The 254,042-nt window shown below is 41.0% G+C and overlaps 1 protein-coding gene and 2 long non-coding RNA genes across 11 annotated transcripts; 2 read left to right on the top strand and 1 right to left on the bottom strand.

Moving 5' to 3' along the window:
- Positions 1-80,281: 80,281 nt before the first annotated feature.
- Positions 80,282-105,731, top strand: LOC128312501 (uncharacterized). Of its 3 annotated transcripts, none has more exons than XR_008291898.1 (4): positions 80,282-81,777; positions 89,632-89,871; positions 93,925-94,010; positions 100,002-105,731. It is a non-coding gene; the product is annotated as an uncharacterized LOC128312501 (long non-coding RNA). The 3 variants fall into 3 exon arrangements; XR_008291897.1 differs by having other exon boundaries at positions 89,614-89,871; positions 99,999-105,731; XR_008291896.1 differs by having other exon boundaries at positions 80,284-81,777; positions 89,614-89,871.
- On the bottom strand, positions 95,032-251,373 carry MAPRE2 (microtubule associated protein RP/EB family member 2). Of its 6 annotated transcripts, none has more exons than XM_027068773.2 (8): positions 251,285-251,373; positions 223,792-223,853; positions 161,759-161,886; positions 134,372-134,517; positions 130,498-130,711; positions 106,203-106,342; positions 101,981-102,139; positions 95,032-96,502 (listed from the first exon to the last, which is right to left on the bottom strand). In XM_027068773.2, the coding sequence occupies exons 3-8, from the start codon at positions 161,877-161,879 to the stop codon at positions 96,428-96,430; spliced, it is 855 nt and encodes a 284-aa protein (XP_026924574.1). In that variant the 5' UTR covers positions 161,880-161,886; positions 223,792-223,853; positions 251,285-251,373; the 3' UTR covers positions 95,032-96,427. The 6 variants fall into 6 exon arrangements, with proteins under 6 accessions (XP_026924574.1, XP_014937811.1, XP_053062595.1 ...); XM_015082325.3 differs by lacking the exon at positions 251,285-251,373 and adding an exon at positions 249,795-249,973; XM_053206620.1 differs by lacking the exon at positions 251,285-251,373 and adding an exon at positions 248,978-249,101.
- LOC113602239 (uncharacterized) lies at positions 121,129-130,913 on the top strand. 2 transcript variants are annotated; one of them, XR_008291895.1, is made up of 3 exons: positions 121,129-121,783; positions 125,698-125,845; positions 128,002-130,913. It is a non-coding gene; the product is annotated as an uncharacterized LOC113602239 (long non-coding RNA). The 2 variants fall into 2 exon arrangements; XR_003423620.2 differs by having other exon boundaries at positions 121,409-121,783; positions 125,734-125,845.
- Positions 251,374-254,042: the final 2,669 nt, after the last annotated feature.

Genomic DNA, 254,042 nt, shown 5'->3' with positions numbered 1-254,042 from the left:
ACCAGGCATTAAGACTTAGTGTTTACATTTTTCTTGGCCATTTAGTAGATGAAAAATGATGCTTCATGTTGTTTTAACTTCAGTTTCGTTTGGATTAGTGAATTTGGGATTAAGGTATTTCCCTCTCATGTTTATTGACCATTTATGGTTCTTCAAGGAAATGGCTTTGCCCATTTTTTAAATTGAGGTGTTACTATTTTTCTTTAAACTTGCAAGAATTTGTTTTACTTGCTAATGATATCAACTCTCAGTTTTTACAAATATTTTCTTTGTATTTATTTTTTGAATTTTGGCACAAGGTGATGCATAGTTCGAAATATCTTTTGCGAGCTAACACAATTAGGACACACATATCTGGGGAAAAATAATTAGCTTTTAGTTCTTAATCATTGTGAACCAACTGGTAATTTTATCAATTAAGAGAACAAATATTACTATATGTTTCAGTTATCTGTTCCTGCATAGATAAAACAGCAGGTGTTTTATTGCTCACAATTCTGTGGTCAGGAGTTCAGGGAGGGCTTAGCAGAGATGGCTAGCTCATGCTTTACGGGGTGGCAGCCTGCATGGCTTAATGGAGATCAGAGGGTCCAGGAAGACTTCACTCACATTGCTGTGACCTTGGTGCTGGAGTTACTTGATTCTCCATAAAACCTCTCTCCATGCAGTTTCTCATCATTCGGGAGCTTAGCCTAAGGAGTTTAGCACTTTATATGGTGCAGGGCTTCCAACAGAGTGAAGAAGAAAGGGAACAGGCTAGTTCTCTTAAGACTTAGGTTTGGAATTGGCATTACATTACTTCTGCTGTATTCTTTATTTTTTTTTTAATGTTTATTTATTTTTGTGAGAGAGAAACAGAGTGCCCGTGGGAGAGGGGCAGAGAGAGAGAGAGAGAGAGAGACAGAATCAGGAGCAGGTTCCAGGCTCTGAGCGGTCAGCACAGAGCCGGATGTGGGGCTTGAACTCAGGAGCCAAGAGATCGTGACCTGCGCTGAAGGTGGATGCGTAACCAACTGAGCCACTGAGGCGTCCCACTTCTGCGGTATTCTGTTGGCAGAAGGACTAGACTCATGGGAAGGGGAAATAGACTCCACCTTTTAACAGGAAGAGCAGCTTGAACATAGAAGGACATTACCCTTGAGTCCAGTCTACCACAATTACTTACATGCAGAAGTAGGAGTGGAACTTAGGAGTGAAACTGTTGAAAGAGAGAAGGAATACTTTTAACTGCAGTAATAGAAAACCTTACTAAATGTCCTTACTGGTTAAGCCTTTTTATTATCCCACATAGCTCCATGTGTGAAGGTAAGGCCATCCCTGGGATTGGCTGTGAACCAACCAAATGTGGTAAATAGGGCTTGACAATATTGTCGAGGACCCAGGTCCCTTCCCTCTTTTTGCTCTGCCATTGTTTTTAAAGTTTAAAAAGTTTTTTTTTTAATGTTAGAGAGCACAAGCAGAGGAGAGGGGCAGAGGGAGAGAGAGAATCTCAAACAGGCTCTGTGCTCAGCATGGTGCCAGACATGAGTCTCATATACCACCACCCTGGGATCATGACCCGAGCTCATGAATGCTCAACTGACTGAACCATCCAGGTGTCCCTGTTCTGCCATTTTTAAGTGTGTTGGACTGTTTTCCAGTCTGGCTTCCCTTATGGTCTTAAAATGACTACCTTAGTTTCAGATTACAGATAATATCCAGAGCAGAAAAAGAGAACACCCTTATGTTATGACTCTATTTATTTATAATGGGAGAGGGAGGGAGATGAGAGAGAGAATCCCACATAGTCTCTGCACTGTCAGCACAGAGTTTGACCTGGGGCTCAATCCCACGAACCATGAGATCGTGACCTGACCTGAAACCCAGAGTCAGATGCTTAATCAACTGAGCCACCCAGGAGTCCCTGTTCTGCCCCCCTTTAAGACTAATGACGACTTTTCCCCCCAGCAGATTTCTTCTCTTATCTTATTAGTTAAAAGTGCTTCAACTGTCTGTGCCTATCACCAAAAAGTGGTGAGGCATCCATGATGGGCTCAGGCCAATTGAAATTCATATTCCACGTATGAAGGGCCAGTCTCTCCTGAAAGACAATGTGGGGAAGGTAAACAAAATTAGGTTATGTTAAAAAGGCAGAAATGTTAAGGCAGTGTAGGTGTGCTGAGAACACTGATTCCGTCTTTGGCCCTCCATGCTGTTGATGCCCTCGCAGTGACCTCCCTTGGGGCTACATGTTTCAGGCCCCTTGGAGATTGATGCACCCCCTGACCTGAATGTGGGAAGGCTTCTTCTAATTGTCCCTAAAGGGAAGCACAGAAGTTTCCACTTTAGAAAATTAGTAGAGCTAGAACTGGTGCACAGGTGACACCACTTGAGATAACTACCCTATGACCTCACCCCTCATGCCCTTTGCTCTATAGAAGCTAGGGATTAAGAGCCAGACTTAGTGGGGGATAGCTGAATAGGGCTTCGGATCGTCTGTCTGCCTGATTCTCCCTGTAAATTACCGTAAGAGTCCGTAAAGGTCAGGGGGTGGCTTGTGTCATTTTTCTGGTCTCAAAGTGCCTTCTCAGTTTAGAGGATACTTTACTGACTCTCGTCTGCCTTCCAAGAGGCAGAAAAAGGGGATAAACAGATGAATGTTGAGTGTGTAATAGCCGCGTCTACTCCAGTAGTTAAGCTGATTCACCTATATAGATAAGAAAGTGAGACTAGAAAAAGAAATTGAAATTCTAGTTATTCCTTATAAGATGGTGCATATATTTAAAAGATAAACCAAATACTTAGCTGCAAGAGGTGTAGACGAGAGTTATAGCTAATGTGTAGGACTTGGTTAAAATCCCCAGTGGGATAGCAACTTACTATTCTTAAGAACTTTAGCCATGAGGTCTTAGTCTGTTTGGGCTGCTATAACAAAAATACCACATAGACTCAGTGGCTTATAAACAACAGAAATTTATTTCTCACTGTTCTGCAGGTTGGAAAGGCTGCAGGTTGGAAAGGTGTTGCAGATTCAGCATCTGGTGAAGCCCCGCTCCTGGTTCATACATCCGTAATTGGTGAGTAAGGCTATTCAGTAAATTTTAACTTCCTGAATTACTGTATCACATTCAACAGTGCTCTGTTTCAATTTCATCAAGCTAGATAAACTCCTTGAAAGTAGGGGTTCCTGGGTGGGTCAGTTGGTTAAGTGTCTAACTCTTGATATCGGCTCAGATCGTGATCTCAGTCATGAGACTGAGCCCTGAATCAGGCTCCAAGCTGAGTGTGGAGCCTGCTTGGGATTCTCTCTCTTTCTCTCTCTCTCTCTCTGCCCCTCCTCTGCTTGCTCATTTGTTCTCTCTCAAAATAAATAAACTTAAAGTCTCTTTGGGCACTTGGGTGGCTCATTGGGTTGTGTCTGACTCTTGATTTCAGCTCAGGTCATGATCTCATGGTTTGTGGGTTTGAGCCCCCAGTTAAGCTGAAAGTACAGATGAAGCCTGTTTGGGATTCTTTTTCTCTCCCTTTCTCTGCCCCTCCCTTGCTTGCCAGTGTGTGCTCTCTTTCTCTCTCTCAAAAGTAAATATTAAAAAAAATTTTTTTTAAGTCTCTGTAAACCACTATTCAATAATAAAGAATAAAATGGCCTCTGATGCTTAAGGCAAATGGATCATTCCCTTATTCTGCACATATTATTGAACGTTAGTATATGTGAAACTCTGGTAAGAAAAGTGAGGGATTCACATGAGATAAAAGATACGCTTCACACTTCACTTACCACTATAACTCCTAGAGTATAAACTCCCTAAGGGGTTGTTTCCATGTTGTCTCTACAGTATGGCCTGGCCTACAAACTTACAAGAGAGCTACAGTTATTGCTATTATGGTAATTAAACAAGGAGCCACTAAGGTGACTCTAACGCCTTAGCAGCCTGGGGAAGCAAACCAACACCTAAGTTAGAGTGGATGACTTTAAAAGCCTCGAAATCAAGAACTTGACACTTAACAACAGCTAATCACAAACAGCTAATAGGGTTCTCAAATAAGGCAACAAGATCAGCAATAGCCAATCAGAATTTCCTTGATTTGCTCCTGTGTCTGTGCTAGAAGCCCTTTCTCTTCGCTCCTGCTGGTGGATTGCCCCTAGCCATTGTCAGCTTGGCTCTGCCTGCTTCGCATTGACGTTTGCTCAAAAAAAACCCTCAAAATTTTTGTCTACCTCAGTTTATCTTTTAACAGTGCTAAAACTAGTAATATGTATCTGAAGGGTTCAAAGACGGCAGGTTTTCAGAAAGGAAAATTTTGGATAATATGCTTAGACCGTTTGAACCCAAGATTTATTTTAATCAACTATAGTAAGAGGACAGACACAGTGACAACTGCCTTTGAAAAAAAAAAGTTTTTTACAAGTGTCTAGGGGATGGGAGGCACTGCATGCCATATGGGGTCAGTGGGGTTACTCACAGGGAGAATCAGGGGTGGAGGGAGAACTAGAGCCAAGTTATTATTTTTTTTTTATAGTGCTGGGAAGTAGCTGGGGGGGGTGGATTTTCCCTACTGAGCAGAGAGCAAAACACCTGGTTGAGGCCTGTGGTTGGAGGGTTTGTAAGAGATTTCAGAGTGCCTGACGGTGGAGGTGTTTGTAAAAGTAAATAAATTAAAAAAAACCAAAAGAATCTTTGGACTGTTAGCATGACACTGTGACTCCAAGATGCCAAATCATCAGTCACAGCAATATCAAAAATGCTTATTACACTGTATATTCTATTACTGGTACCATGATGTCACCAGTTTAGCTTTGTATTTTTTACAGACAGATAATAGATGTATTAACAGAATAAGACAGTGTTTATTTGTAGTACCCACAATAGTAAAGAAAGGCCTTATTTACTAAGTTGTTTCTCTTTGCATCAATGTCAAAGCCCTTGGGATTGCTCATGAGGTACATCCATGCACTTGTTGTGCCTGGAACAGAGTTAAAGCTACAGGCGGACTCTTTGCTGTTTTACTCTTTTCCCTTCCTTTTCAGGTTAACCACAATGACAAATCTCATCCTGGCTCTTAATCCTATCAGCCACTTCAGAAAGTGGTTCTGTTAGGACTCTGTTCTGCCTTAGGGTGATCCAGTAGAGATAAATTCTAAGATGAGGCAAGGGGAAAGGTGATGCCTTTGAAAGTGCATGGAGTATGAGTAATAAAATGAACAACTTAGCTAAAGAAGCAGAGTGGAACATTTTCTAATGGTTTTGTGGACAGGATCATGAGAGTCTGGAGAGAAAGCTTTTTAAAAAAAGCTGTAGGATTTGGGTACTAAAAGACATTCACCTCATTTCATTTTAACTGTTATTTGTGGGAAAGTGAACATGTTAAGAATCTAATTTGGTTGTCTTGGTTGTAATATTTGCCTCAATTCTTTTGTTGTAGCAATCATTTATTTTTAATTTTTTAAAGATTTTATGAAGTCCTCTATCTGTACACTCAACGTGGGGCTCAAACCCACAACCCTGAGATAAAGAGTCTCATGCTCCATCGACTGAGCCAACCAGGTGCCCCTGTCATAGTGATCATTTAGGAGGAAACGTAGGTTTTCCTTGAATTTTTTACAGAACAGTGAATTCATAGAATACCCATTGGTTTCTCTCTGACAGTGCCTAATGAAAAATTAATTCTTAATCTTGTCAGGCAGCATGGTGGTAAATGACTGACCAGTTTATATACTGCCCAATGTTCAGGCCCCTTGAAGGCCAAATACACTGTTTTAAAATACTTTTCAGAAGGTGCAACCTAATTTGCTTACCTTTTCTGGATTTGTTTTGCTTTTTTTAAAATTTATTTTAACTTGTTTTATTTTTTATTTTTTTAAATTTACATCCAAATTAGTTAGCATATAGTGCAAAAATGATTGCAGGAGTAGATTCCTTAGTGCCCCTTATCCATTTAGCCTATCGCCCTCCCACACCCCTCCCATAACCCTCCGCTTGTTCTCTGTATTTATGAGTCTCTTGTTTTGTCCCCCTCCCTGTTTTTATATTATTTTTGTTTCCCTTCCCTTATGTTCATCTGTTTTGTCTCTTAAAGTCCTTATATGAGTGAAGTCATATGATTTTTGTCTTTCTCTGACTAATTTCACTTAGCATAATACCCTCCAGTTCCATCCCCGTAGTTGCAAATGGCAAGATTTCATTCTTTTTGATTGCTGATAATACTCCATTGTATACATATACCACATCTTCTTTATCCATTCATTCATTGATGGACATTTGGGCTCTTTCCGTACTTTGGCTATTGTTGATAGTGCTGCTATAAACATTGGGGTGCATGTGTCCCTTTGAAACAGCACACCTGTATCCCTTGGATAAATGCCTAGTAGTGTAATTGCTGGGTCGTAAGGTAGTTCTACTTTTAGTTTTTTGAGGAAACTCCATACTGTTTTCCAGAGTGGCTGCACCAGCTTGCATTTCCATGTATTTGTTTTGCTTTTAAAAATTCATTATATTATGCTTTTATGCTTAGGATTATACTGCTGCAGGTAATAACATGTCCCTTTTAAGTGGCAACTTCTTTGGGTGATATTAAAGAGATCCAATTGAATATCGTTTTGTAGATATTCCTTTATATGGTCTACCAGTTTGAAATTTATGATCACTTATATAGAGACTACAAGATGACTTTCATCACCAGGAGTAGAAATGGGTACCCAAAGGGACATTTGGGGCCAGTACTTTGGGGAGGATGGAACCAGTGGGAATGGGCAGAATAACATAATGGTTAGGAGTTTGGTTTCTGGAGCAACACTGGGTTTGAATCCCTGCTCTCTCTGTTGTTAGCTCTGTGACCTTGTGCAAGCTTCTTAAATGTTCTAAACTTTACTCTTCTGTTGTAAAAAAAAAAAAAAAAAAACAGGCAAAGTGATGGTACTTACCTACTTTATAAAGTTGTGAGCATCAAGTGAATAAATACACTCAGAAGTGTTTGATGAGTGTGTGTTGGCGGTATTTGGGGAGGAGGAATTGCATTGGTGAGGAGAATGTGGAGGCTAGAAGAAACAACAGTGCCGTAAGTCTGGATTTGTCCAATGGTAAGAATTATTTAGGGTCTTTGTTAAAAATACACATTTCTAGGCCTTCCGTTACAACCTTGAGGGAGGGTTTTAGGAATTTGTTTTTGACAAATACCTCAGATGATTCTTACTATCAAATTAATTTGGGAAACTGATGTGGTAGAATGTAGACTTCAGAGTCGGACATATGTAGATTCTGATCCATTCTTGAAACAATTATGTCCAAATTTCCACATGTACCAGAGCCTGCTTTAGGTGCTGGGCATACAGCAGAGATTAAAACCCACCCAAATCCCTTATTTTTGTCTTTATAGACTTTGTAGTCTACTGGGATTCCTGTTCTAAGATGTCAACTGGGGCCTATTGGTGTGACTTGAGCGAACTATTTAAACAATAAAAGCTTTTTTTCCCTTGTCACACAAGCATTATAAGTTCATTAAAGAAAAAAATAATAAATCAGAAACACCATAGCCCAGTGAGCGTGATCATGTTGGAGAGGGAAATCCTTAGCTGCCCAGAGGCCTGATGTTTACATTAAGTGAAAGCGTTTAAGGGGGAAGAAAAGTGGTGGGGTTGGTGGTTTGGTGGTGGTGAAGATGTCCAAGTGGTTCTACCTTGAAGTAGGAAATTGAGCCACTTGACCACGGAAGGGCCATTTATGACCAGATTTTATTTGCTTGGGTTTTTGTGTTTACTGTCTGATGGCCTGGGTTGCAAACCTAATAGGTTGTTTTGACAAATCCCTTCAAAATTGCCTTTTGCGAGGAAAATTAGGGCAGATGAATTTTAGTTTTCTCTTCCTCCAGGAATATATGATCAAACAGGAGAAAATATGTTTTCATTGATGGCTTCTTTATATATTTACTTGTGAAAATGGTTTTGTTCCTTTCTTCTAAGGGGATAGCATGGAGTACTTGACAAAGGTTTGAATTGGAGTTCAATTTAATATAACCGGTGTCCTATCTACTCTTAGAGTCAAAGCAGGAGCAGGAACTTTAGTTTGTTTAGTTTGTTTTTTATTTTTAATTAAAAAAAATTTTTTTAAGATTTTATTTTTAAGTAATCTCTACACCCAACATGGAGCTTGAACTTACAACCCCAAGATCAGGAGTTGCATGCTCTACCAACTGAGCCAGCCAGGTGCCCCTTTGTGTTTTTAGTAAATGAATTAAGGGACACTAGGATTAAGATTGATGAAAGAATGCTATTTAATTCTGTAAAAAACAGATTAAAGATAAAATATTGTTTTCTTTGGAGTGTCTGTTTTTATCCTTTGATTTGCAAGTTCGGGATTTATTTCACACTGGATGTGGTGATTTATTACCATCCCTACTCTTGGTTCTTATGCTCTAAGTACATTATAAAAGTCATTAAAAACAAAAAATATAGTTTGGACATTGCTGTTGGGGGAAATGGAAGTGTTCTTTTCAGTGACATTTGAGACTGATAATGCTTGCCTCTTTAAGAGCCAAAGCTGTCACATTTTTTGCATTTTGTTAATGTGCTGCACGATTAGTAAATTAGTGTAATTTACTTTTACACTAAAGTATGAGTTTTTGGAAATTATGGGGATATAGAGATAAGGCTACATACTTAAACATTACTCATCCTAACACAATCCAGTTTCCTGATACCATTCCTCTAATGTTGAACTTTTGAAGGTAGTGACCTTGTAACTGCCAGTACCTTGAAGTTGGCTCTTGCATCCTTATCCATTCTGAACAGTAGCATTTGTCACTGTCGACAGCCTATCTTTTTCTCCCACTCTACTGCTCCATCCACACTTTGCATGGCTAGCTCCTCTTTTGTACCTACTTCCTTTATACAGGCTTCTGCCCAGCTCACGTTCAACACTCCTCTCTTCATATATATTTCATCTACAAGAAATGATTTCACTCTATTTGTGCATAAATGATCCCCACGTTTGTTTTTCCATTCCTGACTTGTCTACTAAAGGAAAACTGTTTGTTTACTCATAAGACTTCTGATACCAAATGTGTGGGTTTCCCCACATCCAGAGGTTCTCCAGTTCCAAAACTGGAGTCTCACAATTCAGTCCATTCTAACGCTAGCTGCTCAGAGCTGGCACGGGCCCTGCAGGTGAAGGGCTCAGCCCCACAAGACTGTCACTTCACTTCAGATACCAATCACAAGTAGTGGGTTACCAGCTTATCCATGCTTTGGTCCAACCTGGCTACACAGTGGAGGTTCCCACAGCCCCCCAAAGGTTTGATAATTTGTTATGATAGCTCACAGAAATTGAGGGGAACACTTTACTTACTATTGTTGGTTTATTGTAAAGAATACAAATGAACAGTCAGATGAAGAGCTATTAGGGTGAAGTCGGGAAGAGTCCTGGGTGCCAGAGCTTCTGTCCCTACAGAGTTTGGGTTGTGCCACCAACCTGGAGGCTCTTAATGCCTTTGTTTAGCTTCCTTTGGAGGTCCCATTTCATAGCTATGATTGCTTAAATCACTGACCACTGATGATTAACTTGATCTCTAGTATCCTCTCCCTTTCCTGGAGGTTAGAAGTAGAATGCAAAACTGAAAATTCCAGTTTTCTAATCAGGTGGTTGGTTCCTCTGGCAACCAGCCCTCGTGTTCCATCTCATTAGCATATATACTCAAGTATACTTGAAAGGGGCTTGCTGTGAATAACAAAACTCTTCTCTCACTCCTACCACTCAGAAAGTCCCAAGGGTTTTAGGAGCTCTGTGCCAGGAACCAGGGATGAAGACCAGGTATTTATTGCTTGTTACATCACAATATTACATCTACAAAGCTCCAAATCTTAATTCCTGGTTTGTATGAACATCAATTCCAGTATTGGTGAATAGTCCAACAATGCTTCAACATTCACACAGCCCATTCCAATTCCACTACCTTCCTTTATTTTTAATCTTATTATTGATAATGAATTGTTATTGTGGAATTATAATAGAGTAATTGCCTTACTTTACTTTAACTTCCACCCCCCACTTTTTTTTTTTAACACCTCATAATGTCATGACTAACCAGAAATTTAGGGCCAGTATAGGGGAAAACTGGTAATTTTTAAACTGTGGTCCTATTGAATTACCATCTGAAATAGCTCAAATTTGTTGTCTTTACCTTTCCACGATTTCAATTCAGGCCTTTGTCTTTCTTGTAAATAGATTCTTAATCTCCTTGATTCCTATCTGCCCTCTTATTCCAATGCATCTTTCAGGTTGCTGCTGGAATCTTGACATGAATCCGATTATGTAATCATCCTATTTGTAAGTCTTTGCTGCCTTGCTGTATCCTCAGAATATAAGGTGCACACTTTTACCACTTCATTTAGCATCTTTCTCCTGACCGATATTACCTACCTGTGTACTTGGACACCAAAATCATGTTCCATTTCTCTCCTGCTATTGTTTAATTTCTTTGCCCTTGTCCTGACTTTAATAACATTGAGCTTTTGGTTGAAATCTTCAGCATCCTTCAAGGACAATGTATTGGTTATTTCCCTGTGAAGGCTCGCTTAGCCCTTAGGAAGGGCTTTGTTATCATTTGCTCCTCTTAACTTATTCATAATAGTATTCCTTAGACCTGCAAAACACTTGAACATATTATTAAATTGAAAGTACTTATTTTTTGAAATTATCCTTAAATGTTTTTATTACCATTTAGTTCTTTGGTAAATTTCCTTTGTTTGATTTCTTAGCAAACCAAACTACTACCATCACCATTGTTATCCTCACTTTGACACGCATTGAACAAATGTCTGGACTGTTTGCATACGATTGGGGTAGACTGGAGTACAGAAAGATCTAACCATTGGTCCTGCACTTAACTCAATGAACTATTCGGTAGACCTGGAATGATGGTAAGTGCGCTTCTCCCAGTGCTGTGCTATCATCACAATGAGTGGATGATCTGCTATACAAGTCTCTGTTTCCTTTGAAATTCAAGGTCATAAACCGATTCATACTCAACACATTTCTAAGCATAGTGGCTACTCCTTTACATAATTTTAAACAAGTCTCGAGTAAATTATGTGCAGCTAAGCAAGTTTAGTCTAAACTAAACTGTTGGGTGTTTAAATAGCAACTGAGGGGCGCCTGGGTGGCTCAGTCGGTTAAGCGGCAGACTTCGGCTCAGGTCATGATCTCACGGTCCGTGAGTTCGAGCCCCGCGTTGGGCTCTGTGCTGACAGCTCAGAGCCTGGAGCCTGCTTCAGATTCTGTGTCTCCCTCTCTCTCTGACCCTCTCCCATTCATGCTCTGTCTTTCTCTGTCCCAAAAATAAATAAACATTAAAAAAAATTAAAAAAAAATAGCAACTGATTTCTCAGTCTCCTAGGAAACTGCATGGAAACCAGGGACTCAAGTAGTAACCATTTAAATAGAGAACATGTCAGGATCTCTTAAAGCTTTAAAATCGAGGATAGTATTACCAGTTTGTGTAAGTAAGTATGACAACATGGTAGAAGGAAATGTTACAAAAGCACACAAGTGAATGCATTCTGCTAATGACTGAATCTAATCAAACCAACCAAAAATAAATTCAAACAAGTAAGTGTTAATTTTTAAAACATAACTTGCCCAACATTTTACTATAATTTTATTAGTCTGTAAAAGAATCACATGCTAGTAAAATCCTACAGGTATAATAAAATATATGAAGTTGTTGAATGTTCATCTAAATAGAAGTTCCTATGCCACAGGATAGATACCTCTATTTTTACTGAAGTGTTTACTTGCACAAAGAATGAGTAAACTAATCGACCTTAAAATCCTCACTAGTTTTTGTAGTTGATAGTATTATTATTGTTAGTATCTATGAGAATAATGTAGTTATATATGAAGGGTTAATAGTATAAACAGTAAAGTATATCACCTATTAATCATGTTTATTAGAAAGGTCATCATGTGCATATTAGAAGTATTTCAGAATATTCAAACAGTTGCCAATTTCTTATTTCCCACGCTCCCCTTGTTTGTTTATCTCTCTGGCTTTGCAGGAATCTTGTTAGTTTGTGTTGTGTTACACTTGTTGTGAGTTAACAAGTGATAATTGGCAATAGTGGTGATACCAGATCTAGTTGTAAAATGGATGCAACCTTAAATTACTTTTAGACGTGGAAATATACTTTGGCTGGACCCAGTAGAATAAATAGATTTTTGTTTATCCGCAGTTTAGTACTTTGGCAGTACTACTGCCAAATATTCCGGAAAAACAGTCACGGGATTCTTGAGACTTTTCCCTGGAGCATGCTGCCACCTGTTGGCCAGATAATGCAGGGCAGAGCTACAGTAGGATCCGAGGGAGACTGCAGTATCATTTCTCATTCCCACTAACATTTAATACTTCCAGAACATAGAAAATTTAGATTTTCAATATCTAAGGGATTCATCCTTTTCTTTATAAGGAAAAAATAATATAACAGCCTAAGGAACCAAATAATCTGGAACACTTGGCCCAGAGTTTCATGAATACAAAGCTACTGTAACAGAGTAAATTCTAAAACACCTACTTTTGAGTTGTATAAAACAAAAATAATTAGCCTTGGAAAGTTTCATAGCAAAACGCTTAAGGTGTGATTTATCTTATGCTTATTCAGTTTTGTAAATCTGTCGCCACTTTTTTAAAAGTGATGGCATATATGAAAATGAAGTAACTTTGGCCTAAATGGAAAAGTGGCATATTTCAAATGTCGTTAATAAATAAAATCTGTGCCTACAACACCTACATTTTTGATACTTAATAAACCAATGTTTATTTAGCACCGCTGAGCCAAGAAGTGTACTAGGTTCTGTGACTAGTGCAGTGAATCAAAGACCCAGGGTCTGCCCTCTGGAAACCCATCTAGAGGGTGATGCAGAGGTGGCAACAGAATTCTAGAAAAACAGAATAAGGTACAGTATATGCAGAGTGCTTTGGGACCTTAGAGGAGAGACTTCAAACCCCAGTTTGGATCATGGAAAATAGTAAGCATATTAGAGCAAACATTCTTCAGTAGTTTACAGCTGACATATATGGACTTCAATTTATGTCCCCATAATAAAAACTTAAACTCCAGTTTAATATTGTCAGATTTTTAAAAATGTTTTATTTATTTTTGTTTTTTTAATATATGAAATTTATTGTCAAATTGTTTTCCATACAACACCCCGTGCTCATCCCAAAAGATGCCCTCTTCAGTACCCATCACCTCCCCTCCCCTCCCTCCCACCCCCCATCAACCCTAAGTTTGTTTTCAGTTTTTAAGACTCTCATAGGCTTTGTCTCTCTCCCAGTCTAACCTGTTTTTTTTTCCCCTTCCCCTCCCCCATGGGTTTCTGTTAAGTTTCTCAGGATCCACATAAGAGTGAAAACATATGGTATCTGTCTTTCTCTGTATGGCTTATTTCACTTAGCATCACACTCTCCAGTTCCATCCACGTTGCTACAAAGGGCCATATTTCATTCTTTCTCATTGCCACATAGTACTCCATTGTGTATATAAACCACAATTTCTTTATCCATTCATCAGTGGATGGACATTTAGGCTCTTTCCACAATTTGGCTATTGTTGAGAGTGCTGCTATAAACATTGGGGTACACGTGCCCCTATGTATCAGTACTCCTGTATCCCTTGGGTAAATTCCTAGCAGTGCTACTGCTGGGTCATAGGGTAGGTCTATCTTTAATTTTTTGAGGAACCTCCACACTGTTTTCCAGAGTGGCTGCACCAGTTTGCATTCCCACCAACAGTGCAAGAGGGTTCCCGTTTCTCCACATCCTCTCCGGCATCTATAGTCTCGTGATTTGTTCATTTTGGCCACTCTGACTGGTGTGAGGTGATATCTGAGTGTGGTTTTGATTTGTATTTCCCTGATGAGGAGCGATGTTGAGCATCTTTTCATGTGCCTGTTGGCCATCTGGATGTCTTCTTTAGAGAAGTGTCTATTCATGTTTTCTGCCCATTTCTTCACTGGATTATTTGTTTTTCGGGTATGGAGTTTGGTGAGCTCTTTATAGATTTTGGATACTAGCCCTTTGTCCAATATGTCATTTGCAAATATCTTTTCCCCTTCCGTTGGTTGCCTTTTAGTTTTTTTGATTGTTTCCTTTGCTGTGCAGAAGCTTTTTATCTTCATGAGGTCCCAGTAGTTCATTTTTGCTTTTAATTCCCTTGTGTTTGGGGATGTGTCAAGTAAGAAATTGCTGCGGCTGAGGTCAGAGAGGTCTTTTCCTGCTTTCTCCTCCAGGAATTTGGTAGTTTCCTGTCTCACATTCAGGTCCTTTATCCATTTTGAGTTTATTTTTGTGAATGGTGTAAGAAAGTGGTCTAGTTTCATTCTTCTGCATGTTGCTGTCCAGTTCTCCCAGCACCATTTGTTAAAGAGATTGTCTTTTTTCCATTGGATATTCTTTCCTGCTTTGTCAAAGATTAGTTGGCCATACTTTTGTGGGTCTAGTTCTGAGGTTTCTATTCTATTCCATTGGTCTATGTGTCTGTTTTTGTGCCAATACCATGCTGTCTTGATGATTCCAGCTTTGTAGTAGAGGCTAACGTCTGGGATTGTAATGCCTCCTGATTTGGTCTTCTTCAAAATTACTTTGGCTATTCGGGGCCTTTTGTGGTTCCATACAAATTTTAGGATTGCTTGTTCTAGGTTCGAGGAGAATGCTGGTGCAATTTTGATTGGGATTGCATTGAATGTGTAGATAGCTTTGGGTAGTATTGACATTTTAACAGTATTTATTTTTCCAACCCATGAGCACGGAATGTTTTTCCATTTCTTTATATCTTCTTCAATTTCCCTCATGAGCTTTCTATAGTTTTCAGCATACAGATCTTTTACATCTTTGGTTAGATTTATTCCTAGGTATTTTATGCTTATTGGTGCAATTGTGAATGGGATCAGTTTCTTTATTTGTCTTTCTGTTGCTTCATTATTAGTGTATAAGAATGCAACTGATTTCTGTACATTGATTTTGTATCCTGCAACTTTGCTGAATTCATGTATCAGTTCTAGCAGACTTTTGGTGGAGTCTATCGGATTTTCCATGTATAATATCATGTTATCTGCAAAAAGTGAAAGCTTGACTTCATCTTTGCCAATTTTGATGCCTTTGATTTCCTTTTGTTGTCTGATTGCTGATGTTAGCACTTGCAACACTATGTTAAACAACAGCGGTGAGAGTGGACATCCCTGTTGTGTTCCTGATCTCAGGGGGAAAGCTCTCAGTTTTTCTTCATTGAGGATGATATTAGCTGTGGGCTTTTCATAAATGGCTTTTATGATGTTTAAGTATGTTCCTTCTATCCCGACTTCCTCAAGGGTTTTTATTAAGAAAGGATGCTGAATTTTGTCAAAAGCTTTTTCTGCATCGATTGACAGGATCATATGGTTCTTATCTTTTCTTTTATTGATGTGATGTATCACGTTGATTGATTTGTGAATGTTGAACCAGTCCTGCATCCCAGGAATGAATCCCACTTGATCATGGTGAATAATTCTTTTTATAAGCTGTTGAATTTGATTTGCTAGTATCTTATTCAGAATTTTTGCATCCATATTCATCAGGAATATTGGCCTGTAGTTCTTTTTTTACTGGGTCTCTGGTTTAGGAATCAAAGTAATACTGGCTTCATAGAATGAGTCTGGAAGTTTTCCTTCCCTTTCTATTTTTTGGAATAACTTGAGAAGGAGAGGTATTATCTCTGCTTTAAATGTCTGGTAGAATTCTCCTGGGAAGCCATCTGGTCCTGGACTCTTACTTGTTGGGAGATTTTTGATAACTGATCCAATTTCTTCATTGGTTATGGGTCTGTTCAAGCTTTCTATTTCCTCCTGATTGAGTTTTGGAAGCGTGTGGGTGTTTAGGAATTTGTCCATTTCTTCCAGGTTGTCCAATTTGTTGGCATATAGTTTTTCATAGTATTCCCTGATAATTGCTTGTATTTATGAGGGATTGTAATAATTCCATTTTCATTCATGATTTTATCTATTTGGGTCGTCTCCCTTTTCGTTTTGAGAAGCCTGGCTAGAGGTTTATCAATTTTGTTATTTTTTCAAAAAACCAACACTTGGTTTCATTGATCTGCTCTACAGTTTTTTAGATTCTACATTGTTTGTTTCTGCTCTGATCTTTATTATTTCTCTTCTTCTACTGGGTTTGGGGTGTCTTTGCTGTTCTGCTTCTATTTCCTTTAGGTTTGCTGTTAGATTTTGTATTTGGGATTTTTCTTGTTTCTTGAGATAGGCCTGGATTGCAATGTATTTTCCTCTCAGGACTGCTTTCACTGCATCCCAAAGCGTTTGGATTGTTGTATTTTCATTTTTGTTTGTTTCCATATATTTTTTAATTTCTTCTCTAATTGCCTGGTTGACCCATTCATTCTTTAGTAGGGTGTTCTTTAACCTCCATGCTTTTGGAGGTTTTCCAGACTTTTTCCTGTGGTTGATTTCAAGCTTCATAGCATTGTGGTCCAAAAGTATGCATGGTATGATCTCAATTCTTGTATACTTATGAAGGGCTGTTTTGTGACCCAGTATGTGATCTGTCTTGGAGAATGTTCCATGTGCACTTGAGAAGAAAGTATATTCTGTTGCTTTGGGATGCAGAGTTCTAAATATATCTGTCAAGTCCATCTGATCCAATGTATCATTCAGGGCCCTTGTTTCTTTATTGACCATGTGTCTAGATGATCTATCCATTGTTGTAAGTGGAGTGTTAAAGTCCCCTGCAATTACCACATTCTTATCGATAAGGTTGCTTATGTTTGTGAGTAATTGTTTTATATATTTGGGGGCTCCCGTATTTGGCACATAGACATTTATAATTGTTAGTTCTTCTTGATGGATAGATCCAGTAATTATTATATAATGCCCTTCTTCATCTCTTGTTACAACCTTTAATTTAAAGTCAAGTTTGTCTGATATAAGTATGGCTACTCCAGCTTTCTTTTGACTTCCAGTAGCATGATAAATAGTTCTCCATCCCCTCACTTTCAATCTGAAAGTGTCCTCAGGTCTAAAAGGAGTCTCTTGTAGACAGCAAATAGATGGATCTTGTTTTTTATCCATTCTGATACTGTATGTCTTTTGGTTGGCGCATTTAGTCCATTTACATTCAGTGTTATTATAGAAAGATATGGGTTTCGAGTCATTGTGATGTCTGTAGGTTCATGCTTATACCGATGTCTCTGGTACTTTGTCTCACAGGATCCCCCTTAGGATCTCTTGTAGGGCTGGTTTAGTGGTGACGAATTCCTTCAGTTTTTGTTTGTTTGGGAAGACCTTTATCTCTCCTTCTATTCTAAATGACAGACCTGCTGGATAAAGGATTCTCGGCTGCATATTTTTTCTGTTCATCACATTGAAGGTTTCCTGCCACTCCTTTCTGGTCTGCCAAGTTTCAGTAGAGAGATCGGTCACGAGTCTTATCGGTCTCCCTTTATATGTTAGACCACGTTTATCCCTAGCTGCTTTCAGAATTTTCTCTTTATCTTTGTATTTTGCCAGTTTCACTATGATATGTCGTGCAGAAGATCGATTCAAGTTATGTCTGAAGGGAGATCTCTGTGCCTCTTGGATTTCAATGCCTTTTTCCTTCCCCAGATTTGGGAAGTTCTCAGCTATTATTTCTTCAAGTACACCTTCAGCACCTTTCCCTCTCTCTTCCTCCTCTGGAATACCAATTATGCATACATTATTTCTCTTTAGTGTATCACTTAGTTCTCTAATTTTCCCCTCATACTCCTGGATTTTTTTATCTCTCTTTTTCTCAGCTTCTTCTTTTTCCATAATTTTATGTTCTAGTTCACCTATTCTCTCCTCTACCTCTTCAATCCGAGCTGTGGTCATCTCTGTTTTATTTTGCAGCTCATTAATAGCATTTTTTAGCTCCTCCTGGCTGTTCCTTAGTCCCTTGATCTCTGTAGCAATAGATTCTCTGCTGTCCTTTTTACTGTTTTCAAGCCCAGCGATTAATTTTATGACTATTATTCTGAATTCATTTTCTGTTATATTGTTTAAATCGTTTTTGACTAGTTCGTTGGCTGTCCTTATTTCCTGGAGGTTTTTTTGAGGGGAATTCTTCAGTTTCATCATTTTGGATAGTCCCTGGAGTGGTGCAGACCTGCAGGGCACTTCCCCTGTGCTGTGGTGTATAACTGGAGTTGGTGGGCGGAGTCGCAGTCAGACCTGACGTCTGCCCCCAGCCCACCGCTGGGGCCACAGTCAGACTGGTGTGTGCCTTCTCTTCCCCTCTCCTAGGGCCGGGATTCACTGTGGGGTGGCGTGGCCCGTCTGGGCTACTTGCACACTGCCAGGCTTGTGGGGCTGGGGATCTGGCATATTAGCTAGGGTGGATTGGCAAGGTGCACAAGGGCGGGAGGGGCAGACTCAGCTCGCTTATCCTTCGGTGGTCCACTTTGGAGGGGCCCTGCAGCACCGGGAGTCAGACCTGCCACCTGAGGGATGGATCCGCAGAAGCACAGTGTTGGGTGTTTTCACTGTGCAAGCAAGTTCCCTGGCAGGAACTGGTTCCCTTTGGGAGTTTGGCTGGGGGAGGGGCGAGGGAGATGGCGCTGGCGAGCACCTTTGTTAGCCGCCAAGCTGCGCTCTGTCGTCAGGGGCTCACCAACTCTCCTTCCTGTTGTCCTCCAGCCCTCCCGCTCTCCAAGCAGAGATGTTAACTTATAACCTTCCAGATGTTAAGTCCCGCTTGCTGCCGGAACACACTCCATCCGGCCCCTCCGCTTTTGCAAGCCAGACTCGGGGCTCTGCTTGGCCGGTGGGCTGCCCCTCCCCCCGGCTCCCTCCCGCCAGTCCTTGTAGTGCGCACCGCCTCTCCGGGCCTCTCGTCTAAGCTTGGCTCCAGAGAATCTGTTCTGGTAGTCTTCTCGTGGTTTTCTGGGTTATTTAGGCAGGTGTGGGTGGAATCTAAGTGATCTGCAGGACGTGGTGAGCCCAGCGTCCTCCTACGCTGCCATCTTCCGCTCCAGATTTCTTTTTTTAAAAGGTTTTTGTTTATTTATTTATGAGAGCGAGTGCATGTGTGAGACCAGGGTAGCGGCAGAGAGAAAGGGAGAAAGAGAATCCCAAGCAGGCTCCACCCTGCCATCACATTACCAGCACAGAGCCTGATGCAGGACTTGAACTCATGAACTGTGAGATGATGCCCTGAGCCGAAATCGAGAGTCCCGGATGCTTAACTGAACCACCCAGGTGCCCCACGCTGTCAGATTTTTATCCAAACTGTATTATTCATTGTAAATTTTCTTGCTTTTTTTTCTCTCAAGGAGAAATACATCAATTTAGAAAAATGGTGCACTATTTCCATAATTAAAATGTAAACAACTTAATAACTAAAGCTTAGGCAGAAATGCAAGCAGGCTATGCAAGCATGCATATTTATAATTTCCCCGGGTTTAATATTCAGTGACTGAGGAGTGATCACTTTTGCTTTTCACGATCCCTTACCAATACTGTGAATGTGTTATTTCCTGTCTTGTAATTTAGGTTAATGTGCTGTAAAGGACTGCTTCTCTAAATTTTCATTTCTTTAGATACGTAAGTTTCTAAAATAGAGTTCCCTTCTACTTTTAAATTTGTTGTGTTTAAAATGAAAGGGCAAGTTACCGGCCTGGAATAAATGAATGAATAAAATAAACAAATGAACACATGAGTAAATAAGCATGCACACAGTGCACACACAGTACACAAACACGCACAGACCATGAGCTGTTGGAATATTTCTCTCAAGCGTTAGGTTACTGCTGTGGTGAACTGTGGCTCTTTGTTGATTTGTTTATTTTTAAGTAGGCTTCCACCCACTGTGGAGCCCAACACAGGGCCTGAACTCAGGACCCTGAGATCAAGACCTGAGCTGAGATCAAGAGTCAGATGCCTAATCTGCTGAGCCACCCAGGCGCCCCTCTTTGGTATTTTTCTAGTAGTCCCCTTCCTACTGCAGAAGCCACTTTCGTTCCACTGCCAATGGACCACTTTCATTGTCGTCTTTTTCATATACCTTACATCCCTTTAAAATAGTGTGGCCTTTCTAGATCTCAGACTTTCATAAAAATTTGTTGTTAATGTCTTTAAAATTGGCTGAAATATTAGATCATTGTTCCTTTCTTGAAGTACATCTTAACTAATTTTTTTAGACTATTGAATGGGAAGTCATTTTTCAGCATTTTGACTCGGGGCACTTCATAGCATCTTAAAAGTTCTAGTCTCTGATGAGAAGAGAATATTCTAAGTCTAAAAAAATTGCATGGGATACCTTTTAATAGAGGTTAAAATGAATACAATAACCTTTTGAAAATCTACTTAAGGGGCACCTGGATGGCTTGGTTAAGCATCTGACTTTGGCCCATGATCTCCCGGTTCATGAGCTTGATGACAGTGTAGAGCCTGCGTGGGATTCTATTTCTCTCCCTTTCTCTCTCTGCCCCTGACTCACTTGAGCTCTCTCTCACACAGAAAACAAAACAAAACAAAACACAAAAACAAAAAGCAAAAAATCATTTCATTTTATTTTTTACATTTTTTTAAAATTTATTTTTGAGAAACAGAGTGAGACAAAGAGCAAGCGGGGGAGGGGCAGAGAGAGAAGGAGACACAGAATCCAAAGCAGGCTCCAGGCTCCAAGAGAGCAGTCAGCACAGGGCCTGATGGTGGGGCTCGAACCCACGAACTGTGAGATCGTGACCTGAGCTGAAGTCGGACGCTCAACCGATTGAGCCACCCAGGCGCCCCAGCAAAAAATCATTTTAGAGAAGATGAAAATCTACTTAGAAGTTGTTTTGAGGGCGCCTGGGTGGCTCAGGTCATGATCTCGCGGCTTGTGAGTTCAAGGCCTGCAACAGGCTCTGTGCTGGCAGCTCAGAGCCTGAAGCCTGCTTTGGATTCTGTGTCTCCCTCTCTCTGCCTCTTCCCCAGCTTACACTATTTCTCTCTCTCTCAAAAATAAATAAACATTAAAAAAAATTTAAAGAAGTTGTTTTTAATCCAAGTTTAACATATATTTTTGAAAGGTTCTAAACATTGTTATAAAATGAAAAATTTTTGTTATCCACTTGGTTCCCCTACATGTCTACCTTCTGGATAGCCACTATAAATGTTTTCTTATATACCATTCTAGAATTTCTTTGTGCATAATAAGCAAATAAAATAGGTTTTACCTCTCTTACCCAAAAGGTAGCATACCATATACTGTTTTCACTGTGCTTTTATTAAAAAAAAAAAACCAAAAACTAAGAACATACATAGAGATCTTTCTGTGTTATTTAAAGAGCTTTCTCGGGGCGCCTGGGTGGCTCAGTCGGTTAAGCGGCCGACTTCAGCTCAGGTCATGTTCTCAGGGTTCGTGAGTTCGAGCCCCGCGTCAGGCTCTGTGCTGACAGCTCAGAGCCTGGAGCCTGTTTCAGATTCTGTGTTTCCCTCTCTCTCTGACCCTCCCCCATTCATGCTCTGTCTCTCTCTGTCTCAAAAATAAGAATAAAAAAAGTTAAAAAAAATTAAAAAAAAATAAAGAGCTTTCTCAATTTTTATAACTGATAGTATTTTATCCTGTAAAACTTATTAAACCATTATATTCAGTCAGTCAGCCTCCTACTGATGGACACTTAGATTGTTTTCAGTCTTTTGTGATTATAAACAAAGCTACCAAAAATAACCATATACATTTAAACATAGGATATTGACTTTTTTTTTGTGAATGTTTTTCCTCGTGTGTGTGTGTGTGTGTGTGTGTGTGTGTGTGTGTGTTTTAGGCTGTTTTCCATGCAGAACTTTTTTGATTTTTATATAGTCAATTTTGTCAATGGTTTCTTCTGTGGCTTCCTTATTTTGTGTCATGGTTAGAAAAACTGCCCTTACTTCAACGTTGTAAATAAAATGTTTATTTTCTTTGAATACTTTTATTGCTTTGTTTTCATATCTAAGTTGCTGATCCATTTAGTATTTGTCCTGATGTAGAGTATGGGTATAACATCCTTTTTTCCATCTAGGTGGCTATTCAGTTGTTACAAAACAATTTATTAAAAAATCCCTCTTTTCCCAACTGACTTCAGATGATACCCTTTTCATATACTTAATCCCTATATATGTATCTGATTTATTTATTGGCTTCCTGTTCTGTTTTTCTGTTCTTTTTTTTTTAAGTTTATTTATTTTGAGAGAGAGAATGAGTAGGAGAGGGGCAGAGAGAAAGGGAGAGAGAGAATCCTAAGCAGGCGCCATGCTCAGCACAGAGCCAGATGCAGGGCTTGATCCCACAGCTGTGAGATCATGACCTGAGCCCAAACCAAGAGTCAGACACTCAATCAACTGAGCCACCTAGGCACCTGTCTTCTTCTGGGTTTATCTAGCAAAACATATGTCACTTTTCCTAATTAACTTTTGATTTGTTAAATATGAATATAATTTTTGTTTGTTTTTGTTCAGTGAATAATGTGGGGTTGTAAGCATTCAGTGCTTGGGGAGGCATATTTTGACTCTCAAGTTAAGGCATGGATAAAGTCCAAAGATAGAGCCACCCGTGCTATCCATGCCTGCACCTTCGTACGCTTAGTGTCCAGTCCTTGTGTGTTCATCCTCCAGGCCAATGTTTTCTTCATGTTAGAGAGATGCTGAAAACATTTTTTAGCTGTACAGTCTGTACATGAACTAGATGTTGTACATAATCAAAAATTTAAAAAGGGCTTGCTTTTGCCCAGCTCTACAACACAGAAAAATCAGAAAGTCACAGGTGTTTTTTTTTTTTTAGTACATTCTTTTTTAGTTCTTACCGTAACTTAGTAGATAATGTTTCTTTATTTTATGGATGACAGAACCAAGAGCAGATTGGTTAAATGAGCCCAAGTTCACCCAGGGAGTGGTGGAACCTGGATTTGAATTTAGGGAGGGCTTTGTCTATTTTGTTTTTGAGATTACTACAGATTCACAGGAAGCTGCACACATCGTACAGGGAGGTCCTGTGTACCCTTTACCCAGTTTTTCCCAGTGGTTACATAACATGTAATAAAATGACCGGGGAAACTAGGCAAAGGGTTGCATCTTATGTAACCATAGTACAGTATTAAAACTAGAGCATGGGCATCAGTACAATGTGTGTGTGTATCTATGTCATTCTATGACATGTGCACATTTGTATGACCTCTATAGAAATTAAGATACGGAACTATTCCTACACCACAAAGATGTCCCTCATGTTCTTCATTTATATTTACCACCCCTCCCCGCTTCATCCCTAACCCCCGGCAACCACTAATTTCTTCTCCGTGTTTATAATTTTGTCATTCGGGGAATGTTACATAGTGGAATAGTATAGTATGTGACCTTCTGAGATGGGTATTTTTTCAACCCAGACAATGCCTTTGAGGACCATCCAGATTTTTGTGTGCAGTTTGTTGAAGACAGCATATAGTCAGGTTGGGATTTTTATCTCCTCTGACAATCTGGTGAATTTAGACTGTTTTCATTTAATGTAATTATTGATGTCAGGGCTTAAATATTTTTCATTTTGTCCTGTTTCTCCATTTTGCCTTTTGTGGGTTACTAAAACATGTTTTTAGAATTTCATTTTGATTTATCTATGGTGTTTTGAGTGTATGTCTTCATATAGTTTTCTTAGTGATTGCTCTTGGCATTATATTACATATATATAACTTACCACAGTCTACTGGTATTGACAGCAGTTTGAATAAAGCATAGAAACCTCTGTCTCCCTCATTTATAATGTAATTATCTTAAACATTTGCTGTATATCCCTCTTCTATATTGAGAATCACATCAAATAATATAAAGTGGTTTGTGGTTTTTTTTTTTTGCCTCAACCCTAAAACACAATTAACAAAACTCAAGAGGTAAAGGAATGTCTATTGTAAATTGTTTTTTAATGTTTATTTATTTTGGAGAGACAGAGAGAGTCAGCATGAGCGAGGGAGGATCAGAGAGAAAGGGACACAGAATCTGAAGCAGGCTCCAGGCTCTGAGCTGTCAGCACAGAGCCCAATGTGGGGCTCAAACTCACAAACCACAAGATCATGACCTGAGCTGAAGTTGGACACTTGACTGACTGAGCCACCCAGGTGCCCCAAGGAATGTCTATTGTATGTACCTAAATTTTTACTCTTGTTCATTTTTCCTGATGTTCCAAGTTTCCTCCCGTCATTTTGTTTCTGACTCAAAGATTTCTTTTAGCCATTCTTTTGGGGTAGGTCTGCTGGCAACAAATTCTCTTATTTTTCTTTCATCCGAGAATGTCTGATTTCTTCTTCATTCTTGAAGGATATAGAGTTCTTTTCTTTTGGTACTTGAAAAATATTCAGTCTTCTTTTGTATGTTTTACATATAATATCCAGGGATTTTCTCTGTACTTCGGAGGAATAGGGAGAAGAACATTTATACCATCTTGTCCTGGAACCAAAAACACATGGAACAATTTTTTTTTTAAATATTATTTGTATTCCAATTTGGAAAATGGGTACTCTGTGAATTCTCCAACATATAGTTGATTTTTTTCAAGTATTCTAGAATTCTCACCAGTGATATTAAAATTATATGTACTAAAGTCACCGGAAAGTGATGTCAAGAGCAAAGCTTAAGGTATCGGATGCAGGAGCACCTGGCTGGCTCAGTCTGTAGAGCATGCAACTCTTTTTTTTTTTTTTTTTAATTTTTTAATGTTTATTTATTTTTGAGACAGAGAGAGACAGAGCATGAACGGGGGGAGGGTTAGAGAAAGGGAGACACAGAATCCAAAGCAGACTCCAGGCTCTGAGCTGTCAGCACAGAGCCCGACACGGGGCTCAAACTCACAGACTGTGAGATCATGACCTGAGCCGAAGTTGGACACTTAACCGACTGAGCCACCCAGGCGCCCAGAGCATGCAACTCTTGCTCTCTGGGTTGTAAATTTGAGCCCCACGTTGGGTGTAGAGATCACTTACAAATAAAATCTTAAAAAAAAAAAAAAAGACATTGGATGCAAAATCTGGTTGGATTTCTAGGGAGTGTAAAATGACTTGGTTTATCAAAAGAAAAAGATACTAGAAAACAAATTTAAAAATGCCAGCTGTTTGTCACCCATTCTCTTTTGGACTGATTACTTCTGGGAGCTTAATGAAATAATAACCCTCTGTGAAAGGAAAGAACCTTAGAATCATTGAGGACTCTTTTCCAAAATTACACGTGCAGGACTTCAGTGTGACACATTCATTCGTGTTGATTGGAGTTATGTAATTCCTATCACCCAGGGTATTACAGCTCCCTTTGCTAGTGTCTAATCTAGTGCCAGACTCCCCAAAGACCCTGAATCTGGCAAGGCCACAGTAAAATGAAATGCATAGTCGTTTCTTAAAAAAAAAAAAAAAAAAAAGGCAGTCCAAGCTGTTCTCTAAGTTTTAAGCTTAGATTTAATCAAGTCCAGCCAAAATTCTTCCACCCAGGAGCTATTATCACATTCCTCCTTTTGAAAACAGCTCAAACCACGGAATTGCTGGCAGCCACATCCAATCCTTTAGAAACAAAAAAATTCTTAGAGCCTCCCAGTCTCTAGCTCTTACTTCCTTTTCCTGTTTAACATGTTTGCACAGTTATTTGGGAAACAGCAAAAAAAGATTTGAGTTTTAATTTGTCAGTCCTCAATTTAATGCAGGATAACTTCATGCTAATAAAACAGATAGTGAATCTGGGAGAAAGAGTAATTGGAAAACTGATGTGTATGGGGATTAATACAGAGAAGTATATATCAATAAATATTGCTATAGCTCTGTATTAATCCCCTTGTCAGTCAGAGTTATATGTATGTCTGTATGTGTGTGTATATATATGTACGTATGGTAGAAAAAGAAAACCTGAAACAAAACCCAAGAGATAATGGCAGTAACCTCAGACTGACATTAAAAACGACCAATTTTTATTTATTTAGATATTTAGAGCTGCAACTCCTTGGAAAAATTCAAAGCTGGACTGAGCCATAACCCCTTCTGTCCACATTTGTTTCTTCACCTTGTTCTTATAGATGTTAATGTGAGAAAGAAAATACTTAAAGATATATGTATTCTGCTTGTACCTTGTCAGAAGTCTCTATGGCTTTGTTTGGGATCTCTTTGTTATAGATGATGGCCGATAGCCACTTGCAGTTGAATAGACAAGATACTTTTTTTTTTTTATTGTATTGGACAGTTCATGCTAGGGAAGGCCTTATAGAGCTGATCCTGAATGGTACAGGATGTCCTTATTCTGAGAAAAATTGAGAAATACTCAGAGGCATGCTTTTGACTCCTTAAATCAGTACTGGTTTTTCTTAAATGAGTTTACCCATTTCCACCCATGAGCTCTGTTCTGAGGCCTGATTGTACTTTGCCATGGCTGTCAAAAAATTTTTGCTAACATTGGCTTAAGGTGTACATAAAAAATAATTTAAGGAAGGTATCATTCTTCCCAATCTTTTTTTTTTTTCAACGAGATGTTTGGAAGATAAAAAAGTACTTCTCTTCTTCTGCTCTGCTGCCTGTGGCTGGAAGGAAAGAGTTTGTTAGCATACCATCTTGAAGATGCAAACACCCCTGGTCTGTGCTTGTTTGATATAAACACTTGGGTTTTTATGAATTATGGAGGCCACTTCTGGGAGGAGAAGGGCTCGAACCTGAACAAATCACTGGAGTCCAGCCATCCCAGCCTTTCAAGGGAAGAGCCGAAGCTAAAGACCTTCCCTAGTTGGGCCATCAATCTGAATCAGAAAAGTACCTGTTCATTAAATTGCAACTGGCCATCTGCTTGCTTAATCATGTGCTTCTTTTTTCTTTGCGCTGATTATTATTGTCTGATCTGGCCCCTTTTACTAATTAGCCTAAGCTTGAGCTTCAGGTGAACCTCTTCCATTTGGTTAAGCCATTTGAAGGGGGGAAAATGTTGTTATTCTTAAGTTTACAAGCCCTGGTTATTTGGAGTCTGAGTTGATATTTGGCTTTTGCTGAGTACATTTGAATACTCCCGTATGAATTGTTATATTTTATTCTTTTTCTCAGCTTGGCAGTGTAGATAGTAATGTTTACATTTATGGTTTCTTAGAGCTAGACAGTATTCTTTGTTTCTTTATTAAGATACATATTGTAAAAGATTCAGTTGTAAAGTTTAGATAACCAGCGCTAGCCATTTGGTCTGCATTCTTTTGCTATGTTTGTAAAATACATGTTTGTGTGGGATGGGCTAGATATCTAAATGTAGCAAATAAAGCTATCGGAGAATATTTCCAGAATGTGATGGCGTGGAATGTGGAAGTGAAGGAGGGAAGCTTCTTAAGCAAGATGGAAAACCCAGAAGCTTGGAGTCAGATTTGAATTGAACATTTAAACTTTCTGAAGATGATATCCAGTTTGGGAAATTGTTTATAATTCCCAAACAATTGATTGTTTATTTCACTAAGCATAATGTTTTCAAGGTCCATCCATGTTGTTGCATATGTCATGCCATTTAGGCAAGGAATCTCAGGGTTATGGGGACTTAGGGCATATTCTGGAAGGGGGATGCCTTTATGTGGGTAGAAGTGGAGTGAGAGAAAAAATAGAGTGGAGGCCCAGGGAAATATACAGTGCATGAGGATGGACATTGTATTATTTACTGAAGCAAGTACTTAGAAATACTGAACTGCCAAACAATAAAGGAAAGGTTGAGTATATCCCCTTCATAAGCCAGCCACGAAACTGTAAGCGACAAAACCCTTAATATTGGAGACTTTATAACAACATGGAAACTACTTACTGTAATATCCATTGTGAAATATCCAGGCTGAAAAATTGAATGGACACTATGACTTTAACTACATAAAACATCAACTAAAGGAGGTTCACTTCTAGGAATTTATCCCACCAATATACTTGCATATCTGCATTAAGATAAGAGTACCAGAATGCTGGTTGTGGCCTTGTTTGTAAAAATAAAAAATTGCAAGTGAGTGATTTGGTATGCTACTGGGTCAATAAATTATGCAACATTCATTGAAATAATATGCAGCCATTAAAAATAGTGAGACAGCTCTAAATATATACATACATATAAACATTTTTTAAAAAAAGAATAGATCCCCTAATCTTCTATTTCCCTCTCATACTGTCACACTGTTAAAAATTTGTTTTAAAATCCAGCATAATTAATGTATGGTGTTATATTAGTTTCAGGCATACAATACAGTGATTCAACAATTCTGTTCATTATTCAGTGTTCATCACAAGGGTACTCTTTAATCCTCATCGCCTATGCCACCCCTCCCCTCTCTCACCCCTCCTCTGGTAACCATCTGTTTGTCCTCTGTAGTTAAGAATCTGTGGGGCACCTGGGTGGCTCACTTGGTTAAGCATCTGACTTCTGCTCAGGTCATGATCTCTCTGCTCATGAGCTTGAGCCCTGCGTGGGGCTGTACGCTGACAGCTCAGAGCTCAGAGCTTGCTTCAGGTTCTGTATCTGTCTTTCTGCCCCTCCCCTCACCCCTCTCTCTCCCTTTATCTGTCTCAAATATAAATGTTAAAAAAAAGAATGTGTTTCTCTTTTTTCCCTTTGTTCATTTGTTTCTTAAATTCCACAGTTGAGTGAAATCATACAGTATTTGTCTTTCTCTGACTTATTTCACTTAGCATTACATTCTCTAGATCCATCCATGTTGTTGCAAATGGCAAGATATCATTCTTTTCTTATGCCTGACTAGTATTCCATTGTGTGTGTGTATGTCACTTCCTTATCTATCCATCTATCTATGAATCTGTTTTCATATTCTTTGGACAAATACCCAGTAGTGGAATTACTGGATCATATGGTAATTGTATTTTTTTTTTAAATGTTTGTTTATTTTTGAGAGAGAGCATGAGTTGGGGAGAAGGAGAGAGGGCAGAGAGAGAGAGGCAGAGAGAGAGTACCAGGCAGGCTCCATGCTGTCAGTGCAGAGCCCAATGCAGGACTCAAACTCTCAGACTGTGAGGTCATGACCTGAGCCAAAACCAAGAGTCAGATGCTTGACCAACTGAGCCACCCAGGCACCCCTGGTAATTGCATTTTTAATTTAAAAAATTTTTTTTTTAAATTTATTTAAGTAATCTCTGCACTCAATGTGGGGCTTGAACTCATGACCCTGAGATCAAGAGTTGTATGCTCTTCTGATTGAGCCAGCCAGGCACCCCTATTTTTAACTTCTGAGGAAACTTCATACTGTTTTCCATAGTGGCTATACCAGTTGGCATTCCTACCAACATTGCAGGAGGGTTCCTCTTCCTCCACATCCTCACTAAGCCTTGTTGTTTCTTCTGCTTTTCTGAGTTTAGCCATTCTCACAGGTGTGAGGTGATACTGTGGTTTTGGTTTGCATTTCCCTGATGATGAGTGATGTTGAGCATCTTATGTCTGTTGGCCATCTGTATGTCTTCTTTGTAGAAATGTCTGTTCATGTCTTCTGCCCGTTTAAACTGGATTGTTTTGGTGTTGAGTTGTGTAAGTTCTTTATTCTGAATATTAACCTTTTGTCAGATATGTCATTTGCAAATGTCTTCTACCATTCATTCAGTAGGTTATCTTTTAGTTTTGTTGGTTGTTTCCTTTGCTGTGCAGAAGCTTTTTAGTTTGATGTGGTCCCAGTAGTTTATTTTTGCTTTTGTTTCCCTTGCCTTAGGAGACCTAGCTTGAAAAATGTTGCTATAGGGCCATTGTTAGAGAAATTATTACCTATGTACTCCTCTAGGATTTTTATGGTTTTAGGTCTCACATTTTGAAGTTATTTTTGTGTATGGTATAAGAAAGTGGTCCACTTTCATTCTTTTGCATGTAGCTGCCCAGTTTTTTCAACATTGTTTATTGAAGAGACTGTCTTTTTTGCATATTCTTGCCTCCTTTGTTGAAGATTATTTGACTGTATAATCATGGGTTTTTTTCTGTGCTCTCTATTTTGTTCTGTTGACCTATATGCCTATTTTTGTGCCAGTACCATACTGTTTGGAATACTACAGCTTTGTAGTACATCTTGAAATCTGGGATTATGATACTTCCAGTTTTGTTCTTGTTTTTCAAGATTGCTTTGGCTATTCAGGGTTTTTTTGGTTGCATACAAGTTTTAGGATTGTTTGTTCTAGTTCTGTGAAAAATGCTATTGGTATTTTGATAGGAATTGCATTGACTCTGTAGATTGCTTTGGATAATGTGGACATTTTGACAACATTCTTTCAATCCATGAGCATGGAATATCTTTCCATTTCTTTGTGTCATCTTCCAATTTCTTTCATCATTGTTTTATAGTTTTCAGAGCATAGGTCTTTTCCCTTGTTAGTTAAGTTTATTTCTAGGTATTACTATTTTTGAGCAATTGTAAATGGGAAGGTTTTCTTTATATCTCTTTCTGCTGCTTCATTACTAGCATACAGAAATGCAATGGACTGTATATTGTTTTTGTATCTTCTGACATTACTGATTTTATTTATCTGTTCTTGTAGTTTCTTGTGGGGAGTCTTTAGGGTTTTCTGTATGTAGTATCGTGTCATCTGCAAATAGTGAAAGTTTTACTTCTTACTAATTTGGATGCCTTTTATTCCTTTATCTTGTCTGATTGTTGTGGGTAGGACTTTCAGCACTATGTTGAATAAAAGCAGTGAGAGAAGACATCCTTGTCTTGTTCCTGATCTTAGGGGTAAAGCTTTGAGTTTTTTTTCACTGTTGAGTATGATGTTAGCTGTGAGCTTTTCATGTATGGCCTTTATTATGTTGAGATATGTTCCTCTAAACCTACTTTGTTGAAGGTTTTTTATCATGAGCAGATGTACCTTGTCAAATGTTTTTTTCTGCATCTATTGAAATGATCACAAGGTTTTTATCCTTTCTCTTATTGATGTTATGTGTCACTTGATTGATTTACAAATATTGAACCACCCTTGCATTCTGGGAATAAATCCCACTTGTTCATGGTGAATGCTTTTTTTTAACGTGTTGTTGATTTTGCTTTGCTAATATTTTGTTGAGGATTTCTCATCTGTGTTCACCAGACATACTGGCCTATAGTTCTCTTTCATTTGTAGTGTCTTTATCTAGTTTTGGCATCAGGGTAACACTTGCTCTGTACAGTGAATTTGAAAACTTTACTTCCTCCACTTTTTTTGGAATAGTTTGAGAAGAATAGACATTAACTCTTTAAATATTTGGTAGAATTCAGCTATGAAGCTGTCTGGTCCTGGACTTTTGTTTGTTGGGAGTTTTTTGATTACTGATTCAATTTCATTGCTGGTAATTGGTTTGTTCTTATTTTCTGTTTCTTCCTGATTGTGATTCAGAGGTTATATGTTTTCAGGAATTTATCCATTTCTTCTAGCTTGTCCAATTTTTTGGCATATGATTTCTCATAATATTCTCTTATAATCCTTTGTACTTCAGACATGCTGAATTTTTTTTTTTTACTCTTTCTGATTTGTTTATATAAGTGTGTGTGTGTGTGTGTGTGTGTGTGTGTGTGTGTGTCTGGCTAACAGCTTATCAATTTTGTTGATCTTTCCAAAGAAACAGCTCCTGGTTTCATTAATCTGTTCTATTGTTTTTTTTTTTTTTTTTATTTTTCTTGTGTTTAATTCTGCTCTAATCCTTCTGATTTCCTTCCTTCCTTCCTTCTACTGTTTTTGGGTCTTGTTCTTTTTCTGGCTCCTTTAAGTATAAGGTTAGGCTGTTTATTTGAGATATTTCTTACTTCTTGATGTAGACCTGTATTGTTATAAATTTCCCTCTTAGAAGAGCTTTTGCTGCATTTTAAAGATTTTGGACCATTGTGTTTACATTTCCATTTGTCTCCATGTATTTTCTGATTTCCTCTTTGATTTCTTCATTGACCCATTCATTATTTAGTAGCATGTTAACTAACTTTTGTGCATTCGTTCCTTTCCAGATTATTTCTTGTGGTTGATTTCTGGTTTCATGGCATTGTGACCAGAAAAGATGCATGGTTTGACTTTGATCTTTTTGAATTTGTTGAGTCTTGTTTTGTGGCCTAATATGCAATCTGTTCTGGAGAATGTTCCATGTGCAGTTGAAAAGAATGTGTATTCTGCTGTATTAGGATGAAACGTGCATATTTATGTTAGATGTGTTTGGTCCAATGTGTCATTCAAAGCCACCATTACCTTGTTGCTTTTTCTGTTTGGATGATCTGTCCATTGATGTAAATGGGGTGTTAAAATCCCTTCCTATTATTGTATTACTATTAATTGCTTCCTTTATGTTTGTTATTAACTGCTTTATGTATTTGGGTGGTCTAACCCTGGGTTGGCTCTCTTTGCTTCCTAGATCTGGATTTTTGTTTCCTTCCCCAGATTCAGGAAGTTGTCAGCTATTATTTCTTCAAATAAATTGTCTGCTCCCTTCTCTCTCTTCTCCTTCCAGGATCCCTATAACGGGAACATTGTTGTACTTGATGGTGTCGCTAAATTCTCTTAATCTATTCTCATTCTTTATTAATTTTTCTTTCTTCTGGAAAGAAGCTTGATTTGCTTTCCATTACTCTGTCCTCTAGGTCACTGATGTTCTTTTTCTTCTGCTTCCTCTAGTCTACTATTCCATCTAATGCATTTTTAATTTCAGGTATTGAGTTCTTCATCTGATTGGTTCTTTAAAGTTTCTGTCTCTTTGTTGAGACTGATGTCCTCCACTCTTTTCTCAAGTCCAGTGAGTATCTTTATGACCATTACTTTAAAATCTCCATCAGGCATATTATTTATATCCATTTTGTTTAGCTCTTTCACTGTGGATTTGTCCTGTTCTTTAATTGGGGGCATATTTCTCTGTCTCCTCATTTTGTCTAACTCTCTGTGTCTGTTTCTATGTGTTAAGAAAGCCAGCTACATCTCCTGCTCTTGCAAGTAGTAGCCTTATGAAGAAGAGGTCCTATAGTGCCCTGTAGTCCAGTGTCCCCTGTTCGCCAGAACCTGGTGCTTCAGGAGCATCTCCCGTATGTGCTGTGTGCAACATACTGTTGTGTCTGAGCTGCATTGGCCTTCAGTCTGGTCATCTTCAATGGCTCTCTTTGCCTGTCGTGGACAGGGTTTGGGCCCTCTGGTGTTAATGGGCCAGTCGGTGTCACATTGGGCTTAAGTTGGATCAAACCAGGTGTTTGCCAGAACTGTGGTCACTCCAAACTGCAGGATGCCTTCCCTGTGTTGCTCTTTGGAGGTTTTCACTGGTAGGCAGAGCCTGCATTCAGGTCAGATGTCTGCCCCCAGCCCACTTATGGGGCTGCAGTTGAACTGGTGGTGTGTAATTATTTTCCCCTCTCCCAGGGGCAAGAGTCTGCTTGGAATGGTACTGGCTTCTGTTGGGGCTGCTTGCACAATGCCATACTTGTTCTGTTGCTTTGGATGTATTCCTGTCCTTTCTGGGTTAGAGGGGCATGTCTGCAGAAGAATGCAGGGACCCTTAGTGCTTTTAACAAGCTAGGTGGAGAGTGTTTGTGTTGCAGTAGTTTCCCAGGTGTCCTTTTATGGAGGCTGAGGGGGTGGGTGGTAGAGGGAGCTGGCATGTACTAGCTCCTTTGTTTTTGGAGTAATCTCCTAATGATACCTACTCCTCTGAGATTATTAAAGAAATTTCCCTCTTGGGGCACCTGGCTCCCTCAGCTGGAGGAGCACATGACTTTTGATTTTGGGGTCATGGGTTTGAGGCCAATGTGGGATGTAGAAATTACTAAAAAAAAAATTAACTTTAGAAAAAAAATTTCCTTCCAGTATACTCTGGGCATTTTTTAAATTGCTGCTTCTATGCTGTATCTTGACGGGGCTGTTTGTTGTGCTCTTTAAGCATGGAGACTCAGTTTCCTCTTGCCCTCCTGGCTGTCTCAGAGTTGAGTGCTGATTTTTAAAGTTGTAGGCATGAAGCCTGGAACTTTAAAAACTATGATTGTAAGAATTCGAGAAGTTAAGCTCCTCTGGTTTTCAAAGCCAAATGTGATGGGGATTTGTCTTCCTAGTGTGTGTCACCTGTGCCTGGGGTGCCTGGTTTGGGGTTTGTTCCTCTTCTTTCTCTATGTCTATGGTGTCCCTCCCTCCTGTGGACAGTGCTGCAGGTCAGCTTGGCTCCCTACCACGTCCCTGCCCTTCCTAACCCTCTTCAGTGTGGCTTCTTCTCTACATTTAGCTGTGGAGATTTGCTCTGATAGTCCTTGGTTTATTTATGTTGATGTGGGTGTTACCTAGTTGTATCTGTGAAAGGAGATGAATTTAGGATCCTCCTACCCTGTCATCTTCCTATCACGTTCTAAATACCAATATGAAAGCACCTCCAATAAATATTTTGGTATAAAGGACTTTGCGTACATGAAAAAGCAAGCCTGAACAGGAATATTACAAATGACAGTACTTTTAAGGTGGCAGGGATGTCGGTAATGGCTTTTCTTATTTTTTATACATTCTTTAGTGCTTTGTTACTTAAAAAGGAAGATCAAGGAAAAATAAATGCCTAAGCAGCCATGAGAGGAAAGATTCTTAAGCTCTAATTACCTCCCCCTATGCTGTTGAATTCTGGTGCTACTTAAATTTAAGCACACTTGTCCGTTTCACAAGTCTTCATCGCCCTTGTTAGGTTCAGAAGCAGAGTGCTGGGACTTGGTTTCTGTTAACAGTCATTTTAGCACCTAGCATGTCTATGCATTATAAAGTGGGAGTTTCATGATACAGCTACATGCAGGAGGAAAGACAAGTTGAGAATAATCTTGGGCTTTGGTTGAGATTTCCTAACTGGTTTATTTCTGTTAATGATATCTTATACAGTGCCATAAATAAAGTAAGCCATCTGGATGCCTTTCCTGGCTTTCATAACTGAGGCTTAACTGGCATTATTTTCCCTTTAGACGTTGTACTTCCATTTGTACCTACATTTGGGACTCTTGACAACAATTTAGTCCTAATAGAAAAATTAAGGCAGGTAACTTCTACAGCAAAGTGATCTGGTACTATTTTGAGAATAGTATTTGGGGGTATTGAGGTAATAAAATCAGTTAAATGCACTGAATTTTTTTCACTCTCTGTGTTCTGTGAGATTTAGCAAAATCATAAATCTTTATCTTTCATTGGCCTGTTTTACTATACTGATGAGATTTCAAGGGCTAAGCTGGTAACTATTTCTTATTAGCAGTACCTATGGAAGTTCCTGGATTATTAGTCCATTTTAGATTGCCAACTGATGCTGAATTTCTACTCTAGTCCTTTAATTACAATACTTTTAATTTTTTCCCAAAGTCTTGGTAATAATTACATTAAAAAGTTACTACTTTTTTTCTCACAGATCAAAAGGAAATGATGCTAGATCGATTAAATTTTATTCTAGACACAGGCAAACTGTTTATGATTGTAGCTTCCTTAATTGGCACTTTTAACTATGGCTTACCTCCTAAAAGATATGATTCATTAAAATTGGAGAAATTCTCTTGATTTATGTATGGTTTTCATGTGTCCTTTGCTGTGTTTCATTCAAATTAGTAAGTAATCAGATTGCCAAGTTATGCTCACAACTGGTGTTTTAATTAGTTTGGGCTGGCAGCTCATTCATATGAATGTAATAAGCCAGAAAAATGGTGTTATTTTTTTAGTTGTGGTCTCAGATCTAAGTTTTATTTATTTTTATCTTCTGTTTTTTGAATTTGAAATCTCTCTATATACTCAAGAGACATTACATTCTGTATATTTATTCCTTAAACTTTGCCTTCCCCCACCCCTCCAGGAGGTTATCAGATTGATAATGGAGAGAGTGAGACATTTTATAAGCAGAGATCCTGACTGGTTGAAAAAGTATATATATTTTATTGTAAAGTTTGACAGGTTGCAGCATATGGCGAAAACAACATGGGTTTTTAAGTTAGGCCAAGGTTGGAATGCTGATGTACTAATTACTGGTTACTTTTTAGAACTAGATGTGTACACTGGCAAATTGAGCTTTCTAACACACACTTGCTTTGAACATAAACCTTTGTCCTGCTCGGAACTTGTGAGACATAATAGGAGAGAATACATAGAAGTCTGGTTTTCACTTTGGCCTTCAATTCAATAAGCTTTTATTGAGTACTCACTACATCCTTAATATCTTTTAAAAATACATCTTCCATATGACTTCTTAATAAAAGGATACAGACTGAATATTGTACTATAGCAAAAGAGTAATTGATATTTTGTTATCTGGAAACCTCTCTTACTGTTTCTTTCTGCATGCCTATTATATAATAATGATGATTAATATTTATTATGGTAACCCTGAGCCCAGAGGATCCATCCAAATGATTAAAGATGTGGCAAGTCCTATGCTTTCATCTTTAAGCATTTTTATTGTGTTCTAATTCCTTAAAAGTCAGTAATCCAATTGATTGGGTTTCCTTTTGGGTACAGGCAGAAAATCCATAATTTAATCCCACATATTACTTGTAACAATGATAAATATGGAAACTGTCTATTGACCAGAATATCATTGTTTATAACCATTCCAGATAACCAGTCCACTGAGAATTGAGAATAACATAATAATAGCGCCCATTATCCAGTGCTTCCTATGTGCCAAGCTCTGTATGTTTCTCATCTACTTTTATTTAACATTAACTTGAACCAGGCAGGATCTGTGTTATTACCCCATTCACAGATTAAGGAACTCCAGGAGGTTAAGTAAAGTGCTCAAGGTCACATAATAGCTAAGTGGCAGAACCCATACTCGAACCTCCAACCATCTTATTCAGCCACCTTATTCTAAAGCTTGGGTTCTTAACCACCATGTAATTCTAGATGGCCTTTTGTATAGACCTTCTCTTAAATATTTTTCATACCCCTTGTGGTCAGACTCTTTATCTCTGAATGGGTCTATGCTGGGAAAATGTGCCTTATTATGTATGCTATAATATATAAATCTAGACTATTTCAACAGGAGGGAAAATGTACTGGTAGTAGTGAAGCAACACCACATCTCTGATGTTGATGGTGTAGAAAGGTCACAGCATCTTCAACATCACTGTTGAAGACGTGGGACTTTAGCAGTGTGAGGAGTCCATTATGAGTCATTTCCCTACATCATGGACAGAAAGCAGTAATAGAAACGCCACATTTCACTTCGGTAGAAGATAAAAACAAAGAATGGGAGGGCTTGCTGGTAATACCTGCAGAGAGATGACCTGACAACATTAGCCTGTGACTGAGAAGGATTCTAATCTGTCAGTGGAGACGTCTTTAAAGTTGGCAGCCATCTAGACTGTTGTATGTGTGGTGTGTGTTTTCTGTCTGCATGGAGTATATGTAACATTGTCAAATTCTCGATGCACCCGCAGCCAAAATAATGTTAAGAACCAGCTTAAGTCTAAATTGAGCCATACAAAAATGATTTTAAAGAGGTAAAGTTTAAAGATATAATTGAAGATAATTTCTGAGGATATAAGTGTGTGTGTGTGTGTGTGTGTGTGTGTGTGTGTGTGTGTGTGTGTATGTTTTAGTTTATTTCTGAGAGGGCATGCATGTGCTTGGGGGAGGAGGGGCAGGGAGAGGGGGAGAGAGAGAATCCCAAGCAGGCTCCACATTGTCCGTGCAGAGCCCAATGTGGGGCTCCATCTCACATACCTCACGTATGGTGAAATCCTAACCTGAGCCGAAATCAAGAGTCAGTAGCTCAACTGACTGAGCCACCCAGGTGCGCCATTTGTGTGTGGTTTTATGTTATCTACTCCCATGAAGAGAACTCTGGGAAGTACTGCCTAACGGTTAAGAGCTGTAGGTTTCAGAAGTCACTAATTGGCTTTGAATCATTATTACTGTCCTGCCTGTTTCTTTTATTTTTGTTTTTATTTGAGAGTGCATGTGTGCGTGGGGGTGCATGTGCGTGCAAGCGGGGGAGGGGCCAAGGGAGACAGAGGGAGAAAACCACACGGGGCTTGGTCTCATGACCATGAGATCATGACTTGAGCTAAAATCAAGAGTTGGACGCTTAACTGACTGAGCCACAGAAGTGCCTCTGTCCTGCCCATTTCTAATTTAACTTCTGAGGCTCAATGGTCTCTTCCATATAATGAGAAATGATCACAATTAATATATTCCTCACTGGATTGTTATGGAGACTATATGAGGAAATTTGAATTATCTATGCAAAGAAAATATAATTAAGCAGGAAACAGTATGATACTTGGGTTCGTACGTACTCAGTAAATGATTGCAGTCAGAGTCCCATAGCCTTTATTTTAAAACTTAAAACAGCCAAGGTAATGCAGCCAATATCTATGATACACAGAAAACATAACAAAATGACTACATTCGTTGAAGTCAAGGAAAGTGAGCTTTCAGCAAAACTGAGGTAGGAAGTCTGAGAGAAGGCAGCTAGTTCATCGTGTTTGAAGTAGCACTCCAGGTTTCCACGAGGAGGTTTGGTGTGGGAATGGGGATTTAGAACGGATCTGATGGAACAGTTACAGGAAGTGTGTGATGTTGCTTTGGAGTTACATAGGATGTGCGGGTGGGTCCCACTGTACCACTTTCAGGTACTCCAGTGTTTAATTACGTGACTTCTGGGGTGGTTTTAGCTGTTCACAGTCACGCCTTATTTATTGTAGTCATGAACACACGAGAGCCCTCATAGTGAGAAATACAGTTGTTTATAACGGGGAGTAGAAGGGAAGGGCTTGATAACTAAAAATGCTCCAGAGTTTCCTTGGCTCATTTGACAGTTATAAAATGGGCAAGTATAGTCCTTCACCTCCAGCAATAAGGAGACTTGTTCACAGGTTAAGTCTTCCAGGACTGTGTAAAAGAAAGCACTGCTTTTCATGGTAAAATTTAAAGTTTCCAAACAGCAGTCGAAACAAGAGAAAATTTTATTTTATTTTATTTTTTGTATTGAGATATAATTGACCTATAACATTAGTTTTAGATGTACAACATCTAAATTCAACATTTGTTTATTGTGAAATGATCACAGTTAAGTCTAGTTAACATCCATCACCAAACATAGTTACAGATAAGAGAAAATATTTTAAATGATCAGCAATCTTTAAAACTTGAAGACAGAAACTAACATTTAAAATGAGCTATTTCCTTAATGTAACTGTATTAAATTTCCTAGCATGGAGCCTGGCAGAGTAGACTTTACATATTTTTCCTTCCCCTGCCTTTTCATGTCTTCCTTTGCCAATGAAAATTGCAAGCTCATTAGGGACTCCCCTGCCCCAGTACTACAGTGGTGTTTTCTAATGAATAACAAAACACATTTACATGATAAAATATCTTTCTTTTTTTTTAACTTACAAGAATATCCTGCCTCTTCAGAGTCAAACATTCTCTGTTCTCCCAGGATATGAAAGCTGAACCCTTTTAACAAATAGAAACAGTGGATTTTCTTTGCTCTGCAATAAAGGCCATAGAAAAGCTTATGGATTCGTCCTTGGGTTTTATGAATGGGACATGAAAACACCCACTTCGCTTTTCCCAGAGGCTGTTTCAGAGAAAACCTCTATTCTCGTTCTACTTACATTCTAAATCCTTGCACAAAGCTACTAATTTATAATTGTTGATTTGGCTGAATGTATAATCTTAAAGCATTTCAAGTTCTTTTTGGCAACCACAGGAAATTTCCATGTTCTAAAAGAGAATGTTCAGTTTACTTTCTTTAATTAGATGAGATGGTGGTTTTAACCCTATCAAGTGAGGTAAATTTTGATTGAAAGAAAAAAAATCTAGATAGTATGATAGGATAGTGAGGGAAGAATAAATCATGAAGAATGCTAGGCAAGTAGTAACTCAAAATTGAACTTCTGTCCTTAGTTCTAGGAGACTACCAATAGTGAGGATTTGTTTACTCAGAGGTACAAGAGAAATTCCAAGCCTCATGTAGTATCCCATTACTTGCAGTGACAAACATCTCTTTTCAACCAGATGACTCTTAATTTTGTGTTATAAGAGAACTTTGGGCTAAATTTTTATTTCTATAGTAGAGTCATTAATTTTACATGCAGTATGGCAATTTTTTGGTGTCTACTCTTGTTTTTTTTTAAATAGCATATTTTGGTAGCACAGTATCATTCCAAATTATTCCTTAGGGGACACAGTGAATTCTAGGCTTATAGGAAATTGGGAAAAGATGGTGGGTGAACCTCTAGAAGCCTTAATAAAGCATTTGAAAACCTCTAAATGACAGGGTGGATTTGGGAGCTTCAGGATCTCCTTGTGTTTCTCTTGCTAGAAGTCTAATATGGAATTGGAATTAACCCTGGGAATCTACTTGGATGAATAGCAGAAATAATTTGTTCTGGGCATAAACCAGACTTACAGAATTTCAGGAGTGCCTGGAAGGGTAGATGGATTTTTGAGAACTCTCAGCACATTGGAATCACAATAATAGGTGGCAAGCTGTGGTCTCTCTGGTCAGATTGCCTGAGTTCATGTTCTAGCTCTCCCACTTCCTGGCTGTACAACTTTGGGAGAGTTACTCAACTTCTCTGTGCCTTAGTTTTCTTATTTATAAATGGGAAGATAATAACAGTAGAATTGTTTTGAGGATTAAATGAGTTAATTTTTAAAAGCCGAATATAGTAGCTGTATATGTTTAAAAAAGAAAATACCAGAGAAGAGAACGATCAATGTAGGCTAGAGTAGGGGTTGATAGCTTATGGCCCATAGGCCAGATTGGGCCGAACACCCACTTTTTATAAATAAAGTTTTATTGGAACACAGCTACACCTATTCATTTATGTGTTGTCTATGGCTGTTTTTATGATACAACAGCAGAGTTTAGTAGTTGTGACAGAGACCCAGTGGCCTACAAAACCTAAAATCTTTACCATTAGGCCCCTCACAGAAAGAGTTTACAAGCTCTGATCTATAGTCTTCATTCTTTTGCATTGGTATATTTCCTTGAGTAATGCTTTTGCCATAGAGCCAGCAAAAGTGCTTCCAGCTACTCTTTCCTTCTTTAAATGCGTGAGAGTCTGTAGGTCATGAAACTCCCACGAAGTAGCACATTGTTCCAAGCTGAGAGGCCGCCCCTGTCACAGAATGAATTGTGACTGGATCTTTTGTGGTGGCACTGTGGACCATTGAAACTAATATGAAAATTACCTTCTGAGTATTTATGCGAGATAATTTAATTTTAGAGCTCATAAACAAGATCAGAGTTATGTGGTTTAACAAAAGGTCTCCTTATGTGTACACACTCTTGCCAAAAACATGATGAAATCCTGAAATATGGCAAACTTAATGTGCACTGTTAGATTTACATATGGCAAACAGAATTTACTAGTGTATCTCCTTCATAAATATTCTTGGTGCTATTAGAAGGTACTTGGGAAACCGATATAGTTCTATTAAATACGAAAATGATTTCCTCCTTTGCTATGGGGGCCCCATACCAATGGGTACACTTATACCAAAGTCCTGCAGGCAGTTTTTCTTTTTAAAAGTTTCTGTTCCATAGAAAACATGGTCATCTTTTCCCAGCATCTTTCCTGTTCATCTAAACCTGTCCTCATTCAGAGCGCCTACTCATTTTGTTATGAACACCTATCTTGAGGTTGCCCTGGTGTCCTATCTTTCCGAGGCTCCCAAAGCACAGTAGTGTACAAGGAAAGTTAAGTCTGCATTAGTCCTAGGTTACAATTTAGATTTGATTTATTTATCAAGCTTTTCTAGGTAACTTTAAAACTGAAAACAACCTACTTTCTTTCAACCCAATTTGAAGAGACCAGGCTAAGTCATGCCTGCATGTCAACTAGAAAAGAAATGGTAAAGGAATATGTCTTCACAGATACCATATGTGTTCACTCTTATGTGGATCCTGAGAAACTTAACCGGAACCCATGGGGGAGGGGAAGGAAAAAAAAAAGAGGTTAGAGTGGGAGAGAGCCAAAGCATAAGAAACTCTTAAAAACTGAGAACAAACTGAGGGCGGGGGTGGGAGGGAGGGAAGGGTGGGTGATGGGTATTGAGGAGGGCACCTGTTGGGATGAGCACTGGGTGTTGTATGGAAACCAATTTGACAATAAATTTCATATATTAAAAAAAAAAAGAATATGTCTTCAAATTAACTCAGAATTATTGAGGGATCTATGACCACTCTGCAATGCACTGTCAGTTAGGGGCTGGTTTTATTATCATTGTTGGTGAATAGTAAATACCATCCATCAGTGATCAGTTTCATTCAGCAAGGTCTTCTGGACAGACTATGTTCTGTGTGGCCATGTGCAGCCAACTAAATTGCATTAGTTATATTAGAACCAGTATTTCAATTACCTGACTATAGATTCCAATAAAGATATTTTGGCAATTTTGATTCACTAAAATAATATAAGCATTTAATCACTATAAACATAATAGCATGTATGAAAAAAGAACAATAGTCATCTTATTATAAAAAAGCATACTGTATAAAACTTCACTGACAATTAAAAGAAACAGACCAAAATAAGATACCGTTTTTTACTTAAAGGCTGGAAAAGATGAAAAAGTTTCATAATATGCCAATTTGTTGGGTGTGAGGGGAAATAACTCCTCTCCTACATTATTGGTGGAAGTTTAAATTTGACAAAACTTTTTGGAGGTTTGCAATTTGGCAATATATATGAAAATTTATTCCTTTGATTCAGCAATTCTCCTTCTAGGAGTTTATTCTATGGATATACTCAAACATGCACAAAGATTTCTATACAATGATGTTCATTATACCATTGTTATAATAGTAAGAAGCTGGAGACAATAAAATCTGCAATGCTTCTGTTATAGACTGAATTGTGTTCCCCCCCAGGTTCATATGCTGAGGTCCCCAGCCACCCGCCCCCTTCCCCCTATCCTAGCCCCAGGTATCTTAGAATGTGACTATATTTGGAAACAGGACCTTTAAAGGGGAGAGTAACTTTGAAGTCCTAAGGATGGTGCCCTAATTCAGTATGACTGGTGTCCTTATAAGAAGAGGAAACACCAGAGAGCAGGCACACACAGAGGAAAGGCCATATGAGGACACAGCAAGTAGGCAGCTATCTGCCAGCCAAGGGGAAAGGCTTCAGGAAAAAACCAAATTTGCTGACATCTTAATCTTGGAGTTCTAGCCTCTGGAACTGTGAGAAAAGAAATTTCTGTCATTGAAGCCTCCCACTCTGTGGTATTTTGTTATGGCAGCCCTAACAAACTAGTACATCCATCTAATGAAGTACTGTGCAGTTTCAACATCAGGTATACTGTACCCCCATTTATTGGCTTAAAAAATTTTTTTTAAAGAGATATTGTGCCATGCTGCTTTTGGAGAGAGGCTTGGTAGTAGAGCTTGAGAGTAAGTGAGGAAAATTCTCATTTCTCATTACATACCATTTTGTCTTCTTTGAATGTTTTTAGAAGAATGTATAGGGAGGGGGGTGCCTTGGTGGCTCAGTCAGTTGGGCATCTGACTTTGGCTCAGGTCATGATCTCGCGGTCAGTGAGTTTGAGCCCCGCATCGGGCTCTGTGCTGATGGCTCAGAGCCTGGAGCCTGCTTCGGATCCTCTGTCTCCCTCTCTCTCTCTCTGCCCCTCCCCCACTCACAATCTGTCTCTCTCTGTGTCAAAAATAAATAAACACTAAATTAAAAAAAAGAATGTATAGGTGTTATAATAATAATGCATGTAGTTAAAATAAAAGAGCATTCTGCTTACAATATAGATATTCAACAGGTATGGGATGGAATACTGCTCCCACCAATGTATCTGCTTATAGAACAATGTTTGTTTTGTTGTTTTTTCCCATTCCAAGTTCAGTGTTGAGGAATTTACCCTAAGAAACGACCAGTGTTGGGATGATAGTTGCTCAAAGGTGCCTATCACGACTGTGTTTGAGAATGAAATATTGGGAATTTCAACAACCAGGTATGGTGTAAGACCTAAAAGTAAGGTTCAATAATTATGTGTTGCCTTGACACCTAAAATTGCATATGTGAGGTGGGGGCTTGAATGGCCTAAGTGCTAGTTCCCCTCCCTATTCTGTTCCCATAGGTAAGATAACCTGGCCAGAAAACCCTCTTCATCATGGGGACCAAACATGGTGCTCTTTATCCCTGAGTAATAGCATTCACTTCCCTACTAGTCTGCAAAATTATTCAAAGAAGTCAAATTCAAATACTATCCTCCTTCAGGAAGCAGGGATCACCTCACCCTCTTATTATTACAAAGCCTGCCTCCCACAAACTCTGCTTATTCACTCTGTTCCCAGGTGTGACCCTCATATGCCCCTGTGTGGCATGCACTGTCCTCCTCTGGACTGTGAGTGTATATGATTCATAAACTGTTCCTCATCTCATCTGTCTAGTGTCACATGTTTGCCTATCCCCATAAGCCGAGGCTGCAAATCCCTCTCTTACCAGTGGGGTGAAGAGGGGGTGAATAAAATACAGGGGATTGAGGAATTAAACTGCAGTACATCCCAAAGCCAACAGGCTATGCAGTCATTAAAAATCATGTAAAATATTTAATAATATGCAGAAGTGCTTATAATAGATTATGCTTAATGAGTAACTGCTTTCAGCCATTGTGTCATCTGTCAATCTCTGGGTAGTTTCAAGGATGCAATGGAATAGTAGGTAATGGACATTACCTGGGGGAGCAGAAGGAAGCCTCCCTCCCCACCTGACTCTGATCAAGGATATTGGACTCTCAGATTGGGAATCTTGAAAGATCACTTTTTGCCCTGATATTTTGACTCATCTGGAAAATGAAGGGGTTGGGCGTCTCTGTTCTATCTCTAAGGTGTCTTTTAGCTGTGATTCTGTAAGATTAATTTCAAGGGGAATTACATTCCAGGCTGCAATGTTGGAATCACATTATGGTCTCTTGAGTGTAGGGGCACTACTTCCTGCGGAGACATAGGGACTGCGTGTGTATGTAAATACACACATATGTATACATGTATGCATGTGACACACATGCACACACAGAGATATATGTACAGGTTCTTCCCTACTCTCCTTGTCCAGCAGTAGATAATGACCTGCACTGTAATATGTCTAGACAAAAATGGGCTGTTAGGTCTCATGAAATCCCAGGACCATCATTATGATGCATCAGAGCATTCCAAAGTATCGTTTGGGAAATGGTATAGTGGCTTCGGAAACAAAGGTGGTGTTTCCCCCCAGCATTTTTACCTTTCAACATTCTAAAGAACTTGAACAGAAATCTTTATAACAGTCTTTATTTTACTGCTTAGATTCTCAAAACAGAAAGACTAAGTCCTAGACAGTTGAGACCAAGGAAGAAAAAGCATGCAGTTTTTTAGATCAAAATTGCCTTGGAAATGATTTCATATGTATTAATACTTAAACTGATACTTACTTATAATATAACCTGTAATATGATATAGAAGGGAATAAAGTAGTAAAGGGAAGGTGTAAGAAATCATTTAATGGACACTTTGATTTTAATAGGCCTCACTGATTCCAGAAGTATTCTAAAGTAATACTGGAGTCCAATTACATTTATCCTAGAGGATGAAAACCTGAATTCCTGAAATAATTTAGGAAGTTGTTTAACATGGTGGTTGAGAGCATGATTTTTGGAGTTGCACTATAACAAGGTCCCAGTAGAAATAAAATGATATATTCTAATACATTCAAATTAAGTTTATTTGGAAGGGGATTTAATTCAGGGATGATTTATAATGACAGAACTCTCATCAGAGTGCATGCCTTAGAACTTATAACAATGGCTTGATGGGATGAGAGGGTGGTAGAAACTGGTTTCTGGAGCCGTGAGAGACAGTTGTATGGAGAGCAGCATCTTGAGAACAGTGGTGATCTTAAGGAACACAGAAGCTTGAAGGTGATGCTATGGGGAGGGACTCCAGAGAATAGGCACCCCAGGTTTAGTCTCCTTCCTCCCCTCTCACCTCCTGCCTTGGTTCCCATCAACTGAAACAACTATAATCCAGAAGGCAAGGAATTCCATTGATGTGATTCATAGAGGCCAACCACCTGGTTATAAAGTTGGCACAATTTATAAAATTGGTGCAGAGATTAGGATGGAAAGCAGACTTGGTAAATGAAGAGGTCCTGCACTCAGATCCATCTGAATTTGAGTCACTGCATATAACTTTGGGCATATTATTCAGTCATCATAAGCTCATTTCCCCATATGTGAAATGGGCTTGATGATACTGTCCCAGACAGTTGTTGCAAGAATGAAGTGAGTAGTTTATAGGAAGCCCTGGGTATAATGCTCTACCTGTAGAAAAGAACAATAAATGCTATTTCATTATTACCATATCCTTCCCTGCCTCTTTATCTGTTCCTCCTCCTTCTCCTCTAAAGAATATGTTTTTAATGCATGCCTGCTGTGGCCTTGATCTTGCAAGGATCTATTGACTAAGACAAGGGTCCAAGGGACTGTTTCAGCCCTCTGCAAAGGGGAAGCAGTGTCTTGTGCTGTCCCTTGGCCCAGCATTGTCCCAGTCAGCTAGATCTTGGAACCCCCAATCTGATTCCTATCAGGGGTCTGTCCATCATAATGATCCTATCACAATATGCTTATCTTTCGTCTTGGTTTTTAATTTAAAACTTTACATGAATACATTATGTTGTCAAAGTGTAGTAATGTTCATGTCTACTGTCTGGTAATAACCCTGGAAAGTTCATGAGACACAAAATGCCACCATCATTGGGAAAAGGGCAATTACTTTAATATGTTAACTGCCAGGATCCTTGGAATAGTTTCTGAAAACTCGTGTGTGAACTTTCTCTGGCGCCTAACTGTGGGCAATTCATTTTATTTTTGTTTAGAAGTGTGGTATTTTAAAAATGTCTTCAGAAAAAGCATATGTGCTTCTCATGATAAAACACAAAATGAGTGGAAAGTGAAATTTCATTGAATAGGAAAACATTACCCTCCTGACAGTATACACAGCTTAATTCATCATAAAAGGAAGAAGTGTGAGAGATTTTCTTAGAGTAACCTATTGTCATAATGATGATTTCTTGTATTGTATTTGTTTTTATAAAAAACATATTCCAAGCCTCAATGTGGAAACATGAGAGCTGAGCCAGTGAACACACTATGTGGGGTTTTAAAGTTAGGTCTCTGGGACTGTTGGCTCTGTCTCCATCTGAGCTGTTCTCCATTCAGAGGTTGGCAAGTAAAGTTCTTATTATATAACCCCGAGCTTCTATGGAAACAAAATCCCATGATCTCTCTGTATTCCCTTATACCATCAATAGGTTACTATAACAGGCTCCACTCAGGGACCCTAGGGTTAATATGTGTCTATGACTTCCTTGCTTTGGGAAGGGTGGTTGAAGTGGGTAGGTCTTTTCATTTCATTTCATTTTTTAATTTTGGAGAGTATTAGTTATCCCATTGCTTTTATTAGCACTGCTTAAGGGATACATTGTCCACTTCCCTTTTTCACTTCAAACACTGTCAGAATGGTGTAAGGAAGAAAATAAAAGTAAAAATCAAAGTATGTGTCAATATTGCAAATTCCTTTTTCTAAGAATTCAGCACACTTTTCATGAAGTGTAATAATTTCACATGATATCACATGTTAAGTGAAACCTGTCAATCCCCTTCCCTCATCCATCTCTCTCTCTTTCTCTCTGCCTCTCACTCACTCACTCACTCACTCACATGCATACTCACACATATCATGTGCCAGAGGGGAAATCAGTCATATTTCATAGAAATGGTGATGGTTTGGTTAACTGAAAACCCAAGTACACCCCAGATCTTATCCAGTGTTGAAGCACAAATGTGGAAAATCAACTCCAGAAGAGCATGGGAGATATTTCCTAACTTCACCAAAGATTTTTTTCTAAGTGAAATCTATGATAGTGATTCAAACTGTCTCCAAATTGTGAATTAATTTGGTTCCAAAAGTCTACTTGTCAGCCAGTTGTCATTGCTCAGAATTCATTTTTCCATCTAAGCAATGTTACAGTGTTCCGTTCCCAGGCTGGCTTCTAAAAGCTGATTGAACACATGTGCAATTGAACAGTGCTGCTCTAGATTTGCAGATTGTTAATACCTGAAGGATCTTCAGAGATTCTTCAAGTTCAGTAAAAACAAAGGATCAGAGAAGTTAAGTGACTCGTGATCTAGTACAGCCAGGACTGGATCCATATCTCCCAACTTTTAGGCCATGATCTTTCTTACGGTACTGTAATTTATAAAATGTACCACTGCTTACCAGCTTATATCTCTAAAAAGTTACTTCGGAATAACTATATATCACTGTGACACTTAGAAAATGCTTTCCCATACATCAGGCTTACAAAATCTTCACAGCAATCCTATGAAGATGGTAGACCCTGTCCCCCATTTTACGAGTAAAGACATGGAAGCTGCAGGAGGTTCAATAAATTATCCTTAGCCACACAATTAGGAGGTGGAAACCTGGGACTCAAACCCAATCTTCTGAGTCTGAAGCCAGTGTCGGCTCCTCCACTGACCTTGTAGCAGTAATGAAACCCTCAAAGCTCGCACACCAGGGTGTCCCATGGAGGGGCCAGCAGGCAGATGCTGTGCATGTGGGGGGCTAGGTCAGTCCTGGAGATGGGGGTACTGAAGAGCTGATGGGGAAGCAGAAATGAAGAAAGGGGATGGGAAGCAGAGATTAAGGGTGATGGTACAGCTTAGGGTAGTTCCCAGAGTCATGGTGGGTGGTTGGCAATTGGTGGTCCTCAGTGGTAGAAGGTTGAAATAATTGCAGAATGGGTGAGTTGTGCTTGCTGTTGATATGTTTAGGTCACTTTTTGCTAGGAACTGCCTCCATGTAAAGGTGACCTTTAATAGATCATCTGGCATATGGTTGATGTTTTAATTATAATGTGTGGATTGGGCCTTAGTGCCTTGATATAAATAGGCACTCATTAAGGATTTAACCTAAGTCCTTATTTCATTAACCTAACTGGAATTAACCTAAAGCTTCACTATAAACAGATGAAATGGCTACCAAATATTTTTAAAAAAACGAATCTCCGTTTGAAGAACAAGTGCTTACTTGGATGATAAAAGCTAATGCTTTTACTAAATCTCCCTGTGCAGCTCTACGGATTTTAACCCCTACCTTTTTAGAAAGAAATGTTTACCTACAAAAAAGGAACCTCCTGAATCTGGCTGGAAGGAAAATAGATTACAGCTGCAAGTTTAAAAAGACTCTGACATAATGGTTTGCACACAACACAGCGAATGTGATTTTTGAAATTCCCTGGAAAGGACAGAGAAGAAAGAAGCATTCAGGAGAATGCACCTTTTTTTTCTGGTATGTGTCCGTTCTGCTTAATGCCCAGCCCCTCGTCGTGCTGGTTAAAGGTGTGGGCAGGTGAGAGTGTGGGTTTAGAGGCACGTTTGTGAAGATTCCTCCTGCTTGTTCAGTAGTAAAGATGGAGTCGGATTCCAGTCTACAACTTGGTGGACTAAGGAGGGAAGAAATTAAATCCATAACAGCAGCCTGCGGTCTGCAGACTTTCTGCAGAATTGAAAATGGTTCCAGAACAACATCGTGTTTCAGTGCCACGCGCCACGTTTCTAAGTACTATGTCATATTGGAATTTAATTTGCATTCCTCGGCGCTTAATTTTCATTGTGAGGGGTCTTGTTTGTTCACTGATGCTTTCAATTTATTACCCTGCTATTTCAAAATGTATCACTCGAAGTTGCTGATCCTGTTAATGTCAGGAAAGGGAGGGAAAACCTTGCATGGAAGGACATGGAACTAATTTATGAAATGACTGGAAGGCTCCATCTGCCTTCTCCTGTATGCCATTCATTTGACCCCATGATTTCTTTGTCCCCCTCTTCTCTCTAATTTTTAATCTTGTTCTGTACTCCTTGCACTTTACCTAACTTTTGTCTTTCTCCATCTCCAGGTTTCATCTCCGTTCCTGCCTCTTCTTAAGCCTCCTTTCTTTATAGACTCCTTTCTCTCTCCTAAGAGCTTTTGTCTCCGGACTCTCTCCTCTTCCTCTTCCAGAGCTTGTTGTGTTGCTGCCCACCTACCTACTCTCTTTGGTCTCCTCCCTTTTCTTTCTTTATCTCTAGTATTCCCTGAGTTTAATGCTCCTTATTAAAAAAATTTTTTGTAATGTTAATTTTTGAGAGGCAGAGAGAGAGAGAGAGAGACACAGAATCTGAAGCAAACTCCAGGCTCTGTGAGCTGTCTGCACAGAGCCTAATGTGGGGCTTGAACCCATGAACCGTGAGATCATGACCTGAGCTGAAGTTGGATGCCTAACCAACTCAGCCACCCAGGTACCCCTGATGCTCCTTATTTTTAATTATGTCTTGGAGTGTAAGAACAAGAGAGTGGTTCTAAGCTTGTGGGCTATATCCTGAGATCGAATATTTGGGAATAAGGGATTATTTTTTTCAACCTCCTGGTCTAGGGTTACTGAATCAACTTAAAGACACTTGAGAAAAAGGGAGTATGTAAATCCAAAGTATATGTCACAATTGTATTATTGTTCCTGCTAATAATAAATAACTCTATTTAATGACCAGTTAGACCTACCTTGCAGGTCTTCTAGCTTGGGTTAAATACTAGTTCAAGCAAATAGTCTCCATTTTGGAGAGGCAGCACAATATTGTGGGGAAAAAAACATGAACTTTTGAGACAAACAGATGTGAATTTGAATCTGAGCTCTGCCTTTAATTAGCACAGTAATATGGGTAAATTGTTGCCATCATTTAATGATTTATTTTTTATTATGAAATATCTCAAGCTCACAAAGAAGAATATACAATAACATCTGTTTACCCAACATTTAACTTTGTCAAATCTTATTTTGCTGTATTAATTTCAGATCTCTTTATTTTTGTTAAGAAATAAAACATTATAGCAATTACTTAATTGCTCTGATCTGGAGTTTCTTCTACACTAAAATGGGTCTAATCATATCTATATCCTGGAGTCATGAGAATTAAACAGCATAATGTATCTAAAGGGTCTGCCATATGGTAAATGCTTAAAAACATTAGCATTGTTTGTAAACAGTAATGAATAAATCACTTTAGTGGATTGTTAACAAACCCCGTATGATTGAAAGAAAAGACAGTAACATAATTTTGCTGATTATAGGTAGCCCCTAACCTTGACTTTATTATTATAAAAATAAAGGTGATTTTCTCTATCACTGCTTAGAAAAATGACCCCAAATTTAATATTTTCTGAAACAAAGTTTTTAAAAAAAATTTTAAATTTCATAACCATTTGAATTTTTTAAATTTTTAAAAATGTTTTATTTATTTCTGAGAGTGAGAGAGAGCACAAGTCAGGGAGGGGCAGAGAGAGAGGCAGACACGGAATCTGAAGCAGGCTCCAGGCTCTGAGCTGTCAGCACAGAGCCTGATGTGGGGCTCCAACCCACAGTCTGTGAGATCATGACCTGAGCCGAAATCGGACGCTTAACTGACTGAGCCATCCAGGAACGCCTCATGCATCTGAATTTTTAAGCAACAACCAACTAGTTCCTCATTAAATGCATGTTAGAAATCATACTTCATAGTTATTCGGCTACTTTGTAAAAAGTATGAAAAGTTACTTTCCCTGGCACATGAGGGTTGAACCACTTTCTCAGTGGGTTTTCCAGATGGCGGAATGGGAAGGGTTCTGGTAGCTGGTTCTGCTTCAGCAGTAGCTGCCCCCCAAATAAGCTGTTGTCCAGGCAAATGCATAAAGTGTGTCCTAGGTGGGGAGAGGGTGGCATATCCAGGAGCCGTGGTTGCCAGGGAAACCCGGTGGGTCACTGCCTAGAAAATCCCATGGCCATCTGAAGCCAGCTGAGCAGTTGGATGTTTGTCATTACTTATTAAGTGCCTATCGAATGCCTGGCACTCTTTTAGCAACATGGGATATAGGAATAAACCAGTGGTCAGAAACCCCTTTTGTCATGAAGCTTATGTTTGGGAAGGATGTTCAGAATGGAGAGATAATAAGTTAAAAAGGTTAGTGAATTTATATAATGTTAGAGGCAAAAAGTGCTAAGAGGAAAAAAAAAGGGAAGGGGTTAGGAAGTGCTGGGTATAGGACACTATTTACAATGGCTGTGGGTTTACTTAATTTGTTCATTCAGCAAACATTTATTGAATAACCATGCCATTTGCACAGTGTAGTGACATAGTGCAGGATCTGAAATTACTTACCTGGTGGGGACAGCATGTGTCTGGCAGGGTCTGACCATGGGAAGATGGGAGAGGACTGTTTCGACTCTAGGATCAAGGAAGGGTTTCTTGAAAAAGAATGTTGAGTGATAATATAGAGTTGGAATGGACGGGACATGACTGCAAGTCGGAGACGACTAAGGGGAGGCATCTAGGACAAGGCCTGGTTCCTGCATGGCCACCTGGGTGGTGGTGCTTCTATTGTGCAGAGTCAGGGAAAACAGGAGAAACGCAGTGTTTTGGGGATGATGGTGAGCCCTGTCTGATGCCTTTGGGAACCTGGGGCAGTTCCCTTCTGTGAGCAGAATTGATTTAAAGGCAGAAAGAGGTGTCACAGACTGCCTGGTGCTCTCTTTTACATGGGGCAGCCATGGATCTTTCTGTCCCTGCCACTTGTTTCCTTCCTAAGGGCCTACCCCCTAGGCTTGAAGATTAATCTTTGGGGGAAATTAAGAAACTTTTGTTTAAGAGCTCAGGCTGGTCAGCCTTGTGGCCAGTCATACCCAGAACCTCAGACTCCATCATCTGCCTGGGAGCTAGACCACCACAAAATTTAATAACTGGGTCTTTATTTTCCTAGGTTCTAAATCCTGTCCTGATACCCTATTCTCAACTCTTAGGTCCTTAAGACTGGTTTCCTGCTCCATAGTTCAGTCCCATTTATTCATGAATACTTGGTCCTGGACGCAAAGGGTGCCATGCAAGGAGAATTGAGCTGGTCATGCAAGCATGTAATGATGGTTCTATATGATTTGATGCAATAATAGCAGAATGTTTACTGTCCAGAGGAAGAGTTCTGCCCAAGAGCAGCATCACCAAAACCCACCTCTGGCCTTAAAGCCACCTGCTGTCTGCTATAAGATTTCCCTATTGGTGGTTGCTGGCCTGCCCACCACTATTCTCTCTCTACTCTGCTTCCACGGGACTGACCCCTCAGTAGCTTTAAGCATTCTTTTTGGAGTCTAGCATGGGTGACTTCACTGCCATTCTGTGCTAAATGCTTCAACTATATAGGCTCTTTCCCCTTTCTGTCCTCTCCTATCTCACTTTGACCTCCTCTGTACACTAGTTCCTAGTCCCTGTTTTTAACATGGAAAGTTAGCATCTGTATAAGACTCTAATCTGTATAAGAATTTGAATCTAGTTTCCCTGAGTCCCAGTGTAGCATTCCTTCCACTAAAGCTCCTGGCCATGTATTTGAAAGGCACAGCAAGGGATCTGCATATTCAGTAAGCACAGTGTGGTGATTTAAAAACCCATCTGCAAATTCTTTGACATTCCTCCCGTTAAAAGGTGGAATCTAATCCGCCTCTTTCAATATGGACTACCCTTTACTATTTGATTTTAGAGGATAGAGTATGGTAGAATGACACTGTGTGACTTAAAAGGCTAAGGGCAAGAGGTGACAGTTTCTGGCTGGCTCTCTTTTGGGATGTTAGCATGTGGAGCCTAGCCACCATGTTGTGAGGAAGCCCAAGCCACAAGGGGAGAGCTTTGTGTTGTGACTCTGGCCCCAGCTAAGTTCCCAACCACCAGCCAGCTGCAACCAGCAGACTTGTGAGTCATCGAACCTTCAGATGCTTTTTACAGGTCTCAGCTTTGCGCCTTCCAAGATGGCTCTGAGTGATGGCTCTGAGACAAACTGGTCCTCCAAACTGCATTTAAGACACATACTTTTGGGGTGATTTTTGATGTTGTAATAGATCATCAAAACACATAATAAACAGAATTACTGGTTATACTAAAAGCTGTTTGTAAGATATTTGAAACTTTGATTTTGTATAAGGAAGGCAAAAAAAGATAGCAAAATGGCTCCTTCTTGGACTAGAATTGGTTGGTGGTCTCTGAATCAGACCCATTAATAACATTCTTTTGAGAAACTAAATCCTCAGCTTTTTGTACAGGACTGACTTGTTTATCTACAGTTAGTTATGTCTATCTGTAAAAGTGATATAATATCAGCATATCTGAGCAGGAGGTCAGTCTCCAGTTGCTTACACATTATTCTTTTAACAATAACTTTATTGAAGTATAATCGATGTACAATAGACAGCTTGTGTTTAGATTATGTGCAGATAGTGTGGATGCATTTTGAGATATGTTCATACTGATGAAACTATCACTGCAATTAAGATAATGAACATATATTCATCATCCCCCCAAAAGTTTCCTTATGCCCTTGTAATCTCTTCCTCCTGACCCTCCCGCCTCCCCCTGTCCCTCCTGAGGCAACCACATTGATCTGCTTTTTGATTAATTTGTATTTTCTAAAGTTTTTTTTTTTTTAATTTTTAATGTTTATTTTTGAGAGAGAGAGAGAGAGAGACAGAGCATGAGCAGGGGAGGGGCAGAGAGAGAGAGGGAGACACAGAATCTAAAGCAGGCTCCAGGCTCTAAGCTGTTAGCACACAGCCCAATGTGCAGCTCGAACCCACAAATGGTGAGATGATGACCTGAGCCGAAGTTGGATGCCTAACTGACAGAGCCCGCCAGGCGCCTCTGTATTTTCTAAAGTTTTATATAAATGGAATCATAGAGTATATATTCTTTTTTTGTTTTTCTTTTTCACTTAGCATAATTATTTAAGATCCTTGCTGTTATGGGTATCATTCTTTCATTCCTTTTTATCGCTTAGGAATATTTCATCATATGGATAGACCACAGTTGGCTCAACTACCCATTAATGGACATCGGAGTTATTTCCAGTTTTTGATTATTACAAATAAAACTACTGTGAACATTTGTGTACAGGTCTTTGTGTGGAATGGCTGGATCATGTGATAGGTGTATATTTTGCTTTTTAAGAAACTAACTGTTTTCACAAGTGGGCACACCATTTTCCATTCTTACCAACAGCCTATGAAAGTTACACTTGTTTCGTACCATCACCAACACTTGCTACAGTGTGAATCTTTGTAATCTTAACCATTCTAAGAGGTGAGTAGTTGTATTTCATTATTTTGCTTTGTATTTCCCAATTACTAATGATGTCAGCATTCTGTTGTTTCCTTATTTGCCGCTTATTTGCCTTCTTCGGTGGTATCTATCCACATATTTTGCCCATATATTTGTAGGATTTTTGTTTTCATTTTAGAATTTGAAAATTCTTTATATTTTCTGGATACAAATCTTCTGTAAGATATATGCTTCTCGGATATTTTCTCCCAGTCTGTACCTTGTCTTTTAATCTCTTAGGGGCTTTTAGTTTTCATGAAGTCCTGTTTGTCAATCAGTTATTTTATGGATCATATTCTTGGTGTTGTAACTAAGAAATCTTTGTCTAACTCAAGGTTATGAAATTTCTCATCTGTGTTTTGTTCTAGCAGTTTCATAGTTTGGGGTCTTAAATTTAGGTCTTTGATACATTTTAAATTAATCTTTTTATATAGCATGAGGCATTGCTCTAAGTTCACTTTTTGTTTGTATGCTAGCACTGTTTGTTGAAAAGATTATCCTTTCTCCACTGAAGTGTCTTTGCATTTTTTTTTTTTTTTGAAAATCAGTTGTTCGAATATGTGTGGGTCTATTTAGAAACTCTTCAGTCAATTTCATTGATGCATTTGTCTATCTTCATGGCAGTACCACAAACGTCTTCAGCATTGTAGCTTCGTAACGCCCTGAAATCAGGTAGTGTTAATCCTTTAATGTTCTTCTAAAACCTTTTTTTTTTCTTTTGTTATTCTAGGTCTTTTGCCATTCCATCTGAGTTTTAGAATCAGCTTGTCCTTTTCTACAAAAAGCCAGCTGAGATTTTGATAGGAATTATGCTGAATCTATAGATGAATTTTGGGAGAAATGCCATCTTAAGAGTTTTGAGTCTTTTGACCCATAAATAATGGGTAGATCTCCCTTTATTTAAGTGTTCTTTAATTTTTTTCAGCAATGTTTTATAGTTTCAGTGTACAAATCTTGTAATCGTTTTGTCAGATTTATCATATTTTTGAGACTTTTGTAAAGGATATTTTATTTGTTTCTAATTATTCATCACTAGTATGTAGGTATATAGAAATATCATTGATTTTGTATATTGTTTAGATCTTGCAACCTTGTTAAATTCACTTACTAGTTCTAGAAGCTTTTAAAAGTATTCCTTAGCATTTTCTACATAGATAATCATGTCATATGCAAGTGACAGTTTTACTTTCTGCTTTCTTTTCCTTTCATGCTATTAAAAAAATGTTTATTTATCTTTGAGAGAGAGAGAGAGTGAGTGAGGGAGTGGCAAAGAGAGAAGGAGATGGAGAATCTAAGCAGGCTCTGTATTATTAGCGCAAAGCCTGATGCAGGGCTTGAACTCATGAACTGTGAGATCATGACCTGAGCTGTGGTCGGATGCTCAACCATCTGAGCCACCTAGGCACCCCTACTTTCTGCTTTCTAATTTTTTCCTTTTTTCTTTTCAAATGAATGCAGTTTTACTTTTTTACTTTCTAAGCCTTTTATTCCTTTTCTTGTCTTATTGAACTGGCCAGAATCTCCTGTATGATATTGAATAGAAAAGGTGAGAGTGGAAATCCTTATCTTGCTGTCAATTTTAGGGGGAAGGCAGTCAGTGTTTTACCATTAAGTATAAGGTTAGCTGTAGATTTTTTGTCAATACCCTGTATTGGGATGAGAAAGTTTCCATATATTCTTAGTTTACTGAGAGTTCTTATTTTTTAATCAGGAAGGAATGTTAGATTTCATCAGATGCTGTTTCTGTGTCTAGTTTGAGATGGTAATGTGGTTTTTATTTTTTAGTTTACTAATATGGTGATTTACATTGATATTTAAAATATTAAACTAACCTAGGATTATGGGACATCCCACTTGGTCACGATGCATTATCCTTTTAATATATTGTTGCATTTGATTTGCTAATTTTTTAAAAGAATAGTTGCATCTCTGTTTATGAGGGAATTTTATTCTGTATTTTTCTTCTATTGCCTCCATCTGGTTTTTATATCAGGATAATGGTGGTATCCTATAACGAGCCAGAAATATTCTTTCCTCTTCAATTTTCTGAAAGCGTTCACATAGACTTCCACATTATTTCTCCCTTAAATATCTGATAGAAACCATTAGTGAAGCCATCTGGGCTTAGATGTTTTTTGTTGTTGTTGTTGTTGTCGTTTTTTTACTGCATTGGTTTTAAACTACAAATTCAATTTCTTTAGGAGTTACAGGGCTATTCAGGTTATGTATCTATTTCTGTATCTTTATCTCTATTTTGAGTGAATGTTGGTAGTTTGTATTTTTCAAGCAGTATGTCTATTTCATCTAAGTTGTTGAATTTATTGGCACAAATTTTTTCATAATATTCGCTTATTATCCTAGAAATATACATAGACTCTAGTGGTGTCCTCTCTCTCATTCCTGATGTTGATAATTTTATTCTTTTCCCTTTGTCCCCCCTGATCTGCCTGGCTAGAGATTTACCAATTTTGTTGCTCTACCCAAAGAACTGAGTTTTGGTTTCATTGATTTTTTTCTTTATTAGTGTTCCATGATCTATTTCACTAATTTCTGTTCTGATATTTATTATTTCCTTTATTCAGCTCACTTTTGGGTTAATTTGCTCTTTCTGTTTTGTTAAGGTGGAAGCTGAGGTGATTGATGTGAGAACTTATTCCTTTTCTTTTATAGGCAGTTAGAGCTATACATCCCTGTAAGTATTGATTTAGGGACATTCCATGACAGAGTTCTACTTCAGTTACCCTTCCCTGCACCATGACCTGGAATTGCTCTCAAGTCAGTAAACTAAGTAGATTGTAGGGCTTGCCTCATTTGTTTCCTGTTTCTCCTCCATTGTCTGATATCCATTACCTTGAAAACCATTCTTTCATATATTTTGCCTGTTTTTTGGTTTTGTTTTGGCCTTTTCAGGTAGAAGGGTGAATCCAATTTTTGTTAATCCATGATGCTTGCAAGTAGAAGTTCTTATGTATTCTTTTTTAATTTTTAATTTTTTAATTTAATTTTTTATTTTTTAAAATTTACATCCAAATTAATTAGCATATAGTGCAAAAATGATTCCAGGAGTAGATTCCTTAGTACCCCTTACCCATTTAGCCAATCCCTCCTCCCACAACCCCTTCAGTAACCCTGTTTGTTCTCCATATTTATGAGTCTCTTCTGTTTTGTCCCCCTCCCTGTTTTTATATTATTTTTGTTTCCCTTCCCTTATGTTCATCTGTTTTGTCTCTTAAAGTCCTCATATGAGTGAAGTCATATGATTTTTGTCTTTCTCTGACTAATTTCACTTAGCATAATACCCTCCAGTTCCATCCACATAGTTGCAAATGGCAAGATTTCCTTCTTTTTGATTGCCAAGTAATCCTCCATTGTATATATATATACACCACATCTTCTTTATCCATTCATGCATCGGCGGACATTTGGCTGCTTCCATACTTTGGCTATTGATAGTGCTGCCATAAACATTGGAGTGCATGTGTCCCCTTGAAACAGCACACCCGTATCCCTTGGATAAATGCCTAGTAGTGCAATCGCTGAGTCGTAGGGTACTTCTATTTTTAGTTTTTTGAGGAATCTCCATACTGTTTTCCAGAGTGGTTGCACCAGCTTGCATTCCCACGTTCTTATGTTTCTTGAAGATACATCTTAATTTACAGGCATCATTGTGATTGTGGAGTGCACTGTTGATTTATCCTAAAATTGCTCTTATTCTCTTCTTTCACCCTTCAGACACCAGACCTGGCTTTCCTTTCCCTGAGACACAGTACATTGTAGCAGTTAAGAGCTCAGGTTTTGTTTCTCCTCAACCTTCTGATAGGCTATATGGTAGTTATTTATTTTATTTATTTCCCTTCTGTCCCTCCTCCTCCTCCTCACAAGTGCAGTGAAGAAAAGCATTTTTGTTGGGTTGGTTTTTGCTGAGGTTCAGATCCTGGATCTGCCACTTTTACTAGCTAGACAGTATAACTCCCTGCCTCAGATTCATCATTTTTAAATGAGAGTAGTAAGGACCATCTCAGTGTGGGGCTGACAATCAAATGTTTATAACATCAAGCACTTAGAACAGTGCTTGGTACATAGTAAATCATTGTTATTTTTTTCTTTTTTTTTAAAGTTTATTTATTTTTGAGAAAGAGAGCAAGGGAAGGGGCAGAGAGAGAGAATCCCAAGCAGGCTCTGCACTGTCAGTGCAGAGCCTAACTATAGGGCTTGATGTCACAAAACATGAGATCATGACCTGAGCTGAAATCAAGAGCCAGATGCTTAACCGACTGAGCCACCCAGGCACCCCATTGTTCTTTATTTTTTAATTCATTTTTATTTTTATTTATTTATTGTTTTTAGAGAGAGTTTTATTTATTGTTTTTAGAGAGGGGGAGGAGCGGAGAAAGGGAGAGAAAGAATCTTTTTTTTTTTAAATAATTTTTTTTTATGGTTATTTATTTTTGAGAGAGAGAGAGACAGAGCACAAGAAGGGGAGGGGCAGAGAGAGAGGGAGACAGAGAATCTGAAGCAGGCTCCAGGCTCTTAGCTTCAGCACAGAGCCTGATGTGGGGCTCAAACCCACAAACCGTGGGATCATGACCAGAGCTGAAGTCGAACACTTAACCAACTGAGCCACCCAGGCGCCCCAGGGAGAGAAAGAATCTTAAGCTGACTTGCAGCCTCCACTATAGTGCACAGCCCAATGTGGGGTTCAATCTCATGACCTTGAGATCATAACCTGAGCCGAAATCAAGAGTTGGTTGCTTTACTGAGCCACCCAGGTGCCCCGTAAATCATTGTTCTTAAAGATGTTACTGAATTTTCCTCACTAGAGACTGGACAATGTGACAAGAGACAACAAATGCAAGCTTAGCTCTCTCAGATGAGCCACAAGCCAGTAGCACTTAACACAGTTTGGATAGGGCTATATGTTGAAATGATCCACTTAAATATGACTATTGATTATATGTGGATATAATGGCTATACTACTCCAAATTAAAAAAAAAAAAAATTTGAGCATGGACTATGAAAACACATCCTAGTGCTCCTGAGTCCAACATGTCAACCCATTTTGCAGTGAAATATATGATTGTTGGGGCGCCTGGGTGGCTCAGTCGGTTAAGCGTCCGGCTTCGGCTCAGGTCATGATCTCATGGTCCGTGAGTTCGAGCCCCACGTTGGCTCTGTGCTGACAGCTCGGAGCCTGGAGCCTGCTTCAGATTCTGTGTCTCCCTCTCTCTCTGACCCTCCCCCATTCATGCTCTGTCTCTCTCTGTCTCAAAAATAAATAAACATTAAAAAAATAAAAAAAAAAAACATATGATTGTTGATACTAAGTGGATAAATAAAGACTATAAAAAACCCAGCATTGGTTCAGATTGGGTTTTACCACCAAAAGACTTTGCTGCATACTTAAGAATAAACATCTGGATTTTCAGAACTTTTTGTATGTTGGAATTGTGGGCAACAATTGGGGACCTTTTATCATAAGTCTTTGGAGAGGATTGAATACGTAAAACGTTTTTATTTTTGTCTTTGTTACTCATTGCCTCAGCATTAGTAGTAGTATCATGTAGCAGATGTAGTGATCGTGACACGATAAAAGTTGAAGGCCTGTTAGAAATGTTCCTCAGTTTCCCTGATCATTCAGGCTTGGTTTAAGCTATGGGGGGTGTTTCAGAGACGGGCTAGCTAGGAAAAAGGGCCTGGGAGGCTCACCCTTTGAGTTCTTTCATGTGTTCACTGAGGGATGAAATGGAAAGGCTGGTGGTAAGTGTATCCAGTGGGGGTGAATGGCTCTCAAAATATTGGGAAATGCCTTTTGCCTCCTCCTCTCCCTTCCTTTCCTTTTTTCTTCTCCCCCTTCTCCTATTTTGGTACCGGGTCTTATGGATGTCATCCCATGAGAAAAAGGAAATCACTTCAACCTTGGGCTAGGGGTTGAGGTTCACGTGTGGGTGGGGGAAGCTAACAGAGTTGTTGACGTGCTGCGTGTTGCCACCTGCACTGTGGAAGGTGAGGCTCACACTGCTTCCTCATGTCAGCGTTAACGTGGCCTCTGCCATCCTTGTTCAGCAGCACCCCCTGTTGCGCTGGCGTTTCCTACGTTTAGGGAGTGAACAGCTGGTTGACTTGGGGTTGTTAAACGTTGGGGTAGTTTCCTAAGGAAGCCAGTAGACGTGGGATTGTTCTAGCAGTGCTCCTGTCTTAATTGGAGAGTGAGATGTGGTGCAGAGTCTTTCCCCTGATATAGCATAGACTTTGGAGGACTGTGAATCCTGGCTCTTCATATGTAGGTGTGGGCAAGTCATTTAGCCTCTCTGAGCCTCACTTCCATGAGATTTTCTGTCTTATGATTTTATTTTTCTAATCAAGATACCAATATCTTCCTTAGCCTTGTGAGAGTTAAATGTCAAAAATACGCAAACACCTAGTACCTTCTTCAGTGCATAGCATGTGCCCCATAAAAGGTAGCTACATTATCTGTGTGTCATATTAGTTTTTAGCTAATGAGAACTTGCTAATAGAATTATCACTTGATGATCTTTATAGTTAAAAAATGATGAGTTGTAACAAATGTATTACTCTTGGGGGGATGTTGCTGGTGGGGGATGCTATGCATGTTTGTGGATAGAGGGTACATGGAAATCTCTATACTTTCTGCCCAATTTCTCTGTGAGCCTAAAATTGCTCTAAAAAATAAAGTGTATCAAAATAAGAAATTATGGTATGATAACTGTAATAGCAGCCACAGAGCTATTCAGCATTGCACAGTAAAATAAATAGTTCTAAAGTATTTTAGAACATGATGGGGTTGTGCAAAGAGCCTGAGATTTAGTAACAAAATACTTGGCTATGTTTTTTACTGGTTGTATGATCTTGAACAAGTCACTTAATTGGATTTTAGTTTTATTTTCAGTAAAATGAGGATTATGATGTGGACTTTGCCTACCTCCTAGGTCTGATGTGGAGATCCAATGAGAGAATATATGTGGAAGCGTTTTGTAACAATGTAATATGTCGTAGATATCATATTGATATTGTTTTGTAAACTTAATCTTTTCTTTGCCATTTTGGCAAAGGGACCCCTGGTTCTGCTCCAGGGGAGAAGACTTAATCACAGCGTAGTAGTCTGATTTCAAAAAGAACCTTCTCATTTCCTGCCAAACCAACATTTCAGTTAGAGACAGGAGAATACCATCACTGAAAGCAGCGGGGAGAACATACATAGGGAGGAGCCTTGAAAAACGAGGTAAAATGAATAAAACATATAGAAATCCCCTGTTTTGGCCTTTCTCACTTGATACGTAGCTCATTCTTGGCAATGTATTTTTCTCTCCTGCTGCTGGGGTTTCCATTTATATGAACTTAGTTATTTCTATTTATGTAAATAAAATTAAGAGTGTTATTACTTGGAAAATCGAGAACGAGCGCTTGCTGCTCTGTGTATTGATGGTGAGAACGGGGCTGTTGGAACCTCAGATTCTGATTTTCTTCCTGTTGCTGGGTTGTCAAGGCATGTTACTTTAATCCTTTGTACTATCTCAAGTGCTCTCCTTTGCTCTCATGGGCCCTTGGAAATTAGCCTAGAGATTCAGTGTCACTGGCTTAATTGCTAGGAGGACCTGGGAAAGGCAGCCTGGCACAGTGGCAGGAGCATGGGCTCGGAGACCTCAGACCTGCCTTTGGGTCCCAGCTCTGCCACCTGATAGCTTGGTGATAGGAAAAGTCAAGTCCCTTCTCTGAACCTCACCTTCCTCATGTGGAGAATGAGGATAATAACTTTCTACCTTTTAGGATGGTTTAGAGTGACTGTACATAATATAGGACAGGGCTCAATACAGGGAATTTATTTTTAATTATTAGCAGGAAAGACTTTGGAATTTGAATCCTGTTTCACAGCCTTTAGCTATGGCCAGAGGACAAGTCACTTAACCTTCCTGAGCTCCAGTCTTCTCAGATGTGACAGGGAGATCAAAGCACCACTGATCTATGAGGATTATTCTGAAAATTAATGCTAATACAAGTAAAGTTCTGGAAAGTAGTGTGAAATGCCTCTTTGTAATGCTGCTTGTTCAGTGGCTGAGTTTGCAGCCACGTGGATCTGAGTTTAAGCCCTAACTTGACCACTTAGCCCTTTTGAACTCCATTTTCCCTTTAGTAAAATGGAGGGTAACTTCCTCCTTGCATGGTTTTGTGACAGTTTATCCTTGCCACTTAAGTAAAACTGCTCAGTAGATGCTAGGATTATTATTGTAATTTGTGGTATTAGTAAGTCATTTGTGAGTTTCATTTGCTTATTGTGATTCTTCATTTACCAGAAAATATCCAATAGCTGATAGGAGTGTTTAAACTTTGTTTTCTTCCTAGACCTGTAAACATTTGCAGCAATGGAACAATTTAGTTTTTGACTTTTAGCTCAAGCAAGAAGTGAGGCTGGGCAGTAGGCATCTGATCTGAAGGCACAGTCGGGGAAACATTTCAAAGACCTTCATGCTCAGAAGTGACAGTGGGCATGGTCCTCACCCTCCCATTTAGGAAAAGTCTAATAACTCTCTCAGCCTGCAAAGGAACTGAGTTTATACCTGAAATATGAACTTGAAGACAGTGGCTCTTATATTTTTCCTTTTATTTTGTTTAAAGTTTATTTTCATTTTGAGAGAGAAAGCATGTGCATGTGTGCGTGCAAGTGGGGGAGGAGCAGAGAGAGAGAGGGAAAGAGAGAGAATCCTAAGCAGGCTCCACATTGTCAGCATAGAGCCTAATGTGGGGCTTGATCCCACGAACTGCAAGATCATGACCTGAGCCAAAATCAGGAGTCGGACACTTAACTGACTGAGCCACCCAGGTGCCCCACTTGTTCCCTTTTAGAATACCGTTTAGAACCTGCTGGCCAGGGGCACCTGGTGGCTCAGCTGGTTAAGTGTCCAATGCTTGACTTCGGCTCAGGCCATGATCTCATGGTTTGTGAGTTTGGGCCCCACAGCAGTTTCCCTGGTGTCAGAGATTCTCCGCCTCCTATCTCTCCACCCCGCCCCGATTCGTGCAGTCTCTCTCATAATAAATAAACTAAAAAAAAAAAAAAAAAAAAAAAAAAGAACCCTCCGGCCAAAGCTCAGAGGTTGGTTATATATCAAGCCAGAAAACAAGGCGTAGACAGTGGTCTAGGTAACTAAAACCTGACATTTTCTTAAAATCTGAATTGTTGATTGGGGTGCCTGGGTGGCTCAGTCAGTTGGATACCTGACTTCGGCCCAGGTCATGATCTCAAGGATCTCATGGTTTGTGGGTTTGAGCCCCGCATCGGGCTCTGTGCTGACAGCTCAGAGCCAGGAGCCTGCTTTGAATTCTGTGTCTCCCTCTCTCTCTGCCTCTTCCCTACTCATGCTCTCTCAAAAATAAATGAACATTGAAAAAATCTTTTTTTAAATCTGAATTTTTGAGATTGAATTTAGTCCTACAATTTGAATAATTTTCCAAATTGTTTCTCCTCCATGTAGATCAATCAAACATATAATTGTCAATCAGTAGTGCAGAATGTTTTTTGACATTCAGCTTTGCAGGCCAGCTTGCCTTTAGAAATAATAAGGGCACTGAAGGATCCTCACCTGTACTCACAAGATCTTTTTAATACTAGAGCAGAAGAGAATTCCCTTACCCCTAGTTAAGTATTTTAGTCAGTGAAATGATTATAAAGTAACAATTACAAAGTTACTCTGGAATCAAGACACTCAGTTGCAAAAACTTCAGTTTTAGGGCACATGTTACAACCTGAATACTTTGAGCTGAGACCTGACTAGATAACATACTTTCAATTTGTTGATACAAATAATGGGTGTATTAGTTTATTAGGGCTTCCATAACAATGTACCACAAACTGGGTGTTTTAAAACAGCAGAAATTTATTGTTTCCCAATTCTGGAGGCCAGAAATCTGGTCTCTCAAAGTATAAGCAGGCCCATGTGTTTTCTGAAGGTGCTGGGGAAGGATCTGTTCCCTGTCCTAGTGGCCTCAGGCTCAAAGATCCATCACTCCAATCCTTTGTCTTTACATGATATTTTCTCTGCGTGTCTTCATATTACCTTTCCTCTGTGTTTGTGTGTTTCTATGTCAAAATGTCCCCCCACTTTTTTTTAAAATAAAGATAGCAGTCGCATTGTAATAGGGCTCACTCTAATGATTGATTTTAACTTGATTACCTCCTCAAAGACCCTGTTTCCAAAAAAGGTTACATTCTGAGGTACTGGACTAAGACTTTAATGTATCTTTTTTTGGAGAACACAATTCAACCCATAAAAATGGGTTTAGGTTTCTTACTAAAGAAGACTTACAAACTTTTCAGTACAGTTTGCCCTTGAACAATGCAGGGTTAGGGGCACCAACCCCACCCACATAGTCAAAGTCCCTATATAACTTTTGACTTCGCAAAACTTTACTAATAGCTTTGATTGGAAACCTTACCTATAACATAATCAATTAACACACATTTTGTATATATATTACATACTATATTCTTACAATAAAGTAAGCTAGAGAAAATGTTAAGAAAATCATAAGGACGAGAAACTACATTCACAATACTGTACTGTATTATTGAAAAAAATCCACATATAAGTCGATCCACATAATTCAAACCCATGTTGTTCAAGAGTCAACTGTATTTATTCTATGACAAAGGAACTCTCTGATAATCCCTCTCTCCATCACACTCTTGGAGATGCATGTCTTTTTTTCTTTTTTTTTCCTTTTTTTAAATATTCACAGCAAGCCTTAAAAATTTTTTTTATGCCAGTATAGTTAACATACAGTATTATGTTAGCTTTAAGTGTATAATGCAGTGATTCCACAGTTCTATACATTACTCAGTGCTCATCATGATAAGTGTACTCTTAATCCCCTTCACCTATTTCATCCATCCCCATCACCAACCTCCCTTTCTATAGGTAAGAGTCTGTTTTTTGGTTTGTCTCTTCTTTTCTTCTTTGTTCATTTTTTTGTTTCTTAAATTCCACATATGAGTGGAATTGGTATTTGTCATATGGTATTTGTCTTCCTCTGACTTATTTCACTTAGCATAATACCCTCTAGATGTATCCATGTTGTTGCAAATGGCAAGATTTTATTTTACTTTATTTTTATGGCTGAGTAATACTGCAGTGTGTGTGTGTATTTCCATTCATCTACAGATGGACACTTGGGCTGCTTCCATAATTGGGCTATTGTAAATAATGCCTCAATAAACATAGGCATGCATGTATCTTTTCAAATTAGTGTTTTTATGTTCTTTGGGTAAATACCCAGTAGTGGAATTACAGGATATGGTAATTAGATTTAAAAAATTTTTTAGGAACCTCCGTACTGTTTTCCACAGTGGTTGTACTAGTTTGCATTCCCACCAACATTGCAAGAGTGTTCCTTTTTCTCTACATCCTTGCCAACACTTGTTTTTGTTTGTTTGTTTGTTTGTGTGTTTTACTTTAGCCATTTTGACAGGTGTGAGTGATGATATCTCATTGTGGTTTTGATTTGCATTTACCTGATGATGAGTTGTTGAGCATCCTTTCATGTATCTGTTGCTTATACATATGTTTTCTTTGAAGAAATGTCTGTTCATGTCTTCTTCCTATTTAATTTTTTTTAAAGTTTATTTATTTTGAGACAGAGAGCGAGTGAGCAGGAGAGGGGCAGAGAGAGAGAGGGAGAGAGAATCCCAAGCAGGCTCTGTGCTGTCAGTGTAGAGCCTGACACGGGAGCTTGAACTCACAAACCATGGGATCATGACCTGAGCTGAAACCAAGAGTCGGACACTTAACTGACTGAGCCACTCAGGTGCCCCTTTTCTTCCTATTTTTAATTGGAGTATTTGTTTTTTTGGTGTTGAGTTCTGTAAGTTCTTTCTGTATTTTGATCCTAACCCTTTATTGGGTATGTCATTTGCAGTATCTTCTCCTATTCAGTAGATAGCCTTTAGTTTTGTTGGTTGTTTCCTTTTCTGTGCCAAAGGTTTTTATTTGGATGTGGTCCCAATAGTTTATTTTTGCTTTTGTTTCCCTTGCCTCAGGAGACATAGCTAGAAAAATGTTGCTATGGCCGATGTCAGAGACTGTATTCTCTTCTAAGATTTTATGGTTTCAGGTCTCATATTGAAGTCTTTGATCCATTTTATTTTTGTGTATGGCATAAAAAAGTCATCCAGTTTCATTCTTTTACATGTAGCTGTCTGGTTTTCCTAGCACTATTTGTTGAAGAGATTTTTTCCCACTGCATATTCTTGCTTCTTTGTCATAGACTAATTGACCACATAATCTTGCGTTTATTTCTGGGCTCTCTAATCTGTTCTATTGATCTCTTTGTCTATTTTTATGGTGGCACTATACAATTTGATTACTACAGCTTTGTCGTACATCTTGAAATCTGGGATTGTGATACCTCCAGTTTTGTTCTGCTCTCTCAAGATTGCTTTGGCTGTTTGGAGTCTTTTGTGGTTCCATACAAACTTTAGGATTATTTGTTCTAGTTATGTGAAAAATGCTGTTGGTATGTTGATAGAAATTGCATTAAATCTGTAGATCGCTTTGGGCATTTTAACAACATTTTTAATCCATGAGCATGGAATGTCTTTTCCTTTGTGTCATCTTTACTTTCTTTCATCATTGTTTTATAGTTTTCAGAGTACAGGTCTTTCACTTCTTTGGTTACCTTTATTCCTAGTTACTATTTTTGCTACAATTTTAAATGGGACTGTTTTTTTTTTTTTTTTAAATTTCTTTCTGATGCTTTACTATTAGTGTGTAAAACTGAAATGGATTTCTTTTTTTTATGTTTATTTATTTGGGGTGCCTGGGTGGCTCAGTTGGTTAAGCATCTGACTCTTGATTTTGGCTCAGGTCACGATCTTACGGTTTCATGGGTTTGAGGCCTGTGTCCAGCTCTGTCTGCACTGATAGTGAGGAGACTGCTTGGGGTTCTCTGTCTCACTTTCTCTCTGTCTGCCTATCTCTCTCTCTCTCTCTCTCTCTCAAAATAAACTTTTAAAAAAAGTTTAAAAGTGGGGGGGGGGCTCGATCTCAAAAACAGTAAGATCGCACTCAACAGACTGAGTCACCCAGGCACTCTGAAATGGATTTCTGTATATTGATTTTGTATCCTATGACCTTACTGAATTCATTTGTCAGATCTAATATTTTCTTGGTGGAGTCTTTAGGGTTTTTTATATAGAGTACTGTGTTGTCTGCAAATAGTTTAAGTTTCACTTCTTTCTTACCAATTTGGACGACTGCTATTTTTTGTTGTTGTTGTTGTCTAAATGGTATGGCCAGGAGTTGCAGGACCATGTTGGATAAAAGTGGTGACAGTGGATATCCTTGTCTTGTTCCTGATCTTAGGGGGAAAGCTTTCAGTTTTCTCACAATTGAGTATGATAATAGCTGTGGGTGTTTCTTTCTTTTTTTTTTTTTAATTTTTTAATTAAAAAAATTTTTTTTAACGTTTATTTATTTTTGAGACAGAGAGAGACAGAGCATGAACGGAAGAGGGTCAGAGAGAGGGAGACGCAGAATCTGAAACAGGCTCCAGGCTCTGAGCTGTCAGCACAGAGCCCGATGCGGGGCTCAAACTCACAGACCACGAGATCATGACCTGAGCCAAAGTCGGCCGCTTAACGACTGAGCCACCCAGGCGCCCCTGTGGGTGTTTCTTATATGGCCTTTATTATGTTGAGGTATGTTCCCTCTAAACCTACTTTGTTCAGGGTTTTTATCATGAATGGATGTTGTACTTTGTTAAATGGTATTTTTGCATCTATTGAAATGATCATACAGTTTTTATCCTTTCTTGTGTTGATGTGATGTATCCTATTGATTGATTTGGGAATAGAGAACCATCTTTGGAGATGCAGGTCTAAAAGGCATGAAACATTTGCAAATTCCAGTGGCTATAGTTCCTTCAGGTCTGAGAAGGTCCTTGATGTTTGTACTTATTTTGTTTTTTTTATAATCTGTAGAGAGAAGTAACAACATTTATCCTGTATCCGTTATTTAAATGATAATGTAATGTGTTTAAAGGTATCAAATCACTAGTTGAAAAACACAGGTTATTGTTTGACAAAGAACTGAGAGTTTAGTTGTAAGTATGCATGACTTAAGATTTTCAGAGTTGGCAAACAAAAATGCTAATGCAAATTTTTGTTGTTGTTGTTGACTAAGTGCATAAAAATCCATGGTCAGTAGAGCAGAGCTAATGTAGAAAAGATTTCAGAGGCTTTAAATTGGAGCTTGAAAGGGGGGAAAGAATTATTTCCCCTGCTAAAGAGTTTGAAGAAAGTTAAAGAGGGAAACATGACACAAATCAAACTTTAAAGTGGCAGTGTGGTGGGCTTTATTCAATAGATATTTATTGGGTACTGACTATGTGCTTATATTTCTAGGCATTTGGAATATCTCAGTGAACAAAACCTAAAAGTTACTGCCCTCATGGGGCTTACTTTCTTGGGGTGTGTGTGCTGGGACGGAACAGAAAATAAACTAATAGGTAAATATTAGAAGGTGGTAATTCTTTTAGAGAAAAAAAAAAGCACATGGTAGGGGAAAGAGGATTGGAGTACCAGAGAGAGGGTGGTTGCAGTTTTAAACTGGTGTTCTGGGCAGGTGTCACTAAGAAGGGAACACGTGAAGGTGAGGGAACTATGTGGCTATCTGAGGGAAGAGTATTCTACAAAGGAAGAAGCACCAGGGCAGAATCTAAGGGAGGAATGTGTCTGATATGTTTGGGGAAAAGCTAGGTGGCCATTATGAATGGAACAGGTTCAGCAAAGGGGAGAAGTAGAAAAGGAGTCCATTGTGAGGACTTTTGTTTTCATCTGACTGATATGGGTAGCCATTGCAGAGCTAAACCAGAGGAATGCAATGATATGACTAATGTTTAAAAAGAATCTTCTTGCCTCTCTAGGAGGCAAGGGTAGAAGGAGAGAACATTTAGGGGGCCGTTGGGGGTAATCCAGGTAAGAAACAATGGAGCCTGGATCAGGATAAGTAGCTTTGGAAGTGATGGACTGGACTCTGGATACACTGTTATCTTGATGACTTTTCATGTAGTCAAGAGGATTTTCTGATGGATTTAATGTGGAGAGTGAGAGTCAAGTGTGACAGTGAGACCTGTCTTGAGCAACTGGAAAAATGGAGTTGTTATCAGCTGAAAATAGGAAGTCTGTAGGGTCTGTATGTTTGAAAGGTGGGGTAGAGAGAAATTGGGTGTTAAATTTAGGATATGTAAGTTTGAGATGTCTGTTAGACAGCCAGATGGAAATATTAAACAGGCAGCTGTATCTATAAGTCTGGAGCTCAGCAGAGAGTTTGAGCTGAAAATACAAACTTGAGTCACTGGCATATAGAGACTGGATGAGCTCTCCAAGGGTGAAAGTATTGATAGAAAAGAGAGCCAAATACTAAGCCCCGGGAGCTTTCAACATTAAGAGGAGAAACCAGAAAAAGAGACTCAGAGGGAGGAATCAGTGAGGTAGAATGAATAGTAATAGGGTTTGTTGGGCTGTAGCAGAGGGGTAACCATCTGTTGAGACAGGACAAAAAGGATACATTGGGAAGAGGTCTTGAAGACCAAACAGAATCTAGATTTCTTGGATGCTGAAAGTGAGGTATGAATTGATAGAAGATTTGCCTAAAATGATTCATGGCAAATCTGTCCTTCTAATCCTACTTCCTCAATTCAATCGGAATCTTTGTGGTTGAAAAAAAAATTTTGATATGCAGTGTTTAGAGATAGGCACCTCATTCTATCATGGAATTTGGTATAAGAGTATATTTCATTTTGAGTTGTTCAGAGTAACAGATCCATCATCTACATTGTGTGTGTGTGTGTGTGCATGCACATACACACTTCTGATCAGTGGGATTTTAAAGAGGCTTCCCCAGAGTCACCAAAGCCAGTAGGTCAGCATTAATTTATTAAAACTTAGTTTTACTCACAAGCTTGATAAAGGAGGAGCTTCAGGCTTGAAAGCCAGCCTTGAGGATGGAGTTTATTGAATCCTGGTTTTGGCCTCATGCTCTTTAGTTTTTGCTGAGATCATTGGTCTTGCTTGTTGACCTTGACTTGGGAGCTTGAGTTTTCTTCAGTATAGGTTCTGAAATTAAAGCCCATTAGATTCCAAAGGAGACTGAAATAATATCTTTGGAAACTCAAGTGTAATGTAAAAATATACTAGAGAGAAAGATGTGGATATTCAACAACATCCCGCAAGAGAGATGAAGACTCCGAGGCCGTGGTTTGGCATCTCCTATGACCTACAGATCACAGGTGTGTCAGCCCTAATTCCAGAGAACACTGGAGCACGGTGCAGAATTTTCACTGATTTTTGTTTGTGGCTATTGGGTAATTGCTGACTAAATTGGTCCCTCAAAGAAATAACTAAGTGTTGGCATTTAATAGCTTTTGAAATTCACTTTTAGACTTTTTTGGGGGGGTTCCATTTTCCTTGTTGCCTTTTTCATCTAAACTCTCAAACTCTTTGAGAACTGCAGCAGGAAATTTAGATTTAACCTCAAGAGTCAATGTTTTGTCTTGTGTCTCCTCTAATATAACACAGATGTTAGGATGGCTATATTTTACTTGAACACTTATTGAATTTCTTCCTTACTCCTTTCTCTTTTTAATGGGAAACAGTCTGACTCTAGTTCTCATTAAACTCTAAGAATCCAAATTGTAATCTTGAGAATGTACATGGAGAGAAGATCTTTTCAGGCTATTTACTGAGATTACAAACCCTTACATTGTTTCACTATTGGAGGAAAAAACCTCCCATTCAAGAGAAAGACACTGAAAAACAAACAAAATGTTAAATATTAGGAAAGTATTAATTTCAGGACTGAAAAAGTAGATCTTCATGTGTTTTGTTTTGACCAGAGTATCAGTTCATTACCTGAACAGTCTGTAATAAGGGTGAGATGTCACTTTTTACCACTCTGCATCCTAGGTTTATAATGCCTAGGTTTTCTATCTAGAAGTCTAGTTCTCCTAAATTGCACTACTTAGAGGATTGTCAAACCATCTGAATATTTCAGCAATTATGAGGTTGCTATTTCAGCTCCATGCTGTGTGTACCCTCTCTAGGTCAGAGAAAGACCTGGTGTGTCCAGTGACTGTGATAGAAACAACAAAACCTGCCTCCTCTGGCTAAAGCGCTGTATTTATCTATCAGTACTCAACCAACAGTGTGATTTTTTTTTTTTTTTTTTTTTTTTTTTGGTGGTGGTGAATTTATTTAAGAGTTAAAACCACTGCATAATGTAGATGTGTAATACGAACTTACTCATATGGTTTAGGTACCATTTCTTCGTTGGCTCAGTGACCTGATCTGCTTCAACTAGTCTAAACATATGTGTCATAATTTTTGTAACCTCTTTTGATTTACTCGATTACAGACTTTCTTGTTGACTTGTGTTACAGAGGAAAATAAACATGTATCCATGTCCTCAGACCGGTCACTGATTTGTTTACTCTGACAGAATGCATCATCAAACAGAGCTGTCCAAAATGGAACAGTGACCTCTGCTCGGGTAGAGAGAGCTCTTTGGTCAGTGTAGCCAGATGACAGGGCATAACTCTGGCATGTAGCCAGATGTCTACATGGTGGGGATCTTATAAAGAGACAAATGCTCTGAATGAGCAGTAGGTCCAGTCCCTTCTCACTCCTAGATGTTTTGATCAATTCATTTGATTCAATGCTGTCAGGACTGAGTATCTGGAGGACTTGGTTGCAAATGAGCAATTTGGAGTCATGTTCACATCTGGCCCATTTTGTACCAGTGAACCTGCTAATAATTACATGTGTACGCTTGGCCATGTAGAATCAGGGTTCTGTGGGAGGAATATTTAAAATAATTTATTATTTTGGCATTGACATTTGCTTTGAAATTTAAATTTTCTATCATGTGCTCATTAGGAATGCTGGGCATCTGGTTTAAAAAACCCCAGACAACCTGTGTTAGCTCTTACTTCTAAAATAACATATACATAAGACTATAATAAGAAAACCAGTTATTATGTTAGTGATTCTATTGCAGCAGGCAGCAATTTTATGCATCTGGTCAAGAACTATCTTATTTTCTAATAAGATAGTAAAAGATTTCTATTGTTGTCACTATGATACACCTTATTGTTGTAGAATTATAACAGATATTCATTTATGAATGTCTGTTCCTGCCTCCCCATCCTGCCCTATGTTTCTTTCCTGAGACTTGGAATAACATTTAAATGTCAGTTTAAGCCTAAGAAGGTAAATTAGAAGGCACCGGAGAAAGGAGTAAGGAGCTTTTAGTATGGATTGGCCTTGGTTCAAAACTCAGCTGTGACTCACTAGCTGTGTCCCATAGTTTCCAACTTCTTCTTTCCTTAGATTCTTTAGAAAAAAAGCCCTGTGCCCCATGAAACCTGCTTGATACAGGTCCTGTGCCCAGAGAGAGACTTCTTTCACGAGAGGGACCGTTGTTCCCAGTTGGACCTGGGGCATTAATGGGAGCAAGGGGGAGTGAAGTAGATGAAAGCCAACATCAGATCTTCTCTCATCCTTTTCTATTTTATTGGCTTGTACCTTGTTCAGCAGTAGGTAGATCAAAAATGGAAGGAGGAAAGAGCAGCAAGGCACTGAAACCAGAGTGTGCTCAACAACGAAGATCTTGATATTCTCGAAAACTAGCATTTGGCTCAAATAATTCTGTATGGCAAAGATGAAAGCATACTCAATTTCTGAGAGTTATGGGATAGCTAAAAAGTCTCTCATAGGTATTTTTATGTCATAGGGCATAGCGGAAGAAAACCCTGAAAAAAGATACTTTTCAGGAAGTTTTGTTCCCCTTGGTATCTCCTGCCCTCGTTTTCCCTCCTTACTCTATGGGTGGTCTTACTCCATGTGACATGTTGATCAGGCAATCTAGCCTGTTTATATTTATGTCTGTTTATATTTATGTCTTGCCTTCTCCAGTGTGACTGTAGGATCTAAAATCCTCACTAGTGTCATGTACCTGGTACAGACCCTTCCAAAGTGGAGGTGTGAATCCATGAACCAAGTTTGCTTTGACAAATTCACTCAATATATACATTGCACACTTAATAACCATCCGTCTTTTATTGTTTTAAAAAATGTTTATAACGTTTATTTTTGAGAGAGAGAGACAGAGTGTGAGCAGGTGCAGGGCAGAGGGAGAGGGAGACACAGAATACAAAGGAGGCTCCAGGCTCTGAGCTGTCAGCATAGAGCCAGACGCGGGGCTTGAACTCATGAACTGTGAGATCATGATCTGAGCTGAAGTCGGATGTTTAACTGATTGAGTCACCCAGGCATCCCAGTTACCACCCATCTTTTGAAAGAGCTTCAGGTCTTCAGGTCTTTGAAAGACCTTCAGGTGCTGGGGATAGCTAACCTGATTTCAGGATGCCCTTCCCAGCTTTGATGATGCTATATAGAGACTTGGAGTTTATGTGGATTTGTATATAGAAGATTCTTAAAAACTAAAATTCTTGGATGCAAAGAACTTGGATTTAGATCATACAACTTGTGTGTTTTGAGATTTTTACCTGCTAACAATTACAGATTATTATATAAGTTTACTTCTGGAGGATCTAGCAAAATATACTCTGAATATGGTGACATTGATGTCCTAATTTATAATTAATTTATGATGGTATGACTGACAGATTTCAATTTGGTTAATACAGGGGATGATAAGCCTTATAGTTCAACAGCAGCATCATAAGGACTCTCATGCATGTGATTGATTTTGTCAGGCACAATGAATAGTGAATTGCTTTCCTTCTCCCTGGGAAGGTGTTGAAGTTGGGTGACATGAGAGGAAGCTCAGTGCTACCTGAGACCTTCTGTGATTAGAACTGATTCATGTCCAAACCACTCCACTTGGCAGGCTTGGAGTTGCAACAGATGAGGTTCCTGGATCTGGAGATGGGTTTAGAGGAAGGGCAGGCTGGCCTGGCCCTTGGGCTGTAGAGCAGAGCCATAGGAGACTGAATGACAAGCATCCAGGGCAAAGCTCAAGTGGGGTGCCAGACTAGCTGAAGAAGCCAGAGCAGAGAGAGGAAAACTGGGCATGAGGCTACAGCAAGGAAACTGAGGGCATTAGACCTAGGAAATGAAGATATAAGGGCAGGCAGGAGGCAGAACACTACAGGTGCCTGGACAAGGTCAGGCAGCCGAGTTCATTAAAGAGCCACCTGTAGCCAGCTTGCTTCCTTTACAGTGAGAATGTCTTAAGGCATATGCACTGTGCAAAAGATCAAATTGCTGGATTCTCTAACCGTGAATCCTCAGGATCCCTGGGATCCTCAGGATCAGTAAGAGCTGATTACTCTGGCTTCAGGAGAGTGAAAATGACTAGGTTATCCTAGGAGAAGCTGGGGATATCTGACCCTGCACTATTCTACCTTCTGTCACCAATCAGATAAATAGCAAACTACATAGCAGATCTCAGGAAGTGTCATGGTTAAAGGAAAATGCTGGAGAAGAGGTAGGAAACTGGTCCTTTACAACTGGTTTGAAACTTTACACTCTGGCAGCTAAAAATGTATTGATTCTACATTCTCTGGTATCTGCTTTTACTATTTGGCCTGTAATAGAATGCATTTAATGTATGTTTATTCTTTAATTTTGGTGTGGTCCTTTGAGTGTTAGAAGTTAACAATGAAGGGGACAGGGCATCTTAGTGGCGTAAATCATTAAAATGGTCTTAGTTTCCAGTTTCATTTCATTAAATGACGGTTTGTTCATTTTAATTTTAATACAAAGAAGCTATTGAAATGGAAGACTATTTTCATGTTCTCATATCAGAGCCAAATGAGCAAAACATTAAAGAATAGTAGTTGAAATGGTTTCCAAATCAGAAAAGCCACATTTCTCTATAATTTTCTCATTCTGGTTCCTATTTATATTTTCTGTGGAGGTTGAATTGTGGTTGTCATAGCAATTCCTTTTTATATATGAAACTCTGATAGTTGGATTTTTATTATTTGTGTCCCTACTCAAGACCTATTCAATTCTAAATATTTCTTTTTAAATAATATCTGATTAGACTAGGTCTTTTAACCCTCACCTTTTTTGACCTCTGAATTACAGGATTTCTTAAGACTGTATTTTGGTCGACCAGAAAATAGTCCTATGCGAGGGTGGTTTGATGATGAAATCCTGTGAGTCATGGTACCCATCATTCTTTTCTTTGCCTTGAGCACGTGCAGTGGCACTGAGGCCACTGGGTATTTCCATCCCGGCTGTACACAAGTGATCTTGGCTTAAATACCAAAAGTCTTTGCAGGATTTGTTTCCTTTTCTTTCTTTCATCCTCTTTATTTCCTTCCTTATGCATTTATATTCTTTCACACAATTTTCACGTATTGTTTTGACCCCTCTACTAAAAATTTTGGTTTGAAGCAATGACCCAATTCTTGTCAAATCCATTAGTGTCTCAGAGTTTATCATTTGTGTCTTTCCTTTTGATATGGTTGACCAATCAGTCCTCCTTGAAGCTGTCCCCTTTGATTCTTTTCTTTCTCTTTTTTGTCCTTGCTTCCATCTTGCCACCCATCCATTGGCTATGTCATGCCAAGATACTATTCAGAGCCCTGCATTGTTCTGGTCTCTGAGTCGGCCTTTCCCAGCATCTCCTGGGCTCTTCTTTAATTCGTTCTAAAATGAGCGCCTCACCTCCAGTTCTGCTTTGAACAGCTCCATGTTGCACATTCACTTCATTGATGGGCTTTTTCACCTCTGGATGCCACCCGTCACGAGGGAGGGCTAAAACTCAAATCCATATTGCTGGTTCTGACTGCCCACCTCCCTGCAGTTCTCTGTCTCCAAGTAGAGGTGGAGACAGGGCATCTCCATTTTTGGGATCTGCCATCTAACACTGGGTTCATAGCTTCTCCTGTAATTCCAGTCTGGTTATTTTCAACTACCAGAGGCAATACTCGTCTGTCAGTTGTCTAACCTGAGAACCTTTGAATCTCTGGCTCTCATTTCCTTTTCATTTCCTATATCCAGATTCTTAGGAATGATCACTACTAATTCACAATGTTTATTGACCCCAGCACTCTTTTTAGCTGTGACTTTCTAATTTTATAGGTGAGGCCAGGGAGCTTCTTTGCCCTCTTTATCAGTTACCACAGAGAAGAGCCAGGACCTGATTTGCTGACTTGAATGCCAATCCCTGGTTAAAAATCATGGGTCCGGAGCAGTGGTTCTTATACTTCATGGTCTTAGACCCAATTTACACTCATAAAAAATGTTGAAGACGCCAAAGAACTTTTGTTTATATGGATTATAATTATTAATATTTATCATATTAGAAACTAAAAGTGGGAAATTAAAAATATTCTTTGTAAAAAGCAGTGAGCTCATATATGAACACGGCACATTTTAATGAAAAATACCTGTTTTTCAAAACAAAAACTTACAAGAGTGATACTATTTTATATTTTTGGCAAACTTTCTTAAGGTCTGGCTTAATAGGAGACAGTTGGACTGTTAAATCTATTTCTGCATTTGTCTGCTGTGATATCATACATCCTGTAAACTCTGGAAAGATCCACTGTTCATGGTGCAAGAATGAGAGTGAAAAAGACGAGTAATGCCCTATTATCATTAGGAAAATGACTTTGATTTTGAGGACTCCCTGAAAGGTTGTTGGGGTCTCCAAAGGCCCTATGATCACATTCTGAGAATCATTGGTCTAGAGAGTTGCTAAGTCTTTATCTTTTTAAAAAAATTTTTTTTCTTAATGTTTATTTATTTTTGAGAGAGAGACAGAGCGTGAATGCAGAAGGAGCAGAGAGAGAGGGAGACACAGAATCTGAAGCAGGCTCCAGGCTCTGAGCTGTCAGCACAGAGCCCGACGTGGGGCTCGAACCCACCAACTGTGAGATCATGACCTGAGCCAAAGTCGGATGCTTAATTGACTGAGCCACCCAGGCACCCCATGCTAAGTCTTTTTCTAACTCAACATTTTATTCTTGTTCACGACCTTTGAATTTTGGTTTTGAAATTTACAAAAGAAAAGTTCAAAATTAAACGCAATCATGTAGTTAGAATCTATTTATCAACAACATTCAATTTCTAAAGCTTGAAAATATATTCTATGATGAAGTGGTAGCTTTTTAAAGATCATGATGTAATACTTCCATGCTTATTCCATGTTGAGCCCCACTGACATGTGTGGAGCCTGCTTGGGATTCTCCCTGTCTCTCCCTCCCTTCCCCACTCATGCTCTCTCTCAAAATAGACATCTTAAGAAAAGATTCTCTCCCTCTGCCCCTCTCCCCAGCTCCTGCTCACTTGTTCTCTTACGCTCTCTCTCAAATAAAAACTAAAAAAATAAAAAAACAAAAACAAGTAATAGTTACATGCATGCATGTAAACAGCTTAGCATTGTGCCTAGGACACACTTGGGACTCTTCACTCTTCTCTCCAGTTCTGTGTTTTGATCTATTCCTCTGACCACATAGACTGTAATTTTAATAGAGAATTAAGTTTCTGTTACTTGTGTTAATGGAGAGTAAGATGGATATATAGAAAATACCTCTAAACTCTATCACTGTACCTTTCGTCTTCTTTATTTAGTAAACATACTGAGTTTTTTCTATGTGCTTAAAATCCTGGATGCTGGGGATATTAAATTTGTAGACAAAATGGTCCATCCCTAATATCATACCCAGTATGAACACAGTTTAAACACCAGTGATCACAATATAATGTGTTAACAGAGAAGACATACTCCTTTAAGAGAAACCTATGTTGACACAATGCAAGGTGCATTGTCTCTGGGACCCTGCTAGGTGACCAATGATTTCCAGTTCCACTTCTGTCAAGAGAGACTATTTAGAACGTGTAGATCTAAAGATTTCCAGCACTTAGTATTAAGCAGAAAGCTTATCATCTTCCACCTAACTATGGAAACTTTGATTCTTCTTAGGTCTGAACATAAACTAGAAGAGTTGGGTGTATAGAAGTGGGTGGATTGTGGGGAGAGGAGGCAGGAATTTAGAGCTAGAAAGGAAAATGGTGGCAATGGGGGATCTGAAAAGGAGCAGTAGCATAGGTACTATCTCTGTATAACAGCCTGTGTCCCTGGAGAGCAGAGAGAGTATCTCCTTTTCATGCCACACTTTAGTTCAGCATGGATTGAGAGAAAAAGTACCGTCACTACTGCCACTATTACTCCTCCTGCTAACTGCAGAGGCAACAAATGTGCTGAGTACTAATTTTGTCCCAGGCACAATGCTAAGCTGTTTACATGCGTGCATGTAACTATTATTCATTTGTGTTTTTTTTTTTATTTTTAAAATTTTTATTTGAGAGAGCACGTGATAGAACAAGTGAGCAGGAGCTGGGGAGAGGGGCAGAGGGAGAGAATCTTTTTTTAAGATGTCTATTTTGAGAGAGAGCTTGAGTGGGGAAGGGAGGGAGAGAGCGAGAAATAGAGAGGGCGGGCGGGAGGGAGGGGGAGAGAGAGAGAGAGACAGGGAGAATCCCAAGCAGGCTCCACAGTGCGGGGCTCGATCCCATGAACCATGAGATCATGACCTGAGCCTAATTCAAGAGTTGGACACTCAACCGACTGAGCTACCCAGGCACCCCACGTGTAACTATTACTTACTGAGCCCTGTGGATGTGCTAGCCTATGGGCATACAGCAAGGCTACTGTTATCATCCCTGTTCCAGATAAGCATATTGAATAAGTTTCAGTAAATAGCCTAGTAACTTGCCAGATGGCAAAGATGGGTCCTTATGCATCACGCTGGTAGATGAGTCACTGAGTGTACGTGGACATGTCAGAGGATGGACCATCTGTGGGGTCACTGTCTTTGCTGTGATTTTCTTCATCAGAGGTAACCAAAGCAGAATGTGCAGTCTTGTATCATCAGGCCACTGGGAGCTAGTGTCATGGTGAATGTGGCAGTGGCTACGTTTCCTCCCTTATTTGGACGCTGGAAATACAGAGACAGGTGGATAGTGTGATTTCTATGTTGAAAGTGAAGGGCATGTCCAGTAAAATATGGTTTTAAAATTATTCCTGAGCTGTTTTTAAAATCAGAACCAATAAAGAAATCTATCTAGAGGAAGCATTTCCCATTAAGTTCCCCTTTGGAAATAGCCCAGGTTTTCTTGTCCTTAGGATAAGGAAGGCAGTTTCAGGAGAAGGAAGTTTGGGGAGAGAGCAGGGCAGGAAGAATAGGAACTTTTTAGATAACGGTCACTTGTAATGGGTTTCCTTTCACCGACGCTGCCTCCCTGGTTACCTCACAGCGTACCTGTTTGTTACTTCACAGTGAGGAAGGATGGTTGCCAGGTGAGTGACATCACATCAGAGCCCTTCCACTGGCTCTGTTTTCTTCTGGTGCCATGCTCCTCTCTGCAGCTATAGAGCTTCTGGAAAGCCTGGAGGAATTGACACTCCTGTTCACCGTGTCATGTTCAGGGCACAGGGTGTGGTAAATATAGGATCTTTTCTTCCTTCTTAGGAGCGGGAAAAAAAGTGCCAGGAATGGGATGGAGGTGAGTGAGGAGGACATGTCCTTACTGCCAAGAGAGGGGCTCATGTGAAAGCTGGGTGTGGTATGTAAGGGGTGACTGGCTGGTAGTTTCCACCTGCTCAGGGTGGAATGACCCCAAGAGGCAGCAGGTTGGGTAGACATGCTCTTTGGCTGGAGCTCTGGGAAGTTTGGTACAAGGCTCTAGAGGAGAGTGAAAGAACAAACCTGAGATCACTCTTTAGCTGCTTTGTGTTGACAGTTCACTTTGGATCTGTGTTTACTTTTATTCCATTGGCTTAGGAAGTGACCTCAGGTCAAGTGAGTGAGAAAAAACAATTTAAATTAAGTCGAAGTACCCATGAAGGTGGCATTTCAATTCAAACAAATTTTAAGTACCTACTGTGCCTCTAAAAGCAGTTTTATTTTGCATTTGACTTTTTTTTTTTTTTTTTTTTTAATAAGGTAGTTCAGACATTAAGCCTAGGGAACCATCCCTTTAGGGCCATGTTTTGACTGTGTCATTTGCTGGCAGTCAGAATTTTTAAGAACCAGAAGGGATCTCAAAGATCATGTCATCTGATTCTGTCATTTTCGTTTTCATTTTATGAAACTCAAAAAAGTGAGGTGCCAAATTATGTTAGCGCAGGCATAGCAAAAACGCAACTGAAATCACATTCCCTCTGCACGATGTTCGCACAAAGCAACAACATAAAACTTGTCTTTTGCTATTAACTACACTGCACTGGTTATCTGTTGCTGCATCACAAACCACCGTGCACTTAGTGACTTAAACCAGTTTATTATTTCTGTGGTTCTGTGGGCTATCTGGGCAATTCTTGCTTGGGGTCTCCCCTTGCTTGTGTGATGCTCAGAGGTCTGAGCCTCTGAAGCCTCAAAGGGGCTGGATGCCCAGGACACTTCACACACATAGCCACCGGATGAGGCCCGGCTGCTGGGCTTGGGATCGCCTTGTCTCGAAGGTCCCTTCTGCTCTGTAAACTTGGGCAAGTTAGTCCCTGTCAATTCTCAATTTTTGAGAATATCTTAGGTTGCAAGGAGGAAATTCATTTAAGTTACTTCTCTGACTTCAAGACTACACATACATGTCACATCGATAAAACTGATCAACTGGATTTCAAGAGCAAAACAACTGGTGAGTCGTTCAGGGTTCAAGCAGGCAGTAGATGTTTATGGATCTTAGCTAAAATGTTGTTCCTTGGTTCTTGCTTGTCTGTTTTCTTTTCCTTTTGCTTCTTCTATTTTCTGTTTCAGACCATCTTCTTTATGTATAACATCGCTTGCCATGATGCTTTCTCAGGGCTCCCTTCATTCTGCATCTAAGTCTCGTTTCCACTGCTCAGTCCTCAATCGTTAGTACAAATGAGACGGAGAGGAGGGCAGAGGACCCTGTGAGTGGCCCAGTTCGTAGAGTCAGGCTATGTGGTCACCGGCAACCCTGGATTAAGTGCCCCTGGGTTAGAATTTCACCATCAGCTATGGCTGGGTGGGGACAGGATCTTGGGGTTACAATCTATGACTGCTTAGGGCTATTCCTTCTGCAGGTGCGTGGTGGGGGGAGCAGTGGGCAGTGCTGAGATGTCTAGTACTAGGGTAGTGGTGGTCTTCTAATATCTGGATCACCTCCCTCATAGACTATCAACAGAAAAATCAGTAATAATAGCGACTATTTATTAAAACTCTATATGCAAGGTACTTTATCCATGCTATCTCCTTTGTTCTTCAGAATGACTTTGCAAGGTAGGTCTATTCTATGTATTCAGATGAGGAAACAGGTTAAGAAATGATCTGCAATTTGCCTAAAATCACACAACTAGAAATGATGTGCCTGGGATTTGACTCCAGGTCAGTGCATTTTCAAAGCCTGTTCTTGTTTTCCTCTGCATGGTGGATTATTTTACTTTTTTAAAAATTCCAGTATAGTTAACATACAGTGTTATTAGTTTCAGGTGTACAATAGAGTGATTCGGCAATTCTATGTTACTCAATGCTCATCACAAGGGTACTCGGTAATCCCATCACCTGTCTCCCCTCCCATCTCTCCTCTGGGAACCATCAGTTTGTTCTCTATAGTTAAGAGTCTGTTTTTTGGCTTATCTTTTTTGTTGTTGTTGTTAGTTTTTCTTAAATTCCACATATGGGTGAAATCATCTGGTATTTGTCTTTTTCTGACTTATTTCACTTACATTATATTTTCTAGCTCAACCCATGTCATTGCAAATGGCAACACTTCATTCTTTTTTTATAGCTGAGTAATACTCCAGTGTGTGTGTGTGTGTGTGTGTGTGTGTGTGTGTGTTTGTGAGACAAAATATTCATTCATCTATCCATAGACAATATGGACATTTAGGCTGCTTCCATAATTTGGCTATTATAAATAATGCTGCAATAAACACGGGGGGGTATATATCCTTTCAAATTAGTATTTTTGTATTTTTAGATAAATAGCCAGTAGTGAAATTACTGGATCATATGGTAGTTCTATTTTTAACTTTTTGAGGAACCTCCATACTGTTTTCTACATTGGCTGTACCAGTTTGCATTCCCATCAACAGTGCAAGAGGATTGCTTTTTTTCTACATCTTTGCCAACATTTGTTGCTTTAGCCATTCTGACATGTGTGAGGTGGTATCTCGTTATAGTTTCTTTCTAAAGCTTATTTATTTATTTTGAGAGAGCCAAGCAGGCTCTACGCCATTAGTGTAGAGCCCGATGTGGGGCTTGAACCTGTGAACTGTGAGATTATGACCTGAAGTCAGATGCTTAACCAAATGAGCCACTCAAGGCGTCCCTCATTGTAGTTTTGATTTGCATTTATCTGATGAGTGATGTTGAACATTTTCTTATGTCTCTGTTGGCTATCTATATGTCTTCCTTGGAGAAATGTCTGTTCATGTCTTCTGCCCATTTTTAATTGGGTTATTTGTGTGTGTGTGTTGAGGTATATAAGTTCTTTATTTTGAGTACTAGCCCTTTACTGGAAATGTCATTTGCAAATATTTTCTCCTATTCAGTAGGGTTGTCTTTTAGTTTTGCTAGTTGTTTCCTTTGCTGTGCAGAAGCTTTTCATTTTGATGTGGTCCAATAGTTTATTTTTGCCTTGTTTCCCTTCCCTCAGGAGATTGTACATCTAGAAAAATGTTGTTATGGTCAATGTCAAAGAAAGTACTGCCCATGCTCTCTTCTAGAATTTTTATGATTTCAGGTCTCACATTTAGGTCTTTAATCCATTTTGAGTTTTTGTGTATGGTGTAAGAAAGTAGTCTGGCTTCATTCTTTTGCATGTAGGTGTCTAGTTCTCCCCAACACCATTTGTTGAAGAGATGGTCTTTTTCCCATTGTATATTCTTGCCTCCTTTGTTGAAGATTAATTGACCATATAGTTGTGGATTTACCTCTGGGCTCTCTATTCTGTTCCATTTATCTCTGTGACTGTTTTTGTGCCAGTGCTATGCTGTTTTGATTGCTACAGCTTTGTAATATAACTTGAAGTCTGAGATTGTGATACCTCCAGCTTAGTTTTTTAAGATTTCTTTGGCTATCTGGGTGTTTTTGTCATTCCATACAAATCTTAGGATTGTTTATTCTAGTTCTGTAAAAAAATGCTGTTGTATTCTGATAGGGATTGTATTGATTGTGTAGATTGCTTTGGGCAATACGGACATTTTGATGTTTGTTCTTCCAATCCAGGAGCATGGAATATGTTTCCATTTTTTGGTGTCATCTTCAATTTCTTTCATCAATGTTTTATATTTTTCAGGTATTATGGGTCTTTCACCTCCTTGGTTAATTTTATTCCTAGGTATTTTGTTATTTTTGGTGCAGTCATAAATGGGAGTGTTTTCTTAATTTCTCTTTCAGCTGCTTCATTATTAGTGTATAGAAATGTGATGGATATCTATATATTGGTTTTGTACCCTACAACATTACTGAATTCATTTATTGGTTCTAGTAGTTTTTTTGGGGGCGTGGGGTCTTAAGGGTTTTCTATATTTGGTATCATGTCATTTGCAAATAGTGAAACTTTTACTTTCTCTTTACCAATTTGGATGCCTTTTATTTATGTGGTTTAATTGCTGCAGCCAAGACTTCCAGTACTATTATATAAAAGTGATGACAGCAGACATCCTTGTCTTGTTCCTGATATTAAGATCTTTCAAATTTTCACCATTGAGTATGATATTAGCTGTGGGTTTTTATATATAGCATTAAAAACATTTTTAAGTTTATTTATTTGAGAGAGCATGGGCTCGGGAAGGGCAGAGAAAGAGGGGGAGAGAGAGAATCCCAAGTAGGCTCCATGCTGTCAGCACAGAGCCCCATGTGGGGCTCAATCCTGTGAACCATGAGATCATGACCTGAACTGAAATCGAGAGCTGGTTGTTTCACTGACTGAGCCACCCAGGTGCCTCTCATATATGGCTTTTATTATATTGACATATGCCCCCTCTAAACCTACTTTGCTGAGGGTTTTTATCATGACTGGACATTATACTTTGTCAAATGCTTTTTTCTGCATCTGCTGAAATGATCATACAGTTTTAAACCTTTCTCTTATTGATGTGATGTATCTTGTTGATTTGTGAATTTTGAACCATCCTTGCATCTTGAGAATAAATCTCACTTGATCATGATGAATGAGGTTTGTTTTTAAAGAATTGTTGGATTCAGTTGCTAATATTTTGTTGAGTTTTCATCTACGTTCATCAATGATATTGGTAGTTCTCTCTTGTTTGTAAGATGTTTATCTGGTTTTCATATCAGGGTAATGCTGGCCTCATAGAATGAATTTGGAGGTTGTCCTTCCTTTTCTATTTTTTTTTTTTTTTTGAATAGTTTGAGAATAGGTACTAACTCTTATATAAAGGTTTGGTAGAATTCACCTGTGAAGCTGTCTGGTCTTGGGCTTTTGTTTGGAGACTTTTGATTACTGATTCCATTTCATTGCTGGTAATAGAGACCAATTACCAAATTTTCCATTTCTTCCTGATTTAGTTTTGGGGGAGGTTATAGGTTTCTAGGAATATGTCCATCTCTTCTAGCTTGTCTAATTTGTTGGCATGTAATTTCTCCTAATATTCTCTTACAACCTTTGTAATTCTGGGATGTTGGTTATTATTTCTCCTCTTTCATTTATTTGGGTCCTCTCTATCTTTCTTTTTTTCCCCAAGAGTCTGGCTAACAGTTTATCAATTTTGTTATCTTTTCAAAGAAATCAGCTCCTGGTTTCATTGATCTGTTCTTTTTTTTTTTTTTTTTTTTTTTTTTTTTTAGTCTCGATTTTATTTCTGCTCTTATCTTTATGATTTCCTTCCTCCTACTGGATTTGAGTTTTGTTTGTTCTTTTTCTAGCTCCTTTAGGTGTAAGGTTAGGTCGTTTGAGATTTGTCTTCCTGAGGTAGGCCTGTATTGCTATAAAGTAACCTCTTAGAAGAGTTTTTGCTGCATTCCAAAGATTTTGGGCCATTGTGTTTACATTTTCATTTGTCTCCCATGTATTTTTTAAAATTTCCTTTTTGATTTCTTGGTTGATCCATTTCTTGTTTAGTAGCATGTTGTTTAACCTCTGTGTATCTGTGTCCTTTCCAGATCTTTTCTTTTGGTTGACTTCTAGTTTCATAGTGTTGTGGTCAGAGAAGATGCATGTTATGACTTAGATGTTTTTGAATTTGAGACTTGTTTTGTGCCCTAATGTGTTATCTATACTGGAGAGTTTTTCATGTACACTTGAAAAGAATGTGTATTCTGTTATAGGCTGGAATGTTCTGAATATATCTCTTACATCCCTCTGGTCCAATGTGTCATTCAAAGCTATTGTTTTCTTGTAGATGTTGTTTGGATGATCTGTCCGTTGATATAAGTGGGGTGTTAAAGTCCTCTACTATCACTGTGTTAGTATTGATTACTTCCTTTATTTTGTTACTAACTGCTTTATGTATTTGGTGCTCCCATGTCCAGTGCATAAATATTTAAAGTTTTTACATCTTCATGTTGGATTGTTCCCTTTGATTATATAATGTCCTTCTTTGTCTCTTGTTACAGTCTTTGTTTTTTATTTATCCAATATAAGTATTGCTACCCTGGTTTTCTTTTCACTTCCGTTTGCATGTGAATGATTTTCCCTGCCTTCACTTTGAATCTACATGTATCTTTAGGTCTGAAATGAGTCTCTTGTGGACAGCATATAGACGTCTTATTTTTTTATTTATTTATCATCCCATGTCTTTTGATTGGAGCATTTGTTCATTTACATTCAAAGTAATTATTGATAGGTATGTATTTATTGCCATTTATTGCCATCATCTCTTGACTGATTTTTACAGATATACTTAATTTTACATCTTTTGTGCTTCCCACTTTTCTTACTCCTGCTTAGGGTCTTTCCTTTCCATTCAAAGAATCCTATTTAACGTTTCTTATAAGGCTGGTTTAGGGGTGATGAATTCCTTTAACTTTTGTTTGTCTGGGAAACCCTTTATCTCACCTTGTGAGCGACCGCCTTGCCGAACAGAGTATTCGAGTATTCGGTTGCAGCAGATCCGCCCCCTCCAGCCAGGCCTGCCTTAGTTCCGGCAGTGGCAAGCCCTCTCTCGCAGACGACCAGCACACAAACCTTGCTGCCACCGTATGGGCAGGACACACATTGCGTACAATGTGTCCACTACCTGCGCATTATGGATCTGTCCCCTCCGCTACACTCTTGGCTCGCGACCCTCCAAAGCGGTGCCACAAGCATGGCAGTGTGCAAGCAGCCCCAACAGGAGCCAGCACCACTCCACAGTGACTCCTGCCCTGGGGGGAGGGAAAGATAACCACACACACCAGTCAGACTGCAGCCCCAGCAGTGGGCTAGAGGCAGGCAGCTGGTCTGACTGCGGGCCCTGTCCACCAAGGACAGCTTCTCAGGGGACAACACAGGGAAAGCACCCTGCACTTGGATGCTAATGCATCCCTGGCAAATGCCTGGTCCCACTCAACTCAAGCCCAAGGCAGCCCCAGGCTGACCTACTAACACCAGAGGGACTAAACCCTGTGCCCAACAGGCAAAGAGAGCTCCTGCTGACGACTGGACTGAAGGAAAAAGCGGCTCAGTCACAGCAGCCAGATACGTGCAACACACGTAGGAGACACGCCTGAAGCATCAGGTTCTGGTGAATAGGGGACACTACAGTGCCTCCTGTTCATAAGGCCACTACTTCCAGGAGCAGACACAGCTGATTTCCTAATGCAGAAACAGACACAAGAGTCAGACAAAATGAAGAGAGAGAAATACGCCTCAAATCAAAGAACAGGATGAAATCACAGCAAGAAACCTCAGCGAAATGGAGTAAGTAGTATGCCTGACAGAGAATTTAGGGTAGTGAGCATGAAGATATTCACCGGACTTGAGAAAAGAGTGGAAGACATCTGTGACACCCTTAACAATGACCCCAAGACCGGCAGAACAACGTCCGTAGCTAAATGGAGAGACAAGGCCACATCAAAGAGGGCGAGGAAGGGTGGAGATGCGATAGGGAGCGAAATGGACCTGCAGGCCTGTCTTCTAGAGGAAGGGACCTATGGGCACCGAGAGGGGACATAAACAGACTGTCAACTGGGGATTCCACATGGGGAAGATGCATCCCTCACACTTGGCTTTGGGCCAAGTTTCATGAGTTCTTAAAACCAGTGGGATTAAAACCTGGAATTTTAAAACTCAGCAGGCTCTGCCCTGTGAGAGGAAAATGAATATCCACCCTTAAAGAGACAGCACAACGAACAGCCTGTGGAGATACAGCATCAAAGCAGCAGTTTGAAAAATGCCTGGGGCCTCCATCAGGGAGAGTTGTTTAACTCCCAGAGTGTAACTAGAGGGACAGAGATTGCTGGGAAACCCCTCCAGGAACCAAGGGGCTGACTTATAGCATTTCCCTCCCCCGCCCCGAGTATAAACTTACAGCCACCGGGGGAAGCAGTGGGGTGCCAACGCCCACTCCCTAACTTGCTAACACTGCCAACCCTACTGCCCCCAACTCCCCTCACCCACCCCCATTTTACCGTTTTATCCTGGGATGAAGCCTGGAACTCTGGGAGCAATTTTCTGGGCATAGACTGTTTTGGTCCCCGGTGGACTGGTTTTTACTGCACTGCGTCTTGACACCTTGTCGTCTGGGGTAGGCCTGGTGACTCATAGGAGCAGCCCCCCTAGAAGGTTCCTGTATTAGCTGTGAGATGCTGTGACGGTCAGGCTCCCTACTTCACTTAATTTCTTCTTAGGACTCATGGAGAAATTTCGCTTAGTCCTAAGTACATCTACTCGACATAACTGTTTCTAGCTTATGGACTCTTTAAATTGAGTCATGCTTGCTTACCTCTTGCTATTGGCAACTAGGAAGCTCAGTGGTAATTCTTCCCCTTCATCCTAGCAAATTCTAGAAGACCTTAGGGCATGTGTGAGGCTCCTGACCATACTTCTGGCTTCCTTCATCTCTTCCCTCCTCTTCATTTGCCTTTGCACTGATTTCCTCAGTTACAAATGTAATGTACTGCTTAAAAAAAAAAATAAACTGCTTTACTTTTTTTTGGACTGAGGAAGGTATGGATTCAAAATGCACCCTCCCCCCTTTTTTTTAAGAGTTCCATTAGAGTAATTGAAGGATACGGATATGATATTAGGAGTAAAAAAGTCACTACTGACTTGTGTTTTACCCATTGGTGCTAAGCTTTTGAAAACCATTAGAGGAGAAAACAAAAACACCCTCCTGTTCCCTCTGCCTTTCTTTAGCTTAAAAATCTCTTGGGTCTGAGGTGGTAGGAGCAGCCTTCCTGGATATGGTTTTAAAGAGTGTCTATATTTGCTGATATTTCCCTCTCTTCTTGGGAGGACAGTTAAGTCAACGCATATTCATAAACATCTTTTTAGTACAGAAATGTGACCAGGAATAAACACCCTCTCTGTGAATCAGCAGCCAGTTCTCTCCATGGTTTCTAGGGCATGGTTTCTCCACAGGAGCAATGTTCATGGAACCCCTGACCAAAGATCTTCCACGGACGAGATACTTGGAGCCGTGGGCTTCTCTTGTGCCAAAGCTGCAAGCTTGTGGAATCCTCTTGCCGGCCCTTTGCCTCCTGCCCGCCTCCGCTGGCCTTGGGCCGCCAGTCCTGCTGGTGCCCTCTGCCCCCCCACCCAGGGTCTGGGCTCTTACTTTGCCTGTCCTGTGAAGCTGTCCAGCACAGCTGCTGCCTCAAGGTAATGTGTTGTTGTGGAGCTGCATCCGGGTTGATGATGGGATCAAGTTCCCCTTCCCCACCCCCATGCGATTTTCAAAACAGGAACAAGTGACTTGAGGATACTGGATTCTTCTTAAAATATCTTAAAAGACAAGAGGGATCACCTCTTATATCATTGTCCCCTTTGCAGTCTTTCCTTCTCTCTCCTTCAGTAGGGAAATCGTGTAAGGGAACTGCCACTGAGCTGGAAGACTAGCGAGTGACGAGAGAGCTGAAAGCTCTTGTAGGCCCAGCTTTGACAGGTACAACCGTTCAAGAGTCCTCCTTCTAGATTTAAAAAGCCTCAGCAGGTTCAGCCCCACAGCACAGCACATCAGTTTGGGGGCCCTTCTACATAGAAACCCACCGCTTTTGTTTTTCTTTGTGGAACGCATGCAGTGTAGTCCCGTAAGAAAACGGGAGAGGCCATTCACAGCCTGGAAACCGGCGTGGGTAACAGAACACTACCGTGCAGCATGCCGGCGTAGGCCCACCGTTCCCATCAGCTCGGACACCGAGGACTTAGATGAGGCTCTTCCTCAATGTTATGTGCTGGCTGTATAGCTGGGTGGCCCAGCATACCATTTTCTTTTTTTAAAATATTTATTTATTTTTGACAGAGAGAGAGAGAGAGAGAGCATGAGTGGGAGAAGGGCAGAGAGAGAGAGAGGGGGAGACAAAGAATCGAAGCAGGCTCCAGGCTCTGAGCTGTCAGCCAGAGCCTGATGCGGGGCTCGAACTCACAGACTGCGAGATCATGACCTGAGCCGAAGTCGGACGCTTAACCGACTGAGCCACCCAGGCGCCCCCGGGCATACCATTTTTAAGTTGTGTGTAAACTGACTATTAGTGTTTTCAAATAAAAGTCTGGAGCCTCTTTTTCATTCTCAGAGGCTAACAAAATCGTGTGTTCTAACTACGGGTTACCTATGCTGTGAAGTCTTTGCTTAGTAAAAACAGCAGAGATACAACCACATGTCTGCAATTTCCAACATTATGTCCTCAGAAGAGAAAAATTATTACATTTGATCCTTTATAGATCTGTAGGTATGACAAATACAACCGTTCACTCTGTTTATTAAATCTTTAAAAGGAATATGTTTTTCATCCTTAAGTAAATGTTATCAAAATTTAGAAAGAAAGGAAAACTAGACGACGTTGGATGTTGTAGTGATAATGTCTTGGCTGTGACTGGTCAGCATTCTGTGACATTAATTTCAAATCACTCAAGAAAAATGGAAAATGTTCTGAGGTAAAATTCACATTTTCCTTCTCTGTCCCATCACATGAGCTAAAAGGGGTGAGGTGGGGTGGGCAATGTCTGTATCTGTAGGCCAGGAGGATCCCTGAACCTATCTTTGAGAGAGCTTAGCCTATGAAAGACTGACATTTAAGGTAATTTTCTGTAATGTCTCTCGGGAAGAACTTTGAAAAGCCGTTAAAAAACTGTTTCATTGGGAGAAGGTCACATTTCATCTGTATGATAAATGTATCAGATTCGAAGGGAGTGTCATAGTAGTAAACTGTGAATTTAGATCAGATTAAAACTATGAATACATTTATGGGAACTTTTTATTACTTCTCTAATTTCTAAAGGTTAGAAATTAAGGTGTGAGACTGGACCAAAAATTTTTAGTGAATAAGATAAACACAATTTAAAATAAAAAAGTTATACAGATAAACTTCAAAACCTAGAGAAATAGTTAAAAATATGAGGGACATTTGCTGCATAGCTTTTTTTCTGAAAAAGGAACACATTTAGGTACTGGGCTAGTTCCTTCTGAATATCATAAATTCAGAGGTATTTCGATATATTATTACCCTTTAAAAACACTTTGTTTACACTCAGTCTTAACAAAATACCACAGGAAACCTGAAGAAGCTAAAACGTGACAGGCTACAAAGATGCAACATTTGCAGTGGAGAAAGAAAGATGCATTCAACAAATTAGCTTCAGCTGGGCCTTCCATTGATCACAATCCTAATCTCAACACAGGAGGCAGCAAGGCCTTAACCAGTGCCCTTTCTGTGTGAACCCTACCTGTACGAGGTGGGGGGGGTCTAGTTAGGTCAGAGCAGGGAACGGGGGTCCTGCTCGTGGGCAGTCATGTGAGCTGAAGTCCTGGTGCCATCTGAGGGTCCTCCAGGGCTCAATGGATTTTGCCTATTGCCTTTGTTAGGCAATAAAGCCAGAATGTTTCCAGTGAATTCCCGGTTTCACAAACAGTAGTTGTTGCACATCAGGGAGGTGCCCTGCTGTCACACCGATGCTGTCGGGTGGCGTGTGTGAGTGCTGACAAGCTGGGTCGGTGGGTATTGACTAGTGACAGTAGCTGTAAGGATCATAGTAGCTGTGTTCCAGAGCGAAGAGGAAGACTCAGGAAGGCCAGAAATGAAGTCCTATGTTTCATTTTAGAGAACTGGCATGTTACAACTTAGTGGAATTACATGAACTCCTCTCTGCCCCCACCTCCCCCAGACTGCTGGGCCTACCCATAATGCCAGTAGGAACGCATTACATTTTTAGAGACCATCTCAGATTGAGTCAATGGAGCAAACATGTTATTTCACCACTCTTGTACCATCAGTGATGTGTTCACCAGAGTCCACCAGTGTGCCCTGTAAGTAAGAGAAATTACATGGATTCTTGACTATTTGTGGGCAGATGTCTAATACCTAGTGTTTAAAATCCCAGGGTTAGTGGATGAAATGGAAGCACGTGGGTTTTGAGCATGAGCTTTCCCAACCCGGGTTACGGCTCAGACTTCTGTCACAAACTTACCCGGTGTAGACAGGAGTGTAGATGACGAAGAGTGGCGGTATCTTTGTCTTCTGTCCTTTTCCCACTTCTCTGCTCTTAAAGGGGCCTAAAGGCAAGTGAATGGAAAACAGTCGCCAAAGGATAGTATAGAAACAAAACTGGCCTCTAGGTGGTGCTTGAAAGCAGTTCAGGGAAGGCTGGCCTCCTTCAGGGTGAAGAGTATAGGTCGGCTGAGCCTGAGTAACCTGCCAGCTCCTGGGCAGAGTCTCCAACAGACTGCCATCACCTGTTCTAGCCTCTCCAGGTGGCTCACTGGGCCACTTCTAATGCATTTCTTTTTTCTCCTCTTCCTGGGCCTATAAGTTTGGATTCTATTTTTGTGTATAAATCGCCACTGTTAGCCAAAGTTGTCAAACTAGAGGGGGAGAACGCACTGAACCCCAAAGCTTTTGCTGATCCGAGGTTGTTTTGCCATGAAGCTTTCCTCTGAAACATCTGCCTGCTTCTGTCATGGTTCCCTATTTGCCCAGCCCAGTCTTGCCCAGATGGGGCAGGCTGGGCCTGCAGGGGCCAGACTTCCGTTTGCCTGCAGGTGGAGTACTGCCTAAGGGAACGGCTTATCCTTATTTTGGATGAAGTTCTTAAAAAGGGATCACAGCTGCTACATCTGATATCAGGTACTAACCTTTAATTCCTGTTAAAACCTTTGCCAGCAATAAAAGCAAAGACACGCCCCTGCCCCACCCCCTGTAAATCATCCTAAGATGTGGGTAGTTGTGTGGATCCTTGAAAACAGCCTATTCATACACACATGCTCACTGAGAAGCAAACTCTAGCATAAAAAATTTAAGAATCTGTAAATCCAGTCCTTTTAACATATACTTTTTTTTATTAAATATGTAAAAAGATAAACGCAAGTCAAGTTATTCACATATTCAGAGACAAAAAAACTATTCTACCATGCGACAATAGGCGGGTAATGTAAAATGAATGAGATACATCTGAATAAGACTTTTTCATCTATTATGTCATTACTTATCTATATTTATAATTAACAATACATATGTTTACATTCCTTTCAGTTTACATTTAATATATAACAAAAGCTTTATGGTGTACTATTTAGTAAAAGTAATCTGAATGCATATTAAACCTTAACGGAATAATGGAAATACTCACCAGGGAAGGGAGGAGTTCTTGGTTCCCTTCTGGAGTTTACTTCTCTCTGGTCAACAAGGTGTTTGTCTTTTCTTTTTCTGCTTTTCTGCTTAGAAAGAAGAGGGGCTCGCTCTCTCTGCCCCCTGCTTCAATCACTTCCTATCTGACATGAGCAGCAGAAGTGCTATAACCAGCCACAGGTGTGTGACTAAGAACGAAGTCTGGCTTCTGAGAGGGAGGGGGAGCACACGAAGGGGTACTTCTCAGCCCAGCGTGAGGATGCGCGATAGGGGGCCGTGGAGTACGGCATGCCCTGGATGCTGGGATGGGAGAATGATGGGGTGCAGTCCTCAGGGAGGAAGGAGCAGCCCTGGTAAAGGAGACGCGGTCTGCACAGAAACAGGGGTGCAGCCGAAGAAGACAGAGCTAGCTGTTAAAGATTTCCCGAAGCATCCATGATGTCACGTGCGATACGGCACAATGGAAGAGGTTTCAGATGGAGACAGAAAGAGGAACTTGTAGCTCTTTTCTAAATCAATGAATAGTTGGCTCCAAGGCTCTCTCATGGAGAATGAAGTATGACCCCTGGGGAAGGGGAAGGTATCGGGCCAGTATGTTTTTCCAGCTGAGAAGGCTGGGGCTGTTGGGGACAGAGCAGTGGTCACTTGTGAGGCTGAGGCCAGTTGCACATGATCACACAATCACCCACATGACAGGAGTCTGGGTCTCACTCCCCGTGACACTGGGTATTACTGAGATGTCCAGGGCCGGCCAGGAACTGCCTAGGAAACACTAGAGTATCATCGGCATGGAATTACTTACTGTGCCTCTTTACAAAAGCTATTTTTTGACAAGGAAACTCAGGACAAAAGGCCAGGAGGAGACCACACCATTAAGCAGGATGCCGCGTATAGCACAACCACTACCTGTAACCAGGTGTGGGAGGGATGTCACTGCCGAGAGCCAGGCTTTCCAGCCTGAGAGAAATGAGCTGCCGCTGTTGTGCAGAGCAAGCAGGAGAGAGAAGAAAGGGAAACCAAATACCACAGAACCTCTGTCCAATTCTGCACAGTGTGTTGTGATAACCTCAAAAATACACTCTTTCACATGTAACTCAGATACCACGTTGCTGCAAAAGATTTTGAGAAGACTTCTTTTGGTGGAAAGCTTCAATGGTGGAATTGAGAATTAGTTCATCAATTAATAAAGAAATGTCAAAGCTTTAGGATACATAATTCAGAAATTTATTTTAAGCTTTTCAGTTAAGAGGCAAGTGGGGTGGGCACACTTGTTTGGCTTGCACCTGCTAAGTCAAATAACAAGTGAAGTAAATCTGAAGTTAGAAACCAAGTGAAATGAATGATCCAGGAAGGGATACCTTCTGTCAAAGGAATAAAAGAGGCAGATTTGGAAAGATACTAAGAAAATGTGCAAATATTTGTTAAAAAAATAAGGAATGCTTTTAATTAATGTTTCCTCTCTTTATGAATTGCCAAGGTTATCAAAGGTCAATGACAAGGAGGGCCACAGTATGAACGAGGGGAGATTCCTTATTCCAGAAGGTATTGGGAGTCCTAGAGTTTCCTGTGCTGTCATTCCAGTGTCAACACCAGACTTGGGAAGCTGGCGTCTCCCTTGGAATGATGCTCCTAGTAAGGTGGTCTTCACTTCCAGCGAGTGTGCAGCTCACTGCGGAACCGTGACGCTCACGCGCTTGGGCCGCACACCCTCAGGGCATTCTACAGGAGGAGTCCCCTAGCGTGGAGGACAGGCTTTGGGCGGAGACCCAGAGAGAGGCAGGAGGACGGGGACCTACGCAGACCCCCTCTGGACTGTAGCTGACTGACAGCTAACAGGGGGAGGGGCTGCCCACCAAAGAGGACCCTGAGAAAGAAAACAGCATGAGAACCTGGGGGGGGGGTGGGCAAGCAGTTGGAGAGCTAAGTTGAGATGGTGTTGTCCTTGAGTGAATGTCTTTCAAAACTAACTGTGAGTTTGTCTAACATGCTCAGGGAGAAACACTGGGCCCTGAAGTCCTAGTTTTGATTCTTTTTTTTCCCTTAAGTGTTGGGAGTAGAGGGAGAAACTGGTTTTCCCTATAAAACAAGTCACTGTCCTTATGGCTTTCATATCAAGTATCTCTTTCCCTTTGTTCCAATTTATTATTTGACCAAATTTATGTTCAGAGGTTAGACTTGCAAACATCAAAGCACCACAAATGTGTGACATCTAGTGACACTGGGTTGAGAAATGCCAATATAAATACCATATATCAAATTACCATTGTTTCACACCAGGATAAAAAGGGGGTGTGGGTGGTGGTGGGGTGGGGAGAGTTGTTCTGGAAAGAAATGAAAAGAGCAGAATCAATCTCAAGCAGCCAAGTGAAGTAGAAGATGTGTGACCCCACGATCTCTCAGGTAGGCTGCCACACGGCCGGCTGCTAATGGGTCTTGGCAAAGGAAACGGGAACCGAGCGCCGTGGCTGGCGTATGCAACAGTGCGTTGGTGTTAACGGCAGACTGGGAACAACTGGTTTCTGTTGAGCTTGAGGCCACACGTTTCTCCAGAAGAAAAGTTCCCACGCAAAGTCGAAGTTGAGAGCTGCCAGGACCCTTCAGTACTCTTCCTGCTGCTGGGGCTGCTGTTCGTGGACTTGTTCCTCTGCCTCCGGCTCTTCCGGGTGACCCTCCTACAGCACAGGGGGAGAGGTTTTGGCTGGAATGATGGACGTGTGGGCGGCCCTGCAGAGGCCACAGCCCCACGACCCCTGCCCAGGACGGCATCTTCAGGCTGGGGGGGGGGGGCATGGGTGTAGGCACACCGGCCCCCCCAGGCGCTTCCCCACTCCCAGGAGCCAATGCGCGCACCCAGACTGCTCAATGGACAGGTCATTCGAGAAAACACTTGTCGGGGTCTGCGCACCAAACAGTTCTCCTGTCTTGGAAAGACCTCTTCATAGAAGACGTTTCCTACTCTCCTGCCCTTGTGAAAGAGAACCGAATGCACTGCCTCACAAGCATCCTGACAACCATGAGGGAACCCACTGTGAGATGGCACTGGGCCCCGGACGTGGAGCTTCTGATTCCTTCCCTGTCCTGCCCCAGTAGTATGTCCACCTGAAGCAGACCCTGTGCTGTGATCTGTTACTACTCTGATGCACGGACCCGGCTGGTTGCGATGGTAAGGCAAGGAAGACACACGGGTTTGGGGGGCTTCTCCACCAGGGGGGCTCAGCAGCTGTAGCTCAAGGACTCTGCTCTGGGAAAGTGAGGCCTTGGTGCGTCCTTCACTGACCAGGACCTGGAGGGGTGAGGTGTCCTGCTTGGCTCCAAAAGACCTAGTCATTGATTTGCCTGACCCCATGAACGCCAACTCCAGGGAGCATCAACCCTAGTCAGCTCATTGATATTGTGACCTCACAGAGAATAAGCTGCTCTTATTACCCAAGCAGAGGGAGTGTGGCTAATGAGTACTGCCGATGGCTCCTTCACGAAGGCATGCAGGGACCTAGAGCCATGCATGTGGCCCCTCACAGCAGGCACATGCACTCCTTTCTTAGCCAGAGACCCCTGCCTTCAGGTCTATTCCCTGCGCTTAGGACAAGCCAATCCAACCGACCGTAGTCAGTCTTCTCCCCTGAGCCACAGTTCTTTCTTTCCCTGGTCTTGGAGTGCTTTGTTTCCAGCTTGGCTATAAAACTTGGGCTTGTCATCTTGTCTCCACACTGTGGCTTCTGCCACTGGGTCCTGAGGTTACTCAAGGCACCAAGAGGGCCTCATCCATCTGTGTCCTACCTTACTTATTTCACAACTCAGTGCAGGTTGTGTTGAAAGGAAGAAATCCCTGAGGACAAAACAACAGAGGATTTGAGACTCTCAGCCAAGGTGCCATGCTGCATATTTTCTGAGAGGCAGTAAAATGTCAAGGTTCTAAACACGGGCTCTGGAGTTCATATCCTGGCTCTGCTCTTTACCAGCTGGGTGACTCTGGGCATGTAACTTAACTGCCCAGTGCCTCAGTTTTCCCATCTGTAAAATGGGGGATTGTAACAGGAGTACCCGTTGAACAGTTTTCCATAAGTTTCACTGATCGAGGAGTCAGTGGAGTCCTTGAATTCAACAGAGAGGTCAAGGTAGGTATAGAACAGTGTTTGGTTCATAACACATACTTGTGTGAGCTGCAATTATTACTTCTTGGTGGGAGAACTCTGAAATACATTCTAGAAGTGAAAAAGTTTTAACAAGTCACCTTTTCTGGGACAGCAGTACAAAGGGCCATCACACTGAGGACCCTGGTTCAAATCTAGCTCTGTCCCTTTCTGGCTCGGTGTCCAGAGGCCTGTTACTTACAAACGGTCAGCTCTCTCCGTGCCCAGGACCACACCCTATCAGCAGCACCCACAGCTCGCCCGCCTCTGAAGCGTGAAGGTCCAACACCCTACTCTGCCTGCACAATGCCATCCTTTGGCCCTACCCCCCCACCCCCCACTTGCTCCCGGGCCCTCATGGCAGCTGCCCACTGCCCTGCTCCTCTCTGCTCCGAAAGTTCGTGCCTCAACGGCGAGTGCCATTCTTGTGGGAGTAGGGGAGTAGTTCTTGCGGGGACTGTCACTGGCTTTTCCCAGTAAGTGCTCTCGTTCTTGTCTGGGGGCAAAAAAGAAATCTAGTGGTCGTGGGACTTTACCCAGACTGGTGACCTGGGAACGCGCAAGTGTCTGTTCTGCCAGTGTTCCTGGCTGACCCCTCTTCTCCCTGCCTTCACCCCAGAACCAATCACTCCTCTAAGCTTTCCATCCTTCCATCCTTGTTCATTCTTCCATCAGGTTACAAGCTGCAGCCCCGAGTGTATGCGCGTGTGTGCGGGCTCACTGGCTGGCTGCACAGCTGCCTCTCTGGCTGAGTTCCCATCCCCTCTATGGGTCAGGGATGTTAATTCATCCATCATCCTAACCGTTCAATGCTAGTGTGGTGCCTTCATTTCACACTGCTAGGATTTCAGCAGGTCTCAAGAGTACTTTTCTTACCTGTTTTGCGCGTGTTAGGCTGCATGGAAGATCTCAAAAAAGAGGATCCGTATGACATTTTACAGAAAATCTTATTTGCTCACATCACAACTGGGAGTTAACCCAGGACGGAACGTCAAAGCTTGGATTCAAATACTGTGAACCTGTACCAAGCTGTAGGACCAGGAACCTCTAAGATCAGACCTCACCCCTGGCCTCCCGTTTATACTTGCCCAGCCAGGGGGCTTTGTGGTCTCCAGCTTGTCGAGGGCAGTTCCCTCAGTCACAGAGCCCCATTGTGATGCCCTCCATCTGCAGGAACTGCAGACCCCAGGCCCCTCTTACTGGGATAAAGAGCAAACCTCCCAGCTTACCAATGGATTGCTAATGCTAGGGGTACAAGCTAAGGTGGTCTGAAAGTCTGCAGACGAATCTTTAAGTCTGAGGCAGTTACACTGCATAGCACAGCTGAGTGCTCCCACCTCACACGATACCGTGTAGGCTGGCTCACAGAAAAAAAACTGTCTTCTTACACCCCATACAAGAAAACAAACACACATGTAAGCAGGAGGCCAGACAAAACTTACGCCAGATATATGACCATGCCCTGGAGTGCCACCTGCTTAATTCTAATATTTGCATATCAATCCATCACATCTTTCTGAATGTTTAGCTGTATCCTTAGAGTTCCTTATTCTTAAGGAAGGCCCCTCCTTCCTAGATGTACAGGCTCAGCTGCCCCCACGCACCCCAGCCTCATCCAGCCATTCTTTCCTCTGGCCTCTGTCCATGCGGTTTTCTCTGCCTGAAAAATCCTCTCCCTGCCTTAGCTCCAGGACTGCTGAGGGTCCTAGTCGTTCTTTGAAGCCCACACAAACGTCCTCTTCTCTGTCAAGTAAGTCTTTGCTGTTTCTCCAGGCTCCTTGTCCGTGATCACCGCCCAAGTTTATGTGTCTGTGATCACATGTATCCTACTCCAACATACTCTAGTCAGTGGTGCCCCGTCTGCCTGCCTCACTGAGGCAGTGGCTCTGTCCCCTTTACGCACACCCCATGCTTCCTCCAGTGACAGAAACACAAGCTCTTCCTAAGAGCTCTTGGTTGAGGGGGGAGGAATCGTTAGGTCACTTAACAGTGGCTTCTGTGACAGTGCCTCAGGAAATAAGTTGCCCATTTGTATCAGCAGGTACACCTCAGCTGACAGATGGACAAGGCGGCAGTTAACCAATGAATAAGCCGAGATACCTGTGGCCCGTGAGGGAAAAGATCCTGAAAATGATAAAGAGAGGCACTGGAGAGATGTCAGGTGATCTGCTCTGGAACCTTCCATTAAGTTTCTACAACTGTGAACTGAACTGCACCTGTTTACTGCTGCACACGCCCTGCTATCTGCATTTCTGTATCTTCCAAACATTCTATTCTAGGATCGTCTGACTCGGAGAATCAAAGGCCAGCCACCATCAAATAAAGACTTAAAGAGGCCTCTCCAGCAAACACCTGCACCTGAAATGTCCACGTAGGGCTCATCTGTGTTTTCCTGAAGACTAGGCAATCAGGCAGGAGCACACTAAGAAGGCAGGAATCTCCCCTGGGGCAGCCCTGCCTATCGGCTGCTGCCACCAGCATTCAGTGGCCTGTGTCAACTCTGAATTTGGAGTTTGAGAGCGCCCCTGTACAAGGACTCCGTCTGGGGAGACTGGGGACAAGATCTGGCTTGAGGTGACCATCGCAAGAGTTTTCCTCCTGCCGACAGCACAGGGCGGCATAGATCTGGCCCTGCACGCTGCCGTCCTCCCTCAGTGGGCCTGGTCCTTCAGCTACACAGTGCTGGGGAGACTGCATTGGATTTAGCCTCCCACAACCTTGTGAAGAGAATAACTGTAATTCACATAGTACCTGATAGACTACCAAGCACTCAGGGTGGTGCGGGCACACTAGACATCAACCGGAGGTTTCTGCCATCAGATCTGAAAATACGGAGAACCGTATTTTGTGGAGCCATCGCTGCCTCTGGGACCTGGCAAGGCAGCGTCCCAGGACTTCAAGATCTATAGTCTGAGCCAAAGATAACTGAGAAAAAAGCTTAAAAAAAAAAAGTGGTGGGGGCGGGGGGAGGGTGAGGAATGAAAAAAGTGGAGAGGCCTCAAACCTTGGATTTCATCCCTCGAATTCCAAATCTTACATGGAGTAAACATTTGTCTGGTACTGGGCTGGAATAAGTCATAAAGTACCCTTGCCGGTGACTTGTTCCATTCTGTCCAAGTGCTAACACACGCAACTTGACCACCGGGCTCCGGGTGCGGCCCCAGGCCTCCTGGGCCAACAGAGTCAGACTCTTCTACCAGCTTCAACACAGCCTCAGGAAGAGCTTGAGGCCCCCGCCTACTCTTCTGCATCTTCCACAGGGCGGCTCTGTAGAAGGTGACGCTCTTTCAGGCTCCCACGCTTGTCTTGGTGCCGGGGCCCCTCACTCCCTGCACTGGCAGACTACTTCTCCCGCCTTGCCTTGCCTTCCCTTCCCCTCCTTGATTCTTGAGAGTTTTGGTCCTCTGCTGCTCCTCACACCTGCTTTCCATCACCAGGATGGATCCACCTCCCGGGGCCCCGCCTTCCTCATGCTCCTGAGTAGCAAGTCCGACAGCCAGGTCTTCCCCGCAGTGAATTCTAAAAGCGTTTTTCAACTGAGGGCTGTTGTACAGCACCGGTCTGTGCTGGCAATGAGTAACCGAGACAACCGGCTCTGAAATAAAAACCGTCGGGCTTGCGGGGATGCGAAAAACACTTAGACTAATTCCTCCTCAAACCATACTCTGATCTGTCATGAAGAATCCTTACATCTACTTTTATTGCTCATCTGCTCAGAGCTGCAAACCACTTAAGATCTGGCTGAATAAACCTAGTTTTCTCAATCATTCCTCCTACTCTCCCCCTCCCACCCCCATCCACTCATCTCTTCCCAGATTAATTCACGAACACACATCCCACAAGCAGGGGTCAATGGATCATGATGATGATGACACTTATTCCTGAGGGAATAGCACACGCACAGGAGGAGTCATAATCCTCAGGGATCCCAGGGCAGCACCCGAAGACACACAGACTGCTGCACCTTGACCAAGAGCATCGCTTTAGAAGCCAAGAGTCAAGGGCTCTCCTCACACTTACGTGTTCTTCCGAAGCATAGAGGACTTCCATTAGTCGCTGCACGAGGTCGTCGTTTTCCTGCCCATGCTCTTGACAGAGTAGCTCAATCTCTCTCAACTTGCCAAAGTAGAAATCCCTTTCCTTTTCCACACCTTCAAGGGCAAGTTTTAATGAATGTACCTGCAAGGGAGGGAGGGTGGAAAGAAAATTCCCCCAAAATCCGGTATAAAAAATGTGACCAACTACACCTGCCTACAACATGTGAAACATGCAAAGACAGATGTGCCAAAATGACTACTAGGCAACGGAGCTTGAGCCCGGGCCACAACGTCCAACTTCAACAACACACTAGTCCTTCCCTCTGCCAACTGAGTGTTCATAACCACTGTCCGAGGGATTGTTTCTGCTCAAGGTGGTTGCATCCAGACCCTGAATGAGCCTTCCTCCTCTCTTAACACAGACTAGGGCACATCCTTCTACTCTGTCCAGCCTCTGCAACGGGGAAGCAGAGGAGAGGGCTAGCACTGTGGTTGCTTGAGATGTATTCTGAGGACCCTACTTTCTTCAGGTAACCATATTTTGTTGTGGAGCCCTTCGTAAATGTTCCTGAGCCACACTAGGCAAAGTCTTTCTACTGAGAAACTGCGTCTTAGCTACATGAGGGAAACTGGGCAAGACTGAAGGTGTGGTTCAGTGGATCTGTTTCAATTCCTCTGGTTTTAGCTTTGGGGACATCGCAGGAAATAGGGGGAAGACTACAAGAAGGAAGCCCCATTCCCTCAGAATAATAGCCCTTGTTCCCTTTTACCCTGGGATGCTGGTTCCAGGACCTCCCAGGGCTGGGTGGCCTCTCACAGTGATTATGGAGATGGCACCAGGGAAGGAGCCAGCAGTGAGGCAGTATCACCCGGGCTGAAGGAAAGCTGACAGTGCCCCACTCCTACGAGCACAGTAGCTACTCACAGGCCTAAACCATGACCCTGTTCCTGCTTCCCGAGAATCCCTTTTTTTAAGTCCCTTGTGCATTTATATTTACACAGACAATATTTGTCAGGAGGTAAATTGAATCTTTCATGGTCTCCATCAGGTGAAATCTCTCATTCAGTGTATTAAAAATCACCCTAACGGAATTTCCAAAAATGACATTTGGAATGGGAAATTGTCTTCTCTAGTAATCCTGGGCCTTTGGACATGCTATTTATCAAACGCTTACCAAACATCTGCAGTGTTGGTCCCCTTCCTGCACACCCGGCATAGGCCTCGGGGATATGGCCCCTCAGAGTTCACCTCACTGCCTCCCTCACCCGCTGCTCAAAAAGCAGCTTTCCCTAGCTTTCACTTTTATTTTTGATGATGCTATGGTTGGGATATTTCTAAGAAAGGAAGGCAACCAGCAGCCTCAAGTCCAGGAAAAAGAAAACTTCCCTTTTTCTAGAAATCCTTCCTTGCTTTACAACAAACCACCCTCCTCCCCAGGCTTGGCCACAGAATCCCTCTGAAGCCTGCATTGGTGCCAGTGGACAGATCTCTGGCAGTTGAGGAGTCTTGAGTCTGTCAGCGCTCCCTGAAGGAGGCAAGAAGGGTCTCTGGAGTACTTCAACCCATGGAAACTAGGTTTGTCTGCCTCTCGAGGGTGCTTTGGTCTGTACAATGTGCAAAGAGGTGAGGCTTTTGTAGAAATATCCAGTCCAGGTTGGCGTTGGGTGGTATTCCAGATCGCCAGGCAATAGATACACAGCTATAGACATCCCTGGTAAAAAGTGATAGAGGCCCAAGTATATGAGGATAGCCAACTGGCAAAGGAGAGTCCATGTTCACGGTCGCACTCATGCAGAGTGATGCCACCCGCACCCTCATGTATCAAACCAGAAGCCTAAGTGGTGGAGGGGATGCTGGGGATGGACCCTTGAGTAAGTCAAGAGGAAGAGACAAGAGGGGGGACGTTCTCTTCTCCCAGTTCTCCCCTCCCTCAGTGTCTGCACACTGCACGTCCTCCTAGGGAGGCCGCCCAAGCCCCAGCATCCGTCCAAGCCAACTGACGCCCACTCTCCAGCCCCCAGGGGTCCCTGAGCGCAGTGGTGACTCCACCCTACTTCCTGTTTGCTAACCCACTTGCCATAAATGGCCCCTAATTATTTCAGTTATGTCTTTTTCTCCCCTTTTGATTCATTTCTATCATTGGAATTGTCTAGCACAGTGGTACTTTTATAGCATGTCATGGGAGACTGCCTGAATAGAGGCAGGAGGCCAAGAAAAGGAGAATTCTTCAAGTTTATGGCACTCGTCACTTTCTCTATTACGACATGTAATTCACTCTCCAGCCTAGGCATGTCCTCGTCCTAGAGTCCTGAGTCCCAACACAGCAATGCCTCTGCGGCTACCCATCAGCTTTAGGGAGCCACCCTGCAGGTTACAAGGGCAGAAAATGGAGGGGGCAATAACAGATAACCATGCAAATGGGTCTGGGTAAGTGTTCAGTAAACAGATGAATGAATGCTCACAATCTGGGGTGTGTATAACCTTCGCTCTGAGGGACTGGGGAGGGGAAGAGATGGGCACACTCACTCCTCCTTGATGTAAATGCGTCAGGGGATAGGTGGGGGAGTGAAGCCCTTTGGAAGTAATAAAGGAATTACAGGACCATTGGGAAGTTCCCTCCCTCTCTAGAGTGACATTTTGGATGGTAGGATGAGGTCTGGGTTCCTTGGGGATGGGAGGCTCTTTGTGTAAACGGACAGCTAATGAGTGTAGAGCCAGCCCCAAGGAGAGGCAGTGGGTCTGGTGGACTAAGGCTGAATGGCAGAGGGGCAGGAAGGGTCTTGAGGTTTCTGTGTGGTTATACTTTGGGTTGGAAGTTTGGAGACCAGGGTGTGGTAGAGGGGAAACAACAGGGAGGAGAGAAATCATGACAAAACATGAGATAATCAAGATATCAAAAGAACTTGGGTTTCTATAAGAAAAGGGTTATAAATCTAAAGCATTATAGACCCACGCCTGAATCTCTTTAGGTCTACTCTGATTTGCTCTGAGCCTTAGGCATGTGGCCCAAGGCTCATTATGGCTGTCGTACCTGCCTTTTATGTGAGAAAAACTCATTACTGGGAATACCATACGGGCTCAAACTGAGAATGAGCAGGTAATTAGAACATTCCAGAGTTTCTAAATCAAAGTCCTGCCCATTGGATAACTTAAGGTTTCACTATTTTCATTAAAGTGACCAGAACTGTAAAGAAATACCCTAGCTAAGCAGCTGCCTGCTTTTAAACTAGATTCTTGATTGCAAATATACAATTATCTCAAAAATGGTTTCCAGACTCTTGCTGGCTCATCAGGAATCCGATTAATCATTGGGAATGGCCCAGCCACTTGGCTGGGAACAGCCTAAGAACCTTGAATAGAGGCTCCTCTCCGGGTAGTGGGAGTAGCCAGGATAAAAGACTCTGCAGCTCAGGGCGGGTGGCTTCTTCAGTGGGCCTCATGCTACCAATCGTTTTATTACCTTTAAGCTACATATAATCTCAGGCAAAATTAGCTATCGTTAGGTAGAAAGCATACCTAAACTTTTATATGGAAATTTTCAAAGGCAGCAGAGCTAGATCTACCATAACCATGAAGAATGTTAGACGAAAAGGGAAGTTCTTCGACTTCAACCACAACCATGGCCTTCTGATCCCCCAGTATTGGGGTCAGTGCTTCTGTGGCATCAAACATCTGCTGTCGTGGCAAGCATTAGGTTCTCGCTTTTGTTTGCACGATCACCTACCCCGTACAACTGCTGTAAGCTCCGGGGGGGGGAAGGGTTAGCTATCTCACTACCATTATATTAGCACCAAGCACCGAGTCTGTCACACAGAACAAGCTTAACAAATAGCTTGTGCAGGAAAGGAAGGAGGAAGAGAGACTAAAGTCATGAATGCTATCTCGACCGGCCAGAAGTGGGCAGACAGTCCAGAGTCTGGCCTGGAGCTCCGGACAGGCACTGATGTGTGGGGGAGGGGGATGCTGCCTACAAACCTGCATTTACCTGGGGCTGAGTCATCTGTCCTTCTGTCTTAATGCACAGCTTTGGGATTTTTGACTAACGTCTTATATTCCTGGCGGACGGCTGGTTTCATCTACCTGAACGATTCCTTTTATTCTTAATCATTTGGAACCAGATTCCCTCACCTGCCCTCCCTTATCTCAGGTTTACAGGTGTTTGGTCCCTCCCCTCTCAGAGACAGGGCCAGGGCTGAGGGGTTACCTGTTCATTAAGCTGTATGACCTGTGTTTCTAAATCTTTATCAGATTTGGATGCTGAGCTGCTGGATGAAGCCCTTTTGGCTGATGAGGGACGAGAAGGTGTAGATCCCGGCTTAGATGCCGGACTTGATTTAGCCGCACCTGAAAGTAACCAGAATAGATTATAAATACGGGCAACATTAGAAATGCTTTTTAGATACACTGCAAATGTATAAAGGAGTTACTAAGAAGTATAAAAGCTATCCCCAAGGACTCTTTCCAATCACAAAAGTAGCCTACATACACTTAGAAAAAGCACCGGTGTTAAAAGGACAGTGCCATCTTTGGCAACTTATTTAATCTGAGTACTTTCCTCCCCCTCAAGTTAATAGGAGATTAAGCTGTCCTTTGTGCCTCTGGTGAGAGAAGAAAAACTGATTTAACTAAGAGATTTTAAGATTTTTTTTTTTTTTAAGAGGAAAGGTTCTGAGATAACCTCAAAGCATCACCATAGTTGAGTTTCTAACAAACAACAAAAAAGAATTTATAACAGATGAATACTTTAGAAAAAAATTCAGAGCAAGTGTAGGTTTTTTTCTCTTTTGTTTCCTAGTTTAGCCACTGAAAGCGCCTGGGAGCAATGACATCTCCATAGCAGCGTGTGTTCCAGGTGCCTACGTCCTGGTGTCTAAGTTTTATTCTGCAGTAAGAGCTTCTTGAGAGATAGCAGACTCCGTGGGTGGGGCAGGAAAGGTATGGTGTGAGCCTGGGACACCTTCTTGTGTCGCAAAGCAAGGATGTGCTCAGGACTAAGGTCAACGGGAACAGGGGCCAGTTTGAAGGTGCTTCCAGATAGCCACAGCTGGGACAGTTTTACATGTCAAAAGTGTAATGGCTCTCATGTGCTAGAACACACTGAATAAATAAAACTCCAGTCTATAATGACGGAGAAAGGAGGGAGGGAGGGTATAAAGATCTTTACAGAACACAGCTAGTAAACGTAGAAGAAATGTTAGAACTTGAAAAATCACGACAATACGACAAGCATAACTGATCCAGGAAAGGCTCAATGACGGACTCTGAAACGTTAAGTGGGAAGTCTGGAGGGAAAAAGACATTCATGTGTGTCAAGATATTGGCCTAGGATTTATTTACTACAATGGAAGAAAGATATGCCTTTATAGCAGGGGCCGGAGCGGGGCGTTGTCTGGGGCTCAGCATCGTAAGTAATTAAACAGCATCACTAATGATGATAGAAGCTAGGGGAAAGAAGGTCCTTAACATCAGGTAAGAGCTCACCCACCAGAAGCTCAGCTCCTAATAGGTGATCATAATCTAGAACATGACACAGACATAGGCAATGGCTTCTGCAGCCAAAACAGAAGCAACAAGGTAGATGTGGTGATATTTACACACGTTGTGGATTAAGAAATTCAGGGTCATTACCCACGGCCCACCCAGGCCCTTTTACTCTGAACACAGTCTCGACCATGTGGTAGCTCAGGCTGGTGGAGAGGCTCCTCTTATGTATTTCCATTAGCCCTATTCCCCACCACATCCCGCACACTCTTCCTCCAGAAGGCTCCGGGAACACAGGGGCCAGTCTTCATCACCTTTGCAACCCCAGTACTTAGCACCATGCTGGGCTGAACCGGTATTTAGTGAAGGTACAAATGTTGAAATGAATACATGAACAAGTAAATACAACGTGGTTATGCGGTTTCCAGTCTCAAGGTTTATCAGCACCAACAGATCAGAAACAGGCAGGGGGTTATGAAGCCAAGTGTACTGACAGCAGTTACAAGTTTCGACTAATCTCCTAATTACAAAGTGGCAAACAGGAAGAGTTCCGGTGCCTGGAGTCATCAGTTATAAACATGAAGTCATACGCCCCCTCAGGAAGCACTGACAACATCATACCCTTTAAAATCCGTTACAAAGAAAAGAGAGAATTTTCTTCTAAAAATACAGGGAAAGGCCTAATATATTTTAAAATGAAAAATTAAATTGGGAAGGACTTAAAATATTTGAGTACCCGAAGGTAAATCTTCAGGGACCTGGAAACCTGGCCCATGCAGAAGACCTTCCCAAGGATTCTAGAGAGCTGATGCTCTGCTTCATTTGTGATTCACATCAAGTTGCAAGGACCCTTCATCCCTGCAGGAGCCCACAGAAAACACTCCTCGAACACCACTTCCGGCCCCACTGGCCAGGCTCTGTACAGGCCACGCCGGCAGGGTAGAGAAAACTGTGTGGATAACAAACAACAGAGGAGGCAGGGTGAGGACATGCTGACCTGGCAAAGTGCCTCCTCTGAGGGCAGCTACCAGCCAGCCTCGCTGAGGGAGAAGCTTCTGAAAAATCAAGTTACTTCAGGCCTTTTTATCAGCAATACATCGTATTTTAATATCCATCATATCTGACAGAGAGCAGCTTCCAGAGGGAGGTTCAACACCTCTTATTTACTAAATACAGGTTTACCCGGTACCTACCATGAACCACGTCCCACTGGAGATCCCTGCTCTCCAGGAGCTCAGGGTCTCATGGAGCGACAGCTGTGGACAAAGGCCCGGACACGGCCACACTCACGGTACCCAGGGACAAGGCAGTGTTCCCGACCACATGACCACAAAGCATGATTCATGCTGCGACCCCCTCGCCTCAAACACTCCTCTTCCCCTCTGAGGGACTAAGTGTAGCGCCCTGCAGATATCCGCTTGGACGATGCCGCTCCGGGAGGCCGCAGCACCTGTCCCCTGTAACCGCACAGCCGTTTGTGCCTATTCTCCCATTCCAGTCTACAGGTAGGGGTTGCATCTGTTTTACCATTTAATGTTCCCAAGGCCAAGCTCCGTGCCTGACCCAGAGGCCGGGCTCAATAGACGTTTTTATCAATAACGTTAAAACCACTCCAAGGAGAGGTATCTATCCGGGTCAACAAACCGGGGAGAGCTCAAGGGGCTGAGGCCAACGTCCAAGTCACTGACAGCAAGAGCTGGCAATACGTGAAGGAGACCAAACAAAACATCATCAAGTTCCCCCAGAGAGCTCCTACTTGGTTTTCAGATCCTCTTCTGTTATCACCTGGGCCCTTCTAGATGGAACCAGGACAAAGTTCACGTAGGGAAATCGGGTCAGTAAGCATTTAAGTCTGAGTAGGCAGGGGCAAGCTAGTTTGTACCGTGCCGTCCAAGTCAATGCCATGTTCATTACCTCTTCTGAAGCAAACAGCGCCCCGCAGAAGGGGCTTCCCTAGAGTGCGTGACCCACCCTGGGCACTTCTCCCTAAGCAGGGCGGCGGCTAGGATGTGGCTCGTTGCAACAGCTGACCTACGTTCATCAGACACTCATTCTCACACCCTGCCCTATCCAGCCCCACGTAAACTTTAAAAGAAAAACACGGAAGGAATAGAAACCTGACTGCTTGTAAAAGCCAGTACTAATTATATTTTTAGGACATCATCAAATGCAGCTTGAGAAAAAACCTGAAATGAAGCAAAATCGGAAGGGTGGTGGGCAAGCCAAAGCCCCCTGCGAGATCAAGTTATCAGGAAGAGAACTATGAATAAGCAGAGGAAGCTCGCTGGGGAGGAACAGGGGGCCACAGGGGACCCTACGTGGCTCCCGGGGGACAGGCCGGAGCTGCTGCAGTGACTGATGCTGCAGCGGCAGGTACGGCTTCTTCCCCCTGTCTCATGGATTCTGTCCAGGTTGGCTGGGGTGCACAGTCCCCATCTTTCACCTGGTACACATGCATGCAGCTTGTGGCTCTCTCAAGATGACAGAGATGAAAACAATGGAATCGCCTCCACCCTGCCCTGGACAGTCACTCACGGGCTGGAGAAAGGAATGGAAAATAAATTTGAAAGACTGAGTTAACAGAGGAAGTAATTAGTATTTGAAATTTAAAATCAGGGGTTTTGAAATTGTGATTAACTTGTTTGGAAAGAAACTGATAACAAAGGGAAATAAATGTCTAATGAATGAGGTGTGAGAGGGCAGTGCTAGTCAACTGTGCTTTTATTTTTAAATGTTTAGCTATTTCTCACATTGAGAAATACTAAATAGTAAAATTCATAAAAGTAAAAATGAAGGCTTTTGTTCATTCTACTTAATGATTTCATGGTTTACTTTTTAGAATAGTAAACGATATCCTAAGGTATATGACACCCATTAGACTGTTAAGAACTGTATTTTTGTTTATTTGCTCTGAAAGTCTTGCTGTCTCCTTTCAAGCAAACATACTCCAAAGTGTACCCAGCTTCTGGGGTGCCAGATATTATTCTGCCATTTACCTGGGCTGCTAGAATAAGGATGTTATTAGAAAATTGTAATTAGCAATATCAGCAAATTTAACATTGATCTATTACTTTTATGTAAGTTACCATGTAGATTCCAATTTTGTGAAATGACCCAATAATGTCCCGGATAGCATCTATCCCGGCTTCAGATATCGGGGTCCTCAGTAGCTGCCTTCCTGCTTCCTAAGAACGCACCCAGGGCCACGGTGACTTCACTTCTGTGCCTTCCCATGCTTCTGTGTTCAGTGATGCTTACATGAAAAACATTTACATAAGGGCTTTTAAAGAGAGTGCAGCTCCTTCAGCTATACGGCAGATATTTTTTTTTTCCTCGCAGCTATCAACCATTCCAAAAATTTTTTTGAAGCTGTATTTGATGTCCTGAAAACATAATTAGTGGTAGTCCTGTTTTACAAGAATTTTTTTTCCCTCAAGCTTTTCTCTCTCTCCCTAATTTTCCCTTTCAAAATAAAAAGGAGTTTCAGAAGCAGACAAAAAATAGACATAAATTCTGTACAAGTCCCTGTAATTCTCTGACTTTACTCACTGGATATGGACGTGATTTACAATGCTAGTCTTTGAGCAGTTGTGTCTTAATTAATGCCTTTAGGATTTGGTGTATAAATATGATTCTAAGACATTTTAACCATAGTTGTAAAAAAACAAAGAGTAGCCTTATTCACTGTCTTAGTGAAGCCACAGCATCACTGTGTCTAATGTCAATAATTAGTAGCTTAGTGTTTATGGAAAATGCTACATTTGGGCCATATGAGGCCCAATGAATTCATAACGATAAAGCAAAGAAAAGCATTGTACTCGGCTTTATCCTTCATGGCCGGAGCTCTGATGGAATTTAAACATTCTTCTCACTTAATCTGCTGTATTCCTTCTGCCAAAGTCATAAACAGAGGAGCTAAAAATATGACATTAAAACTGTTGACAAGAACCACAGAGACATTAAAAACATGTGCACGCGTGCATACACGCTCAGGAGGCAACTGATCTTCTGGTCATCCCCAGCTTCTTCCCTAATTTGAGAGCATATTCCCCTCCACCCCCGGGTCCTTTTCACTCAGTTAAAAACCCCACAGAGGTGGGGGCTGGGGTGTAGGTGAAATAGGTGAAGGTGGTCAAAAGGTAGAAACTTCCAGTTATACACAATGAGATACCAAATCACACCTGTCAGAATGGCTAAAATTAACTCAGGAAACAACAGATGTCGGCGAGGATGCAGAGAAAAGGAACCTTTCGCACTGTTGGTGGGAATGCAAACTGGTGCAGCAGCTCTGGAAAACAGTATGGAGGTTCCTTGGAAAGTTAAAAATGGAACTAACCTACAACCCGGCAACTGCACTACTGGGTACTTATCTCCAGGATACAAAAATGCTGATTTGAAGGGGCACAGGCACTCCAATGTTTATTTTTATTTCTATTTATTTGTTTTTTTAAGTTTGTTTATTTTGAAAGAGACAGAGATAGCGCAAGTGGGGCAGGGGCAGAGAGAAAGACAGACAGGGAGAGAGAGAGAGAGAGAGAGACAGAGAGAGAGGGAGGGAGGGAGGGAGAATTGCCAAGCAGGCTCCACACTGTCAGCATAGAGCCCCATGCAGGGCTCAAACTCACAAACTGTGAGATCATGACTTGAGCGGAAGCCAAGAGTTGCACGCTTACTGACTGAGCCACCCAGGCACCCCTCACCCCAATGTTTATAGCAACACTATCAACAATAGCCAAATTATGGAAAGAGTTCAAGTGTCCATTGACTGATGAATGGATAAAGATATGGTGTACATATACGATGGAATATTACTCAGCAGTCAAAAAGAATGAAATCTTGCCGTTTGCAACAATGTGGATGGAACTAGAGTGTATTTTGCTAAGCTAAATAAGTCAGTCAGAGAAAACAAATATCATATGATTTCACTCATATATGGAATTTAAGAAAACACCTGAACACAAGAAGGGAAGGAAAAATAAGATAAAAACAGGGAGGCAAACCACAAGAGACTCTTAAATACAGAGAACAAACTGAGGATTGCTGGAGGGGAGGTAGATGGGAAGATGGGCTCAATGGGCAATGGGCATTAAGGAGGGCACTTGTTGGGATGAGCACTGCGTGTTATATGTCAGTGATAAGTCACTATATTCTACTCCTGAAACCAATAGTACACTATATGTTAACTAATTTGAATCTAAGTAATACAAAAAAAACTTCCCGTTACAAAGTAAGTCTGAGGAACTCATGTACAGCAAGGTGGTTATATGTAACAACACTGTATGTTTGAGAGCTGCAAAGAGAGATCTTAAAAGTTCTTATCACAAGAAAAAAATTCTAATCATATGGTGACAGATGTTAATCTAGACTTATTGTCGTGATCATTTTGCAATATATACAAATATTCAATCATGTTTATGCCTGAAACGATTATGCTGTATGTCAATTATGCCGTATGTCAAAAGCAAAACCCCACAGACCTGAAACATGACAGAAGATGCACTGTACCTACATTGACTGGTTATTTGTGGATGACCTGCCATCACTTCCTTATCCTTTTTACCTTGGTCAACAGATTTTATTTTTTAACTGGGAATGGGAATGAACTTGGTTAAAATAAAAGTAAATAAAGCCACTGCTGGGGATAGAGTATAGGGCTGGAGTGACGAGAGGATGGAGCTCCCACAGCAAGAGGGTTTCCTGAGTGCCGAAACGGACACTGGAGTGGCCACACTGCAGTATGACCGACTGCGCCCCCACCCTTCTCACGGCTTTGGGGTCTGACCCTTTTCTTGGAAAATGGCTCCACGCCTCCCCTTTGTAGGCTCCCAATGTGTTCTCTGAGGGCAAAACAAAGGAAAGCGCCTCTGCGGCCAGAGTCCAGTCCACGTGGAACATCAACGGGGGCTCCAGGATGCTCTGATTCAGCAGGTTATTAAGAGGCTGGTTCGTATATTCTGAAATTACTAGTTCACGGCCCTTAGGGCTTCTGTCACCAGTGCAGCCCGCGGCCAAGTGTGGCTCTTCCTTCTCGCCACTTCAGGGTCAGCTTGTAAAAGTGGGCAGCCCCTTTTCTGAGCACCTTGGAGCCTAGCAGAAAGCACACCAGCCGTGTGGGCACGGGGATCGGGTATGGAAGTGGTAATCCTTCGGCTTGCCCTTAGGGAGGCAGTGGCTGAGCTTGGGGGCCCGGTCGCCAGGTGGCCTTCACGGCAGTCCGGGTGCTGCTACCTGGACCCCTGGATGCGAAAGACCACAAAAGTAGTGCCTGTTTCCCAGAGTCGGGAAGAGCACAGGACAGGTCCTTAAGAGCCTGGCGCATGGTAGGTGCTCGATAAATGTGAGCTCACATTAGTAGTGCTGTTACTCAGCGAATATGATCCGACCAATGATGAAGTACACAGGTTTCCCAGTTCCAGACACTAGCAAGATAAAAACTAAACCACTAAAGTAGTAAGAACATCAGACTCTCTTTCAAGAAATCTCTATAAAAATTTTAACCCATAAACCACCAGTGGGCACCAAGGCCTCAGTTCTCCAGTTCCATTCACCTCTATCTTGAAAATCAGCAAGCTGGAGTCTCTGTGCCCCTTCTTAAATTACCCTGACTCATTCATTCAAGCAGCCAACAGTTACTGACCTTCTACTGTGTACCTGGCAAGCTATAGGCAGTTGGGATAAATCAATGAATGAAACATAGAAAATGCCTTTGTGGAATTTACATTCTAACAGCAGAAATGAGATAATAAACAACATGATACATTAGTAAGTGCCATAATAAACCGGCAAACAAATGCTATGGAGAAGAGACCGGCAGAGCAGGGCGAGGGTGAGCAGCCTCTGCAGTAGCAGCTCCGGGTGTCTGAGTGCCCAGCACGTGTCTTTCTCCAGTCTCAGCTCTGCAGACCCAGGAGCCTCCCATGGGCCTCACTAGACCCAGGTTCCCTCAGGACAGGGGTCAAGATCACGGAGCCCTCTTGATGCGAGTCCTGCCGCAGGCTAGCAGAGACATGAGGCGAGACGTACGCCAGGCCCATGTGGCAGTCACCCTGACCCGCAAGTCCTGTTCCTCACAGAAGCCTATGTCTCTTGTGACAGCTCCAGAGGCATAACCTTCCAGAATCCCTGAAAGAGACTTGCCAGGTGCAGGAGGAACCCTTACTTCCAGGCCTAAGAAAGTCAGATTGGAACAGAGGCCTGAGAGGGGTGAAGCTGGTGCCCTGGACAGCCCAGGAGCAGAGCATTCCAGGCAACGGCAAGGCCTGATGCCCACACGAAGGCCCTACCTCATCTGGGGCAGGGGCCAGGTGGAGTGCTGCCGCAGAGCAAGCCTGGGCCAGTGCAGGAGGGGGCAGATCGTCGGGACTCAGAGGCCGCAGTCAGGAGGTGGGCTTTCGTTCTGAGGGGAAAGGGAAGCCGCGGCAGGGTCCCGAGCTGAGGAGTGACATGGTCTGACTGCTGTGTGGAGAATGGGCTGCAGGAGGGTGAGGGCAGAGGCAGAGTGGCCAGAGAGGAGGCCACTGCCGTGATTTTCCCGGTATGAGTAGTGAGTGCTCAAGACGAGTTTCCTTTAAGGTAAATCATTTACAATGCGCCAGTTCAGAAAGCCCCACCATGTACCCTATAAAATAGGCACCAAATGTCTGGCTGTTTTATACGGCTTCCATTTTGTAATGTTAACAGCAACCTAAAAAACATTTTGTGATCAATAGCATCTGCTATTGACTCTGAGAGGAAGGCTGAAGAAAAGTAGGCGGTGACAAGGGCTATGAGTCAGCGTGTGTCCCTCCCAATTCACTCCTCAGGGTCATTACACAGTGTGATAACTGGTTCTGCCCTGGGAGCAAGCCAGGGAACTACACTCAGAGTGAGAGGCCTGGGATGGCGTGGCTGCCTCTGCACCCAGAGCCTCAGAGCCTGAAGGCTCCCCTTCCCTGGCCAGGGGTCACAAAGCCTGCCCCCGCGGTGGCCAAGAGGACCTGAGCTTGGCTGGCCAGCATGAGCACTCAGAAAACTGAATTACTTCTGCCCTGGTTACTGTCCCTGCTGGAGATGATGTGCTTATTTTTAGCCATCATGTGATTCTCCAGTATTTTCCAGGCTCTGCCTGAGTCACTATGGTTTCTGAGAATTTTTCATAGTGGGAAAAAATGCACAGAACTTCTCCTCTTAGAATGGCTCAAGTATTAAAATAGCTAACTTTTGAATAGTTGTTTGAATGTGGCGTGTATTTCCTTATGATAAACCGACTCTTCTCACATCTTGGTAGGTAATTAAGGGTGCTCTGAAACACATTAGGTGCCGAGCAATCACTGTCTTAGTTCAAATTCTCGTTTTTAACTTGTCCTCAGGGCAACTTCTCTCTAGAAATGGCAAGGATCCCTCACTCCCATGAAAACAATACACACCAGAATCCCAACAAGTTAGGGAGGTGCCCCCTTGCCTGTTTACTGCAGGAGGAAGAAAAGCTAGTGGGTGAAACAGCCCAACAAACCTAGCCAGACCATCAAGAGTTAAAACACACAGGCATCACCATGACACCGCGGCATCACTGTACTCCTGGCATACAGTAGCCCTTCAAGCCAAAAGTCTTCAAATTAAGATGGCTATTGCGTAGGAACACGAGCACTCAATACTTCATGATGGACAGATACAGTCCTGACTCCACTGTCAAGACCAGTATTTTAGGTTATTTTTCTGGTGGTGGCAAGTTGACTGTGCTCCATCAACATGATCTTCCCCAGACTCTCTTGCAAACAGAGAGATGTGGTCTGAGGCCACAGAGCTGGAGCTCAGGGAGGCGAGAACCAGAGCTGAGCCTCATATGAATCTTTTACTACAACTGGCTCCTGGCTCCAGCTTTTCTGCTTTCACCGACCAACCACCAAGCCAGAAAAATGTGCATCGTATATCCTTGGCCAACCTCGCCTCCTACATGGTTTGTTGGAACAGCTTCTTAGCTAGTCTTCTGGACTGTAACTGTGCCACCCGCCATGTATTTTCTACACCAAACAGCAAACTTGTGCTTAAAACCTTTCAGTGACTCCCAACTGTTCCCTTTAAAGCATAAACCTCTGTGACCAACAGAACCTATGGTGACCTCCTCTCCCCAATAATCTTCACCTCCTGGTATTCTAATCTTTGTATAGTCCCTTCCTCTAGAGTATGGGTGCAGCCTGTGCCTTGCTTCTAAGCAACAGAATATGACAAAGGTGATGGGAGGTCGCTCTCATGATTACGGTACTCTACAGAACTCTGTTTGGCTAGCATACACACCAGAGAGAATCCTATGGGTCTAGAAGCAGCAAGATGCCACGTAAGCACCCATGCTGGAAAAGCCCATGTGGCAAGGAAGCGCAGGTGGCCTCTGGGAACTGAGAGCAGCTGCCACCAGGAGACTGAAACCTCAGTTCTGCAGCATCAAGGAAACTGTCACAACCTGAGAGCTCGCCCCAGTTAAGCCTCTGATTAGACCACAGCCCCAGAAGATACCTGGATTGCTGCCCGGTGGGACCCTAGAACACAGAACACAGCTAGGCTCGGCCTGGACTTCAGAAGGTGTAAGACAATAGATGTGTGTTGTTTTAAGCTGCTAAGTTTGTAGTAGTTGTTCTGCAGCAACACAGTCTGAGTATCACCTCTCCACTCATTATACAAGGGCCCCACTCACCTCTGCAGCTTTACTTCGCAATACCCATGCAGAATAACACACACTTTACCAAATACAGCATATTCTCTCTTGACATCGATATTCTACTCTTTCTGTTTGCAGTGCTCTTGTCCATACTCTTAACCTGGCTAACTTCTACTCATTCAGTGACTCGTCGTCAAAACCCCCATTTCCCCAAGAAGCCTTTCTAGAATCCACAAGACCAGCTCTGATGGTCTTCCTACACACCCTGATAGCACAGACCTCACTTTGTTGTTATTGTCTATTTATTACCAGGTTTTCATCACAAGACTGTAACTTCCCTGAATCATGATGTGTTTCCAGAACTTCTTACGGTGCCCTGACAAATATGTGTTGAGAGACTGAACGAAAATCCAAGCAAAGCTTTCATAAAAAGAGCAACGACTCCAGCAAACAGGAGCTGTTTAAGAAGGTTTTTTTTGTGAGCCATTGTGTAGTACACCATATACTATTTCCGCAGCTACAGTACAAGGGGCTCCTCAGGTGATAGAGAGGACTGGAGAGGATGCCGAAAATAGTCATACACGTGGGCTTCAGTGCTGCATCTTCCTGGATCCAAATGGACATGCTGTGATTCAATTTAAATCAATTCAACAAATTCTAAATGAAATTCTTCAAAGTAAACAATGTTTCTCTTCCTGCCCAACATACCAAGTGACAAAGAATGGCACCAATAAGAAAAACAGACCTCGTTCTGCCATCTTGGAACCTGTGGAGGCCTGCTGGGAGCAGGACTCCTAAAACGACAAGTATGTCTGGAAGGCTGTGGTCCAAGGCCATTTTTGCTGGAGAAAGCGGGGTCTCCAGAACCAGAGAGAGCACAGAGCTCTTCTTAAAATTGAAGATGTTTATGCTTGAGATGAAACAGAACTGGATCTAGGCAAGAGATGTGCTTATATGTAGAAAGCAAAGAAGAGCACAGTGACTCCTGGTGGCAAACTGAACAAAACCAGAGTAATCTGAGGAAAAGTAACTCGTGCTCATGGAAACAGTGCCGTGGTTCATGCCAAATTCCAAAGCAACCTTAGGCTAAAGCCATTGGCCACAGAATCCATGTGATACTGTGCCCTTCAAGGATTTAAACTTACTGTAAAGTAAATAAAAGTGTACCTTTGCTCTCTTACGGGGGGCAGGGAGGGAGGAAGAAAAAAAGAAAAATAGGTCCATGGGTGACCTGTGATACTCTGTTTACGGAAATGGAGAATAAATGCTAAATCATTGCCTCTGAGACCTCCTAAGTTTTGTCGTGAGGCGGAGAAGCCAGATGCCAAGTTATTATTCCAACAGAGAGAAAAGCGATGATGGGAGTAACACGTGGGATTTAGCACAAAACCAATGAGTATTTCAACATACCCAGGGAGCAGTGAAAATGACCCAATACCAGTTATGAAAGGAATCAATGCTGTTTAAAAGAGGCCTCGATGCTTTACTTCCCAGTGCAGGTGGGACAATAATGGAGGCCATTGGTCCTCTCCTGCAAGGCCGTGAGTGAAGGAACAGAGCCCAAGAGGCCAAAATACATGTCAGTTGTGTCTGAAGGGCTTACTCTTCCCTTTGAAATCACCTAGACCATCCATTCAGAGAATGAGGTCAATCCAAGGGTTAAGAAATCAGAGATGAGGAATCCCGCTAATCCAGGACCCAGTATCCCAGGCTTCACGTACATGTCTGCTTCCAGGCTGCAAAGAGGCCTGGAACAAGTGACTCAAGGTTTCCTGCTTTTACAAACCTATACAAAAGACAGCAACTCTCACCCAGAACCTGCTGCAAGGATGAATGAGAATGTTTTTAAACTTGAAAAAGCAGCTGCTAGTTTTAAAAATAAAAATGGAGTTCATTCAAATGCAACAGCATGTGCTCTGGTTCCAGCCTTTATGCCACTGCAGAGACTTTCATTTCCTCCACACACTATGCAATTTGAATCTGGTTTGTGAAAATGTACTGTGGTTCAGCATAGTGTAAGGAGAAGATCAGAACATAAAACAAGACCACATCCATAATATTTCAGAGGCAATATAATGGTTTAAAGAGTAGGCTTTGGAATCACAAGGTCAGGCTTCAAACTCTGGGCCCCCTATTTCTTTTTTTTTTTTTTAATTTTTATTTAAAAAAACTTTTTTTTTTAACATTTATTTATTTTTGAGAGGGGGGGGGGGGAGAGAGAGAGAGAGAGAGAGAGAGAGACAGAGCATGAGTGGGGGAGGGGCAGAGAGAGAGGGAGACACAGAGTCCGAAGCAGGCTCCAGTCTCTGAGCTGTCAGCACAAAGCCTGATGCGGGGCTCGAACTCACAGACTGTGAGATCATGACCTGAGCTGAAGTCGGATGCTTACCCGACTAAGCCACCCAGGCGCCCCTGGGCGCCCTATTTCTAGTGTATGACCCTGGAAAGTTACTGAACCTCTCTGTGCCTCAGTTTCCCTACCTCTACAACAGGGGTTATGGTTGTAGGTTTTGATCTCTAAGCTTTCAAATATTCTAGTTTTACAGAAAACTAGGTCAGGGTTTGATTCCAAAAAGCCAAAATAACTAAAAGTTGTAAACTGAATTAGTAAATCCTTTATCAAAGATGCAGTCTCAGTAAGCAAGTACATTGGATGGCCATGAAAAATGCATGGCTGTTCCTCAGATGAAGGCCCTCAGCCTTGTCCACAGATACTGCCAGAAGATTCCTATCCAAAGCTCCTGAATTCTTCATGTCTCTGTTCCTCACTGTGCTCTCAATATTCCAAACTCACAGATATTCAGTATCCTGGCAAGGCAGAGCACTGCTCATATTGTATTGCTGTGGTTTTATCATTAGGTTGAGAAATACAGTTTTAACTATTGTTTGAGGAGAAAAGTATCCTAATGCCCTGTGGTATATCTTATACATCTTACATAAGACAGATGTATAACTGGAGGAACAAAACTACCAACAGCCTTCTCCTTCCCATGAGCAGCCATTACCTGCTTTGCAGCTTAGCAGTGGGATGGTTTCTTAATATGAGGAGGTCAAGGGGATGCAATGCTGATAAGGGGCAGGGACTGAGTGAAAGATACATCGTTCATATAACAACCGCTAGCATTTGCTTGAAGACAATTCTTGCTAATTATGGGACTGGTAAGAAAAATGCACCTCTTCCTTGTTTTGAGTTGACATTACATGATCTCTTAAAATGAATATTTGATCCTTGAAGAAGTAAGCAGGTATATGGAGGTATAGTTTGTGGTTAGGTGACTGAGGCCTCTGAGAACAGTTAACAGCAGGAGCATACCGGGAAGGTGCAGAGAATAAATAGGCATGACTCATCCTGATGCGGAGACCACAAAGGGCCAAGGAGGATGCCTGTGCATACCCTACGGCTCTGAGAAGTCAAATGCTATCAAGGACTGGTCTGGTCTAAAGAACAGACAAGGGAAAATGCATTTCTTGGAATAAATAATGGCTTTGGGGTGAGAGCAACATTTGTGTTTAAAGGGCAGACTGTTCTCAAAAGGTAAATGAACACATATGTTTTGGCAGTAGTAAGGAAATGGAAGTCCTGCATGAAGGCACAGGCCTCACACCAAGGTCAGGACCCTCTGAGTGAAATTTAACTTCGTGGGTACTTTTTACATGGACTCTAATTGAGTCCCTGTTAAATTAAAAACATCAGAACACTTTGGAGCAATACACCAAAAGCTTCCATGTCCACAACAGAACATTACAATGTCTACGATATAATCCAAAATTATTCAACATACAAAGATCCAGGAAAATGTGACACGTTCTCAAAATCAACAGATGCCAATGGTGAGGCGATCAGATGGTGGCATCAGCAGACAGGAGCTTTAAAGCAGCTATCAGAACCATGCCCAGGGAAGTGAAGGATGTTCACAATAAATGAAAGGTAGGCAGTACCAATAGAGAAAGAAAAAAAGGGAATTAATAACTGAAAACATACAAGGGTTGAAATTTTAAAAATGCTCAATAGAAGGGAAATGACAGAGGACAAAGAGGGTTAACCTGAAGATGTATTAATAGAAACCATCTAATCTAAAGAAGAGAGAGCGTGCTGAGAAAAAGGTGAACAGAGCCTCAGAAACCCGTGGGAGAATTTCAAAAGCTCTAACATATGGATAAATGTGTCCCAGAAGGACAGAGAGAATGGAGCTGAAAAATGGCTGAAAATCTCCCAAATATGGTAAAAGACATAAACTCAACAGATTTAAAGTAGCTTAATGAACTCCAGAACAAGAGAAATTCAAAGAGAACCATGATTAGGCACATCCCAGTCCCACTAACTGAAAACCAAAGATAAAGAAACTCTTGACTGCACCCAGAGAGGAAAAACATGTTGCACATGGGGAAGAACGATTAGAAAAAGCAAGCCCTTCTCATCTCTGGAGGCCACGGACACTGAAACGACATTTTTAAAGCACATAAAGGTGGAATTCAGGTGGCATTCTTTATCTATGGAAATTTTTGATCGTGAAAAAAAGACATTTACAGAAGAAGGAAACTGGAAGAACTTGTTGCCAATGGACCTGCTCTGTAAGAAATGCTAAAGCAAGTTCTTCAGTATGAAGAGAAATGAAATCAGTAGGGAACTCAGAGCTTCAGGGATGAATGAAGGCGACTGGAAATGGTAAAAGGTAGGAATGGGGGGAAAACCCACTCTTTTTTCTCTCAATTTCTTTTAAACACACACAATCGCCTAAAGCAGCACTGCCTCCTAGAAATATGTTAATCAGTCAATTAAAAAATTTTTAAGATGTGAAATGTAAGGTATGCAAAAATACAAATAAATACAGATTATGATTTCTACATGTAATTAATAAAATTATTAGAGATTTTGCATTCATTTTTTTCCATACTAAGTCTTCTACATCCAGCATGCATTTCATACATACAGCACATTTCAGTGCAGAATAAGCACATTTCGAGTGCTCAAAAGCCACTTATGAAAACAGTGTTGGTCTAAAACAAAAGTTGTAACATTGTCCTGGGGGATTTATAATGTATGTGGACGTAGCATATGTGACAAGTGTAATAGTCATACAAACTATATGGGACAAACAAAAGTGGGAGGAAGGGTTGCCAGGGTTCCGCATTTTACATGAAGAGAAAATACAATTTTTAAGTACACCGTGAAAGTATATATATTGTAATTCTTAGAGCAACCACTGAAAAAATCAATGCAAAGAGATATAGTTAGAAAGGCAATCAAGTAAGTTGGAATATACAATATCTGAAAAATCCAGAATATGGATATGGCAGCTAAAGTGCAAGCAACCAAAAACACAAGTGGGACTACACTGAAGTAAAATGCTCCTACACAGCAAAAGAAACCATCAACAAAGTTAAAAGACAACCTAGAGAATGGGAGAAATATTTGCAAACCATATATCTGATGAGAGATTAATATCCAAAATACATAAAGAACTCCTACAGCACAAGAGCAAAAAAACCCAAATAACTCAACTCAATTAACAATTAAAAAAAATGGACAAAACATACAGAGAAGGACAGATACCATACGTTTTCACTCTTATGTGGATCCTGAGAAACGTAACAGAAGACCATGGGGGAGGGGAAGGGAAAAAAAAAGGTTAGAGAGGGAGGGAGCCAAAACATAAGAGACTTAAAAACTGAGAACAAACTGAGGGTTGATAGGGGGTGGGAGGGGGGGAGGGGGGGTGATGGGTACTGAGGAGGGCACCTGCTGGGATGAGCACTGGGTGTTGTACGGAAACCAATTTGACAATAAATTTCATATTTTAAAAAAAAAGTGAAAAAATGAACACATGAATTGACATTTTTTCAAAGATATATGGAAGGCTAATAGGTATATGGGAAGATGCTCAACATGAGCATTCATTAGGGAAATGTAAATTAAAACCACAATGAGAGTGGGGCACCTGGATGGCTCAGTCAATTAAGTGTCTGACTTCGGCTCAGGTCATGATCTCACAGTTTGTGAGTTTGAGCCCCAAGTCAGGCTCTGTGCTGACAGCTCAGAGCCTGGAACCTGTTTCAGATTTTGTGTCTCCCTCTCTCTCTGCCCCTCCCCTGCTCACACTGCCTCAAAAATAAATGAGCATTAAAAAAAAAAAACAACCACAATGAGATATCACTTCATGCCTATTAAAATGGCTATCACCAAAAAGATAAGAAATAACAAATACTGGTGTGGATGTGTGTAGTACACAAGGGCACCCCTGTGTACTATTGGTGGGAATGTAAATTGGTGCAGCCACTAAGACAACAGTAAGGAAGATCCCAAAAAATTAAAAATGGAATTACCATATGACCCACCAATTCAACTTCTGGGTATTTATCCAAAGGAAATGAAAACACTAACTCAAAAGGTATCTGCACCCCCATGTTCATAGCATTATTTACAATAGCCAAGACATGGAAATTACTTAAATGTCCAATGATGGATGTATGGATAAAGAAACCGTGGTACACGCACACAGTATTTTTAGGCCATAAAAAATGATGGAATTCTGCCATCTGCAACAACATGGAAGGAGGACCTTGAAGGGATTATGCTAAGTGAAATCAATGAGACAGAAAGACAAAGATTGTATGATCTCACTTACATGTGGTCTCTTTAAAACAAACACACAAACAAATAAACTCAGTAAAAGAGATCACACTTGTGGTTACCAGAGGCAGAGAGCAGGGAGAGGTGAACTGGAAGGTAGCCAAAAGGTACAAACTTCCGGTTATCAGATAAATAAGTACCAGGGATGTAACGTATAACATGATGGTGACCGCTAACACTGATGTAGGATCTGTAGGAAAGTTAAGAGAGTAGATCCTAAGAGTTCTTATCATAAGGAGAGATTGTTTTCTTCTTTTTTTATTGTATCTATATGAGAAGATGGATGTTAGCTGAACCTATTGTGGTAATCATTTCACAATACATCTAAATCAAACTATTATGTTGTACTCATGAAACTCATAAACGATGTAAGTTATTTCCAAATAAAACTTGAAAAAATAATCATAAAAAATCCAGAAGACAACAGGAAAACAGAAAAAAAAGAGGAGATAAGCAGAAAACAAATGATAATATGGTAGACCTAAATCCAGCTAAATCAACAGTTAACATTAAGTTGTAACAGACTGGAGAGTCCAACGTCCAGAGATTATGAGGATGAATAACAATGCAAGACCCAATCACATGCTTTTTATAAGCTGCACGCTTTAAATATGAGCTCAAAGACAGGTAGAAGTTTAACGTATCATGGGGAAAGATATACCATGCAAGCAGTAAGCATAAGAAAGCTAGCATGGCTGTTTAGTATCAGATAAAATAGACTTCAAGACTAAGAGTTTTAACGAAGATAAAGAGGGACATCTCATAAAATACAAAGGTCAATTCATTGGAATGATTTAGCGTAACAATGTATGTATCTCACAACAGAGCCCCAATACAGGACACAAAAACTGAGAGGAAGTAAAGGGAGAAAAGACAATTCCACAATCAATGTAACACCCTCTTCACAGCAATTATTCGAACTAGACACAAACAAAAATCAGTAAAAGCATAGAGGATCTGAAAAACACTATCCACTACCTTGATCTGATATTTCTAAAACGCTACGCAACCAACAACTGCAGAATACATATTCTTTTCAAATGAACAAGGTATACTGACCAAGCAAGACCATATTTTGGGCCATAAAATTAAGGTTGGAACAAGGACAAAATCACTATACACTGCCACATTTCACCGCCTCTCCTAAAAACACAGAACAGAAACTTTTTGGGAAATTAAAAGCAACTCTTTTCCCCAAAGGAGGTGACAGGCAGTGCTTACTTAGATTACAGGCGCTCAACAAATGTGTAAACACTTAAATACACCAATAAACATGAACACCCTGTTAAGATTATATGAATAGCCTTAGAGAACCCAAATTAAAGTTAATTGGGAGAGTATTTACATATTCAATAGTTTTGGAAATACACTGTTAGGATTTATTTCTATTTACATTTAGGGATTTAAGTGTGATTGTGCAAGTACTTTATTCTGTTATACTTCTTAGGTTGCTTCCTTTTTGAAACCATTTTTCTAATATTTCTATTGATCTGATTTTAAGGCTGGAACACTCAAGTCCCTGAGGAAAAGAGAAAGCACAGCTTCAATTTCCATAGCAACTCTAAATCCATCACATTATATTTGTATATGAGAATTTGATTTAAATATATTAATATATGTGAATTTGCAATGTGTCTAAGCTGTAGTTGCCATAGGAACTGCAACTTCAAATTTCCTTTTAAGTTTAGTAAATGCTCACACTTGACAATGGATTCCCGCCCCCCCCTCCCCCCAGCTATCTTGAGTTGCGGATATGGCTCACTGCAATAAGCTTATAAACATCATGACTCACAATGATAGATGCACTTAATAGGTATCTATCATTATGGAAACATTTTTTTTTTCAATATATGAAGTTTATTGTCAAATTGGTTTCCATACAACACCCAGTGCTCATCCCAAAAGGTGCCCTCCTCAATACCCATCACCCACCCTCCCTTCCCTCCCACCCCCCAGGAAACAGATATTTTAATACATGCGCTTCATTGGTAGATCAAAAGCAACTAGAGATGCAATGCTTCAGAACGCAGATGGCAGACTTGCCAGGCAGCCATTCACCCTTATGTGACAGCCTCTGCTTACGCTGAAGCTTGTTTTAGTCCAGGTAAGTCACCCAACCGCACTGACACCGATGGGCTCTATGGCTTCTCGGAATCTACACGACAACATTTTGGATCTGTACTGAAATGGCAGAAAAATCTGGTACATTCTCATGATAACTGAATGCACCAAGAATGTGGAGTGTATCTAGTTTATAAAAAAGCAAACAACCCATGGTGCAGGCCTACAGAAGTAGTCTGTGTGATGAAAAACATTATTATTATTATTATTGTTGTTGTTGTTGTTATTATTTTGCCAATGTAGACAGTACTTTCTTAAGTGGAGAATCCATTCCAGGATCACATTTCCACTCTAATACGGGCCCTTTGCCACTTATCGCTGCTCTTAATGTATTATAGTCAGGACACGCAAGTTAATTTGTTATTAGCCTACAGAAATATTTGGGGAGAGAGAAATGCACTGCAAAATCAATCAAGTATTCCATGGCCAAATGAAAAAATAAAGACCATCTCTTGCTTTCAGTTCTACCAGCCATTGCTCGTTTCTACTAATGCAGATGGTTGAGAAATGACAAGGCTTAGAGGTGGAGGGCGCCTGGATGGCTCAGTCAGTTAAGCCTCTGACTTTGGCTCAGGTCATGATTTCATTGTTCTTGAGTTCAAGCCCCACATCAGGCTCTCTGCTCTCAGCCGAGAGCCTGCTTTGAATCCTCTGTCCCCCTCTTTCTCTGCCCCTCTCTCACTCATGGTCTCTCTCTCTCAAAAAAAATAAACAAACATGGAAAAAAAAAATTAATTGGGCGCCTGGGTAGCTCACTCAGCTAAGCGTCCAACTTCGGCTCAGGTCATGATGTCACAGTTTGTGGGTTTGAGCCCTGTATTGGGCTCTGTGCTGACAGCTCAGAGCCTGGAGCCTGCTTCAGATTCTGTGTCTCTCTCTCTCTCTCTCTCTGCCCTTCACCCACTCATACTTGGTCTCTCAAAAATAAACATAGAAAAAAAATTAAAAATAAAAAAAAGAAATTACTGATAGGACATCACTGTTGGGTAACTGTGCTATCCATCTGAGAATTCCCAGAGAGCTGACCCTCACCTCATCATTAAGCACTTAAATTTTGGGTAGACAAAATCAGACTTGTGAAGAGAATGGCTTTGAATGGCTTCAGACCAGAGGCAGGTGACCAGTTTAAAGACTGTAAATAGTTCATGGGGGAGATGATTATAAACAGAATCTTAAGTATTAGAAGGGAACGCTGAGTGGATCAATTAGTGTAGGCTGGTGTCCTAGTGATCCTGAGGGATAAGGAGAGTCATGGAGCTATCTGATCGTCTAATAAAGCATTCAGGCTGATGGGCTGTTTAGTAAGGTTTTCTGAAGTTTTTTTGGCTCTTCTTGTACTGATGCTTGTACTTTCTATTGCGATCAGTCTACTCCTTGCCCTAATAAGTTATATGCTGAGAAACCATATCCCTATGTTTGTTAGAATTACACTTTTGTATCACAGATTTTAGAAGACATTTTGGCTTATATTTTCTTGGCTGTATTCCCAAGAGCTGGATACTGGACCTTGAGAAAAATGAGGTCTCACTGTATTTATAGGAGTCTTTCACCTATTATAGCTTTTAAAACAGTGTTCTACATGCGATGTACACCTTGCTATAATTTTTTCCACAGTATAGTTTTTCCACCCCACAATGTCCAAGAGACAGAACCTATTTTATTAAAAAGGGTATGACTCGTTTGACTTTTGAAAATATCCTTTCTCCCTGATTAAGACCAATGAGGTGAATGAACATGGTCAAGGTAACAGGAACATGAATCTTTTTTTAAAAATTGTTTATTTTTGAGAGACAGAGGACAAGCGGGGGAGGGGCAGAGAGAGAGGGAGACACAGAATCGGAAGCAGGCTCCAGGCTCTGCACTGTTAGTACAGAGCCCAACACAGGGCTCAAACTCATGAGCCATGAGATCATGACTTGAGCCGAAGTTGGATGCTTAACTGACTGAGCCACCCAGGCAACCCAGGAACATGAATCTTAAAAGAACTACTGCCTCCTGGAACATTAAGAACCTTATTTATTAAAAAAAAAAAAAAAAAAAAAAGTAAAAACCCTATTTATTACCTGTTGACTTTAATGTGTTTTCTGAGCTCTGTCACCCAAGAGGTTAAGCTCTGGAAGAAATCTGTTTCTCTTCCAGGTTCACAGACATTCTATCAAAATGGCACACGTTTCTCTGTGGCTTCTGTGAAAGACCAATGGAGGAAGTGCTAGAAAACGAGGCCAAAGCAGCACCGTGGGCAGTGGTGCAGATTCAAGGACACACTGTGATTGTGGAACAAAAATGTACTTCTGAGGCCTGTCCAATTTCACTACTAAACACTTGAAGAAAAAAAGTGGCAGCTGAGTTTTAAGATGAATCTGTACATCAATAACAGCTATAGGAAAAGACCCCAAGACCAGAAATGCCAGCTACCATGGGTCTCGCCTCTCCCCCCATGTCTTCCTAACTCTAGCTGCCTACCAAAACCCCTGATCCGGACAAAACACACCCCTCTACTACCCCATCTCTACACTGATCCAAGTTTCTGACCACACTTAAAGCCCAATTTGAACTGCTATAATTTTTTGTTCCCCAAACTCCTTGTGGCCTTTTACCCAACCTCTCCCCAGCACTTCTGATTGTTTAAATAATAAAATAAAATAAAATAAAATAAAATAAAATAAAATAAAATAAAATAAAATAAAACAAAACAAAACAAAACAAAACAAAACAAAACAAAACAAAACAAAACATTCCCCTGCCTCTCTAAATCTTTATCAACACTCTTGACCTTATTTTCTTCCTCCAGCATCAGGGTCCTGCTCCACAAGTTTCCCCTCCTTTTTCCTATCATCAACTAATTCTCCTCCAGGGACCTTTCTCCCACCTTACAAACTTGCTCACTGTGCCTTGTCCTAGAAGCAAACAAAAACAGATCAAGGACACTACCATTCGCCTTCCAATCTCACTTCTCAATGCTGTCTGCTTTCCCCCACAACTAAATGTTTTTCCTCAACTTTTTTCCTGACAAATTTGGTGAAGGTGGGATCCTCTCTCACTGCAGGACTTTCCCACTTGTCAGGTCATGCCCTCGCCTGGTCTCTGTGATCTAGGCGTATGCATTCAGCACTTTAACAGACCAGTTCTCTAAAGGATTGTTCATCACCTCCCAGGAGTCCATTATCTTTGGCCTATTTTCAGGCTTCATCCTCTTTGAACTCTCTACAATTAATATTCGGCACTGCTGGTGACCCCTCTTTCTAGAAATTTCCTACTGTTCATTCTCTGATGCTGAGCTTTCCTAGTTTTTTCCCTGATGTTTGTATCTTTTTCTTAGCTTCCTCTTTTTCCTCTTGCTCCTTATTCCTTAGCTTATTTTATATAATTTCATTCATTCTATGGCTTCAGAGCTAGACTTTTATGCTATCTTAATTTCCTTCCTCCAATTCCTCTCCCCATTCTGGGTGCCATCATTGCACTGAGTGACCCCTAAGGTGAGAAATTCAATGGGCTCGTCCAGGCCTCATTTTACTGGACTCCCTTCCACAGGTTCAGACATTGCTGGCCACTGTGTTCCTTTCCTTCTGCTTCTTTGACATGTTATTCCATCACTTCCTTTAATCTTTCTGGCACCTTCCCTGATTCTTGTGCGAACCCTTGCTTTTCTGCCCAAACATTAAATGTTACAGTTCTTCACGTCAGTCTCTCCTCTTCCAACTGAGAGCTTACTTCCGGCTTCAATTACATGAACATATGGAAGACTCACAAATGTATACTGATAGTCTACACAACATGCTACTGTTGTTTAGCATTAGTATTGTTATAACCATCTCCTATCCATTCTAATTGGAGGTTGGGCATAAATAGGGAATTTATGTCATTTACAAAATTAATGTTATTGATTTAACAAGTGTGAACACTGGTTTTCAGAATGGAACAAATTGTTTTCTGACGATCTCACTGTTTGACTGTCCAGTGCCACAACTGGTGTTTGTAATAATGACTGCAGTTTTAAAGAATAGCCTCCTGCTTGATAAAGTCTGTGTTTTATGGAAGGATGTTTGTAGTTTTAAAAGGTTTTTATCCACAAAGTTTAACAAATTTTAAAGTTCTAGGTATTCAACCTCAATGACTTCACTTTTGGACCAAGCTATACAAAGGAGGTCTTGCTGAATATTATCACGTAAATATTGGCACTGACCATACAGGAAATAGGATGCATATTTCAATGACTTTTCTTTGAAGGATGTAGAGGATTATTCATATTGAAAAGCAAAATTGGTTCATATTCTGGTTTGTATGGCCAGTAATTAGGCAGTAAAACTACTTCAGCTGAAATCTAAACAGACTTGACATATTTCAGAAAAAAGTACCAAGAAAATGAAACCTACCCCTGGAGTATTATTTTAACATATAGCTTCAATGATACAAAGTGAGTAACTCTGCCTTTTTAAGAGATTAAATCATGATCATTAGACTTATTACAGATAAGGCCCTGCTATGAAGATAAATGTGGTCAAATAGACAACAATAAAAATCATCCAGAGGCCTAAAGAGATTGACTGCTGGGAAGAATCAAACACAGGAAAGCACACAAGAGCCTGAGCCACTTTCCAAAATGCAAGCAACTATACGATTTCACTGTTCCCATACCTGCGGTGGGGGAATTTGCGTGATGAGACTTTTTTGGCAGGTTGAAGATCTGTTCGCCAGGGTCGGGGGGAGGGATCGCATCTTGCCCTTGCCGCGCTTCTACAGGATCATACTCCTTCCCATCGTAGTTAGCATCATAGAATTTCTTAAACCATTGAATGAAATCCAGGTTGTCCTGGAAACGCCCCTTCACCAGCTTCTCCACTGGGATCACCTGCAATATAAAATCGCCATGTGAGTCGTGAACCCGTTTATGAGTATTTGGCACAACTGAAGCATTTCCTATAAACTATTTTCTACGGGTCAGGGATTATTTACTGGTCTCCCCCTCAGCTTCTTGGCCAGCTGTATTCTAGAATTCACCTATTTTTTTTCATCATATGCAAGCAAAATTAAAATAAAATGCTGTAGGTGTTCTTCTGAATTATTTCACACCTCTGAACAAATGAGACGGAACAAAAAGTACCTTAGCTGTCAAGAGGGGCTGATTCTCTTCAGAATGTATTTGATTACACAAGCATCTCCATGCAAAAATGGGCCTGGGATGTTGTGCCAGTTCAAGATTGATGGTTTTCCATATTTCTTTTTTAAAAAATGTTTATTTGTTTATTCTTAGAGAGATCAGGCCAGCAGGGCAGGGGCAGAGAGGGAAAGGAAGAGAGAATTCCAAGCAGACTCTGCGCTGTCAGTGCAGAGCCCGATACAGAGCTCAAACCCATGAACCATGACATCATGACCTGAGCAGAAACCAAGAGTCAGACATTTAACTGACTGAGCCACCTCGGTGCCCCTTCAGTATTTCTTTCTAACACCTGCTCCTGCCATGCTGGAATAAACTCCTGTAAGGATTATAGCTACCAGAGGGTGTGAATGAATAAGACTCAAATCAATCCAAACATGCACATATCTAACGGTTTGTAGGAAGCAACACAAATTTTCCTGTTTTGTTTGTTTACAATGTAGAGAGACAAGCATTATAAACAATTGCCTGCAATACAGGGCCTAGGAGTTCACAGGCTGCACAGGAACACGGCTAATGTCCACGGGAGTGCACAGGGACAGAAATGGGGTCTGGCTAGGGGAGGCACTGAAGGCATTCTGGAGGAGGAGGTACTCTGTATTCACCTCCACTTCTGAGACAAATCTCAGCTTTTCATAGAGTAACCCTTTCTACTGGCATCCTAGACAACAAATGGGTACCCCCCCCCACCTTTAGAGGTCACATGAGAACTTTCAGAATTATGACAGGAAGAAATGTGGGGTGACTCATTAGCTTTACTTCAGTGGGCAGCTATTTTTGAAGGAAAATGGAAAAGGACTTAGTTATGCAAATTGTGCCATTACCAGATTCTGACTTCCTCATCTTTGAGTCGGAATCCTAGCTGAATGTAGGCCATGGGAGTTACAAAGCTAGGGAGTGAGTCAGATGATGTGCACACAATTCAGACACAAACCTAGGGTTGAAAGGGCACAGCTTCACTGACTAATATGAGCAGAAGCCATATAAATTAAACTCTCAGCAAGGCTTTGCCATCTCTGGAACCAGATACCCCTGATACCCTAAAATGGATCATCAGAACCCCTTAAAAAATAGAGAACAACCTCTATCAATGACCACTTGAAGAAAAAACACCAACTGAAGCATTTTAGGCAAGCCATTAAACTAAATCATTAGCAGTACATTTTTAAAATGTTTTTTAATATGTTTTTTATTTTAAAGTTTAGTGCACGTGCACAGGAGAAAGTCAGGGAGGGGCAAACAGAAAAAGAGAATCCTAAGCAGGTTCTGAGCTGTCAGCATGGATCCTGACAAGGGGCTTGATTCCTATGACCCTGGGATCATTACCTGAACCGAAATCAAGAGTCGGACATTCAACTGACTGAGCCACCCAGGCGTCCCAGCAGTAAGTACATTTTTAAAAAATGTTTTTGATAAAGCTAAAATTGAAATGAACTCAAGAATAGAGCAAAATAAACAGAAACAAACTTTGGGAGGAGACTACATTTTTCATGAAGACTCCTCCCAAATTTCACTGAAGTCCACCCTTTCATGAAGACTCTTCCAGGGAGGGAGACTTGGGTGTGGATCCCTCTCTCTTCCCAAATTTCACTGAAGTCCACCCACAGGGAAGAATTCCTTCCACACATGCACTTAATATTTGACTTTTTGTTTTATTAAATATTTTCATATCTTCATATGTATAACTTTTGTTTACGCTGATACTGATTTTTAAGTGCCTTTCTAGAGCATAAGGCCCTTTAATTAACATGCTACTTTCTTTTGTTTTCTGCCAAATGTGAAAATTTAGAAACAGTTTTAGATGATGGTGCTACATTAACCATTGACAGTAAGCACTTACTTCTGTTAATTTCACATTTCCCATCAAAATGGGACCTAAGCTCCCAAAATGGGGCCTAAGCTCAAAATCTCGGGTGGCAAGCAAATCTTTACACAGATGCTTTCCCCTGCTGTCCTGCTCTGACAAACACACACAGGGACCACTGTCTATCCAAGGATCCTTGGGGGAATCATAGCATATTACGTTAGAGAGGCCAACAAAGGTGATTGAGGCCAAGCTCCCTTCACTACAAGAATTTTATCCTAAACATTCTTCAACAATGGCTCATCTCCTCTCTATGTATACACTTCCACGGACATATGGATGCCCCTAATCTGTTACATAGCAAGTTATGAGTGGTTTTTTTCTTTTTGATCTAGAAGCATGTATAGAGAAAAGATACAGAAATGGATAGGGAAATAATGCTGTTAATAAGTAAGGAGAACCTATACAGCTCTGATTTTGAATATTACAGAAGGAGCTAACTGGAAATTAACCACAGCAAAGGACAAAGTTGAAAGGACTCCAAAAAGGCTGAACTGTTAAGGGGTTAATTTGAAATAAAAGTTCTGAGAAAACAAGAAGGCAAGATTTTAATATTTTGGTAAGATTGCTTTCATTTAGGAAGATAATAATTGCATTAAAATGTGTGCAGTTTAGCAAACTTTTCTCTTTTCCTTTAACCTGTCTCTTATAAAACACTATTTAAAATTTTCATTTCCATGTAGCCTACTTATTGCTACTATTGATGCAAAGTTATCTGTTCCTCCCCTGCTGCTTTTTCTCTTTCCCCTTATTCAAAATTCATTTCTTCCCAAACCTATTCCCTGTAAGATATACAGCCATGGTAAAGAATATGGATTAAATATGTATTTGAGTAATAGGAACCATGCAGAGACTGAGTGGACTTCAGTGACAGTCCTTTATGGGAGAAGAAAGGACTCTAGTCTACTTCATTTGTACCACACTGGGACAAAATTCTAACATTTAAGGGGCGGGGGGAAGGCAGTTTATGGAGACTGAGAATTTGAGTGTATACACTATGCTCAACATTTTGATACACATTCCCTCACTTTCACATCATTACTATGGGAAAGGGGTTATGGTCTCACTTTATAGGTGGGTAACTCAAAGAATTCAAGTAACCTGCTCAAATCTTGGACATGGGATACAAACCCATGCCATTTCCACTGTAACCTGCCCTTTTTTCCCCAAAGGAACAAAATACACAAAGAACCACGGTGGCATCTGGCAAACAAAAATTTCTCTCCTGCAATGCTAAAACAGAACAGCAACATTTGAACCTCTGTAATTACCTCTAGTGTTTAATCTAAAGGCTGTTAAGTTTAGAAATTTCCTTAAATAAAAGCCTCACACAAATATAGGAAGAGAGGGTTGATGCTTTATGCTAGGTACAGACCCCAAACTACTTTGACCATATTAAGGAATACGCCTTCGGATTTTTGCATTTTGGCACAAAAACCAATTTTTAGGAAAGATCACGCATTTTATGGAGGCAGAAGTTAGTTTCCTACCTTATCAACATTCATTCGCTTAAACGATGCTTGCAGAAGTTTAAAATTGTGAATATACTCATGCTCCAACTTTGCTTGGAATTTTACTTTCTTCAAACTAATGCAGCCTGGAAAGAGCATGTCCATGAACTGGCAATAGGCAGCCCCTGGAAAGAAAGGAGAAAAAGGCTGATGTAAGTCTGACTGTTCCCAGGCGTGACTGAGGATTGTTAGGCAGGAAGGAGCCCCCCCAGCTGTGTGTTCCTCTCCCCCATGTGCTTACACATCCTTATTCGATTGGGCTGGGAGCCAGAGAGGGAAGGGACCATGCCTCCCTCCCACCACTTTTCCCATTCCTAACCACTGTGACAGTGATGCTGTGTTCACCAGAGCATCCCCACATTCCACAATGAACAGAAATACTTTTTAAAAAAATGTTTATTTATTTCGAGAGAGAGAGTGGTGAGTGTGAGTGGGGCGGCGGGGTGGAGGGAGCAACCTAAGCAGGCTTCATGCTGCCAGTACAGAGCCTGATGCAGGACTCGAACTCACCAACTATGAGATCATGCCCTGAGCTGAAACCAAGAGTCTAATGCTTAAGCAACTGAGCCACCTAGGCACCCCAATACTTTTTGAGAGAGAGAGAGAGAGAGAGAGAGAGAGAGAGAGAGAGAGAGCGCGCGCAACTGAGCGCGCATGTGCGCACCGGTCAGGTATGGGGAAAGGGAGAGAGAGAATCTTAAGCAGTCTCCGCACCCAGCAGAGAAAGAGGCGGGACTTGATCTCAAAACCCTGGGATCATGTCCTAAGCCAAAATCAAGAGCTGGAAGCTTAATCCACTGGGCCACCCAGGCGTCCCCAGAGATATTTTAATGCCAAGGAACTCAGGATAAGAATAACTCTTCTTAGCTTCTATCAGAAAAAAAGGAACATTTTCTTCCCTCTAGATGCTACCTGCTCCAAGTCATCAAAATACACAGATGTAAGAGAAAAACAGAAAGTTTAAACACAAGAAACTACAAAATTTCTCATGAAATGCATAGCTCAAAAAATAAACATGCAAATACAAATATGCCCAAGCTGTTTTTTTTTTTAATTTTTTTTTTTTTTTAACGTTTATTCATCTTTGAGAGACAGAGAAAGAGCTTGAGCAGGGAAGGGGCAGAGAGGGAGACACAGAATCCGAAGCAGACTCCAGGATCCGGGCTGTTAGCACAGAGCCTGACGCGGGGCTCAAAGCTATGAACTGCGAGATCTGACCTGAGCCGAAGCCAGACGCTCAACCGACTGAGCCACCCGGGCGCCCCTGCCCAAGCTGTTTTATATCCATCTTGCAAAATGACTTAGGTGAAACTGGATAACTAAACCACCTAATACCCAAAACAGTTGTATACCAATTTAATTCCAGTCTAGAGCAATGGGGTCCTATATTAACATGAAGGATGAAGACAAGGAGACTCTGAAACTTACAGAAGTTCAGAGTCATGCTGTTTATGACTGAGAAATAAAAATAACAGAAATGTTCAATGAGTCCCCTGAGGAAATGGTCAGAGAAAAAAAGATTAAGTCTTTCATATGTATTTTTTTAATGAAGAACTCTTACATCATGACAATTTCCACTAGAAAATCCCAGCAAGATCATGTTTATGGATTCATATCTTCTTAATAGTTAAGGCCGCAGGCATTTAGAAAAGGAAATTCAAAGCCCGAAGGAGAAACAGTAATTGAGTGGCAAGAATGGGAACAAGATGCCATTTCTGTGTTTTGTTGTGTTTTTTTTTTCCTTCTTCAGATCTCTTGGTCTGTTTCTATAATGTGCCCGTGTTGGCCTTTCTGGAACACGAAGGAATTCCCCTCATCTTCTGGTATCAAGGTTTCTGTGAGAAGCTCTTTATTGTATTCGGGTGATTTACCTTTACATGGGAAGAAGCTAAATGATCTCTTATGTCACACAGATGTTGAGCATCCTTTACTGAGATAGGAGAGAGAGAGAGAGAGAGAGAGAGAGAGAGAGAGAGAGAGAGAGAACAAAGTATCCAGGATCTAAGGGCTGCCTCAACAGGAAGTGGTGAGGTAATTCCTTATTCAGAGGTAATACTATAAAATCATGAAATACAGGCTGCGGTAAAAAAACCACCTCCAGAATCTTTGCATCTATGAAGTTTCTCCTTAGATGACCACACCCTGAGCGCAAACTAGTAACATTCCCACTCAAGCAGATGGGTTCTCTTAAAAATGAAGTAAAACAAACCCCAACAAAAACCACTGAGGAGGTAAGAGAAACATCATGATCTTGGGGGGCATTCTTATAGCCGTAATTATTCAGGTCTCCCTTTTCAAGTACCACCAGATGGAACAAATTCCAATAGACATCCGAACACTATTTTTACCAGAGATGGAGATGTCTATAAATACAACTGTCTCATCACCTGCTTTTTGTAGAGTTGTTTTTCTCTAGCATTTAGCATAAAATGTACTTATGAAGATCCAGATACTTCTGCATTCTTACAAGCCAACCAACCAACTCCCTCACTTCCAAAATTTCCAAAGTACTAACAGCTTTTGGATAAAAAACAAACCTGAATTCAGAGAGGGGAAAAAGGAAAAGTCATCTCCAGTTCATCTAAAGAGAACCACCTTAATGACCTGGTATATACCACTTATTAATTAATTAATTAATTAATTAATTTAATTTTAACAGACTGATCCCCTTCTGGGTCACGTTTAATACTTTGACATTTTTAATGGCTGATTTTTATATCATGCTAAGCGACTTTCCCAAACCAAGATTAGATATTCACATACATTTTCTTCAAGTATTTTGTGGTCTCAAGTTTTACATTTACATCCTGAATTCATGCAGAATTTATTTTGGTCTAGGACATAAAGGATGGCTCTAATTTTAGTTACTCCAAATGTTGGTGGGAATCTGTCATTTTTGGCATCCCAACACTTGGGCACCTTCCTGTCTGGTGGATGCTACAGTGCCCTACCTCCCATCCCAGTATGGACAGGGGGCAAATATCCTTTTCCCCATCCCCAGCAGTCAAGATGCAGGCCTGTGACATGGGCTATGCCTGGGTCTCAGAGTCTTGACAGTGACTGAAATACACAGGGGATACTAGAATTTAATCATGGTAGCACTGGTGGGATCTAGAGTCCTGGGACAGCAACACAGTGGCATCCTAGTCCAGTAGCACAAGGGAGGCTCTCTTTCCAGCTTTGGCTTGGTTTCCCATGGTCTCTGAGGTACTAAATATCTTTCCTATAAGTTTGTCTCTGCTTAAGCTTGCCAGGATTATTTTCTGCTATTTTCTTTTCTTTTTTTTGGCGGCGAAGGGGGGGGGGAGGAGGAGGAGGGTTTGTGAGTGCAGCTTTTTGTTTTATTTTTATTTAAATTCAAGTTAGATAACACACAGTGTAGTCTTGGCTTCAAGAGTAGAATCCAGAGATTCATCTCTTACATATGACACCCAGTGTTCATCCTGAAAAGTGCCCTCCTTAATGCCCCTCACCCATTTAACCCATTCCCAACTAGCAACCCTCATTTTCTGCTATTTTCAACCACAAATCTCAAATGTTAAAGTAACCTAGGTGTTATCATCATTTCATAAATAATCTATGTTTTTCCTGAGGAAAAGCATTATCTTTACTATATATTGCTTTCCTAATACAGGCATTCAGGTCTCTTTCCAGACTTAAAATAATTTTGGTCTGTCCCAGGGATAGCTCATACTCTTTGCTAATTAAATGCTGCAATATGTGTTATTTTTTATAGAATAATTTCCCTTTTCTCAAAATTGTCTTAAACTTTATCATGCATTTATTCTATTTTTGTATTTGTCATTCATGGCATATAGAAAATAAATTTTCTTTGAAAATTAGTCATTTGCTAAGTAACAGCTCTATTGAGATATAACTCATCTATCATAAAATTCAACCTTTTAAAAGTACAGTTGATCCTTGAGCAACATGGGGGTTATGGGCACTGACCCTCCGGCACAGTTGAAAATCTTCATGTAACTTTTGACTCCCCCAAATCCAAACTATAAATAGCCTACTACTGACCAGAAGACTTAATAATAACAGTTGACACCTTCTGTAGGTTATGTTTTCTATCCAATTACTACCTTCTTATAATAAAGCTAGAGAAAATGTTAGGAAAATCCTAAGGAAAAAAATACATTTAGAAAATGTACTGTAGGGGCGCCTGGGTGGCTCAGTCGGTGGGCGGCCGACTTCGGCTCAGGTCATGATCTCGCGGTCCGTGAGTTCGAGCCCTGCGTCGGGCTCTGTGCTGACAGCTCAGAGCCCGGAGCCTGTTTCAGATTCTGTGTCTCCCTCTCTCTGACCCTCCCCCGTTCATGCTTTGTGTCTCTCTGTCTCAAAAATAAATAAACGTTAAAAAAAATTTTTAAAAAGAAAAAAAAAGAAAATGTACTGTAGTGGGGCGCCTGAGTGGCTCAGTCGGTTAAGCGTCCGACTACGGCTCAGGTCATGGTCTCACGATCCGTGAGTTCCAGCCCCGCATCTGGCTCTGTGCTGACAGCTCAGAGCCTGGAGCCTGTTCCGGATTCTGTCTCCCCTTCTCTCTGCCCCTCCCCTGCTCACACTCTGTCTCTCTCAAAAATAAACAAACATTAAAAAAAAATAGAAAATGTACTGTATTTATCTAAAAAAAAAAAAACACATGTAAATGGATTGATACAGTTCAAATCTGTGTTGTTCAAGGGTCAACTATAAACAAATTCTGTGCCTCTGAAGATACAGAATCGTGTATCCACCACTACTATCTAATTCCAGAAGATTTTCATTATCACCAAAATGAACTCCATACCTGTTAGCAGCCACTCTCTCCCTTCCTGTCCGCCCGGATCCTGATAACCAATCACTGATCTATTTTCTGTCTCTACGGATCTGCCTATTGTGGATATTTCGTATAAATGAATCAAAATATGTAAACTTTGTGTCTGGTTTACCTTAGCAAAATCTTTTCAAGGTTTATCTGTGTTGTGGCGTGTACCGGAAGTGCATATTCTGTTCTGTGGCTTAATAACATTCGATTGTAGGTATATGCTACATTTTATTGATTTACTCATCAGTTGGTGAACATTTGGGTTTTCGCTTTTGGGCTATTAGGAGCAATGCTACTATGAACTCTCATGTACAAGATTTTGTGTGGAGTTAAGTTTTCAGTTCTCTTGGGATATGGTACACCTCTGTTTAACATGTGAGGAACTGTCACACAGCTTCCTTTTTTACATTCCCACCAGCAACATACAAGGATACTAATTCCTCCACATCTGCACTAACACTTACTGTCTTTTTGATTCTAGTCATTCTAATAGGTGTAAATTTTGACTTAATTTCCCTAAAGACTAATAATATTAAACATCTTTTTCATATGCCTTTTGGCCTTTTATATATCTTCTTTGGAGAAATGTTTATGCAAATCCTTTGCCAATTTTTAAATTGGGTGATTTTTCCTTTTATTGGGAAGGTGAAAAATCTCCATTTTAGATACAAGTCTCTTATCAGATACCTAATTTGCAAACACTTTCTCCTGTCTGTGGATTGCCTTTTTACTTTCTTAATGGCATCCTTTGAAGCACACACATTTTTACTTTTGATGAAGAACAATTTCTTTCTTTCATCACTTGTATTTTTGTCATTTCTAACAAACCACTGCCTGCCTAATCCAATATCGTAAGGATTTATACCTACATTTTCTTCTAAAAGTGGTATAGCTTTAATTCATACACTTAGGTCAATGGTCCATTTTGAATTATTTCTTATATATGGTGTAAAGTTTGGGTCTTTGTTATTTTGCATGTAACTATTCAGTTGGGGCACCATTGTTGAAAAGACTATCCTTTCCATTTAATTGTCTTGGCACTCTTGCTGAAAATCAATTGCTATCAATGGCATAATTTACTATTTCTGGAGTCTCATTTTTATATTTGTGCAGTAACAGTCTTGATTACTCTTTAACTCTCTACTGCACTAACTTTGTGCAGTAACATTCTTGATTACTGTAGCTTTGTAGTCAATTCTGAAATGAAAAGTAGAAGTCCTCCAACTTTGTTTTTCCTTTTCAAACAGGTATTCTGGTTCCCTTGCATTTCCATATTAGTTTTAAGATCAGCTTGTCAATTTCTGATAGGGAGTGGATGATAGAGGCTTGGAAAGTACTGCCATTGTAACAATAGTAAGTCTAATCCATGAACATGGGATGTCTTTAATAATGTTTTAAAGTTTTCAGTATATAAGCCTTCCACTTTAAAATTTTTATTTTCTTCAATTCTACTATAAGTTGAATGGTATTCTTAATTCTATTTTTGGATTGTTCATTGTTAGTGCATAGAAATATAATTGATTTTTGGATATTATCTTGTATATCCTACAACCTTGCTTAACTCATTTCAGTTACAATAGTTTTTTCTTGGCGCTTAGGATTTCTTTGCATACAAGATCATGACATCTGTAAATAGAGATCATTTTACTATTTCCTTTCCAATGTGAATGCTTATTTTTCTTGTCCAAATGCCATGGCTTGAACCTTTAGTAGTATGTTAAATAGAAGAGCTGCCAATGTACATCCTTGTCTGGTCGTAGTGGGGGAAAGCATCTAGCTTTTCACCACTAAGTATGATGCTAGCTTCAAGTTTCTCATTATCAGAGGAAGTTGCCTTTTTCCTCCCAATGTTTATGTATTTTTGAGAGAAAGAGCACGGGGGGAGCGGCACAGAGAGAAAGGGAGACACAGAATCCGAAGCAGGCTCCAGGCTCTGAGCTATCAGCACAGAACCCGACGTGGTGCTTGAACCCATGAACCGTGAGATCATGACCTGAGCCGAAGTGAGATGCTTAACCAACTGAGCCATGCAGGTGCCCCAGGGGAAGCTGCCTTCTATTACTAATATTTTTAACATAAAAAGGTGTTGAATTTTGTCAAATGCTTTTTTTCTGCAATTATCACATGGCTTTTGTCCTTTATTCTATTAAATGGTGTACTATACTGGTTTCTTTAATCCCATTTGATCTAACCTTGTATTAATTCCATTTGATCATGGCATATAATCCTCTCTATATGTTGCCAGATTCATTTTGCTAGTATTTTGTTGAGAAATTGTGTCTATATTCATAAGAGATATTGATCTATAGTTTTCTTGTGATATCTTTGGTTTTGGTTGATACTGGCCTCACAAAGTAAGTTCGAAAGTGTTTCTTCCTCTTATTTTTTGAAAGAATTAGTGGAGGGTTGGTGTTTTTTTCTTTGTTTGTTTAAACATTTGGTAGATTTCACCATTGAAGTCATCTGAGCTCAGGGTTTTCTTTCTGGAATTGTTTAAAAATTACCAATCACATCTCTTATTATATAGATCTATTAAGAATTTCTATTTTATCTTAGGTTTCAGTAGTTACGTCTTTCTAGGTTTTTATCCACTTTACCTAGGCTATTTGGTTTTTAAATATTCATTTCCTAACTTATGAGTTCTAATAAATTTTCAGTTGTTTCTCTTTAGTTTTCTAGGGAGAAATAAAGTGATACATTTTTATACTGTATTTTTGTGTGTGTATATATATATATATATATATATATATATATGTTTATTACATACTTTTTCTTTAACAAGAGTATCTCATGTCCTTCCTCTAAGTCAGTTATTGACCACTGATTTCTGATCCTAAGGAAGTATTTTTCTGAGTTTTACCAAGAGTTGTTATCAGGAAGGGATCCTGAGTTTTACCAACTACCTTTTTAGCAACCATGGAGACAATAAAAAATTTTTTCTCCTTTGATCTATTAACTGATCAATAACGTTCATGGATTTCCTAATGTTGAATCATCTTTATATCCTTAGACTTAAGTCCTACTTCGTGATATTTACAAAGTTTTTATTACACTGCGGGTTTAGATTCACAAATACTTTATGATTTTTGCCCCTATACTTGTGAGGCTGTCTGCAACTTTGTGTGCTTTTGTCCTGGTTCTGATTATTCTTTTAAGTTTAAAAAATACATTGGGGAAATTTTCATAATTTTGGGAGTCTAAAAGCTTGTGCACATAAAAAAAAGGCTTTGATTAGATTGCTCATGGCAGTTTGCTAGCTGTATACCCTCAGTTTTTTCCTTCTCTATGCTTTCAGAACCATATAAGTATCAAACAGGTGGAGTAATTTTTCTCCAACAGGCAATGTGGAAAGAATAGATAATATTAGCATTTCAGGTAATTTCAGGTACATTATGTGATCATTTAAGGTATTCTATCATAGGTCAGATTTTCTAGAGTCAAAGGAACCCCTGAAAATTTTTAAGAAATATCTTATTGACCTTGGGGAGCTATACTTAAGATTTGTTGTCACTGCTCCTGGGTATGTCCACTACGGGTATTTTCAACTTCCAGTTCCCCAAATCTCTACTGCACAAGACACATTATGAAAAGGATACTTTGAAATTAATTGTTGCTAAGAACATGGTTAAGGGTGCTTACTGGGGCAAAAAACTATAATCATGGCATAACTTGAACAAGGCTGTTGTATTCTCTTTTCTATCAAAGGCTAACCCCTCCAGCTGTGCTGTAGATCCCATGTCTGCTCATCCTCTCGTTGAGGTCATGGACTCCAGCTACTCTCAGTCTCTCAGAAATTGCAATGCACCAATATCATCTGACTTTGACATAATAAAAATCTTTCTTAATTTCATGTAATCCTTTAGCTACTATATCATTTGTCTCCTCCTATTCACAACAAAACTTGACAAAGTTGTCCTTATTTCCATTGTTTACCATTCAAACCAATCCTAGTGTCTTCCAATCTTACCAAGTTCCAGTTAAGGTCATCAATAGCTTCTCTGTTACCAAAACTAACAGTCCTCTTTCTTCATCCAACTCAACACCTCTGAATACTGTCTGTCTTGTTGACCATCCCTTCTTGAAATTCTGTATTTTCCTCCTTAGACAGAATGGGTATCAAAGAACTGATCAATTCAGCAATCATTACTTTTGCCCTTTAAGTCTCAGCCAGCCACAAACCAGAATGCTCTTCATTGACAGGCATACAGATTTTTGGGCCATTTCCTTAACCTTGCAGTAACATGGCCTACATTTTGCACAGATCCCACTTCCATTAATTTACGCTAAGGTTGCCATTATTCAGAACACATACCACTCCTTACTAAGGAGACTAACATGGTTTCCTAGGAAATCACTATGAACTCCTTCCCCACTCTATAGTGACCTATGACGTGGCCTCTGTCTACCTCTCCCTTGTCTAACTTCCCCTTAGGAAGCTCCTTTCACACTGGCTTCCTTGCTGTTTCTGGAACACTTCAGGCCTGTTTCTGCATTATGACCTTTATATAGGCTGTTTCCTCTGGAACTTTACATTCTTCTTGCCATTCATATCAAGGCTTGGATGTCACCTACCAGGAAAGGCCCTCCCATCCCATCCCATTTGAAGGGACTCTCTTGTCACTCTTCATCATGTCATCCTGTTTTAGGTCTATTTTATTAATTTATATGTTAGTCTGTGGCTTCCTTTCCCTTGCTGCAATAGAAGGTTCAAGAGAACTTGCACTTTATCTGTCCAGGTCCCTTCTGTATCCCGAACTTTGATAGTGTGGCCTTTAATATCTGGTCAATGAATCAAAGTTTACCGATAGTAGCAGCTGAACCCCAACAAGGGCTAGTCGATGGTAAAATTCTAATGTTACCAAAGTCCCAAATAAAAGTACAAAAAGAGTTGCTACATATTTTAAGAACTCATGGGGTAAAAATTAAGCAAAAAAGCAATCTAAACTAAGAACCACTCTGGAAACTAAGTGTGCCGAAAGGTGAAACATAAGCCTCCAAAGGCTAAATATAACACACTCTGGTAAAAAGCAATCCAAATTGTAGGATGTTGTGTTTAACAAGATCATGATGGGCCATGTTCTGAGCCTGTGAACTCAAGGCACTAATGCAGTTATGAGGGTCAAGTTCTGAAAATGAGGGAGTAAGTAGAAAGTAAGGAAAATGTTCTGTCTTTGTGCCATGCTATGCCTGCACATGGTTCCAGTTGTTACAACCAAAAGTGACATAATGGAGCTAAAAAGTTTGGGGACAGGAATCCAAAATGAATAGGTGAGGCACTGTATAAAGGCAGAACTCAAAAATGAATACCTAACCCTCCAAAGATTCAAGGATGTACGATTTAAATCTATGGAATCATGAAAAGCATGAGAAGATAAATAATCTCATTTCTACCAGATTTAGTATTAGGGAATCAGGATAAACTGACATTTTTAAAAGGAAATGTTCAGACAACAAGGAAGGAAATGTTAATTTACAGATTATACCATGCCAAGAAATAAATGAAAATACCCATATTTATTTAAAATGTTAAAACATTCGTTATCAATTTTTAACCTGAACCTCACAGAGGTATTTTTATTATCACCATCCTATTTTACAAATTTGGGAACAAAGTTCAGAAAGTCATCCAGCTAATGAAAATAACAGAAGTGGAATTTATACTCTGATCTGAACTTCAATTTCTTAAATACTTCCTCTTCTCTATGCTGCTTCTAGGAAATTATAAGCAAAAATTCAAAGAAAGTTTGGAAAATTTCTAGATTATAATTCTGTAAGAAGTCATAAAATGAACTGGAGAACATACGAACCTTTCAGACTGATGTCAGAGGTAGAGGGCCAGCTGTGCCTTTCCTAGTTATAGAAGAATTTGGGCTGGATAGATAGTTCATTTACCTGTCCCTGTGTCATGATTTTATATTTTTTAGTACATATACACTCATAAGAATTTCATTTTACATGTTTATGTAATGTATATACAAAAATGTACGTAAAATAGAATACATATACATTATTATCTCATAGTACTTTCCCTAGAAATGTGACCTTGTCTGCAGAGAAGACCTTCAGATATATTGGGTTTTGCCACAAAGAGCTACTCAAATTGCCCATCTGATGTTCTCACAGGCCAAAGAACTATTATATACAAATGTCTGTATCACTGGATTCAATTTCAACTTTCCACCATCTTAGGTGGTACTGATGGCAGGGTCAGAAGAAAGACAACCTTAATTTACTGGACACATCCACACAATTCTGTCAATATAGGTAAAGGACTTCTAACAAAGCTGCTTCAATTAGGACCACAAAGTGGGCAGAGAAGGATAGAGAAATGAGCTGTTGGTCTTTAGATCTAAGCCTTAATTATCTTGAATAGACCGTGACCGGGCATCACACCTTTCTAAAACAGCAGAATCCCTGTCTGCAAGACATCAGGTTTGGATAGATCTCTAAGCTCTCAAGTTAAATGATTCTCCAATTCGGTCACCAACTTCTCTTTTAAGGGATACTTGATATTTCTGCTAATTAGGAGACAACAATGCTTCATTATTGTATGACTAAGTCTTTTGTCAGAGCTCTTGCTCCCAGCCATTGCCATCTTTTGTCATGGTTGCTGGAAGAGACACTAGGATATCACTGCGTCTGGGGTAATGCTCCCAGGGGCACACAAACACACACCCCTTCTAGATGACAGTTCTTCCATGTATTCCTCCTTGAGCTCTTGACAGTTATATTCTCAGCAACATAACTGTGTTCTGTCACCTTCAATAGTTGAATTAAAGAGCTTTCACATTAGAATACTGTTTTTACACAATCATCACAGGATCATTCCGGCTCTATTTGAGCATTCGGCCCTGTCATTCCTTGAACATGGTCTGCAGAAGCATGGCTGTAACTAAAGCTCTCATCTCATGTTGAAGGCAGTATTCTATTCCCCTCTGGGAAATCAGAGCCTCATAACAAGGAAAATCAGACTGCAAAATACAGGGTTACAGATTTCCAGCACATCAGCAGAAATCTCCCTACCTACACAAAGACGAGGCTTGAGGAGCTTAATGGTAACCGAAAATAATGCTTTGAAACATTAACGTTTTAAAGGAGTTAAAAATCCTCAAGTTAGGCTGTATTTTTCTAATCCAACAAAAATACGATTACGTTAGTAGTAGCTTTGTTTTTGTTTTTATGGGCATCTCCCCCATTCCTGGCACGAACAGCTGCTTGATAACTTCAGTTACCACAGTATGATTTAACTCCCTTAGAGTGAACTTAGAGCACCGTCTATTTCACCTGCCCTGAGTCACAAGTGCAAAAAATAAAGATCCAGAGGTTCAGAAATCTGCTTTCAACGGAGCTTGTTCTCTGGAATTCCCATGGTCCTCCACCGAGCTTCCCGCTTCTTCCCACTGTTTGGAGTGATGTCAAATTTTTATTCGTATTTTAAATAAGTCCCAAAGACAAGTAACTTTTAAATGGATTCCATAAAGAGGAACAGGAGCAATAACCAGCAGGAAGATTTCAACTCCCACAGACACAGAGAAGGCTCATGTGAACTGTGCCGAGTGCTGAAAAGCACCCCATCCTTACCCTTCTCCACATACAGAGTAAGTTGTCAAAGGACATTTTCATCTCTTCTTTCACACAACAAGAAATACGCCAGCGATCACTATTCAGGCAGATGGAGTTTTAAGAGCATCAGCAGATAGGCTACAAGGCCTTGCCAAACCATGTGGTTGGGCTCTCATCTGATAGGTACACTCAGGTTTTTACTAATTTAGAGGATATAAAACTTTCTGAAGCATCTTATGACTTCCAAATACTAAGTAACAGAAATGACAAGTACCGCACAAGAAATATTGACGAAAATAATTATACAGCAAGAGATGAAGTATGCTTACTATGGTGAGCATTTCATAATGTATGTAATTGTTGGTCACTATGTTGTAACCTGACACTAATATTGTAGAATACTTTATTTCAATAAAAATGGAAAATTACAATCTTGTAAGGCTGCAGCAAATTGCAGTTAAAGGTGTTAACATTCTCTGCTTACAGCCTGCCTTTAAGAAGCAAGAATACTTTTTAAAAGGTAAGGTTACCTTTATACTGTACTTCTATTAAGAAAATTACAGAGCAATGTTGAAAGTGAGACCTGCTGTAGAGAAAAAACTGATCAGGTATTAAGATTAATGTACTAAGTTGATTTCAAAGTGCTTCTTCACCAAAAAAGCCATGGAAGAATAAAGATTTTCTTTTTCTTTTTTTTTTTCAACGTTTATTTATTTTTGGGACAGAGAGAGACAGAGCATGAACGGGGGAGGGGCAGAGAGAGAGGGAGACACAGAATCGGAAACAGGCTCCAGGCTCTGAGCCATCAGCCCAGAGCCTGACGCGGGGCTCGAACTCACGGACCGCGAGATCGTGACCTGGCTGAAGTCGGACGCTTAACCTACTGCACCACCCAGGCGCCCCAAAGATTTTATTTTTCAAAAGGACTGTCAATGTAGCAAAAATCTCCATATGAAATAGTCCTTAAGATTTTATGTATCATTTTTTTTCAAAAAATTTAACATTTTTCATTTATTTTTGACAGACAGAGAGAGACAGAGCATGAGCCAGGGAGGGACAGAGAGAGAGGGAGACAGAGAATCTGAAGCAGGCTCCAGGCTCCGAGCTATCAGCACAAAGCCCAACATGGGGCTCCAACTCATAAGCCGTCAGATCACGACTTGTGCCGAAGTCAGGTCCTTTAACTGACTGAGCCACCCAGGCGCCCCTACATATCATTATTTTTCAATAAAAGGTAAATTTTAGAGAAATAATTAGAGATTATAATGGATAGAAATGTACAATACACAGAAGAGAGCTGTTATTTTAAGGGCGGTATTTGTGAAATAATTGTTGCAGAAACTATTCTCTCAGTTGAAAATTAAAATGTGAAGAATGCTAAAGTATGACTGGACTATTTCTGGTTGTTTTTTTCAACTAAATGGTGATTACCCTGTAACTTGTCATCTTGTGTTTCAAAGTTTTTAGGAAAAAATACAAAATTTCAAATCTGCCTATTGATACAAAAAAGATTCAGCCAAATAAAAGAATAAAGAAGTGGGAGATGAAGAATCATCTTCTTGATCTGAAATACTTTTCATTTGCTAGTTGACAATCCAGTGCTGGGAACCTGGTTTCACTTCTAGTTTCCAATACCAGTGATTTCCTTTAGGGTGATGGACTCAAATTTTACCAAAACAAGCTGTCTAACATACCCAGCTTAATACAGAAAGATCTGGCCTCTACATGGGAATCAAGAATGAGGGAAACAGAAGCACTTGGAGCACAGGCAGGCATGGTGTGCAGGACAAAAGGTCACTGGCTTCCAGGGAGTCTGATGCTGAAACTGGCAGCGAGATGTCCCAATAGCTTAACTCCCTGAATAGAGCTAAAGTTAGCATTTGGCATTCCAGACACAGGAGAAAAGGAAGCACAAAAAGCTTTCTTACAAATGAAAAACAAGGTAGAAAAGTACATTTGAAACCCACACTGAAGGGGTCAGTTTTCTTATTAGGGTCATCAATACAGAAACTTCTGTAAAGCTGTGACATCAGGGGACACAGTTTTCTTACATGTGCATTCGGTATTTTCACGTTGTTTTGTATCACCTCCTCTACTTCAATGGACAGTTTTTTTTAAGTGTTGAAATTACCTATTTAAAAATGGAAGATTTTACTTAACGAAAGCTTGAGGTGGCGGCAGGAATCTGGAAAAGACGGGTTTTGTATCTAATTTTTGTGGTTATAGATCACTGCTATAAAAATGCCAATCCATAGGTGACATATAGGGATTTCACTTGATTAATCAATGAAAAGCCAGTGAACCAACAAATACTTATCGAGGAATACTTAAAGAACCAAGTAACTTAGTTTTGAGAGATGAGACCTAGGAAAACGAGCAAACACACCAAACTGGACGTCCTAAAGTATATGGCAGAGACAGAAATACTAGAGCGCTTAGTTCAAAAATTTTGCCCAAGAGAAAGCCAAGAAAGAGTAAACAATATTCTCAAACAGATGAAGTCAAGTCCAGCTTGCATGGTCATTTCCAGTCCTCAAATGGTTTAATAACCTTTAATGTTGAGGTTATAGTGACCCTAAGATTTTGTACAGCCCTGAAAATTAACATCAGAGACAGCTCACATCTTGTTGAGGGTGACCTGGAAGAAGAGGAAGGTGGCACTGGGGATGGACCTCAAGGGCAAGCATTCCAAGCAAAGATAAGGAATTAGGTCCTTTGATGAAAGAGGATTTGAGGCAACTGTAGGTGAAGGGTAGGGTGTAATGGGGGTAGATGCTGCAAGGACTGTTTGTAGCAACTGCTCAAAGCTTCAAAAGCCAAGAGGGGAAGCAACTTAATTTGATAGGTAGTGGAGAACCATGCTTATTTCTGGGCATAAGTGTCTTTATAGAAAAATGCCTCCTAACGTATGCCATTTTTAAGCTCCAGTTTTTTAGAACGTTATCTATTTTAAGGGAAAATGAGATTAATGGCAAGAAACCTAAAGCCTATACACTCTTCCCAATTTTTCAAGGAATTTCTACTGAATCATCATCCATGTTTTTTTTTAAAGTTTTATTTATTTATTTGGTGTCGGGGGGAGAGCGCACGAGTAGGGGCAGGGAGCAGAGAGAGACGGAGAACAAGAATCCCAAGCAGGCTCTATGCTGTCAGCATGGAGCCCGACATGGGGCCTCATCTCATGAAACATGAGATCATGACCTGAGCTGAAATCAAGAATCGGACGCTCAATGCACTAAGCCACCCAGGCGCCCCACTGCCCGTACCATTCTATCAACAGTTCAACATGCTAGGCCACTATGTGAATACTAGGTGTCATCAGCTGATGAAGCAGCTTTTAGTACAGTGCAAGATGGAGTGATATGAATTGAGCGGCACAAACCCACAGTCCATTTCTCCACAACAGACCACTCTCTACAGTTGCTCTTTTTGTGGCTGAGGTCAGTGTCCCTGGGAACTCTTCCTAGATCTAAGTTATTTCATCTGTTTCACCAAGACTTACAGGTGAGGCCTCCCTACTTACCAGCACGACCCCAACAAATCCAGTCTACCAGCTCTCACCAATGCCAGTAACATGCTCTACTTTCCAGAAGCAAGCATTCCCTTCCCCCACAGCTCCCTGAGGAGAGGCCTGGTGGACAGAGCAACTCCAGAAGGCCAGGTGTGGTATCAAAAGAAGAACCACCATTTAACATTCATGCGGACTGTGACACATTCAAGAATTTTCTATAATGAATTGCTTTCTTTCTATTTCACAGATTTATCCCAGAACACTTTTGCTTTTCTAACAATTTTCTAACAATTCCAGTGTTGGGAGGAATCTAAATTAGTATGAGGAATGCATGAGCATTTACTTGAGGGATTCAATTACAGGACCACAGGAGAAATTGAAAAAAAAAAAAAAAAAGGCCAAGTTTTTTTAAAAAAACACACACAATTACATATAATTTTAGAGTTGACATACACATTTTCATTAGAATTTGGCACCTTATCCAGTTTCCTGAAGTTCTTCCATGAACTGTCATACAATGTAATCTAGAAGAAATCAAAGTGGAGAATGATTCTCTTATGGAGGGGAGGAACTGCAGGAAATCGTGTTGGCATGAGTTTCCCATTTACATGCTTCTTATTGTCAAATAATTTGGTCGTAAAAGCTTATGAGTGTTAGTACTTGGGTAAGATCAAACCCTTGGAAGGGAGGGGACAAATACAGAGAGGTAATTTGCAATCTGTCTGAATTACGTAATGGTTACAGAGTGGAAAAAACCCAATGTGCAGAGCTATGCAGAGTTGCCAAGCAATTCAATTATTTTTTCCAGGTAAGCAATCCTAACATGCCCAAGCATTTGAGGGCAGCTTCTGACACTCCTTTCTTATAATGTCTACATGGTTGATAAGCTGTGTATTTAAAAACATCATTTAGAAAAACAAATAGGTTAGAAAAAGTATTCTCCTTTGAAGAACAAGAAAACTTGAAGCTACTGGTTTGATCATCTTAACTGTGTGGAAACTAGACAGTTTACTAATGGTTCAGATATTCCCGTGCACAAACTGCCCGTTAGAGTTGTGGCCACCTGAATGGGGAGACAGGCTAGACATTTACTTTTCTCCCGGGACCATGTTCCACCTTTGCTTTATACTTAGGGAAGCTGGAAAAAAAGGAATCTGAGTGCTCTGGCTACAAAAGTTATCAAGGAGAACTTTAGCAGTAAAGGAATCAACTGGTCTCCACTGGATACGATCTGTATTGTTTTTATATAGCTATATCCCCACATCCCTAGACCTGACACATTGTAGTAGGCACTCGGTAAGTCTGCTGTCTTTGAGAATACAAAGCCAAATGTTAAACATCAAAATGACATCTGAACGGTACCTTTACTCAGGGTACCACAGTACCTTGGGTGGTGCAGTGGGTTAAGCATCTGACTCTTCATCTTGGCTCAGGTCATGATCTGAATTCAAGCCCCACACAGGGCTCTGTGCTGTTGGTACAGACCCTGCTTGGGATTCTGTCTCTCCTTCTCTCTGTCCCTCCCCTCCCCTGCCTGTGCTCTCACTCTCTCAAAATAAATAAACTTAAAAAAATTTAAATGGTACCCTTACTCAAAATCCCCATCTTCCTCTTCTTGCCCTGAATCTTATCCATATTAAAAACCTAGTTTGAATGACATCTCAATTAAATTATGCTTCATAAATATTTACCATCCACTAAATTTGCATGGCTATTTGGCCAAAGACCCAAACAAGGCTAAGACAAAAACCTTTTCTAGACTAAAATAATCTTTCTTTGAATACCACAGCATTTACTACTTGAAACATTCCTGTCCCTTTTCTGCTGCCTTGAATCCCAATCTATGTTCCAGAGTCTTATGCACACATGTGCATGCATAAAACCCTGCATCTTTTCTCTGCCTTCAGTAACATTTTCTGCCTAAAATGTCCTTTTGAGACTTGTTACACTTGAATAGAAATTTCTCATTCTTTAAATGTTAGTCCAAATATCACTTCCTCTATCAAGTTTTTCTGTTCTTTGTACAGACTTCACTATTTTATTATAATGGGTATGGGAGCCCAACAGCAGGTTGACTTGCATTTTAATTAACAATCTCTCTCCTAACTGACTGGTGAGTAACTCATTAAGACTGGGAATGGTGTCCAGTCCACCTTTCTACTGCATTAGTAGGTGTCTACTCTGACTATAAACCACTGACAGCTCTAGAATCTCTATTTGGAAAACAGGAGCTGCAGCCTGGGTGGAGTTGGGAAACAGATATGGGAATAAGGGGACAGAACTGGACGGGAAATGGGTGAATATTCCTCAATGTTGCATTAGCATGTCCCTTCATAAAAGGCTAAGAAAATCAACCTTCCATGCCGAAGGGGTTGGATCAGTACTGACAGAGGCTCTTAGCGTAGCTGTTGCAACCCAGGTTTGCTGAACTCAGTGCAATACTGGGAAAACAGTGATACCTTGATGTCTAATTCCTTTGGGGGAGGCCAAGCCTGTAACAAAATTTTTCTCAAAGATGTTATTTTTCCTCAAGAGCACAGAAAGGAAGAAATGAGGATGTGAGGTCCTCTTAGGTAAAAGCTTGTTAAATCAAGCCTGGATTCAATGTGAGGAGAGGGCTACATTTTTGAGATTCAAATGGTGGATTGTGCACCCATGTGCTTAAGTGTATTTCTAAGGAGGCATTATCCAGGCTACTGTTTCACTGGCCAAGGGTAATTTTGCGAGAGCTGAACAAGCTCTTCCAAAGTGGGTGGTGAAATCTCAGAGCCACCGTGTCTTCCTTGGAGGGAAAGAGTTCAGAGGAGGAGAGGAAACCAAAAGGAACAGGCAGAGAGAAGGAGAAGCTCTTTCTCTACTCCATCCTTTGTGGGTAGAGCAAGGAAAAATTAGAAGATGGGGAGCAAGTGCCTGTGTGACTGATTCTACTAATGTCTCACTACCTTTGGTGAGAAAGGTCTTGATGAGACCACTGGGTCACATCCGTGTCATCTGAAGAATTACCAGATACATCTCAATTCTTCAAGTAGTAATAGAAAGGATTAGGATGTGGACTTTGAACTCCTCCTTCTCTAACATCCTAGAGATGTTTAATGGGTTCCTGATTAATGGATATGGAAAGAAAAAAAATCAAACACACACATGTGCACACAGTGAGCTCTCCATCACACCCACAGCTGCCATACATACAGCAAGGAAAGCATAAGGTTGTGATCCAAGGACATCCCAGTTCTAGTGTCAGACATGAACATTTGGTATCCTCTTGTATAAAATAGAAATTAAACATTCCTATTCTTCCACACAGGCTGTTATAAGAATTAAAGTAAATACACATAAAAGCACAATGAAAATGGTCAAGAGCAATATATAAATGCTGAGGCCTTAGGACAGCATTATCATGCCCCTCAAGTATACAACTATGCATTATGTTCCTGGTTAAGATCATCAGAGCTATAAGAATGAACAGGATTGGACTGGATTGTTTCAGATATGAAATATGAATCTCCAAAATGCATGTTTTAGATTCAGAGGGCAGAGAACCAAAGAACAAAAGGAGGTCCTTGGCCTCCCACCAGCACAGGAAGGCTATGAACACATTCCCAAGATCCTCCAGTTTATCTACTCAAAAACATCCGAGGGCTTCTCCAGGCCTGAAGTCTTTCCCCAGATAAACATATGAGGTGCTTAAGTAATCACAAGTTCATTTATGAAAGGAAATGACTATTTTTCCCCAATTTTATACTCTTCCTGTTAAAGTCTTTAGATGGTTTTAGCTGAAAAGGCAAAGAAAAAGAGCAATATGAATACAAAATAATGTTTTATAAGGAACATATCCGTCTTGTAAAGTAAATGACAGCTTTGGAAAAATCAAAACAGCTCACAATATATTGGAACACACTTTTTAAAACTTAAGATACTTGTTTTTATACATCTTAGTGAATAACCTCAAAATAAACACACGCTTTTAAAGTAAGCAAACATCTTATAAAACAGAGACAAAAATCCAAGGAGAAGGGGCTCTACAGGTTTCTGATATTAGAATTATGAATTACAAAGGAGCCTTAAAATCTGCCATGTCCTTGGACTCCAGCCTGATGCTTCCCAAACTCTTCACCAAGAGTCCTGGGACCATGGAGTCAGGACTCCAGGCAGTGTACCTGACGGAGTTAATCAATGCTGGGGCTTCTGAGATGCATGCGTAGTCTAGGCCCTTTACTTCCATCAGTACCACCCTCATCAGATGGACTTACCCACATTATAACAGTGCTCATCTCTAGATTCATAACCATGGGTTCACTGATGGTTTTTGAGCAGGTAAAACTCAGTAGAGTCTTACTATAGATTAGAAGAAAAGAGAACCTGAATCCACGAAATTACATGATAATGAGTTTCTGGAATAGCAATATACTTACTAAGAACTCAGACTGCATTCATCTATGACATCTGAGAATTTTCTCAGGTAAGCGAAAATAATGAGATACAAGTCTAGAATTGAAGGGATCACTTTGTACAAATTCATATAATTACTAAGTTTTTGTGATTTGGTTAGAATTCTCAAAGGTAATCATCTGGGTTTCTAATAATATGTCATTAATTAGTTTTGTTTCTGTTAAGATACTATATTTAGTTCATTGTGATTACATGTGCCTTGGTTTTTTGTTAAGTGTAAATACTGCCAGTCTTCAATAAAATAAGCACGTTCCAGGTGATGTGTTTTCCCTAGCCTATTTCCCCAGTGTTCGTCATTACCTATGAGAGACTCCAGTAGAAATGAGTAAGTACACAAAGGACGTGTCTGTAGATCTGTGTTTGTGAAAAATATTAATGGAGTCACATAAACTTATCTAGTTAGGGACCTGAACAGTCATCACAGAGGACTGGCATTATGGAATTTAAAATATTCGTTGCGGGACACCTGGCTGGCTCAGTCAGAGGAACATGTGACTCCTGATCTCAGGTTGGGGAGTCTGAGACCCATACTGGGTATAGAGATTACTTAAGTAAATAAAAAGTAAAAAAAAAAAATTGAAGTACGTATTGCCTTTCTTGAAAAGAAATGAGCAATTCTATGGTTTCCTGAGAACATCTCACATGTATGCATAGTTGCTTCAAATAGAGTAAAAACAATCTTTGCATACTCCTATGATGAAATCATGAAGAAAAACTCTTTTTCTTAGAGACGACAACATGCTTCACGTATTTAAGGGCTGTACCTAATAAAACACATATTATCTTATCTACTGGTCACCCTATCTGACTCAAGAGGGAGGACTTCTGAGGTCTTTCCCAAACTGTGGCCATTTTAAGTCATCCAGGCAGCACCCACCCAACTCCCAAAGAACCTGCAGGAAGGTCTCTCTCCACAAACTCCTCATGACCCACCCCCACCCCTTCTTTGTATACCCAAAGCTCTTCCAAAGCAGCACTTACCACAGTGTTGTCTCTAATCTTTTGCAAGGACAGTGCCCTGCTGTACTGAACTCCCAGAAGACCATGACTATGTCTTATATACTTGGGTTCCCAGGGCCCAGCCCAAGGAAAGGCTCAAAACATGTGTGCCAAATAAAACTCAACTGATTATCGGAACCAAATACTCCTTAGTATGAGCTAGATGAAGATGCGGCTGACTGCTTTCAAAGACGTATCTTCCATATACATAAAAAACAAAATTTATAGGGGCAGTTTGATCAATGAAGGTAAAATGCATATACACCCCAACAAACACCCCAACAAAAACACAAAAGCACCAACTCATGTTTACTTTCAGTATCAAAGTATCAAGATATATGTAAACAAATTTACAAGGGGAAAAAAAAAACTAGAGTATTTCATATTCTGCTCAAAAAACAAACTCCCTTTCATCCTAGGCATTAGTTGGGATACTGCAGTGATAGAACCTGAGGCTGGACCACCCCTACCGTTACCCAACTTACTTTTTGCCCCCTTACTCTTTTAATTAGTCAGTAGGCGGAGATATAAAGTAAATGGATTTTAAAATTAAATGAAGTCAAATAGAACTGGAGAAAGAAACTGTCACCAAAGAAAACCCCAAACAAACAAACAAACAAAAAAACCTACCTCTCTACATAATACAGCACCAATATGAACAATATTCCATTATAATACAATTACATCTATAATAGTAACACAATCCAGGATGACTTAAATTTCTTATAGCAAATAATAGTCTGATGTTATAAAGCTAAGTAAGCTCTTGAGCTATCAGACACTGATGAAATATCCTTACTTGGTTTCAGTTCAAGAGAGCCAACAAGAGAAGGTCTACTAAATTTAGACTCTGAGCTGATTTCATCACTAACCTGTCCTCCTGAAAGAGGTCTCTGAGGACAAAAAAAGAAGGCACAGGGGACACCACAATAGGATGGGCTTAACCTATTTAACAGGCACAGACTGTAGCCGAAAATTGTCACACAGAATATTCTGCTAAGGTTCACAGCACCTGTACAGGCCCCGGGGCATGGCAGACAGCCACACCTTTGTGAATCCCAGAGTGTTTCTGTTGAAGCCTCGCTCCTTCCAGAGAGCCATCAAGGACCCAGAATTGTGAATGTGACTACAGTGACTGCAATATGACCAGCTGAACCCACAAGTTTTCCCAGAAGAGAAAAAATACCAGAAACTTGATCCAAGACAGGGCTTGAAACAATTTGGAGAAGCACAAATTGAAACTTCAGTCAAATAGTGGTCATTTCTCTTTCTTTTTAAGCTGGTGAAAAAAAACACCTAAATTTTCCAGCGCAAAAAAAAATAGTTTAATTCAAATTACACTTTACTAAAATACTAAAATGCTCAGGAAGATCAATGAACTGTTAACCAATATAGTAACACTACAGGCAGTGTCCACCTGACTGGGGTTTGTAGCTCTGAATCTGCAAAACGTCAGTGGTTTGCTTGTCCTAAGAAGTGGGTGAGGAGGAGGAAGGGAAGGTTGCACAGAGAGAAAAGGGCAGTCTGCACTAGGCTTTGGAGGTATGGGAGAGCCACTGGTCACGTGCTTGCTGGTCAAGCACAGGCAGTGACTCAGCAGTGGACCCAATGACTTTGCTGCTTTAGGTCCCAGATCATAGGAGAGGATGGCAACACAGAAAAATGGATGTCAAAGGAATGTTTCAAAGGAGATTTGATGTATTAGAACAGGGGAAGAGGGGTGGAGAGGAAAAGGTACATTTCTTCCGTCCCCATCAAACTCCTCTAGCCATTTTTTCCCATTCCTCCCCTCCATAGAGTCTACTACCTTTCCTGTCACCTCCAGTATGGTATCTCAAGTTGTTAACGTTGTTTTTAGGGATTTTTAGCACCATGCTGTCCATCCTCCCTCTGTAGTACCTTATAAAATATTCAGTTCACTGGTTTGAGCTGTGTACTAAAGTAAACATCTCAACCCCACTAAAAGCATTAGGAATTTTACAAAGTATACAACAAAGTGTTCTGAAGCTGAATTAACCTAGTACTTCATGTGGTTCAACCCCCTATTCAACTATGGGGAAAGCCACATATATTGTTCATCTTTAAAACAGATTTAGGTGAGCAGTACAGTGTCCTATTATTATAGGTAGTATTCACATCCACTGATATACTGCTCTCCATTTTATACAGCCTAATCTTTTACTTGAGACATAAAGGTTGCTTTTCACAAGAAGCAAATGCCAACTAAATATGCACATGATTTATATGACCCAGATTTACTGTTCAAATTTTTTTTAACGTTTATTTTTGAGAGAGAGAGAGAGAGAGAGAGAAACACATGCGTGCATGAGTGGGGAGGGGCAGAGAGAGAGAGAGAGAGAGAGAGAGAGGGAATGAGAAGCAGGCTCCAGGCTCCGAGCTGTCAGCACAGAGCCCGAAGAACCCTGAGATCATGAAATGAAGTTGGATGCTCAACCAACTGACCCACCTAGGCGCCTCCCCAGATTTACTGTTCAGAGCAAACTTTCATAAGGTGACATCGCTGGGATAAAATAACAGGAGATAAGAGTGAGTCACTTCCATTGTTTTGCAACTTACCACAATCTATTTCCAAGTATTAGACCTTCTCACAACAACTCTCCTTTAAAGAACTTTTAAAATGCTTCTATAAGAAACAAAAGCTATATGAAGGCAGAAAATTCTGAAGAAAAAGGAACACAAACATGAAGAAGCCGTATGTTACTTTTCTATGAGCTAAAGAAAAGCTGTCATTCGCTTTAATATTAGCTGGATTGATATCTTTTAGCTGGAAATAAAAAAAGAAATAGAAAACAATGCAAATGGGGAAAAAAATGCCAAAAGAGGACTGCCAGAATTAGAGCATAAGTCTTTGGCAAAAAGAAATAATTGTATTGAATAAGAAAAAAAAATCAGTTTAAATACATGAAATTATTTTTTTTAATGTTTGTTTATTTTTGAGAGAGAGAGAGAGACAGAATGCAAGCAGGGGAGGGGCAGAGAGAGAGAGAAGGAGACACAGAATCTGAAGCAGGCTCCAGGTTCTGAGCTGTCAGCACAGAGCCCGACGTGGGGCTCAAACCCACAAATAGCAAGATCATGACCTGAGCCGAAGTGGGCGCTTAACTGAGCCACCCAGGCGCCCCATAAATACGTGAACTTAATTTATATTTTACCACAGCATATTAAAATACAATCACACATAGACAACTGAAGTAATCAAAATAAAAGTTGAAGAGAAAAATACCATACAAGAATTTGATTACTTTTAAGTATGATGAGGAGAAATCACTTAGGTCATCAGTATTTGTTTGTTCTTGTCCTAATAGCACTGTCCTAGCTGTCTTCAATGTCTTCTAGAACAATGAACGGTATAAATAAATAAATAGAAAGACAGCATCTTCCTGCTAAATGCCACTGCTGAAGAATCAGAGACTAAATTATGAATGAGGAAACCGTGCCTGATAGATTTTGGATATTTTAACTTCATTTTTAGTGGTTTGGGGTTTCTCTAAAATGCACTGCAAGCCCTTGGCTACAGCACAGAAGTACTTGGGGTGCTTGTTAAAATGCAGATTTTAGGCTTCACATCCGGAGATACTGGTTTGCCAGGTTAAGGGTCCTAAGAATCTGCATTTTTAAGCAGCCCCACAGGAGATACATGCGTATGGTCCACAGTTTCAGGAAACTACTGCCTAAAATAAGAGACCTCTTCTGTACCCTATGGATTAACATGATTTAAGCAAACACAACAAAACAAACAAACAAACAAACACGTGACCCTCTGTAGTACAGAGATCATAGTAAAACCTGTTTCAGAGCAGAAAGGAACCTTTAAATCTACTCTATTCTTCTGAACAAATCATCAGCCTTGTAACCTTAGGTAGCCGGGGAGTCTTCTTAATGACAATTATCTGTTCGGTAGGGAGCCAAATGGTTTCCACAGGTGTGCCATCAACCCATGCTTGATAGCAATGTAGCTACAAATGGTTGAAAAATGCATACCAGTGCTTGAAGATAACTGTAGAAGAATCTTTCCAAAATTCTGCTTAAAATTTTGTTGAATTCGCCTTACTATAAATCTGAAAGATCTGCAGAGAAACTACATATATCACTCAAACATCTATCCACATGTACATACACCCACTTTGAGAGTAAGACACATTCCTGTCTTTGCCCCTAGCAGTTGCAAACTGATTTTCATTCCCCCTAAAAGGAGCATTTCTGAGGCAACAGTTATGTGCCAGGTGCTGTGGAGAAACGAACTCCAAGCAATTACGAGGCTGAAGGGATCTGGGTTAGTAACAAGGGAACGAACTGCTAATGACAGTTTTTCCCCAGCAAGTCAAAACTAAAACACCGGAGTGCTCCAGAATGCACCGCAAGAAGAGTGCCATCAAATCCGAGTGGAGATCTGCAGCTGAGTTAGATGCAACAGGGGTTGTTTCTGACTGTGGCTGTGGGAGTCATTTCAACAGGCCAACAATATATACCTCGTACGTTCTCACAGTCCGAGCCAGCTTTTCTTAGCTTGTGCTCAAGGGCAAAGAACTGGCTGGTGAGCATCCATTATCGACCTCACGAATCACAGGACTTGTTTGAGGCCTGGGCACAGAGAGGGGGAGTGAGGCAACGCGTAGGTTCCAGCCAACCTCACTGTCCTCCTCGGGGGACAAATGATCACGGGAGAAGAGGTGTCAATAGTAGTGAAAGACTGTCCTCTGGTCTGTTCTCAAATCTTGACCTGGAGAAAGGAGAATATATTCCCTGGGAGGCGTTGGACTCAGGCTTATCTGAGGGTGACCACTGGGGGCTTTCCAAATTCTGGCTACACTTCATGAAATCCTTTTACACACGACCCCCTAAGAAAGATAGGAGAAGGTCTTTCTGTTGCACAGACAGCACTACGGCAGCCAAACCTGCTAGCTCCCTTGTATCTGTTATGCCTTGTGGAATTTCACATGAACACGGTTCAGGAATATTTTCTAACACCATTTTTATGTCAGAGCCAGGGAGGAAATCTCTTACCTGTAAGTTCACAAGTAGAATACACTTCCTATTTCCAAAGGAAGACTATTTCTTTGATAAACATTCCAAGAATGAATTACTTTATCAGTGGCACGTTTTTGGAACATGCTCCTGCTTTATCATCGATGTTAAATCTTAATTACTTTTTTCTTAAACTCAACATGTATTCCCCACAGACCTACTTTATACCAAGCATGGTGCCACCTTAGGCATCTGACAAAGAATAAAACACAGTCCTGTCCTCAAGGACTCCTGATTCCTTCAGAGAAGTGGGAGCTGGACCTTCTGGCACAGTGTGGTTAAGTGTTACTCTGGAAGAGTGGGCACCGTGTTTTGAGGGAATCTGGGAAACCCTTCAGAGGGACAACAACTGAGTTGGACTTTAAAGTGTCGATGAGATTTTAACATGAATGAAAAGAAGAAAGACTTTCTCAGCAAAAGAAGCATGAAAACAAGTTATGGGATGCAAAAGGCCATCTGTAGGGAACAAAGAGTATTTTGTGGGACTGAGGCACCGGGGGAGGGGGAGCAGGCAGGATGGGGGGCACGTAGATGTAGAAACTGAGGAGACAGGATGCAGCAAGAACAGAAAGGACTTTATCAGCCATGCAAAAGAATGAATTTTATCCTATAGGAAGGACAACATGGTGTCCAGAAGGTTTTTAAAGAAGGGGTTATAAGACCCAACTTGTGTTTTAGGAACGCAAGAGTGGTGGCTGATGGGATGAGAGATAAGAGCCTATAAATCCAATTACAAGGCATTACAGAAACCGTTCATAATATGCATTGGGACGCCTCTATGCTCTTAGATGCCCGTTATCATTCCCCTCTCCGACACACACACATTTTTTAGTTATATCTGAGTTTTGTCCCTTTAATTATGTATCAATACTGATAATTCTTTTTTCCCCACCCAAGATGTATCATCTGTGGTTCATAAACTAATATTCCAGACGATAGCAGTAAACATTTAGGTAAATACAGGCTTAATAAAATAATCTCTTACCTGAACAAAGCTGTTCCACTTTTGTGTAGTTTAAAGATACTATGTCATTAACCCATGCGATGATGTCATGTCTGCTCATAGTCTCTTGGGTTATCGAGGTAGAATACACATTGACCGCCATTCCCCAACTAGAAAAAGACAAACAAGGAAAAAATTAACTCCGGAACCTAAAAGATACCCATTTCAAGGTCAGGAACCCTGGTCCAGACCCTAAAATGTCTGCTTTGGCTGAGTCTTTTCTCTTCTCTCTCTCTCTTCTACATATTTGTTATGATACCATTAAATTTCATGTGTTGTTCATGCAGTATTATCCCACACCTCCTCCCCCGCCCCGCCCCCGGACTCCCATGTTTTTTAGGTTCTGAGACACCGATTTTTCTGATGTAATTTAAAGTCTCATTTTCATCCTTAAGTCTATGTGTGGTATTAAAAAGGTCCCTAACCGTGTGCACTACAGTCCCCTTTATCTTGTACACAACTTCACTGTACTTTCATTACAAGCACTCGCAAACAGTGCCTCCTCCTGCACTCCTCTTTGGGGATGTAAATGGGAGCTCCACTGTATCCAGTTGGTCAGGCTAAAAACACAACACCCATTCTTGCCTCCTCCGTCTCCCTCACCACCACATCCAATCCACCAGCAAATTCTACTGGCTCTACCTTCCAAGTATTTTCAAACTTCGGTCAATGCTCACCTGATGTTGGGCAATAGTCTTTTCACTGGCCTCCCAACTTGCACCCTTGCCCCCTCACCACGTGTTCTCAACACAGCAGCCAGAGCTATCCTACTGGCAAAAATCAGATGCTTTCTCTTAATTTAAAACTTTCCAGGGGCTCCTGCGTGGCTCAGTCAATTGAGTGTCCAACACCTGATTTTTGGCTCAGGTCATGATCCCAGGGTCATGGGACTGAGTCCTGCATCAGGCTCCTTGCTGAGCGTGGAGCCTGCTAAAGATTTTCTCTCTCCCTCTCTCTGTCCTCTCCCCTGTGTGCACTCTAAAAAAAATAAATAAATAAAAAATCCTCCACTGGTTGCTCATCTCAGAGCACAATCTGAAGTTCTTACCAAGCTTTACAAGGGTTTCTACATTCTGCTCCCAGTCACTGTCCCTCACTCCACTCCATCCAGACCAGCCTTGTGACTCTGGCTTTGGACTCTCCTCACTTCCTCCTCAAGGCTTTTGCATTTGCTGTGGCTGCAGCCAGGACCATTCCCCAGTTTTGAGGTGCACTCTCCCTCATTTCTTTCAAGCTCCCCTCAATGCCACTTCATTAAGGGGGCGTCATCATTATCTCCTATTCTTTTTCTCTATTCGCAGACACAGGACAGAAGCTCCATGGGGACAGGGATTTTGTCCATTTTATTCTTTGTATACCCCTGGTGTCTAGTCCAGTTCAGACAGAGTAGGCTTTCGATAAAATTGCTGAATGCAGGCATGTGCTCCCCCACTCCCCCCATCCCATGTAAGATAAGCAGGGCAGTAGGTAAGCTACAAACTTTTTTTTTTTAATCAGCTTTAGAGAAAACCCACTTCAGAAACAGGCTTCATATAGGTTTCATTAGAAAAAAAATCTCACCTAGCATTCTCTCTCTCTCAAAGCTTTGGACAAAGCCTTTACAAAAAGTATAAAAACATTTGAATAATTTGGAAGACATGTACTGCCTAACTGCATAGATCTCCCCTTTATGAAACTGGGAAAGAAGACTAATTATTAATATATTTCTCTGACCATTTTATGATACCAATTTCCCCAACTTTTCATCAGAGTGGCATATACAGAAAAGGTTTTGTTCAAAATATTTTGTTATCTATAGTTTTATGTCATTGGTTTTTACAGCTGTTCACAACAAAATTCAATTGAAGTACAGACTTTTCCCATATACCCCCCTTTTGTCCCCCCACACATACAGCCTCCCCTACTATCAACATCCCACACCAGCTGGTACATTTATTACAATCAATGAACCTACACTGATACATCATTATCACCCAAAGTCCATAGTTACATTAGGGTTCACTCTTGGTGTCCTATATTTTATGGGTTTTCACACATATATGACGCGTATCCACTATTGTAGTGTCGCACGGAGTAGTTTAGGGAAACACAACACCCATCTAAAAATCCTCTGCTCCGCTGATTCATAACTTCCTCCCACCAATCCCTGACAGCCACTGATCTTTTTACTGTTTCCATGGTTTTCCCTTTCCCAGAATATCATACAGTTGGAATCATACAGCATGTAGCCTTTTCAGATTGGCTTCTTTCACTTAGTGATGTGCGTTCAAGGCTCCTTCATGTCTTTTCATGGCCTGAGAGCTCATCTCTTTTGAGCTCTGTTACACTGTGTGAAGGCACCACTCACTCACTGAAGGTCATCTTGGTTGCTTTCAAATTTTGGCAATTATGAATAAAGCTGCTACAGACATCCATGTGCAGGCTTTTGTTTGGAAATAAGTTTTCAATTCATTTGGATAAATACCAAAAAGCCCTACTGATGGAATATATGATAAGAATGTTTACTTTGATAAGAAATTGCTAAAATGTCTTCCAAAGTGGCTGTGCCCATTTTGCATTCCCACCAGCCATCAATGAGAGTTCCTGTTGATCCACATTCTCACCAGCATTTGGTGCTGTCAGTGTTTTAAATTTTTTCTTTTTTTGATGTTTATTATTGAGAGACAGAGACACAGAGCGTGAGCAGGGGAGGGGTAGAGATGGGGGGAGACACAGAATCTGAAGCAGGCTCCAGGCTCTGTGCTGTCAGCACGATGTGGGGCTCGAATCCACGAACCGTGAGATCATGACCTGAGCCCAAGTGGGTCGCCTAACCAACTGAGCCACCCAGGCACCCCTGTGTTTTAGATTTCGGCATTTTAATAGCGGTACTCTAGTAAAAAAATTTTAATGTTTAAACCTGGTTGAAACCTTGTGATTTTACTAGTTCTGTGCAACATATTAACACTTGACATAATTTTATGCAAAATGTGTGTATAAACTTTCATTTTGAAAAATTTTATATATATGAATCCTATTTGGAAAGTTTTTGAACATATGAAAGTAGAGAGAACAGAATAGCCAGTTGTCTTCACTTCTTGGCTTCAACAATTACTAATACTGGCCAATCCTACTCCATTTAAACTACAGTCAATACTCTCCATCCCAAAGCCTACCCTCCATTCCCCAAGCCAGTCTATTTTGAAGTAAATACCAAGCTTATCATTTTGTGTACAAGTATTTCAGTATGTGTCTCTAAAAGATAAGGACATTTGAAAAAACTTCAAATAGCATTATCATATCTAAAAGTAAAAATAATTTAATATCAAATATGCATTATATCTTATTTCTTCTCCTAACATATATATGTAAACAATATATATATGTAAACATATATATGTAAATATAAACATATATACATATAAACATATAAATATAAATAAAAATATACATATATACATAGTTGAAGGAAGTGGGTTGTCTTGTACAGTTTCCACAACCTGGACTTTGCTTACTGCATGCCATTCTATAAATGGGTCATTTGATCTAGAGGCCAGATATGATTCAAGTTCTAATTGGGGGTTTGGAGGCAGGACTACTTACTTGCAGTGTTTGAACTTCCATCAGGAGGCACATAATGTCTGACTCCTTTTGGGATATTGTTAGCCATTAATGATATTTGTTTAGAGACTTCAAAGTGATATTCTGTCACTCATTTTTGATTTACTACCTAGCATAATTCTACAAAGAGAAATTTCCCCTCTGAGGTACTGGTCATATTAACATATGATTCGCTTTATTGACCACTTTTTTCAAAACAACGAGGTAGTTCTCTAATAGCCTCCCAACATGACTAATGAGGTTTTTAATTCTGAAGTATAATTAGGAACTCCTAGCAAGTAGGTTTCAATCCATGTTTCAACCCACCACAGTTTATGTCTTTGCTGATGTGTAAGCTTGTAAGAACTTATTCAAGCTGGTTTCTGAGTTCTGCTGACAAGGTCCTGGGAGTCTCTGATCACTTCTTTGCTTTCTGGGATGGCAAAATGTTCCAGGCCCAACTTGGACATTTCTCACCTTAGACCTAAAACCAGGAATTTCTCCAAGCGTTCCTTCTTTCTTTAGTCACAAATGGTAGAGATAAATATTTTTAAGCACGGCGATATGTGACAGAAAAATCTCGTTTTACACAAAAATCTTTGAATTTATAAAAGGCTTCTATTTGGAGTGCTTATTAAGTCTACAGCAATAAAGATCTGCTTTCTACTTGCAGTGCGAAAGATTTTATTTTTAAATAAAAATATTCATCCATCCCCAGAAGCACCCTTATCTCTAAAATTCTCTTCCCCTGAAGACCTAAAACAAAAAACAAAACCTCACGATACTGGCATTTCAGATAATGTGACCATTGTTACTACTTTTATACAACATATGAAAGGTTTTTGAGTTTCTGGTTAATAACGTGTGTTGTTTTAGTCTATCATTTATTAAACAAAACCATTTACTTTTAATACCTAGTCAACTTTGTATGACTATGTAAATTATGTAAAATCTCAGTAGAGATAATTCAAAATTTAGAACATTTTGAACTGCTTAATTTTCCTTTACAGGTATAACTTTTCGTAGTTGATGTATGTTTCTGATGGCTTCTTCTTTAGGCAGTACTGAAAAGCTTTTGCTTTACCATGCAATGTATTGTTGCAGGATGAGGCATCGGGGTCCAGAATTGTGCTAGGTGACATCTAGCCAAATTGGGACAATATTTTTGGTCCAGATGATTTAAAAACAACCAACCACAAAGCAGGAGCAATGCTGTCAGGTCTGTGTTTTAGACAGATAATCTATATACAAGTGAGTAGAAATGTTCTGTGGTTTCCTAACAGAAATGTGCAACAAAGGAACAGGCAGCCATGAGAAGAGGGAAGCAGGTCATTCATTTGCTAGAGGTTCTGTCAATGAATCACATCTCCTCTGGGTGTTTCTTGATAACATTCACCTAAGGGGAACAATCTTTCATATCTAAATAAACAATCTTTCATATCTACAAAAGCAAGTAAAATTGGGAAGACCAGACAAACAATGAAATAGCACCTGATTTTTGCTTTAGAAAAACTGTTAATCAGTTACTAGACTCACCACTCTAGCCTCTGCCACATCCCCTCTAACTAACACAGCTGCAGTCCCCAGAATCAACTCACCCCACCCCCAACAGTGACAGTAAGACCAACCGGCACTAGGGGACCTGTGGGAAAAGCAGAATGGAGGGCAGACCAAGAGTGAGGGTGAAGGAAGGAAAGTTAAGTTTTCCTTCTTTCCTTTTTTTTTTTTTTTTTTTAAGTAAGCTCTACACCCAGTGTGAGGCTTGAACTCATGATCCCAAGATCAAGTGTCACATGCTCTGCCGACTCAGAAAGCCAGAAGCTTCTATTAGGTTTTCTAAAATAAAACAACGACAATGCATCAAATAAATAGATTTCCATACCTACTTCAAACTAATAGCCATGGAACCATACAGATAATTTCTATTTACAATCCATGCTGAGTAGAATATTTTTATCTACCTTCCTCCAAATGTCACCAAGATACTCACAATTCATTTCACTTTGTGGTTGTCTTTTGCTCCCTTTATTAGTTCTCATCTCAAGGTGCAAAGCCTTCTGATTTTTGAGGCAGAGTGCTGGGTCTAGACCCCCTCTCCGCAGAAGGGCTGGTGCTCTTCCTAACCCCTAGGAAGTGAGGTGGCTCCAAAACGCAAAAAGAATTCCATTCCTGCTTTGCCATCCATGCTTTGCTCTTCCCAATTCCTTCAGCTCCCATTTTTCCTACAGGCGCAACTTCAACATATTCAAGCCTAATTTATTCAGGTGACCACACAGTTCACGGAAGGAAACTGATCTTCCAAGTGTTAAACTCAGGGCTGGTGAGAGTGTATTTACTGGTCTTAGCTTTTCTGTGGACACATTCTAAAATCCTAAGATTTCATTATAATTTTTTCACTGTCAATCTAGATTACAGTACACAAGTACCAGCTCCTGATTATTCAGAAATGTTTGGATAACACAAGGAATTTTTCTATTATTTTTAAATGATTTCATGCTCCCATTTTGATCCTTGAAAGAATCCTATGAGGAAACCAGGGCAGGAATTATAGTCTTCCCTGACAAATGTGGATACCCAGTCTTTCTAAAGGTAGGAGTTAAAATAATTCATACAAGACACTGATGAATGAAATTGAAAAAGATCCCGATAAATGGAGAGATACTCTTGGACTGGAAGAATATTGTTAAGATGCCCATACTACCCAAAGCAATCTACAGGTTCAATGCAATTCCAATGGCATTTTTTTACAGAACTAGAACATAAAAAATTGTATGGATCCACACAAGACCCCAAATAGCCAAAGCAATCTTGAGAAAGAGGAATAAAGCCCGAGGTCTCATGCCCCCTGGTTTCAAACTGTATCACAAAGCTATATTAATCCAAACAGAATAGTAGTGGTATAAAAACAGACACATACGGGCACCTGGGTGGCTCAGTTGGTTGGGCGTTTGACTTTGGCTCAGGTCCTGATCTCACAGGTTGTGAGTTTGAGCCCCACAGTGGGCTCTTGCTGCTATCAGCACAGAGCCCACTTAGGATCGATCCTCTGCTCATGCTCTCTCAAAAATAAAACATTAAACAAAATTTTTTAGGGGTCTGGGTGAATCAGTTGGTTAAGCGTCCAACTTCAGCCCAGGTCATGATCTCATGGTTTGTGAGTTTGAGCCCCACCTCAGGCTCCATGCTGACACCTCAGAGCCTGGAGCCTGGAGCCTGCTTCGGATTCTGTGTCTCCAACTCTCTGCCCCTCCCCCACTTGTGCTGTGTCTCTATCAAAAATAAACAAAGTGTAAAAAAAATTTTTTTTAAATTTTTTTTAAAAACACACATAAAGCAATGGAACAGAAATAGGGAGCCCAGAAATAAACCTACACATATATGTATGATCAATTAATTTAAGACAAAAGAGGTAAGACTATACAACAGGGAAAGACCATCTCTTCTCTGAATGGTGATGGGAAAACTGGACAGCTACTTGCAAATGAAACTGGACCACTACCTCACCCATATACAAAAATTAACTTACAATGGATTACAGAGTTGAATATGGGATGTGAAACCATAAAGCTCCTAGAAGAAAACAGGTGGTAAGCTTGTTGGTCTTAATGTTTTTTTTCAGATCTGACTCCAAAGACAAGGGCCACAAAAGCAATGATAGCTGAGTGTAACTACATAAAACTAACAAGCTTCTGCACAACAAAGCAAACCATCAACAAAATGAGAAGGCAATCTACTGAATGGGAGAAGACATTTGTAAATGAATTAACCAATAAGGGGTTAATATCCAAAATATATCAAGAACTTCTACAACTAAGTAACAACAAACTAATCCAATTAAAAAATGGACAGAGGAACTGAATAGACATTCCTTCTCCAAGACATACAGATGACCAACAGGCACACGAAAAGGTACTCCACCTTTTTGATGATGCCCACCATAAATCATCAGGGAAATGAAAATCAAAACCACAACAAGATATCACTGCACGCCGGGGCACCTGGGTGGCTCAGTCGGTTAAGTGTCGGACTTCAGCTCAGGTCATGATCTCGCAATTTGTGAGTTTCGGCCCCATGTCGGGCTCTGTGCCAACAGCTCAGAGCCTGGAGCCTGCTTTGGATTCTATGTCTCCCTCTCTCTGCCCTCCCTCATTCGTGCTCTGTCTCTCTCCCTCTCTCAAAAATAAACAAAAACATTAAAAATTTTTAAAAAGGTATCACTGCACACCTGTTAGAATGGCCAGCATCATAAAGACAAGAAATAACAAGTGTTGATGAAGACGTGGAGAAAAGGGGTCCACACACAGTGTTGGTGGGCATCAACTGGCGCAGCCACCATGGAAAATAGTATGGAGTTCCTCAAAAAATTAAAAATAGAACTATCATATGATCCAGCAATTCCACTTCTGGGTGGTTAGCCAAAGAATACAAAAACAGTAATTTGAAAAGACACATGCACCCCTATGTTCACTGCAACATTACTTATAATAGCCCAGACATGGAACAATCTAAGTGTCCATGAATCTTAACGATGTGATGATACACACATACACACACACACCAGAGCTACTCAGCCACAAAAAAGGAAATCTTGTCGTTTGTGACAACATGGATTGACTATGAGAGTTTCACACTAAGTCAGACAGAAAAGACAAATAATTTCACTTATAAGAATGATTGACAAATGATTTCACTTCTAAGAAAATAAAACCCAGACTCATAGAGTGAACACAGTGATAATTGCTACATGGGAAAGAGGGGGTGCCTGTGAAATGGGTCAAGGGGGTCAGGAGGTACAAATTTCGAGTTATAAGTCCTGGGGATGTAATATATGGCATGGGGAATACAGTTAATAATATTGTACTAATTCTGCACAGTGACAGATAGTACCTAGACTTCCAACTGACCCAGCCAGGCACCCCTCAAAATACTAATTTTAAAGTTTGCTAATTTCCAAAGACTCAGTCAAGAAATATAAATGGCTAAGAAAGGTAAGTAATACCAAATTCTACAAAATAAAGAGAATACACCGTGCAAGGTTTATTCTGTTTGGATCCTCAGCATGTCTTTTACACAGAAACAACAGTTTATTCTTCCATAACCTGCAATCTGGTCTCCGGGCCAGAAACACTTCTCTTTGTGCCATCCATGCAGAAAAGGAAGCCCTCTACTTTGTGGCTTTCAGTCAGATTTTTAACCAGATCACTGTGTGTTTAAAACCTAGTAAGTACAGCACCACTGAAAGTAGACAGAAGACAATTCTGAAGCACGATGGTCTTTGGGACACCATATTTTGACTGGCATTTAAATTTTAAAATGAACTCGCATTCACTGTTCCTACTTAAAAATAAACCAATAACCACAATATATCAATACACGGTTTTCATGATATTTGGAGGGTCTTTCTGCAAAGCTGGCTATAAATCTATTTTGCAATCAGGAGAAAGAAAAACACAGAAAAATAGAAATCCCTGTGTACCTCCAGCACGCAAAGTCACAGTTCTGACTTGCCCATGGAGAGTGCCTTCAGAAAAAGGACAGCCTCAGGCCGGGGCCAATGTGTTGATTTTGTCTCTGTATTCAACACGTGGTGGTGGGCAGGGCACAAAGAAGTACAGCCAGTCTATGCTTTGCAGCGGTTATTCAGCCATATAAATTAGAAAGTACATTTCTGCTTACTGAAACAAAAGGAATTTTATGGGACAGACTTGAGTTCGCCTACTGAGCAAAGCCTGGATAAAGACTTGGCAAGCCCCACACCATGGAAATCAAAGCATGAATTCTATCACCTTACCAGTTATGGGCCCTTAAACCCATTACAAAATATCCTACAATTTTGTTGTCCAAGAATAAATTTGGCAGGGTTTGTGAATTATTGCAGAGGAGCGTCTCTCTAAATTTTGACAAATACAGAAGATGTCCTCTAGCATCATGTGTGGCCCTTAAGTGAAATTATTTCTTCCATAATTCATTTTCTCTCTGGGCCCCAACCTAACCCTTACAAATAAATCACAGCCATACGTGGGGGGTGGGGGTGGGAGGCAGCGAGTTTTCCTCATTTCCTCCCTTCACACATGGACCGATCACTCCCTTTTGAAGGAAATAGTGTTTCTTTGGGCAAGGCTCAGGATAAGCCAGGTGTCCCAGGATCCTGGCTCTGGTCCTGTTTTGGGTGTGCGGCTATAAGGAGAGGAGTCTGAGAAATTAATTTTGGAAAGGAAGCATGTGGAACTTATTTTGATTTTGATTTCTTCCCCCTACAGCTAACGTCTGAGTCTGCCAGGCTTCCCAAGTTTAGACACGACCATCTGCAGAAGAACAGCCCTCTCTAAGTGGTTGACTACTGTAGTCTGCTGCTCTGGTAAGGAGGTTCTGTTTGGCTTAGATTGAACCCAAACCCACTCTGAAGCGGAACCATTAAAACACCTTCCTGACATAAGTTACTTTCTTCATGCCACTGCCTGCAGGAGTCTGAATGCAACTGGAAACTTCACATGCAATATAAAAGGTTCTGAAAATTCAACCCACTCTATGCCAATACATTCCATTCACACATTTTATACTGACATCTGACAGCTATACCCATATTTGTGACCGTCTGTCTTCTCTCTCGTAACAATCTCTATTTGCAACACGCTCCCCCATCACTGGGAGAATATACCTCTACCAGTCTAGGCTAAATACATGCAATGCACCCTTCACCCGGTTTCACATAAATGAAAACAAAGAGCAGCCTGGGAAAGAGGTACAAAGAATAATGGGGGTTTTTCTTTCACCTGAGAAACTTACTTTAGTTTGAGCACATAAGGATTCCTGAAGCCCTTATAATAATCCATAACCCAAGTGGTTTCCTCAGTGACATTTAAAGATTTCACTGCTTCACAGGAAGCCATGTCCTGCTGACCAGGTATTAATGTTCATTTCAAAGCGTCTCAGAAGTCGTTTGTACCATGTTTCCATACATGCCAAGGTGGAAGAAGCACCAGGGAGCCATAAGAACACCTTTTGTTTACCAACCATTGGACTTACACGTGGTCCAGGTCAAGGCCTCACTTTTAGTTCTTGTCTCACATGATGGGTGGGTCTACTCTGCCTTCAGTTTTTAAGGTTTGTCAAGGTTGGCCTGTTCCTACTACCAGGTAAAGAAAGGGTGGGGGTGGGAGTATGTAACTTCAAACACACTTACAAACATAGCTTTTGATTCAGAAGTAATTTTGTGTCCTTTTAACAGAAATGGCCATTTTGCAAATACTTCAAAGGATTCACAAATACCATAAACGTTTACAAAGAGATTTAGCCCATCGTTGGCTCTCACTATTTCCTTCTCTGACAAGTGGCATCATTCTAAAATAACCTATAAATATTTTGAAAACATGAAGCCCAAGGGAAGAAACCCCAACTTTTCCTCCAACACCACTTCTGCATTAGAATCTATGTTATCAACTCAATCTGAGGGGAAAAAGAGATTCAGTTCCACAGCAGACACTTAAATCAGGGAGTTTTCGTTTGAAAAGCCTTGTATCAACACGACACGATTCTGCCTGAGTGCCTCCTTCCTGGCTCCCTCTCTAACAAAAGGCGGATGTGAAATCTCCCGTGGCTGTCCCTCATAATGAACTGGGCATCAGCAGGGAGTGACGTGTAAATGTGTCCCCTGAACCAGAAACTTCCCTGCTTTTCAGCTGTGCATAATTCATTCTCTAGATTCAATACCATGAGGAGTAGGATTTAAACATTCCACCAAGGAAAGACTATCTCCAGATAATTCTCAATTCATCACTTTCTCTTTACTTGTGACCTGAAATGTGGGGGCAGGGACACACTATTTGTATGAGGAGGGAGATCAGGACCTAGAGAAGCTAGAGTCAAAGAGGGTATCTCTGAAAGACAAACCTTGACAAGATGAAATCTCCCTGGAGAGACATCAGAGAAACCATATTGAGTTTCATTTAAAATTAGGTATTAGAGCTTCCATTTAACTTGTGGAGTAACTGACGGATGCATGAATTGTAGGGCTGGGATGAGAATTTAAGAGGTCATTTATTGTCTTCAGGTAATAATAACACACTTAAGCCGCTGTGGGCAGATATGCATCTGTTTTATTTTTACGGGGCTCTGTGACTGTTATGGGATTAGACACACAACACAAGACTAACTCCTCCAGGCACGGACCCTCCCTGGAGAGCTCCACCAGCCTGGGGAGCAGAGCTGAGCGCAGTACTGACCCCAGACAAGGACGACAGAAACACCAGGACATGGCCACAATGATAAAACACACAACGGATACTGCGATGTATTTTCTCAAGATTAGGCTATTCACCACATAGAGCCGGTGAAGAAAACCAACAAAAGGAAAACTTTACTATTAAGCTGCTTGGAGAAACGCTGGAGCAAACATGAGTTTTATCAGAGGCCGGAGTTGCCTGCTTGTTATTCCAGGCTTTTCTAGGCAGCCCCCCGCAATTATTAATGTGCTCTTCGGTATCAGTCATCACTCAATGATAATGCTTTTAATGTGTACACAAAGTTTCACTTAGTCTGACACTCTGAAGTCTTAACTCTAGCTAATAACTGCCACCTCTCAGTAAAAATGAACAGAAAATACTCTTTTCTTTCATGATGCTCCTATCTTTTACAGTTAACTGTTACTTTTAAAAACAGATTCAATTTGCTCTTGCCATATCACTGCCATGTATCCCAAGTACAATTTTTTTCTGAGAGAGAGAATGCTCCAGGGCATGTGTATGAGTGGAGAGGGAGAGGGAGAAGGAATGAATCTATATTTTTTTAACATTTATTTATTTTTGAGAGAGGTAGAGACAGAGTGTGAACAGGGAAGGGCAGAGAGAGGGAGACACAGAATCTGAAGCAGGCTCCAGGCTCTGAGCTGTCAGCACAGAGCCTGATGTGGCGCTTGAACTCACGGACCACAAGATCATGACCTGAGCCAAAGTCTACGCTTAACCACAGAGCCACCCAGGTGCCCCAAGAGAGAATGAATATCTTAAGCAGGCTCCACACCCAGCGCAAAGGCTGATGCAGGGCTCAATCCTACGACCCGGGGATCATGACCTGAGCCAAAATCAGGAGTCAGACACTTAACTGACTTAGCCACCCAGGTGTCCCCCAAGTACCTTTTTTAAAAAATAGAATGATTAAGGGGCACTTGGGTGGCTCAGTTGGTTAAGGGTCTGACTTCGGCATAGGTCATGATCTCATGGGTTCATGAGTTTGAGCCCTGTGTCGGGCTCTGTGTTGACAGCTTGGAGCCTGCAGCCTGCTTTGGATTCTGTGTCTCCTTCTCTCTCTGCCCCTCTCCCTCGCTCACACTCTCTCTGTCAAAAATAAACATTAAAAAAAATTTAAAAATAGAATGATTAAAAGATTTCTCCAACCACCTGTGAAAGGAGTTTCTATAACTAGCCTTGAAAATCCACCTCCATTTTAACAGCCATGTCATTACCTGCCTGAACCCCATTAGATACTATTCAGTTGGTGCCTGACTTAGCCCGAGTGCCCACAATATTCTAAGCAGACAAAACAAATAAATACGACTTTCAAAACAGCATATATATGTTTTGATGTTTTTAAACTTGGAATTAATGAGTCAATAGTTATAGCCCTGAAATGACTTGGAAACTTGGCTTTTATCCCAAGAATGAAGAAATTTTTGAATTCTAAAACGGTTCTTGGTGGCATGTGTGATGTTCACCGATATGAAACTCAGCTGCATATAACAAAAGAGTAAAAGGCCACGGCCTTACACACACACACACACACACACACACACCAGGCATACATTTCTTCTTATGGTCAGAAGTGCAGCTGATTATAGCTGATTCTATTTGCCTAAATGTCCATCTGTTTCAAACAGTGGGTGGCTTGGTCCATGCTCTGAAAATAATTTCAATGACCCAGAGCTCATTCCCATGCCACAGCGCTTGGCTGGTTTCCTCAGGGCACCAACTTTTGCTCAGTGCTCCCCCCTACCCCCGCCCCCAACTTGGCTCCCAGTCCATCCACTCGTTCTTGACCATATGCCTTCTGTTTATTTTCCCAGCCCTACTTGGCCCTGTTCCCTCTCACCCTGACCTTAGCTCTCTCCCATGATCCAAGTCATTGCCAGTCAAGTCCCAAGTGCCCCTACCACTCCCCCCAGCATAACCCCAGGCCAACCCTTTAGGGCATGGGTGATGCACCCACCATGGAGGATGATCATGCTCATCATTAATCCATCATGCATACAATTAGGTGCATAAGGTATACCAAAGAGTATGTGATGGATATGCCAACACTAGGCAAAGTTGTGTGTTAGGTAAATTCTTTTCTTTGGTATTGTCCATCTCCCCCCTTCCAGATTCCTAGCTACTGTGTGCTCTTGGGAGTGCTGACCCCTCCTCAGGTACTTAGCACTTTCAGCTGTCTGCCTTCTCTAAGCCTTCTGCTAAGAAAAAAGCAAATGAGGGATGACAGCTTCAAGGACAAACCTTCAAGACCTTAGGTAAAGGAAGAGGTCTCTTCCAGCACTTAGCACCTGCATCTCGTGCTTCAGGTTCAGCTCAAATCTAACTCCTAAGCAAGCCTTCCCTGACCATCCTCTCTCTGAAGGGGCCTCCTCCAAGTATTCCCACATCACACTGTTCTTGTCTTTGTGCTATTAACTCAGTCTGTCATGATCTCATCTGTTTGTTGTCTGTCCACCACCTCCTGCCCCCACAATGTAAGCTCTGCGAAGGCAGATCCTTTATAGAATGTATTTTGTTTACTACTGTATCTCCTTTGTCTAAAGTAGGCACATAGTGGGGGCACAACAAAAAGTAAATGCCCAATGAATGTATGTGTGGGAGAGTTTCGTGGGGAGGGGAAATTCACAGGGTACCTAAAATCATACCTCGTAAGGCAGAGTATGTGAGATAATTAGGAGGGAATGCATTAGGGTTGAGCGGATTCAAGGCCTCAGTGTTCTAGGTCTAAAAAAGAAAGAATCATGCAGAGAAATGTGCCATCTTTCAGGTCTCCAACATGGATATGAAAAGCTCAGTAGCTGTATTGCAGCTTCACTGAGCGCACTGATCTAGGAAGCAGGGGCATTGGCTTCTAGGAGTTGGGTTCGTAAACTTGGGACACATGTGCCTCATCTCTTCAGATGTCTTTTTCTTCACCGGCGTGTGTAACACGCATTTTCTCCTTTCGTCTGCACAGCAGTGCTACGGGATAGCTACTGCTCTCATGCCATGAGGTAGGAAAAGACACACAGACTCTGGTCTAGTGACCTGTCCACTCACCGCTGAGTGGAAGGACAGGGATTTGGAGCCAGGGCAGATTCTAGGATTCTTGATTCTCTCAACAAAGCCCCTTTCTACTCTGTCATTAGAGTAAGTGGGATGTAAAAAGAACTCCAAACGGCATACAATTGTGTTCTTCAATAAAACGATTTTTCCTTTTTATAGCTCTACCAAGGCCTCCTTGTACATTTTCACTTTAACCAAATGAGTTTTCCTGAAGAAGAGCCCAAAATGTAGAGATTTGGGTGACTACTTAGTTTATTACCGGGAACGATTTTTGGCTCAAAAACCTGCCAACTGTAACATATAAATATGCTATGCTAATATTTTAGGAATCACCATATTTTGCATTTCTGGTTACTACTTATCTCAGACTCAACTATCTCAATATGCTTTTGTATTAGTTTAGTCAAAATGGATAGAGAGCACGTACATTACCACTTACAATTTTTTTCCAACCCTAATAAAAGACATCAGTGTCTTGACTACATGTTTAGAGAAATCTATTTGAAAAAATACATCTCTTGGTATTTCACTCTTAGAGGCTATCCAAAGCTCTTTATTATGGTAAAATTCATTTTTAAACTCATGAGAACATTTTGAAATGGAAATGGAAAGTGAAATGCCAATAAAATTAAGACTAAAAGGATGAGGGATGTGCACGCCAGTGTTAAAATATATTCTGGTAAATCAGACTTCAAAGTGGCTAATGTACCTCCATCTCCCTCCAGCCCTGTTCATGCGGTTTAGTCTTAATTCTTCTCATAGTAGACTCTGACACAGAACCAAAATGGCCAATTGGCAAAACAGTATAACATTAAACTTCATAAATATTACATAAATGTGACAAGGTACTGATGAACTTCTCCATCAAACCCATGCCCCGCCCCAGAGAACATCCTGTGAATTACATACAAGATGGCTGCACATTAGGAGAACAGGAAATGTAAATTTCAGTTATTTAAGCTAAGATTAGTAACGTTCAGCCAAATGGGTGTTTCAATAGGGAAATGCTATCAAAACCAGGCACACACTTTTGTCACCAGTTCACCAGGCCATCGTTCCCAAAACTTCCTTTCCCAGGTAAAAGGATCCACAGTTTGTTCAGAGAATGGATTTCTTCCCATCTCCCCAAATTCTACCCTAGAATCACAGTTCATCCTTCTCTCCTGTCCCTAATTACTCGTTTGGGCAACCAGATCCCAATCCTATCTTCCATGATACTGGAGTAGAAGAGGTGTTTGTTATTTGTTTTGCATTTATTTTTGATTTGATTATTTTTGATAGAGTGAGAGAGAGAGAGAATGAACAAGCAGGGGAGGGGCAGAGAGAGAGAGAGAGAGAGAGAGAGAGAGAGAGAGAGAGAATCCAAAGCAGGCTCCGAGCTGTCAGCACTGAGCCCGATGTGGGGCTCGAACTCACCAACTGTGAGATCATGACCTGAGCTGAAGTTGGACGCTCAACTGACTGAGCCAACTAGGCGCCCCTTATTTTGCTTTTAAATCAATGAACTCATTTGCCATTTACTCACTATAATGAAGAGGCTAACAGACTTTTGTATCAGATGTACCCAACAAAAATCAGTTTACACACACACCTTGCAATACCTCTTCACTCTCCTATTGCTTTCTTACAGATCAAAAGTTAACACACTTCATGCATCAGTGTGTTAATACTATAATTCCCCAAGAGAAGTGCAGACACTGAGCATTTGAGTCAAGAGTGGATAAAACTTGTGCCATGTCCAAGCTGAAAAAGGTACAGCAACAACAGGAGCAGATTCATGGTAAAACCCTTGGGTTTGGTAAAGAGTAGAAGCACAATAGTTTCTTGAATTGAAGTCTCCTTTCCTTTTTTTTTTTTTTTTTTAGTGTTTATTTTTTTAGAGAGCACAAGCAGGGGAGGCACAGAGAGGGGAACAGAGGATCTGAAGTGGGCTCCACGCTGGCAGCAGGAGCCTGATGTGGGCTCCAACTCACAAACCAAGAGATTACGACCTCAGCTGAAGTCAGATGCTCAAACGACTGAGCCACCCAGGTGCCTCTGAAGCCTGAAGCCTCCTTTTTCTTATTCGCACTTTTTCAGTCTGAGGATTTACAGGAGCAAATGACAAAATTTAATATACTGTTGTCATTTAACAAATGTGGGGGATCATGGTCTCTATAGAGTTTAGAATGTTTTGTTAAACTTGAGAAAACTAAAGAAAGAAAAAAAACCCAAGTAATTCATGAACATTCAGCATAATTAAGGGAAAGCAAATTACTTAAGAGAAGCCCATATGAACGTTTTGACTAAATAACTAGAGCTATTACTGTAGACAAAGTCTGAAGAATAAGAAGAGTTGGTGGATAAAGTTAGTTCTAGAATAGATGTTGTATGTTAGGAGTTACCCAGTATTTGAGCCAATGTAACGAATGAAATTTGGTCAAGTGCATCCCCATCTTGTCCCCATTCCTAGTTTCTGGGTTTAGTTTCTAGAATTAATTTGACTTAGAGACTTTAAAACATTTAAGAAATTAAATTTGAATTCAACAATTGAGCATACTTTTTTTTTTTTTGCCTCTCCAGACTTAAACACCTGATATTACGCTGGCTGACCCAATGTCTTCAAGACGTAGTTTACATTATTTCAGTTTTGGCTATTGATAGTATACTAAACATAATAAACCTAATACCATAAAATATTGACTCATATACGTATTTGTGTGTGTATATATGCTACGAAAGAGTCTTAAGATTGTTTTCATTTGATTAGACAAAGTGAAACTCAAAATGGGATGTTAGTAAAAAACAAAAACATTTTTTTTTTCAAATTTGAGAGAAAGAAGGACAGCACAAGCAGGAGAGGGGCAGAGAGAGAGAGGGAGAGAGAATACCAAGCAGGCTTTGAGCTGTCAGCACAGAGGCTGACATAAACCTTGATCTCATGAACTATGAGATCAAGAGTCAGATGCTTAACTGAGCCACCCAGGTACCCCCAAAAAACTCATTTTGTTTAAAGGTAGATGTCAAAAGTGTTACTTTAAAAAATGTTTTTTATATTAAGTCAGTATTTTTTCACTATAGAAAAAGCAGAAATAAAATTAAAGATGACTTTTACCTTTTATAGGAGTGTGTGGGGTATGTGTATGAATTTTATATGCACTTATTAAAATGGGTATGTATACACACACACACACACACACACACACACACACGGTTGAACAGTGACCCTCCAGAATTCACATCCACTTGAAACTTTACTATATGATCTTATTAGGAAACAGTCATGGCATATGTAATTAGTTGGAAGTTATACTAAGAAGGCCATGTGGAAGCTAAGACACAGACACACAGGGAAGGAGGTCATGGAATAACAGAGGCAGAGATTGGAGTTAGGTAGCTACAAGCTTCGGAGGGAGCACAGCCCTTCCAACACCTTCATTTCAGGATTCTAGTCTTCACAACTTTGAGGGAATAAATTTCAACCCGCCCAGTCGGTGGTAATAGGTTACAGCAGCCCTGGGAACCAAAACAGTCCACACACACTTTTGTACTGATCAACCTGCTCCTCTTAACGTATTGTGAAAGCTGTTGTATCTTCTTCATGTGTAGTATGTGTGCTACATTTCATTGTATAGGTGTACCACAATGTACTGGCTTCCAGAATTTTTATGGTAGCCTGTTTAATTCCAAGAACTTGTAGTTTGGTCATTTCCTCTTTGGCAGTTTATTATTTCAAAACATCAGAACTGGTGGTCACTTAAATGCTAATAATGACCAAATCATTGTTGGCTCACATAAAAAGACAAGGACATTTTTTTCATGTTCCAGAATTCTTCAGGTGATTTTTGGCAGAGGTTCAGCTGTCTGCTAGTTAAAGTCCTTTAAGCCAAATGGACATTACTGGTTTTGGGCTCCCGTGTTAACAGGAAAGGAAACAAGCAATCATCTTATAAAAAAAAAAAAAAAAAAGTCACGTCCTTGGCCATCGTAAACTAAGGGAATCACAGGACGTCCTGTCTAATGGTATTTGGCTTCCTTTCACGGAACAAGCTCAATTAAAGCAAAAAGAACACACTCAATTCTCAAGTGATATCTGAGTGGCTGTGACCTGCTCTGTCCCAACTAGACCACAGAAAATAATCATCCATAACCTAGATTGCAAGATTACTGCTATCATGGAAGCAGTAACTCATCTGGAATTTGGCCTGAAGGTTTTGCAAGAAGATGAATAAACGACAGAGGAAATAAGTTAAGCTCACAAAATGTACTAGTAGACCTAGGGCATTTGTGAAGTCATAAGATATTTTATAATATCTTTAGATTTTGAAACATATGTGGTTACAAAAATTTGGCTCTTAGCTGCGAAGATTCTGGAAGCTAAGCATCCCCACTCTTCTCAAAAATCACAAGGTCCCTCAGTTGATCCTTTCAGGTAAACCAAAGATTTTACTGGACATTTGCTTCCCAGTTTCTCAATTCTACTTAAGGCAATTTCTCCTCAGGGGTTTAGAGAAGTCTGGAGTCAAACTAACAACACCAAAGCTTCCAAATTAAGAGAATGCATCGAGGAAGAACTGGGGGATGTTTGCCTCTGAGTTAAAAAAAAAAAAAAGAAAAAGAAAAAAGAAAATGGAGGGCATCCAATGCTTAAATACCCTGATTTTTAAAAGTGTGAAAATTGTTCTTTGCTACCTTTAAAAGAGAAAACATTTCTACACACATTTTCCTCAAACACAGGAGTGGAAAAGTTGATCCAACATCAAGGGGACACTCAATACAAAGAAAAAAGTATCTACGTAATTACTGGGTTCTTCTCCACAGAAAAAACATCCCCTAGCTATCCAGATGCCAAGGAAAACCTAGCTGTTAAATTTAACTCACTCATATGCAACTTTTAAAGTGGGTGTAGTAGTCGTTCTGCCCACCCCCCCAAGTAGAAGAATGATTCTGTTACCTTACTTTTTAAAAGTCTATTTTAATAGAGTCTGTTAATACATACCTACAGAGAGCTGGACCTAACTGCTAGAAAAGGCACTGTAGACAAAGACCAGGTAGATCAACTCTTCTTTTTTCTTGAGGAGTTTGTATGCAGGTGAAGAACACAAGACCTGTATCCATTAAAATCTAAGACAAGACTATATTACAATATCTATAATACATTTTTATAATCCCCTTAACAACAAGAAGATAAAACACCTCATTTTAAAAAACAGGCAACTGATTTAAGCCGAGGCTTCACTAAAGATACGCAAAAGGCAAATAAGCACACAAAAAGACAGCTAATATCATTCATCTCCAGGAAAATGTAAATTAAAATCTCCATGAGATACCTCTACACATCTGTTAAGGATGGCCAAAATTTACAAGACTGATAACACCAAGTGTTGCCAAAGAGGTGAAGCACCTAGAACTCTCATGCGTTGCTGGCAGGAACAATGGCACAACCGCTCTGGACATTTGCGGTTTCTTAAGGTTGACTATAGGACTCAATCATTTCCCTCCTAGGTATTTACCCCAGGGAGATGAGAACATATATTCCCATAAAGACTGTACATGACAATTCACAGAAGTTCTATCCATAATTGCTAAGAATTGGAAGTAACCCAAATGTTCATCAACTGGTGAATGATAAAATATGGTGCAACCATACAATGGATTGTTCAGCAACCAAGAGTGCCGAACTGCTGATAAACCCAATCTGGATGAATCTCAAGATTATGCTGACTATAAGAAGTCAGACACTATAGAGTACAATCTGCATGGTTCCATTTAGATCAAATGTAACCTACTGGTTGGTGACCATGTAAGCAATTACCAATATAGAGCAGTGGTTGCCTCGGGCTACGGACAAAGGGTACCAGGCATCTTCTGGCAGTGATGGCTTCAAGGGCAAATATGCGGCCAAACCTCACCTACACTTTAAATGGATGCAGTTTAGTGCATCTAAGTTAATTCTTAAAAAAGCTGATAAGAGGGAAAGGGCTACCATGTGATTTGTTTGAATTTTTTCCTCTGATTCAATTTAGACTTTTAACTAACATCTGCTACACGCCAGGTACTGTAACAGGTACTGAGGCCACAAAGATAATAGATTATTATAGAAAAAGGGTGACGACAGTAGACTGGAACTCCTAACAACAATACTGGCTGACAGTTCCGTTCTATTCTATCCTATTCTATTCTATTCATTTATTTGCGAGTGAGGGACAGAGCATGTATGCAATCAGGGGAAAGGGGCAGAGGGAGTGAGAGAGGCAGAATCTTAAGGAGGCTCCATGTTCAGCATGGAACCTGATGTGGGGCTCGATCCCATGACTCTGGGATCATGACCTGAGCTGATGACTCTGGGATCATGACCTGAGCTGAAGTCAAGAGTCGGGTGCTCAACAGACTGAGCCACCCAAGTGCCCCTACTAGTAAGTGCCCCTACTAGCTGACATTTTAAGAGATGTTTACTTTGTACCAGTCACTGTTTGGCATACTTTATATTCCATAGTTCATTTAAATCCTCATTAAGAACTCTGTGAGGCTGATGCTATTATTATTTCCACCTGCTTAAGAGGCTTAAGAGGCTAAGAGAAAAACGAGGCTCAAGAGGCTAAAAAGTTTACACTAGATCATCTGGTTAGAAAAGGGTAGAGCTGGCATAGTGAGTCTGTCTCTCTAGCAACCTGAGACTTTGAGAACCCCGACTGTTCTGAGGGTGGACCAAGAACGGAGGTGCCGGATGGTGCAGACCATCTGCTCAGTCCAGTCCAAGTTCTGAACTGGGGTTGAGGTAGCAGTGACACAGTCATCACACAGGCTAGAAATATGTTTGCTGTTATTCATGCTGACACCTTTAAGTCAATGTTATGACAATGCTATGTGCAGATCAGAAATCCCAGGGAGAGAAAACCTGGCTTCTCAAACACCAAACCTGCTTTTCAATTTACCGTGCACTGCTAGCCCCACGAGGGGATTTTGCCAAGACTTACAGGTCCCTGTTCTCTCTGCCATCAGCCTCCAGCCTCGCTGGCTGATGGCTCTCATCTCTTTCTCCTCCTCTCTGGAGAGCTGGCGTTGGAGGGGCAGATTCACTCTGCTCCCAGACACAGAAAGACAGGGGTCAAAGAGTGAGGAGGGAGAGGCTGGCACAACCGTCTGGGAAGCCCTCACACTGTACCCACCGAGCACCCCCTCTTCCCCATCCTCCTTTACTAACAAGACATTCAGCCCACAAACTCCACAAGCTTTCTATTTCATGGTTATTGATGGTGAGCAGGTCCCTATAGCTGGGATAATGCACTCAGAGCTCCCCTTTTGTTTATTCCTAATTGGTCAGTCTCCATGGGGATTCGCTCAACCTTCATCCAGATGGGGGGGGGGGGTGCGTTGGAGCAGGGAGGTACCGTGAATGCAGATGGCTGGTTTCCTGCTGGCATGGCACTATGGCAGGGGTCACATTAAGGCCAGATATTGCTCAATAACTTCCAGAAGGTAGGAAGCTGGTCGAAGAGCTGGGGAGGCCAGACGTCTGCAGCCGAAAAAATGGCACTGACATGGTACCTCCAGCTTTAGGGGCCCACATAGCACCTCACACACACAGCAGGTGCTCAAACGAAGAGAAGAAAACAAAAATTCCAAGGGGGTATCGAGAAAGAAATCTCCCAGAGGATTATTTTGCAGTTAGTACAATATTCCTGGAGCATACTAAGCAGGCCGGACGCATTACAGATCAACACAGGCGGCGGCTCCAGAGCAGCCGGGAGAAAATGAAACAAAATCTGGGCTATGGGCTGCTATGTGCGCAGCCTCACAGGGCAGATACTGGAGGAGCACATTTCATTTGTGATCTGTGACCTCTTTTTAATGTAAGAATAGTACCTGCATTAGGCAATTCTTTACCATCATCCACGTGACTTCAGTAAGTCTGTTATTTGGAGATGCTTCCCAACATATTTCAGCCCGTAAACCTCATGATTTAAATGAAAACTAATTTAAAAAAAATTTTTAATGTTTATTTTTGAGAGAGAGACAGAGAGAGAGGGAGGGAGGGAGAGAGCGCACTCGAGATGGGGAGGAGCAGAGAGGAAGACACAGAATCTCAAGCGGGCTCCAGGCTCTGAGCTGTCAGCACACAGCCCCACGCGGGGCTCGAACCCACGAACCGTGAGATAATGCTAAACGAAAACTAATTTTTAAAATTCATGCTATTAAAGTACTAACTGAACCACCACTGATGAGGCAATACATTTATGGAATTTCAATTTAAAAACAAAATGGTACACATGTATTTATCTGTGCAGTTGCCACCATTATTATTCTGTTTCTCTGTGCACATCAAGTAAGTGGGAATAGTCTTATTTTCCTTTCTGTATAACAGTATACTGTACAGTATTTAACCTAGTGATGGTCAATGCAACTATCATAAAAATCTGGAGATCAAAGAGATAAGCCTTTTACTCTTCCCACATGACTTTCTGTCAGGATAAAGGAACTTTCCTACGCAGGTCCCTCAACATTGCTGAGACTGTGCCTCATGGCTGTATTAAAACTTATTTACAGAGGTCATACTAAGGGAGACACACACACACACAGTTTTTATTTACAATGCTCCATTTCTGAAAGCTTGTGAAAATTACAGGACTGATAACTTCACTTCTGCTGGACAGTGATCACAAAAATCGGGGTCAAGTGTGGGTCCCCCCACCTTCTCAGATGCCTCCTACCAAGTACTATTTGACAGCCTGCTGTCCCTGACCCTGGGGGTTTTAGGAGGAGGGGCTGTGCAATATTTCCCTCTGCATTCTGGGGGCCCAGGAGCGGAGAAGAAGTCAGTAAGGTTGCCTAAAGAATAGATTCTTGAGCGACTGTGGGAGTTTGGGCTTAAATCTCAATTCCTATGTAAAATCCAGAAGTGGGAATTTAAAAAGCTACATTAGCAACAACTTGAAAACATGTTTTGGTATTTCAAAATGACAAAAGGAAATAGATGTGGTAGGGGGTGGAGCCCACTTTGGAAGCTTCACTTTCTCCCGATGTGTGTACCCACCAAATGCAAACCCTGCAAGGAATCACAGGGTTGGGGGCTCTTAAATAAAGGGATACTGCTATTTAACATAGGAAAATGTCCCCGAAATGTTCATGCCTCTGGCAATTTTGACAAGTTACCTCTCAGGGCTTTGCCAGGATAGGATTATACTCAAGAAAAAAATTAATGTCTTTAAAACAAAGCAAAACAAAAACACCACTTCTGAGGGGGAAAAAAAATGGGATCACAGAAATCTAAGGAAGAACAGTAGAAGAGAAATTTCAGGCTTATGCAACAACCAACACTGACCATCGACTCCAGGACCAATTCTCTATGATAGATGACAAGTCTTATAGACTACCAATGCACACTATACATTAAAAAAAATTTTTTTTAACGTTTTTATTCATTTTATTGAGAGGCACAGCAAGAGCAGGGGTGGGGCAGAGAGAGAGGGAGACACAGAATACAAAGCAGGCTCCAGGCTCTGAGCTGTCAGTGGGACTCGACCCCATAAACCGTGAGATCACGACCTGAGCCGAAGTTGGACGCTTAACCGACTGAGCCACCCAGGCGCCCCTGAGCACACTATACATTTTTTAACTCCTACTTTTCGCTCTCAAATCTCTTGCCCTTTTTCTTTTCTGTTCCAAGTCATGGCCAAAATCTGATGCCTCTTGCCTCTAGCAAGTCAGGTCTAGAAATAACAAAGACTGAGCTCTAGCCATATTTTCTTTACTGGACAAACTACACAAAGTACACCATCACTAAAAGGAGCCATATCAACTTGACTATCCTATGTATATATCATCACCTTCTGCTCTTTTAGAAACAAACAAACAAAAAAATCATGCCTAAAGAAGCAAGTCTGTCCTGGTTCAAGTGAGTAAAATTCTAATTAGCCAGGGGAGATCTGACACTGAAAACGTACAAGTATTTTTTCTTTTTTTAAGTAACCTACTAAGAAATTATTTCTTGGTGGCCTACAAAAACTGTTTAATCTTTATCCCGCTATTTTCATTAAAATGAATGATCACCCTTAGGGGATGCATTTAACAAAAAAATTTTGGAGAAATTTCTTTGATTCATACTACAGGTTGAAAGGTGGGTAATTTCAGTTTTTGCCTATGTGAATTATACATTTCCATTTTGAAAGAATTTTCTCAGGAAAATACAAATTCTAAGGGCCCCAAATACTGAGATAAACCATCAGAATTTTGAAATGAACTAAGAAGCAAGGTCCCTGTCATACTGGTGGGATGTGTGTGGAGTGTTATAGGAAAAAGCGCTGCTGGAATTGTGCGTAAGATGCCAGGGGAGTAGGACACATCCAATTTAGTATCACAGAGGCCGACACTGAATGGCAGCCTAAAGTCAGGAAGAATGAAACTATTCTAACTATATATATTCTAACATATTTCATTGTGAAGAAACATACTTTTCACAAGAAAAGAACAAATCAATTTTTTTTAAGTGAAATGTAAAAAATTCAAAAGTAAGCAAATCTACTCAATCCAGGTTAAATGCTCAGTCTACTCTAGAACCTGCCATCAAGGGGATCACCTTCTAGCCATATAAGGAACTGGCTCTGGAGCCATTTGGAGTGCTCCAGGAAGCTTCATCTGAGAATATCTGTACATTTTCTGGCCTTAAATGACTCAGAAGGATCCTTCACAATGAAGTATCATCCACCCTGCTTCTGAGTTTGGGAGGATTAGAACAGCGCCCTCTTGAAGCTATATGCTAGCTACGTCTTGAAGTTCTACAGCTAACTATGAACTGGGCTTCTACAAATACAGAAGTCACTGTCTGAGCTAACTGCCAGTCCTGTGAAGGGACAAAGCTGCCTTGATTGCTTCTACTCCCGGAAGGAGGACTCAAGTCAGGAACGTACACCTAGTCTCTAGGGCGGGGCTTGAGAATTCAGTCAGGGCAAACTGAGTATTCTCTAGCAGTTCTGGCCCTCTAGGGTGGGGCACTGGAGGACTCCCCATTTCCTTTCAACTCCCATTTCAAAACAAGAGATAAATGCCAGCATGCATTTCTATTTTCATTATGCTGTTTTTCCATTAATGAGTTTTCATTAGCCTTCAATTTTCAAGTTCTGACTACCCTGCCTGCCTTTCAATGCCTCGGCCTTATCTTCCACTACTGCCCAATATGCACACCTTGTCAGGCCAATGAAAATTCTGATTCTAAAGCCTACACTCCTTTCACCAAGACTTACGGTCTTCCTCAGTGTTGTTTAGTTTCCTAGAGCACACTGGCTTTGAGGGGATCTTTTTCTACTTTGAATCACTGTGGACTGAGGAAATGCAAACCACGTTTACTATTAGATCAAGCCAAGTATTCACAACAAGGTAAATCTGTTACACAAGGAGTTGCTTATACATCTGACTTTGCTCCAACTCAAAGTCCTTAAGGGGCATCTATCTCAGACCTATCTCAGGAATTTGTCGAACTGTCTAAACCGAATGGAATATTTAGATTAGTACCAGTAATTCCTGCTCCATTAATCTAAGGGATTATTCATGGAAGCTTCAAGAGGTCCTATCAATACAGAAAAGATACTGCATATGGAAATCAACGTCCTCAACTCAGAGGACCACTTCAAGCCACTGTTCTGCCAGGATTGTACCCTGTAAGAAGATACAACCAGTGACACCCACTGCTGAATACGGGTGAGCATCTCACCACAGGTGCCCAGAAGACCAACCCCTTAACAGAAGTTCGGACAAAGAACCCTGAAGAGAAGTTGAAAATTAGGCACCTACCAAGCATCAAGTAATCCTTTGATTTTTACAAATACGAAGAAAAATATTAAGGACAAAAGTCACTCTTTCCGAAAAGTTCCTATGACAAGTAAACCCAGATGATACTGTGACATACCTAATAGACAAGCGAAGCTAAGACTTTTTGCTGTCTGCAGCTGCTGTTGTGGGGAGTAAGGATCAGAAATCTACATTCTGGTCAGAGAAAGCCGTGTTATGACAGCCTCTATGAAATGGAACATGCCTTCACAACTCTTTTATACACACACGATATTTCTTTTTATTTTTCTTAAGAGTTCATTTTGCAAAACTGGCAATGCTGGGTGGGAGGGCCAAGGTCTTAGGCTTACATTTTAAGTTTTGCCTTCCTTCACAGTCCGCTTCCTGGAGCCAAGCCTTTTTTTTTTTTTTTTTTTTTTTTAAGTATTCCGAAACATATGCTACTGTAGTTGCATGTTCAAACACTCATGTGGAAACAGTCCCCTGGACTTATACGTTCATTCTTAAAAGACTGGAGTATGCAAACAAAGATGCAGTGGGCAGAAGGCCAGTTAATAAATCTCATTTCCTACTAGCATCTGCATGAAACAGAGCTATAGGGAGTAGCTCCTCCAGGGAGAGCCAGAGCACGACTCATTCGCTCTGTGAATTAAACAGTGTCACCTCAGATGGCCCACACCACATTTATTTTTTAAGCAGCTCTTAAAATATATGGATTTCTCGTGCTCATAAATGCACTGAGGAAGCTGGGTCCAAGGCACTCACACAGTAGTGAACATGAATGGTGGAAACATCCACACAGTCCTGCTGAGCCATTTTTGCACGGGCTCCTTTCAACTGAAATCACTAATGAGAATAATTTCCGAAAGGTAACTTGCTCTTCCTATCAAAGCGCACATGGGTTTCAATAATGGCGTACCACCCTCTCCAGTCCAGGCTACAAAAATGGGCTTGGTTACACAAAGAGATACCTGGATTAAGATAATCTGGGTCATGAACCATATTTGACCCTTATCTGTAAACAATCCAGTGCAAATGTCATGACGATAATGTCTCTTGCTGGGAAGAGTGACCATCTGTCCAGTTGACAGTGCTGGAAAGAACAGTGTTGTTCCCTAGGTGTCCTCTCCTCTTCTCACCTATGCCAGCTCTTGTCCTGGAGCTCCGGGAAGATCCCTTTGCAGTAGTAATGGCATTCTTCTTGTATTTACATAGATCGTTTAAGAAAGTCTTTGTTTTAAATGGTTGAAGCTAACGAGCAAATACAGAAAATGAAGCCAAAGGTAAGGGAACCGCTGGTAAAGAAGTCAGCAACGGAATCAGGAAAAGTATTCCCTCTGATCGTCCCAGGGCTCCGGTCTTACCCAGACACTCCATGGGACTCAAAAAGAACTCTTAAGCACATATAATTTTTGAGGGCTATAATGAACCCACCACCAAAGCAGACTTTATTTGGTTAAATCTCTCTACTTGGGCTTTCACAGTACCTTCCAAGTTTCCTCAGCAATTACATGGCAATATTATTCCAGCCTCAAGATGCCAAAATAATTATGGAACACTTCCTGGATAGAAAAATGTCTCACATTTTTCCTTCCCCTATGCCCCTCCAAAAAAATAAGTGAGAGTTATACTACATGGGCCATCCACTTTGAAAGGAAAGCAGACCAAAGAAAACAGAAGGTGGATCTGTCTTAGCGTACCCCCTTTGTATAATTTAATACCAATGCCACCTTGGAGGATTCCTTCTTCATTTAACCTATGACATCTCTCACTATGGTGTCCAGTAATCCTATTATATAAAATACAAATGCAATAGTGCTCTTACTGACTTCAGAATTTTGTACAGTCAGATCTTCTTTAAATTCAGTTTTGTTTCTCATAGAATTTCAGGTACCATTACAGGGACTCAAAACAAACTGGAAATAATTTAGGACATGGAAATAACTTAGATTGGATTTAAAAGGTAAATAAGATTTCATTTTATAGCAATAGTTTGCCACCAAAAGGTAGCATTTAGCCTTTCCACCACCAAGTAATTTTCCATTGCCATTTCAAGTTTGTTTATATGACTAATAAAACCCAACTAGGCAACTTCCTTTGGCGTATGTGGTAAAATTCGAACTCTTACAAGCAACTGCTACTTATACGGCAGAGATTATGTCACTTAAGAAACGAGGGTTTCAAATTTATTATCCGTAAGAACAGTTGAAAGAAGTGAGGTTTAAAAGCAACTCAGGGTTTGGGTTTTTTGTTTTTCAATTCTATTTTAGGCTTTGGAATGTGCACAGGGAAAGGTGGATGAGTAAGGGAGAGAAGGGACCCAATGTTCCAATCACAAGGATCTTCAAAAGGAGACAGTCCCAGAAGCTGTGGACCAATTTTGGTTTATATTAAGAGAATAACAAGTGCTTGGAATCTGTAAGGATGCCATGTCAACCTATTAGCTGGAACCATAAGGCATGAGATTTTGGTGACCTCATGGGCACAGCCAAAATTAACTCCAAGTATTTATGCAACTGCCAGAGATGACAGGGCAAAGGTTGCTTATGATTTTTTTTTTTTTTGAGTCAGCAAATAGGGTTTCTTTGGCCACAGAGGAAGTCGGGGTACTCTTGGTCCTATTTTGTAATTATGTCATATTTATACACACCACCGAATACCCATAATACCATCTGAACAAACGTTTAGATGAAGGCATTAAAAAAAAGAGTTATTTCCTGTTGCTCACTAGCTGAGAGGATGCGCTTTAGAGGTATGTGTGCTCTGCCTGAAAGCAAAAGCATTGTTAGTGGTTATCAAGGTAACACTTAAAAATAACTACCCTAGTACAAAAGAACTTCAGAGGAAATATGAGGGAAGCTATCAGTCTCCCCTCAAGTCTGGCCTTGAGCTGCATTAGGCTCTAGCTGCATTCTCCATTACATTGTTATCCTTATCAAACAATGCAAACAATTTTAATGAGCTTATCTACTAGAACATACTGCCAGATATGCTAATGTAAAAATGATGCCAACCTTACAGTCCGACTCATTAATCAAAAAGCTCACAATACAATGACCAAGATCAGTCCCAGCCTCACATCAGACCTCAGCAAAATAGCAGGAATTACCTTCCTACTGTTTAAACAAGGGCGGGCTCCCCCACCCATGCGGAGGCTATAAACTCCTAAGAAAATGCATAAGGGCACCCGGTTTTCCTCAGGTCCATTGCAGTCCGGTCTCTTTCTAATAAACCACGGGTTCTATGGAGAAGATTTTGGTGAATGTCTGACACGGTGACCTCTGCTGTCAATCCTTGCACCAATCAGCGAGCAGAATTCTTACAAAGCTCCATCAATCTGGCGGTTTAACATCACAGACTGCAGCTTAATCTAGAGGATTCCATCTTTCCTGCACACACACCAGGGCAAGCGCAAATATTTTTCTCGCCATCCTCCCGTTCTCTGCCTTTAGGCACAGCCTACCCAATGGTTCCTTTAAAATCTAAAGGAAAAGGAGAAAAGGAAGTGCTACAGCGTGTCTCTCTTTGGAGAAAGGGAAGAAATTGCTTGCGTTTTTACCAGTGTGGAAGGAAGGCGATGGAAGGAGACCCCTCGCAGGCAGCAAACCTATTCACAAAATGCTCTCCATCTGCAATCATGAAGCCTCAATGCACGGCTAACATGACACATGGAAACAGCAAATGATCACAAGCGCCCTCGTGAACGCACGTCTGCAGCCCGGTCCGGGCGCAGTGTCCGCTCCATTATATAACGGGCCGGATTTCCGCGCGCCCCCGCCGAGCTCCCCCGCCCGGCGCCGCTCCGGGTGCCAGCCCCATTACCTGTAGGAACGCTCCCCGCGCACTGTGTGCTTCCGGAAAGGAATGATGGTCCCGTTATCCTGGATGATGTCGTTGTTGTTCTCGCCATTTGGGGACAGGGTTTGGGTCGGACCAGGCATTGGCGCACTCCCGAGGTAGGGAACAAACCGCGGCGGGCTGGCTGGTGAGGAAGGTGGCTGCGTCGCGTCTTCCCGCTCGCCTGCTCCTCGCGCAGACCTTGCCTGCCGCCTGCTCGCTGGCTCCCTTCTCCCCGCTCCGCTCCCGCCCCGCCCTCCTGCGTCCCGCCCTCCCGGCTGCTGACGTCAAAGCGCCGGCAGCAGTACCGGGTCACGTGGCCGGGCCTGTCACCATAGCAACCCGCTAACTCATCACCTCTCCTCAATTCGCACTGGGCCGAGGCGTGACCATGCCAGCAGCTCCAGGCAGGCACCGGGGCAGGCCTACATCTGGCACGTAAAACCCCAGGCCACCCCCAGCCCCCCTCGCAGACTCGCCTCGTCTGAAAACCAGCTCTTCCTCTAACCATTTCCTTTCCGACCCGTGCTCCAACTGCAGCTGTGTACACAAAAGAACGATTCAGGCAGAGGGGTGTGGGAGACCCTTTAACTCCTTCAATACCAAGTTCTTACAGCATTCAAATTAAGCCCGGTCTGGTTTCAAAAAATATATAGAAAGATATGGTGGCCTGCTTCTAGAAAACGTTCACCTTATCAGCTTCCTCCCCCATTCTCTCAACAGCAGCAACCTCCTTCCCAAAAGAAGCCCCAAAGCTGAAAACCTAAAAGAAAACTGCTTTTCCTTCCAATCAATGTAGCCTTTCCTTTAGTAATGTGAAGATTAAAGATTGCAAATTAAGAGATTATCTGCACAAAAGAATTCTCAAAGAGGGCTTAAAAAAATAGCTACCCTTTTAGCACAGGGTAACCCAAGAGCCCCCAATTCCAATTCTTCAACTGCCTCTTGATACCTATAATTAACTCATTTATTTTATTTTCATTTGTATTAAACAAGTCAACACTCAAGTATTTGAAAGCTCCCCACATTCTAGCTGTTCTGGATCATTGCCACACAATTTTCAAATACATTGGCTATGAGACAAGTGCGATTATCATCACCCCTATTTTAAAATGAGTCAACTATTCTATGGAAACCAATTTGACAATCAATTTCATATATTAAAAAAAAAATGAGTAAACTAGTGAGATTAAAGTAACTTGCTCAAGGTCACAGAGCTAGGAAGTGGTGAACTGGAACATCAAAATGACATGCTTTTTATCAATGTGATTGGACAGTACTGATCTATATTTAATGTGAGCTCATACATATAGATCAAGGTAAGTAAGAATCAAGTACTTTATGTACATTCGCAACATGACCACTGTGAACAGACCTGTGAGCCGAATTGCTAGTACTAGGCAAAGTCGATGGATTAGATTATAAACTCTCAACAGACCCCAGATGCATCCATTGCTTTCCTTCAGAGAGGAGAAGAGACTTTAAAGGATCTCTGCTCATCAAAAGTGGTCTCTGACCTTTTGTGGGTGTGAAGGGAAGAACCGGGGTATAAAAGACAGCATAAATGTATGTAGCAGAAAGTACGAGGCTATATGGCTCATCCCTTCACATCATTGTATGGTTTATCAGCTTGATCATTTTGTGGTACAGACATTTAAAAAAAAACAACCCACAACTTTGTCATTCCTGACAATTCTCCAGTGTATCTCCGTGGTAATAAGTTATTTCTGGCACCAAGCTTCTAGAATTAGAAGCAAAAAGTTCGCAACCCAGATGGTAATGATAATCTCAAACAGGGTTTTTTGGGTTTTTTTGTTTTTTGTTTTCTATTTTATATCCTTCTTTGGGGCCATATTTTAGAAGTTTTTGTTTTCTGCTTTTCCAGTGAACTCCAGTGAATCTCATCACATGAGATTTTTTTCCCCCTCGTACAGTAAGGATCTACTTCTGACCTAAGACTTGCAAGGTACACAGATAAACATATCTAAGTACAAGAGATGTACAGCAAGCCTCACACTGCACACTGAGCTAATGAGGCCTGTGAGTGTGTGCAGTCATTGCTACAAAGATCCACGGTTCCTCTTACTATTTCTGTTACTGGCCCCACAGTTGTCAATTTCCTTACTAATTTGTTCCCTTTCACCAAAGCTTCCCCTTTCTTTGGGGATAGTCTGGAGGTGAAAAGCACAGTCTACAAATCAAGTATTTAATGTTTTTAGAGTACATCCTCTCATTTTGGGTTCTTTAGTACAGCTTTCTTCTCCACGATCCCATCTTTAAGCAATAATTGGTGTTATCATGGGGACTAAATTTGTCAGAATTTGAATGTATAGCTCCTTGACTATCCCATCTTATTTTGTGGAAATTATAGTCCCACCGTTTCTATGCTGCTTATGAAGGAGAGGACTATGGCCAAGAATTTGGGTTGATGGGCTAAAAGGGAGGGGTGGTGAGTCAGGTGAAGGAGGTATCTAAGAATCCTTGTAAATCTTCTTCTAAGACTGCTGTGAGCCATGATACTATAAAGGGACCCAGAGAGCTCCAGAGACCTGTGATTACCCTCGGAGACACTGGGGTAACCGGGGTAATAATTTGAAAATACTAAACAGATGTGTTTTCATTCCTTTCCCCATAAATCAAGTAGCCTGGCAGCCATTCTCCCATTCAGCCCTAGGGAAAAGGAGAGGGCAAATTCCACTTTGGGAAGGTGGTTGTAGGATACAGGGGAAGTGCCAAAAAGACAGGGAGGGGGAGGAAAGAGTCTACCCCTTCCAAACCTGACTGAGTATAAGGAGATGAAAGGAGGAAAAATCAGGTCCCCAAAGGGAGATGTTACAGAGGTCTGGCTTTGTTCTCAGCCTCTGGGACTTACCTTGACCTCCTTTCCCATTTGAGACTCTGAGAAATAACCACCTCAACGAGCGTCTCCCCAACACTTCCCTCCCCAAGCAAGGTACAGTCCCAGCACAATCAAGACTAAAATCAGTGGCTTGGTATGGTTAGGCAGAAGGGCCAGGGGGAAGGAAGGACATCTAAAAAACTGAACAACCACCCAAGAGACAGAGTTATTCAAAGATAGTCTAAACTCCAATAGGTTAGAATTCTGTGGATTGACAAGTTTAAAACCATTTGTTTTCCCACCTCTCATCAGGGTAAGGACTACCACATAGATCAATTATAGAAAAAAATAACTATGCAAAAGCATCTATGAATATCTGAGTGTGGATTAAGGTTTTATCTTATGTACCCAGGTGTTTCTAAAATAAAATATATGCAGACCATTGTCTTTCATTTCCAACTGCCCCACGGAGAAACGGCTCCTTCATCAAGCATCAGGATTAAAACTGGGCCTCTGGAGCCAGTCAGATCTGGGTTCCTTGCTTGGTTTCATTACCTGCTGGCTATGTGACCGGAACAAGTTACTTTGCATCTTTAAGATTTAGGCTCCTCACTTTCCTCACCTAGAAAGTAGGTGTGATAATGCTGCTTTCATATGGTTGCTGTGAAGATGAAGTTACAGAATATATTTAAGGCAGTTAACACAGTGTCTGGCATATGACAAAGGCTCTTTAGTGGTAAATGTTCTATATAAGGTGGTGCCAGGGTGGCTGAATCCGTTAAGTGTCCAACTTCGGCTCAGGTCATGATCTTATGGTTTGTGAGCTCAAGCTCTGCATGGGGCTCTGTGCTGACAGCTCAGAGCCGGGAGCTTGCTTCATGTTGTTTGTCTGTCTGTCTCTCTCTCCCCCCTCCTCCGCTCGTGATCTGTTGCTCTCTTAAAAATAAACATTAAAAAATAAATAAAATAATAGGTAAGGCATGTTCTTGTGTATGAGAAGCTGGTACAATAGGGAAGGTCCTAGGCTTGTCCTTGAGGAACTCATAAGGTTGTAGTGAGCAAAATAAAAGTACCAGCAATTATGATACAACATAATGCTGTAATAATGGTACCATACAGGGTGACATAGACCCATCAAAGATGAGCACCTAATTTAGAATGGAAATTAGGAAGGAGGTCTGAAAAGTTCCCCCAAGGAACTATCTCCTAAGCCTTGGATGAGTAATAATTATAACCTTTTTTGTTCACTTCCTACGTGCAAGATAGAATGTGAGATCCATTAGGGTAGGAGCTCCAACTCTTTTGTTCACTGCTATCTCTGGATCTCCTAGAATGGAGCCTGGCAGGTAGTAGGCACTAAAGGAATACCTAATTCATTCAGTTATTCAATATCTGATTTGATTCTCCCAAAAACCCTAATGACAAAATTTAGGCAAAAAGAGGAAATACCACTTGTCCAGTATTGGGTCTCAGGGTTTCCTGGCCCCAAAGTTCATATGCTTATCCATTAGGCTGTATCGCATTTAAAACAGAATGGTAGTATAGTGAGAAGATAAAGGATTTCTCAGGCAGATATACTTAGATACAGAAGTAGGAAAGGGAGTGAAGTCTCTGGGAAACAGCAATCTGTTTAGTATGGACCAAGAGCAGAATACACAGCACCAAAAGATAGGGCAAGGACCAGGTACAGAAAGGTGCCATGGCCCAGTGAAGGAGCTTGAACTTAATTCTGAAGGTGTTTTAGAAGGGTGAAGTGTTGTAGGGAGATAAATTAATGGTGCAGTTTGCAGATTGCAAAGGTCTGATGCTGGTTGTAGTGTAGAGAATATTGGAGAAGGCTAACATGAGTCAGCAATAAAGGCCTCAACTAAATCAGTGGCCAAGGGGCTGTGGAAGCAAGCACAGATCTGTGATCTTCAGAGGGTGTAATTGTTAGGATTTTCTGACTAAATGGGTGTGGGCACCATCGTTGATGGAGGTTAAGAGTAGTTAGTGAAGGAGAAAGACATTTCAAATGAATTTCAAGTTTATGGCTTGGTTGACCAAATAGATAATGGGATCATTTATCAAACTAGGAAATACAGATGGAATCGCCCTTCTGGAAGAAAGGCTGTCAAAAGTTTGTATAGAGAGAAGTACCTCTAGGACACCCAAGTGATGAGAACGAGTGGTTACTGGGTTTCACACATAGTGGGTGTTCATTTAATATTTGTTGAATAAAGGAATATATGGGTCCTTGAATTTATTTGGTATGTTTGACTTGGATATACATAGGATTTGGAGGAAATATCTCATAGGTGAGAACTGAAGCTGTGGGTGTTGGTGCCCATAGAGCGAAAGAGAAGGCTTGGCGTAGAACTCTTTAAAAGCCCAAGAATAAAAGAGAAGCCTGCGAAGAAAGACAGGGGGATTTTGCTTGGTGGGGCTAATCAAAGAGGGAGTGGTTTCACTGTGCCCAGAAGAGAAACGAATTTCAAAAAGAAATCTCTCAAGACAAATGTCACCAAGTTTGAATCACATAAGGGCAGAGAAGGTTTACTGGATTTGAGGTGTTCTCAAAGGTAGTTTTAAGAAGTTGGATTTCAGATCAGACCCATTAATGATAACTGAAGAAAATAAAGAAATAATCAAGTATGGAGAACCATAATTCTCTGCAAAGTCACTAATATTCTGACTAAACCAAGATATTCAAGGAAGGAGGAAATATTAAATCAAGGTTCATACGTAGTACTGGAAACTAACTGGAATCAACAAGTATTTGCACTAAAAAGTTTCCAGCAATATTGGAGGGGCCAATATGTTCATTAGTACGCACCTGTTAGGCACCAGATGAACTGACCCTTCCTGTGAGCCCCCATTCTAGTGGGGTCATGACCCACATCCCAACAGAATGATAAAACATATTTAAAATGCATGTTTGGAGAACAGCATTACCGAGTCAGACCCAGAGGACACAGAGCCATGAGAGTAACAAGCAAAAAAAGGAAACCATCAGATGTCTCAAACACAGGCCTACTCAAGGAAGATCAAACTGGGTACCACCACAGATTTTAATTTTTAGAGTTCCTAGCCTATAGCACAATCGCATTTCTCTGGAGACTTCAGCCAGCAAGCACTGCCAAAAATCCTGGTCTACTTTTCTAACATGTGAAGTTCATCTAGGACAGGGATTTTGCATTATCTTGGATTTGAGAAATCAAAAGACCATACAGAGAAGATCTGAAATCATTAGCCAGGAATGGATATTAATCCTGATTCCATCCCAGAAGCCCTTACTCATCACAAATGCCTTTTCCAGGTGAAAACATGTTCACTGAAGCTGATAATCGCTGCTGTCAAAGGCATTCACAGCTGTCACACCACTTCAGATGGGGGGCTTCCTTAGATTGTTATCACCTCCGGATGTAGACAGAAGATTCCACTTAGCAGTCACATTGCTGCCCTGGGACAAGTAATTTCTCCCATGTGTATGTCCTAGGACATTTTCTAGTAGAGAATGGCAGGGACAAGTTATCAATCAATGGCTTAAAAATATGCTCCACATCTAAAATAATAGCAGTGGAATATACAATTGGCCAGCCAGTGGTGCTGGTCCTGAAATTGCATTGGTGGCATAGAAATGTATTTGGGATTGGTTCTTGCTCACTACTTTTAATCCCAAGGCATCAAAGATTTTTATTAGTTCTTTCTTTAGATCTGATGAGAGTTTTATGATATGACGCCTCCTGATTTTAGTAATAGCCTTTTACTTAAAATTGGTGCGTAAGGTTTTCCCCCTACATGAAGCTCCCTTTAAAGCCAACTTAAAAGGTGTGCTCATTCGTGATGGACTTTTGAGATTATTTGTCCTTGGAGATTACTTATCAGCCATATTTATAGCTATGCTGATATATTCATATAGAATTTGGCAAGCCTCCTATCTGCTGGTAAAATAGCAAGGTTTCCATAATGTCAAAAGATAGAACATCGCCACTGCCTAAGATGTCTTGTGTGTTGGAATTTTCTGATTTGCGATTCCTTGGGTTTTCTCAAGCTTTGGACTTAACTTTGTGGAATAATTCATAGAACATGATGGGAATGCAATTTAAAAACACTCAGCACTATGATTTCTGTAATCTTTCAATCAAATCTGTGCAATGTGAGGTTTCAGTCTATTAAATAAAAATGTGCTTTTGAATTATACCAGCTGGCTAAATTTAAGAGCCTTAAGTATGTTTTCCATAAAAATACAATGTTATAAATGTTATAATTGAAAAATGTATTAAGTATCCCAGAAATATAGAAAATAAAGTAACCATGCCTGGGGAAACAGGTAAAGCTTTGACCAAGGCAGTGATCAGGGCTCATTCATTCAACAAATATTTATAGAGCACCTACTATGCGCCAGGAAAAATTATAGGTTTTGGAAATACAGAAATTAACAAAACTAGATGAAATTCCCTGCCTTCATGCAATTTTCACTTGAGTGAGTGCATATGTTACGGGGTTGAGGGGATAGTCAGAAGAGAGGAGTTCAGAAAGGTAACAGAAGGACCAGAATGTACAGGGCTTTGAATGGCCATTGTAAAGACTTCCACTTAAAACTAAAGTTAGAAGCTACTTATTTGTAGCAGCGTTAGCAGCGTCTGCTGGCACAGATGTGGAATGCTAACAATGGCAATGATTAGCAATAGCAATGCCTAACATTTACTGAATATTTAACGGGCCAAGTGCTAGTCTTTAATTGAACAGGTACTTTAATCCTCAGAAGCTTATGAGGAAGGAGCGACTTTAAATCTCACTCGTTAGAGGAGGTAACTAGTTAAAAATAACTTAGCCTGATCACCAGCCAGGAAGTGGCAAAGCTGGGCAGGAATGTACCTGCCAGGTGTCAAAGTAGTCATTCTTATTCACTAACAACAGCCTGCCTTCCACTGGAGTCTGATAAAACCTGGGGGGTAAGAATGCAGAATCTAAGGTTGGAGAGTAGCAGGGATGAGACAGCAGAAGAACACAGAGGCAAGAGAATGTAGATTGCTGCCCTGAAGGCAATTAATTCGGTCAAGGGGGCAAAGAAGTAAAGCCAGAAAAAGGCTGAAGGCAGGGACAGCCAGGAGGGGAGGGTAAACTCTACAGAACAGCACTATCCATGGGAAGAGGCTGGAAGAAGTGGAAGGATAGGAGCTGAAAATTATGGTTAAGGAAAAGGTGGGGCAGGGTGGAGTAGGAAGATATACCAGGATTTGGGGTTAGCGATATACATGATTAATAGAGACAAAGTATTTTCTTACCCTTTATTGATAGTAATTAACCTTTTCCCCCTGAGTAAACCTCAACTATCAATGTCCATTTCTTTGCTATCTTCTGGAGGGGAAAAGACAACCACAGGCACTGTTTTTTGGTACTTGTTTCTGAAGTTAAAATCTGCTTTCATTTTCACTATGCCAAGATCGTTATAATTCAACCATCCAGCTGTAGACATGACTATTTGAGTGCTCTCATGGAAATGTGTCTGAGCCCAAATTCATGAAATTCCTTTATTTCCTTCCCATATTTTATTTCCATGTTTACATAAAGCACATCTTGTTGAATTGAGGGGACAAAAGGCATCTCGGGCTCAACTGTGTGGCAGGAGAAATGATGAGCCTATAGGTACAATTAATAAATAATCTTCCAGAAGTCCTCAGAAGCTTTCAAGAGAGGATTTCCCTAGGGCTCCCAAAAGTCAACTAACCGATTTGGCTTTATTTCTGACTTTGATATTAAGAAGTTCAGGGGCACCTGGGTGGCTCAGTTGGTTGAGCGTCCAACTTTGGCTCAGGTCATGATCTCACACTCCGTGGGTTCGAGCCCCGCGTCAGGCTCTGTGCTGACAGCTCAGAGCCTGGAGCCTGCTTCGGATCCTGTGTCTCCTTCTCTCACTGCCCCTCCCCACTTGTGCTCTCTCAAAAATAAATAAATGTAAAAAAAAAAAAAAAATTAAAAAAAAAAAAGCTCAAACGGAGTCAAGAGACTCATTAATATAATTGTGAAGCCAGGAGGCAGGGTAATTGTGCAGTGAAGAGACAATAGTTCTAACAGGCACCAGTGGCCTTCAAAATTTCAGAGGCACCCAGAACTTGGGCTACCAGCAGCAACCAGGGACACTGGGAGGGTGGGGCTTCGCTGTCAAGTACGATGTTCATGACAGCCGAGCTGTGGCTCACGGATGTCTCCTCTACAGCTTGTCAAGGGAACATGAGGCCAGCAGCTGGGAAGCAGTGTGAGTAATGGAAGAGAAATTCCCCAATTTCTGACCTCATCCGAATAAAATTTTTAAGAAGAAAATTAAAGAAGCTTAGTTCATTAAAAAAAAAAGAATGCAACTGGAAGTCATGAAGACTAAGTTTCTATCAGAAGTGTTCTAATTAGAGCTTATACTGTGCTTAATCAAGAGCTCATAAAGCCAAGTACCTTCATGTCCTCAATTCGCATTCACTGAACATCTACAGAACATGAACATGAAGGGTCCAGCTACACAGCAGAGCCCATGAAAACAAAGAGTCACCTTCAGATAGCTTCCATTTAATTTCTATATGAAGTTATTAGATTCTTAGGAAATATGAAAGGATCTTAGTCTCAATACCATATGGAAAGCCACAATGAGTTAAAAATCAGCTGATACAACTCCAATCAATTCTTCAGATTAGATCTCCTCCACAGCTTGCCTCTCATACTTTCCCCCAAGCCCCTAAATTCCAGTCTTCAGGGAAGATCCTATCAGCCTTTAAGAATGCAATGGGATCATTATAAACAAGAAGCAATGGCATGTCTAGTGAATTTTTATTATTTTTTGTTTTTCCATCCTTGTGGGAACAATTCCTTCAAACCTTGTGATTCTAGCTGAGTTTGATGATTACAATATTTCATCTTCCTGACCCTAAGGATTGGTTCAGAGTTAGGCCTATGATCAAGCTATTTAGAATATTTCTCTAGCTTTAAAAAAAACTAAAGCCGCAGTGTGTGTGTGTGTGTGTGTGCGCGCATACACACATGTGCACCCTTGTACTTGGGGAAGGGCAGAGATAATAGCCTCCTTATTGAAAATAGCACTCTAGAATTGAGAAAACATGGTATAAATTGTTCGGCAAGAAGTAAAAGGCATCCAAATCAGAAAAATGTAAAACTGTCACCATTTGCCTGTGACATGATATTACATATGAAAAATCCCAAGGACTCCATGAAAAATCTGTTAGAATAAATGAATTCAGTGAAGTTTCAGGGTACAAAAATCAGCATACAGAAATCTGTTGCATTTCTAGATACTTATCAACTATCAGAGAAATTAAGAAAGCAATCTCACTTATAATGAGATCAAAAAGCATACAATACCTAGGTATAAACTTAACCAAGTAGGTGAAAGACCTGTACCCTGAAAACTATAAGACACTGATGAAAAAATTGAAGACACAAATAGATATTCCATGCTCATGGATAATATTGTTAAAATGTTCCTTCTATCCAAAGCAATCTACAGATGCAATGCAATCCCTATAAAAGTTCCAATGGCATTTTTTTCAGACAAACAAAAACAGACAATTCTAACTTTTGTAGGGAACTACAAACGATCCAGAATAGACAAAGCAATCTCAAGGACAAAGCTGGAGGCATCACACTTCCTGAAGTCAAACTGGAATACAAAACAGTAGTAATCAAAACAGTATGGTACTGGCACAAAAACAGACACATAGATCAGTGGAACAGAATAGAGAGCCCAGAAGTAAACCAATACATAAGATTAATTTATGACAAAGGAGGCAAGAATATATAATGGGGAAAGAACAGTATCTTCAATAAATGGTGCTGGGAAAACTGGACAGCAACATATGTTAGAATGAAACTGGACCCCTACATCATACAGAAAAATGCCTAATAGATTACAGACTTAAACAGAAGACCTAAAACCTTAAAACCCCCTGGAAGAAAACATAGGGGTAAAGTTACTTGGTATCCGTCCTGGAAATTATTTGTTGGATTTGACACCAAAGTCAACAAAAGCAAAAATAAACAACTACATCAAACTAAAAACCTCCTGTATAACAAAGGAAACCATCAACAAAATGAAAAGGCAACCCATAAATTAGAAAATATTTGCAAGTCATATTTGACAAGGGGTTAATATCCAAAATACATAAAGAACTCCTACAACTAAATAGCAAAAAAACAATCTGATTTAAAAAATGGAGGGAACTCAACGCATTTTCCAAAGATGATATACAAATGGCCAACAGGTACTTGTAAAAGTGTTCAACGTCACTAATTATGAAGGACATGCAAATCAAAACTACAATGAAGTGTCACCTCACACCTATTAGAATGACTAGTATCAAAAAGACAAGAAATGGGGTGCCTGGGTGGCTCAGTCGGTTAAGCGTCCGACTTCAGCTCAGGTCACGATCTCACGGTCCATGAGTTCGAGCCCCACGTCGGGCTCTGGGCTGATGGCTCAGAGCCTGGAGCCTGCTTCCGATTCTGTGTCTCCCTCTCTCTCTGCCCCTCCCCCGTTCATGCTCTGTCTCTGTCTCAAAAATAAAAAAATAAACGTTAAAAAAAATTAAAAAAAAAAAAAGACAAGAAATAAATGTTGGCAAGGATGTGGAACAAAAGGAATCCTCGTCCATTGTTGGTGAGAATGTAAATTGGTACAGCCACTCAGGAAAGTAGTACGGAGTTTCCTCGAAATGTGAAAAATACAAGTAACATATGATCCAGAAATTCTACTTCTGGGTTGTTAATGGGAAGAAAATGAAAAAATATCTGCACCCCCACATTCATAACAGCATTGTTTATAATGGCTAAGACATAGAAGCAACCTAAATGTATAAGGACACATGAATGGATAGAGAAAACATGGTAAAATTCCCCCCATATTGGAATAGTATTCAGCCATAAAAAACAAAGATCTCTTGCCGTTTGGGATGACATGGATAGACCCTGAGGTCATTATGCAAAGTGAAATAAGTCATACAGAGGAATACCAAATGATCTTACTTATTTGTGGAATCTAAACCAGCCAGCCAACCAAACAACCCCCTAAGTCAGAGATACAGAGAACAGATTGGTGGTTACCAGAGGTGAGGGGTGAGAGTTAGGTGAATGGGTGAAGGGAGCCCAAAGGTACAAACTTCCAGTTATAAAATAAGTCCTGAGAATATAATGTACAACATGGTGACAATAGTAATACTGTACATTTCAAAGTTGAGGGAGTAGACCTTAAAAGTTCTCATTTTCACAAAAAAAAAACCCATTTGTAACTATGTGTGGTGATGGATATGAACGAGATTTCTTGTGATCATTTCCAATATATAGAGATATCGAATCATTATGTTGTACACACAAAACCAATACAATGTTATATGTCAATTATATCTCAATTTAAAAAAGAAAATATAGTACACATTGTATAGTTACTATTTTTGCAAGGAGTAGATGTTGAAAGAGGTCATAGTTAAGATTAATGGACCACTCAAATTTGAATCTGGATGCTGGTCCTTCAAAATTGAGTAATCTTGACAAATTACTTTCCCTAGTTTCAGCTTCCTCATCCATAAAATGGGGCATACGAAGATTTACAAAGTAACACTTTGAGATATAAAGCTAGGTTCTTGCTTTATCTGCTGAGGTCACCATTTTTTTAGGCTTTTCCCTTCAGAGGTTTGATCTATTTCTCCTCTCCTTGAATCTAAGCAGGCCCTGTGGAAGCTTTGAGGGATAGATTTTTAGCAATATATTTTATTGGCATAAAAATTATGCCAACTAGTTCCTAGCCTTACAATGACTAGCAGCTTCTGCCTTGGTCTCTTGGAATCCAGCTGCCCTGTAAGAAGCTTAATTATCCTGCATCACCATGCTGTGGGAAGTATAAGCCATGTGGAGAGGCCCTGTAGGAACAGGTCATGGGGAGGAAGAGAGCGGGGAAAGAAAAGGAGCGATAGGGAATGGTGGTTCCAAGGCTCATGACCAAAGGTCCCAGCCACCGCAGCTAATAGTGATCCGCTATGTCGATCAGAGATAAATTGTCTAGCCAAGACCTTCCTGAATCCCTGATCCACAAAACCATGAACTATAACAAAATGGTTAAGTTTAAGAGTTGGGGGATCACCTGTTACGCAGGAATATAGATAACAGCAACACCCTACTGAGTCCCTATTGCTGCATAAATGATCACTCCAAAATTTAGTGAGTTAAAACAGCAATCATTATCTTTTATTCTGCAGGCTGACTGGACACAAGTAGCAAGTTGTGACTTATGATCTCTCAAGCAGTTGTAATTAGAAGGTAGCCGACTACTGAAGACATCTTAATGGCTTTCTCAGCCTCCCAACTGATGGTTGATGTTGCCTTTTGGTTGGGACCTCAGCTGGAGCTCTTGTGGAACACCCACACACACCTCTCCACACGGCTTGGGCTCCCTCACAATATGGAGCTGGATTCCAAGCATGATCATCCCTAAAGAACAGGCAGAAGAGGATGGGATTTCAGAATCTACTCTTAGAAGCCCTAAGAGTAACTTCTATCATACTTCGCTGGTAACCCAGTTGCAAGGAGGGATACAGACTCCATCAGAACCATAAATGGGAGGATGTCAAAGCACACTGTAAGAGGAACGTGTGGTAGCCGTCTATGAAAAATAGATTCTGACACACATACACCCTTTTCGACCTCCTTACTCCCCATTTCTTCCTCACAGGGTTGTTAAAGAATTTGAGAGAAGAAAAAAAAAATCAGTGCTCAAGTACTGAGTTTCAAAATAGACTTTAAAGCCCCTGGCATGGAAAATAACCTGAAGAAAAATTTGTGAGCCTCAGAAGTCTGATTTTCAAGTATTAAAGGCTTAAGATCCTTGAATGACTCAGAACTTAAAGTTCATGCTATAAATCACAAGACCACATGACTAGCTGGAGACTGTTGAGGTAGGAGGCTGATGAGTTACCCTGAGAAGGGATTCTGCCCTCCCTCCTATTCCCAGCCATGCCTCAAGCCAATGGGAATCTGCAAGTAGAAAGAACCTGTCCTTTGCCTTATGTCTGGAACCCTAAGGGAAGGCAAAGCCACACAGAGGTTTCTAACTCACCACAACACAGAACATGAGGGGATAGATATGACTGAATGGCTTAGCAGGATATGGATTTTTCTGCAGAAAGGCCAAATATTTTTGAGGAGAGAGGGAGAACACACCTGACCCCATGTGGTAGCCACAGAAACATCAGCAGAAAATAGACGTGGTCTGCTGACCAAGCAGGTTTTCCTGAGGGAGAGTTGCCATGAAAGCAACTCGAAAAATCAGATCTTCATTCAGGTTTCCAGAAGCACCTTACAAAAATGTGGTGTGGTGTCCACGGTCATCGCTGCCTTCCCTCACTTACTGAATATGCAGGCCAGAGGCAGAAGCAGAAATTAGGTTGGTGCCATTGGTTTGCATGATGCTCGGTGCATTCAACGAGGAAGCATCTCCCTCACTCGGCTCCCCTCCTTCTTGAACTGTACCCATACCCAGCACTCAGTTTTGACTCCTCACAATCTCCACCTCCCATCCCCATCTCTGATTCTGTCACCGTATCTGTTCATTTCAGTGAGACCCGAGACATGGAGGCCCCTCTTTTTCTTCTACCTCACACCCTACTGCACACCTCCTACCTCAGGCCTAGATGAGAAGACTCCTGAGAGGTTTCCTTACTTCCTTACTCTTATTTCTCAAGGCTTTTGACCTCTCACCATAAGAGATATCTTTTGTCCCTCCTTTTTCAAATGTCTTCACTGGTTTCCTATCACTTTCAGGTTAAACATTCCAAGTCTTGCTTTTGACACTGACGTGCCCTATACAATCAAACTCCCTTTAGAAACATATCCCTCACCATATACAGTAAGGGTGGGATTTAATTTGGTTTTACCTCTTACCCTGGAATGCTAGTCCTGCCTTCTGCTGTCAGCATAGGAAAAGACTTCTCTACATATAACTAGTCGAGAGAAGAGCCTGTTAATATTTGTTTTTTGTTTCTTAAATAGGCTCTGTGCCCGGCATGGAGCACACTCAAGACTTGAACTCATAACCCTGAAATCAAGACCTGAGTGGAGATCAAGAGTCAGATGCTTAACCAACTAAGCCACCCAGGCACCCCAATATTTCTATTTTGAATCCTTCACATAGGCTCTTGTAGAAATGGATTCTTCCTTCTGATCATTGTACTGGACCATGTTCAGTGGGACTGCTAGACCTCTAGGCTACCATTTGAAAATAACTTCAGCTTGCCTCAGGATCAAGCGAGGAAGAGGATAGCAACTCAGGTCAAGTGAATTATGATGTAAGTGTAACAGTATCTGAGTTGTCCTCTCTTTAGAGTCCCTGTCCATCCAGGACATTCAGGACGAGGAGAGAAAGCCAGGAACATTCAGCCACCACCATCTCATCTTCACAACTGCACTGACTAGTCAGGTTACATCATGAAAGTCAGGATTTCTGTTTTCAGCAAATTAAACGATGAGTTTAAAAATTGATAGGCAATTCTTGGGGTGCCTGGGTGGCTCAGTTGGTTAAATGTCTGACTTCGGCTCAGGTCGTAATCTCACAGTCTGTGAGCCCGAGCCCTGTGTCGGGCTGTGTGCTGACAGCTTAGAGCCTGGAGCCTGCTTTGGATTCTGTGTCTCCCTCTCTCTCTGCCCCTCCCCAACTCTTTCTTTCTCTTTCTCTTTCTCTCTCATAAAATAAACATTAAAAAAATTATTTTTAAATCCATAGGCAATTCTTGCTTGGAAGAAATAAGGCAGCATAGTATTGCTAATTCATATGTTCAAAGTTCTGCAGAGGGTAAGTTCTAAGGCTGGACGTCAAGTCCAAAATAAGTTTCTCTGGCCGTTACTTCCATTTGGACACAACCTGCTGAACAGCAGCCTCGCATTCTGCACGCAAAACGCTCGACTCCGGGTAAAGTAAATCATTCCACAAGTGGTCCTCCTCCCACATTCACATTACTTGAGAAGAGTTCCTGAAGTTTGGACACAGTCTGTGGAGCTGAGCCAGCAAACTTCACAGTGGTTATGAAACAGCTGCAAATCCACACTTAGGTCATGCCTTGTACAAATACTCTAGAAAGGATACATTCACATCGAGAAAGGCAATGTGGCTTTGCTAGTGCTCATCAAGGTGAGCAGCCTAATAAAGGCTTAGTGAAATAATCACTAAGATGACAATAACAACCTATTGGGGGCTTGCTTCCTATTCCTATAAATCCTATTCGAGGCTGTATAGTCAACCTGGATTACTTCTTTTCTTTTCTTACAATTTTTTTTCATATTTTATTTTCTCCAATCCCCCTCCTCCAAATAAACAAATAATAATTGACTTCCCTCGTCTAAAACCATCACTTGAGCCATTCACAACATGGAAGCCAAGAACCCAACCACAAACCAAAACAAAAACACTGACTTTACCTGGCAAAACAGAATGCCCTCCAGCAAGGGGAGCTGTTGCCATCCCTGAGTATTAGGGTTCCCGAAAAGATCTTTTTTGGATTCCCTTGGAATATCAGTCAGGCAATTGTGAGAACCAAGTTTTCTGTGTGATTTTACACATAATTATCATTCTCTGCAAAATGGGAAATGGAAGCTCAGTGAACCTTTGGATTCTGTTCCAAAGATTTTGTAAATTTTACTGATCTCGAGATTGTTTCCATTTGCTAAAGAAAAGCAAGTTCTGTAGTTCTAAAAACTGAAATAGATTTGTGTAAAATGCTTTCTTCTAATTGCAGTATGAAAAAAAGTGGCATTTTCGTAGGAAAGCCTTCAGCAAATAATTCCAACAGATACTCCAGGAGCGAGGAATGATGTCAGGCTGTGAATGGGGAGGAGGACCTGGAGAGTTCAAAGTTAAGGAAGAGGTTTCAAAAGAGCTCTATTCTTCCCAGCCTCAAGTTAGGTGTTAAAAAAAAAAAACAAACCACAAAACTTGTAGTAAACAGGATCAAGTAAATAGGATCAAGCCTGGGAAGTTGCTAAAATCCCAGCTCAAGGTAGCAGAGCAGGATTAGAAGCTCACTGAAAACTCAAATATTCAGAGCCCTGGAGCTTTGAGAGTTCCTAATGCAATAAAACCTGGGCACTTTCCCCCAGCCACAAATCAAATCATTGAAAGACACGATAGAGCCTGTATACACACTGTTAACCTGAAGCATCAATTCTTTGTTGACCTGAAAGTTTTGACCAAAAAAGTGCTACTTCGGTTATTCTTTCCTGTGGTCAATGGTGTCAAATGTCATATATTTGACATTTATGATTAAATAAAAAAATATTTGACCTAATGACAAATATCACTTAATACAATGGCCACATTTTCATATCTTGGCCAGCCCACAGAAATACTACTAAGGAACACCAAGGCATCAGTAAATTAGAAAAGAAGCATACTATCTGGGTATCACTTTGTCAGTAGCTTCAGTTTAGATTATGTGCGTCAAAGAGTCTGAAGTATCATACATCTTTGTCTTATTCTTTAAAAAAAAAACAAAACCCATGCTGTTCAGTTATCTACCAAATCACCAAATCCTACCCATTCTACTCCAGTTGCCTCTCACTTTTTGTTTCCATAATCCTGTCATCTGAAATACAGACAAATGTGGAAAACTTCCAAGAGTCTATCAGTGCTCTCCTTTCAATCCATTTAACGCATCTGACTGTTTGTAATTCATAGAATATGCAGAACAGTTTGAAGACATACAGAATGTGTAACATTAAAAACAAAGCTCTCTCTTACTACTGTCCCTTACCCCTAGAGTCCCATTTTAAATAGTTAATCTTTTTGAACTATTTTTGTTTTTAATTCTCCGGGGGTTACAATTGTAGCTCTAAAAATTCAGGAATGTTCTGTTCTTGATTTATCAACACAGTATTTTCTACTATGAAAGAAATCCAACACCCTTCTATTGCTTCTTGCCTGTTTCAGTTATTGGTAATCTTGTGGATTATTCCAGGGGTTACCATTATAATTTTAAGCAACATTCTTAAAATCCTATTTCTTGACTTATTCCAAGGAAGGTGACCTATTGACTCTCCATTTTAGGTCTCTTCTCAACCTTTTCTGTTTTTCATTTTCTTGGTTTTACCATTATGTCTCCTTTATCCTCTGTATTTACATTATAATCTATGACTATACTTAAGGCTTCCTTGTTTTGACTATAGATTGCTTCTAAACTTGAAGTCTAGTAGATGGCACTTATGATTGTCAGTTCTTTTCTTCAAAATCAAATGGTATCACCTTTCATAGAGAAAGAAATCTCTCATTAAATCTTGCCATCAGAAGAATATTCTAACAAAACCATGAAAGTCGAATGGATTATCTTTCTGGGGGCCATTAATTATTCAAAAGCTTGCCTCATTTGAAGATTAAAGTTGAATTTTACCCTATCTATGTATTTGATCTATCTAAGAAAGTTTGTCTTTCTTAGAGATTTTAACTGTTTTTATTTCCTGACAGAAGAAACCTATACCATCATTATCTAATAAAGAATACTCAGATTTGAACTCTCAATTTATGTAGACTCTGACTTTTTTTTTTGCAAGACCTTCCTCACTGAACTAATTTAGGCCAATTGCTTTGATATTATTGCTGGCATCTTGGTATTTGTTATAATTGGACTCTTCCAGTATTTAGTATATAGTTTTTAGATGCTATGTTATCCTCTATGTTTTTTCTCTCTTATTTTCCTGGACTAGATCTTCAAGTTGTTTGAGAAGCAAGAGAGGTAAAATTTTCAAGCCTTCAGGTCAGAAAAGGTCTCCTTGCTCTCATACTTTGATAGTTGGGCTGAGTACAGAATTATGGTTCCAAAATCCATTCCCTCAGTGCTTTGAAAGCCTGGTTCTATGGTCTCCCAGCCTCCAACACTATGTACCAAAGTTTATGCCATTCAGGTAAATATTCGTGTTGGTAATCTTCTTATCGTCTGACTTTCCACTCCAGAAGCCCTAAGAGTTTCTTTATCCTGCAATGTCACCAAGATTGGTAAAGGTCTGGGCTCTTTTCATCTGAATCTTTAGGCCTTTCTTTCTGCTGTCTTTGTTTTTCCCTTTAAAGACTCTTCTTAAACTATGTTGGAACGTCTAGATCATCCTTTGGATACTCTGTATTTTCCACCTGTTTTTTGCTTTATACTCTGGAATACTCTTTTTTACATTCACAAAGTCTTCTCTTGATTTTTTTTCATTTTTTCGATGTTTATTTTTTTTTCTTGAGAGATCATGAGCAGGGGAGGTACAGAGAGAAAGGGGCACAGAAGATCTGACATGGGCTCCATGCTGACAGCAGTGAACTGGATGTGGGGCTATAACACATGAACCATGAGATCATGACCTGAGCCAGAGTCGGACGCTTAACTGATTGAGCCACCCAGGTACCCCAATTTTTTTTTTTAAGGAAATGGGTAGTATACGATGAATGCAACACTTTTCATGCCAAGGATTGAATTTTGTTTTCTTCTATTCTTAGAAATATTTCATCTGGATTATAAAAATTCTTTGAATCATTTCAACTGTTCTTTCCCCATATTTTTGTCTTTAAACATTTTTAACTAGCAGTATAATCCTGTCCCCTTTCCATGTTCTAGAAGTTTATCTATTGCTGGTCCTTACTCCCATTTCCAGAACTGCCATGAATTTTTTCTTCATAAAATTTTTATTTCAACTGATCATCTGGAGAGAAGGGAAACAAATCTAGATTTAGACGAGTGTTCTAGAACTCAGCGCTTCCAGGTAATTGCAATGTGTTCAGTATGTTTTACTCTCTAAAATGCGAAGTTTAAATACAAAGTTAAAATGACTTTAGTCTGATATTTGGGATTCAGCACAGTTTGATTGTAGTTCATCTTTCTTCCTTAATCCTCCAGTAATCACATTACAGAGTCAGTCATTCCCTCCTACCTTCCTTGAGAGGTCTCTGCTGTTCCTTATACCTTCTGACTGCTGCCTGGAATGGCCTTTTTGCTCCTCATCTAACCCTTTTTTTTTTTACAAATATGGGTTTACAAATATAGGCTCAGTTCAAATTCCATCTCTTCTGAAGCCTTTATGACCATCCTAGGATAGCCAAAATTCAGTTATATTTGAAACCATTTATTGGGGTGCCTGGGTGGCTCAGTTGGTTAAGCGTCCAACTTCAGCTCAGGTCATGATCATAAAGTTCATGGGTTCGAGCCTCACGTAGGGCTCTGTGCTGACAGCTTAGAGCCTGGAGCCTGCTTCAGACTGTGTCTCTCTCTTTCTCTGCCCCTTCCCCACTCACACTCAGTCTTTCTCTAAAATAAACATTAAAAAAATTTTTTTAATTAAAAAAAATAAAACCATTTATTGAGTTCCATCTGAGTAAATTGTTCTTTGTGCCAGCAATATCAATTTTTTTCAATCCGAATTCTCTGCCATTTTTACCCTGAAATACAAGATAATTTTACCTAAGTGGAATTAAATTTAAAAGCTTCATGTTTTGTTATCTTCCCATACAATAAGATATTGAATTTTTGATGAGGTGCAGAAGACACGATAAGAGCAGAAGACAAGAATAGACACTTTTCCAAAGAAGATCTACAGATGGCCAACAGACACATGAAAAGATGCTCAACATCACTCATCAGGAAAATGCAAATCAAAACTGCAGTGAGATATCCCCTCACACCAGTCAAAATGGCTAAAATCATGAACGTAGGAAACAACAACTGTTGGTGAGGATGTGGAGAAATGAGAACCCTCTTACACTGTTGGTGGGAATGCAAACTGGTGTAGCCACTCTGGAAACCAATATGGAGTTTCCTCAAAAAGTTAAAAATAGAACTACCCTACAATCCAAAATTACACTACCAGGTATGTACCCAAAGAATACAAAATACTGATTTGAAGGGATACATACGCCCTAATGTTTACAGCATTATCTACAATAGCAAAATTGTGGAAAGAGCCAAAATGTCCATTGACTAATGGATAAGGAGATGTGGTATATATACACAATGGAATATTACTCACTCATAAAAATGAATGAAATCTTGCCATTTGCAAAGACCTGAATGGAGCTCCAGTGTATTTTAATAAGCAAAGTAAGTCAGAAAAAAATACCATAGGACTTCACTCACGTATGGAATTTAAGAAATGAAACAAAACTAGCAATTGTGGGGCGGGGGGGTAGACAGGAAAACCAATAAACAGACCTTAACTATGAGCAACAAATTGATGGTTACCAGACGGGAGGGTGGTGGGACATGGGTTAAATAGATGACGGGGATTAAGGAGCATACTTGTGACGAGCACTGGGTGTTGTATGGAAATGGTGAGTCACTAAATTGTACACTGGAAACTAATATTATACCGGTGTTAATTTTTTTAAAAATCGAGGAGTGTGCCTGAGTTAGGCAATTTCTTAAGTTTTGTTTTGAGCAGGAGGCAATAGCGATTAGGTATTCTTACTTCAAGACGCCTTTCTAGAAGAATTGTTATCCTGGTTGGAGGCAATAATGTCATCATATAACATTCCAAGTACTCAATTCATATATATATATACATTTTTTTGACAAACCAAGCAAAGCTTTTCTCTAAGCTGGGCACCAGAAAATGATGCTAATGGTGCAGTCCAATTTGTAAGCCAAAGCATGTGGTATGAGTGGCATTACCTCACAGGAGTTTGAAATGTATCACTCCCCAAGAGCAAAAATAAATTTGAAGCACAAGAATCCTGTGAGAGAAACTCTACCAAGTAGATATTATGTAGCCTAGTCATTGCCTGGGAAAATCACAACAGAACACATCAGCACTTTGAAACATCATGGTCCAGTGAAGGACTAACACCATACTCCAAAACAGGAGCATGAAGTATTGGAAAATAAAAAATCCTCATGACCTAGAATGTAGTTCTCTAGGGAGACACTGAGGCTTATCCTGACCTTTACTGTTCATGTTCCCTAACGTAGTTTGATGTTAACCTGATAATCTCGGATTCATTTGAACTGCTTTCCTGAAGACTGAAACATGACTAACTTTAGAACAGAGGCAAACACGTCAGTGCATGCATTTTAAGCAGAATGATATTTGAGGTAAGGAAGGCTGAAAATCTGTCATCCCCAGTACAAGTCGCTGAGCAACCTCATGCCAAGCCAGTTTCATAGATTATGCAGAATTCACGAAGTATAAATTAAGTGATTAATGTCTGGGATGGGAATGATAATTAAAACAGAATGGATCACCTCCTTTTCTTTAGAATATTATGTTTGGGAAAAATTACATGTGAAAAAATTTTAAATCCAAGGTAATACACACTCCGGAATTCCCTAGTATAGGAATTATTCTCAGGGGATGTGGTAACACACAGGCATAAGACTCCCAGTCAGGGGGATTATTTAACCAGTTAAGATTCATAAGTTTAAAACCTACCAAAGTTAGCTTTGAAATAGACTACTTAAGTCAAACAATGGCAGGTTGGAGTAATAATAGTAGGTTAATTCTATAGACTATTCTATAGACCTTAACACTATAATCATGAATATATGTTGGGCAGCATGGAAAACTGCTCGCAACATAAAAGGAGATTAAAAGGCAGTATACTGAAGTATGCACATAGTATTGTTACAACTGTGTAAAATTACATGAGACCTAGAAGGAAAAGAGAAAAATAAATCATTAGGGTAGGATTATAGGTGACTTGCTTTTCAGGATTTCTACTATTATTTTCAATAATGGAAATTTTGGAAAGACCACAGAAGTAGAACATCATATATGTAAGACACTGAAGAAGAAAGGCAGGGGTCACCTGGGTGGCTCAGTCCATTAAGTGCCCGACTCTTGGTTTTGGCTCAGGTCATGATCTCACAGCTTCATGGGTTCAAGCCCCACATCAGGCTCTGCGCTGATGGCATGGAGCCTGCTTAGGATTCTCTCTCTCTCTCTCTCTCTCTCTCTCTCTCTCTCCCTGTCTCTTTCTCTATGCCCCTTCCCCCACTTGCACGTTCTCTGTCTCTCTAAAAATAAATAAATCAGCTTTAAGAAAGGCAGGCAACATTGGAACCATGGGAGATGTTTGATTAAATGAGTGTAGATAATCTACGTCTCATAAGATATGCCATAAGTATACTTAATTACCAAGTGACTTTTGCCTAGATGGTAAAAGATGGTGGTGTAGGTCTGTTTCTTGAGTAATTTTAATTCAAATGATCAACTGTACATCATCTATGGCACTAACAGTTGTATTTCCATGAAGGGTCACCTATAATCAACATAACTGAAATGGTGGGGGAGGGTAGGGAGGGCAGGCAGGCAGGGAGAGAAGGAATATAGGGTACAGCTTGAGATAATCAGAATTAAACACACACACACACACACACACACACACAAAGTCATTTGCTTCCTATTACCTCTATTCCACTTCCAATCCTACTCTGAAGGTTTTCTGCTTCTCTGGTAGTTCCCAACATGTATATCTAGCTGTGAATACTGCTTGTGGAAATAGCTTTGGACTCACACTTGCTTGGGTACTAATCTTGCCTCTATTACTTACTAAGCTAGAGGCCTGGACAAGTTAGTAAGCTCTGAAACTCGATTTTCTCACTTATAAAAAGCATAAACAAATTTCATGCAGAATGTATAAAGATTCCCAAGACATCCTGTGTGAAGTTGCTAACACAGTACTTCTGTACATTAGCCATTCAAGTTTGTTCTCGCCCCATCTTCTTTCCCCCTCTTTGTACACAGGACTCTGGTATTCAAGTATTAGACAGTTTAGGTAAAATGGAGGTGAATCCACCTTAGCTGTAGGTTGTTTTCACGTCTTGCTCCTTCTGCCATATTTACCCTGAACACATACCAGAAACCCCAGGCTACAACCAACTTGATGGCAGAATGAGGCCAGGCCAGACTTGTTTGGGCATCGAAGACCAGAATGAGTTTCCTGGGTTGGCTGTATCTGTAAGCTGTGTTTAAAATTTCAGTTCTATCTAATCTGGCCTTTAGAGCTGGCCGCCCAATACAGTAGCCACTGGCCACATGGGGCTGTTCACATTAAGAATAAAGAAAATGCATTTGCAATGTTCATAGTCACATTTCAAACACTCAGTGGGCACATGTGGCTAATGGCTATCGAATCGGGTGGCACAGATATAGAACATTATCACTGCAGAACATTTAGAACTCTGCCCTAAAGTTCTGAAGCTATCAGTGGGAATAAGAGGTGTCCTGGGATTAGTGCCCATCATATTCATTATTTTGCATCTTTCGGACTGGAAAAATAAACTCAGATACTGATGGGGGGGGGGGTAGAAGAAACACTTGATTAGGGGTCTCAATAGACACAAGCATTCCAGGCAGCAGCAGCCTATGAGACATCAATAGCATTCTTTGCCACATACCACAGCCCAGTTGTAAAGTGATAAGGTAGGTAAACCTCAGAGTAATTTTAGTGACATTTTTGCTAGCAAAGATGAGTACCAAATCCTTAACCAAATCCTGGTGCTCTGTGCAAGAGGCTGAAATCCACCCCCATTGCTGCAGATAGGATTATTGAATCACTATATTGCACACTTGAAACTAATAGAACACTGTATGGTAACCATACTAGCATTTTTTTTTTAAGCAGAAATACCTTATGAAGACATATAGCAGTTAAAGTTTTCCTAAGCAGTTGGCAGTTTTTTGTTTCTGGGCAACAGAGTGGTGGACTCTGGTGCTACAAGTATCTATGATGGGCAAGGGGCGGGGAGGGGACACCAAACTACTCCAAATGTTCAGCTTCACTCTGAATTACTCGAATCAGTTGTGAATTAAGGCTGGTTCCTAATAATCTACTTTGTCAACAGGGGGCCCTCATGAGCTACCATCCCTGCAGTCACCTCGAACCCGTTATAAACCAGAATATTAGCAGCCAGTCACCCGGGACCTACAACATTTTAAATAAAGCATTAGCCCACTTAAATAAAATACATGTAGTGTCCTCATGATCAAATTTTCACGTTTCTCCCACAAAGGAGCCCTTAGGAAGTTTTCATCTGCTCAGGCACATGTGCTTCATCTGGACTGCTGAGCCCTGCTAAGACCTCTTGGGGAGGGGGGGAGGGGCTCTGCCTAGAAGACAAGAACAACTATAAATTCATGGTCTCCCAACCTGAGTGGGTGTCACCGCTTCCGGATCATCCCTCTGTCTTCCTCGTCAGCACTCTGTCATTATTCATACACCAGACATTTTAATATTCTTTCAGTTTCTTTAGATCTCTGACCCTTCCACCTTACCCTCCCTCAGCAGATGGTCTTGCCTCTGACTTCAGAGGGTATTGAAGCCATTAGAGGAGGATTTAAGTTTCCTGCCCCCAAACCTACACATTCACCTACAAGGTAGCCCCCTCATTCTGTTTCTTGCTTGCTGCAGTGAAGAGGTATATCCTGGCCAGTTGCCTCTTGTCTTCTCAACGACTTGCCTGGTCACTCTCTACCAGACCTTACGTGCCCCTTTCTCTTGGCTCCTTCCCAGCAGCAATGAACTCTACAGTCCCTTTTATTATTATTTTTTATTATTTTTAATGTTTTATTTTTGAGAGACAGAGTACGAGTGGGGGAGGGGCAGAGAGAGGGAGACAGAGTCCAAAACAGGCTCCAGACTCTGAGCTGTCAGCACAGAGCCTGACGTGGGGCTTGAACCCATGAACCTTGAGATCATGACCTGAGCCAAAATCGGACACTGAACTGACTGAGCCACCCGGGCACCCCCCCCCCCCTTTATCTTCAATCAACTTTTCTTCCCCATAGATTCCCCTTTCTCTCATCTCTGTAGCCAAATGTCTGAAGGCTTATCTAAACCTGCCCTCTCCACTTGCCCTTGACTCCACTTTTTGCATTCTGGATTCCAGGTTGACTAGGCCACTGAAATTATCTTCATCAAGATCACCAACTACCTCTTTGTTGCTAAAAATCAATAGGCACTTTTTAGTCATTATCTTACTTAACCTTTGCAGAGCGTTTGGACTTGCTCATTCTTGAAACGCTGTTTTCCTTAGGCTTCCATGACAACATATTCAAATGCTCTTTCTCCTGTGTTGCTGGCTCAGGATTAATCTGTCTCATTGTAGTGAACAAATGGTACAGAAATTTCGCTATTTTCACGGAAATGTACGGTTCAGTCACGTCAAGTACATTCACGTTGTGTGTGACCGTCATCGGCATCCAACTCCAGAATGTTTTCCGTGTGATAAAACAAACTCTATACCCATTAAGGAACTCCCCTTTAATCTCCCTCTCCCAGCCCTTGAAAACCACCATTCTACTTCTCCCCTCTATTAATTTTATTCCAGGTAACTCATGAGTGGAATGATACAATATTTCTCTTTCTGTGACTGACATTTCCTTCAACCTTAACATTCATCTGCCATTTCCTTTAAGGCACATGAGTACTTCATTCTATGTATATTCGGTGCTTTGTTTATCCCTTCCTCTGTTAACGGGCACTTGGACTGCTGCTACCTTTTGCCTATTGTCAATAATGCTCCTATGAGAATGGGTGTATTCTTTTTCTTGATCTACCTCAATACTGGTCATCTTTAAGGTTCTACTCTACTAGGGCAATTTTAGCTCTACTCGCAGCTCCCAAAGCTGTTAGTGACTCCCGAAGCTATATTTGTGGTTCATTTCTCTTCTGGGGGTTCAGATTCCAAACTCCACATATATTCATTTAGATGTCACAGGCACCCTAAACGCAACATGTTCAATGCTAAGCTTCAGATTCTTGCCATCACTCTAGTAATGTTCCGTTGTCCTGTGTTTTCTATCTCAGCAAGTAATACCATCAAACCTCCCACTTATACCAGGCACCTGGCTGTCACCCTCTGGCAACCATAACACTGCCACTGGCAGAGCTTTTAGGGAGCCCATTCAATTCCATGGTCACCAGGGGACAGTTTCTCACTGTGGCATCATCAGGACCCCCTGATGGGGGTCCCAAGGGTCAGTCTGTGCTCCTCTGAAACACTCCTATCTTCATAAGTCCCCTCTACATGAAATGCTAACACCTCCCTAGAGCTCTTACCTTATTTTCCTTCTCAGCCCTGAAATAGTGCTTACCACATAGCAAACCCTCAATGCACATGTCCAAGGATTAACCCTTGACTTCTTCCTTACCCGATCCTGTCTATCTCACCTTCTAAGTTATATTCAAATCCACCCACCTCGCTACCCCAGCTGCCAGAGGGACCATTTTAAGATACGAAACTGGCAGTTTTCTCTACTTACTTTCACTTTCAGAAAACAACCCAGGGGTGCCTGGGTGGCTCAGTCAGTTGAGCATCAGATGTTGGCGCAGATCATGATCTCACCATTCGGGAGCCCTACTTTGGGCTCATGGCTGTCAGCACAGATCCACTTCAGATCATCTGTACCCCCACCTCTTTGCCCCTCCCCCACTAGTGGGTGCGGGGCACTAGTTTAATTTAAAATTTAATTTAAAATTTAATTTAGCTATTTAGGGGCATCTGGGTGGCTCAGTCAGTTAAGCGTCCGACTTTGGCTCAGGTCATGATCTCGCGGTCCGTGGGTTCGAGCCCCACGTCGGGCTCTGTGCTGACGGCTCAGAGCCTGGAGTCTGTTTCGGATTCTGTGTCTCCCTCTTTCTCTGACCCTCCCCTGTTCATGCTCTCTCCCTCTCTCTGTCTCAAAAATAAACGTTAAAATAAATAAATAAAATAAAATTTAATTTAGCTAAGTAAATTAAATTTTTAATTAAATTAAAATTTAAAATTTAAATTAAAAAATGTAATGTAAAAATTAGAATTTAAAGTTTGTTAGCAGTGGCCTGAAATGGATATGACACATATTGCTTCTACATGCAGAAAAAAAATGCATGGGCTAATTCTCTTTTTAGTTCTTATTACCCCTATGGTATAGGTAGGCAGGGAAAATTGCAGCACTGAGCACAGAACAAGCAGTGAGTGAGTCAGAAGTCAGGGTCTGGTGCCTGGACTTGGTCATCAAACATCCAATGGTAGGTTTGTCACTTAACTCTCCTCACCCAAGAACGTTCATCTTTAAAATGGGGGGAGTTGGATTAGACTGAGGTTCCTTCCAGCTGTTTAAAGAACAAGATGTAAATGAAACCCTTTTAATTCTTAGTGATTTGCTCCAGTCCTCAGCTGGTGAGGGCCAGGGATCCCAGCCCTAGCTCAGTGTATTCTCAGTGAATATACTCACTGAGGACTGAGTAGGGATGGGGCTAGAAGTATTGGCCAATTAAAAAAAAAAAATTTAGTGTTTATTTATTTTTGACAGAGAGAGAGAGAGAGAGACAGACAGACAGACAGACAGAGCATGAGCAGGGGAGGGAAAGAGAGAGGCAGACACAGAATCCGAAGCAGGTTCCATGCTCTGAGCCGTCAGCACAGAGCCCGACGCGGGGCTCGAACTCAGACTGTGAGATCATGACCCGAGCCGAAGTCGGCCACTCAACCGACTGAGCCACCCAGGAGTCCCTAGGCCAATTTTAATTGGAATGTTGGGTCAGCCCACTAGAATAACCTTCAAACTTATAGAAGCAGATCTCCCGCAGATTATGAAAAGGAAACTAATGAGGAAGACTGTCAGAAGAGGAGTCAAGTAAAAGCTCCACTTCCAGAGAGTACCCTGGCTTTATCCCTACCCCCAGTGGATCCTCTGCTAGACAAGCCATCCTACTTAGTGTATTTTAAAAAAAAAAAAACAGTCAATTCCATTAGATGCTAACCTTTAAGAGCCCTATCTTATTTACCCTTATAACCTTAGCTTTTAGCGTAGCACCTGGCACATCCATAAATGTTTATGGTATGAACGGCCAATCTCCCCAACATTAGTATCCCAATCCAACTCACCTCCAAGGTTCAGCTCAGATGCCACCTCTACCCTCCAACCCCAACCTTTCCTTCCACCTGCCCTCCCACGCTCCCAACACATCTTTCGGTATTTCTCCTATGGTGTATCTCATTTTGTATACAGTTATAGAGATTACATTTATCTATCTTAGCTTCCCAATAAGGTCAGACTCTGAGACATGAGCTATCTTCTGCTCACCATGGAAACTCTACAATATATAGTTTAGAGCAGGCACTCAATAAATGTGGGAAAAGCTTATCATTTTTATATGTATATCAAAGCAACTAGCACTGTTTTTTTACATATAGGAGACACTCAAATATTATTGAATTACATGCTCTTTCTGATCAAGTTGTGGTGAGGCTAGTACTCTCAGTGTGCTAAGGACTCCAAACCTTTTGTGAAGAAATATGATAGACTAGTTTAAAAGTCTTAAGAATGGTCATATCTTTGAATAATCCACTTCTAGGAGTTTGTAGTAAGGAAATCAACAACAACAACAAAAAGATACAAATTAGACTGAACCAAACCAACAACAAAATTGGAGGCTACTACGGTATAATTGATATGATAGTGTTCCAAGGATAGTTCTGAAGATCTTCAAAGAAGCTTATGACTAACACTAAGTAAAACACAAAGTTCACATCCAATATAGAAAAACAGGAATACTTGTGAGAAAAGAAAATATGCAAAAAACTGAAGTTATTTTGGGATGGTGTTGTTATGGGTGATTTTCTTCTTTCCAAACTTTCTTATAAATGTATCATTTTTATAATAAAAATTTGGCATAATCAACATTTATCTTTCCTTAATGTGGCTATATTTTCCATAGATAGTTATTTAGTGAGGACCAAAGCATAAAACTGAATTGTCTACTAAACAGCTATGCTCCAGGATTTAACTCCAGGATTCAAAGGAGACCTCACTAGGGAGGCTATTCTGGGTCATAAGGTAGAAGGTACAGGCATTGTTGGGCATAGTGCAGAAACAGATTTGGATAAGGAGCAAGCAGCTAGACTCAGTCAAGGATTCTCAGGAACCACACAAGTGAGTGAGATGACTCACTCAAGCAACTATTAACACTAGTTTCTGAGAGGGTTAAGTAAGGAGGCTGCAAGCCAGAAGGGATATGAAGAGCAAGGAGAGGAATTAAGAACAGTGGTCTTCTTGGTAAGGAGATAGGAAATGGTGGAGAACTATTATCTCACAAGGTTCTACAAACTATGGCTTGCCAGCCAAATGCCATCTACTGTCTGTTTCTATAAATAACGTTTTATTGGAACACCGCCAAGCCATTTATGTATTGTCCATGGCGGTTTTCACACTATGAGTTGAATAGTAGTGACAGAGACCCGTATAGCCCACCAGGCAGAAAATATTCATGATGTGGCTCTTTACAGAAAAGGGAGCATTTGTCCTGTAGTCCTAGATATAAAGACATTTATAAATAGACACCCCATTTAGGCATTGGGGTACCTTTTTCTATTACTTTTTCTTTGAACATACCGGTCTAGGAGATAGGCATCTATAGAATTTATCATCCAAATGCAGATACTTTTGAGGGTGAAAGGGGGTGCTCATGAGACCATGCTCCCAGACAATGAAGTAAACCAGGACTATTCCAGATGCATGGGCCCCCTACCATAAGGGCTGGTAGCAAAAGAAGTTTCCAAGAGCACTCAAGGTCTGCTTTAGGCATATGAAGCAAGCTCAGATGACTCTCCTGGTCTCCTTGATTCTTTCTACTTTAATTGCCCTCAGACGCCTTTCTACTTCCTTCTGTCCCAGCTCTGGTCCTTGAAAAGTCCCGCTGCTTGGATACCAGTCAGAGTTCAGGATCTCCATTTTCATTAGAGCAAAAGGAAAAAAGTTTACTCATCCCATTTAAATAAATTATTTCACATCAATACAAGTAAGAATTTTATACCTGCAAATTTCACTTAGTTTGATATCAAGATAACTCCTTAAAATGCTATCCTTTGTTAGTATTTAAGCTTTCTCTGCTCAAATAATTAAGAAATAACCATTAATCACAGCATTTATCACAATGGAACCCCAAACCAAATATATTATCCATTGATTTGAGCTTTTAGTACTGAAACTTTTTTTTTTTTTTTTTTGGTAAAAATTTTTGGTGTTGGGGGAAAGAAATAAAACTAAAGATGTTTAGAACATTTTTGGTGAAGTCTTGGATGTTTTACTCAGACTGTTCTCTGAACAACAGTAGCTCACAGCTTTGAAACCTCTGTGGATGGCTTTCCAAAGGTTGCCATCTGGTGGAATTTCAGTTAATTGTTTCTTTGTTCTAGGGAGCTGCTGGAGGTGAGTGAACCTTGAAGGCATTAGAGAGACTCAGAATACCAGTGAGAGATAAGTGAAGTTGAAATGATAGGGTCTCAAACACAAACCCTAAACTGAAAAAAAAAATGAGGCTTTGAGTCTTTGTCTCCTTCCCAAATCCTCTCCACTCCCTATTGTAAAGTCTGAGAATTTGCCTTGATTTTGATTATAAATAAATGAAATAGAATATTTGTTCACAAATAATACTGAATGTCCTGAGATGACTTGATTACATCTTGATATTCTCCCTTCACTTATCATTAATAATATCTCCAAAAGTAAACTTTAAGTTGCTTGGCCATTTTTAGAGGAATTGCTGATAGTGGTTAATTAGCCCTTGATACACTTGAGAGATGGATTATAGTTTGAAAAATAATGTTTTAACGGAGAATGTTTACTGGAATACTTTAATTGTAAAATGGGATTGTGAAGATAAATTGTTACAAAGGCACCAATACTTCAATTCCATCAGTAGACAAGGATTCCCACACTATTTTATATTTAAACCCTACCTTGAGCATCCAGGCTCTCTCCCTGGCTGTCGAGATGAACCGTACCGTTGAGAAGTGGGATTCTGGGATAATAAGAAAAAGAAAAAGAACGTTTAATAGGATGAAAACATGGGAGCAAAGAGTTATAATTGAGTTCATTGGGTGTAGTTAGCTATGGAAAGGGACTTTGAAACATACACACAATAACAAAACACAGTTGGTTTTACCACAGGGGAGAGATTAAGTTAGGCAAGCAATAGGGTTCTCAGTCTCTATTTTACATTAATTTTTAGGTTGATTATGGTTTATGAGTATTTAGTATAATGTCAATTTTATGAAAGTAATTTCTTATCTTTTCACCTTTCCCTGTGATAGTCTGAGGCAATGAGAATTCATGTGTTAGCAGGAAGCAGAGCCTCTATGGGGTATCAAAGGTCAACATCAAACTTCCTGAAACTTCAGCTTATTTTCAGGGTTTATTTTTTTCAGAGTACGCTCCATGCCCAGCACAGAGTCCAACACAGGGCTTGAACTCACCACCCTGAGGATCAAGACCTGAGCGGAGATCAGGAGATGCTTAACCCACGGAGCCACCCAGGCATCCCTATTTCAGGTTTCAGATCTAGTATCAACACAGGCTTATTCTTCTAATCAGAAGATATTTTTTAATAGTTTAAAATTTTTTAAATAAATTAAAAAATAATTTCTTTTTGAGAGAGACACAGACAGAGCCAGCAGGAAAGGAACAGAGAGGGAGACACAGAATCCGAAGCAGGCTCCAGGCTCTGAGCTGTCACCACGAGCCCTACACAGGGCTCAAACCCACAAACAGCGAGTTCGTGACCTGAGCCGAAGTCAGATCTTTAACCGACTGACCCACCCAGGTGCCCCAATAGTTTATTCATTTTTGAGACAGCATGTAAGCGCGCATGCATGCACACGCGCGCGCGCGCACACACACACACACAGAGTGGGGGAGTGGCAGAGAGTGATAGGGAGACAGAGAATCAGAAGGGACCTCTCTGCTGACAGCAGAAAGCCCGATCCAGGGCTGGAACTCATTAACCTTGAGATTGTGACCTGAGCCAAAGTCAGACGCTTTACCTACTGAGTCACTCAGGTACCCCTAGTCAGAAGATTTTGAAAGGCTAGGCATTCTAAACAATGCCAGGATCCAACTTAAAAATATATATACCAACAAATGATAATTTGTGTCAATTAGCTATTTCTCTTCCAAACATGCTCTAGCTAAGTGAGAAGACAGTAAACTGACAAGGGACGGATCTAATTCTTGAGGCTAAGAAATGTGTCTCAATTCCAGGTTTTGAGGATCCAGTGTCAGGGTGGGGAGTGGATGGTTACTGGGGAGACTGTTTATGGCTCAAGCTGGTGCTGCTGAAAAGGACCCATGATGTATATGTGCACAAGCCTTAATGGTCTTTCCACCCCTCCAAGGAACACATCAGAAATGACTGCTGCCTTCCACCTAGGCCCTCACTGCACACTGCTCTTCTGAAATGGTCCTGTAACAGAAAATACAAATGCCTTTGGTGCCTACTTGGTTTTTTAAAAAGTCAATTGCATAAAAATAAAGTATTTGTGGCACACCTGATGCAACATGATTAATCCTAGACACAGTTCTGGAGATGTTGCCGGGAGATTTCTTTAAAAAAAAAAAAAAAAAAAAAAAGGAGGCACTTTACTCCTTTTCTATAAGACAAAATGGAGATGGTAACACAGTGCAAGGAAAAAAAAATAGAAACAAGATAGTAGGTGCTGAGAGAAGTAAAGGTAGGAGCTGGTTTTTCAATGTTATACTCTTCAGTAATGGAGCTTAAAAGGCATTTGCAAATTTGGCTTGTTTCAAAAAAAATCAGAAAATTTAATATACATGGTCTTGAGGACCGAACTCTGGTAACAATTTTTTCTTTCCAAGAGAACAAGTAGAATTTCTTTAAATATTTTAGGGCAGAGTTTAATTGCATAGGTATTTCACATCTTTCCATAAATCTAACGATAGTTGATAAAAAAAAAAATCAGACAAAAAAATCTGTTCCCACCCATGTCATTTTCCTAAGTCCTCCAATCTTCCAGCAATTAATTGAATTACGCTAAAATTTTCATTTACCTTATTTAACTATGTTACCAGGGAAAGGACTGGCCACCCAGCTAGGAAGCAAGAGTACAAAAGTTCCAAGTTTACCTATAAACTAGATAATTCACCCTTTGAAAATTCAGGATTGGCTGTATACAATTGGTCTTCTTCTGCTGACAATGACCCCTTGCTCATTTTCCAACAGCTGTAATGGGTCAGTTTGAATGGGATCATTTACTGAAAACTATGTACCAATCATTTCACACATTTTATCTGATTTCACCTTCAAAATCTTAATACCAGTTAAGAAACTGAGGCTCAGGGTGGTGGTGCCATATCCGGGGTGGTGGATCGATGTCCATATCATGCATCTAGAAAGTGACCCTTTCTGACAAGAGTCTGATGGACTCAAGTGTCTGCTCAGCCTTTCACCCATAGCCACTGTAAAAGCCAGGCCTTCGCCATAGATTTGAAGGCCACAGACAGTCTTTGCTCTGCTCGTGGCAGAGAAGTGCTCAATAAGGCACAACCTTGCAAGGTGGCAGGTGAGGCAGTTTTGTCTGTGATGTGCGACAGCAGCAAAGAGGTTCTTATCCATAAATTTCATACTTGATGTAAAAATTAAAAATGGAGCACAGTATAAATACAAAATAGAAACCTAGGAGAAACATAGAAAACCTTTGAGACCTAGGGCCTGGCAAAGAGTTCTTAGCCTTGATACCCAAAACACAATCCATAAAAGGTAAAGTTAAATACACTGGACTTCATCAAAATTAAAAACTTTTGTCCCTGTGAATTGGATGTAAATACAAGGTATAAACTAGGAGAAAGTACTTGCAAACCATAGATCTCACAAGAGGACTAGTTTCTAGAATAAAGAGTTCTGAAAGCAATTAAAAAAATTCAGTTGAAAAGTGGGCAAAAGACGTGAACAGGCATTTATCTGAAGAGGATATATAGTTAATAAGTATATGAAATGATATTTAACATTAGCCACTATGTGGGTGAAAATTAAAAACCGTTATGAGATATCACTACACACATAGCAGAATGGCTAAAATAAATAGTGACAACTTGAAATACTGATGAAGATGTGAAGAAACTAGAGCAGTCACATCACTTATAAGAATGTCTAGGGTTCTGCTACCCTGCCAAACATTTGTTTTAACACAAAACTACCATACAATCCACCAATTGTACCTCTAGGCATTTTTCCAAATTAAAATGTACATTTATAGCAGTTTTGTTTGGTTTTAGCAGTAGTCAAAAGCCAGAGACAACCCAGATGTCCTTCAACAGGTTCACGGTTAGTCGAACTGTGGCACATCCCTACCACGGAATGCTACTTAGCAATAGAAAAGAACAATTCATACATACAACTTAGACCAATCTCCAGAGAATGATCCTGTGTGAAAAAAGGCAATCCCAAAAGGTCATATACTGTATGATTACATTTATCTGACAGTCTCAAAATAAGTATAGAATTGGAGCACAGATTAATGGTTGTGGGGTAGAGAAAGAGAAGCAGGAGTGGCAGGAAGAGGGGGTGATTATAAAGAGGCAACATAAGGCATCCTTGTGATAGAAATGTTCTGTATCTTCAACGCGTATTAGTGTTGATATCCTGGTTGTGATGTTATACGTTTGTAAGTTGTTGGGACACCTGGGTGGCTCAGTCAGTTAAGTGTCCAACTCTTGATTTAGCTCCAATTGTCATCTCCCAGTCATAGGATCGAGCCCCCTGTTGGGCTCTGCATGGACAGTGTGGACTCTGATTGTGATTCTCTCTCCCTTTTGCTCTCTGCACCTCCCCGCTCCCCAAATGACCAACATAAAAATATGTAAGATGTTACCACAGAGGGGGAGAACAGAGTAAAGGGTACATGGGAGAGAGCTCCATATCGTTCCTTACAAGTACACGTTAATGCACAATGATCTAAAAACAAAAAGTTTAATTTAAAAAAGATTGGCCAGTAACTACAATTGAGGGGGAAGCTCTCTTATTTTCTTACCTTTTTAGAGAAGAACAAAATCCCCCAAACAGTGGGCAAGATGGGGTTGGGAATTTGTCCCACTTCGCACAGATCCAAGAAAAAAGCTCACCCACGGTTCTAGCATGCAGAAACCACTGTGAACAGTTCACTCCTGCCTACCTTAGAGTTCTCTATCATCCCCCTTTTCCACATTAACCTTAATAAACTTTCATTTAAAGTGAAAGTATCGATACAAATACACTCAAAACCAGAACTAACTTCTAAGTAGTTTGTTATGCTCTGCATTTTTGAAACGATCTCTCCTACCTTCAGGTTCAGGCGATCCAAGAATTTCCAACAATTCCCACCCTTATTGGCTCAGGACTAGCATTTCATCCCCCGCGGTTCTCGTAGATGACAAGGTAGGTGTTCTGTATTCTAAACCGGGTCACACTACAGAAGAGCACAACCGTAACCACCCCTACACAAGCATGAGCTTACAGGGTTTTCTTTTACGTTAGAAGAGACCACATTGACTTCTACTCTTCCTATTTTAAGCGCTAGGCAGCTTCTCAGAAATAAGCCAGCCGCTGTCTCTTGGCCTTCTGGTTTTAAATGCAGAGAGCAGGTGTCTTTGTTAGAGTAAGAGTCACGACAGAGCCAAACTCTTTAACAGAGCACATTCTCAGTTACTATAAAAGTCTATTTTCCTTCATCCTCTAGCAATTTCAAATCCTCTTTCTTTGAAGAAACTTGGAATTCTGGCATCCCATGTGTGGGGCATAGAGCATCTGTCCTAGCTTGAGAGTCCCCTCTAGAGACTGCTTCCATGTCTGACCATATAGCCATAGGCACTTAAGAGGTATCAGAATTAAGAAGGGGTTGTAAAGACTTTCCAATCATGCCCCACCATTGAAAGATCTCGCTTTTTCTTCAGTGCCCTGTATCTAACCAGTGAGGCTTCTGATCAGTGCAAGGTTAAAGCATTCTCTGCACAAAAGAGATGGGAGTCACAGCCTCTCCAGTTGCTCCTGGCTGTATTTTCTGGGAAGGGGACACTGCTGGGACATGAACTGAGGTTTTCCCCTCCAGAGAAGGGCCAAGTGATCTCTGGACCTTCAGAATGAGCTGTATCCTCAATTCCAAACTCCTGGGGCTGCTGTGAGATATCGAATCACTCCAGTTATAAATCACATGCTTTAGTGTGGGAGGTCCACAACTTTCTAGGAATAAAGCAGAATGTAAGCATTAACAGAAAGTCACAGACAATTAATCCTTAGGCTGATCCTACTCCATATTAGCTTTCTGAAGAGTCCTGCCTCCGCCAAGCACCACCTCAATTATTGGCCTCGGTTGGGTGGGTTGGACTCAGGGCCTTCCCCAGAGCAGCAGAAGGTGTCAAGAGCCCGCCCAGTTCAACTGTCTCAGGGGACCAAGAGGCATGACTGCCGGGAAGCACAGAACTGAGCACACACCAGGGAAACCAAAACCAAATGAGATTATCTGGCAAGTAAAGGAGGTCAAATTACACTGACTCTTGGGCACTGAGTGTGGTACAACACATTCCTCTCCTTTAAGCAAGGCAGACTACAAAATGACCCATATTGTATATTTAAGTGCTTTTGAAAAATTATAGCTGGCAGATAAAGGGATTTTGGTGGAATACATTAAGAACGGTAATGATGTTAAAACTTTTGGTCGTGTGATTTAGGCTTCTATAAAAATAAAATATAATCCCCCCAAACGGTCTTAAGTCATAGCTATAATAAAATAGAAATTCAGTTATTTTCATACAAATGGAGCCTCACCCCCTCTTAGAATCCTCCTTTATCCATCTGCTACTTCCCATGTGAACCAGGATTAAAATAATTTGAGAGTGCCCTTTCTATTCTAGAATAGACTACTCACAGTGCTCAAGGCATGAAAGTAAAATAAAAAAGACAGACCTGAGAAACTACATGAGAAATGCCATATGTATTAATTCTGTGAAAGGTTCTTAATAATTACACGACTTCACTATCCTCTTATCTGTTTATAATCAGATACCCTTGAAAATAGTTGGAATGGAAGAACGGCTCCTTTCCTCACAAGTTGACTGCTAATAACACGTAGCAGAATGTTCGTGAATAAACAAAGTAGCACAGTGAATGGGATCAGATTCATTTTAAGAGCCCAGCATCCTAATTTAGCCTTTGGGTTACAGTGGAAACTAAATCCTCCCTTTACATGTGTCCTGTCTTTATGGTCTTATTCTTTTGACCATCCAAAGAAGAAATACAGTAACAAAGTAGAAGCATTGAATGGGTAACAGGAAATTTAATAAGACTTTGGCCATAGCAAGAAGGTTAGGATACCAGGTACGAAGGGTTGCTAAGACCTCTCTCAAAAGGTGGATAGCCATTGTCCACTTGTAGTGTTGTGTGGGAAGATTTTCAAACTAACATTTTCAGCAGTCTGTTAGAAGTGTTAAGTGGATGGAAACTTCTTGAAATACGCAGGATTATTTGCTTAGCCTCTACCCCCAGGTTTTCTGTTGGTGCTGATGTACATCCTATAATGCTCATGTAACCACCAACAACACTGTTTTGGTGGGGGGTCCTACTGTGGAGTTTTCTAGAGGAGACCCACTTACAAAATATTTGGGGGCTGGATCAGTAATCATTTAATGGGGAAATTTACGCTGAATTCCACTCACCTGGAATCTAGTGACGCTCCAGAACAGAAGTACTGATTATGTTATCAGGGATCAAACTTGGGTGGGTGGGTTGTGGAGCATAGGGAAACAAACCCCCATCTATTCTAAGAACTAAATCTGGGCCAAATACCCAACTTGAAATGTTTCCTAAAGACTTTTCTTTCCACAATTATGCAGGTCTATAGCTCTTCCTGTTTTTTGTAGTCTATTGGTTTATTAACACAAATACAACATGCACATAAGCAGTCTGTTATTTTCTTCACTGGGCAGTCTGGCATTGGGATTGGGGACTGATGGCCAGCTGGGCTGCTCTTTCCACAAGGGCTCTGAGGTGCTTGCAGGAGACGTTGTGAGCAATCTCTACACAGTAAGATTTGTTGCACATCAGCAGCACTTCAAGCTTCTTGATGTTGTGGACCAGAAACTTGTGGAAGGCACTGGAGAGCATGTGCTTGGTTTTCTTGTTGCTCCTGTAGTCAATGTCGGGCACAAGATCGTGCCCTTGAATCTTCTGTGTACCCTATTGTCAGTGCCTCTGGATTTCCACCAACTGTGCTTAATTTTGACACCTAGGTCTGACTGGTGCCAGATGAACTTCTTGGCCCTCTTTTTACCAAACTTGGGCTTCACCAGAGGTCTGGGGACAGCAGTGGTCCCAACCAGGAGCTGGCTTAAACCCCTGCAGGCAGCACCAGGGAAGAGGATGGCTCTCCATTTTGTAAAAATGTTTCACAGACATCATCTCACTCAGATCTTGAAATCTCAATTCTTTCTCCACAGGTTCACTGTGCTCGCCTTTTGGCTACTGCCTTTTGCTCCTTGATTTTTCTTCCTTAGAAACTCTCATCTGCTATGGAGTTGCAGAGCCCTCTAAATGAGCTTTTCCCCAGATGGTTCCCCTCACTCTCTGCCTTCCAAGGAGTCTTTTTAGACATTCCCTCCCGGTCATCTCCCTCCACCTCAAAGAAATTAAATACTACCGAATAGATTTTATCTGTTAGGGTAGAGCTTTAGACGGCCACAAACCACTGTAATATCTGATTTTTGTCCCCATTGAGAGGGCATGCTCCAATCTAATTGAACAAAAATATCACGCAACGTCTCTGGGCTGAGATGTAGGGATACAACCAGGAACCAGGTGGGCCCTGTCCACCTACTCGGTTAGGTACAAAACCCTTTTTTGCTTAACCCCTAAAAAGAGTCATCAATCACAGGAACTTATTGTAGGAAATCACACAGCTGATCAAGGACAGAGCTGGGACCCAAACTCTGGTCTTCCGAGTTTCAAATCACATGCTTTTCCTATGAATCTGTTCTGACCCATTCTCCTTTTTTCTCCCCTTAGCTCAGGCTTTCTTTGCATTTTAAAATTCAATTTCATATTTTTGGAGCAACAGAGCACCAAGTTTTAATCTTCATAATTTTTTTATGCAGTTCCTAATCATTCATTTGTGTAACATTTATTGAACCCATGAGAACAGTTACCGCTTACGTGCGGCTTCTGTGTGTCAGGTGCGGTCCTAAGTGTGTTCCCTGAATCAGCTCATTTACTTCCCGCTGTAACATTCTGAGGGATGTGATTTCTTATTTTCATCTTACAGCTACATGGAGGCTTGTGGCAGGGCCAGGACTTGGGACCTCGTGGACATCATGTTACACACCTTTTATGTCCTAGGCACCCTGCTAGGTGCCGGGGCTCTAAAGGGTGAGAAATTTACAGTGCAGCCATCCAGGGGCTAATAGACACACTCATAACTATACCATGAGGCTGTGAATGCAAGCATATTGACAGGGAGGGTCAAGAACAAAAAGGAAAAATGTATGACTGCTGTTTCCTGGATGATCTGTAGGATTTGAAGGCCATTGTTTTCCTCATTCTGAAAATTAGAGAAAAAGAAGTATTTTCCTGCTCAGGTTCCTTTATGGCAGTGCTTTTCAGATTTTGAGTCAGCCAGGAATCTTAAAATTCAGATTATGATTCTATAGGCCTGGGGTGGGGTCTGAGATTCTGTCTTTCTAGAAACTTCTAGATGCTGCTGCTGGTCCAGGAACCACACTCTGAGTTGCACAGAATCTGTTCTCAGAGCTCTTCCCACAATCTGCTATGTGCTGATTGGGGCTGCACTTAGATGGGCCATCCACTCAGACGATTCCAACTGATGTAAACTCATTTATAGCTCCGACCTTGTCACCAAAGATGGATCAAAGCAAAATTTAGGAGGTCAAGTCCATCCTTGGGACACATTTTTCCTTGCTCCACTGCTCCCCCCCCAACATCCCTAATCCCCCAGTGGTCACATACTCATCAAGAGTTTCAGGTCCTTAGAGAAAGTTCTCTGCTTTCCAAGAGGATGTGTAGCTAATTAACTAATCTGTGCAAATGCGTTGGGGAGTGCTAATCACAACCATTTGTTATTTCTTCTGCTGACCCAAATGGCTGGTTCTGGCTTTGGTTACACTGGTGCCCTCAATGAAGCCATGTTTATCTTCCCTTGCATAGGGAAGGGACTCAGCTGAATTTACTGCACATACATCCAGCGTGCTTGAGACACAGGAGGATGCTCAGGTGAGCTAAGTAGTCTCTCTAAAACAAAAAGGGAGCAAAAACCTTAAGTTTGCAGAAGCTAACTCTTTTGGTAACTCTAGTATACTTGAACTGTCATTTTGCCTAAAAGAATCAGGTTCAAAGTAGGTTTTGAGATTGCCAGAACTTTCTAACAACACTCCCGGACAAGTCATGACTTCTCCAGGTGCACTTGCATTCTTTTTTTTTTTTTTCTAACTTTTAATGTTTATTTTTGGCAGAGAGGGAGACACAGAATCTGAGGTAGGCACCCGGCTCTGACTGTCAGCACAGAGCTTGATGTGGGGCTTGAACTCACAAACCAAAAGACCTGAAGTCAGATGCTTCACCAACTGAGCCACCCAGGTGCACCTCCCCCTCCCCCGCCTTTTTAAATTTTAACTTGCATATTCAAACTGAGGGAAAAGAAGCAACCATTCATGTCAGAATATTAAGAGTCTTCATCGGTGATGGGCTGTATACCAAAATGGACTTATCAACCCATTTTTTGGAACCCCATTCATCTTTCCATGGGAAATAGGAGGCTGTTACAATTTAATAGCTTTATGAACAAAAGGGAACTTTGAGGGTTACGTGGAGAATCCAACTCTCCTTTGTAAATCTGCCTGGTATAAAGGGCACTGGACCTGGAATAAATTCCCTGGGACTGAGGTTCTCCCCCTTATGTGAACTGTGCATATACCATTTAAACTCCAGGCTCCAGGGGTGCCTGGGTGGCTCAGTCGGTTGGGTGTCCGACTTCAGCTCAGGTTACGATCTCACCGTCCGTGAGTTCGAGCCCCGCATCGGGCTCTGGGCTGACGGCTCAGAGCCTGGAGCCTGCTTCCGATTCTGTGTCTCCCTCTCTCTCTGCCCCTCCCCCGTTCATGCTCTGTCTCTCTCTGTCTCAAAAATAAATAAAACGTTAAAAAAATTTTTTTTTAAACTCCAGGCTCCAGTTTTTATAGTTTCCTGTCAAGTGCAGCTAGTTAGAGTGTTCGTGCTACATAGAAGCATCCTTTATTGCAAATTTCTCTGTAAATGGGAAACACTCATGATCATCATCACTATTTAATAATTGAGTTTGAACCACATCTCCCTTGTCAATTGGATCTGAATATTAGTCACAGGATCAGGAAGTTGAAGTACAATCAATTATGGCAAAAACCAACGGCTTGGAAAGAATGGGAGAGAATGCCCATCTGAAGGGATCTTGTGGGTGTGGCCTTGAGCAGGACCCTCACTCACAATAGCTGAAGCCTCTTGTGCTGCCTCTTCTGTAGTCTGTGACCTCGGCAGTTTCCACGGCTTGACCACAGATCTATTAAGGTTGGCAGTGGAGGGAGAAAAAAAAAAAAAAAGCAAAGAACAAAGCCGTCTTTTGATCACAAGTAGAACTTTCCCTGTTAGCTTTAGGTCAAATGCTAGTTAGATCAGGCCATTGTAGGGATTTCATGCTTCGCAGACATGACTGCACTGAATGCAGGGTTTTAAGATTCTTCTTTCTTTCAAATCTTTTCAAATCTTCCTAGAGAAGCTAGTTTTTCTGCCTTTTGGTTCCTCCCCATCCCACAAGGTGCTTCCTTTCTGCTCCCCATGGGGAGATCTACCGCACCCCCTGGTCTTCCCAGGAGCACAAGGTGCTGGAGAGCCAGGAGGAGGAGGGCCTCTTGTGTCTGCCTGTACTTTGGGGCAGCTCAGTACAACTCATTGCTGGACTGGATCAGTAGTCCCGCTTGTCCAGGTCTTCCCTGATCTCTAACAGGGTAAGATCTACGACCTGTGTATAGCTCAGCCCAGGCCCACTGAGGGAGAGAGGACCAAATACTGACAACCAGGCTTGTGGGGAAAAGGGAGCTCAGCAGGCGATCTGAGTGGATGCTCTTTAAAATGTGCCTGCTCTGCCAGAAATCCCACCACTTTCCTATTTGGATCTACGATGGCCTCATACGTCAGAAGCTTAAATCCTACCACTATTTCTGCCCTGTTGCAATTTAAATAATTCACAGTGCTAACGGGCTATTGAAATGATTTTCCTCATGTTTTGAAAAGCTCATGGGTTCTCTGAAGTACAGTTCCCATTACATTTCCTATTATAGTTCATTCTAAGAGATGGATTCACAGCTACCTTTTGGAGCGCTGGGATATCTTGTGGGGGAAGCAGAGGGAAAGGGAAGATACCCTCCTAATCGAGGAGGCTAGAGGTCACAAGTGAATTGAGTTGTTTGCATTGCACCTGAAGCAGAGTTGGGACACAACCCATGTCCCCCCACAATCAATTTAAGTTGACTTGTTAATAAGAACAGTAAGAATGATGTGGTGTCTAACTTGCAAAGATTGTGTAAGCAGAGGAGAGGCCAGCATTCTTGGTCTTAACTCCTAACTCATGCTTATTTCTCTTTTGAAGATTTTGGTAGATATTACTGCTTCCTCTTTGAGTGTATTCTTTCTCTAAAACTTTAATTCTTCATCAATGGAATTTAACTTCCTCTTAGTTTTTTAAGCTCTAGAGCCTCTGTTCATGATCTTTAGGAGATAATTTTTTCAGATAGGGAAATCAAAGTATGAAAGTCTCCCCACGCCATACAAAAGTAATAACACAGTTATTAACTACTTAACTTTCAAAAACAAACTCCCCAGAATGTGAAAAACCAAAAAATACACGTGGCTTTTAGATTCCATGAGCAACGCTGAAACCACGAAACCTCATACGAGTTGAGTGTTAAAGGTCTCTTTCCTTTGGGAGGCGCCACAAACCCCATGGGAAAATATGACTCAAAAGGACTTAGGCTTGAGGTCACAGTGTACAGAACACAATTGTTCTCCCCATCCTGCATGGCTCACCTGCGTCAGATTGCTCAACAAGGTACACTCTGAAGGTGTCAAATGACTCTTAAAAACCCCACCCAAAGTTCCCTGTCTGGGCGAAATTACGATGAATAGCATCATCAGACACGCAGATAAGCAGCTTAGGACAGAATAACAATGTAATACACTCTTCCACAAGAGAAGCCACACTCAGATGCACACTCAAGTTGGTGTCCATGGTGATGGGTCAGCACAGTGACAGGCTCCCAAAGGGGAAAAGAAGCCCCACATTCTTCAATATAGTTATACTCCCCGTGGTCTATGGGGCTAATTGTGAGAGCCGCTGGTAAGCAGTACCAGGAGCCTCTGTTTCCTTTCAAATAAGACAAACAATAGCCTTGCAGGACAGACATTTCTTGTTTCTGGGTACAACTTGATTCCAAAGCCCTCATCCATCTCCTGCTAATTCAAAACAGCAGCCTCCCGGGCTAAGCCTCATTCCATCAGATTGTTCACCCTTGAGTTCACAAGACGTTCCTTCCACAATGAAAGGACCAAGTGGTTCCTGAACACAGAGAAAGCTCCTGTTCAGCTGCTGTTTCATTTTAGTAGGAGTTCAGAAACATCACTGTAGAAGTTCTTACTCTTTGTCTACAGTTTTAAAACCAGTATCTGGAAAAAAGAAAACAAGTCCTCAGGGTATCAGGGGTTCACTTTGAAAGTGGGGCTGGAGGAAAGGCAGGATGGTGGACAAGAGTTCTATCATGAGATTTTTTTGGATAACAGATTTTTTTTTTAATGGAAAAAAATTCCATACGGTAGGATTCACGATAAAACACATTGTAACATCTATCAGGATTAGAAATGATTTTGCAGCATTCCACGATTTACCTTTCCTAACACCTACGTGTATACTCCATCAGAGAACCATTATCTCTAGGTCTTACCAAACGCTTGCCAGAATCTGCCCCTGCAGGTTCCCTCAGAGATGTTGGTGTTTAACAAATATTAAATGCCTTAAACAAAAAAAGATGAAATTCCAACAGTGGCTTTTCTGGAGTTATTCACAGAAACAGAAGCATTTCTCTCCCCACAACCCCCAGTAGGTTTTCCATAGTCTCCCAAACATGAGCCAGTGACCCTGAGAGTCCTACCTAAATACCCACTTTCCCAGCACGGAACCAAAACTTCCACCTACCTCTTTTCACCTACAAAGCAGTGGGGTCAGAACATGACAAAACAACTCCAAATATTGAATGCTTACGTATCAATTATGCTCCACTCGGACCTGGGGGACGTAAAGATGAATACGAGTCCAGCCCGACCGCCAACCGATTTATGTGCTGGGGAGGCCCATGTGTGGGGAATTAAAGGCAAACTGCAATGAGTCACCTGACCTATCCTGGATGGGTGGGGCTGTGGGAGGTGGGGAGAGATAATGGCTAGGAGGTTAGGAAAGGCTTTCCAGAACAGCCTTTCTCAAATGTTAATCCAGAACACCTGAGAATCTTACTACAGTGCAGATTCCGATTGAGAATGTCTGGGGTGGAGCCCAAGCTTCAGCATTTGTAAGATGTTCCAGGTGATGCAACAGCCGCTGGTCCGGGGAGCACACTCTGAGTGGCAAGGACCTCGAGGAATGAACACCTGACATAAGACAAAGGCTGAGCTTGAGTTAACCAAGGAAAGACGCCTTGGGCAGAAAAACATTCAGAGACATTGAAGCTAGAAAGATCATGCTGGATGTGGGGAGCAACATTCAGCACGGTAAGGGAGAGGTTTATGTGAAACATTGTTGAGTGCGAATACAGTCAATAAAAGCTTTACACAAAAATGGGAAAAAATATTTTTAATAGTTGAACGGTGGTGGTAAGATTAGGAGTGGTCCCCCTCTCGCCCCTTCCTCATCGTTGTCAAACTCTCACTCATGAATTTTGTGTGGCATTTATTAAAACAACCACAGAAGGATACATTCGTTTCTCTTCCACATGCTGGTTAGGGGAATTCTGTACTGGGGTGTCTTTTGACAAAATGACCACGCGGCTTCCTCCAATCTGGGATTATGTGATGGGCTAAGATACACAGTTACTTAGTGACTGATGGCAACGATTATGTAGTGACAAGGTTATGATCACTACAGAAAAAGCTGTGTTTTTGAAGGAATAATATTTTATAGAAGGAGTCAAGTAATTAAAAACATTGAAGCGTGTTTTTATAGTCCATCCGTAAAATTTCACCTGGGGAAAAAATGCGAGAGGAATTATATAGAATTTGGACAGAAGAAAAACACCAAGCGTTGTATCTTTTGACTTCACAGAGCAAAGAGTGGCACCCCGGTGAGGAATTCATTGCTTGGTGTCCCAGAGCACCTTGCTGTCACAGGAAAGGGGGAGAACTTTTAAGTTCCTGAGGGACAGAAGGGAAGGTTGTGATTGCTAAGGATATATGGCCAAAAGCTATACGTCTCTAAGATACGTGCTCTGTGGTTCCATTCCCAGCGCATACATGAACTCTTAAAATGAACATCACCTTTCTTCCAAATTAGGTGTGTTGCAGGAAACTACATATATAATATTTAGTCAACTGCCAGCCATATGTGAAGGTCACTAAACAAATCTATGTGTCACTCTACATATTATAGTCTTCATAAAGACTCACACATTGTGCGAGTCTTACAAGAATCCTGTGAGGCAATGCTGGGCTCTAGTGTCTCAAGTTGACAGATGAGAAAACTTAACTGGAGGGGCATTGATGAAGGATGGTAAGTAACATCTCCAAAGACAACCAGTCAGTCAGCAGCAGAACTAGTTTTAAGCCTCAGGCCGTCCAATGTTCTTGCTGCAGTTCCAGAATGTTTGCTGTGACACAACCCTGTAACTTCTTTTTAAAAAATGTATTTATTTATCTTGAGAGAGAGAGAGAGAGCACAAGCAGGGGAGGGGCAGAGAGAGGGGGAGGGAGGGAGAATTCCAAGCAGGCTCCACGCTGTCAGCGCAGAGCCTGTTGCGGGGCTCAAACTCACGAACTGCGAGATCATGACCTACGCAGAAGTCAGATGCTTAACCGACGGAGCCACCCAAGTGCCTCCAAAACACTAACTTCTTAAAAAAAAACAAAAACAAAAAACAGGTGGGCAGGCAAAGGATGTGAGGATTTCGAACGTGAAAGGAATCAAAGTCTATGGAACCTTTTCTCTGAGTTTTTAAAACTCAGAATTTCACAGACCAGTTTGGAGCTTGCCATAGGCTCAAACTGCATGCCCTCTGTTCAGTTTGTTTTTTTTTTTTTTTTTTAATGTTTATTTATTTTTGAGAGAGAGAGAGGCTGAGAGAGAGAATCCCAAGCAGGCTCCTCACTGTCAGCACAGAGAGCGACATGGGGCTCAGGCTCATGAATTGGGAGATCATGACTTGAACGGAAATCAAGAGTCAGACCCTTAACCCACTGAGCCACCCAGGCGCCCCACCCTCTGTTCAGTTTTAAAGGAACCTAAGGATGTAAATATATAAACAGGTGGTGCTGGCATATAAATATCCACTTACAATATATGAAATGAAGAAACACAGATTTGCTGGTGACTTGAGGCCCAGGAAGTGTGTGCCACTTAATTTATGGGTTATGGATGAAAGACAAACCAGGATGTTATTTATAATAGGCTGTCTGGTAAGTCCTTAGGTCTTTTTTTTTTTTTTGAATTTTTGAATTTTAAATTTTTAAATTTTTAAAGATTTTCAGTAGGTTCCATGCCCAGTGTGGGGTTTGAACTCATGACCCTGAGATCAAGAATCATATGCTCTACTGACTGAACCAGCCAGGCATCCCATGAGAGTCTTTTTCATACTTACACTTGTCTTATTTTGTTAAATATGTAGATTATAAAACAATATTAGAAATGGTCATTTAGGATTCTCATAAGAAAACAGAAATATAATAATTGCATATCAAAGATATTTGATCAAAAGAAACTATTTCTTCTTAGGTGTTAAAAGGGAATTTTGTTAAGGATTATTTCAACACGGTATTAAATCAAAAGGCCAATTTATGTGTGAAAAAGTGAATCCTCTGTTTCAGGGTTTCTCAAACTTTCATGTGCATGTGAATCACCTAGAGATCTTGTTAACGTAAGGACTGGTTGCCAAGGTCTGGGGTCAGCCCAAATCCTGCATTTTAGGACACTCCTCTGGCGTACTGAAGCTGCAGTCCCGGGACCTCACACAACTAACAAGGCATCCTTGGAATCCCCTGGGAGTGAACTTCCTTGGAATCACTAGAAATCATCAACTTTTATTAGCAATGTCATGCTAACAATCTACCTATCAATGTATCTATTGAATTAGAAGGTCTGTAAAAAAATAGAAGGTACCTTTCAATAGCTTACAAAATAAGATGGCCAATTTTCTAGTTCTAGTTTCTACTTATTTCCCCTCATTGTGCAGAATACTGCAGATAATAGCTTGATTTTTTCTTTAGTAGGTGAAAGCAGGGCAGACATTTTAATGTATTACCTTGGACATAGAGTCTCAGATCAGATATTTTACAGACCAGAAAAGCTAGGCCTTTTGAAATTTATGATGGGATAAAAGTAGGGTTGCAAATTTGGAGAAAACAAAAAAGAGATGAGAAACACTAAACAAAATTCCAAACAACCAAAAAAATGGGATGCTCAGTTACGTTTGAATTTTAGCTAAAAGACTAATTCTTTTAGTATGAGTATACGCCATGTAATACATATATGTAATATATGGGACATAGTTACACTAAAAAAAAAAATCATTGCTTATCTAGAATTCCGATTTAATTAGCCATCCTGTATTTCACCTGGCAACCCAAGAGAAACACCCGTTCCCCCAAATTCTAACTTACCCTGAAATGCTGAGAGAACAGGTAGCGTGGAGAATGAACAGACCCCCTGACAGTGCTGTTTAAACACTCTAACTGCACCGAGACTGCTTTCCGGATTTGCCAGTAACACATACAGCACTTGGTTGTTATGCTGTTGATTTGTGGAAACTCCTTTTAGAAGATTTGTGCCCAGAAGACTCCACTTGAGAAAAAAGTTGTGATAGAAGGCAAGCTGGAAACTAACAAAAAAATCTTCCGTCAATAGTTTCCTTTTGGGGAAGGACCAGGGGGAGCAGAGCAGAAGGGTTTTCCTTCTAGCTCCCACTCTTTTGGAGACTGAAGAAGATCAGCGGGAAAATGGAGACAGTGGTTTCTTGGTTAGAATCATGAAACGTTCTTTGTAATGGATCAAATTCTGGCAAGCTGGTTGGGTTTTAAAATTATTGAAAGAAGGAAAGAATGCATAAGGTGGTTGCAGGGATGCTCCACTTCCTGCTCATCAGTTGTTTGAAAACAGCCTCTACCAGCTTTTAAAGAAGGGGATCTACTCTTGCACTGCTGGTGGGCACGCAAACTGGTACAGCCGCTCTGGAAAACGGTGTAGGGGTTCCTCAAAAAATTAAAAATAGAACTACCCTATGACTCAGCAACAGCACTACTAGGAATTTATCCAAAGGATACAGGAGTGCTGATTCATAGGGGCACTTGTGCCCCAATGTTGATAGCAGCGCTTTCAACAATAGTCAAATCATGGAAAGAGCCCAAATGTCCATCAACTGATGAATGGATAAAGAAGATGTCGTTTATATACACAATGGAATACCACTCGGCAATGAGAAAGAGTGAAATCTTGCCATTTGCAACAACGTGGATGGAACTGGAGGGTATTATGCTAAGTGAAATAAGTCAGTCAGAGAAAGACAGATATATGTTTTCACTCATATGTGGAACTTGAGAAACTTAATGGAAGACCAGGAGGGAAGGGAAGCGGAAAAAATAGTTTCATACAGAGAGGGAGGCAAACCATAAGAGACTCTCGAATACAGAGAACAAACTGAGGGTTGATGGGGGGGAGGCAGGGGTGAGACGGGGAAAATGGGTGATGGGCATTGAGGAGGGCACTTGTTGGGATGAGCACTGGGTGTTGTATGTAAGTGGGAATCTACTCCCGAAGCCAAGAGCACACTGTACACACTGTATGTTAGCTAACTTTACAATAAATTATGTTTGAAAAAAATAAAGAGGGTAATCGAGTCCTCTGGTTTCACTTTCATGCATGGCATCCAATAATAAGTTTGGCACACTTTAGCAAAACTGAAAGAAGTCACCTCATTTTCCACCTGCTTTTTCTGGCTTATTTTACCTTCTCTGACTAACTCCAAATACCAAGAGTTGTTCTTGCCACGTTGTTTATAATTAATTCTAAGTTAAAACCAAGGTTTACCTGTTAGCAAAATGCTTGAGTGTTCTGCCCCTGTTCAAGCAATTGAAACTTATGAATTTCTTACTCTGGAAAAATACAGTAAATCTTCATTTTAGAACTACTTTTTTTAAATTCAAGTTTTTATTTTAATTCCAGTTAGTTGACATACAGAGTTATATTAGTTCCAGGTATATAATATAGGGATTCAACACTTTCATACATCACCCTGTGCGTATCACAACAAGTGCATTCCTTAACCCCCATCAACTATGTAGCCCATTCCCCTACCCACTTCCCCTCTGGTAACCATCAGATTGTTCCCTATAGTTAGGAGTCCACTGCGGGGGTGCCTGGGTGGCTCAGTCAATTAAACGTCTGACTCTTGGTTTCAGCTCAGGTCATGATCTCCCGGTTTCTGAGTTTGAGCCCCTCACTGGGTTCCACACTGACAGTGTGGCATTCTCTCTCTCCCTCTCTCTCTGCCCCTCCCCCTCTCACTCAATCTGTCTCTCTTGAAATGAATACACTTTAAAGAAAGTTTTAAGAAAGAGTCTCCTGGGTCGCCTGGGTAGCTCAGTAGGTTAAGCGTCCCCTGGTCGCGGCTCTGGTCATGATCTCGTTGTTTGCAAGTACAAGCCCCGCAGAACCCTCTTGGGATTCTCTTTCCCTCTCCCCCTGCCCTCTGCCCCTCCTCTTCTCATGCTTGCTCTCTCTCTCTCTCTCTGTCTCAAAACAAATAACTAAACTTGAAAATAAAGAGTCTGTTTCTTGCTTCGTGTCTCTCATTTTTTTCCCTTTGCTTGCTTGTTTCTTAAATTCCACATATGAGTGAAATCTTATGGTATTTGTCTTTCTCTGACTGACTTATTTCACTTAGCATTATACTCTCTAGCTCCATCCATGTCATTGCAAATGGCAAGATTTCATTGTTTTTCATGGCTGAATAGTATTGTAGTGTGTGTGTGCGTGCGTATGTGTGTGTGTGTGTGTGTGTGTGTGTGTGTACCACATCTTCTTCTTTATCCATCACCCAATGGACACTTGGGCTGCTTCCATATCTTGCTATTGTAAATAATGGTGCTGTAAACATTGGGGTGCGCATATACCTTTGATTTGGTATTCTTGTATCCTCTGGGTAAATACCCAGCAGTGTGCTGCATCATAAGGTAGCTGTATTTTTAACTTTTTGAGAACCCTCCATAGTGTTTAATTTTGGAACTCTCCTGGGGAGAGCTACATGTGATATATGTATGGCACAAGTTATATTAAAGAAAATCTTGTTAGTAAAATATGAAATCTACATTATGATAAGGGAGTAAAGTTGCTTTTTAACTTGAACTGGTTACACGATCTGTCCTCAGTTGTCCCCCTTCATCTTTCCCCCCCAAATACTCCATCATGAGCAAAAGTAAGTTAAGTCCCCTCAGGAGTTAGATATCTCTATGCCATTACTGCCAATAGTCCTAGGATGGGGTTAAATGCCCTTATAATTTGTTTTGTTTTGTTTTTAGAAATTATTTAGCTGATCTCAGGTTCCTCAAACTTTACATTATCTGAAATGCATTGTTTGATATAGTGAAAAAAAGAAGCCCAAACTATCATTTTTTGGTTTCTGAATTGCAGGTGTACTGATTCTGGAAGGGAGGAAGAGGACGAGTTATATATAACCCTTGAAGTTGCTCTATTAATCTAAGTGAAACTCATTTACAGTCGGTGGCATTAACAAAAGAGGAAGTTCTTTTAACTGAAGGAAATTTCATGAGGCAACGCTTAAAGTAAAAAATTAAGACAAGGTCTCATTAATGTTGTTATTGCTCTTTCAAAGGTTCTTTCTAGAATCTTAATAGTAATCTCTCTATTCTTGGGAAGAAGGCAAATAATTTTCATCTCTGGATCATGATCTGATCTGTTTCTGAATTTGGAAGTTTCAAACTAAATTGTCTATGGCATAATGTCAGCTTCTAGGGATGTAAGTGACTGTAAATCTGCTCATTATTATTATTAAAAAAATTTCTTTTAATGTTTATTTTTGAGAGAGAGAGGCAGAGCACGAGTGGGGGAGAGGCAGAGAGAGAGAGGGAGACACAGGATCCGAAGCGGGCCCCAGGCTCTGAGCTGTCAGCACAGAGCCCCATGCAGGACTCAAACTTACGAACCGTGAGATCATGACCTGAGCCGAAGTCGGATGCTTAACCGACTGAGCCACCCAGACACTCTAAAACTGCTTACTATTTAATGATCCTTGCCTTTGTTAGTAGAGAGCAATTTATTTTAAATGTATACTTTAGAGGAGTAGTGCGATTTTCAAAACCGGCAAGTTTCCACATCATGTTTTAAGTGTGTAAAAGGACAGTCAATGAAAAATTTCAAATCTGAATACATCTTCAAATTATGTCTTCATACGCTCAATGAAATAAGCAAAAAATGCCGTCACAGGTTTGAGAAAAAGAAGTTCCTACTGCTAAAGAGTTAAGGCAAGTGTCACCCTGGGCTCACTGTCAAGGGTGTGTTTTCCCATCTCCTGGAGCATTGGAAACACTGACATTGGCTCAACGTAAGTCAGCACTGCCCTGTTTGGGCCTGTTAAGGTTCAGAAGTTTTATAGTTCGCCATTCACAAAAATTCACATATGCTTTAGAAAAGTACTGCTGTTTTGCAAAGTACATGCACACAAAAGAGAAATAGGAAACTAAACTATTTTTAGTGAGTTACCTATGTTTGGAAACAATTTTTTTTTGCCTTCTCTAACAGGGAAAAAAAACTGAAAAAAGACTAAGTGAGCAAATTCTCATTCAGAACCGAAGTATGTTGAATGAGAATAAATCAAGGGTGTGCCAATTTGTACCTAAATACTTAGTAAATATTTTAGGCTTGGTGGCCCGAATGGTGTTTGGTGAAACTACCGTGTTTCAGTAGCACTAATAGCCATAGACAAAATAAGTGAATAAATATGGCTATAGCCCAGTAAAACTATTTTGAACACTGAAATTTGGATTTTGTATAATTTTCAAGAGTCCCAACATATTTTTCTTTTCTTTTTTTTTTTTTTTTTTGATATGTTTTCAACCATTAAGTAAGCCACGGAAACCAATTTTAGTTCACAGGACATACGACCACAGACAGCGGGTCATAGTTTTGCTGATCTCCAAAACACACGGAGCCATGGCTTTCAACTCAACACAAGCCTAGTGCCATTACGTGGAGTTTGTCAGGAGTCACTTTTGAAGGGTGTAGATTATTAGGTTTGTTGGAAGGAACTTTACCAATAATCATCTTCTGTAACTCTGGGGTAACAAATCACAATTTTGAATGCTTCTCTTCAAATTTATGGTTTCAAATTTGGCGCAAAAAAAAAAAAAAATCGTGCAATTAGTAGATTTGAAACACTATAGCCAGATCTTCCTGATCAAGGAGAATAAATTCACTGTAAGCATCTAAGATGGTTGCAGGTAAATATGTAAGATAGTTGGATTTTATTCTTTGTGGTCTCCAGAGGGTGCAGACAATGCTTTGTGGATGTAATGTGCTGCGAGGGAGAGGGAGACATTGACATGTAAATTGAAGGACTATTTAGTAAGAAGCTATACAGGAAGTTTAAGTTTTTGTTGGATGGCATGATTATTATTAACCTGTAAGGGCCCTTCAAACAAGAGAGTTTATGTTTCTATGATTTGGGCAAAGATTCTAAAACTTCCTATTTTGGTTATCTGGATAAGAAGCAAACAATAGCTCAGATTTTGGGGGGCTGGTCTAGTCCAAAGGTTGATTACTTCAGAATAAAGTTGGTGAGATCATCATGTGTGTTAGAACTGAACTTGTCTAGCCAAAACCTCCAAGCAAGATTATATTCCACTCTATTCAAGAAACAGCTACATGATAGAGTCAGTACCCCTGGTTTCTCATCACTTTAGAGTATCATTTAATATTGGGATTTGTGCTCTTTGGCACATGGGAATTCTCTCTACCAGAGTTATGTTTAGGCCCTGATATACTAAGGAGACCAAAGGGCTGTATAAATTTAAGGTAAAAAAAAAACAAAACAAAAAACAAACTAAAAACCTGAATGATTCTGATCTATCCCAAAAACTTCAGTTTCTAAAATTGAGGTGATACCCCTTCTTTCTACATCACCGCTTCTGGCTTACTTGTAAATATTACAGAACTAGGTCTACACCATCCTCTGATGAACAGTTTCTCGTTAATCTGGATTAGACCCATTCTTCTAGACTACGTTTCAGCCTTTCAATATCTTACAACTCCCAGGAAAGGGGCTGGAATTTCAGAAATGTATCCCCAGTGCCTTTTCTTAGCTACACAGAAATGAAATGAGAATGGGCTCATTTCCATCACTTTGGCCTTTGGAAATTCTTATTAACACTTATTTCTGGTGTTATGTGTCAAAGAATATATCCAACTTCTCATTTTAAAATATGCTGACTATTTAAATATATTTGTGCTATTTTTAAAAAAATTTTTTAATGTTTATTCACTTTTGAAGGAGAGAAAGCGAGAGACAGAGTGTGAGTGAGGGAGGGGCAGAGAGACAGAATCTGAAGCAGGCTCCAAGCTCTGAGCTGTCAGCACAGAGCCTGATGCGAGGCTCGAACTCTTGAGCCATGAGATCATGACTTGAGCTGAAGTTGGTCACTTAACCGACTGAGCCATCCAGGTGCCCCACTTGTGCTAGTTTTAATCAAGGCTGATGACAATAAAAGCTGTTTAACTATTAACTCGCAATGCTCTGAAAGAACTCTCCTAGCTTGATGAATTCCTTTAGGCATCCAGATAGTTGGATGGGATTTTTCCATCATAATGGGCAGAGAGCAAACTTTTGTGAAGTGAATCTTCACATGAGAGTGTAGTTAAGTATTCTAACAGTTACTAGTTATGCTCAGAAGTCTAGGTTGTTTTTATGGTAAAACTGTAAATGAACAAATGAGCTACCATTTCATATCACTTAAGAATTGTGATGGACCTTTAGCTCCCACATATCCAGAATGTCCGTCTTGGAAAATAACAACTGAACGTACTCAGGATGCTCTGCTTTCAAATGTTCTCCCCACCTTTTGATAATGTTCAGCATACACAAACAGCATTCACAACACGAAAGGTATTATGCTCTGTGCTATGGGAGCTGCAGACAGAAAGGCTCCTGGAAGAGAATACCAAGCAGGGTGCATAGGGGCTAGGAGAGATTCCAACAAAGTTCTGTAGCTGATAATATTGAATGCTTGCTGTGTGCCAGGCACTGTTGTTCCCCCTTAAAGAAACAGAATGGGGAAGGAAGCAGGTAGACTCAATCATGGTGATATAAAAGGTAATGAAGAGAGGAGTGGTATAAAAATTGAAGTTACGAGTAATAAAAATAAGAAAAATAAGTTTATTGACAAACTACAAGAGCCTTAAATACAGAGAACAAACTGAGGGTTGCTGGAGGGGTTTTGTGGGGGGTGTGGGGGGGTGGGAAAAGCCAAATGGGCAAAAGGGGCATTAAGGAGGCCACTTTTTGGGATCAGCACTGGGTGTTATATGTGAGTGATGAATCACTAAATTCTGTTCCTGAAATCATTATTACAGTCTATGTTAACTAACTTGGAGCTAAGTTTAAAAATAATAATAATTAGGGGCGCCTGGGTGGCGCAGTCGGTTAAGCGTCCGACTTCAGCCAGGTCACGATCTCGCGGTCCGTGAGTTCGAGCCCCGCGTCAGGCTCTGGGCTGATGGCTCAGAGCCTGGAGCCTGTTTCCGATTCTGTGTCTCCCTCTCTCTCTGCCCCTCCCCCGTTCATGCTCTGTCTCTCTCTGTCCCAAAAATAAATAAAAAACGTTGAAAAAAATTAAAAAATAATAATAATAATTTAAAAAAGAAAAATAAGTATACTTAATAACCTGTGTACATTAAAAACTTAAAAAATTTTTTTTCAACGTTTTTAATTTATTTTTGGGACAGAGAGAGACAGAGCATGAACGGGGGAGGGGCAGAGAGAGAGGGAGACACAGAATCGGAAACAGGCTCCAGGCTCTGAGCCATCAGCCCAGAGCCTGACGCGGGGCTCGAACTCACGGACCGCGAGATCGTGACCTGGCTGAAGTCGGACGCTTAACCGACTGCGCCACCCAGGCGCCCCTAAAAACTTTTTTTAAATGTTTATTTATTTTTGAGAGAGATGGGCAAAGTGCGAGCTAGGGAGGAACAGAGAGACGGAGACACAGAATCTGAAGCATGCTCCAGGCTCTGAGCTGTCGAACATGACCTGAGCCCAGGTGAGACACTAAACTGAGCCACCCAGGCGCCCCCTAACCTGTGTACGTTTTGAAACAAGTTATATTATAAGGGTCGTGTCTTAGGGATTTTTTTTAAAGCAAGAAATCATTAATAGCAAACATATTCATGCAAAATGTTAGGTATAACCATTTCTATTTAAATAGACCCTTTAATCCACCACTGAGAGTGTGATCAAACAGTATTTGAGTTTTCTATACTCAAAACTTATGCACTGCTAATTCATCGTCTCTACTTCACATATTTGAAATAACCCAAACCAGTTCACATTCTCCAGGTTTTTTTTTTTTAATATGCCTTCCACCAAGGAAATTACAAGATGTCTAGTTGGTTTTGTGTTTCCTCCTCTAACAGGAGAGCGCATTATAACGAAGCAAGTGGAACAGGCGTCTACGAGCAAACATATCCTGATCAGATATTCAAACACGCTTTCAAAGGAGTGGAATAGTGCGCGTCAAAAAGCTACTGGATGTAATTACTTCCTATTCCCCGGGGCTCCGCCTTAGAATGAAGTCTGCTGACTCACCAGGCTGCTCCCAGTTAGTTTCTGCTGGGTTTCCCCACTGCCTGTGCACGTGAGTCATCACGGGGAATGAAAGTTTCTACCGGCTCCTTAACAACCATGCAGAAACCAGACACTGACAGTGAACTTCGATCTTTCCAATAGGAACCGGACCTAAGGCAAGAGGGGGTGAAAGATGATGTGGCAGGTGTCACCGCCAGCCAAGCCGCCCTGTGACAGTCCCCGCCCTAGGGCGTCTGTGGGCGGCACTCCAGTTCGAGCTTCGCCCCCGCCCTCACCCCAAGTAGTTAAACTGTCATCTTGTCTTGCAAGCCTTGCAGCTGCTGGCCACTGAACTCCTTTGCGTCAATGTTGCTCAGACTTTGCTCCACAATGGGATTACCTGGCGATTAAAGATGAATAAAACAAATAACAAACCCGATGCTTGGCTCTCATCTCCAAACAGGCTGATTTAAATGGGTTGGGATGAGATATGGACATCAGGATTTTCCAAAGCTTCCCAGGTAATTCTAACAGACAGCCAAGTTTGGGAACCTTTGCGATGGAGAAGGTCACTCTTCCCATGCAAGTGAAACTTACCAGTTAAGCATCACTAATGACCACCTGGTGGCCTCCCAAACCATCCTGGAGATCTAGTGACACATAGCCCCTGATAATTTAATTAGTCTGGCAGCCACAAAGAACGCTAGCAAAGCAAGGGGGCATTTTCAGAAGAGACACTGGCTAGTCAAGGACCATCTTCCCTCTTAGCTTACCAAAAACTTGGCTACATTTAGTGCTCAAGAGAAGCGTCTCAAATGTTGCTATTCTTTTTTGTTACCTTTTGATCTCTGCTCTGTTTCATCCCACAGAGTCTTGCTCCGCAAAGCTGTAAGCCTCGGGTCCTCTCAGATTAGAAGCAGGTGCTGCGTCAAAGCACAATCAAGACGGTACTGCACGCTTCACTTGGGCTGGGACCGAACCGCCGCCTCTCAGCGCGGCCCCAGGGTAGATACTATGCTAATCGAGAAAGTTCTTCCGTCTCCTCGCTGGCGGGCGGGTGCAGGTTTGAACACTTAACCCTTGATTTTACGTGACTGCATTATAGTGCGTTTAGTGACTTCCTCTTGCTTAGCGGGTCTGGACCACGTTCCATGTTTTTGGAAGAGAGGACGAGAGCAAGTGCTGGCGAAAACCCGCAGGGAGGGGACAGCAGTGTCGGCTGGTGCCAAAGTGAAGGGATGGCTAATGTTCGTAATATTAATTACTCCACGCGCTACTGACCCAGCGAAGACTAGCAGAAGGGGACTGGGGGTTAAGACAAAGGCTCCTCCTGATCAAATGGCTGCAGCGCCCCTTCCTCCGAGGTTATAGCTCTGCCTTCTGCGCCAGGCGGCACTTGGCAAGGCACTGGCGAAGTGACTCAAGGGGTGGCCAGATCCACTATCTGAAAGTCTGCATTACCGAACGCTCCAGACTCAGAGGGGAAGGTCTTTCTGTGCCCACCCCTCCTTCCTGCCCTTTGTGGGATTTCTGGGCTTCCGCGCAACCCTTCTAAGGGTGGACTGAAGAATTTCCTACGGAAGCAGAGTGAGGAGTCGCCGAGTAGCCCTCGCCCTGCGCCCAGGGTGATCTCTGCAGAAGAACCCGTTGGGGTCAGAATAACAACCCGTTCTCATTTCCCCAGACCTGGCTCCCAGGTCCCGGGCGCCAGGAGCACCAGCGGGAGCCGGAGTTGGAATGGGGAGCTGTGGGGTTCGCCTCCGCCGGAGGGCAAGCACCCGCGGAGGCGGCAGGGCCGGGGGTCTAGCGTTTGATCCCCAGCAGGCCGGCGCCAGCGCGCTGCACTTCCTGGTCTGCCCGAAGTGCGCTGCCTCTGCCAGCTCCCTCGGTTCTCGGTCCCTGCGCCCCAACTCTGGCGCCTCCAGGTCTGCGCGCTGCGGAAGCGCACCCCCAAACCCCCCTCGGCACCAGCGCCAAGTGTCCGCGTCCTGGACAGTCCCGGCCCTCACCCCAGAGCTAGTCCACTTTGCTTCTGCCAGCGTGGCAGCCCGACTCCCTCCCCTCTTCCCGGGTGCGCAGCGCTGGGGCTACGAAGAAGGGGTGCCGCTCGCTGGCGGGTGCACATCCTCGAGCCGCGGGGCCGACCCCTGCACAACTTCTTGCAGGGCACCAGGGACCCCGGGGTCCCGCTGGCTCCGCGACCCGCGGACTGCAGCCCCCCGGCGGCGGGAGGAGGCGCGGCCAGCGCTTGGCCTGGGAGGGACTGCGCCCGGGCAGGAGGTGTCGGGGTGCGCCAGGGCGGTACCGCTTTAAATGCACTTGACTCACCTGCTCCGGCGCTGTCGCCTCCTTCCTCTACTGACAGCTGGGGGCTTTGTTTTCTCCACCCACCAGGCCGGGTGCGCTCCGCCCCCACTGCCGCACGTGACTCGCCTTCTGCCACCGCCACCGCCGCCGCTCGGCTCGTCCACCCTGGAGAGCTGGCCGCGCCACCCTTTTCCAGGGGTGCGGAGTGCGGGTAGAGACCCCAGCCGAGCACAGGTCGCGGCAGGTCCGAGGTGACCTGTCGGCGGGCTGGTTGGAAGGTTGCGCTCAGGTTGGGGCCCTTGGAAGCCAGAATTGGTCACTTAGGATAAAGTGCCAGCCAAAAGAGCAGGGCCGTTGGGCCCCACCAAGAAAGAGGAGGCCAGCGCGGCTGAGAAGAGGGGTCTTGAAAAGGCGACTCCACACCCTGAATTAAGTACCTGTAGCTGGGGGCGTGCTTCCGTTTTTTTATACCAAGCTTTTGTACTCCTACCTGGGGAACAATTAATAATAAGGGGCAAACTAATTTTGTCATGAACGTTATTAATCAAACCAGGCAATTCTAAACCGAATAATACCATAACAGTGCAATCATGGCACATTTTATTGAGGTTTCAAATCTGCTTTTTGGTGCTGTTGATATTTGGATTCTATTTGGAAAACGGAATCCAGGCTGGAGAAGCTAACTCCAGATTATTGATGTGGGCACTGGTCCATTTGGAACAATACTTGTTTTTAATGAAACGAATTGAGAAAATGTTCTGGCTTCAAGACCCGGCTCAGTATCTGCTGCTTTTGGAAGTGTTCCTGACCTTCGCTGATCTCCAGTGTTTGAAACTCAAAGAACCTGTTGTCTGAATCCTTCCTTTTGCCCTTGGAGAACACCTACATTACCTCCCCCCTCCCCACCCCCTCCTATTGGAACTCAGGGGAAAGTTTACCTCCAGCTGTCGCAGCATCCTTTCAACTGAAGTCTGTATAGTGGAGTGACTTAGCATAGTGAGTCCCAAACGTTAATGTGCAGAGAGATCACCCCGGGGCCTTGTTTAAACCACATCCTGATGGACTGGGTCTGGAATTGGGACTGATACTCTGAATGCCTGGCAAACCCCGAGGTAAAGTTAGTGCTGCTGGTTTGAGGATCACATGCTTGCTCTAGCAAGGCTTAGAACACTCACTTTGGCATTGGCCCGCCTAGTTTGAGTCCTGATGCATCACTTAATAGCTCTGTGACCTTAGGCAAGTTTTCTTAACAATTTGAGCTCCCCAAGCTGTAAAATGGAAATACTCCTAATATCCACCTCCTAGGGTTTAAGATTAAATGAAAAAAAAAAAAAACTTGTAAAACAAAAAAAGTACCTTGTGCCTGGCACACGCACCTAGGGTTCAGAAAATGTTAGCTAATTAACTCTTGGGGTCATCCTTGCAGGAGCAAAGCTGGCACAAAGCTGAACATACAGGGGGAACAGCAGGTACAGTGGGAGTGGAGACAGCCAGCCTAGAATGACCGCAGCACCCCATAGTGTGGAGCCCCGGACAGAAGAACAATCCTGTTGAATAAATGGAGGACTGTAATGCAGAGCAAGTCATACATGTTTAAAAGTTCTGTTTCTTCTGTAAAACTTTAAATCTTGATAAATTAGTTCTGGGACATTGAATTAAAAAATCATTTGCTTTTTATTACAGATAATGTCCAGCTGCCTGTCACATGGGTAATCTATTTTAATATCTGAGAGAGTAAATGGATTGTTAAGGAGTAGTGCATTTTTTATCCTCATTAAAAACCTTGAAATTTAAATTTAAATGAATTTATTAATGAAGATACGGTATTCTTAGCTCTCGAAATGAATGGGTATTGTCACCAGAGTTCTCATCTCTCTCTTGCTTGCTGCTTCTCTCTCTAGCCCTAAATATGAATGTTTCCTAAGACTCGTTTGTGTGTGTGTGTGTGTGTGTGTGTGTGTGTGCGTTTGCTTTTTATTTTTCTCACTTTTTCTGTCATTTCCTTTGGAAATTTTATTCATGCTTAATGTTCAACTTTCAAGTGTATGTACCCACATTCTTAGCCTGTTTCCCAGCTCCGTTTCTGCATTACCAATCACCTGCGAGGCATTTCCAACTGACTATCCCACCAGCCTAGAAGTTTCAATTTGTTCTAAATTAAACTCCTTCTTCTCATAAAATTGATACCTCCTAAGGAATAAATCAAGATAGTAATTTGCATTGAGAAGCCCTCAGTGTTAATTCAGGGACCTGGCAAGGGTGTGGGACACGCTGTGGGATCATCCCAGTACCTTCCTATTGCCCCCAGCTATTTCTCAGAGACTTGGCCTTCAATAGTGACTGAGGCAGATTCATCCTATAAACACAGCTTACTGGTGTAACAGCCACATAAACAGCTATGGGTTGCTGCATAAATGGTGATCAATGTGACTTGAGCTGGTGAGAAAGTGCATCAGTCAGGGTAGGCTAAATTATGTTGCTGTAACAAACACCACCAAAATCTCAGTGGTTTAATACAATGGAAGTTAATTTCCTGCTCACGCAAAATCTCCAGGCAGCTCTCAGGGTGACTCATCGCTCTAGCCTGCTTCCTTCCTGTGACTTAGGGGTGTGTACTTAGAAATAGATGGAAATGTAGAAATCTTGGTGAACAGCAGTAATATCTACCATAGGGATCCATTTAACACAGGGGGCTGGGGATAAAATTAAATGGAAATTAGGGTAGTGACAATAGAGGATGAGCAGAAATTACCAGTTTGAGGAAGGTACCAAGTTCTGT

Source organism: Acinonyx jubatus, chromosome D3 (genome assembly GCF_027475565.1).
Source record: "Acinonyx jubatus isolate Ajub_Pintada_27869175 chromosome D3, VMU_Ajub_asm_v1.0, whole genome shotgun sequence".
In the NCBI taxonomy this organism is placed as follows: domain Eukaryota; kingdom Metazoa; phylum Chordata; class Mammalia; order Carnivora; family Felidae; genus Acinonyx; species Acinonyx jubatus.
This window is presented reverse-complemented; position numbering and strand designations above follow the sequence as displayed.

Excerpts from the sequence above, each read along its gene's own strand:
- MAPRE2 (XM_053206619.1), bottom strand. The coding sequence starts at position 240,878 with ATGTGTTACTGGCAAATCCGGAAAGCAGTCTCGGTGCAGTTAGAGTGT. Across the intron at positions 161,887-223,791 it reads AGAGAGCCTGGATGCTCAAG|TTGGGGAATGGCGGTCAATG; the intron begins GTAGGGTTTAAA and ends GTCTTTTTCTAG. Across the intron at positions 130,712-134,371 it reads AGCGAATGAATGTTGATAAG|GTGATCCCAGTGGAGAAGCT; the intron begins GTAGGAAACTAA and ends TTTATATTGCAG.